A 219,354-nucleotide genomic window follows, 5' to 3' on the forward strand; every position below is an offset into this window, starting at 1 on the left:
TTACTTTAGCACTTAATCTGTTTACTTTTCTGTTTTCCCCAGCTTGAAATATAAAAACTGCTTCATTAGTTTCACTCTAATTTACAGTCACTTTTGCTTACAGTGACATACATACAATAGCTCTCGGGCACCTCTTAGCAAATAACCCACCCACCTATCACTCAGAAACCTCAACACTCCCTTCGCGGGTGCTCTTAACCGTCAGAATTTACCTCACTCGCAAAGGCTCCAAGACTTGTGTCTGAGGCTCACACAAGGAAATCTTTATTAGGGGAAAGGAACACAGTCATAAACTTGAGAAAACACAGCAACAGAATACATTTGAAAATAAAAAGTAAAATTAACTCCCCTCCCTCAGTAACTTTGATAGTAGTCCCTCCAACTCCCTTCCCTCCTGCCAGAGAGAATACCCCACAGGTAATACTCCCTTGACAACACCACTTCACTCATCCAACAAATTGGGATCAGTGAAGAGCAGTAGAGCCAAGAGTCTTTTTAAAGGTCTGTCTCTACCCAAGAAACTTCTTGTCTGGCACGAACACCTAACCCAGTTTAGTGATTCAGCTTTATTAAGGTGCTGGGTGGGTGATGCCTCAGGAAAGTTCTGTTGCTGTCCTGTGTGTCATCTCCCACTATGAACTCCTCTGCAATGGCTCTTGCAGCAAAGTCCTCAGTCTGCATTGTCTCTAGCAGCAAGATCCTCATGGGATGGGAGCAAAGAGTACTTATCACCTTGGCATAGAGGCCCTGCTGCTTGGAAATGATCTTTTTGCCCCCCAAAAATACAAGTCCAAATGTAGTTATGGTGATTCATTCTCCTTTGGAGCTTCTGGCCATAGGGCTTGCACAAGAAAATACCAGGCAGAAATAGAAACTTAAAGGAAATCTGACAACTTGTCAAGTTAGTTTGCAGTCTAGGAGTTCTTCTGGACGTCTCACTGATGCTTAGTTCTCACACAGCAGCATTCATTGGAAATGGATTTACTATCTCTGACTAGCTAAGTTGACTGACTGACTCTTTTCATGGTATAATAAAAAAGCCAATTTAGACTCAATTGAGAATCTTGTTATATGCTCCAGAGCTGAAATCACTGATATCTAGATCTAACTGTTAGATCTACTTTGGGATAGTGTCTATATTATAAGAAACGGCCCAGTGTGCACCAGCAGTGAGGCTCTCCCACTAACAGCTGAAACCACTGAGAGCTGTGTTAAGTAGGGGAGCGGGGAGGCTGAAGACATCTTGGTGAGTGGGCAGCTGGTGGAGAGGTGTGGGAAGCGGCTAGGTGGTTGGTGGAGAGGCATAGCAAGCAGCCAGCAGAGAAGCTGGTGGAGAGGGCCAGAGCAGAGCCCCACAGAGGCATGGCAATCAGCTGTTGGGGGCAGCATGTAAGGTGCCTCCTTATCCCCCCCTCCCCTGCCTTCCACACAGGGTGGGAGGTGAACTCTGCGGATGAACCTCTGAACTCGGGGGCTGCACTGGCCAAGGACAGCAACTGTGAGTGGGGTACAAAGAAGGGACAGGCACATTAAAGGTACTTTGGGGTTGCTGGATTTAAGACTCTGAGGCGAAAAGGACCCTGCCCAACTTACTTGGGGGTCGGTCTTTTGCTCATGGTTTGTGTTTATGAGCCCTAGTTGCAGTGTTTTCCCAAATGAATGCTGAGTTAATTCCTGCCTTTTATTAAAAGTTTTTGCTACACTCAGATTCTGTGCTTGTGAAAGGGGAAATATTGCCTCTTGGAGGTATCCAAGGGGTGGTGTATAATTGTCCCAGGTCACTGGGTTGGGGCTTGAGCTGGTTTTGTGTAGTATTGTTGAAAAGGAACCCCTAGATACTGAACCCAGCTCTTGTTGCTACTGGCTTCACCTGGCTGAAGGGTCACATCTGCATTTTAGCAAACAGCACAGAACTTCTTTCACTACGAGACTCCATGTCTCCATCCTCACAGCTGGAAGGAACTTTATCTAAGGGTAACCCTCAGGAAAATGCGTTTCTAAGGGTGAGTGGACTATAAAAGTGAGGGGCAAAAACAGCCCACTGTTGTTCTTCTCTTCCAGATTTTTTTCTCTCTCTCTTTTACCTAAGAAGACAAAGGAACCATCCTTTTGACTTTGGGAGGGATCCCAACATGAAAATTTGGTTAGCAGTGTTGCTGGGAACATATGGTAAGGATTTTACCTTGAACCAAGTCTAGTTTGTTATGTTTTAGCTACTAGAAAGTGTTTTATCTTTATTTCTCTTGTAACCATATCTCACCTTACTGCCTATACTTGTACTTACTTAAAAGTTAAACAAACTTGTTTTATTCTTTAATCTAAACTAATCCAGTGTTGTGTTTAAACTGAATTGTTTGATAACTCCAGTTAAAGGAGCAAAAAGGGCCAAATGACCTCTAATACCTGAATTGTCCAGGAGAGGGTTGGACAGTTCAAAACACACCTTTTGGGGAAAAATCTGGGACTGGGAGAGTGTTGGGATCACCCTGCAAGTAGTAACCAAGGCTGATGGAAGCCAGAGTGTGATTGGAATGTTGCTGGTATGCTGCAGCTATACATAGACACTCAGGATGTGACCTGGATGCTGTTTGGCCCAGGTTGAGAGCTTCAGCAGCAAAGCATTGTGAGGCACCCAAGGTTGCAGGGCAGGTGGTGACCCAACCACTCACTAATCATCTAGATTACACCACACAAAGTGATGCCCTCCTTATGTCTAGTCCACATTCATCCCTTTGTATGTTCAAACATCACATATCGTCATGGCCTCTCTATTTCCAATTACAGCTAAAAGTTTGACTCTCATAGTACATAGCCAGAGGTTACCCAGCTTCACTAAAAGTTTTTATTGGGCTTGGCTTGTTTCAGTCTTGGATAGTATTGCTGAGTTGGGCCCAACAGGTGCCTTGTTTAGGTAATCCATGAGCAAGGTGGGATTTCTTCTCCTACATTGCAGGGGTAGAAGAAAACTTCTTTTCTGCTCTGGTGGATCTTCCTCATCTTTGGTTTCCTATGCTCCATCATTTGGGCTTCACCTGGATTGTTTCTTCCTTTATTCCAGCCCAGAAAGTCATAACCAGCTCTTATGCAAGAACACTTTCTTTACGTGATGCGATATAGCTGAAACCAATAAAACCATTTCTCCCAGGTGCTTTGGTACAGGGCACGGAACCTCCTAGACATGTCTGTCCATTTTACTGCTCTTTCCTTTAGATTTTATGGGGCAACACACCCAGATCAAGTCCCTGGACCAAAATGGGTTACATGACCCTGTATTGATGCTTCTTCTGGAGAAGGAATTCGTCTCTTGTGTGCTTACAGGCAAAGTATGCATTTTATTCAATGGGGTTCCATCAAATTATCCTCTAATAGCCATCTGTCTGGCAACCGCTTTCTAATGCCCATAGTTCTCTCCAAATACCTGAACAGCAGGCATGTATCTTTTTCCATTGTCTGATATACCATCACCAAGATAGGTAAGTGCACCTCCTGGACTCATGATTCTCTTGCATTAACAGATACAGCTGCATCTCCATTGTGTCCTGTTAAGTTATAATGCTTCACTATCACTGTAATAATCCATAGGAGATGCCATTTACAAGGAAATACAGTAGTTCAATTAATTGGATGTCATCGTCCCCTGGGGAATCATGTTTACAACTGAGTTGAATGTTAATGTTCAGCATTCCATATTCTAAAAATGTCAAAAGAGCCATCGAATAATCTTAGTAGCTACTCCTCTGGTGCCATGTCGGAGATAAATATTAATTTGTGGGATATAAATACAAGCAGTTGCCCTACAAAAACCACTTCAAATAATGTAAAATCCATCTCAGCATCCCATGTTCAATAAATCCATGCACAGATCATGATATAATGATAATGTGAAATACCCAGTCAAATATCCAGTTAAAATTCATCAAATTTTGTACTTACAGGCACCTAAGGACCAATTGGTTAAGACAGTTTTGATAATGGCTGCCTGTGACAGAAACATTCATCTTTAGATGCCTATAAGTATAAATTAAATAAGCATTTACTGATATTAATTTGCCTGCATATGGGTTTGACTGTTCATTAGCATCTGAGGTGACTGTTGCTCATAAATGCAGGGTGCACAAGGTGGTCTACTAGATGAGAAGGTTTTCTATCTAGCCTGACTACAGATGTAATTGATCATACATGAGCAAGATTGACAACTAAATATCCACTCCTGCTCCAATTGAAGTCTATGGGAGTTAGCCACTGATATCAGTTGGAGCAGGATTTGCCCCTGTGTCACAAAGAAAAAAACAATTCAGGACTCGTTTAGTCATTAATGCTCTGCTTTCCCCATATTACAGACCAACAGTATAAAAGATAATTTTAACATGGGGAAAGAACATTTCATTTTATCAGAACAAAAACAATAAGGACTCTAATTTCTTTTCATCATGCAAACATAGCCACCATTGATATTCATAAGAGTTAAGAAGCCTAGGGATAGGAAAATGGACCCCTGATTGTGGTAAAGTGTTTAAAGAAAATTCTCTGGAGCTTTATAATAACCACAGAAAATATGTATTCTTTTCCAATGGGAGAGGAGTTTGTTCTGCATCCACAAAGAGTCCTATAATATTATTCTTGATATACTATATATGATAAAGCTAGAGTTTGTAGGACAGAATCACTTCACAACCACATTTGTAATCCCCCTCCTTCCAGCTCGTAAAGTGTCAATGTTATTTACACATTCATTCATTCATTCATGCCAACCACAGATCTCCATAGTCTTCTATCCTGGGCCATTCGCTCTAGCTGGTTCCAGGTATAGCCCATTTTTGCTATCAACCTGAAGGTCGGCCTTGGGGTTCCACTGCAGTGCCTGTCTGGTGATGTTGGTTGGCTGCTTGCGTAGTGTATGTCCTATCCAGCCCCACCTTCTCCTTCTAATTTCTTCCTCTGCTGGGAGTTGACGGGTCCTCTCCAAGAGGTGGATGTTACTGATGGTGTCTGGCCAGCGGATCTGGAGAATCCTTCTGAGGCAGCTATTAATGAAGGTCTGGATCTTCCTGGTGGTTGTTTTGGTTGTCCTCCAGGTTTCAGCTCCATACAGTAAGACTGATTTCACGTTGGAGTTGAACAGTCGAATCTTTATTGCCAAAGACAGCTCTCTGGAGCTCCAGATGTTCTTGAGCTGTAAGAAGGCTGCTCTTGCCTTACCAATCCTTACTTTGATGTTGATGGTCGATGATGGTAGGTGAAGGACTGCACTTCTTCCAGGGGGCTTCCATTCAGTGTGACTGGGTCGTTGCTGATGGAATTGATCCTAAGGATCTTGGTCTTGTCCTTGTGGATGTTGAGGCCAACCTGTGATGACGTGGCTGCTGGTCTTCTCTTGCATCTGCTGTTAAAGGAGTGCAAGGTCGTCGGCAAAGTCCAGGTCATCAAGCTGGGTCCACAATGACCATTGGATTCCATTCGTGGATGTCTTCATAATCCAATCGATGAGAAGAAAGAGAAGTGGTGACAACAAGCATCCTTGTCTGACTCCGGTTCGCACCTGGAAGCTGTTTGTGAGCTGCCCTCCATGGATCACTCTACAGTGTATGCCGTCGTATGAATTCTTGATCAGGTTGACCACCTTTGCTGGGATGCCATAGTGCCGAAGGAGCTTCCAGAGGGTCTCTCGATCCACGCTATCGAATGCTTTCTCATAGTCAACAAAGTTGATGTACAACGAGGAGTTCCACTCCATAGACTGCTCGACTATGATATGATCTGTTCTGCCGGAAACCTGCCTGTTCATCTCGTAGCTGTGGATCGACGGCATCCTTCATTCTCTCTAAGAGGACTCTGTTGAAGACCTTCCCTGGCACCGACAGGAGTGTGATTCCTCTATAGTTGGCACAGTTGCTGAGGTCTCCTTTCTTGGGGATTTTGATGAGATATCCCTCTTTCCAGTCGGCCGGAATCACTTCTTCTTCCCATATTTTCTCAAGCATTTCCACTGAAGCATCCAGGTCTGCTTTCAGGGCCTCTGCTGGGATATCGTCAGGTCCAGCCGCCTTCCTGTTCTTCATCATGGTGATGGCTTTTCTGATCTCGTCTCTGGTTGGTTTATCGCAATTGATTGGGAGGTCCTCATTGGCTGGGTCGATGTCTGGTGGATTTGGTGGTGCTGGTCTGTTCAGGAGTTCCTCAAAGTGCTCCGCCCATCTGTTCATCTGTAGTTCTATTCCTGTTATAGACTTTCCCTGCTTGTCTTTAACGGGACGTTCTGGCTTGCTGAACTTTCCAGACAGTCGCAGCTGTTTCATGTTACCGCTGTATGCTGCCTGCTCTGCTTCTGCTGCCAGTCCATCCACATAATCTCTCTTATCCTTCCTAATATTCCTCTTCACTGCTCTGTGGGCTTCAGCATACTCTTTTTGAGCTTTGGCCTTTGCTGCTCTAGTCCTGCTGTTGTTGACTGCTGCCTTCTTCTTCTTTCTGTCTTCTATCTTTGTCAAGGACTCTGCTGTGATCCACTCTTTCTGCTGGTATTTCTTAATTCCAAGCACTTCCTGGCATGCTGACCTAAGTGTGTCTCTCACTTTCTGCCATCTGTTGAGTACACTGTCTTCCTCTTCTTCAGACTGATCCTGTAGTACTGAAAACTTATTCTTCAGCGTCAATCCAAAATCTTCCTTGGTCTTATGGTCCTTCAGAAGGTTGACGTTGTACCTTCTGTCTAGTTCTTCTTCAGCTTCAGCTTCAATCTGGCCACCACTAAGTGATGGTCGGACGCCACGTCTGCTCCTCTTCTAACTCTAACGTCCTGCAAGGATCTTCTGAACTTCTTGCTAATGCAGACATGGTCGATCTGGTTTTCTGTCATGCCTGCTGGCGAGGTACTCTTGTGGATCCGCTTGTGAGGAAAGATGCTGCCTCCTATGACCAGGTTGTTAAGTGCACACAGATCCACAAATCTCTCTCCATTCTCACTCATCTCTCCCAGAGCGTGGGTCCCCATGACTTGTTCGTATCCTGTGTTATCAGGTCCAATTTTGGCATTAAAGTCTCCCATAAGGATGGTAATGTCTTTGTCTGGGAGAGTCTCTAATATTTTCTGGAGTCTGTTGTAAAAGTAGTCTTTGTCCTCCTCTTCACTGTCATTGGTTGAGCACTGAACAACATTCATCTTAATCCTCTTCATTTTAGTTCTGAAGGATGCTGTGATGATCCTGGGACCATGTGCCTCCCAACCAATCAGTGCTCTCTGTGCCTGCTTGGATAACATGAAGCCTACTCCCTGTGTGTGGTGTGCGCTCTCCTCATGTCCTGAATACAGCAACAGCTCTCCTGTCAACAGTCGTCTCTGTCCAGCTTGCGTCCATCTTGTCTCGCTAATGCCTAGTAGGGTCAGGTTGTTGCTCCTCATCTCTGCTGCAACCTGCGCCGTCTTTCCTGACTCGTACATGGTCCTCACGTTCCATGTGCCGATGGTAATCCTCCTGGCTGCAAGAAGGGTGATTGGCTTAGTGGCTTCCTCGCGGCTTTCACCACCCAGCGTCATGCATCTTCGAGTTGAAGACCCTTCTTTTTCCAGGCTAAAAGTCTCTGTTAACTCTATTGTTGGCGTTTCTGTAGCAAGCTGATTTTTACAGGGTGGAGTTGCTAGCCCCACGCCCAACCCTCCTCCTTTACCCTGACTTGGGACAGGCAGATGGCCCCAAAGGACCTCTCTGGTGGAGTTAATGTTATTTACACACAGCCTTTTTATTTACAGCCTTTTTATGTATTTTATGTTTAATTTAATGTGCAATTTCAGGATCACGTCATTTGAGGCACTCACCTCTAACAAATCTTACTAGAATTTGCATTTTACTAAATGCTTTTGCATGTTTCAGAATGTCAGCATGATAGTGAGTGTTGGGGTATGCTCATTCTCTAACAGCACTAAGTTGGTGTATATTATTTTTGATTACCCACCGAGAAGTATTTTTATTTGAAAAACCAACACTGAGTATTTTGACCTTTGAGAACCAGGAACATTTGTCCCTCCTAATTTATTTTATCTTCCCACTAGTACATAAAACTATATTGATGTTATCTTGTGGCATCACAATTTTTATTGTGTCACAGTGAGAGAGAAACCTTGGGTAAAATCCTGGCCTCATTGAAGTCAATGGCAAAACTCCCATTGACTTCAGTGGAGCCAGGATTTCACTCTAAATATGTAGGGACAAATCTGGCAAACTCCTGTTGAGACAGATCCTTTGCGGAGCTGAGCATGCCCAACTGGAATTTAGGATGTTCAGCTGGTACTTGGTATATTGCAGAATGTTGTACAAGTGAAGTTTTTCCTGAGTAAAAATCCTGGATCTCAGGATTTGATATATGGTCAGTAGTTAAAAAAAAAACAACAAAACAACAACTCAAAGACCTTTATAGCCTATAAGATTTCTATATAAGTATGTTCAAATTCAGGTACTCTATTGTACATATCTTATTTAAGATGCTGAAGTTAAGCCAATGCATAAATTTAAGTTCAAGTGGTCCCATTATAAACAAATCAATTGTATACATCAATATGCAAAACTGTGAAAGGCTGTCTTTAAAATAATGGGGCTGATCTACAAGAGAATATTTATTTTAAAATAAAAACATGAACAGCAGCTTTCTTCTGTAGTAATTTTCTGTATCTCCCTTGCTATTGTTGCAGGTATTTGTGTCTCATTAAGAAAATTCTACCCCACAACCAGAGCTGGGAAAATAAAGAGAAAAAATTATTCTTGAGCATTTACTTCTAAATAGACACTTTGATTGTCTGTGCACATTTAATTGCCAAAAGCAAATTAAAAGTGCCGTAAAGTTTTGGTTTTGCAAACATTTGCAGAAAGTAAATTTCAAGACTACTGCTGAAACAAAATGTCTTTTGGGCAGAAGCAGAATTAATTTGTAAAGGTTTAGTCCATATGACGTAGGTAACCAATCATACTATTTGACTGTTGAATTGTGCATACTGAATATTTTAAAAAATATTTGCAGTGAACAGTTGGCAGACAAGTCCATAGACTAAAATTTGTTTGGAAAAAGAATACAGTGAGTAAATTGGAATAGCAAATAAATTAATAAAAATCTTAGTATGTTTGCAGACAGTTCACAAACAGGAAGAAGGCTATAATGACTGAACAGTTCACCCAACTCTGCTGTCAAACAAGCATCTTCTCCTGTTATAATGAGAGCATAAAGCAGAGGCTTTGATATCACTGTATTGTCATGGTAATTGTGATGCCATGAATTCAGCATGATGACTTCACCGTTGGTTCAAGTAGGAGGAAATTATGGATTGTGGGAGAAAGGCTTAATTTAAATGTCAGTATAGATAATTGGCCAAAGGTCAAGAAAAATTATGCATAACGCATGACATGTAAATGTATTGCATTATTTAAGTGTGATCTATCTGAAAATTTTCCCACATAAAAATCCCTCTTCAGTATCCCTATGCAACATATTTCATGATTAGTGTGCTTAGCACTATCAAGAGAATTAAAACCTTACAGAAATGGAGATTGAATGGCATGAAGTACTGCACCTCCCCTCCCCACACAGACCATAATGTGCAGTGATGGTATTGTTTTTGACAATCTTAGCAGAAAGGCTAGGACTAATTGGATATACAAACTCCTCTCTCACACCAGAAACAAGGTACATTTGAAGGGTGGTATGGGGAAAATTGTACTTTCCCTGTTCATGGTGCCAGTACACCATGTACTGATTCCTGATTCCTGTTCTGCGGAAAAACAGAAGAGTTCACTACTCAGAATTATTAATGTTCATAAATACCATGGGTGAAATCCTGGCTCCACTGAAGTCAGTGGCAAAACTCCCCTCTATGGAGTCAGGATTTCACTATAAGTGCCCAATCTAACCCTCATTAAAATAATTGATTTTTTTATAAAGTATTGTTTATGAATCACTTAGTCACTTTATAAAATTACATAAAATATTTTTAAATCAGTCACCTTTGTATGATATTTTTCACTTAGGCTCTGATTCAGCAAGAACCTTAAGCAGGTGTCCCATTGTAAGCACACAAGTAGTCCCATTGGGGCATGTACTTAAGTGTCTTGTTGAACAGGAGTCATAGATCCTCAAAGATATTTAGGTGCCTGACTTCCATTGATCCCTCTTAAGATCTGGCCTTAGTTCGCTTTAAGGGCTTCATCTCTGGAACCAGAGAGTTTCTGGTCTAACTTCTTGCAAAGAAAGCTCTGTCTTTTTTGAGATAAACAAGCCACCCTCAAATCAATTTGAATTTTAAAAATTATGTTTACTTGAATGGGACTTTTGCAGATGAAATGACAGTAGGATGGAGCCGATCTGAAAGCTGTTACAGTACTTGTAATTAGAGCCTTCTTTGGGAATAAGTAAAAAATAGCATGAAAAATTGTTAACTCTTTTTTCCTGCTTGTCATCAAAAAAAGTCAACAAAAATGTTTTGACTCCTTCTGCTCATAATGTATTTGGTGCCAGTATATCAAAATGCATTAATTATTAATATTGGTTTTGTTCTACTACCCAAGAACCCTAATCCAGGATCAGAGAGCCCCATTATACTAACTGCTCTACAAAGAAACAAACAACACAAGGACAGTCAGTGCCCCAAAGAGCTCACAATCTAAGGTTTAGTCAAAACATGACATGTACATAAAGACAAAAAAAGAGAAGAAAGATGGGAGAACATGATTATATGAAAGGCAGGAGTGCATGGGGTATATAAACCCCATACTGGGGCAGATGGGGTTCAAGACAGTGCTAGGTCCAGGAAGCCCCACAGAACATACTCGAATTGCAGAAGCTCAGAAGGAAGGCGGTTGGGGAGGACAGACCTACTCTGAAGGCTTGTGACAGGGGTGCTGAAGAAGCCTCCAGGAGGGAGTAAGACTGCTGGTTTGGTTATCTTTTCTCTTTCTCCTCACCTTATCTGGGACTGGGAGCAGAGAGAGAGAAAAGCAGCAGTAGGAAATGATGCAGGGAGAGTAACTCAGAAGCAGAGGTGAAAGTAAGCCGGTACGGTCAGGTAGGGCATACTGGCAAGAGCCAGTATGTCTTGCCAGACTAGACCGCCTTCTCTGGCGGTGATTTAAAGGACCCAGGGCTCCAGCCACTGTGGGGAGCCCCGAGCCCTTTAAATCACTGCCAGAGCTCTGGCAGCCAGGCTTGGGTGGGGATTTAAAGGTCCCGGAGCTCCGGCCCCTGAGGGGAGCCCCGGGCCCTTTAAAGGGCTGCCCAAGCTGCTTTAAAGGGCCCAGGGCTCACCGCTGTGGCAGGAGCTCTGAGCCTTTTAAATCCCCACCCGAGCCGGGCTCCCCGTAGTGGCTGGAGCCCCGGGCCCTTTAAATCCCCACCAGAGCCCTGCAGCCACTACACCAGCCCTAGTCCGAGCCCTGCCACCCCAGGGTAGTGGCGGCAGGGCTCCTGCAGTGATTTAAAAGGCCCAGAGCTCTGCAGCGGCCGGAGCCCCAGGCCTTTTAATTCACCCCTGAGCCTCTGGAGCCGCCTCTGGAGCCACCTCTGTAGCTGGTAGCTCCGGGGTGATATAAAGATCCCTGCCACAGCCAGAGCCCAGGGCCTTTACATCTTGAAAGGCCTTGCCTCTTCTGGCTGAGGCCATGCCCCCGCTCAGGACTCTGGTGTACTGGTAAGTCCTTTAAATTACTTTCACCCCTGACTGCACCTCTGATTAAAGGAGAATCAGGACTGTATGACCAATCCATCAGGAGGGGATACTAGGTGTGCTAACCACTAAGATACCTCACCCCCAAGGTCTCTATTACAAGTAGAAGAATGATGTGGGTGTATTAGTTGATCACTGGATGACTATGAGCCACCAATGTGATGTGTCTGTAAAAAAGGCTAATGCAGTCCTAGGATGCATCAGGCAAGGTATTTCCACTAGAGAAATGGAACTGTTAGTACCTTTATACAAGGAACTGGTGAGACCTTATCTGTAATATTATGTGCAGTTCTGGTCTCCGATGTTTAAGAAAGATGAATTCAAACCGGAACAGGTGCAGAGAAGGGCTACTAGGATGATCCAAGGAATGGAAAATCTACCTTATGGGACGAGACTCAAAGAGCTTGGCTTTTTTAGCCTAACCAAAAGTAGGCTGAGGGGAGAGATGATTGCTCTTTATAAACTCATCAGAGGGGTACCAGGGAGGGAGAGGAGTTATTAAAGTTAAGTGCCAATGTGGAGGAGTAAAGTTCTAACCATCAGAGGAGTAAAGTTCTGGAACAGCCTTCCAAGGGGAGCAGTGGGACTTCATGACTAAGCTTGATAAGTGTTCAGAGGGGATGGTATGATGAGACCACCTACCAGAGCCATCCCTAGGGGGCCCTGCACTTTGGGGGACCCAATGGTGGCCATCCCAAATTGTCATACCCTAGGGATGGCTGTGTGTGTGTTGTGCGGGGGGTGCTAGGCTGGCCCAGTGCGGGTGGGTTAGGATGTGGGGGATGGGGGGCAGGCTGGCCCAGAGGGTTAGCAGGGGCCCTGGCACCAGCAGTGGGGGTCAGGCTCTCACTCACCGGCGGGAAGTGGCAGCAGCAACCCCAGGCTGCTCCACTTCGCCCCGGCCACTCCCAGCGTTCCTTGAAGTCTGTAAGTCTATGAGTCTACAAGTAGTCTCTATAGTCACAAATGGCAGCTAGATCAATAACGTCAAACGTTACTGGCAGAGTTAGTAGTTATCTAATATCTCTAGGCTTGCCTTCAATTAAAGGAGGAGGGACAAAAATAGAAGTTCACGGATTCTTTATTTTTGGAGAGGAGACAGGGAGAGACTGTTGCATCACACACAGTCTTGAACTGCATCTATACCTGCTGCTGTAAGCTACTGTGACTCACATAATTTATTCATACCTGAATACAGTATGCATCTGCTATTTACTGATGTTTTGGTGCATTTTACTCATTAAAGCTTGTTCTCATAATGAGGAAAACTTCCAATTTCTGCAGAGTATACAAATGTTGGTTATATATTACTTATGAAGGTCTCTTCCTCATTCCCCGCACATAACATCAAAGGTTGAATAATGTGTTTCCTGCCTTTCATGTTAAGCAATATAAACATCAAAAGATGTTAGTGTTTTATGTCTTTGACAAAACTTAATTATTGTGTCAAATGTCACAATCTTCTTATGCAGGGTGTTTATATTTTTATTCCTATAAGCAAAGCAGTTGGCCAAACTTTTTATTATTATTTGTATAATAAGACCCAAACATTTTCAAGTTAGGCAAAATATTTATTCTCAGCCTGAGATTGTGGGTCAAGTTTCATTCTGGGAGAAACTTGTTTAGCTAGGTTATGAAAACTCCAGTTATTAATGTATATTATGTCACTGCTACTTTGCTATAATAACTTTAGTGGACTAGATTCAGCCTAGAGTAATCTGTATTCTACCAGCACAATCCCACATTCTAGCCTCCTGTAATTGGAAAGGATCCCATGGATATGGCTGCAAAGGGGCAAAGTGGCTTGCCCCTGCAGGCCATCAGAGCCCAAAATATGAGTAGTAGGTGAGGGAGCGAGGAGGCCAGGGCTGCCTTGATCCAACACATCCTCTTCACCCTCTGTTGCCAATCATCCTGTGGGACCCCTTAGAAAGTAAACAGCTTCCCTCTCGCAGAAATCCAAAAGAAAGAAGATGACAGTTCAAGTGCTTGGTTTCCTTGGGTGAATTCTCTGAGGTTCAGAGGGCCAGGCTCATATAGGGATTCATAACTTGTACCTCTTTGCAGCTGCATTGGTAAATCCAGTCCAGCTTCAAGATTATCACAGTAGTAAAGGGTGGAATTTTACCTACATAGCTAATAACATTTTCTTTTAATCCATGCCTGTATGAATGTAGACGTGGTTTCTGGCAACTGTAAATAAAAGGAAATCTTTTGGTGGAGCAATAAAAGGGATACGCTCAAATAAGAGGCCTTTGAGTCAGCAATAGAATTGTCTACTTTGTACAAATTATAATCAGAGCTAGTTAAATATGTGATAAGCTTTATTGTAAAAAGGGAAGAAAACAGTGTAGGCTGTTGAGGAAAAGAAGATATTCTTGCCCCTCTCCTTTGTGTGACAGTAGCACTTCAGAAGCTGAAGTCTGGGTAATATCCAAACATAGGCCCTGATCCTGCAAATACATATGTGCATATTTTTATTTACATGAGGAGTTCCACTAAAGTCAGTGGGACTACACTAAGTCATGGATGTCTGCAGGATTGGTATCATAAAATGAAAGAGCGCCCCTATCCCAAAGAGTTTATAATTAGGACTGGAAGAAAATGGTTTTCCCAACCCACAAGGACTTTTGAATTTTTTTTCCTGTCCTGATTCAGGACAAAAAGTTGAAATCTCAAAAAATCTAGTGAATTGACAAACCAAAACCAAAACCCAAATGGCTCAATTGAAATGTTTTGATAATTTTGAAACAATGCATTTTGATTTTGGCCTTTTTTCTTTTATTGGTATTAATAAAGTTATAGTTTTAAACTAATTAATTTTGAACCAAAAATGAAACTATTCATTGACAATTTCCAAGTTTTTTGAGTAGGCAAACTTACTGAAACTGATCCTTTCCTATTAACAGTTTGTTTTGACAAATTGGTATTTTTCAGCAAAAAACATTTGAGAATTTCCAAACAATATCTATTTATAATTCTGCAATTGAATCCACATGGTTGAACCCATGCACCTGTGGGTAGTATTATTTAAACAATCTCTGATAAACCCTGGCAGACTTTGTACTACACAGATTTTAGTATAAGCCTTTGGGACTCTCTTTTATTCTTCCCTTTTGTTTGCAAACAGAAAATCAATTAACAATAAAAATCTTTAACAATAAGTTAAGATTGTGTAGTGTGGAGCTCAAAAGCTTGTCTTTCACCAACATAAATTGGTCAATAAAAGATATTAACTCACCCACCTTGTCTCTCTCAATTAAATAAAGGTACAGAAATTCTTGGAATTTAATCATAGACTTCAATGAAAGCCAACATTGAATGCTTCAAGGAAATCCCACCTCTGTGGAAAATAAGCTTTCAGATCATCTTCATGCATAATACATAAGCAAAAAAGGTTGATCTTTTTCTATTGTAGGTCACTATTAATGTTGATGATAGTGTCTCTGTAACAGGCTTTACTGCTGAGTAACCCTAAATTGAGAAGCTGAAACTCTTTATAAAGATCAGAGTAAATTAGTACCCTCATACTGGCAGGTGGCTTCATTTAGCACCAATCAGGACAGGAGTGGGAACTTTTATCAAGAGCAGAGAGTATTAGGATATGGGAAGTCTAGATACTTGGAAAAATTAGGCCTAGTCAATCTCAAGAAGAAAGGTTAGATTGAGGTTTATGTTTTGTTGCAGTTATCTGAGTATCTGATAACAAAACTCAGGAATGGTTAAGTTTGGACTATATGCAATATATGCATACTGTGGAGGAGGATGGAATCTGCTTACAAGCTCTCTAAAATAACATTTGGAACTGTACTGTAGAACACGGAGTGCATTTTGCACTTCTGTTTTTTTTAAGTTTGTGTCTCCTTTGATCTAATACTTTCTAAATGTCACAGTCTTACATACTCTTTTCCATTGAATAAAAAGGTTATCATGTCTTGGAGTGTGAAATAGCGCTTTTAATCTACTGGACATTTCCTTGAACTGTATTAATTTAATTTTGAACATTGTTGGAATGGATATGATATAGCCTCACATCTGCTGTATCACAAATGTCAACAATTTCTTAACCTTCAAAATCACACTATTTCATAACCAGACCTGTCAAGTCTCATTGATTTTGGAGAGAGACTCCCTCATTTGAGTTATTTTGAAGACAGTTATTGGAGTATTTCACTCTTATAAGAAATGACTTTGCTGTGTATCTCTCAACGAGACCTTTACAATCCCACTTTAAAAAAAATGTAACTCTTTCCTCACTTACCGTTAAACCTGGACAAATAATTTATTCATTGGCAATTTTAAATTGTGTTCTTTGCAAAGTGTCTGAACAAATTATGAGTTTCCTGAATTAATTCATTATTTTAATAATTTGCCTAATTACGCCTGGTCTATAGTTCATTAATGAGCAATTCATCAGGAAGATTCAAAATCCAAGTTGTCTTGACTTTTTTTTTTTTTTGTATGGCAAAAGTAGAACAATGAAAGGAACAACATGACTACAGTTGGATCTTAAGGTCTCTTATCCAGTCTAGAGCAGAGGGGATACCCATGGGAATGGCTGCAACACCTCCAGGATGAGCATAAATTGGGCAATCATCTGGGGTGTGTCCAACAGTTTGCCACATGCACAGTCACAGTTCAGCGATTCCCTCAGTTTCCATCTATGGAGTAAGTGTGAGTTTACTGTTGGGTGTGGATATGGATTAGTCCATATGCACCATGGGGAGGAGAAGTCTGGTACTTGCACATTTAAGTCACCAGTTAGATTTTTGTATGATATGTCAGCAGCCGCCCAGGCTTCAGATCATGTTCTGTGAACATCCTTATCTTCCACAAGGAGGGCTGTGGGATGACACCAGAAAGGTTTTCTTGATTTTAGTTGGTGGTGAGGGGGGTGTTCTAGGTCATGGTTTGGAGTGGTAGCGTGAGGGAGGAGATGATAACCTGCTTGTGGTCTCCTCTGCTACATGCATAAGCACAACAAATGTCATCAAAGTGGCAACCAAATGTCTGGAAAAGGCCTTCTGGGTCAGCAAAGCAATGGCAAAAATGGTGGTCTTGACTGAACACAGATCACATGTATCTCTCTTCCCTGACTGGAATCTTAGAATAAGATTTCTGGTGTGATTACTCACAGATAGAAAAAAAAAAGTTCACTTTCCATTAATATTCTCCAACATCTGCTTAAAATGTATTAGTTTCATTAATATTCCAGTAAGTAAATCTGCTCACAAGAATATTCACAGAAAGGGAGGGATAGCTCAGTGGTTTGAGCATTGGCCTGCTAAACCCAGGGTTGTGAGTTCAATCCTTGAGGAGGCCACTTGGGGGATCTGGGGCAAAAATTGGTCCTGCTAGGGAAGGCAGGGGGCTGGACTTGATGACCTTTCAAGGTCCCTTCCAGTTCTAGGAGATTGGTATATCTCCAATTATTACCTAAAGTAAATACTAATTGTATGTGAACACAGAGAGTGCAAATTAATTTATCATTGTGAACAAATATTCAGAGGAAAATGTTTGTAGTGTTCATCCAGCTGTATTCAAATTGCCACAGATTGGGAACTCTGTATAATTCACTTTATTACTTTCTTTCTGGATGGGAAATTTGCAAGACTACCTCTCTGTGTCTCACCTATTCCCTTGTATTGCAGGTTTGTCAGTTTGGACAGGGGCGGGGGGAGGGAAGCAGACACTGGATCAGAAGACAAAGTGTGAAGGGAGGACACCAGAACACAAGTGAGGAGTAGATACCACTGCAAAGCACTATGCACCCCTTCAGTGAACACCATTATAATCTTGATATTTACCACACTTGATATTTACCACTCCTCCTATACCATGACTTCTCAAACTGGGGTCATAATCTCCTGGGGGTTGAAAACGGGTGTCCAGGGTGCACAAGAACCAACCAAAATGTGGAACACCTATATTTTATGTGTAACAGCATAATTTACACATTATAATGGTCTATAATAATAAAACCTGATTTAAAGTTTGTTTTCTCACTGTGTGGATTAAATAAACCATTTTAAAAAAAGAGAGAACTGGAAATAAAAATTCTATCACATGCAACCAGAAAGCTCCCTGACATGGATCATCAGCAGAGTTTGAAAGCTGAATTTTCAGATCCCTAGCTTTGACCACTACCACTATAGGAATGACTATTATTGGTTATGTGGTCTAGTTACTAGTGGCTGGAGGTTGACAAACATTTTGCCAGAAGTCACACAACTATTCAGTAGAAAGTTGTAGGATATTGGAGTTCTGCTTCCTACCCCTGACTCTGGGAGGGGAGTGTGATGTAATGATGAGAGGATTTTGAAAGCACATATATTGGGCTCATTCATTCTGAAAGCCAGTATGGCTGGGAGGCTAAGACGTGTGTTATATAAGAGATTTGAACTCTAGTCCTAACTCTGCCTGAAAAGACAACTGCTCTGTTTATAAAATGGAGGAGGCCTTCTCATATCCATTCTATGACTACAAGGACTTGGTAAGTAATAAGAACTGTGAAATGCATGGAAATGTAAAGAGTAGCTAGAATAGATGAGATCTGAACTCATGATTTCCTTCTAGCTCAATGGATTTTCCTTTATGCTATAGGGCAGGGGTAGGCAACCTATGGCATGTGTGTTGAAGGTGGCACGCGAGCTGATTTTCAGTGGCACTCACACTGCCTGGATCCTGGCCACTGGTTGGGGGGGGGGGGAGGGCTCTGCATTTTATTTTAAATTTAAATGAAGCGCCTTAACCATTTTAAAAACCTTATTTACTTTACATACAACAATAGTTTAGTTATATTTATAGACTTATAGAAAAAGACCTTCTAAAAATGTTAAAATGTATTGTCAGGCAAAACCTTAAATTAGAGTGAATAAATGAAGACTCAGCACATCACTTCTGAAAGGTTGCTGACCCCTGCTATAGGGTATTTGGCTAATAAGTCTCTTTCTCTCCAGCAGTAGAATACTGCCTGCCTCCCTAGTGCAGCAAAATAGGCAGCATGATCCAGCGGAATATGCTGCAAAATCCAATACATGTGAGAGGTCTGGAAAAAGAGTTTGGGGAAAATGGTTGAGAACCACTGATCTATCCCATGATATCTGGGGCAGATGCTTAGGATGGGTGACATTACAGTAAATGTAGCTGCCACGGGCAATCAATCTTAAGATTGTAATGGTACCCACTGTAGTGTGTTCTGTACAGATGGAAAGAGAAAGGAAAGGTACCAGAGAACACAAAACAATGAAGGACAAAGAGGGGGCAGAGAAGGAAGAGTTTTGTAAGAGAAAAAGTCAGGCACCTTGAAGAGAGGTGAGACAAACACTAGACAGGAGGAGAGCGAGGACAAGAAACAGAAAAAGGAAACAAAAATGTGCTCCCTATTTGGAATCTCCCTGAAGTTATTCCCGGTGTCTGCACTGTATTGCCAAGCCCTAGTTAAAAAGGGGGAGCGGACAGACAAGGTGATGGCAGCGCGGGGGAAGGGGAGACTCCAAGCCAACGTGCACTGCAGGCGCTTAGCAGTTACAACTGCTACATGAGCCACCCGGGAACAAAGACGATCCTGAATCGCCGCCGCCCCTGGGGGTCTTGCCGTGTTCCCGGCTGGAGCAGCGAGTACTCAACAGGCACCACCCTGCCCGCTCCTGCCCGGGGCAGGGCTGGGGAAGCGCGTCCCGGCTCCCCCCGGCAGGCGGAAGGTGGCCCGCGTTTGGCACCTGGAGGAAGGAGCCGCCCAGAGCCAGGCAGCGGCAGGAGTATCGGCAGCGGGCGCTGGCTGCTTCCCCGGGCTTCCTTCCCGCCTCGGGCTGCGCGCCTCAGACCCACCCTGCCTCCGCCAGGGGCTGCCAGCCCGGCTCCGCGCTCCTTCCTTTGTGTGCGCGAGGGGGGCTGAGGAGGAGGGGGCGTGGGGCTGCGCCCGGCTGTCAGCGCTGCCCGGCAGGAGGCGGAGGCGCGGGGCGGGAAGACCGAGCTCGCGGGGGCGGCTCTGGGCACGGCCACAAGGGACCCCCCCGCGCCCCAGGCAGAGAGGAGGCAACTGGAAGCGCCGCGGGGCCTTTTCCTTGCCCTGCTGCCGAGCGGCGTCCGCCAGCTGCACGCAGCAGCAGAGCCCTGCGACGCCTGAGCGGCGCGCAGCCAAGCCACCGGCCGCAGCTCGCTCGCTCGCTGGCTGAACAGGAAGCGCAGCCCCGGCGGCGGCTGCTGCTGCTGCTTCGCACGGTGCGGCTCCCGCACTTGGCAATGGGCTGGGGGCAGCGGCGGCAGCCGGACAGCAGCAGGAGCAGAAGCCGGAGTCGCAGCGGGGCTAGGAGCTAAGGAGGGAGGATGGCAGCGTCCAGTAACTCCAGTTTGTCCGGCTCCTCGGTTTCCTCCGGTAAGTTTCTCCTACCAGCCCCGTGTTTCGTTTGCTCGGCAGGAACCTCCCGGCCCTGGGTGCTGCTGCTTTGCAGCGCTTCGATGCAGCTGTTGCCTTAGTTTTTCCTTTGCCAGGGCGACCGTGGGTCTAGTCCCGTCCCCCGCCCCATCGCCTGCCCGCCAGCCGAAGAGGGGAGCGGGGGGGAGGCTGCTGCTGCCGCCGCGGGCAGTGTTTTCCTGTCACTTCGCAGGCAGCGAAGGGAAAGGGGGAAAGGAGCGGGATGGACACACACGTTGGTCCTGCGAAGCAGAGCGACGGCGCCTCCCGCGGGAAGCGCGGCCGCGTGAAAAGTCAGCGACTGACCCCCCAAATCCTCCGGCAGGGATGGGACGCTGCGCCCGAGAGTAAAGGAGCAGCGAAGGGGCCTCCCGCTCTTCCTCGCCTCGGTTTGTTTTAAGCCCCAGCGGTTGTTCCGAGTCAGGAACATACCTGCGCGTTGGCACTCGCCGTGCAACAGGGACTGGTCAGGTCAGCTCCCTGCTCAGGCAACGGGGTCAATGGGGCCACACTGGCAGCCCCTCTTTCGGGGCTTTTTCACGTCCCCGTGAGCCGGGAGTGACGGGAATGGGGTAGGACTTCCCCGATCTCCTCGTGGGTTAAGGGTAAAGCCTTTGGCTCATTGTGAAGGGCGGATTTGTCATTATTTCTTTATAGTGTGGTAGTGCCCGATAGGTTCTCGGCCCTTCAGAAATGCAGAGGAAGACAAAAGTCCTTGCCCCAAAGAGTTTGCAATATACTAATTACCAACTGAGACTTTTAAGAACCTGGGTGCTTCTTTCCTGGAGTTCATGGGTTCTCAACCTTGGAGGTTGGGAAAAGGTTTCAGAAGATCATGACCCCACACCTTCCTTTTTCAATGGCTAGATGCGGGGAGGGGGTGTCTTTGAAAGGCGAAAAGATTGTGATCCACTGCTGTAGTTGATCATTTGGTCTAGTGAAGTAGCAGAAAAACTGAGAATGGTACAAAAGTAGTACCATTGCTTCTGTCAATATGACAGTTTTCTAATCACAACAGCGTATCAGGAAAAGAATTCCTTCATACTTTCTTCTCAGCTCATTGAATCTTTATAATGACAAATCTTTAAATTGTGGTTGACAAGAAATTGGAAATAAACCATGTGGTAATTAAGAGAGAGAAACATTTAGGGGTAAATGTACTCACTGTACTTGTGGTTTGGTGCTTATGCTCTTTACTCTAAAATATTTAAAAAACCAGAGCCAAAATTCAAGCACTTATTCTAACTGTGAGAGAGATTTTCCAAAGACAGAAAATGTATTTAGCATGTAAAGCTCTTCAAGGCAGGGACTGTCTTCTGCTCTGTGTTTGTGCAGAGTCTAGCACAATGGGGCCCAGTTTTTGTTAGCCCTTAGGCACTACCTTAATAAATATGATTAATAATAACAGTGATCAATTATTGGGAGTGGACCACAGCCACCCTGAGTGAATTGGCCGTCAACACTGGTTCTACACTTGTAAGGTAACTCCCTTCTCTTCATGTGCCAATATATATTTATGCCTGTAACTGCAATTTTCACTCCATGCATCTGAAGAAGTGGGTTTTTTACCCACGAAAGCGTATGCCCAGATAAATCTTTAGGTCTTTAAGGTGCCACTGGACTCCTCGTTGTTTTTTAAAAACATTAAAATAATTAAGCTGTTTTCACCCTAGTGATAACTATAAATACTTCGCAATAAATATACTTAACTATGATAATAAACATAATTATATATTCTTCTGATATGTAAAGATGGACTAGTGTGTAGTGTGTATCTATATGATATACGTCAGTACTTTCATAAAATAATTTACTACCTTTCACTTTCACACCTTAAAACTTTAGGTCGTTATTTTTTGTGGTTATAGTTTTAACAAAATGATTTTTTTCTGTCTTTTTTTTTTTTTGAAAGCCAAGGTTCCTACATACAGTAAAGTGCTCAATATTAGCAGCCCCATCATATCTGACTGTGTGGAGCCACATTTTGGCTGTCTGTGGTTTCAGTTCTCAGAACTCAGCAAGTCTTCGAGCACTTTTTTAATGTCATCTAACCACATATGCTTGGTTTTAACTTTACTCCGATAGAATTATATTTGTCTTCAACTTACCAAGATGAAGTCTTGCAAATGATATATAATTATTATTCTACTCAGCGGAAGTGGGCAGGTTATATATGTTCTAGTAATGGAAGAGGAAGTGTAGTCTAGTGGTGATAGCAGAATGCTAGGGGACAGGACTCCTAGCTCTACCAGTGACTTGCTGTTTAACCTTAAGTGAGTCATATAACATCTCTGGCTCGGTTACTTAGCTCTAAAATAAATATATACACTAACCTACTTCACAGGAAAGTTCAAAGTTTAAATAAATTAGTTTTTTTTATTGAAGTGGTTTGATATTTACCCCAGCACTAGGATAAAATATATGTGCAATTCTAGGTGAATCAGTGTTTGTCTACGTTAGGGATTTTCCTGTTGGTTGCTACACTGGTGCAACCCTTCTGAGTAGATGTACTGTGTCAGATAGATACCAGATTCTGGCCAACCTCCGAACAATTGTTCGGTTGGGAAGAGGGCTTATGTAGCTTCCTTTCCCCAGAACCTCTGAATGATGGATGCTCTGAAATTTCCATTAAGAATTTGTCCAGCCTGTGCTGTGTGAGCACACAAGAAAGGGCTGGCCAAAATCTGGTCCATGAGGAATAGAAATATTGCATGTTTACAGAGTGGTAATAGTGGAAATGACTGCTAGAAGGATAGATGGGAAGATAAGTTTGCCTTTTTAACATAAATTTTGATGGGACAATTTCCCGCACTTCTTAGAACATTGCTAGTTCTGTTCCGCAGTGGGTGCCAAACTCTGGGTACAAACCTTATTATAGGTAAAGAGCTGTCAAATTGAGCATGGATCAGTTGTAGAGATAACGTAGTTTACGTTCAGCTCTGAGGGAAAAAGTACTTTATACGCACCAGCTCCCAAAGCCTAAGGACACATGACTGCACTTGACCATCTGCAGTGTAACATTTTCTCTTTCCTATACCTCCATTGATTGTTAGAGAGGAGACGTGTAAAATAATGGCTCAAGTACGTTTTGTGTGAAGAAGCTGCAAAAGGATTTTACTATTTAGACATTTTGTGAGCCCTGTTTTGCTTTCTGACCTATTCTGTTAGCTTCTATCAACTTCATTGGGAATTGTCAGTTGAAAACATAATTTGGTCTTCTTTAAACAGTCCTTTTAAACATGCTTTACAAACATTAATGAATTAGTACTCATAACACTACTGTTGTTTTACCGATGGGGAAACTGAGGTAGAGTGGCATAACCAGGGCTGCAGAGGGATGTAGTTTTAGAGCCATAGTTAGAACTCAGACGTTCTTTGTTTCTTATTCTTTGCTTTAACAATTAGAGAACACCTCTCTTTCTCTTACAGAGAATTAACATTCCCTAATATTGGTCTTCTGTAGTGCTACTGTCATGTTACTAATTACAGTCTCAATATTGTTGGATACTTGCTTGGGGCCTGATCTAACTACTACTGAAGTTAATGGGAGTCTTTTCATTGACTTCAGTGGGAACTGGATCAAGCCTTTAATGCAGAAGAGTGGGTGGAAATGGAGACTATGTGTGCTGTATTTCCTCAAATTCTATGTCACTAGGATCTGAGAATTATATACGCTGCTCTTTAGGTCAATTTTTTGAAAGTACCTAAGTCCCATTGAAAGTTAATGTGACTTATGCACTTTTGAAAATGTGGATTATTAGTCACAAAAGACAACATTTTCAAAAGTCTTTGAGGTAAATGGGATGGAGCTATGTGAAAAAGAGGAGGCAGTGGTATTAAGCAGTTCCAGTCAATATTCTTTTCTGGAGACTTGGTGGATCTGCACAGCATATGGAGTGTCAAAATTACAGTTACTTCCATTGTGAATGCCTTCCTAGCTTCCCAGCAAATCTCCGGTTCAAAGCACCCTGGTGAACTGCTGCTTTACGCCATACCTGCACCAGCACCTGTTCTCCTCAGGAGTGCTGATTCAGCTATCAGCAGCACCTTTTCTTCCCCTCATCACAGCATCCCCTGCTTAGGCTGGCTCCTACTTTTACATTTCAGCCTCCTTTCTCTCCTGCCCACTCTCTGTTCCCCCTCATGGTCTCTGCATCTCAACTTACTAACCCCTACTCTAACTCCTGGTCTTCCCCTCCCAACTCAACACCCCCCCTCCCATGGTCTTTTCCCCCCTCCTGGTCTTCCTTTTCCACAAACCATCCACACCTCCCACTTCATCTCTCAGTACTGTCCTTCCTGCTCTCCCTCAGTTCTACAGGTGGCTGAAGCTTTGTTTATAACTGATGAAGTGCCAGCTCCATTTTCACTTTCTATGGGACATAATTTCCATGGTGTGTGAGCATCAGGTGAAGATAACTCCATGTTTCCTTTTCCCTTTGGGCTGCCACTCCTCTGTATTTGATCACACATGGATCCTGTCCCAGAAGAATATTTTGCACTATGTTTGTCACTTGTCAGCAAGAAGCTCAGACATGTTAATTTTAATAACTTTTAGTAAAATACAGTTGAGATGTTTAAAAATGTTTCGCATTCTGTGTATATTCAGAATGCTGTGCTGAACAAAACTGGTTATACTTTCCTTTTTTGAAAAGAATGAGTAAACTTAGCTTGTTTCTTTTCTTATTTACAAATTTTAAAATACTAGTCTTAATTTTTTTTATCCATCCTGAAGTTTGGAATAAATATCTTAAAGTATCATTGGCCAGTGGTCCTTCATTAATTAACAATGAAATGTATGATTTATAAAGACAATTCTTGTAATAAATCTAAAAGAGTCAAATGCTATTTTTATAAATGAACTGATATATTTTGTATAAAGACAGTCTGATTGCAAACTAGGTGGTTTTACATATAGTGTGCTTTGTGAAAAGGTCGGGGGGGGGGGAGGGGAAGACCTAGCAAATAAAGAAGAATATCAGGCAATTCCAGTAACTTAACAAGGTCAAAATAAAATATAAAGAATAATGACTCCCTGGGGGGCCATGAAGGTGCTAAGATGTGAAATAGGCATATATTGTAAAAATGAAAGTCAACATAAGCTGATTTTAATTAAGATGCTAGCAAGTGAAAAGAAATGAAGTTGGTATTGAACACAGATTCAGCAAGATTTTAATAGGGAAAAAGATTAGTGAGTGAATGTAGGTTTATTCTTAGTGATGTAATAGAGATAGTGTTATGAAAATGGAACATGAAAATTAGATATTCTGCTGATAAAGTGCTACTTTTGATAGTAAAATGGGTAGTAAAATTAATTTCTCCCTTTTCTCTATGCAGTGCTTTTGCTAACTGTAGGTTTTAATCTTGACTTTAAGCTTACAAGTCATTTGTGTTTGAGGAGACTGACAAACATATAATTCAAGAAAAAATACAATAAAAATTCAAAAGAAAAAAGGCCCAAGTGTCTATCATGATCTAATGACAAATCTAAAATTTACTTACTAACTGTATTGATTGCTGGCTACTGAGGGTTAATATTAATTAGGTAACTGTTACAAGCACCGCTGCATTAGAATTTAGTTTGTATTTATTTGCTGCATAGAAAAAGTCCATTTTTCTTCATGATCGACTTGTCTCAAAGACATATGCTTAGAATCAGACGTCCAATGTTTCACTCTGTTTTTATGATGTTCATTTTGGATCCCTGTTAAATTGACGAGGTTCTTACCTTCTGTTTGTCTGGTTCTAGGGAGGTTTAGATGTGCCAGAACTCCAAGGGATTATAAGGGACTCTTGAGAGTGAGACCTTCTGCACTACCACATACGTCACTCATACATGTTTAGCCCATGCTGTTTTTCAAAATAATTTTTTTTCAGTAAACTGGTTTATGCCAGTCTTAAACTGGAACGTTTTAGCTAAAAAAAAAAAAGATTTAGTTGGAAAACATGTTAACAATTGTTTACAAACAAACAAACAAAAATGTTCCTTATTCTGAAGGGCAATGATGACAATATTTTTCTTTCTGCTCTTTATGTGCTGGCAGAAAATGCTCTCATGCTGGGGGGGCCAGTCTGTTGTTCCTCAGTGTCTCTTGCTTTTGTAGAAGAGAAGAACTAGAAGAATTATATCTTCAGGAGAACTATATATTAAGAAATGCCACATAAATATTGCATGAAAAAGCTTTTGTTGCGGAAAAATGTAACAGGATTTGTACTAGAAGCTATAAATCTGTAATTTCATATACATCACTCTCTGTACAGGTGTATTCACAATTCATCTGAGAATTATATACAGCAGCTAGCGTAAATGCATACTTTTAGCTTCTATGAATAATAATCCATTCTTGCACTCTTTTTCTGACCTTTGATTATGAGAATATAAATTTGAGTTTTGCATGTAGAGATGGTTGTTACTAACTATGAATCATACATAGTTCAGCAACAATAGTTTCATCACCTTGTTTTACTCGGCAATAATCCAGTTCCTGAGGTGGGAGAATTAGCAGTTTATTCCTGGTACAAGGGAATTAGTGTTGCAATACAGTGCTACAGTAACATTGGTAAAAAGAACAGGAGTACTTGTGGCACCTTAGAGACTAACAAATTTATTTGAGCATAAGCTTTCGTGGGCTACAGCCCACTTCATCGGATGCATGTAGTGGAAAATACAGGAGGAAGATTATACACACACACACTAGGAAGATTACACACACACACACACACACACACACACACACACACACACACACACACACACACACACACACACACACACACCATGAAACAATGGGTGTTACCATACACACTATAAGGAGAGTGATCAGTTAAGGTGAGCCATTATCAGCAGGAGAGAAAAAGAACTATTTGTAGTGGTAATGAAAATGGCCCGTTTCCAGCAATTGACAAGGAGATGTAAGGAACTGGGTGGAATAAGCATGGGGAAATACTTTGTGTAATGGCCCATCCACTCCCGGGATTTATTCAAGCCTAGTTTGATGGTGTATTTTCCACTACATGCATCCGATGAAGTGGGCTGTAGCCCACAAAAGCTTATGCTCAAATAAATTTTTAGTCTCTTAAGGTGCCACAAGTACTCCTGTTCTTTTTGCAGATACAGACTTAACACGGCTGCTACTCTGAAAAAAGTAACATTGGTGTGCTTGAAGGTTTGCAGGTAATATATTAGTATGTGACAGTATGTACTCCTGCTTACGGTAAGTTAAATACAATAGAAAAGATTCTATAATTTAGGAGAATTTGAAGGTGTAGGGTGCTGTCTCACTGTATTGACTTTATTAAAAGGTAATATTAGATTATCCTCAGAGCAGTCCATTTTTTCATTTGAGCTGATGTTATCATACATTCTGATTTGCCTTGGTCAAGATGGCTTACTTGTATAACTGATAATATAACAAATGTTAGCTGAGCACCTGTCTCATGATAGGGTGTAATCAGTAAATCAAATGCCAACCCCTGGTACTCTGTGTCAAGTCAGATTTCTTCATGTCAATCTCGAAGTTGTTACAAAGTATTTTCATGTTGTTATTGCACCTTGCCATCTCCTCAGCTCCCATTTAAGCGCTGATGTTCTTAACTCCTAGAAATTGTAATAAAATACAACTCTGTGTTTTGCTACCAAAAGAAGGAAATAGAATGGTGAAAATGTTAGAGAACACCATTTGCTGACCCTCATTTGCCACCTTATGTGGCTTTTGAGGAAAGGCATGCTCAGCTGAGCTGCTGGAAGTCAACTTCCTTTTTGGTTTTAAAAAAAATGACTTGTTGATTATGCTAGTCACTCACCAGTGGACTAATTTGAAAATCCAAAAACACTTAGGTCCTTCTCCTGCAAACGCTTATGCATATGTTTAACTTCACTCATATAAGTAGTCCCATTGAAGTCAATTTAATACCACACCTTACTGAGCATTGTGAAAGGGAAGTAAGGCTGAAAGATGGAAGACTGGTGAGAATAGGTGGGTGTAATTAAAAGTGATTGGTTGCTCTTAATTGAGTATTTCTGTGCCTTTCAGTTTGTGTGTGTTTTTAAATTGAAGCATTTTGCCTGAGAATAAAGTATATGACAGTTTTGTGTAACTAAAAACAACCAGTAAGCCAATAAACAACTAGCTAAATATCTCTTTGTGGGGAGATTTTGATAATAGTTGTTTGTCATTTAAGCTTTAAAAATTCTGATGTCAGTTATAGTATGGAGAAGAGTGAGTGTAGGTATAAAAGGAAAGCCTGTGTTTCTCTTGACATATGTGCTCTACGGTAAATCTATCAAAGATGGAATTTTTTGTGTAACTGTTTATAATTTTTTTTCTTGTATATGTTCTGATCATAGCAGTGTACTTGTGTATCAATCACTTGTTATTTCAGCTTTAAACATATCTTTATCTGCATATTTAATGTAGGTTGCAGTGTAAGAATGAATTAGAAAATTACAATATTTTGACATATTAAAAGATTATTTAGTTACTCCTTCGGGCTCTTTTCAAGGCACATAAGGGAACAGAACAACACTTATCTTGCAGACGTGCTGGGAGGGATCAAGTGAAGGGCAGAGACCGCTGTACAGTATGTTTCCTGGTGGTGTGTGGCTCTTATGCAGAGACACAATGTATTAAGGGAGGCATGAGTGGAGCGCAGGAGCTGGTCCAAGAGGTAACTATAGCAGGACCGCTTGGAAATAGTGACCATAATACAATAGCATTCAACATCCCTGTGGTGGGAAGAACATCTCAACTGCCCAACACTGTGGCCTTTAATTTCAAAAGGGGGAACTATACAAAAATGAGGGGGTTAGTTAGACAAAAGTTAAAAGGTACAGTGACTAAAGTGAAATCCCTGCAAGTTGCATGGGCCCTTTTTAAAGACACCATAATAGAGGCCCAACTTCAATGTATACCCCAAATTAAGAAAAACAGTAAAAGAACTAAAAAAGAGCCACCGTGGCTTAACAACCATGTAAAAGAAGCAGTGAGAGATAACAAGACTTCCTTTAAAAAGTGGAAGTCAAATCCCAGTGAGGCAAATAGAAAGGAGCACAAACACTGCCAACTTAAGTGCAAGAGTGTAATAAGAAAAGCCAAAGAGGAGTTTGAAGAACGGCTAGCCAAAAACTCCAAAGGTAATAACAAAATGTTTTTTAAGTACATCAGAAGCAGGAAGCCTGCTAAACAACCAGTGGGGCCCTTGACGATGAAAATACAAAAGGAGCGCTTAAAGATGATAAAGTCATTGCGGAGAAACTAAATGGATTCTTTGCTTCAGTCTTCACGGCTGAGGATGTTAGGAGATTCCCAAACCTGAGCTGGCTTTTGTAGGTGACAAATCTGAGGAACTGTCACAGATTGAAGTGTCACTAGAGGAGGTTTTGGAATTAATTGATAAACTCAACATTAACAAGTCACCAGGACCAGATGGCATTCACCCAAGAGTTCTGAAAGAACTCAAATGTGAAGTTGCGGAACTATTAACCAAGGTTTGTAACCTGTCCTTTAAATCGGCTTCGTACCCAATGACTGGAAGTTAGCTAATGTAACGCCAATATTTAAAAAGGGCTCTAGGGGTGATCCTGGCAATTACAGACCGGTAAGTCTAACGTCGGTACCGGGCAAATTAGTTGAAACAATAGTAAAGAATAAAATTGTCAGACACATAGAAAAACATAAACTCTTGAGCAATAGTCAACATGGTTTCTGTAAAGGAAATCGTGTCTTACTAATCTATTAGAGTTCTTTGAAGAGGTCAACAAACATGTGGACAAGGGGATCCGTAGACATAGTGTACTTAGATTTCCAGAAAGCCTTTGACAAGGTCCTCACCAAAGGCTCTTACGTAAATTAAGCTGTCATGGGATAAAAGGGAAGGTCCTTTCATGGATTGAGAACTGGTTAAAGGACAGGGAACAAAGGGTAGGAATTAATGGTAAATTCTCAGAATGGAGAGGGGTAACTAGTGGTGTTCCCCAAGGGTCAGTCCTAGGACTAATCCTATTCAATTTATTCATAAATGATCTGGAGAAAGGGTAAACAGTGAGGTGGCAAAGTTTGCAGATGACACTAAACTACTCAAGATAGTTAAGACCAAAGCAGATTGTGAAGAACTTCAAAAGATCTCACAAAACTAAGTGATTGGGCAACAAAATGGCAAATGAAATTTAATGTGGATAAATGTAAAGTAATGCACATTGGAAAAAATAACCCCAACTATACATACAACATGATGGGGGCTAATTTAGCTACAACGAGTCAGGAAAAAGATCTTGGAGTTATCGTGGATAGTTCTCTGAAGATGTTCACGCAGTGTGCAGAGGCGGTCAAAAAAGCAAACAGGATGTTAGGAATAATTAAAAAGGGGATAGAGAATAAGACTGAGAATATATTATTGCCCTTATATAAATCCATGGTACGCCCACATCTCGAATACTGTGTACAGATGTGGTCTCCTCACCTCCAAAAGATATTCTAGCACTAGAAAAGGTTCAGAAAAGAGCAACTAAAATGATTAGGGGTTTAGAGAGGGTCCCATATGAGGAAAGATTAAAGAGGCTAGGACTCTTCAGTTTGGAAAAGAGGAGACTAAGGGGGGACATGATAGAGGTATATAAAATCATGAGTGATGTTGAGAAAGTGGAAAAGGAAAAGTTATTTACTTATTCCCATAATACAAGAACTAGGGGTCACCAAATGAAATTAATAGGCAGCAGGTTTAAAACAAATAAAAGGAAGTTCTTCTTCACGCAGCGCACAGTCAACTTGTGGAACTCCTTACCTGAGGAGGTTGTGAAGGCTAGGACTATAACAATGTTTAAAAGGGGACTGGATAAATTCATGGTGGCTAAGTCCATAAATGGCTATTAGCCAGGATGGGTAAGAATGGTGTCCCTAGCCTCTGTTCGTCAGAGGATGGAGATGGATGGCAGGAGAGAGATCACTTGATCATTGCCTGTTAGGTTTACTCCCTCAGGGGCACCTGGCATTGGCCACTGTCGGTAGACAGATACTGGGCTAGATGGACCTTTGGTCTGACCCGGTACGGCCTTTCTTATGTTCTTATGTTCATGGTCTGCTGGAAAGTGATGGGAGTCAGTCACTTTAATGTGGAAAGTTTCCCTTTAAAAGACATGGAATTTGTTGAAATATTTTTCTGCTCCTCTGAGTAGTACTGAATCAACTTGAAAGCCAAATGGACCACTTCAGAGATGTCATATGAGCACAACTGACAGGGGGAAGACAGTGGCAGCACAGTGACAAACCATCCATTTTCAGCATTTTCCAAGGTGTACAGGCGACAGGAGAAAACAATTTGTTTACCTGTATACTGTTGAAGTCTCAGGCCTGTTGTGGGGATATGAGGCTATGTCTCCTGTCACTACTGCACGTCCAGCAGGCCAGTCTCACTAAAGGGAGCATGCAATGAATCCTTAAGAGTGCTGATTGTCTTTCAGATGAAACCTTCACAATTGTGCCTCTGTATGTAGGAAGGGGAGGATATATCCTTGTTACTATTTTTAAATACACTTAATCATATGTAACATATTTTTTGCATACTTTATTATGCTCTATTGGTAGTTTAAAAGGCCACAGATATACTGCAATATTTTCACTTGATATTAATATAGGATCAGATTCTGTTTTCCATACTGGCACAGAGGTACATGACAATGGCAGATTATTTATGCCTGTATTCTGGCTGGCTGTGCCTCTCCCTCTCCCCGCCCAGCCCCTCAGCACCACCCCCATACATATTATTCCAGTTAGCAGGGCTGTGCACAAGATGGGTCAAGCAGGGGCACAGAGCTCCCCCAGTCCTGGGGCTGTGGCTGGGGCACAGGACATGCCCCTCCAAAAGTAGTCAAATTTAAATTCATACGCACATCCCTGCCAGTCAGAAACAAATATAATCTGCGTGTTGTGTAAAGTACGTAGTTGTTGCTGGGTCAGGTAGTATGCACATACAACAAATGGGCAAGCCCTGCCACAATATAGTCAACAGACCCTGAAATATGGAAAAGGTTCTTGGGATTCAACTGTGGGATTTAGAAGTTCTGTCTTGCAGATCATACAATATACTTTGTAGTATAGACAGTACTATAGATTAGCCTTGTGGTTAAAGTGGGGGGCTGGGAGTGCTCAGCTCCCTATTACTAAGTCTGCAACTCACTTGGTGTGCCCTTGAAAAAGTTACTTAACCTCTCTCTGCCCCATTTCAACCCGAAGTGTAGAAAAAAAATCATAATAGGCCCCTCCAAATAATGATATATGCTTACAAATCGTTAAATAAATAAATAAATGAACAGATGATGTGTTATTTTCACTCACATTTAAGTGCACTCAAGTGACTTTTTCAAGCTTTTCCCCCAATAATGAAGGCTAAAAACGTACTGTATTTTTAAAATGAAAGCAGAAATTTTCATGTAATCACAGGATTTCATGTAATCACAGCTGGGACTTTAAGAAAAATACTAAATATTACAAGACCTGTAATAAAAATCACAGGAGTTGCCAATACCTCATTTACTCTTCTGGAAAATTATATTTACATATTTCACAGAGGTGTTGTGAAGCTTATTAATTGTTTTTTTTGTGAAAAATCTTATATGAGTGCACACTGTTAGGGCCTGACCTACAAAGTGTTGTTACTTCTGCTCCCAATGAGGCTGAGGTGGTAACTCAGTTGTCTGTAGGATTGGGAACATATTTATCTATTTTTATACAATCACCATCATAATAGTATCTACTGTTGTTGAGGGCCAAATTATTATAGGTTTTATGGTGAACTAAAAAGGGAATACTGATACATAATACATTCAGTATTTTTTGTATTCACATTATGTAGATAAAAAATAAACCAGTTCCTCTAATAATGCATTTTCAAGAATTATGCACAACATTTAAATTATACATAATTTGTATAAATGTTTGCTCACTGAAAAAGCAGGGTTTTTTTTCCTTCCCATTTCCAGGCAGGCAGACTGATATGATGGACAGCTTTTAGTGACATGCTGTTTTTATTCTACAGTTGTTTTATTTTGAAATTCGAACCTCTGGTTAGGTTGGTTTTTTTTAATTGATCAAAACAGTTACTGGGAAAATTAAAGTATACTGCACCCTATAATGTCTTTACATAAATTTGAGCCTACTGAAAATTAAGTATTTTGATTCCAAGCTTCCTTTAGCTATGAAAGTATGAATTTGACATGTCAGTGGATAGTGTAATTTTTCATTCAAGCTCAGTGGATAACAGTAAATGATTGGACATGATTTAAACAAGGATGGCTGCCTTGGATAAAACTTTAAAGCTTTGGATCAAGAATGCTTGGGGCTAGAAGAAAAATTAAAGACATGGAAATGGTGATAGATGGGCATGCTTCCCTCCCCCTCCTTTTCTTTTTGCCTGAATACTACGAATAGTTCTAAAGATGGAATACCTTTGAGAAATCAAACAGATGAACTGGAAAACAATCTAGATTAGTAAATGTCAGGTTAGTTGGAATCCAAGAAATTATGTAGAAAAAGGAAATGAGATTTTATTTAATGCAATAGGAAGGTGAGGAGAATACATAATTTTCAATTCCCTTACAAAGTGGTGTGATGAGTCGGACAACAATATTTAACAGAGGTAGATTTATAGACATTTTAAAATTATAGACTCTGGTCACCAGTTTAGTGGCAGCTGAGTATATGTGAGTGTGAGAGGGGGGAGGGAGAGAGAGAGAGAGAGTGAAAGTGAAGTCTTAAGCCTAAATATACACATTCATTAATATAGTACTGAATGTTGTGTTAGTGTAGTCACACAACCTTGTGCTCTTATCCCATCGGATCTTGCTGGGTGAGTACATAGGTGTTCTTTGGAGGTCTCACACTCAACAGCTGCAGGAAATGGTGTTGATAGTTTAATATGTGCTCTTCTTCCCTCTGATTGAACCAACGTCAGAGCATAGTGTTAGGGGATGCTGATTTGCTGGAGGAAGATGCGTTCTTTTGAATGAGATTTTAAAGAGTCTTAAGAATCCTATAGCACTCTTCAAGAGTAGAGGGTTATAATTCGGTGTCCTTCCAACTCGAGCAATTACACTCTGCTTGTTTAAATTCCACTTAAGAAGGCAGAAGGAATAGGTATTCTTCACAAACTGTTGTGTAGTGTCGATGTGCACTGCTAACACTGTTGATGTTGCATTGTTTTAACTCAGAAGTGCCTGTATTTAAATGCTGGATTAAACGATCCAGTATCGCCAACTCCAAGTGTGGTGGTGGGGTGTGTGTGTGTGTGTGTTCGTTTGTTTTTTTAATTGCGGATTCTCCTCATAAGATTAGTTTTTAAATGAATGCTTTCACGCAACCAAATTTGGTTTTTCAGACATTTGTTTCCTCCATTCACTTCTTTATCGTCCCTCTCCCAGCGAAAGACTATTCAATACCTCGCTAGACTCTGATGGCACAGATTCTGATTTCAGTTATACTAATGTAAGCCTGGAGTAACTTCACTGAGGTAACTACTCATAATCTGATGCTGATGTTCCTTGATCAGTTTTTTTCTGATAGACATCTCAGAACATATTAGTTGTTTGGTATCTATTCAAGGTAGTTTGATGCTGTTAATTTCTGACACTGTTAAAGTACCATGTGGCGTGACAGCTGCTGAGGTAACAACTTGTGGTTCTTTTACTCTTTGAAAAGCAAAATATTGTAGACATGCAAAACCTTTGCAAATGAGCAAGGACATATGAGTCTGAAATTTGCATATTTTCTTGTTTTAACAAAAGTATATTCATGGGGGAATATTATCTCATTTGCAGATACTGAGTCAACAAAAAATATTTGAAACTTTTTTGCATATCTGTAATATTGTTGTTAGTGTCTGAATAATATTTTCTTTTGAACTCCCCTATCTTGCTATATGGAATAGAACTTTGAGGAATATGCTTCCAATCAGAGGAGCGCTCTGATAAACTCTGTAGTTACTTCAGTTTACTATATCGCATAATTGTCTTAGGACCTGCATAGTCTATGTAAATACAGGCATTGGCCCTCGTTTGATCTTGCTTACACTTGAATAAAACCAAGGTAAATCCTTGGAAGTCCACAAATGAAGTAATTAAAATCTACTTAGTCATGTCTAAATACTGGTAACAGCATAGCAGAATTTTCAGACGCCTTCTTGATCCATCGCTAACTTTGCACACTCAGCAGTTGACCTCTCAGTGATCTGCTGCACACCATCTATCCATCTTCTTGCTGGTCATCCCCTTACTATGACGTCCCACCATTGTTCTTTTTCTGATAACATTCATCAGGTGTACAGATGAAAATAACCTCATGTGATCAACATGCATAAGTTTGTACCTGTTGATTTCCGAGAGCAAAGTCTACTTTGTGCCAATATTTCTAATATAAGTGTAATTTTAGCACCCTCATGGCAAAGATGGAGTCTGCTCTGCAGGCAGCTCTGGCCAAGAGAAGGCACACACAGGAATGCAGCAGGAAAAATCCCTTCCACCCCAGGGGCACCTGTTCCAACCCCCCCAGAGTGAACACACCCACCCACAGGAAAAGTACAATGGATATAAGAAAGGGAAATATTTATTTACAGAGGGATGAGAGGAGAAAAACAACAAGGGGAAATATAGGGGGAGCAGTAGAACAGGGCTGCATCCAAGACAAGGCCCCACAGGCCCAGTGGTGGCACAGTCTGGAAGGGCAGACACCGAGCAATGTGTCTGCACACAGAGTTCAGGAGTCCTGAGCAAAGTTCCAGTCCAGTGGTGAGTCTTGGGTGCTCCTGGTCATCTTCAGCGCCAGTGAACTTTCTCCCAACAAACCCCTCCGGGGCCGTCTTCTGTCGCTCTTTGCAAAGCCACACAGAGCGACCCCCTCCCCACTTAACTATCTAGCAACCTCCCTCCTCGTTCCCAATGCAGAGTCACAAGCCCCAGTACTCACAGCCCCATGCAGCTCTGGGCAGCCGTGATACTCAGTCCAGCTCCAGCCTGTCCTTCTCGGCTGATTCCGCCCTGACACAGTGCTGTTCCTGGCTCCTGTCCTGGGGTGTCCCTGATCGGCCGCCCTGGCCTTCCCAGGCTTCAGGCAGGTTCTCTGCTTCCTTTGCAAGGCCCTGCTTGCTGCCACCTCTCTCTCTCTGAGCTTCAGATCCACCCCCCCTCCCCCGGAGTTTCCCTCCTTTTTTCCTCACTCTCCCCCTCCCCCCTAGGAAAAAGATTTAAAGGGGCCATGCTCTCTAAACCCCAAAGGGATTACATAAGGATTAGTCTTCTTTTCCATCCAGAGGATACAAAAGAGTCTTCACCAACTTCACATCCTAAATATATTAATTTCCCAAAATTCACATTCATAAGTCGCTATGGAAAAAATTAAGCTTTTCACCAGTTGAAGCTATGTACCTTTCAAGATGGCACAGTTTTCCCACACTTTTGTATGGGAGGCTATGGCTGAGCGAGCCATCCCCAGTTGCCTTCTGATTTCTTTGGAGCAGCCTTCTTGGTTGTGTTTGGTCCAAAAACTACAGAAGGGAAAAACTAGTGTATGTGATATCAGGCTCAAGATCACTTTACACAAATATTGGATGAGAGGGAGTTATTTTAAAGCCAAACATACACATTTGACCAGTCTATCCTGACCCCCCAAAAATCAAATATATAGTCTTTTAAATCTATACTCCAGGAGCCAAGTTCTCTTTTGGGAACTTCATTTGAGTTAACAGACATATTCCGATACTCCTGTTTCTCCCCAAGGGGTGGGGGTGGGAGTGGGGGAAGCCAAGTGAGACTTAGGCCTGATATAATTTTCTTTCAAATCAATGCATCTTTCTACTGGGACTTCAGTGGGAGTTGGATAAGGCTCTTAGTTGCATTCTTGTGAGCATAAGTTTTATGTATGCTATCATTAACTAGGTCACTGTGTACTAACCTAATGGGCTTTTATATTCGTTCAGTGTGACACGCGATGAGGTTAAGGAGAAAATTTCTACACTAATCTTTAAATAAATGCACAACCAATTACCCATTTTACTTTTGAGTGTCAAACCCTTGTACACTTTTGTTTCAAAATGTATTTGAACAGAAATATTTAGATGATGTGTTATAATCTACTGGTTACATATGATGAGATTCTTTATTTTATTTCTTGTTTTGCCATTGACGTTATACGTGGCTGTGGCCAAATCACAGTTGCTCCCCTTTTAGTGCTCTGGTTCTCGAACTGTAAATCTGAGTAGAAGACCTTTGTTAGATAATTGTGTTTTTCAACTGAGATTCCATAGCAGCAGTACACTGTGACAGTCTGATTCTTATTTACATTCAGGTACCTTTACATCACTCTAGCAGTGTAGAGGTGCCTTAAAGTCGTTATAATTTATTATTTCACACTGCCAGAATGGTGGAAAGGGGCATCCATGTAAATGAGAATCAGGCAGCCAAATGTTTAATTTAAATGAGAATTAGTAGTCTATTGTATACAATATATACACTCTCTCTCTGTTTGAATTTTCCTTTGGACACTTTTGATTTTTCTTTCATTAAAATATTCAGGGAAACATCAATTCTTTGTATGCAGTGAGCTGTATGGAGCAGATTGGGCTTGGTGCACTATTGGGAAGTGGGGGAAGGAGTGTGCTCCCATGCCTTGCATCTAAGCCAAAGACCAGGCTCAGTCTTGGTCCTTGCACTCCCTGCCTGCGTCAGTGCTTGACATCCAAAAGTGGTATTGAGAGGCAGACTGGAGTGCAGTTCTAACTAGCAAAGTTGGCCCAGCACAGTGCACCTGTAAAATGAGATTGCAGACGTTACATTTTACCTGCTTTCCAAAGCAATTATGCAGACAGTGCCTCTTTGTGTGCTACTGCTGGAACCTCATTTTCCACCCATGAACTGTGGCTAAAAGCCATAGGCTATGTTATGTGTGACAATGGGTTCACTTAAATATCAGGTTTTGAAGGTTTTGTTGGTTCTACCCATATTCCCCATTTTATATGTACACAATTTCCATCTGTAGAAACATTTAGTGTGTGTCCACTATTGATGAGGATAGAGTGAGAGAGTTTAGCAGAAAGAATAATTTGTACATACAGGAATTGGGAAATCAGACCAGAGTTTTTCAGATTCTAAACTAGCAATATTATGATAGACTCTGGAGGAAATCTTCAATAAACTCATATCACGTCTAGTTAGCACCTTTAAAAAGTGTAGACATGTGTAATAGTGTGTTCATAGGGCCAGGCAGTCTAGTGGTTGGCATGCCTGACTTTCAGTCCCTTGCTTCCCTGGCTGAGATGCCTCAGTCCTTAAGGAGGTGTGGGAGGGAAACTCTTCATCTCCACTGGGTCCCAGCCCAGGGCCCTATGTGACACAATGCCAGTAGGGTCTTCATAGCAGAGTCTATGTCCACTGCCCTATGCTACTTCCTATCTCTGTCTCTTAAGTTTGGGGCATGGCCCCCATAGTCCAAACAGTCTGTAGTGGCTTGCTTGAGTACCATCTCCTTGTGGACATTTTGCAGCATTCTGTCACAGCGTCAGGTCCCTCTGGGCAAGTTGGATGTAAGATTGGAGGGGCTTAACCCTGCAATGTTTCTAAAGTTAAATCACATGGTTCACTCACTACTGGGTGCTCCTCAGCAATCTCCCTCGGTCAGGGATGCAGTGCTTTTCCCCCACTGGCTGTCCGGTGCCTTGTGATGCTCCTCTTATGTACGGAGGGAGCTAAGTCCTGCCTCTTCATCAGTCAGCCCAGAACCGAGCCAGGTTTTCTCCTTTTCTTCCCCTTCCAGGCCTGGCATTGGCTGCAAGTCAATTCTAGTCAAAAGCTAGTTTATAGTTTATAGCGGGGTGGAACTAGCTGGGCCCATAGGCTCTCTTTAACCCTTTTTCATGTTGGTGTAAATTTTCTCTGCTTCATCACAATATTATTATGTATTGATTCATTTTTATCATATACTTATGGTAAATATGAAGTCCATAAATATCAATTGTAGTTAATTCTATAACCAAGCAAACTTTGCCCTCCATCCTTTGCCTCTGTAGTAATCTCCTGTAAAGAATTGATAATGGATAGACCATACAGTAGATTCTGGAAATAGAAAACAAAGTTGAAGCAGGTTTTCCATTGTGAGATCTTATTTGATCAGAGGAAGAAATTGAAAAAGGTTATCCTTCAATTGCTACTCAGCAAGGCAACACTACATTTATTTCTTCTTTAAATCTAGCTAAGATTGCTTTTGTGTCCAAGCAATTCTGAAGCTTGCTCTCGAGTTTGGTTTACTTTTAGGTCTTTGGAACTCTAAGATGATTCTATTAGTATGATATTCTACTTAGCCGGTATTGTTAGAAATATTATTCAGAGTTGAGGGTCGGTGTCGAGTTTTTCTTGGAAGCATGAGAGACCCTCTCTTAACATACAGATTATTGCCATATTGATTGCTATGGCTTCAGCAATCAGATCAGTGTCTATTAATAAAGGCCTTTAATCAGCATGGCACCTACATAGTCTAAACAAGTTTGGTAAGGTATTAGAGGATTGTCATTTAAGTGCTCTAAATGTACCCATATATACAAGCTTTTAGACATTTAAACAATTTGAGGATTTTAGATCAGGATGCATGTATTGTTTGTGTGTAGTTTATTACCTGACATTTTATAAAACAGTCACAGTGGTGCTCAAAGAGAAGAAAATAGTAAGCCATTAAAAAAAATATGGTAATTCAGTAGAGAGAAAAATTTCTCAGATACCAACTCATCAAAAGATTAAACTTAAAACACATTCTTTGTGAAAATCAAAATGATACCATTTAAACAGGAAGTGATTGCATAATTAATATGTACCCAGAGTCCTCTGCCATCAGATCCACCATGCTTAAATCTTCATGATTTACCATAGTGGGCAAGAAACACACACTTTTTGAAACCTCTTAAAACCAGAAACATTTACCTAAAATTAAAACTTCAGTTGTCTTTATGTTTCCACAATTGGTTTCCGTTCTAACTTGCATTCCCTTATAACTTTCTGAAACTTACATCTTTTCAGCTGTTCACAGAATTGGTTTTTGCCAGAAGATGAATTTTGGTTTCAATGCCTCTAGAATGCCAACCAATTCAAGGAAAAAGAAGGAAAATACATTGTTAAATGATCATCTTAAGAATTTTACTGTTGTGTAGATTAAACAAACCTGAATTTTTCAAGCAATTCTGTAGTTGTCTTCTTGGTTTTGATCCATTTTGGAAACAGAGGACCAAAAATTACAGTGTTCTGTGAGCTATAATTTTGTTCGCAAAGTGGAAAAAAGCAAGATAATCAGAATGAGGCATTTGTAAAAAAATTGGTGCTCATCTAATATGAGAACAACATACACATACTTTTAAAACCTGTCAATAGTTCAACAAATTTTAAGTTTCTGGGTTCAAGATGATCTGGAATGGCTTGATGGAATGAACTGGGGCACATGCTAGGCTTTCTTTCTAAATCTGATACATTCTCCACTTCGTTTCACTGAGCCATTTTTCATGCTCTTGATCCCCAAAAAAAGAACTGCTTACAACAGTAGCAGGATGGACATAAAATGACCAGTTGGATTTTATAGGGAGAAGGGACTTAAGAGACTGCATAGATATTAACTATTTAGGTCTTTTGGAAATAGAGAGAATTCAAAAATAAACTTAAAAAACAAAAAAAGTGAATAATGAAATGTCTTCCAGAAAACATTTTGGTAGACCAGTAAAAATATTTTCAGGGTTAGTAAACTTTCTTGGGAATTGGTTCTGGAAAACAGAAAGGTTTTGATCTTATCACCAGGCCATCCTACCTGGTCTGTGCTTGCATTTGCTGTTGTTTCAGTTTTCCCCCTTGGGTGCCTCAATAATCCCACAAAAGATGGTCTCTGTCCAGTAAACCAAAGGTCAAAATGAAAACAAAACGCCCTTTGGCGACTGTTTCCTCTGACCAGGTCTCTCAGAATTCTGAATAAAGTCTGACACCACAACACAATGTTCATGGACTCAGGTTTGCCATCGTCTTGGGGTTCCTCTTCAGTACTAGTCTCTTGATTCTCCTTTATCTCTGTAGCAAGTCCCAGGGCTTTTCTTCCTGGAGACTATCCCTGCTTGCTTGTATGCAGACACTTCCAGAGCTTTCTACCTGGAGTCTTTCATACTCCAGAAGAGGATCCAAGACCTTGTTTCTCTGGGCCTTCCACAAAGCCTTACCTACCTTATGACTCTTCCTGTTACCCTGAATACCTTCCCTCAGCATCTCTCTTATGATTCAGATGCTAGATTCAAACCCATGTTTCTAGAGCTGTAAAAGCTAGTTTATATACTAGAAAGAGCACACTGTCTAGTTCTGATTTAAGTTTTATATTTTTTTTAAAAAAAATTGCAATTGGAGGCTGAGACATAGGTGAAATAACATCAATGCTAACAACATTTGTGGCTAATCCAAGAAAACTGGCAAATGAGGTGCTTTCAGTCGACTCTTCAGTTCTTGCATTCCATGTTTGCATCTTTCAGGGGCTATAATTTTAGCAATTTTAAACAATTTTTGTTTAGTAAGATGATTAACTACCTAAGTCTTCTATTCATTTGTAAGATAGCAGCTCTTAAACAAAATAACTTCTATGGACAAGTCTGACATTACTACACGTTGATTGATGTTAATGCCTTCCATGCACAGCGAACATTTAATTGATAAGGCAATTAAAGCACTTCACTGACTAGACTACAGCATAAAAGGAATTTTGAGATTAACAGGAACCATAGTTTTTCAGTATACAGTAAGATCATGCAACAGGTTAATAGGGGAAGCAAGAAAGACTTGTATCTTATCTGAACTACAGAGGCGGTTGTAAGTAGGCAGAATTTTGGGTAATTTGCAAGGATATTGCAGGGGGTAGGGATAGCTCAGTAGTTTGAGCATTGGCCTGCTAAACCCAGGGTTGAGAGTTCAATCTTTGAGGGGGCCACTTAGGGATCTGGGGCAAAAATCAGTACTTGGTCCTGCTAGTGACAGCAGGGGGCTGGACTCAATGACCTTCCAAGGTCCCTTCTAGTTCTAGGAGATAGACTATCTCCATCATCATCAGTTAACACTTCTTGTGTAAAAAGAGTCATGAAATCTTTAGTGGTTCAAAGTGTTCTGTGCCTCTGTTTTATGTTTTGCTCAAAAGATTGATACATCCAGCAACACAGTGCCCTCAAATATCATGTTGTGACACTGGTTCAGTAATAAGTCAGAAGGCAAATACCACCTACTGAATCACCACCAATCTATGGACACTGGCTTGTCTTTCATAATTTCCCATCCAAATGCTCACCAGGACCAACTATTATTATTTTTTTATACTTGGCAAGGTCAATGTTCATGATGTTATGGCTGCATGAATAAGGTAGTATTAACTAGAATATTGGAGGTAAAAGTATCTAGCAAAGTACTCCATCTATATAAGTTTTTAGTGGCTCATGCTTCAAAACAGAAAATATGTATTTATAAAAATTGCAGTATAGCATATATTTCCAGGATACCAGATTGTGACCTCAACATTTGAATTAAAAGCATGGATACTCAAGCATACTCCAATTTTGGCAAAACATCCACTTACAGTAGGGTGTAGGGTATTCCAGGGAGATTTTTTTTTATTACTCTGAAAATCATTTGAGATATATTGGTGGAACATTTTTTTATTTTTATTCTTTAATTTTTGTAAAGTGCTGTAGGGCTTTTCACTAAAGTCTTGAATCTGATCATTAGACCTGTGGAAAGCTGCAAGCCTGGCCTGATGTTATCTCCCCATAATAATGCCACCAGGGTATTATTTTGTTACATTGTTTAGTACAGGAAACTGCTTTGCTTTTCATCTATAATTCTAGCCTTGCTAAATGTTTTGTTTTGAAGTCATGTTAGTTTTGACAGTTTCCTCTGCATTTTGAAATATCTATTAAAAGGGATAAGGTTATAATCAAATATTTCTTGGTAGCCTGTATTTTTCAGTTAGTTCTCTCGTGTGAACTTTTGTTTTAGTTACACGCACTGTATGTTCAAGTGTGGTTATGGTCAGAAAAGTAACAACATAAAAATAGCACCTTCTTTCTCAGCAGATCATTCTGTGTTTCTTCAAGTCACGTCTACAGTTTTTACTGATTATTTGAAGTTTTATACTAACACTAGCACTAAGGAGCCAATTCAGGTATGTAAAAGTGAATTTAGATCTGTTCTGTTTGCACTGAAAATGAAATAGTCAGCCATTGTGAAATGCGGAACCTTTGTTACTGGAGATGGTGGAAGAGTCAGAAAGAACACAAAGAGCTTGACTTTCAGATTCCAGTTTGAGTTATCTCCTGATTTGCTTACTGAACATATTTGATTTGGAAGTAATTAAGAATAAATATAGATGCTTTCATGCCATTTTAATAATAATAGTAATATTTTTATAGCTCATTGTGGGTGAAAGCAACAAAGAATCCTGTGGCACCTATAGACTTTGTTGCTTTTACAGATCCAGACTAACATGGCTACCCCTCTGATGATTGTGGGTGAAATTATAGCTTCACTGAAGTCAGTGGCAAAACTCCCATTGACTACCATTGAGCCAGGATTTCACCTAAAATATTCAAAGCATTCTTTTACTTAATTAATTTCACAAGTCCCCTGTAAGCTAGATGGGTAAGTACTATTACCCTCAGTTTACAAACTGAGATAGAAAGATGAGGTGACTTGCTCAGTGCCACACATGAATCAGCTGCTGGCACTAGGATTATAACTCAGGACCTAATGACTCAGTCTTGTGCTCGTTCCTGCATACTACACTGTCTTTGACAGAGTAACTTTTCACAGTGTAAATGCATGTTTTCTGGCTTGTTTATTTTTCTTGACCTTTTCATTTTATCATGGACTTCCCTAACATTTATTTTTTCTAGTTAATTTACAGCAGTTCTATTTCTGACTAACAGATATACTCTCATCCTTTTATGGCTATAATCAAGAACACTTTTAAATCATTCTCCTTATTGAGTTGGCTGCCTTCTCGCTGCAAGATGTGAGCATCTTTATCCTTTCACTTTTGTATAGTTACATTTAACAAATGTAGATTCATTGCTCTGGTATCAACTTTTCCTTAAAACTTTATAAACTTTTGTTGTTGTTGAGTAATTCATTTCTGAAAATAACATTACTTAAATTAAATCTGTTTTCACATAGTTAATAGATATATTCTGCTATCAATGTGTAAATATTTGTTGAAGCACTTTCCTTCATATAGAAATAAGAATTTACCCAGTTTCTGTATATACTTATTTTTATAGTGCTGTAAATTGCAGACAATTCAGTTGTATAATGTGAAATTCATAGACATGGTTTGGGCCTACATTGTATCCTGTACAAGAGCCTCAGTTATTCTTATAACAAAGATATCATAACAATGGTGGAAGTGGCAGCTCCATCCAGTATCTTCACCGTGTCAATGGAAACTAATAATTTATCTTCAAAAAATTCCTAATTATTTCTCCAACCTATGTCTTGCCCTACTAGATCTCAATTTTAATGTCCTACATTCTCCTCTATCAAATGATGGGGTTGGGGTTTTTTGTTTTTTGTTTTTTTTTTTAGCATACTGTCATATTATTGTGGTTTAATAGGTATTAATTGCTTTTTTGAGGAAGGCGGTTTAGCATATCCAAAGCTCTGAGGTACCTCTTTTTCCCCCTGCCCCATGTTCAAGTCCTTGTTCTTCAGCAATCTTTCCCTCAAAGGATAAATGACCAGGGTCTCCCTTTAGAGCAGGGGCGGCTCTAGGAATTTCGCCGCCCCAAGCAGGGCGGCACCCCGCGGGGGGCGCTCTGGCGGTCGCCGGTCCTGCGGCTCCTGTGGACCTCCTGCAGACGTGCCTGCCTGCGGGAGGTCCACCCGAGCCGTGGGACCAGCGGACCCTCCGTGGGCATGCCTGTGGGAGGTCCACCGGAGCTGTCTGCCGCCCTCCCGGCGGCACGCCGCCCCAAGTGCGCGCTTGGCGCGCTGGGGTCTAGAGCTGGCCCTGCTTTAGAGCCAATCAGTCTTTCTTGTTAATTGGCAGGAGGGTTGCTATTCAGTAAAATAAGGTACTCCCTTCTCCAAGGAAGAAACATAATGATTTGCAACAGTTTCGGATGCCTTTGGGATGAGAGACCTGAATAAAGTTTTGAACATAGGTTTCTGTGTGTAGTACAAAATACTACTACCAAGCCATCCCTGCATGAGTGTTTCTAGCATTGTATTTCTCACACAGATAGCATGGTTGTGCTATAGTATGGAGTTTTAATTCATTATATGCAAATAGGGCTGTTCTATCCTTTTTGCTGTGCAAAAGGAGAGAGAAAAGAAAGGCATATCTTGCAGAAAGATATTTGTTTAGAGAGAGAGAGAAAAATAAGAGGGTATTTAATATATGGGACTAAGCCCCGTTCATCCCTCAATATCAGGCACCACGGTTAGGCCATTTGATCTTCAGGATGTAACTTTTATTAAATTAATGTTAATCAAATTGGGTGAAATTGTGCAGTAACAATTTCAGTTTGGGAGAGGCTATAAGCCTTATCTTTTATGGTTTGGCAAGTTTTATGTAAAAGCTGATTTTTAAAATATATTTTACAAACAGCCAAAACAAAAGTAAAATGTACCTCTAACTTGAACAACTTGACATGCATCACAAGTTGTATGTTTTTCTCTTGTTGCTTTTTTCAGAAGTTAGTCTAATTTTTAAACTATTATAATCTTAATTTGCTTGATTTAGCAGTTTGAACTACAGAATTGAACTGTGTATTGTAATGTGACCAAAGAGTAGAGTTTACTATATGGGTAGATTTGGAATACTCTGTTTTAGATTATATGGGGAAAATGCTCTATATGGGACTTTTCTGTAAAGAAGTCAACCTTCTGATAAAATTATTCAGGTGTATTAAGACTTTGTTTAACTTGGGTTCCAAGTGACCAATCTTATCTATAGCTGAAAGGCAACACTGAAAATTTGAGTCACAGGCCTTCTGTTTGGCCAGTGTCACAATGTTACATTAACAAACAAGTTTTAATCTCATGGTTGTCTGCTACAGGGAGAAATTAGTTTTTGAGTTTTAACCTTAAAAGCAGAACTCCTGTTGAAAAGTTATTTTCTTGGCCATATTTAGAAATATGTCATGAAGAAAAGAAGATGTTTAATTAATATAATACTTATGAAATATGTAAAACACCTCCATGCTGATTATGACAGTGTAGATGTCTCTAATTATTATGGGTAGAATTCAGCAGTGAAATACACTGGATAGCCAGATTGCCAAAAACAGATGTAAGTAACATTACATTTCACTGATGAGGCAGGTTGTGAATATGCAAAACTAGTGTTAGCTTATCTATTCTTCCTAGTAATAATACATTAATGCAAAGAGGTTAGGAGACATGATGTAGCAGGAAAAGAATAATAATTAGTACTTGGCATGTTTCGGCTGAGGATCAAAGTGTTTTGTGAATATTAAGTGTTTAGATGGCCACATTAGAAATGCTTAAAAACAGTGGTATTACAGACAAACAGACTGAGGCACAGTAATGTTTAGTGATCTATGTGAGGCAGTTCAAGTGTACAGCAGAGCCAGGAATGAAACCCACATCTCCTGACTCCCAGTCTTATCCCTTAACTACAAGATCAAGAAGGTGTTGCTGATTTAAAAAAAGAGTGTGTGCCTGCTAAAAATAATAGCTAAGCTCATGCAAAGGTGCTGTAAGGCCACCCAAACATGATCAAGGTGCAGGTAAAAACAGCCCTCCTCCACCTTCCCTCTTTCCTAAAATCTTTAAATGCACCATGTCCTATAAACCATCCTCCGCAAACTCCCTCTCTCACACAGTTATATGCACGTGCGCACACACACACATACATACATACATACATACATACATACATACATACATATCAGGGAGCCCACAAAGAGGCTGTTGTGTTCTAGGAAACAGAAACACCTTCTTCCAGGAAGCAGCCCTGATATATGTACACTACTCATGGAGTAGATAAGCAGTAGGGCATAATTTGGGAAGCATTCTGTACAGGTGGCTTCAGCAGCATCATGAAGCTCAGTTTCTGACAAAGGAAGCATCAGTGGGCATGTACATGTAGGACAGATGCATCTGCAGGTGGAGATGATGAATTGTCATCTTGCCTTGGTTGCCAGACCAATGCCATAGCTTGTCATAGCTCTGACATTTGCTATGTCAGGCAGTGCTTTCTCTGAGGACATTGCCTCATGAGTTTTTCTCTGTGTGTGGTGTGTGTGTGCATGTGTGTGTACATGATGGCAACTCTACCTTGCATCAGAGCTTCAAATATTAAAATTGTTGGGTTTTTATTCCTGCAAGTGGGAGTTGAAATATTAAAAATACATTATTGTATACCAGATCTCTCCCAGTAAAGGCTGCCATAGGTTTTTATTTTGTTATGAAAATAATTAAAAAAATTATTAAATACCAGGTTATTGCATCTGGCAGTCTTTAGAAACTGGAGTATGAATATGCATTTTAACGTATGTGTCTATTTGAGCTGTGCAATATTTTTACATGAATTTAGCTGCAACTGGAGACACCAGTTAGTTCAATAAACAGACATCGCTACATAATGCCTTAAGAGGGAATAAAGAAAACAAAGGCAGCTGTGTGTACTTATAACAACACCTTCATTGATATCCGTATTATTTTGAATGTCCTTTATCTACATTACTAAAATTAGATTAGGTCTCCATTACTAAAATTAGACGGATGATTCATTGGATTTGAAGTGCTTTTTCTGATCCTTAAATGAATGAAAGGGGACCTCTTTTGATAAATCTGTAATAGAATTAAGTGTTCTATATAGCATCTCCTGAAATCTTACGGATAGAATATTAACTTTGTTATATCTACCAGATTAAAGAACATATCAAAAGATGTAGATCGGACAGGATTTTCTGAACTGGAGTTAGTTGGGGAAATAAGAAACATTACTCAGATAACCTTTGTTTTCATGTCACACATTGAATCCTGTATTGGCCTCTGTCCTGCAGTTCTTATACATGCAAAACTTCCACTGATTTCAGAAGTTTTGTCTATTTAGGCCTTGACCCTGCAACATGCTGAGTACTTAGGACAGGTTTCGGCAACCTTTCAGAAGTGGTGTGCTGAGTCTTCATTTATTCACTCTAATTTAAGGCTTTGTATGCCGGTAATACATTTTAACATTTTTAGAAGGTTTCTTTATATAAGTCCATGATATATAACTGAACTATTGTTGTTTGTAAAGTAAATAAGGATTTTAAAATGTTTAAGAAGCTTCATTTAAAATTAAATTAAAATGCAGAGCCCCCTGGACCGGTGGCCAGGACCTAGGCAGTGTGAGTGCCACTGAAAATCAGCTCGCGTGCCACCTTTGGCATACGTGTCATAGGTTGCCTGTCCCTGACTTAGGACATTGATTTAGGTGGGGCTACTCTAATGCTCAAAGTTAAACTGTGCTTCAGTCCTTTGCTTGGTTGGAGCCAGAGTGCAATTTCAGTATTGGCCTCTTAAGGTATTTCTACACTGCCGCTTTGGTCGACAGACTTGTGATAGCGAGGGTTGAGCTAGCATGCTAAAAATAGTCTAAGCCACAAAGACCACACTGCTAGTTTTAATATGCTAGCTTGAGTCTATTTTCCCCGACGAAGTGGGTATTCACCCACGAAAGCTCATGCTCCAAAATGTCTGTTAGTCTATAAGGTGCCACTGGACTCTTTGCTGCTTTTACTGGGCTGGGAGAATTGCTCCCAACTGCAGTGTAGACATACCCTGAGGAACTGCATCTGGGTCCATTTTCAGGAATTTTACACACTCACAGGATGCATTCATTACAACAGACAATATATGCGTGATACAGTATGTGCACACATTTAAAACACTTTTCACATTACTGTTCCTCTGCAAATGCCATTTCATAGTTGAGTCATGCCCTAATTCTTCTCTGTTTGGCTATCTGGAACATAGATGCAGAGCAAATCCCCAGGAAAGATTTTACAGAAAAAAGGTCTTACCCCGGCATCTGTATGGGAGCAAAGTCTCCTGTCTTAGTTTACTGTCTCTTCTACCATGCCAAAATAAAAACAAACATATTTTCTTGATTCTCGTTCCATTTGCTACCACCATTGTAATGGTCACCATTTGGGTTAGAGGGTAGAGTGCATGGCCTCGTCTCGTATTTTGCTGTAAGTTTTACTCTGTTAATTGGTCTGTTGGTCATGTAGGGATAGGACCAGCACTCAGTCTTCCTCCCTAGGACCAAGTGGGGTTATATTTAGCATGAGAAAGAAATTGTGTGTTCCATGGGCTTTCATGTAACTGGGTCATCAAGCTTGAGCTGTGTTGCTAACAGCTCTCAAATTATTATTTTAGCATTATGCAATGTGTGCTATGTAGCACAAGCCAGTAACTTTCACATGTGTTGCATTGCATTTTACACGCTGTAAATTGTGAAATATATATTTCAAAATAAAATGTTATTTACAGTTCTCATGACTGAACCTTCTTTTATTGGTGGCTGTCACCAAGTGAGCTGGCCTTTAACAGGGGTTGGGCTCAGCTTGAGGAGTAACTTGAGCTAACCGTTTGTAAGGAAGACCCAGCCCTTCAGTTACCTTCTCCTGTCATATGATTCTGGTATTTATTGCTGCCACCTGGGGAGGTGAGGTAAACTCAGTGCAGGTGGGCTAACACTGTGGGGATGAGTGCAATGAGTATGCAAGCCTCCATGCTGTGAAGCACCCATCCAAGGGAGAGGCTTTGACTTGGAGAGGAGGAGGAAAGGGGCAGGTGGATCAGAGTTAACATGCGTGCCTAGCCAACCCATCCTGTGGAGGAGTCAGAGAAATAGTGGGGTTTACTATATGGGGTTTACTATATCCTAAGGCTGTAGTAGTGGCTGTGGAGTAGCTCTGCTAGTGCTCTGTGACCTGATGTGAGGAGAACTTCATTCCCTGTCGCTGGATGTAACAGTTAGACTAGTTAGGCTATGTGCTGAGAAGAGGATTTGCTCCTTAAGAATTATTTTTTTTCTTATTAGCATTTAAATATAGCATTTTAACTAATTAAGCCCCATAACCATATCATCATACCCATTTTATAGATGTGCTTACTGAGGCACATACCCTGTAGTGAAGGAACAAAAGTGAATCTATGATAGAACCAAGAAAAGAATCAAGGAGTGCAGATACTTTCCCCTTACTAATCTAGTGCAGGTCACTAGAGACATCAGTGCTTCCTCAGAAGAAGGCATAGAAAAGACAGGTTTTGAATTTTAAATGTTTTAAATATGATTTTCAGTTTATATGTATGGTAGGAAGCATTGCTTTCTTTCAAACTTGAATTTGTGGGCTGGGTAATATGAGTGCAGCTTTCTGTTTTAAAAGAAAAATCACTGCACTTTATAAAATGTATGTTTCACAATATGTATTGTTGAAAAATTAATTCCATTTAACTTCATTGAAAGAAATTTGAGCATCTGATGGTGTAATAAATGTCTGTAGTGTAGTTCTCTTCCAAATACAGTGAAATTCAATCTTCTTTCTCTTGTTATCTGGAAAAGTTTGACAGCTGAACTAGGTATTTCTAAGTAATCCTTTTTCACATATTAACTTTTTCTGTTACAATAGATTGGGCTACAATAGAAAATTTTCTAAGTTTCTATTTTATTATTATGAGTTATAACTAATATGATGACAAAATTACTAAATATTTCTAATGTAATAAACACTAATATTACAGGATTGTACATATTTTAAAAGTGGGGAAGATTTATACCTCACTTTCAACATACTACTGTTAAACTTGCAATACATTTCTGTTTGTCAGTGACAATGTTCAAAATGAATAATGTCCACTAGCGAGATAGAATATACCTTTCTAATTTGTAGAAGAATAGGGTAACTCTTCCCTGGAAAAGTATTTTGAGAATATGTGTTACCTGGTACAACTCATGCATCCCAGAAGCATGAAGTTTCTCTTTGGAAGTACAGTAAATATGTGAGACTGGAATAAAAGCCATTTCAAGCACATATGGATTAGCTGTATCTAGAGCAGGGAAGAATTCCACTAGATGCACCTTCAGTTTGAATATTGGTCAATGTAGTACATAGTTAAACACTTAATTATGTAAATTTTAGGGGAAAGGAGAGGTATGTTTGCCATACTTAATTATATTACATGGAAATCTGCATGCCTGGCTTGTGCACACATGCTGAACATAGGGAACCTGTATGACAGCTTTTCATTATGAAACGTGCAGACTGTTGATCATGCTACAATACTTAAAGCAATTATACCAGGGATGAATATGACTTTAGCTTCAGTAAGTTGCAGCCGGGATGACTTTGGTCCAATGCGCCAAATTCAGCTCTTGAATACACTCGCACTACACCACTAACTTGATCTTTGCATAAACACTACAAAAACTTCCTGCATAAACATAAGGATCAATAAAGATTCCACTGATGATGTCTTGACATAAGCATTGGAAAATATTTCTGCAAATGGACTTTTTACTCTTAAAAGATAGCTTTTAAAAATAGATATGTTATTTATATTTTCCGATGCTTGGTGAAATGATAAAATGGATGCTGGATTGCTTTCCTTTAGTATCATCTAGCACAGGAGCAGATTGTAATTAATCCTTATGTTGGATGTCTATGCAGGGGTGGTGTTTAGATGGATGTTAGATGTCTATGAAGATGTCTAGGCAGGGATGGTGTCCCTAGCCTCTGTTTGCCAGAAGTTGGGAATGTGTGACGGGATGGATCACTTGGTGATTGCCTGTTTTGTTCATTCCCTCTGGGGGCACCTGGCATTGGCTGCTGTCGGAAAACAGGATACTGGGCTAGATGGACCTTTGGTCTGACCCAGTATGGCCATTCTTATGTTCTTATTATAAAGTGGTGGTTCTTGGTGTAAAAAGCTGTTAAAGACTCACAGATCTAGTTTATTTCAGTAAACTTCTGTAAGTTCTGGTTCTTTGGTTCTAACTTAATTACAAAGGGTCCATGCAACCTAAGCATTGGGAAATTGTCACGGAGCATGGGTCTCAGGGGAAAAAAAACCCAATTAACCCTTTGCCAATTCAGTAACTGAACAGCTGTTGCAGTTAGACAGTATAGTGATATACTTGTTGCTACATTTGTTTATCTTCCATCACTACTTCTGCTATTTGTTTAGATTTGTGTTTTTAGTTAGTCATAAAATAGTTATTTTTCCAAGCAGGATTGTTCCTTAGGGTAGAGTCTGTGATCATCCCACCATAAACATTTTGCCTGTTACAGGGACATGAACAGACACACACGTAAGGCAGTGTTTGACATATAGAAATCCATTTCAGCACAAAAAACTATTAAAGTCACTGAATCCCAGAGGCCAAAAACATTAAAGAATGATAAAATGTTGCATAATACTTTTAAAACCAAACCCAGGGTTTCATTTATAACTAGCCTATTTGAGGCAAGGCGTTTTTCATGCTAGAACCTGTGGATAGGATTAACAGAAGAGGTAATAGCACTTGAGCAATGTACATGCTAATTTCAAAATGCTTGAAGCTTATTCCTTTTTCTTCCTTGCTAAGTCTTCTCAGCTGATTAGTGATAAATCACTTTTGAGCTGGTGCACAAGGGAGAGTGGTACAAAAGTAAATGAAAGAACTGCAGGCTGATTTACTGGCTTAGTCTGCCAACACATCTGATGTACGCCCATTAGCCACCTTGAGTCTGGAGTTCAGAGTGGTACTTGTCAATGACTTTCCAAAAGGATATGAGGTTCATTTTTCATGATGATGATAGTGGTGACAGCACAAGCAATGGAGACCAGAAGGGAAATAGAGCATCCTCTTCATGCCTCTTTCAAAGAAGAAAATATGATTTACAGATACTAGATGCAGTGATATTTAGTAGTTAATTAATAACTCCACATTGCATTGCCCCTAATTAAGATTGGAGCCATATTTTGAAAGCAGAGATCTGGGGAGCAATCACCCTGACTGCCTTCACCCAAACTCTGTGCTACATACCCCTCTCTCTGTGAGGAGCTCTTGTGTTGTGCTGAAGAATTCTTGTCCTATTTTACTGAAAAGGTCAAATCTGAATTATCTTCCTGGGCCTGAGGAAACAGGTCAGAACAGAAAACAAGAACTGTTCTGTCTCCCTTGTTGGTGTTTGGCACAAACTGAGGCTCTGGAAACATTGAGGCCACTATATGTGAAGCCGACCTTTGGCTAGTGAAGAAGACTGGTGTCCAAGGTCATTAGTGCTTTTTGCAGAGAGGGCAGCCACAATGTACCATGCAACAGCCGGCTGTTCTCAGTTGGAGCTGGGCAAGATTTTTTGAGCCAAAACTTTTTTTGTTCTTGCAAAAACCAAGGTGTTCCAATCCTCATTTAAGCAAGTAACAAATCCTGCCAGAGCTGATGCAGTGTAGTGTTGATGGCATCAAGTAGCAATGATATCTTTTTATAATGTTCAACATTGTTAGAACACCCATTTCTAGGCAAATCGTTAATTTAATCTGCTTGTGAAAGAAAGTTTCCATGGCTGGGGGAGATCTTGGGAAGGTGGAGACTTGCCCACACTCATTCTCATATGGGTAATAAGACATTTTTTATGCCACTAGTCTTTGTGCTTTAAATTTTGCAGTATATTAGTACTGGATGGCATTGTGTATGCTCCTTGCTGATTGTATTTTCCCCTATCCAAGGATGAAGTTGATTGTGAAAGTAGAATTTTCATTGTTAATATACCATTTAGGAAGAATCCCTGCAGGTGTAAGTTTTATAATACTTTTACCAGACACTGTTGCTTTGCTGAACTAAAATATAAATATAATTTAGTTTGTGTCAGAGTTAGACTCTTCCTAGATAGGTAAGATTGTTTCAGCTAAAGATATACGAAGTCAGTTGTTAATTACATAGACAAAATTGGATCAGAGCAAATACAACATTTTTTCTTATTTTATGTTTAGTATAGTACTTCTTGGAATATAGTGGCCAAATTTATTTCTAAGTTTCTTCAGCAAAGAACTTATGAAAATTTGTACCTTTTCAGAGCAAAAAGTTAATATATACTTTTATTAATGGAAAAACATTTCTGTAAAAGCATGAAATAGATAGGCAAATCATCAAAGCGTAATTAATATCAAACTAAGAAAAATCTCCAAGGGGATAGAATGTGAAGAATTCCCAATACAGAGAATGGAAATCAAGAGAAGCCTGATCTATGTGATTTCAGTTTTTAGTTATTTATACAAGTTATAGGAAATAGGCTATGCTAATAAGGAAGTCAGCCTTTGAAGTACAAAGCGTATGCAAATGTAGGAACCAAAATATGGAGTTTGGAATATAACTAAATGAACAGAAGAAATATTGAGAGTGCAGAAATATTTGTGTGAATCCAGATGGCCCACTTTAGCTGTACAGTAAATCCTATTTAGAAGAATTACTGATTAAAAAAATAAAGTTTTAAGGTATGATTTTTCTGTGTCCCAAATCACTTTTATTCCTCTGGATTATAATTGCAGTTGTTAAAACAATATAGCAAGTTATTTCAGATCAGGGATGGATCTAAAGGATGGCATTGTTGCCAAATGCTGAGCTCCCTACTGCTTATGTAAATTAAAGGGGTGCAGCACTTTGGCTTGCAAACCTTAGATCTAAGCATACACAGCTGGCTGTGGAGCTACTGTGAATTCGTTAGCTCTGCTCCTTCCCAGCTCCTCTTCTCTTCCCATCATGAGACCGCTCCTCCTCAACATCAGTGCTGAGCCCCTTAGAGGATGAGTGAAAGAGGAGGAAGAGTGGAGGGAATAAAGAAACCAGGAGAATGGAAGAGAGAAATAGTTAGAAATATTTGCGGAAGGGGAAGAGACAGGAGGAGGAGGAGAGAGGGGAACTGAGACACTTATAGAAAGGGAGATATAGAGAAGTGGACGGAGGAAAAGAGCTGAAGATGAAAGTGACTCAGTGAGAGAGAGGAGAGACAAAAGGACTAAGTAAATGAAAAAGCAAGAAATGAGGTATAACTTTAAGGCTAAAAACTTTTTATACTTGTCCCCAAAGTTCACAGTGGACCTTACTAGTTTATTTACTTACTAAACCTTCCCTTTAAATCTGCCTGTGCTTCAGCTCAGGGTTTTTTTAAAAAGATTTCCTGCCCCCCCCCGAGGCTTAGGCCCACTCCCACACTACTTGCTCTTGTGAATAGTCCCACTGACATAAATGAATAAAGGTAGTGAGTAAATGTGAGGAAAAGTTGCAGGATTGAGCTCTTAGGCTCTGATCCTGCAAACTGTTTTGCACGTGAGTAGTGCCACTCACATGAGCAGTCCCATTGATGGGACTGTTCACAGGAGCGAGTGCTGTAGGATTGGGCCCTAACACTAGTAAGCATGAAAAGTCTATAAAAAATCAACTGATGATGCTCCATAGGACTACTTATATGAGTTAAGTTATTCACATGCGCAGATGTTTGCAGCATTAGGCCCTAAGTCAGCAGTTGGCAAACTTTTTGGCCTGAGGGCCACGTTGGGGTTCCAAAACTGTGCAGAGGGCCGGGTAGGGAAGGCTGTGCCTCCCCAAACAGCTTGGCCTCTGCCCCCTCCCACTTCCCGCCCCCGACTGCTGCCCTCAGAACCACCCACCCATCCAACCCCCCTGCTCCTTGTCCCTGACTGCCCCGACCCCTATCCACACCCCCACCCCCTGACAGGCCCCCTGGGACTCCCATGCCTATCCAACCCCCCCTGTTCCCCTTCCCCCACCAGAACCTCTGCCCCATCCAAACCTCTCCCCTGGAGCCCCCTGCCCCTTATCCAACCCCCCTGCTCTCTGCCCCCTTACCATGCCGCTCAGAGCAGCATGTCAGGCAGCCATGCCGCCTGGCTGGAGCCAGTCACACCGCCACGCTGCCTGGCAGGAGCTTGCTGCCCAGAGCACTGGCAGCATGGCAAGCTGAGGCTGTGGGAGAGGAGGGACAGCAGGGGAGGGGCCAGGGGCTAGCTTCCCTGGCCGAAAGCCCAAGGGGCGGGCAGGACGGTCCCGTGGGCCGGATGTGGCCAATGGCCATAGTTTGCCCACCTCTACCCTAAGTAATGGTTCCAACTTGCCACCAGATTCTGCCATTGGATGCAAACACATGGCTTCAGTCTTCTTTAGTGGATGACACATGCAAGTACCTGAAGGCAGAATTTGGCGGTAGGCTTTTAAGGTAAAACCTAAGTGAGGTGATTAGGCTAGCGAAGCCATCGATTTTTATCTTTGGGGTAGTGTAGCTTAGGGGAAGAGTGGTCTTTGCATCTGGATGGCTGTGCATTGGTTTACACTGTAAAGTTTTTTTGTAAGATAGTATAGGCTAGAAAAAAATATTAAATGAAACCATATCCTTCTGAAAAAGGATATGTGAATAAAATACCTTGATTTTGTTTAACCCTTACACTTTTTTTAACCCTTACATAAAAGTGTGTTCCTTTTTATTTCATTTTCTCAGTAAAATAAAATTTTTAAAAACAAAATTGAAACAGATTGAGCAGTAAACGTCTCACTTGCAGGTGTCTTACTAGAATTTAGAGATATATAAACCTCAAAGGGAAAAGAATCTTCAAAACGATGTCATGTTTAATTAGCTGATTACAAGCATTTGACCTTCAGAAGAGTAGAAAGCTCCACATTCATAATCCTGGAAAAACTTCATAAGATGTAACAAGAATGTAGATTTAAGAATAAAAAGCTGAATCTCAGGTACTAGCTGAACTAAATATTTAATAACACTGAGGGCAGTTTCATGAGATGTTACTATCAAAATGATTAAATAGTTCTGATTTTCATTACTAAATGTCTGCTCTGAATTCTAAGTGGTTAAACACTTTGAAACACGTGCTGCGTTTGTTCTTTACTTCCCAGTTACTTTAATGCTTCTGTGCTAAGGAAATTGTATAAAAGTTCACTCCCACATGCTTGCAGCCCCCTTGCAGTACACTCAGTTTATTTGCATCCTGTTTTGTTAAACAGATAATGATTAAACACATTTTCAAAGGAGTACAGCACTTTCACAGAGACTCTTACTGCTGCACAGTGGTCTTTGAAGATCCAGCATTTTAGCTCTGTTGAAAGAGATTTTAAAATGTTTCCATACTTCCTGTTATTGACAAGAATTTGGGTTTAGTTGTTTCTTTTACTACTAATGATTATTTTGTATCATTATATGGCCCAAAGGCCCCAGTTAGGATCCAGAATCTCTTGTGATAGGCACTGTACAAACACACAGGGAGGCACATTTCCTGCCTGAGTGAACCTGCTTTGTGCGTAGTCTCTGTCCTCAGAGATACATAAGTGCACAGACAGCTTTCAGAGGCCAAAAGTGAACGCCTTGGATCCATGAACATGAACAGGCTGTGTTTAAAGAAGATTACGCTCCTTATGAAATGAACTTGTCTGTCTGTAGTCTCATCTTCACAGACAGAGTGTGGAGTGCACAGTATGTTTTTAAATGGACACATTTCTATTGAGAAAAATTGACTGGAATATTCTCCCTCATATAATCGGTGTGTCAGTACTCTTCAGACCAAATTCTTTCCAGATGCTAAAGTGCTTTTAAGAATCTCTTATGAAGTCAATAGGAGTTTTGGGTGCACAAGGAATACGGGATTGGGCCCTTTCTGTGTTTGTTTTTTGTTGCCAATATGAAGCATGTAAAAATAAAGTTGAACAGGGCTTTAACTAACAGAGAACACTTGTGGACTGAAAAGCCATAGCAATTTCGTGATATTTACAGCCATAATATCTGTATGAGGCCGGAGAAGAGTTGTTGTGGTTTTGCTGGTTTGAGCTTGCTACACAGTTCAACGACCTAGGGTGCTTCCTTAGTCTTACCTTTATTGTCTGAAAGTCTACAACCTTTAGTAAAAATAGTTTGGTTTAATTTTATAAAGCATCATGATGCCATATAAATTAATTAATAACACAAATATAATTACTTCTGGGGGTATTTGTCTTTCAGAGTGTGTTTTTTAAAAAACATTTAAAAAAATATCCTGGGGAAAAATGAACTAGTGTTGACACACATTAATAAATTAGATTTTTGTGGGGAATACTTTTATGTCACACGACCTCAGTTCTTAAGATGCTCCCTGAAGCTAATAGGAAGCCAGTGTAGATCCTGGAGAACTAGTGTAATATGTTCTTTGTGGTGGTTACTGCCTATAAGGTAGGTAGTAACATTCTGTACCTTTCAAATGATCTGCAGGGTAATACCATGTAGATGCAATAGTCCAGTCCAGAAGTGATAAAGGCCGTAAGAAGCCTGAATCCAAATGAAATTGTTATAATTTTCTTGTCAGATACTGGTGAAATATGCGCTTGTAACACTTGGGGTTCCAGAGCAGATGTGGGTGCAAGAGCACTCTGGAAATGTTTGCTTGGTGGACAACTCCCTTTACCAGTGGGGCATCTGCTTCTCTACAATACCTTCAAGATTTGTACACCAATCCACTTGCACTAGCACTATTGTGTTCAAATGGTGCTTTGGTCAGCTAACTTTCAGTAAACATGCAATCTCAAATAGGCACTGGGAGTGCACAGGTACAGCACCATTTGAGTCTGGTGAAAATAAAACATTTGGTGACATATTCTAGGTCCTGCTCTATCTAGCACCAGGCGAATGGAGAGCTGGCTTAAAGAGCCAGCTAGGGATTAACCTTGGATGGGTGACTCCAAGGTGAATCCTCAGGTGGTGTAAAACTGGCATAGCCGGCTCTATGCCACCTTTTCCTGCTACTTCCCCCATGTAGTGGACAGGAGGATGCATAACTGGACCATGCTGGTTCCAGGGGTCCTGGCCTAGTGGAATGACCCTTGCAAGGGGGGGTTTCCACTGGTGCAGGATAGAACAAACCTGAGAGTGCTCTAGTTTAATCAAGAAAAAGATTCACACATTTTTTTTCTTTGTGGGGGCAGTTAGTATAGGCTTTAAATAGTAATTCAGAATTATTAAAGAGGTGAATGTTTATTATGTTTATTATATCTTATCTCCTCCTCATTCTGCAAGAAAGATAACTCACGATATGCCACTATGCCTAAACCTATCAAGAATCAGGAGGTAAGAGACTGTTAGTCACCCAATCCTGTAGAGGATAAAGTTCGGCCTACCACCTGCAGTTCGCATATTTCCAAAGTCAGTAACTCAAACTCAAAGAAGAGATTGGCAGTCTCACTTGATATAGAGGTGAATGACTGACAGACTTTCTAACCATGTAGTTCTTGGTACGTGTAGTCGTATTAGCACAACTATAGGGCATCTTTCTGACAGGATGGGCAAAACTATGATGAATCAAATTCCTGGTGAATTGTTTTCTTTTACTGGATGCTAGAGTAAAAAGTTCACTTCTCCTCCTGAGTTGAAAGCTTAAAAATATAGGTAAGCTGAACTATGATTATTTAGACAAAACTGGGTCAAGCAAACTCTGGTTTTAGTCTCCTCATATGGTGTGGCTGAGGTAGTCATCTTGGAGTTATTATATTAATCCCTAATTGTTATGCAGTGAAAGGAATGCTGTTTATAATAGACTGACTTCAAATTTCCTACATGTTTCCTGTACAATCAGCATTTACGTTTAAGTCTATAATTTGTTCTTTAATGTCTGTATTAAGGAAGCATGACATGACTGTACTGACTCTCTGAGATTAGAAGTGCAGAGTGAGTATAAATGTATTGTGAAAGAAACCACCCAGTACACTTTGCAGACTAGTAATTAATTTTTTTCTATTATGCTGCCTATCCTTTAATTTACTTTGCACATGAAGGAGTTTTTTTTATTAAGGAAGCTTGAATCTAAAGGTAATGAAGCAGTTTCCACTACACCATGATTGTTTTGAGAGATGCTATGAAGGTTGATACCCCCAAATTTTACCTAGTTGTCATTTATTTTTATGGACTTGATCCAGTTTAGACCTGCTGGCTTGAAAGCTTCCTCTGCCCAACCATCACCACGTTCTGCCCTTTCTCCTCAGGCTGCATGGCTGCTTGAGACTGCTCTTTATTTATAGGTTGGAGTATGATAATGCTGATTTCTGTATTACACAGCCATTCAAGACTTTTTTCCACATATATGAGAATGAGGTTTGGGGACACAGCGCAAAATGGTCAGTGGGTGGTGGAAGGAAAGTACCGACTGTGATCAGAGGCCTATGTCTGTGAAGAAGGGTAACATCACCTACAGTTATTAGAAGGAGCCACCCAAACCAACAACTTGATAGTGGGAGAGCATTCCTACTAATTTAAAGTATCTAAAATGTAGATAGTTTAAAACAAATATCAAATCCAAATATTATTCTCACTCAAGCAGAGTGAAATTGACTAGCAGTCCAATCTTAAATGCTGGTGCTGAGTGTCAGAGATCTGAATTTTAGTGACTCTTAAGGGGGTATGTTGCATGTGTACACAGAGTACACCAAACGAGGAAACAAAACTTTAGGGATTGGAATGTGAGAGGAAGAACTCCAGTCTGGGGAAGAAGGGTGACGTGTGAATGGCAACCCTTGCTCAGCTCAGATAAGTGTTGGTTGGTGAAAGGTGCAGATATTGCATCCATAAACTGATGGTATTATACCTCTAGATAGGGAGGCTCAAATATATTGTGAGTGACGTTACTGGTGCATCCAGTGGGGAAATAAACACTTAATGGAACAGTTTGCAAAAGTAAGTGATTTGGGATACCTCAATTTTTGGGTGACCAACGTGAGACATCATAAAAGGGTCTGATTTTTCAGAGTGAGAATGCTCAAGTGTTTTTGAACACTTTAAGGCGGGGGTCCCTAAAATGTGGGGCACCCCCTGAGGGGGGTGCAGAGGAGCATTTGGGGGAGGGTTGTAGTGGGTCCTGAGCCAGCCTCCATGGTGTGCAGGGAAGGAGCACCACCCAGCCCTGCTCTGCTCCAGCCCCGCCCCCAGCCATGGCCCCAGCTCCCAGTCCTGGTCCTGGCCCCAGCTACTGGCCCAGATCCCGGCCCTGCCCTCAGCCCTTGGCGGTGGCTCTGTTCCTTTCCCTGTCCCCTCACCCTCCCCCGGATTCGGCCCCAGCCTCCTCCGCCTTACCCCTATCCACCACCACCCCTGATCCACAGCTCTGCTCCTGGCCCTGTTGGGTGGGAGGGGGCGAGAAGTGTGGACAAGCGTAAGGGGAGGGTGCACAACCCTGAAAAGTTTGGGGACAACTGCTTTAAAGTATCTTTATTTGGCACCCAAAAATTGAGGCATTCAGAATCACTGGCTGCTCTTGAAAATGTGACCATGGCACTGTTTCTATTTAGTATTTTAAAAATGCTTTGAGATCCCCTGTGAAATACAAGGTGTTATCATTATGCTGATGTTTATACCAACAAAGAACTTAGAAGAAAAATGCCTCATTGGTGTAAAAGTGCAACATTTGTATTTAATTAAATAAGAAAAGGTTAATTTATTTACAACCTAATGTTGTTTTGGAAGGAGTTGCACACTTTGTTCTTTTCTATTTGGTTCCAGGTTTTAATTAATGTAGAAAAACCTGCAATATTTTTTACTCAAATTTCTGTGGTGGTTCTTGCTTATTCTCTCACATGATGCTTGGAGGATCACACTTTAAGGAATGGGACAGAGCAGCTATACAGATCTGGTTGGAGAGGGCACCTTTTAAGCTTGTGCATGCTTGTCATGTGCTTCCTTGTCAGAAGAAGAAGATTGTGGCAACTCATAACAATGAGTCACCTGAATGACAGGTTAAATGCAGGTTTAGGCATGAATATTCCAAGGGTGGGGCAATTCACAGATGCTTCTAACAGGTGGTCAAGTCTAAAGACAATATCAAATTCTTTGGGTAGATAAAAGATGGTGCATTGAGCACTATCACCAGTGAGGACAAATATAGTGCTTCCTTGGCTGGGTAATCCCCATGATCAAGGAAAATCCAGTTGTTTGGTAGACAGTTTATGTGTGGGGTTTACATTTAGAGAAGAGATGGTCAAACAGTTAAGTCTTACCCTAGGACTTGAGAGACCTGGGTTCAGCTCCCTGCTCTGCCACAGATTTCTGGTGTGACCTCAGGCAAGTCACTTAACCACTTTGTGCCTCAGTTCTCCATCTGTAAATTGGGGCTAATAATACTTCCTACTTTATAGGAGTGTTGTGAGGATAAATATAATAAAGATTATCAAGGTGCTCAGATACTATGGTGATGGGGCCAGATAAGTTCAAGTTGCAGTTGGTAAAGGGAAGGTGGCCACCTGAAGATGCTCTAGAAAAGATCCTGGCAATTACAGGCAGGTGAGCCTAACTTCACTATTGGGCAAATTGGTAGAAACTATAGTAAATAACAAAATTATCAGCTGCATAGTTAGACATGATTTTTTGGGGGAAGAGTCAACACTACTTTTGTAAAGAGCAGTCATGTCTCATCAGTTTGTTTAGAATTCTTTGAGGGCATTAACAAGGGGAATCTGATGGCTATCATCTTCTTGGATTTTCAAAAAGCCTTTGACAAGGTCCCCCACCAAAGGCTCTTAAAGAAACTAAGTAGCCATAGGATAAGAGGGAAGTTCCTCTCATTGACCAGTAACTGGTTAAAAGACAGGAAGACAAGGCTAAGAATAAATGGTCAGTTTTCACAATGGAGACAGGTTAACAGTTGGGTCCACCAAGGACTTGTATTGGGACATGTGCTGTTCAACATATTCACAAATAATCTGGAAAAGTGGGTAAACAGTGAAATGGGAATGTTTGTAGATGATACAAAATTATTCAAGATAACTAAGGCCAAAGCAGACTGTGAGGAGTTACAGCAGGATTGCACAAAACTGGATGACTGGGCAACAAAATGGCAGATAAAATTCATTGTTGATGAGTGCAAAGTAATGTATGCTGGAAAAAATTTATCCCAACTATACATATACAATGATGGGTTCTAAATTAGGGGTTACCACCCATGAAAGATCTGAGTTACCATAGAAACTTGTCTGAAAACTTCAATGTGCAGCAGTGGTCAAAAAGGATAACAGTATGATAGGAACTATTAGGAAAGGGATAGAAAATAAGACAAAATATCATAATGCTTTTATATAAATCCATGGTGCACCTGCCAGTTCAGGTCACCCATCTCAAAAAGGATATAGTGGAACTGGAAAAGATTTGGAGAAGTGCTCATTTTGAAAAGGATCATTTTCAGCATATAGGGCTCTTGTGGGATCATGAGGTTCTCCTACAAGCTAATGGGCACTCTCAACTTCCTTTGATTTCAGTGGAAACTGAGGGTACTTAGCTCCTCCCAGCACTTAACTTTCTATGTATAAGTACAAAGATGTTTCTATTTCCTATTACAGTACTCAGAGTTTCCACCGGGGTCCTAATGACAAAATACACAGTATGTTGAGCTTTTTTTTCCCCTATCAGACATCTGCTGTCTTTGCCTTGTTTGACCCTTTTAAAAAAGCAGTTCTTTTTAAAAGCCAAGAAGAGGCAACCCAGCTAAGCAAAAAATCCCTTCTGACATCTGCACTGCTGCTAACAAGGAGAATTTAGCCTTCCCCATGATGGAATCATTGTTTTCATTGATTTGCTCTCAAAACTCCCATCACCTTCAATGGAAGCTTTTTGCATATAGGGATTGCAAGTTCAGGTTCAAGAGTTAGCCTACAATAAAAACATAAGCTCACTTGTTATCCATTTGTTCCTGAAATCCTTTTACTTTGGAAGAAAACAAAACAGAAACAAATGGTAACATTTTCAAAAGCACTGAGTTGTCCTAACTTTGTGCCCATTAAAAAATAAGGCCAATGTTGAGTGCTTTTGAAAATCTCACCCAAAAACACTGCAATGCTCAGAAAGCAAAAGAATTTCTTGGGAAAAAGTCACTAAACTCATAGCCTAGGATCGAAAAAGAATTTAGTCCTTTAAAATGCCATTGTTCAATCAATGTTGTTGTTTTTATAAAAAGCAACAATCATTTTGTGAATTTCACTTGTGTATTTTGCCCTTCCTCTGTTGGCTCTGCAGCAGTGTTTAACTAAAAGCTTTTCTAGCGCTGTGCTGATACTAAACAATTATGTCAGTGAACAAACAAAAGTGTTCTGTCAAGATAAGATGCTTACAGTACAAACAGAAGACATTGTTAAATAGAAATAGGTTTAGGTCCAATTTTTAGACATGGGCACAAATATGTGAGCTGAACTTGCTACTTGAGAATGTTAAATAGGACTTTTTGAACCCAAGCGATGCTATTAGATCTGGACTTTCTAGTCGTAGAGTTTCGTCATGATCACCTAGCCTGACCATGTGTAACACAGACCATTAAATTTCACCCAGTTACCCCTGCATTGAGCCCAATAACTTGGTTGTCTAAAGTATAACTTAAGTTTTAGCAAAACACATCTTCCATAAAGGCATCCAATCTTGATTTGAAGACAGCAAGAGATGGAGAATTCACCACCTCTTTTGGTAGTTTTGTTCCAGTGAATCATCACCTGCACTGTTAAACTGTGCCAAATCTCTAATTTGAATATGGCTGGCTTCAGCTTCCAGACATGGGCATAAAACAGGAGCCATTCTCTACAAAATTGAAGACCCCTTTTAGTGTCGGTATTTTTCTCTCCATGAAGGTAGTTAGACCCTGTAATTAAGTCACCTCTCAAACTTTTTTGATAAGCTTAAAAAAAAAAGGTGGGGGAGATGGGAAAAGCACTCTTTGAGTTTCTTTCAGTAAGGCATTCTCTCCAGCTTTCAAATAATTTTTGTGGCTCTTTTACTGCACCCTCTTTACTTTTTCATAGGGCTGTCGATTAATCGCAGTTAACTCACGCGATTAACTCAAAAAAATTAATCGTGATTAATCACAGTTTTAATCACGCTGTTAAACAATAGAATGCCAATTTAAATTTATTAAATATTTTGGATGTTTTTCTACATTTTCATATATATTGTATTTTGTGTTGTAAGTGAAATCAAAGTGTGTATTATTTTTATTACAAATATTTGCACTGTAAAAATGATAAACAAAAGAGAGTATTTTTCAGTTTACCCTCATACAAGGTAGTGCACTCTCTTTGTCATGAAAGTACAGCTTACAGATGTAGATTTTTGTTTCTTCCATAACTGCACTCAAAACAACGTAAAACTTCAGAGCCTACAAATCCACTCAGTCCTACTTCTTGTTCAGTCAATCGCTAAGCCAAACAAGTTTGTTTACATTTACAGGAGATAATGCTTTCCTCTTCTTATTTACAGTGTCACCAGAAAGTGAGATGAGGCATTTTGCATACCACTTTTGTAGCCAGCGTTGCAAGGTATTTACATGCCAGATATGCTAAACATTCGTATGCCCCTTCCATACTTTGGCCACTATTCCAGAACACATGCTTCCATGCTGATGATGCTCGTTTTAAAAAAAAAAGCGTTAATTAAATTTGTGACTGAACTCATTGGGGAGAATTGCTCTATTTTACCCTCATTCTGCCACATATCTCCTGTTATAGCAGTCTCAGATGATGTCTCAGGACATGTTGTTCATTTTAAGAACACTTTCACTGCAGATTTCACAACCCGCAAAGAAGGTACCAGTGTGAGATTTCTAAAGATAGCTACAGAACTCGACCCAAGGTTTAAGAATCTGAAGTGCCTTCCAAAATCTGAGAGGGATGAGGTGTGGAGCCAGAAGCCTTAAAAAAGCAACACTCCGATGCGGAAACTACAGAACCTGAATCACCAAAAAACAAAATCAACCTTCCACTGATGGCATCTGACTCCGATAATTAAATTGAACATGTGTCGGTCCGCAGTGCTTTAGATTGTTATCGAGCAGAACCCATCATCAGCATGAAAGCACTTCCCAATGAATGGTGATTGAAGCATGAAGTGACACATGAATCTTTACTTTAGTGCATTTGGCACGTAAATATCTTGCAACACCGACTACAAAAGTACTATGAGAACGCCTGTTCTCACTTTCAGGTGACATTGTAAACAAGCGGGCAGCATTAACTCCTGCAAATGTAAACAAACTTGTTTGTCTGAGTAATTAGCTGAACAAGAAGTAGGACTGTGTGGACTTGCAGGCTCTACAATTTTACATTGTTTTATTTTTAATTGTTTTTTTTTGTACATAGGTCTACATTTGTAAGGTCAACTTTCATAATAAAGAGATTGCACTACAGTACTTGTATTAGGCAAACTGAAATATAATTTCTTTTGTTTTTTTACAGTACAAATACTTGTAATAAAAATAAATATAAAGTGAGCTCTTTACACTTTGTATTCTGTGTTATAATTGAAATCAATATATTTGAAAATGTAGAAAACATCCAAAATATTTAAATAAATGGTATTCTATTATTGTTTAATTGCGCAGTTACTTTTTTTAATCACGTGATTAATCACGATTAATATTTTTAATTGCTTGAGCAGCCCTAATTTTTCAACATCCTTTTTAAAATGCAGACACCAGAATTTGAGGCCATATTCTAGTATTGGTCTCACCAATGCCATATATGGAGGTAAAATCAGCTCCTTGCTCATATTTGTGACTCCCTTGTTTATTGATCCAAGGGTCACATTAGCTCTTTTTGCCACAGTATCAAACTGAGAGCTCATGCCGATTTCCTTGTCCAGTATGACCCCTAAATCCTTTTTAGAGTTACTGCTTTCAAGGGTCTAGTCTCTCAATTTTTAAGTATAGTTTATATTCCTTGTTCCTAAATGTATAACTTTGAATTGGCTGTATGAAAATGCAGTTTGTTTGAATGGGCCCAAGTGATACACATTGCTTTGTATGACTGCCCTGTCCTACTCATTATTTACCATTTCACTAATCTTCATGTTATTGGCAGAGTTTATCAGGAGTGATTTTATATTTGCATCCAAATCATTGTAGAAAATGTGGACTAGTATTGGGCATAGCACTGATTCCTGCCTAGAAACACCCTCTCTGAATGATGATTCCCCATTGATAACTACTTTGAGATCTGTCAGACAGTTCTTAGTCCTATTAAGGTCTCTATATTTGAATATCTTTTCCCTTTCAGTTTCATCTACATTCAAACCACAGTGAAAAAATAATTCATAGAGGAAAAAAATGTCAGTGCTTCTTGAGTGAGTATTACAGACAGCAGAAAGGCTGGCTCTCCATTCCATTGTGACTCTCTTTTGCTGCTTTGGCTATATAAACACCCTTATCCCCATTCCTACTCAAGAGGATTCTCTGGTTGGCATACTGCCAGTAGAATAGCTCTACACTGAGTGCCCTCACAGATCATAGCAAAAGACATATGCTAAGGTATGACTAGGGACAGAGAGAGGTGCAGCTGGAATGCAATTATTCTTTGCTGTGGAATGACCCTTAATTGGCCATTTCAGCAGAGTGTTAAGTTAGAACAGTCCTGAGGCTGCTGTAATGTTCATTACAGATGACCTGGCCCCCAGCTAGCCTAAGAATAGAGTGATGCACAAGTCTTAAAGGCAACTTTGCACTTCTATGCCCTATGCCAAGCACAACTCAGCTGGATAACTGGATCCAGATAAGTAAATAAACTACTGCTACTTTTCTGTACTTCATGCTTAATTTTCACCTGTTGTGAACTGATGTGGTAACTACAGAGTTTGTGTTGGAAAATGGTCTAGTTTTTCTGTAAAAACAACAAGGAGTCCTTTTGGCACCTTAGAGACTAACACATTTATTTGGGCATAAGCTTTTGTGGGCTAAAACCCACTTCATCGGATGCATGGAGTGAAAAATACAGAAAGCAGTATAAATGTTACAGCACATGAAAAGATGGGAGTTGCCTTACCAAGTGGGGGCAGGGGAGTCAGTGCTATTTAGGCCAATTCAATTAAGATGGACGTGTAATCTGTAATCTCTGTATCATGCCCAATCTTACAAAGCAGCTTCTTGTGATCATGGTTCATGTGTGGCTCACAACAGATATTCATCCTTATACCTACTCCAGTATCAATACACTGAAATAACTTACCCATGCTTTCTTCCAACAGCAGGGAAAAAAGCTCTCAGGAAAGCTTTGCTAAATAGGGATAACAGCCCATTGTATGTTGATACATTGTTGATGATTTAGGCCCAATAATGTGTAGTGCTGAGTCCTCAATTCCCATGGAAGTCAATAAGAGTTCAGGCCCCTTCTACATCTTTCAGGATTTGACATTTAAACTGTAGACTGAAACAGCATAGGTTAGTGGATAAGGCATTAGATAGAGAGCCAGGCGACCTGGGTTCTAGTCCCAGCTTTGTTGCTGACTTGCCATGTGACCGTGGGCAACCACTTCACTTCTTTGTGCATCTGTTTCCCTTTCCATACTTTGCCTGTCTTATTTACCATGTAAACTCCTTTAAAAAAGAAAAATGTTACATTAGCTACCATCCAGTCATATGGTACAGAGGCTGGTTACGTACGATAGTTAGTAGTTCTATAATTTCATATTTGAGTTCCTTCAGAACTCTTGGGTGAATACCATCTGGTTTTGGTGACTTATTACTGTTTAGTTTATACGTTTGTTCTAAAACCTCTTCTGTTGACTCAGCCATTTGTCTACCAAAAAGACTAGCTCTGATGTGGGGATCTCCCATACAACCTCTGCAGTCAAGACCAATGCAAAGAATTCATTTAGCGTCCCTGCAATGGCCGTGTCTTCCTGGACTGCTCCTTTAACAACTTTGTTGTCTAGTGGCCCCGCTGTCTGTTTGGCAGGTTTCCTGCTTCTAATATACTTTAAAAATTACTGTTAGTTTTGCATCTTTCCTAAGTTACTTCTCAAATTCTTTCTTGGCCTGTCTTCTTATACTTTTACATTTTACTTGCCAGAATTTGTGAGCCTTCCTATTTTCCTCATTAGGATTTAAGTTCCAAAATTTAAACAATCATTTTTTTGCCTCGAATGACTTCCACTATGCTGTTGTTTAGCCCTGGGGGCATTCTTTTGGTCCTCCTCCTGTCTTCTTTTTTAATTTGGGGTATACATTTAGTCTGATCCTCTATTATGGTGTATTTAAGTAGTCTCCATGCTGCTTGCATACGTTTTATTCTTGTGACTGCTCATTTTAATTTCCTTCTACCTAGCATCTTCATGCTTGTGTAGTTTTCCTTTTTAAAGTTAAATGTAGGGGGAAATTTCCAAAAACCCCCACCACAGTAACATTTAATTACATTATGGTCACTAACTAGAGCTAGACCTCGGTAATATCTCTTGGACGAGATTCTGTGCTCACTTGGGACTAAATCAAGAATTACCTTTCCCCTTGTGGGTTCCGGGACTTGTAAACAGTCGTTTATGGTATCTAGAAATTTTCTCTCTGCATCAAGCCTTGAGATGACATCTACCCAGTCAGTTTGAGGATAGTTCACATCCCCCATTATTATTGTGTTTTTTGTCTTTTTAGTTTCTCTGATCTCCCTGAGCATTTCAGCATCACCATCTCGGTCAGGTGATCAGTAGTATGTTCCTTCTGCTATATTCTTCATGGATGGAATTTCTGTCCATAGAGATTTTATGGCAATTTGATTAATTTAAGATTTTCACCTTATTTGACTCTGCTTTTTTTTTTTAAACATGTAGTGCCGCTCTCCGACCAGTACAACCTGCCCTGTCACTCCTATGTATTTTCTACCTGGTGTTACCATGTCCCATTGATTATCTTCATTCCACCAAGTTTCCACAATACTTGTTATATCAATATCCTCATTTAATGCCTCGTTTAGTTTCCTTTAAGGAGCCAGCACTTTTGGGGGACTGGGAACTAACTGAACCACATACTGAGCTCTGTCCTTCTGTTTGTTCTCCTTCCCCACTGTAGTGGAACAAGCCAAAGGCTGATAGATACTCCTATAAAAAGACCCTCTTGGGAGCCACAAAAGGGAAGCTCTGTTAGGGATTCAGTAAGAGAAAGGGGCTCAGTTTAGATGGCTCATTGTGGTATCTGCAAGCCCACACAAGAGCCAAGACTCCTCTAGAAACACCTCTGTGAGGGTGAGTCAATCTTTCTCATCTCTTGGGAAACAAGTCAGACAACCTTCACCAACCAGTGACTCTTCAGGGGTAATATCAATAGCCCCTGAAGAAGAAAAAGAAAAACTCATAACACAAAAAAGAAATGCTTTTCCCTGCCGCCTCTGTGGGATATTGCTTTATTATGCTGGCTTCTGGTTGCCAGCCCTTCCCCAAACAGCAATTAACTTGGTGGTTTGTCCTATAGGGAGGCGAGTAGCCTTCCATCCAGAAGAAGCTTTTTTCTGTCTTGTGCAGCTTGTTTCTCATCCTTCCTCCTTCTCATTCAGAAGAGGGGATTTTTAAAGGTCACTAGCAGCCTCTAATTGGACTTAGGTGTCTCTAGTTATATTGAGGTAACCTCTTTTCAGTTCATAGGGAAAAAGGCCATCACCATTCCAGGGCTGTGATATACACCTACTTTCCGCCACTCTCTTATAGCTGACAGGTCTAACTTTGTAACAAGAGTCCGTATTAAAGAAAATATCCTGTTAATGGGCATAATCAAAATGTAGCCATACATCATAGATTCAGTTACTCTTGGTAGCATTTGGGGTAAATAAACTTGTTTTAAAGGATCTAAATAGGGAGTAAATACAAAAGTGAGAATTCCATTCTACTGGATAAATTTAACGTTGTTTAGAAATTACATTGACATGACAAAAAGAACAGGAGTACTTGTGGCACCTTAGAGACTAACAAATTTATTTGAGCATAAGCTTTCATGGGCCATAGCCCACTTCATGGGATGCATGTAGTGGAAAATACAGTAGGAAGATACTACACTATATATATATATTCAGAGAACATGAAACAATGGGTGTTACCATACACACTGTAAGGGGAATGATCAGTGAAAGTGAGCTATTATCAGCAGGAGAGAAAAAGAACTGTTTGTAGTGGTAATGAAAGTGGCCCATTTCCTGCAATTGACAAGGAGATGTAAGGAACTGGGGGCGGGGGGAGAATAAGCATGGGGAAATAGTTTTACTTTGTGTAATGGCCCATCCACTCCCAGTCTTTATTCAAGCCTAGTTTGATGGTGTCCAATTTGCAAATTAATTCCAATTCAGCAGTCTCTCGTTGGAGTCTGTTTTTGAAGGTTTTTTGTTGTAATATTGCGACTTTTAGGTCTGTAATCGAGCAGCCAGAGAGATAGAAGTGTTCTCTGACTGGTTTTTGAATGTTATAATTCTTGACGTCTGATTTGTGTCCATTTATTCTTTTGCATAGAGACTGTCCAGTCTGGCCAATGTGCATGGCAGAGGGGCATTGCTGGCACATGACGGCATATATCACATTGGTAGATGTGCAGGTGAATGAGCCCCTGATGGCGTGGCTTATGTGATTAGGTCCTATGATGGTATCTCCTGAATAGATATGTGGGCAGAGTTGGCAACGGGCTTTGTTGCAAGGATAGGTTCCTGGGTTAGTGTTTTTGTTGTGTGGTGTGTGGTTGCTGGTGAATATTTGCTCAGAAGATGAACATGAGGCTGCTAGGCAGCTGTCCAACACCACATTCTACAAACCATTACCCTCTGATCCCACTGAGGGTTACCAAAAGAAACAACACTATCTGCTCAGGAAACTCCCTGAAAAAGCACAAGAACAAATCTGCACAGACACACCCCTAGAACTCCGAGCAGGGGTATTCTATTTGCTACCCAAGATCCATAAACCTGGAAATCCTGGACGCCCTGTCATCTCAGGCATTGGCACTCTGACAGCAGGATTGTCTTGCTATGTAGACTCCCTCTGCAGGCCCTACGCTACCAGCACTCCTAGCTATCTTTGAGACACCACTGACTTCCTGAGGAAACTACAATCCATTAGTGATCTTCCTGAAAACACCATCCTAGCCACTATGGATGTAGAAGCCCTCTACACCAACATTCCACACAAAGATAGATTACAAGCCATCAGGAACAGTATCCCCCATAATGTCATGGCAAACCTGGTGGCAGAACTTTGACTTTGTCCTCACCCATAACTATTTCACATTTGGGGACAATGTGCACCTTCAAATCAGCAGCACTGCTATGGGTACCCGCATGACCCCATAGTTTGCCAACATTTTTATGGCTGACTTAGAACAATGCTTCCTCAGCTCTCATCCCCTAACGCCCCTACTCTACTTGTGCTACATTGATGACATCTTCATCATCTGGACCCATGGAAAAGAATCCCTTGAGGAATTCCATCATGATTGCAACAATTTCCACCCCACCATCAACCTCAGCCTGGACCAGTCCACACAAGAGATCCACTTCCTGGACACTACAGTACTAATAAATGATGGCCACATAAACACCACCCTATACCGGAAACCTACTGACCTACTTACCTACATGCCTCCACCTACATCCAGACCACACCACTCGATCCATTATCTACAGCCAAGCTCTGCGTTACAGTCGCATTTGCTCCAACCCCTCAGACAGAGACAAACACCTACAAGATCTCTATCAAGCGTTCTTACAACTACAATACCCACTTGCTGAAGTGAAGAAACAGATTGACAGAGCCAGAAGAGTACCCAGAAGTCACCTACTATAGGACAGGCCCAACAAAGAAAGTAACAGAATGCCACTAGCCGTCACCTTCAGTCCCCAACTAAAACCTCTCCAGCGCATCATCAAGGATCTACAACCTATCCTGAAGGACGATCCATCACTCTCACAGATCTTGGGAGACAGGCCAATCCTTGCTTATAGACAACCCCCAAACCTGAAGCAAATACTCACCAGCAACCACACACAACAAAAACACTAACCCAGGAACCTGTCCTTGCAACAAAGCCCGTTGCCAACTCTGTCCACATATCTATTCAGGGGATACCATCATAGGACCTAATCACATAAGCCACGCCATCAGGGGCTCATTCACCTGCACATCTACCAATGTGATATATGCCATCATGTGCCAGCAATGCCCCTCTGCCATGTACATTGGCCAAACCGGACAGTCTCTACGTAAAAGAATAAATGGACACAAATCAGTCGTCAAGAATTATAACATTAAAAAACCAGTCAGAGAACACTTCAATCTCTCTGGCTGCTCGATTACAGACCTAAAAGTTGCAATATTACAACAAAAAACCTTCAAAAACAGACTCCAACGAGAGACTGCTGAATTGGAATTAATTTGCAAATTGGACACCATCAAACTAGGCTTGAATAAAGACTGGGAGTGGATGGGCCATTGCACAAAGTAAAACTATTTCCCCATGCTTATTTCCCCCCACCCCCAGTTCCTTACATCTCCTTGTCAATTGCTGGAAATGGGTCACTTTCATTACCACTACAAACAGTTCTTTTTCTCTCCTGCTGATAATAGCTCACTTTCACTGATCACTCCCCTTACAGTGTGTATGGTAACGCCCATTGTTTCATGTTCTCTCTGTGTGTATATAGATAGATATAGATATACCTTCCTACTGTATTTTCCACTACACGCCTCCGATGAAGTGGGCTGTAGCCCTCGAAAGCTTATGCTCAAATAAATTTGTTAGTCTCTAAGGTGCCACAAGTACGCCTGTTCTTTTTGCAGATACAGACTAACACGGCTGCTACTCTGAAAATTGACATGACAGACTAGCAGCTTCAACTTTCTTGCAATTTCATGTTGGGGATGTGGGTTTTTTTATATAGATATAGATAGATACGATAGCATTCATTGCTTGGAGAAAATGCACCCAGTACTGACCAAGATACTACTGCTACCTTGAGTGTTACCAATTAAGAATACACTGCTGAATATCTTCATTGTTCAGAACTGGTAGTGGTGATCTGCAGAAAGATTTCAAATAACTAAGGAACTGAATTTTAAAGCAACATTAAGAAGTTTCAGGAAATGGAAGGTGACTGCACATACAGAAAATGCAAGTGCATACCAAGGTGAATGCTGGTGCACACCCATAAGTCTGCTTTCACTTTTTGAAAATTTGGCCCTAAGGATCTGACTCAAACTGGCAAAAAACAATAACCAGAGTAAACACTATGATTTCTATCTTTAATGTCTCAGTTCTGCTACTGCACCCAATATGTTAGGAAAAGGCATTCACTGTTCACATTACTAAAGTGTTTAACTTGAATACAGTAAGTTACATTAACACTGGAGTTTCATACTCAATTTGCTAGCCTTTGTAGAGTTAAAGGCCTCCTTTAACTCTACAAAGGCTAATCTTCACTTAACATTCCCGTAATATCTGTATACTTTTGAATGAGCTGAGTCATTATCTATCAAATGTTGCTCACAAGGGAAGCTTCTTCAACTCAGGATATAGAAACTAAAACATGGTTTCCTGTCTGTGTGTCAAAAGAAGTCACTTTAATTATTTACATTTCTGTTACCATTTCCTACCTTTGTTTTAAATATGTTTGAAACTATTTTCAAACTAGAACCATACTTAATTCAAAGATACACTTTGAACAGAGTTATACAACAGCCAACTTTCAATTTTTAAATATGACCCAGATAAGTTCTTCACTGAACATGTTGCTAGATATTTAAGGCAAAATTCTGCTATCAGAGACTATGGAACTGTTCTGCATATTTTCCATTCTGCCTCCTTGCAGATCTACTTTTGATGTTGGTGGCTAAACTTTGCTTGCGTAGGAACTGCAGAATATGCAGCAGAGATTGTACATTGTGGATTGGAAACAATTTTGCCTTTGATTAGAAACAGGAAAAAAAAAAAGCGCCTCACCCTCCGCCCCCTCCTTACTACATGTTAGACTCCATTCTCGGGAGATGTTACTGAACTTTCCAAATGACTATTTATGAACAGATTATTTTTCCAAAGTATTCTTATTATTTATTTAAAAAAATCAATCTTCTTTCTTCAGCATATTGAAGACCAAATCTTGCACTGAAATCAATTGTATTCAAATGCATATATCTAGTGATAGAATTTAGCCAAAACCTGTTACCACTGAAATCAATGGCTAAAGACTTAAATGAAGACCACTTTGGTCCTACAAGATTCTACTTGCCATCAACATTCCTTAAATTAATTTGTGAATCTACAATACTTGTGCCATATTATTTCATATCAGTATTTCAAACATGTCTAAGAACACAAATCCAGCTCTGAGCTATGTAGTTACAGGGAAGGGTGCATGTGAGAGATTGAGTGAGAGATGTCTATTACTCCTGTGCAGATATTGGAGCAGGATCTCTTCATAGCAGTGTAAATGATCACTAGTGTGTCCTCTTTATATATTTATGCACAACAGTATTGCTGTCAAACCAGCCATTATTTCAAATAACTGAAGATTTCAATGATCTGTCCAGTAGCCATTTCATTTTTTCATTTCACAAAGGCCCACATCTTCCCTTCAGTGTACAACTAGAATATCAGACTCTGTGCTGGAGAAGCAAGCAGATGGAATCTCCCTCCAAACCTTTCTGACCTACACCTATCACTTCTGCAGCTCAGATGTTCCAGTAACCTCTGTGTCCTTAAGGAACGGCCCACAAAGGGATAAGTACAGGAAAAGCCATGTAGCAGTGGATCCCTGGGAACACTTTGATCCATCCTTTGTGTGTTAGCACACAAGGAGCCACCACTGTACTGAGCTCTGTGCTGGCATATGGGAGAGGCAAGCACACACCTTGGTGACACCTTGCCTCCAAATCCTACCCATCACAGCACAGCAGAAGCAGTTCCGCTGCAAGGGGCCCTCCCTTCTTCCCCTCTCCCATCCCTGTGGGGGAAAAGATAGGATTTGCCCCCATGACAGCTAACATATATTAGGCATTTAGTTAAATGTCAGATAATAAGGAGTAAGTAATTGATTACAGGCCTAAATTATACTACATTCTGCCCTCACAACTTGCACAACCCCAAAGCTAATGGAGATGTATAAGATGAGGGTGGGGTAAATTAGTACAGAATTTGCCTGAGTCACTAAATTAAACCACCAAAGGAATAAGTGTTGTATTTTAGATACTGCCATAAAGATTCTCTGTTATCCAGTAATTGCAAAAGCTGGGTGGGTTTTTATCAATATGTACCTACGTATTGATGTAGGCAGGTGTAAATGACTTCCCCCTGCAAATACATGTCAGCTTCACCTTGTTTCTCTGGCATATTCAAGAAGCCACTGTCACTGCTGCCTGTACTCCTCTGGAGCGTCTACCATGGAAGGGGCGATTTAAAATCCTGTGGGGTCTTTATAGGAGTCATGTCATTGGTGCTGCTCAGGGAATGTACTAAGCACTGCATCCTTTGGTGGCTTCCAGTGGGCTTTCTTCCTTGGAGGCTGTCTGCCAGTGTTATACTTCAGAAGCCAACATAGACTTCAGGCTAAATTTAATTAATTATCTGCTACAGTGCAGTAGCTTTTAGAAGCATTTACACTTCCTGGCATTTTGTCCTCAGCATCTATATTTAGTGAATTCTTGACCCACAGTAGAAGATTCTTGTTAAACAGCCTTAATCCTAACTTATCTATTTTAAGTTTTTATATAGAATCTATCACCATGGTATCTAAGTGTGCTTGAAATGAAAGAGCACAAAAGTCCAGTGCAAAAGGTGTTCTTCTCTCTTTCTCTCTTCATGGGAGAGGTGTGTTGAAGATACAGTCTTCTCAAGATTTACATCCTTTCAGTCAACCACTTCTGAAGGTGTATCTCAAACAGGTTACAAGAAAGCATTACTCTCCATATCCCTGATAGCTGTATGATATATTGTCTAATCTATTTCACTGTGCACACAGGGAGTACTATATATTATTATAGAATGGTAATGTAAAGTTGGGCCTATTACTCTGAGCCTGATTCACCACTGTACCACTCCATTTTTACCCCAGTCTAGCTCTTGATTTCAATGGAGTTACACTTGCATGAAACTGGAGTACCATGGTTGTAAATCAGCAGCAGGGTGCAATGTGTACCTTTCATTTGAAAGGCTGCTAATGGCATCGGATCACATTTTGATGTTTAAAAGTAAGGACTCTCGCTACTCAGTAGTACTGAATGCCACTAAGTAAAAATAATGCCACTTCTTGATTATTCCAGGCAGATGTTGGGATGGAGTTCATTTTGTTTTATGCCTGGGGAGATTTCTTGAGGGATATTTATAGTGTCTTGTGGGTGTGTTTTATCCTGTAGATTCTAGTGGAGGTTGTGATTTAGCTGTTCTGTTTTAGGGAGAGAAGAACCTTTTAACTGTCTCTGATGTATTTGATACAAATGCATTTGGTTTCAGGTTCCTTTTATTCATAACTAGATATTACTGATGTTTCCATATTATTTAATATTTATTGTACCACTTTCAAGTCAAACTTTTGGCATCTCCGGTTTTCTCTATAATGCATTTAGTGACCCTGATATGTCATCTGCAAAAATGACAGCACAACAAATATGCACTGTTTCATTCAGTGTCTCTGCTTGAACAAGAAACACAACTTATTCCTGGATTAATTCTATTACCAGAATGCCCAGAAAGAACTGTTGACCTTGATCTTTTAAAATTGTTCAGTTTACGCAGTATGTCATCTGTGTGTAAAGTCTATTGCACAATTGTATTTCAGAATTATGTCTCTTAAGAAGATATCTCAAAAGTCACCAGGCACTTCTCAAAAGATTTTTCAGTGACAAGTTGTTTACAAGATAAAATACCAAAGCCATAAATGAATAATGAACAGGGATAGAATTGGATTCATAATAATTTTGTGTGTAAAAAAAAAAAAAAAAAAAAAGTGTGTGTGTGAGAAGATGACTTTTTTTGTATTTAAAAAGAAAAAAACCATCAGATGAAAAACTAAAGTGACATATAGACATGTAGTGCAGCAAGTTGAGAATTCTGTTCTTGAATCGAAGATAATCTTCTCTTCTACTGCAATCTCTCCTATCCCTGTGATTATTTTCTCTTTCTTAGATGCTTTGTCCTTGCCATGAAAGATTCACCACTTCCCTTAACTTTATGAAGAATCCTCAGGTGTTCTACAAGGGTTAAATCCTTTCTCCTTCTCTTTGCATCACTCCCCATTACATTCAGCCCTGCTCATCTGAAACTCGGAGGTTGTGACAGGGGACACTCACCTCCTGAGTGCCTCCTGGCAGTTGGGTGTGGTATTGCAACCTTTCCCCCCACTCCTGTACTCCCCCTATAGGTTGCTGACCTCACTAGGCAGGTCTTCAGTGGCTCAGCCGGCCAGCCAAGTCACAGCTTTTCTAGGAAGGCCTGGAGGACCCACCTTCATTTCTCCTTTCCTGGGGCAGGGTGTGGTAGGACCATGGGGCCTCCAGTAGGGGGCCATGAAGGGCCCACCCTAGCACAGTGTGTCCCAACCTTTTTGATGCCAGGGACTGGCTTGCTGCCTTCCTAAACTGTGTTAGGGAAATCTCAGGGACTGATGCTGGTCCACGGACTGGTCATTGAGAAACACTACTTAGCGCACCCTGTCACAGAGCCCCACAAAGCTGTTTGTTAATTTCTTGGGGGATGGAGGTTGTTGAGTGGAGGTTTAAACACTTTATGATTAAGTGACATTTTTCCAGGTAAATTTCTTCAGTGCAGACAAGATCTAGAATTTGAAGTTTAAATATTATTGCGGTGAATAGGTTTAAGGATAGCAGACTTCATACTTTATTGAGGTGAAAAAGAGAAAATGCTTTTCATGCATCATCAGGACATTAGGAAAGGTACTGCACTTACACAAAGGTATTGGACTTCAGTAGTGCGGTACAATGAACACCGAGGGCCTTATCCAGGCCCCACTGGCATCAATGGATTCATTGATTTCAGTGGAGCTGGACCATGGCTTGAGAACATAATTGGAAGACAGTTATGTTGCACAGGTATAGCTGAGGGCTTAATTTGACCTGCAGCATCTTACTACTAGATGATGCCTGAGAAGGGAAGATACTCGGTTTGAATTTGCAGGGCTGGCAGTTAATCTCTCTATGGGGAGATGGAGAAAACTTGCTATGGAATCTGTGAGATGCAATATACAGTGAACTCCACAATACCACTTTCAGGTCACTTGTCAGACTAGAACTTTAAATTTAACAGGATAGACCAGTTCTGTGAGAAGTTGCTGACAACTTTTCCAGTGTGATGTTACATATTCTGTTCGACTCCAATTTAGTCCTTTGATGGCGTTAGAATCTGCTATCTAAGCCAGTACATTAATGTTCATTTGTCTAATCAGTACTTTACAGTAGGATCCAATAAATCTTAATTTAATTTAAAATCAGAAGGTGATGTTTTGAACATGAAATTGCCATAGAATATTGACATTTAAAGGAGTAGTGCACTTCAGCCAAAAAATAAGTACTATCAAGTAGTTAGTCATTTTATTTCATTGAACAGAAGTGGTGGGCTTGTTTGAAGGCATTTTAATTACCCGTAATTGGTTTGTTTGACTAGTGAAAAGGCTACTTAAAGCAATACTAGCGTTCAGTGTAAGGTAAATGTAGTAGGGTGAAAAGGTACAGCTCAGGGGTCTGAGTTTAAAGCTATGAAGGTGAGCAGCCTAATGGCAATAAGTATATGTGCTGAAAGGTTTGCAAGATCGGGCCCTAAGACAAACCATTTCAGCATGGTGGCCAAGCACATTATTTCAAAAATATCAAGGGGCCATAATAAACAGTTAGTGGCTGATTGCCTACCCTGACTTGCTGACAGGCAGCGTTAGGGAAGCAGAAACCGTATGAAAGTCTCTTACTAGGTTTTAACCCAGCATTCAGAAGTCCCCAGTGAGTATAGATTTTGCACAGCCACCTCCTTACACCTTCCTCTGTGCAGCCCTGGCAAAAGCACAGCACCTACACAAAGGTATGGGACTTCAGTGATGTTTGTACAATGAGCACTGTGGGCCTGATCCAATCCCCACTGGCATCAGTGGAACGACTCATTGATTTCAGCGGAGCTGGATCAGGGCACATAGGGAACTCTGCATGTGGGTCTTGAGGCAGAGTTGCCAGCTGGAGTAAATTAGAATAGCCCTGAGACTGTTCCAGCCTGAACCAGTGTTTGGGCAGAGAAGCAGGGTGCTTTAACTGGTTGGTGGTTCTCAGGCGCTCTTCTTCCACCCTGACTTTCCAGGGTTGCCCTGTGTGGAGAGGGGAGCCATCTTTGCTAGGTGCTCCTCCAAGTTCAGGTATAGCCAGGTGAGCTACTGTTCTGCTCTCCTTGGGACATCCACAGCCTGGCAGGGGTGCAGCAAATGGAGCAGCCAGAGCTACCGTTTCTTCCTTTTCCCATGCAGCAGAAGACCAGCTGAGGAGCAGCTGAACAGCTGCAGCCGGGAAGGGGAAGCAGCTGTTGGGAATGCTCCTCCTGTGGCTGCTGAGGAAGTAGTGGAAGCCAGGGATGGATGGGAGAGGTGTTATCACCTACCTCCTCCCCACAGCGGTGGCCTGATTCAAAGACTTCAGTTTTAAAAAAAATATCAAGGGAAGGCTCATTTTCAGTTCTCGTAATCAAATAACAATTTTCTTCTTCATGCAGTCACTGTCAATAGAGTTATGGTGGCCACTGTGGCCCTAAAATGTTATTTTTAATGGAATTTTATATATTTAACTCTATGTTTAAAATATTATTGAATGAGCCTTGCATTGAACATTGGATTTTCTCCCCCCTCCGTACTGAGTGGCTTGTTTTGAAAATGGTTATTATTGATAGCAGTAGTAATATTTATTATTGATATTACTTTAGGGCCTAGAGGCCTCAATGGTAATCAGGGTCCTATTGTAGTATGTGTTGTACATATTCATAGTAAGAGACAATTCCTCTCCCCAAAAGTGTATAATCTAAATAGATGAGGGAGGGAGGGAGAAAGAAAGCATTACCTCCATTTTACAGAAGGGGAACAGAAGAACTTAATCCTGTAGTGACTTACCCAAAGAGATACAGTGTGTGTCTGGCAGAACCTGGACTTGAACCCAGATCTCTTAAATCCCAATATAGTCCCTTAACTGCAAAACCATCCTTCAAGTCTTAGTCTCAAGGTATTCCTTGTTGATAAGGTACTAGGCTTTCTTTTTTTGTGCAATTAAGGGTGTGAAAAATTAGTTTAAAGCTTTCAATAGTTATGCAATGATTTTATTGTTGTACAAATTATTTTGCAAGCCAACTTTAAAGAGAGGAGAATGTACTGATTCTTTCAGCCAGTCAGTTGTTAAAAATCAACTTGAACTTAATTTTTTTTTCCAAACAGCAGCATTTACTGTCGTATAGTTTATATCTAAACAATATTTTCAAGAATAAAAACTGAGGAGCATCTTGTTTGTATGCACATGTACATATATGTGTGTGTATGTATGTGTGTATGTACACACACACACACACGCTCATATAGGATATTTCTCCATTTTTATTTTTAAAAAACAAAATGTAGTGTGTAATTGTTTTTCATAGAATAATTAACAAGTTTTCTAATTACTGTACTCCCCATTGATATATATTCTACTTGTTAGAAAGACTATAGATATTGCTGCTTGATATGCATCTTTACTTAACTTAGGATGTATTGCTCCAGCATTGGTATTTAGAGCTATAACAGAGAAACTTAATTCTGTAGTTTGTGTCTGTGACTAAAGGATAAACAACTTTTATTCTGTTTTCAGCTCCAATATTAGATGTAGTTCAGCGCAGCCTGAAGATAATTTTAAATGTCTGCTCAATTCTGCCTGTGGAGCAGTTTGCTTCACAAACTAATTGCTAATACTGTGGTCCACATTTATTCAAGTTGTGCTTTAGTCAGGATTGCTGAATTTATTTCTATTTTATGTGAACAAGAAGTCTTCTCATTTCTGAGAAGGGAAGATTCTCATCACAGTATTGATGTAAAAACAAGTTTAAAACAGGAAGTGAATTAAAAAGTCCTTGGTACTGCTTCTTGTTCTGGGGTGCAGGCAATTTTAGATTAAGATTTCCCAAGAGAATGAATAGATTCTCATTTGCTCAGATACTGCAGTCCTCAGCAGAATCTGTGCTGATCAGCTGAATAGGCTGAGAAGTACTATTGTACTGTGGACAATTTTAATCATTACTAATACAGCAATTATTAATTTAATCTCTGACAAGAAGAGAATGCCTGCTGTGTGGCGCAACTGTCATTGCTATGCAAGGCCATGGGGTGTGACTGCAGAAACCAAATGCTTTCATTCTGGAAGACAGAGCTCTAGATTGTGGCAGGGGAGTATCAGATAGTGGCATGTTGCAGCTTACAACAGGCTCTGGTTTCTGTTATGAAATACTCGAATACAAATATTATTATTGTTAAATACAAGGTCTTGTAAAGAACAACACACCTGATCAACAACCCTGAGATCCCTGAGAGGAGTGTGTGAACCTGCTCATATTGATGCCAATGGAGTATGACAATTTACACAAGCTGAGTATCTGCCTCACCCACCTCCCCAAGTTGAAATAATGAACCAAACTTCTAATGTGATTGAGGTCTAGTTCAGGAGCAAGTTAATCTTTTTGCATACCCAAGAAATGGCAGTTTAATGCTAGTTACATTTTACCACTTACTCCCATTTACATCCATTTTCTGACTAATTTACATCCAGTATGTAACTTACAACATGATTAAATCATCAGTGAGAATTTGAGGCAGACTTTGCACAGAGGTAAGTAAAATGAGAGATCAAATTAATTGAGACAAATTCAGAGCTGCTTGAGCGTGGAGCTGCAGGATTTGTACTGGTGGTAGGAGGAAAGAGTGGCATGCTGGCTGGGCAGGTATGTACAAGAGCAGAAGCTGGTGTGAGAACATTTATACCAAGAGTAATGATGCAGGGATGCAGCAAAGGGTGTGGCTTCTTGGAAATGTTGAATGGTTGGGACACAGCCAGGTAGGTCACATTCAGAGCTAGTACAGAAAGACAGCTAATATGCAAAAGGTGCTGAAACTTAGGTTTGGCTATTTTTACAGGAGTCTAATAAGATGCAAAGATCTCATTCATAGCAGACATCTAACACCATTGGTACTGAATCAATCATCTATTGTTACAAAACCAGTGGGGCATTTTTTAAAAGGCAAGTGAGCAAGTGCTGTTGGGTTAGCATAGTACTCTTATTAAAATTAAAAATGGTGTTCTCTACGTAAAACATAACATCCTTGCCAAATGTTTCTGTTGCATTAAAGGTGCCTGTCATACATTTCCTGACATGCTGCCGTTTGCAGCACTGACCATAGAACACCTCCTCATGCTGATATTTTGCTGGTAATTTTGGAGTACACACTACCTCTGTGTCATTTAGACAGCAGATTGCGTTTTAAGTCTGGTTTTGTATACTGCTGTGTCATCGTACATTGCCTCTGGTGAAAACTTGTGTTTCTCCTGAATTCCAGTATCTACTTACAATACTTAGGTGAAAAGAATGAGGAGTACTTGTGGGACCTTAGAGACTAACAAATTTATTTGGGCATAAGCTTTTGTGGGCTAAAACCCACTTCATCGGATGCCTACAGTGGAAAATACAGTAGGAAGATATATATACACACACAGAGAACACGAAAAAATGGGTGTTGCCATACCAACTATAACGAGACTAATCAATTAAGATGGGCTATTATCAGCAGGAGAAAAAAACTTTTGCAGTGATAATCAGAATGGCCCATTTCCAACAGTTGACAGGAAGGTGTGAGTAACACTAAGGGGAAAAAATTAGCATAGGTAAATAGTTTTATTTTGTGTAATGACCCATCCACTCCCAGTCTCTATTCAAGCCTAATTTAATGGTGTCCAGTTTGCAAATTAATTCCAATTCAGCAGTTTCTCGTTGGAGTCTGTTTTGAATTTTTTTTGTTGGAGTATTGCGACTTTTAGGTCTGTAATTGAGTGACCAAGGAGGTTGAAGTGTTCTCCGACTGGTTTTTGAATGTTATAATTCTTGACGTCTGATTTGTGTCCATTTATTCTTTTACGTAGAGACTGTCCAGTTTGGCCAATGTACATGGCAGAGGCGCATTGCTGGCACATGATGGCATATATCACATTGGTAGATGTGCAGGTGAACAAGCCTCCGATGGTGTGGCTGATGCGATTAGGCCCTATGATGGTGTCCCTTGAATAGATATGTGGACAGAGTTGGCAACGGGCTTTGTTGCAAGGATAGGTTCCTGGGTTAGTGTTTTTGGTGTGTGGTTGCTGGTGAGTATTTGCTAGTATTTGCCAGGCCCCGCTTACAGACAGCCCCCCAACCTGAAGCAAATACTCACCAGCAAGCCCACGAGTCTTTTGAGTACATGTTTAGAATGTACAGGTTTCTTTTGAGAAACAACGTTTCAGTCACATAAGTGTTTTATTCAGCAACTCACAAGAGGAAAAACCTTTTATCATGAGAAATCATAACTTCTGTTTTCTTTATAAAAATAAACAATCGCTCTCTAACTCATTATAAAGAAGCAAAATCCAGTTGTATAGTTGAGGACCTTGTTTTGAGTCTACTTTATTTAAATGTAGTAATCTACCACAGAGAATCTCTATGAATTCTAAAATAGCTAAATGCGTCATATACTTGGCCTAGATGCACCTTTTATACTTGCAAAACAGGGAACTAGGATGTTAAACTGACTTCACACTGCAATCATATTCTTGCTTTACATATTCATAATGGCTAAATTCTGCCCTCACTTGCACTCATGCATGCTACTTGAAGGCAATAGCATTACCTTTTAACTACAAATACATAGGCACAACTGAGGATAGAGTTCAATCCTCTGAGTCAAATTTTGGATATACTTTGATTCGAAAGTAGAGTGTTATATCATGCAGGTACAGAAACATTGTTCAGGCATCTCCCTTTGTTATAAGAAAACAATCTAAATGAACAAATAAAGTCATTTCTAGCTTTGAATTCTATAGGTGATGAGCACCTTCAATTATCATTGAGTCAGTGGGATTTGAAGGTTCTCAAGACCTTGCAGGATTTGTCCCTAATGACTTTGAAATATCTGTATCAGCAATGACACAATGTGAGAGTTGATCTGAAGCATTTTCTCAAGATGACATGAGTTAATTTTCAATGTGAAATTTTAGGCATGTGACTCCCATTAAACTGGTTAACATTTTGGGTAGCGCTTTGACAATGAGCTCTCTATAGCAAGTGACTAAAACAAGAATGAATGGTGTTACAGTTCCCCCTCTATATTCCAGCAAGGGCACCCAAACTAGGTCCCAGCTTCTCAGCTGTCATCTCTCTCGGGCAGAGAAGGTCTCTCCCTTCTGACCAGCTGATGAACAGTTCCCTGCCTACACTATGTTATTTCCCAAAATCCTTCTCTCCTCAGAGATGTGAGACAGGGTAATTGCCAACAGTTATAAGTTACTGTTTCTCTTTCTAAGCAAACACTTCTTTTCCTAAAGTGAAAACATTACAGAGAAAACATATTAAGAACAATAAAATAACCTAAATTTATGCTAATAAGCTTAGCAGAGATCATCCCCTAAGTCCAGCAAGGGTTCTAGTTGGTCATAGTCCTTCAAATCCCACAGAAGGGTCTTGTGATCATCAGTGTGTAACAGCTTTAGCTCAGCACTAGCTCCCAAGTCTTATGGGGCTCAATAGACCAAAGTCCTTCAACCCTTCCCTAGCATTGGGTCCCCCCTTTGACCAGAGGTCCTGTCCGTTTGCTGGGTCAGAAAGCAGGCCCTGGGTCAGTTTTAACTCAGGCTATTTAATCAAAATTTGTTTCTTTGATGATCCCTGGAGAATTCAGTTTGAATCTGTATATTCAAGCTTCTTTCCAGGTGGTGGTAGCTCTCTGGAGGTGTTACAATCTGAGTGTGTTTGCTTAATAACCCCCCCCCCCACACACACACACACTTTTCTTAGAGCCTGGAGGGCTCCCTTCCCCATGGAAATACATACAGTCTCTCAATAGTACATAAGTACTTGCATTTTTAATACAATGAATTTCTAAAATACTTACACTTTATTCAATAAGAATTAACTTCAGTAAGGTTTGTCAAGGATATTGTCATCTGTCACAGATAGTTGTAAAAAATATGAGAATACTGGTTCCTTTCAGCTACACTTTCAGAAAACATTAGATAAGTGTATTCCAAAATTTATTCTGCTCAGTTCAGGAGAAGGCATATTGCTACATTATAATACTGTAAGATCTCTTTAGCAGTAATAAAAGTGCTGTTCAGTAGTAAAAGGTTTCTAAAAGAACTATAGACTTGAGTAAGGAAACTGTGGGATAAATTGTTTTTCCAAAAGGAAATGGTGTGTGATTCTGTTCTAACAATTTTCCAATATATTAGTAGTTTGATTGCTATGATTGTATGGAAGAATGTGTAGTCATATTAACATTTTTATGACATATGTTTATATTGACTAGGATCTTACTATTGGGTTTAGGTTTAACAACCGGCTATAGAAATTTTAGTGGTACTATAGGAAGACTTGTAAAATTTTCATTTCCATCTAAGAAAGTATGAAGTGTGGCTCAGCTTCAGTGATAGCTACTAATGATCAATCAAATACAAACGTTAACTCCACATCAACTAATAATTAATTTAATTGGCTCTCAACTTGATTGATGCACTCATACAAAATTGTTCATAAAGAGTGATTCCATACCATTTTAATAAAATAAAAAGGTAAAGTGTGCAGAAGGATACTGCTAATTTAAGATTCATGAGAATTCATCACATTTTAATAAAATAAGTTACGAGAGTACCTGCTACACCTTTTCCCTTCCTAACTCTTACAGGCTAGTTTACAGAAGTAAGTTCAATAAAAAAAATTACAAGATATTCCCACGCAAAAGAAAGTCAAGGGAGGACCTTCTTCTATCAACCTTTTTTTAAAAAAAGTTAGTCATTAACTGTGGAGAGTGTGGGGTGTTGTACCTTTCATCTCTGAAGACCTTGGTTTGAATCCTTATTAAGCCCCCAGTTCAGCAAGGTACTGCAGCATGTGAGTAATCTCTTTGAGATCAGTTGTTTTTACCAAGTACAGTATATTCTGTGATCATTGCAAATTATTGAGTGAACAAACATTTAAGAAAATTCACTAATTCATAATGGGTCTCCCAGTCAGTGTGAATTAGTAAATTTCCACTATATTCTGATTACCCTAAGTCTGCAGTGCAGGCTTTAAAAAATATTTGTATGTGTGCATCTAGAGAATGGTAAATGCAGGAGTGGGTAGGAGAGAGTAAAAGGTTCATAATCTTTGAAAAGCTATTGGCTAGTTTACACAATCAATTACAGGAATAGGAGGACCCCCTCATTTACCCTTGAATAGTAAGAAGAAAGAATGTGCCCTTGGTGAGAGAGCTGATAAAATGACACATGGCAGACATAACAGAGCCACCAAAAGCAGTGATTTGGATTTTGCTAAAGGTTAATAACTTTTCAGGGAATGTATTGGCTCCTTTGATGAGTCAGATAAATGGGCACTGTGTCAATTTATGAGTGCATTTCTGGAACAGAGAATATGCTGACACTATTTCAACAGAAACATTTCTAATTGCAATATTTCACCCTGACCATTGTGAATATTTGTTGGCACTATTGCAGTTATTTCAGTCAAATGTTTTTCTAACAGTACATGGGATATTTTGTTGGCTTCTATGGGCATTTGCTCTTTTTTGAGTTGCAATATGTAAATGACTGAAAATACAGTGCCACATCCTCAGAGATGATAAAATGACTTCAGTGGGGCTACGCTGATTTGCACCATCTGATTATCTGCTCCTGATTTTTATCCAGGAACTAACTGGTTATTAGTTAGAAAGAAAACTGGATGTGCATAAGATGTGCTTTCTGCTAATGTGATGTCATTTGTTTATTTCTACTAAAATGATGAAAGTCTTTAATTCTTGTGAGGCCTCAGATATGTTTTTCTAATTTATTTTGGCCCTCAGGTTTCTAGCATTAGACTATGAGGTGAAATATGCTACATTTTAATCATTCTGGCTTTAGTTGGAAAATAAATAATGGTAGCAATCATCAGGCTTAATGTTGGATGACCATATTAAGTGTAATTACAGCCATTAACTAAAACATGTTTGCCCAATCAAGCAGTAAGGTAGCAATTCATATAGCATTTTTTTGCATCTCCATATCTAATTTCTCATGGCCACCAGGTTTTTATAATTTGCCTTAGAATGATGTTAATTCTGTATACTGTATAGTATGAGTAGAACTTTCAAAAGCTCCTAGGTCACTTAGGAGCTTAAATTCTGTGAAGATCAATGAGACATAGGCTCCTAAGTTCCTTAGACACTTCTGAAAATGTTACCTTCTGTTCTTTCTGTCTGTCCATCCACTGAGGCTTTTATACACCGTTAGATGCTCAGTGTTGTCTTTGACACTTAAACACTGAAAGTTCAGCAGTTCTCCACAAACTTCATAGTTTATGCAGAAAAGCAAGTAAGATTTTTAAAAAGTAAATAAAATATTGCTCTTTTGAAAACATTTTTGCAGTCAGATGGATATGATCATTTGAACACACACTGAGTAAACTGACAATTCAGTAAACAGATCATCTTGCAAATCTTCTGTCACAGTAGGGCCTTGTTGCCTTTCCTTCTGATAGCTTTGTACCATTGTTACTTATTTTACTATTTAGACATTGACAGCATTTTGCCATTTGGTGCTTCGTAATTTTTATTGTTACTGCATTTAATTCATTCACAAAATCCGTATTTTTAATCTGTATTTTGTAAAATACATCTGATCACTTTAGAATAAATTCCCTATAGCAGCGTTTTATGTTAGTGAAAATACTTTTACTTTTTAAATCTGAAGCAGAAGGATGACAAAGTGAATGAGAAGGGAAAATCTAGAAAGACTGTACTTAGTAGAATGAGCCAATACATGTGATATATACAGCAGTATAATGCCAAGTTTATGGTAGGCTTAAAAGCAAAATATACAAAATACTTGTCATTTTATATTCTTATTAAAAGCTTATTGTTTCAGCATAATTACTGTGCAGAACGGAACTCCATCCCCTTTGCTAGCATTTTTGACACTTTAAATTATACGTTATTGCTGATTTTTTTAAAAAAAGGAAACAGCACAGTAGGAAACATCTAAAGTCAGACAGAACATGCTAATTTTTAAACTGTGCTGTAAATAAACAGATTTGGCGCTTCTTGTTTGGTACATTATGCTGGAGGTGAAACTCTCTAATAGCCCAAAATGTAAGTTAAAGCATGTTCTCATCATTTAATTTTTTTTTTAAATAGCTGTTTTCTGATGAAAAGCAAAGTTTTGCAATAAAGCTGACAACTGCTGGCTTCTGCATGGGCATCCCTATGTTCTTCATGAAACATTAAACAGTGTTCATGACACACTGAAATCTTTCAACAGCTGCATTGCTAATTATTAACTATGGGGGGAGTTCATTTTGCTCTTCACAGCACCGTCTGATTTAAGAATTCAGTGAGACTCTCATATGATTGTGTGGTTTATTCATTATTTAAAGAAAAGAACTGCTTTTCTTAAAATGCAAGCAAACAGGATTATAACAGCTGCTTTAATATAAATAAAATAATCCCCCAAATGACAAAGTAAAATCTGAAAATATTGCATGTTTAAAATAGTTTCCAACATTACTGTAACTGGTGCAGTGATATGGTGAACTGAGGTAGTTTTGTGTGTGTATACAATTTGTGAGAGACTCCAAAACAAACAAAAGGATAATAAGCACTCACCACCTTCTGTACTCTCATTAGGGATTTAGATAAGAAGTGAAAAATGAACATTTGTTGTTGGCAAGTAGAGAGTACACAGTGAAAAACAAATAATGCAACGATGGCTTTCATGCTGGAAAAATCATGCAACTGTCTCCTCTTCACTTTCCAGCCCCTCTCCAATCATTTGTATATTATAATTGCAATTATTTAAAAAATCTGTCAATAAATACTACTGTTTAATCTCACTGTTCTGAAAGACCGCCTTTTACTTGTCAGTTACATGACAATGTAGATATATATTTAATGTGAAAAATATTGTAAACAAGAAACCCTGAGTTTAATCTTCATCCTCATTTTGAATAACAAGTTTTTTAAAAAGAAAACCCCAAGATTAAATAATACACTATCGTAATGCAGGTGTAGTATATAGTGGAACTGTATAAAATCTATCATTCATTCACAGGAAATTTTATATTCAAAAGCTGGTTTTTTGAGATTGAACAAAAAAATTGCAGCCCTGGTTCAGAAGACAACAGTAAAAAACAAAAAAAATAGTAACCAAGTGACTGAAGTAGTGGATCATGTGGGTTGTTATAACTGCATACTAGCCTCAGCCCACTGACCCAATGACTCGTAATGGCCTCTTTCTTACCATTGCCCACACGTCAACCGTGGTTCTCACATTATTTGTCAGATGAAGAGGAGGACTGAAGTTGGAGCACTGATGGCAGAGAATTCAGGCTTAGGCAAACAGACAGAAGTACAATATGGACCTCAGGTCTTGGTTTTTCACAGGTTGTCCCTCATTTATCAAACATTTTTTTAAGATGTTGGCCCTTTGTCTTTATTTTTCTTTAATTTTTTTTTAAATCCTTGTTACATGGATCTTGTATCTTGCATCTTAAAGCTGTCTAAAACCTTTCATATGCTCTTTCACTGTAAGCTTCATATTTATTCAACCGCTATTCTTCTCCTTCAGCCTTACATGAAAATATTTCTTAAGCATTTTTTATTCTATTTCTTCTTTGTGAAGACTAAAGCAAATTAACTGTAGAACTAATCTGCTATTCCTCATTCCCATTTTCCAGTATCATTTTTACTTGACCAATTTTCTCCACTCTTTTTTCTGCTTAATATGACTGCACTGCTGTATTTTGGGAATCCTTTGATTTTGTTGAAATATTTTCTGAAGTTAGCATTCAGCATTTCTTTTGTTCTCTCTATTATCCATTTAATTAGCTTCTAGATAGTATTTTAGATATACCATGATAAATATTTGTCTTCCAAATTGGTCGTATTTCAAAGCCTTTGATAAACAATATTGTTGTTAGTATTCTTTATGTGAGTGTCTGTTGCCATTTCTAGTCTTTCCAGCTCTTTTTATTAAATTTATGTTCCTCTTCTGTATTACATTCCCAATATAGTAAAGAATTCAAATAAAATCCTCTGGGCATTTTTTAGTCTTTCAAAGTCAGCCTTTCTAAACTCCAAAATGTTTGTGTTAGAGTTGACCCTATGACATTTTGTGATTGTTTCACATTTGATGTTTTATGCTCACTGGTTTTTAAGTGATGTCTAGTGTCAGCATTATTTGTAACACAGTACTTGGCTCATTTTCTGAAATTAGGTCCCAAATAATTGTTGAAAGTGTGGGTCATTCAATAAAACAGCAATAGGAAACAAGCATGTACTATGTCTAGGAATATGTCAGCACATTTATTTTTGCATATTATTATTATCCAATCAGCACCTAATTACTATGATCAAAACTAATATTTCTAGGCCCTCACCTTCCTTCAACTTGGGCACTATTTAAAAAAAGACATGAAACCTGGACTCAGTGGCCCCTCTTCAAACCACCTGCATCTATACAAAATAGACAAAAACAAAGTATATTAAGTTGTCGTAAAGTAACTGAGGGGATCACCCAAAATCTGTTGGACAATCTCAGTACTCCAGTGATCCAAACCAGGTTTCACCTGATGGTGAAAAGTGAAGAACAACCAGATGATTTCACTTCACATATGAAATAAGAGGGGGAAAAATCTGCAATATGTAAGGTCTTAATCAACAATCAAATTTTGAAATGTATCTCTTGGCTTGCTTACTGTTTGTGGAGAATGGATATGAACAGTTTTCCATTCTGCTAAATAGAGGCAGAAATGATGTAGCTAATGGTATGAGTAACATCCAAGGGACCAGGAAACCAAAAAGGAGTGAATTACAGTAATCTTGTCTGCAAGTGATGGGAATTGTATGACTACAGGTTGGGTACATGGACGGAGGGGGAGGCGGACTTTCCAAATAATTCAGAAAGAGAAATAGATACCCTGAGCTCTTGTTGAGAGCAGCCTTGCATGATACCTGAATTCTGCACCTGTCCCATTAGTAGTGGATTCACCCCCTATTAATGGGACAACAAATTATACCTGTGAGTTCCATTACATGTTTCCCTGAGCCATAAACAGGAACATTGTCGCTCTGGATTGAATTTAAACCAGCTGTCAATCGCTTCCACACAGACCTGTGCCATCAAATACCATCCATGATGGTTTGACAGTAAATAACACTGATAGTATTTACACTGTGTGAATGGTAGGTATTATGTGAGTCATGTATACGATATACACCTGGAGAAGTAGGATGGAACCCTGCAGTGTCATGCATTGAGTCTCTTAGTAATGGCATGTAGGTGTCCCTCACCACTTGTTGAGAGCTCCCACTCAGGAACATTTTCATCCACTGAGGAGTGAATCCATCCCCCTCCCGTCAGGGCCAACAGCCTGACAGATCTGACATAATCAGCAAGTGAGAAGATTGTCCTTTACATTGACTAATGTTATCTCCATACCACAAGTCTGTCTGCAACTAGACTGTACAGTGTCAAGCAGTTTATAAACATTTATAGCCTCACTGATGTATAAGAACATAACCTGATTCACTTTGCTTTTTCTAACTGCTACAACTAACATTCATCTGTAAGCAGGGTGCTGGAACAATTGATATAGTGGAGTGTGTGTGTGCTGAAAGACATTCTGTAAACCCTGTATATAATGGAAACAACTTCAAGACCTGGGGTGCCGCCACACCCCCCATCACCCCTAGTTCTAGTACCTGTGTCTTTCCATCTGTCCAAACTGTGTATACTTTCTCACCCAACAATTCATAGGCTTTCTTTTTCCCAGATCAATATCCTAGATAAACCAATAATTGCTACCTTAATGGTTAAAGAGGTTAATGGAAAATATTTCTAAATTAGTGTAGCAGATTTTGTAGTGTTCTGGGAAATGCAGAAAATTTTTAGGAAGCAAGCCATGGAGGTGGGTGTAAACTCAGTAATAAAATGCGTGGGGCCAGATCTTCAGCTATTTTGTATGTCAGACTGTTTCTCCACTGACCCTGAGTATGCAAAAACCAGAGAAGAGAATAAAGTTTTTGACAAAGTATTGTATGTGGCTCATGTTATTAAGTTGCATTGTGTTAAACAATATGTGAAGAACCAGTTATACAGAAGACCTGGAAAAAGAATGCATTTAGAATTGTAATCTCATAGGGAAAAATGAGTGTTTGTTTTTACTATCTTAATGTCTTCACATAATATAAAAATAATTACCAATTATAATGAAGTAGAAAGCTAGTTACCCTCAGATTGCTCTAATATATGCACCTCTTTTGGTTTGAGAGCCCTTTACATTTGGCAGTGTTGTCTACAACAGATGAAGTGGATTTATTTGAAATTCAAGTCTAGTGAACTTCATGAGCAATATATCTGCAAATTGTTGCAAGTTATTATCCCAGGTAATAACTGTGATAATTGCTATGGTTTCTCTTTTTAAAAACAAAGTAGTTAAGAGTGGCATACTGTAGTTAATTATTAACATTTCCAGTAAACAAATTTTTTCATGGAGGTATATAAAATGTGTGTATTTATAAATAGACATGGAGCGTGAGCTAATTAAAATGTGATTTAATTACATTAGCATAACTCGAGTGGGAGTTTAGTAAATACCAAATATTTTAATTAGCTTGCATCTTTTTATTTGGAAGATTAATGATATGCCCCTACATGACTGTTTACAGTGTTTAGCAATATGACAGTTTAGTGCCAAACTAGTATACGTGACCCCTTTAGAAGTAGCTGTTTATTTAACTGTTAGTATTCAAGCTGGGTAGGTTGTTGACAGTGGGGTATTCTGGGATCTCTGGATATTAAAGCTGAACATGAGCTAAAATACACAAGTCTGCTAGCCCAGGGTTTAGCTGGCTTGTCCAGTCAGTATCGCACTCTGTCCCCGGCTGCTGGTGGCTGAGATATTTATACAAGCCTACTACAGCCTTTAGTTCAGGTAGTAAAGGCTCATGATTTTAGATCTTGAAGTCTCAGGGCTGGTCTACACTGGGGGGGCGGAATCGATCTAAGATACGCAACTTCAGCTACGTGAATAGCGTAGCGGAAGTCGAAATATCTTAGATCGATTTACCTCTTGTCCTCACGGCGCAGGATCGACGTCCGCGGCTCCCCCAGTCGACTCCGCTACCGCCGTTTGGGCTGGTGGAGTTCCGGAGTCGAAGGGAGCGCTTTTGGGGATCGATATATCGCGTCTAGATGAGACGCGATATATTGATCCCCGAGAAATCGATCGCTATCCACCAATACGGCGGGTAGTCTAGACGTACCCTAAGGTTCAATTCCCACTGCCAACAACTTTCCTGGGGGCATCATGTAATGCTGTTGGTAACACAGAGCATCAGCTTTTTGTCTCCTGTGTTTGTCTGTTCTTTGCATCAATGGATAATAATTTTATTCTTTTACATTCAGTTGCAGTTTTTCCACTGTACATTTTTTTTTATTGCTAATGCAGTTCCTGGAAAATTTGTAAATTACACATTGGATTAAATGTAGGAAAATTAATTGAATCATCCATGTTGGAATCATCAGATCTGAACACATCCGAGTCCAGTCTTAGTCACACATGTTTATTGGCATGTTACTTACTTTTTAAAGCCTTGATAAATAAGTTAAAAACATGATCTCAAATCAAATTATAATTTGTTTTATTATGCCAAGCCCAGTAAATACTGTTTGAACTCCCTCCCTAGCTGACCAATCAAGTTAATTACTTTAAATATATTTGTGAGCAAAGGAGCTATATGAAAATTGGTAAGAAATTAATTGTCATATTAAATAATTTGTAAAAATGGTATTGAGTTCATAAGTAGTGAAAGTGATATTCTTCTCTAAATCTAGAACTGTACTATAAATAAACATGCAGTTCTCTTGAGCAGGAAATGTGAATACTGCTGACAAGCTGTGGTCTCTACAAAAGACATGTTGACAGTTTGACTGAGTGGCCAATTGATTGATTTCTTCTTCTTTTTTTTAATTCTAGATGCTGAAGAATACCAGCCTCCAATATGGAAATCCTACTGTGAGTATATCAGAAATCAGTATAAATATCAAAATCATCTTAAAAAGAAGTTTCAATTGGAGGGGTTTTCCCTCTCTTTAAAACAATTACCTAAGTGTGTTCAGCTCTTGTGAAAGTAGCTGCATTGACAAACTGAAGTTTTCTGTTTATTCAGGTAACCAATACAATATGGGTTGCAGCAATGCAAACTCCTGCATTCTCCCTCCCTGATGTGAAGTTCTATAGGGGCCGTTTCTGTGGGTGACAGAGTAGTTTGATCTCTCTATCCATTCGGATTTGGTTTCCTTGCTGAGGCTGCCAAAAAGGATTCTTGTTATGGCAATGAGTTCTTCACTGTGCACTCTTGCTGAACCTGAATTAGACTGAGTGAACCAAATTTTTTATACAGGCCACAAAGCTACCTTCAGGTGATAATCATTTTTGATCCCTAGCAATTTAATCTGGTTTTAAAGTGGTGGTTTACAAGTAAAAAGCCCAATATACTATTTTCAATCTTCTGGACTATCCAGTTCTCCTACTAAAATATCACTTATATGAAATGTAATGCAGAAATATGTTGTATACTGCTTTTATTTCAGTTGCACTGTACTATGTGTAGCACTGAGCTGATACAAAGCAGTTGGCTTTTACAATCTTGGTTAAAATTTGATTTAAAATAAAAGATTAATTTTAAAAACTTCACTGAAAATTTTAATGAAACTGCGGTGGTGGTGGTGGTGGTGTTTGTTGTTGATTACCACATCATTATCAAAATGAAAATGCACAAAAGCACAAAGCCCTGAAGTTGGCACTGATTCACCAATATATTTAAGCATGCTTATAACTTTAAGCACACAAGTAGCCCCACTGACTTGAGTTGCATACAATCTTAAGTACCTTGCTGACTTCAAAGATGTCTCCTTAGAATCTAAACACTATACATGAATGATCTTAGAAAAGTGAGAGTTGTAGCCCTGTTGGTCCCAGGATATTAGAGAGACAAAGAGAGTGAAGGTACTGTCTTTTATTGGGCCAACTTCTGTTTGTGAGAGAGACGCACTTTTGAGCCTACACGAAGAGCTCTGTGTGGCTCAAAAGCTTGTCTCTCTCATCAACATAAGTTAGCTCAATAAAAGATATTGCCTCACCTACTTGTCTGTCATGGAAAAGTAATACAGCCCCAAAATGCATTGTTTTTTCACAGAGTTGGTAGAATTATAAGATTTTGCTGGGAATACTTCTCCCTAGACTTGTGTTTTGCCACTGCCTTGTTTTTTATGAGGAAAAACTAATTCATTTTAACTTAATAGAAACTGACAATGTGATAAATTAAGCCTCAGCAAGATTATATTGACTTCAGTGGAACTAACTTATGCACACTTTAAGTTGTACACACACTTAGTAGCTTGCTGAATCGAAGCCTACTTTTGCTACTTCCTCTCCTAATCAAGCTGTACTGAATTTTATTGTTTTCAGAGACAAAATGCTTCCTTTAAAAAAAATTGCAAAATTAACAATTTTGGGAGAGGTAGCCTGACTATACTTGTAAAGGAGTGCTTTAAATCAATGTTTTTTAGAGTGAAATCCTTGCCCCTGTAGAAGCCAATGGAAAACTCCCATTGACTTCAGTGATCTCAGGCATTTTGGTGTGTGTGATACAGCCTTTTTATGGAAGAGTTCGGGACAGAGCATGAGCTTTTCACATCATCCTATAGCTGTATCACTTGTCTTCTGTTGACCAGATTATCACAGTGCAGTGAAGTATTTTTTCTTAGTTTTGTTTTCATGAAACAGCCCATGGAAACTTTTAAGCAAACATATCTAATTTACAGAGCATGATAAATAAGTTATTATTAAGATATATTCAAGATCCGATTTTGTGGTTGACAACAAAGTCATCTCAGCATCTAAATTTCATGTCTAAATGACTCTCTGGAAAAATTAACACAGCCCCAACTTGCATTGTATTTAAATACATTTGATAGTAGTATAAAATTACAAAGATTACTGTTGAGAATATTTCTCTGTAGACATATGTTTTTCATTGCAGTCTTGGTTTCTTTGAGGAAAAACTACTACTTTATTCCTTCCAAGAAACTGACAATATGATAAGTTAAACATCAGGAAGATTACGCCCAGTGGCGGTATTAACCTATGAAATGATCTATCATAAATTAGTGTATGTATTCTCTTGAAGTGTCCGTTTTCATTGATATTGATCATTATTCATGTATTCTAGTTAATTTTTCCCTTTTTTCAGTTTGTCAGAATACTACTAGAATATCCTGTATACAATTTTTAGTTTAAAATGTCTTTAATTACTGAGACAAAGTAGGTGAGGTAATATTGGACCAAATTCTGTTGGCGGAAGTAATGTTCAGAGCTTTGTGAAGCTCAAAACCTTGTACCTTCCACCAACAGAAGTTGGTCCAGTAAAAGATATTACCTCTCCCACCTTGTCTTTCTCATATCCTAGGACCAACATAGCTGCAACACTACTGCATGTAACATTTAATTTCTGTATAAGTTTAGAGACACTATGTTGTCTTTTGATATTTATTGACATACTAATCAAGCTCCCAATCCTGTAATCTGTACCACACTGGTCCTATATCCAGACAGAGCCCCATTCAAGTTTACAGTGCTCACGTGCATGCAGAGGTCCACCAATATGGAACAGCTTGCGGGACCCAGGCCTTACTTAATGACATAGTCTAAAAGATTGTTTTAACAATATTTGGAATCACAGCTGTGTAGGTCTGCTGCAGAGAGGATGCCTATTTCTAATGTCTGAAAGGTCTTCAGTCAGTGATTGTTCTGTCAGAAGATGCACCAGACTCTGTTTCTTCATTTTATTAGGCGATGGAGAGGACAAGTGACCGTTACTTTAATATTACTAGTGGGAGCCCTGGTACAAATTAGAAAGTAGCTAACAGCCAGTGAACACTGAGCTACATCATGGATTAGATTTCTATCTCAGTAATCAGTCAATACGTAAACATGTTTCCAACCACTAAATTGTTTATGTTCTGTTGCACATTAGGAAGATTATATTAAAAGATGTCTTTTCCCCTTCTGCCATTACTAAAGAAAGGAAGATAAGAACTGTAGTGTAAGCTAAACTAGTCTCCACGCTCTGTTTCATATGTGAAGCAGACAGTTATTTTTATATTTGAAGTAGAATAGGAACAGTTTTTGTTTTGGCTCTCTAGCAGCACTGTATATGTGCGCTTGTGTCTTGGAGAGGAAGCGGACCCCAGTTTGTTCTATTCTTAACTTGTTCAAGATTGATATGTTCTTAGGGTATGACTACACTGCAGTTAGACACCCGTGGCAGGCCCACGCCAGTTGACTTGAGCTTGTGGGGCTTGGGCTAAGGGGCTGTTTAACTATGATGTAGACTCTCAAGCTCTGGGATCCTCCCACCTTGCAGTGTCCTAGAGCCCAGTCTCCAGACCGAGTGCAAACATCTGCACTGCAGTTAAATGGCCCCTTGGCCTGAGCCCCGTGAGCATGAGTCAGCTGGCACGGGCCAGCCACAGGTTTTTAATTGCAGCATAGACACACACTTTCATTCAGGCTTGCTCGGTGACTAATTTCAGCGTTTGGAAAGATTGTCCTTGTCACGTTGGTGTTTACCACACAAGATGCAGAGGGCATATCCTAGTACCAGCAGACGTCACCCCAGTGGTCTACTCCGTCTGAAATGCTTACTTCCTACCCCTGAACAGCTGGAAAAGGTAGAGTAATGAGGCAGAATATCTGAGTCAAGGCTCAGTCAAAAACTAAGGCTCCCTTTCTGCCGTGTTCTTAGACATGTGTCTGAGGCCATATCTACACTACCACTTATGCCGGCAAAACTTATGTCGCTCAGGGGTGTGAAAAAACACCCCTGAGCAACTTTAGTTTCGCTGGCATAAGTTGTAGTGTGCACAGTGCTATGTCAGTGGGAGAGCTTCTCATCACATAGCTATCACCACTCATTGAGGTGTTTTTATTATGTTGATTGGAGAGCTCTCTCCCATCAGCAGAGAGTGGCTACATGAGCGATCTTACAGCTGCATCAGTACAGCTGTGCCACCTTAAGCTCGCTAGTATAGATAAGGCCTAAGTCTAAGTAAGTGAGTAGTCCCACTAAAGTCAATCAAACTACTGATATGCTTATAGGTAGGTGTGTGCTCAAGCACTGCTTAAATTGAGGCCTAACGGCATAAATCAAGGATCTTTATAAAACTTCTCCAGAAGGGAGGCAGTGGTTTCTATAGGTCCTTAAGTAAAAACAAAGATGCACATATTCTCTACCCATCAGAGTGTAACTGATCATTAATCTTGTATAGTTTAAGAGGGGAGTCTTGAGTTCTCAACACATTACAGAATTTAAAAGACAGCTTTTTCCCTAACAGAAGGAGAGTGAATATAAGGTTTTCAAATGCCACCTGGGATGGGATCTACAAATATCACACAAAACACAGGCAGGCAGTGGTTGAGAATCCACCTTTCCTGTAGACAGGAAAACCAGCCATGCCACTGCGCAGCTGTGAGAAATTTCAGTTATGGGAGAAACATCTCAGCTACTGTGGGCAAGTCCAAGTATAAAGAGGGAGTAACAAGAAGAGAGAGGACTGAAGAGTTTGAGACTCCAAGGGAGTAACAGCTCTCTGCCACAGGAGCTAATATAACATGACAGACACCGGTCGTCGACGATTCTGGGACCTTTGGAACTAAATGCATGAGCCTCTACTGTATGAGCCAAAAGCCACATGGCCCTTAGCTAAGGCAGTAGAGCAGACTCATTAATCTCTCTCTAAGTGGTCTCAGTGCCACTAGATGGGACAGAGCACCACACCCAGGAGGTGTGAGAGTTACAATAGCACCAGGCTGGCTCTGAGCTTCTTAAAGCCTCCTGGAGTACAAGGAAAGAAAGTACATGGGGATGAAAGCCCTGAGGGCCAAGGGCTTTCTTTGGAGTTCATTTATGTTATATTTATATACTCTGCCTTTTTGTTGATTTTAATTTAAGCCACCGCTGCCTGGGTCAAGAACTGACCCAGTCCATTTGAATTAGGATTTCGCCCAAGGCGGTGGTATCCTTGACCACTGACACCATCATTTTGTTGCTTGACCACAACAGGTTTCACAATTAGAGAATAGGCTCTCTTGAAAAGGAACTCCAGAGTTTCCCTTATTCATTCCAAAAGACAATTCAAGCCCTGACCTCTAGCTGTAACAAAATAAGAGATGTGCATGCCCTCTAGTGCCTGTACACCAGAGCAAATGATTATTTAAAGTTTTGTTAACCCTTAGAAGATGCTCAGATTGGCTGTAGTGCACACCAGTGCCAGACACACCACTTACATTACAAAGTTATTGTTCAAATGCCTGCTGTAAAGCCATTTTTTAAACTTTGATATTGCATTTTAGACCCATTATTTTTGTGACATCACTGTGCACTTCATCTGTATTTGATGCTGGAATAAAGAGCCACTGCCAGGCTGTGGCAGTCTCTAAGTAACAATGAATCCACTTTTTCCAAAGGTTAATTTTTCCAAGGCAAAAATAATAACAAATCTCTTTGTTGAAAGCATCTCCTTTTTTTTGATCAAGGAGAATTTGTCTCTAAGCTGTCTGTCAGCTCTAAAGATAGAGGTAGACTGGGTCAGATGCAATCACATATTTAATACTATCACCAGCAATTATTTTGCTGGCATTTCAAGGCACTGTTTCCTATATATTTCAAGATTTTCAAAAAACAAATGTCTGGATGTTTCTCACGTTCTGAGCACTGAGCAGCTCCTGCTAAAGGGAATGTCAATCAGAGTGCTGAGTGCTCAGCACTTTTGGAGATGTATTGAAGTTAATGGGAGCTGCCAGGTGCTTATCCCTTCTGAAAATTAGGTCACTTAATCAGCCATCTAAATATGATCATAGGAGTGTAGCTGTAGGCACCCATTTAGTAAAATCTTGGCCATAGTATTTTACTTGTATTTTTATCACATCCGTAGACTTAATAAATATTTGATATGTGAACAAGATAGAACACCTACAGAAAAGGACACAGCTTTTGATATCATTGATCACTCTCACTCTCCTCCTTATCATCTTCTCATTGTTTCTGAGATGCTGTCCTTGGCCACTGACACTGTCAGCCTCTTTCTCCAGCAGCTCCTCTGGGTTGTCTTGCTGTCAAATTAAAGTTAACGCAGCCAAAACTGAACTCCTTGCCTTTCCAATTCACAACATTTCCTTGTTAGAGTTGAATTCGCCTGCTCGCCACCATCCAGCAAGTCATTCAGGCCTATGACCCGGGGTCATTTGCTACTACTGCCTCTTTGTGATGCGGTCCTCTTCTCACCGCTGGAATGGGTCCTTCTCCTGGGGTTTAGCACTGTATGGCCAATGCCCCTTCCTGCCATTGCATGCCAACTCTCTCTCCATCGGCAGCCTCACTTTCACTGCAGGAGCTGCTGTTGCCTCTTCATGACTTGGCCTTCTGGCCAGTCACTCAGTGTTCCTCCCCCCAACCTCTGCACAGGTGAGCTTCCCCCTGGTTAGGGCTTTTCTCTCACCCTTAAATCTCCTGCCTTGCAGCCTACTTGGCTGATTGGGCCCACCCGGCCAGCTCAGCCCTCTCAGAGCTAGTGTGGGAAGTACACCCCACCACACTCTTCCTCACCCAGAGAAAAGATCCATTCCTTGCTATTCTGAGCTTTAGATCAATACCAATAGCTGCTACTGGATAGAGTCCAATACAGCTCCTGATGGGATAACAACTCAGATTCTTTTCCAAAGTCAGAACAGTAGTTCTATCTCCAAAGTGGCCAGACATGAAGAGAGTAGCTAAATTGGGTAAAAAGGCAAAAAGGACTTACAAATACTTCTATACTAGACATCACTCAGAGAACAGACTGATCTAGAACCTGGTGACTGTGTTTGTATCAAACTGGATGGAGAACTCCACCTGTCACAAGGAAAAGGAATTCATTGCCCGGCTCGTATCTGATTGAAACTGATGGTGGAGAGTTCAGTGGAAACCATCAATATATTCAGTTTGTTTCTCAGAAAGAACAATCAATAGAGCAAACTCACAGATGGCAGATGCAGAACAAGAAGACGACTGAATGATTCTGAACTGACCACACCCAGTTGCAACTAATGGACAGCTGGATGACCAAGTTGTTACACAATTGAGTCTTGTATAGAAAACCAGTAAGATTCTGAGACACTTAATAGACTGATACGTACTCAACATTAAAGATAGCATGACAGTATGACTTTTTTAAAAGAGAGAAAGGTAAAACTGAAAGGGGGAGACATGATGGAATGCTAAAACTGTATTACAGTGTTCACCCACTAGGTTGCACCATGTGCAACATAATTTACCAGAGCTGGTAACAGCCATACTTGGCAGTGCATTAAAGTATCTTAAAAGAGAACAGCTCTCTTATACTCCTTTCCATGATGGAAGCTCTGTAGCCAGTCCATCTCTGGTACAGAAGCCTAACCTGATAGTAGTAGCCTTGTAACCTACTACTTCCTCCATGTACAAGGAGCACATGACAACATCAGAACAGTATCCAAATTATTAATTATTATTATTTGTGTGTTACAGTTGACTTACTGCTTCTTCCTCCATGACATTTCTAAGATCAGCGCTCTTTTCTCTCCCCACTCAGATAAATCTTTTCCAGACCCTTATCTTCCATCTCATTACTGCATAGATGAATTAACTAAGGCTCTCTGAAAGCCACATCTCCCCCTTCCACTCTGCACAAAACATAATCTTTCTTGCTTTTCATTCTGATTGAACCATTCCACTAATTATTCTCACTCCACCACATCAACCTCAAGTTTCTTATTTGGCTTTCAAGGCTTCTCATCACTCTGTGCCGCTCTACTGTAATTATCCTCCTTGAACTGTTGCTTCATCCCCCTCTCTTTCCCCTCTGCTCTGCCAGTGATGTCAGCCTGAAAGCTGCATTTGTCTACTTCATCCCAGCCACTTCCACGCTGTCTTCCGAACTGTTTCCTATACATGGAACACCCTTACTGAGCTGTTCCGCAAAGCCATTACTTTGTCATCATTTAAATATTTCCAGAAGACCCACTTCCACAATAGGGGAAAAAAAACAAGCTTTTGTAGGTCATGTTATAAATTGTTTCATTTATTTACTTTGTTAGTATGGCTGATTATTTTTTTGACAGATTTTTTTTTTGGAGCTGACAAATGGAATTTTATCCAAGACTAAATTTGTGTTTGACAAAATTTTGATCATTGGGAAAAAAAATTGAAATGAAAAGTTCTGGAACACCTCCCCCCCCCCCCATTTTGAAATAGTAGAAAAATGTCCATGTTCTTATAATATTTTACTTTCCTAATTCCTCCCCATCCCCGCCTCCCTCTTTCTTTTCCACCAGAGAAAAATAACTATTAGTTCCCTCTTGCCTACATCTACATGTCTCAATCGTCTTTGTCTTTTTAGACTGTGTATTCTTCTGTTCTTTTTAGGACCATGTCCTCTGTGTTTGGAAAGTGCTTAGCCCACAGTGGGTGCCAGCACAATCAAAGTAAATAATAATAGGTATTAAATAAAGACATATATTCAAACTTGACTTATTCCAACAATGTCAACATCCTATTTTTAGATACTTAAAGGTTTTATATTTGAATATTCATTGTATTTAGTGCTCAACAGTGTTATCTCATATCAAGTTAAATGCCATGCTATTTTTAAACATGCTTCTTAAACTCTCATAAGGCCTTGATTCAAGAAGGAATTTACACATGTGCCTAACTTCAAGCACTTGAATAGTTCCAATTAAAGTTAATGAGACTGTTTACATAGATCTGAATAGTTAGGAACAAGTAGCTTGCTGAATCAGCAGTATCTCCAACTCCAAACATTCAAAATCATGAGATTTTTTTTGGAAGATACAGTTTGGGTTCTTTGTAGTTTTGTTTAGTATTAAGTCTTTAGGGTATGCTGGTGGCCACAGTTTTTCATGTTCTACTGTGTAACCATGATGGTTGCAAAATAGCATTTTTTCTTTTTAAATGAAAGCTGAAATCCTCACTTATTCACATCACTCAAGGAGCTGGGAAAAATGCCATTTATCATGAGACTTGTGAAAAAATTATGGGAGCTGGTGACACTGAATCAGGAAGGTCCATATACATTTTTACTAAAACATAATATTGTGTATATATTTATGGCCAGATTATACCCCTGTGCATAAAAACTTGTATAAGAGACAGGAAATCCCGAAGGGTTCTCCATTTTTATTTTCCATGTGATTGCCCAACCAGGGAGGGGATAGGGTTTTTTATCCCCTGCTTCAAAACTTGCAGAGGGCATAACACCCAAAACTTGCATGTTCCCAAAGACTAGCAAAGAAGTCAGAGGAGTTACAAGTGGTGGAGGTGTCTGTGTGAAAGTCCAGTACCTCCACACTTCCCAAGTTTCTTCACAGCGCTCTTCATCCCTTCTTTTAAAGGGTGATCTATGGCACAAAGGGGCTCTGAAGAAGAGGTAATCCATATTAGCTTTTCAGTAGATACGCCACAGTTTTCCAAGGCTGAGGGAGTTCCCCATCACTTGTCTTCTTCCCACAACGTGCCATCTTGCTGATCCACAGCCCATTGGGATCTTGGACTAGTGATCACAATACCATAGAGATGGGATGCCCATCTCCCCTCTACATGTGTATAGAGGTCTACATACAGAGGGCTTCTCTTCAAGGGAGCAAGCCAAGCTTTGGGATTTTTACTAAAGCCGAGAAAAGAGGCACTCTATTTGCATTGTAATTGCTTGCCGTCATCATGTGTCAACCCACATTCACTACTTGTGGAATAGAAAGAGGAAGGAAGGAGCCTCCTTGAATACATGAAGGGAGAGTAGTAGGGGTCAGCTATAAGGAACTATGGGAGAGGTGAGACCCAGAGTTCACTCAGTTGCTGTCCCTTGCCTTAGAACCCTCAGAATTAATTTGACTTTGGGAACCCTTAGGATGAGCAAAGTTGATCTGAAATATATTTGAGGATCTTAGGTAGCACATTAAAAGGAAAAGGAAAGTGGGGAAAAGTTAGCATGTGGAAGCACTAGGGGTCTCATTCATTCATTCATAAATAGCTATCACTCATGTCTTCAGTATGCATTGATAAGATTCTAGTGAACTTTCTTGGTAGTTCGTTGCAGTTCTTTCCTAGCCAAGTCAAAAACACTGGAATTTTATTTAAAAATTCTACTATTGAGCTCTTCAGTAATACTATACGCAGCAGAGGAGTTTTATCTTGAAACATTCAGAAGGATTTGTTATATCTAGTCTTGCAAGCAAAGTATGGAAATACACAGTGCCAGCAACAATACAAAACTAAATTGGGATTATATGAATAAAAAAATAAATAAATGTTACCAGTGTACAATTCCATGACTAATTTCCATATAAATGATTTGACTTGCATGCATTCTAAAAATGTCTCTGTACCCCACGCTTTTTTATATTTATTTGCATTTTCTCTGAAGCATCTGGCTAAAAATATCTGAATGAAAGTTTGTGTATATTGCAGTCCTCTAATTATTATTGCTTTTTTATATTTGACAGTGTATCAGTTACAACAGGAGGCACCACGTCCCAAGAGAATCATTTGTCCTCAGGAGGTCAGTTCTTCTTTTACTGTATCTTGTTAAATCTGATGAATTGTCAGTAGTGTATTTATATTGGGGATCTTTAGTATATGCTGAGAGCAACTGTCTGTTTCCATTTTCTAAAATACTGTGAAACATATATTTTATATAATTGTTTTCAGATTATAAGGTGAGTCTTTAAAAATGGATTAATATTTGTTAAATCAGCTCCAAGATGGGCATACACAAGATTTAACCATTACCCTTTCCTTGTGGAGATGCTAATCAGGGCATTGTATGACTGTGCTCTGCGCAATACCTAAATGATGTGTTTCCCTTTTTTCATAGTGTTGTAGGAGAAGGTCCATATATCTACATATTTAAAGATATGCAACATGTCTTCACTCAATTCATGCAATTTCTTCATAAAAAGCACTTTTTCATGAAAGAAGGCTTGCCTGTCCAACGTTAGTGAGAGTGTTCAAGATAAAATATTGAATTAATAGTATTAGAACTTTTGTTCTGGCATGTCATGGAAATTTTAAAGTTTGTAGAATGTAAGAAATCTATGGAGCTGAAAGACTGCTGAATCAACATTTTCATGCTTGTCTGCTTTTTTCTAATGGCATTCATCTCTCCTAGTTTATCTAGTTATCTTTTGAATATGGTAATACTCCTTCCTTTCGTACTGTGTCTTGGTAATTATAAAAATAGGATATTGTAAGTATATATTGATTTCTCCAATAAATCAATAAAATTTGGGTTGGTTTTGGCTTCTAACATGTCAAGGACAAAGTGGCTGCAAGCTCCTACAATACATATAGTTACAATAATAAATATGATTATTACTAATAATACTGAGTTCTTCTCTATATAAATTGTATACAGTAATCAAATGCAATTAAAAATATACAAGCTGTGATGTTAAAACCTCCTGAATATATAAGAAGAAATACATAGAAATTTATTAGTGTGATATTCCCAAAAGTCTTAATTATCTGCTTTGCCCTCCTCCCCAATGCTATTGTTTGTTTAAATAGCCGATATCAATGTAGTATCTGAGTGCCTCTCAAACATTAAAACATTTATCCTCACAACACTTCTGTGGTGCAAGGAAGTGTTGTACTGAGGCACAGACAGATCAAATGACTTTCCCAAGGTCACATAAAAAATCTGCACCAGACCCAGGAATTGAATGCAAATCTCCTGATTCTCAGCCCAATCATAAGACCAAGCTTTACACTTTCTCTCATAGATGCCAGCTAGCAGTTATCTGAGTAGGGCAAAATTTTGGCACAAGAAGGAAAGCCTTCATGCTCTGTCATCTGAGCGTACAAGATCATAAAAGAGACAAGCAAAATGCTAGTGTGGTTAAAGTCTCTCTCACTCTGTCCCTGTCAAAAATGCTGCTCAAGAAAGACACCAACATGGTGACCCTTTGAGACTCCAGTGCTTTAACAAAACTTTTCTCTTATTTTCCCACACAAAACTGATGATAGCTAGTGCTCAAGGGCTGTAGCAGTTTTCAGAAGGAGAGCCCATTAAGATTTTTATTAAGTGAAAATCCAGATAATCAGTTATTTCATAGTCATTCAGTATCATATCTTCAAAAAAGCCATGGGTAATAGGCAAGGAAGAGTATCACTCACTCCCCACTTCTGCCTTATCTACACTCACTACTCAGTTGTAGGTTGAAGAAATACAACTTAATCAAGAAGCATAGCAGTTAAAAGGATATTGCTAGTGGAGTAAATGTGTAGGCAAACAGGCCAATCAAGAACTCTGCAATAGCATACTGTCTCAAACATGGTGCCTTGCTTTGGTGGCTGATAACCTTTTGACAGGTGAGGCGCACATCACAAAGTCTCATAAATTCTAGTATACATCTTCGTCCTTAAGTCCTGGCCGGGGGTCTCTGCTCTGCCCCACCAGGACTGCAGCCTCCCTCCTGCACCTGGCACCTGCAGGGATCCAGTGTCACCTGCCCCAGGGCCATGCAGGGAGTTCTCTGCAACTACACTGTCATGGTCCCAGCTCTCTCACTCACCAGCCAGGTGTTTGGGAGCTCTCCACAGGCAGGAACTGTTCAGCAGAGGGGGTCCTCCGAGGCCAAGGACTCATCATTCTCCTTATAGTCCTGTCTGGTGGTCTCTGGCTCTCCTCTCTCCTGCCAGGACTGCAGCCTCTCCCCTACCCATTGCACCTGCAGTACGTAAACAGTCTGTGTAAAAGTTAAGACAGGACTGTAAAGTAATTTATGGCTCTGTATCTTTGAGCTTTCCTAATTACACTCTTTTCCCACTGCCACCTGCATAAAAATCTTGTCAGCAAAAACAGGTCATCACTCCAGTGAGATACATGCTGAACTGTTGAGCATTGGGATATCTAATGATTTCTAATTAATAACCACAGGCAGTGTGAGTACTGTGAATATCCTGTCTTTCCAATAACATCAGATTAATGCCAGTATCCTTGTTTTTTCTAGATTTCTTCCACAATAGGGGGGGGAGGGATAGCTCAGTGGTTTGAGCATTGGCCTGCTAAACCCAGGGTTGTGAGTTCAATCCTTGAGGGGGCCACTTAGGGATCTTGGGGCAAAAATTGGTCCTGCTAGTGAAGGCAGGGGGCTGGACTCAATGACCTTTCAAGGCCCCTTCCAGTTCTAGGAGATTGGTATATCTCCAATTATTACCTATTACCCAATATTTTAATGATGGGCATCCTTTACAAATAAAAAGTTTACTTAAAAAAGCAATATTCAGCTGGAATGAGTTTCTAGAACAGTGTGCTGGTGTTTGCAAGTATAAAGATATACAATAAAGAAGTGTATTCTTTTATGATAGAAAGTCAATGTATGTAGTGGCTCTCTGGGATTATTCTGCTGAAACAGTGGTTGAAAATGACACATTTGCAGCAGAGTTAAAACAAGATGTGCCACTTTTTGTTTTTATACCAGAATAATATTTTTAATAGCATTCAGTTTGAAAATGCCATTTCAACATGTTGTTTTTAATTTAAGTGAGTCTTTTTTCAAAAATATTTTAGTGTTAATAAAGTAAGGAATTACAGGATGAATGCTGACAGTGTTTGACTTGGGGGCATTTTCAGTAACTATGGGTAAACCGTGAGTTTGTTACAGTTTTCTTTCTTTTCTCTCTCTCTCTCTCTTTTTGGGAAGAGGGAGATGGGAGAGGGGGTGTCTTGCAATGAGTCTTGAAATATATTATATTCTGTAGTAGGCTACATGTTTAAAGCCACTCCGTTTAGTTAGCTTTTACTGTTCTGCTCAGAGCAAGACTTATTGACACAGTGCTGATAACAGTGTGCGGGTTAGTGGGCTTAGCTACATTAGGGCTTTCAATATTGTTAACAGTGGTTCAGCTGAACCAGTGTTAGCAACAGTGAGAAATTTGTCTGAAATTTCCCTAGTGTAGACAAGGCCTTAGAGCTCTAACCTATATTATTATGTAGAGAAATGTCAGCTAATTGCTATGTTCATTGTTCTGAATTCCAGCTGGGTTGTGTCTAAAGCAAGCAAAAAATATGGTTCCTAGAAAAAGCAGTTTCCTCTCTAATTTTGTATGATAATGAAAGGGAGAGGGTCTTTTTCTCTCTTGCAGAAATGCCTTTTTCTCAGCTGAAATGTGAGACCTAGGATTCTAACGGAACAAAATAATATAATAATCATCATCATCATCAATACTAGAGCTGTCAAATGATTAAAAAAATTATCACAATTAATTGTGAGATTAAAAAAGTAGCTGTGATTAATCACAGTTTTAATCACGCTGTTAAACAATATTAGAATACCATTTATTTCAATATTTTGGGTGTTAATTGCTTACTTCTGTGCTGCTGTCGAGGTGTCCGCCTCCCCTGTACACCCGGTCGCCAATGAGTTGGAGGAACCTGTCTGCTGCTGGTTCAGGAATGAGTGCTGCTGCCAGCAGCTGCTGCTGGCTGAAAATGCATTCAGGCTCCTGAGTGCTTTGCTTAAAGAGACAGCACTCCCCCCCCCACCCCACCCCACCCCACACACACACACAAAAACCAAAATCTGAAATGGCACCTTGGATTGAGCCATGAGGAGCCAGAGGAGGAGCCAGGCTGTTGGCTCCGGTAAGATGCGACCCTTGTGCAACAGCACAGAGCCTGCCTTGAGCTGCAGGCCAAGTGCCGGGCACCACAAGCCGCAGCAGCACAGAAATAAGCAATTAACACCCAAAATATTGAGATATCCAGCTGTTGACCACCTCAATACTGCATTCACCACGTCTCTGATTCTGGCACATGCCTCAATGTGGCTCTCGGGGTGATACTCTCACAGCAACTTGGACCCCAGCCAGTTCTGTACACATGTTCCTACTACGCTTGGAAATTCACCCCCATAGTAATGAACTATGAAATACTGGGAAAGGAGCTGCTTGCAGTCAAAATTGCTTTTTGAAGAATGGTGTCACCACTTTGAGGAAGCTTGGCACCCGGTACAGGTTTTTACTGACTAGAAGAACCTCATGTACCGCTGCAAGACCTGAACTTTGAACCAGAGGCAATTAAAGTGGGCTTTGTTCTTGTCTCAATTTGAGTTTACTATCACCTACCACCTGGGAAACCAAAGTGGGAAAGCTGATACTCCATCATGAAAGGGGGAATACTACCAGGAAAACAAGGTACCTACCTTCAAGCCCCTCTATCTCTTCAAGCCTACTAATTTTGTCAATGCCACAATTAATTAAGAACTGGTCTCCTACATCCAGTCCACCTCAAAAGAAGACCCATTCACCCAAGGAACCAAGTCAACGCCAGTAGGGGCTAATATGCCTCACTCCCTGGGGGACAGGATAACATCCTTCCCATATATGTTCCCCTGGGATGCCCCCAACTGAAGGTGCTAGAACTGTGCCACAACACTCCATTGATGGGTCACTTTGGCTACCTTAACACCTCCTGCATGGTTGCCCTTTATTTTTTCTGGTGGCCCCACATTTGGGTCAAAGTCCAAGTTTACATAGATTCCTGTGAGTGCTGTGCATGTACCCAGATGCCCCGGACTAGACCCCATGGCACATTAGTCCCTCTGGAGACTCTAGCTTTGCCTTGGTCCACCATCACCCCAGACTTCATTGTGGTCACCCCAGGACCAGTGGTCACACCGAAACACATAAAACTTATCATTTTGTTACCTAGGCAGGATTGCCTAGACCAGGGATCGGCAACCTTTGACCCGTGACCCGCCAGGGTAAGCACCCTAGCGGGCTGAGCCAGTTTGTTTACCTGCCGGGTCCACATGTTCAGCCGATTGCGGCTCCGACTGGCCACAGTTTGCCGCTCCAGGCCAATGGGGGCTGCAGGAAGCGGCGTGGGCCGTGTGCCAAAGGTTGCCAATCCCTGGCTTAGACTGTAAACTGTTACTTTGATCATAAGATCTTTTGGGCAGGGACCATCTTTTAATTAAATGTGTGTACAGTGACTGTGTAAAATGGGACACTAGGTGTTACTAAAATACTACTAGTACTAATTTAAATAGTCTGACAGTGTCATGAGAGAATTCTTTTAGCAAAACCAAGAGTGAATATTTTGATCCCTCATTGACTGACTGACAAGTAGGTAACAGTTCAATTATAATAAAAAGAGGTAAGTAGACTCAATCACTTGCTAGAATTGTAATATTGTAGTTATGTTTTTTTCAAGGTTAAGCTACTTAGGAATCACTTGTAAAATGAACTCTCCATTTCTTTATTTATTATGTTTAGAAGGACACTCAGTCTCTCTAGGTCTTGTGAACATAAGGTTTCTAAATAGGTGTTTTAAATGATTTGTTTGAGGTGAGAACTTTACATTAGCCAACTGCTGAGATACCACACAAGACTTTTCTGTTTTGTTTTAAAGGGGCTTACGATCTTGTCTAACCTGTTGCATTGATGAGTCTCTGAGATGCAGTTTGTGCTGAGCTCATAGTGGTAATCCAGCCATAACATGAACTAATCTAAAGATTAACTCCTCCTTTTTCTGAACCTTCACATCTTACTAGGCTTCTCTCTTGAGGTCGAATTGAACTGAGAGTTGTTTTTATGGATGGTAGACAGGAAATGATTATAAAATCATTAGGCATAATTCTAAGTGCAAAAGATATCTGGCTAAACTTTTAGAGAAATTGTCTTCATTGCCAGAAATGAGCACACTTACATTGCTGAGTCTAAAGTCTTGATTCTCCACTCTGTCCATGGATTGGAGGGACATGTAAACCAGTTCCCTTATTTAGGGCTGCCTAACACTGGTGTAAGTTAGGGATGCAGAGAAGCAGCCCTAAATTCCCCAGATGCAAGGTCCATGAAGGATCCTATGCCACTGGGATACAATATTAGGCATAATGGAGCTCCACTCTGCTGTGGCTCCCCCTTCCCTGTCCTACCCATGACCCACTCCCATGATCACTGACACCGGGGAGATAGTGCCCCAGAGAATCAAGTCCAAAGCAGTTGTTAATCTTGCCACACATGAAGGATTGTCTGTCATCTGGAATATATGTATTATTGTACCTTTTTGGTATACACATAAGGCCAAAACCTGTAGTCCTTAGTTAAAGCTTCCATTGACCCCAGATGAGGGTTTTGATAAATAAAGATTGGAAGATTTGATCAGTAATGCAATTAAAGTAGCACTATTTAATCTCTATGATTTGAGAATAAATGGCTCTTACCTCCCAGACCCCTTTTTACTTTAAACATTTAGCTCATTTTTAATGGCTAAATTAAAGTGTATTTCTCATAGAATAAAGTAAAGGAGAGAGAACAGTTATTGAAATTAGGGGTGTTATTTCTGTGAGAGTACTTAAATGGAAAGAACTCTTCAGGGTGTCTTCTCATTGCAGTGCAGTGTGACTTGGATGCAGATGATAACTTGAAATGACAATCTGCCATCTTATGGCATATTCATCTCCCAAATGCATGATTCCCAATAGTTTTGTGAAGAATTATCCTGCACAATGGCATAGGACTTTATTGCAATATGCTGTACATTGAATATCACTCTGGGCCAAAGTATCCTGGTCTAAAAAGGAATCACAATTTCAAGGATATTAAAATGTAGTAAAGCTTTAAAATTATTTAAAAGAACTATGCATAATTAGACAAGTTAACGAATAGATTTAATGAGAGAGGTTAATTTAGTTCTAAGTATTGAATATAAACTTCTGGTACTGTGTTTCGGAGAATATGCTGTAACATAGGGGGGGAAATCATGGACCTAGAATAAATGTTCCAATAAGTGTTTTGGTAGGGGGATGGGAGAATGTACTTTAACAGTCTAAAGAACAGGAATACTTGTGGCACCTTAGAGACTAACTAATGTATTTGAGCATAAGCTTTCATGGGCTACAGCCTACTTCATCAGATGCATAGACTGGACCATACAGCAAGAAGATATTTATACATACAGAGAACATGAAAAGGTGGAAGTAGCCATACCAACTCTGAGTCCAATCAATTGAGATGAGCTGTCATCAGCAGGATTAAAAAACAGAAACTTTTGAAGTGATAATCGAGATGACCCATAGAAGGTGTGAGGATACTTAACATGGGGAAATAGATTAAATTAGTGTAATGGCCCAACCATTCCCAGTCTCTGTTCAAACCTAAGTTAATTGTATCTAATTTGCATATCAATTCAAGTTCATCAGTCTCTCTTTGGAGTCTGTTTTTTGAAGTTTTTTTGTTGTAAAATTGCCAGCTTCAAGTCTGTCACTGAGTGGTTAGAGAGGTTGAAGTGTTCTCCCACTGGTTTTTTAATGTTATGATTCCTGATGTCAGATTTGTGTCCATTTATTCTTTTGTGTAAGGCATCAGGGTTGGAATGCCCAGACTCCCTGAAACCTGAGCTTCAGAAGGACAGTTCAGACATGCAGTGGTTGTGTTGGTTTAATTTGAGTTTAAGCATAGGAAGTGTCCGACTCTAAAATTAAATTTGTTTGTTCAGCTTGTGTATGGATCCTGGAATAGTTATGTTTACAGGCTACTACAGTTCTGATTTCCTGATTGAGTTAACAAATTGCTTATCTACCCTGGTGTTGGAGTCACTGAGGCTTATTGCCCTGAGTGATTTTAGCATCCATGCAGATGATGACTCTTCAAGGATCTCATGGCTAAAACAATAATCTTGGAACTGTTCAGAATGGTTTCTGGCTCCATAGACAATAGTGGTCACTCTGAATTGTGGGAGGGGGATTGGTTTGGGATTGGTGATTGCACACTTCTTAGATCCGACCATTATTGGAGGTTAGGGCTCACACTTACTCTTATAGTAGAGAGGTGACCTTTTTTATTGGTCCAGGCTGGGTGGTTATGATAATCACCATCTTTGTCTATTGGCATGGTGGTCCTGAGTGCTCCCTCTCTCTGTACTCGCCTCACTGGTCAACACTTTATAATGCTGATCAGGCACAGATGATGCATGAATGGTGGAAACTGTGTTGGTCAGTTGTGAAATTTTCCCCCTAGCAGTACCTGTAGGGGAACAGCCTTAGCAACCCCTGGAGTGGCACTTCCATGGCGTGGTATAAGGGGCGCTGCGTGCTCCCCCCACCCTCAGTTCCTTCTTGCTACCAGTGAAGATGCTTCGGAACAGCTCTGCTCCAGCTTTGCTACAGCTCTTCTCCAGAACTCTTGTTCGTTCAGTGTAGTAGTACTTGTAGTTAGTAGTTTTAGTTTAGTTTAGTTAGTGCACCCGTGCCCCGGGTTTTAAGTTGTGCGACACTTGTAGGTGACCGATGCCAATGAGTGATCCGCGCGCGGACTGTTTACGCTGTTTGGGTGAAACCCATCTCAGCGATCGCTGCAAGATTTGCAAGTCGTTCAAGCCTTGGACCGAGAGAGAGAGAGAGAGATTAGGCTCCAGGCCATCCTAATGGAGTCACCGTTGACCCAGACTCCAGTGCGCCGCTCCAAGTCAGCACCGGGTACCGCGGTGTCAGTGTGCGGCAACCACCCGGCGCCATCTATCAGTCGGCACTGCTTCCCATCCATGGGCCACGCCAAGAAGGCTAAGAAGAGGCCTCCTCTGCCGCGGCACCGGAGCAAGGCTGGGGGAGAGGCTAGACCAGGGGTCTCAAACATGCGGCCCATGGGCCGCATGCGGCCCGCGGAGCTCTTCCCTGCGGCCCGCGGAGCTCCCCAGGGCCGCCCAGAGGGGGGGGGCAATTTGCCCCGGGCCCCGGGCTCCGCAGGGGCCCCCAAGAGAAAAGCGGAGGCTCCCGCCTCCGCCCCTCTCCTGGAGCCTCGGCGCATAGAGCGCCGAGTCTCCGTCCGAGCGCCTGAGCCCCGCCCCGATCCGAGCCGCGTGGGGAGGGGGCGGGGCTGGGAACTCAGCCCGGAGCTCGCAGCCCCGCCCTCTCCCTACGCCGCTCTGAGCGGGGCGGGGCTCAGGCCCCGGCCCCGTTGGAGCTCACAGCCCCGCCCCCTCACCACGCGGCTCTGAGCGGGACGAAGCTCAGGCCTCGCCGGAGACGCGCTCGGGTAAGGGGGTGGGGAAGCGGGAGCCGCCGGGGCCTGGGTGGGAAGCGGGACCCGCCGGGGCCGGGGCCGGGCCGTGGGGGGGGGGGGGAAGGGAAGCGAGACCTGCCGGGGACGGGACGGGGGGTGGGGGAGGGAAGCGAGACCTGCCGGGGCCGGGCCGGGCCGGGGGGCGGGGAAGGGAAGCGAGACCCGCTAGACCTAAGTTTAAGCCACAGCAGGCTCCCACCCAGGCCACCCACTCTAAATACAAGTCCTCTTATAAAAAGTTGTGGGACTATAAGAAATGGTCACAGAGGCAGTCTCGGTCTGCCCCCCCCCCAGCTTGGGTCCTCCAAGAGCAAACAGGCAGGGAAACGGCAGTTTTGATGGGATGCCTGGGGAAGACCTACCAGTTCACATCAGGGATCCACCCACAATAAAGCTTCACTTCTCCAACCGGTTGTGTGCTTTCCTCCCGGAGTGGTTGCGGCTGACCTCAGATGATGGGTCTTTGGCACCATCTCCTTGGGCTACACCCTCCAGTTTACCTCTACCCTGCCCAACCACCCTCCACCCCCGTCCCTCCGGGGGGACCCTTCTCACGAGGCCCTGCTCGAGCAGGAGGTAGGGCTGCTCCTTGGCCTAGGAGCGGTGGAAGTGGTGCCAGCAGAGTTCAAATGCAAGGGTTACTACTCCCACTATTTCCTTACCCGAAGGCCAAAGCGGGGCTCGGGTCCATCCTGGACCTGCGAGGCCTGAATCAGTACATGGTGAAGTTCAAGTTCCACGTGGTCTTCCTGGCCTCCATCATTCCCTCCCTGGATCCCGGGGACTGGTATGCTGCCCTCGATCTGCAGGACGCGTACTTCCACATCCATATATTCGAGGGGCACGGGCGCTTCCTCCATTTCACGGTTGGACAGGAAACTACCAATTTACGGTCCTCCCATTTGGCCTGTCCACTGCCTTCAGGGTGTATGTCTGTGGTGGCGGCCTACCTCAGGCGCCCCGGGGTCCAGATCTTCCCCTGTCTGGATGACTGTCTGGTCAAGGGCAGCTCCCGGTTGCAGGTGCAGGATCACATGGCGCCACTCTGGGCCTGTTGGTAAATGACACCAACTCCACATTAGTCCTGGTACAATGCATAGAGTTTATCGGGGCAGTCCTGGATGCCACGTCTGCCAGAGCCTCCCTCCCACCGAACAGGTTCGAGACCCTGAAAGGGCTCATCAACACTGTCACAAAGTTTCCAGTGACAACAGCCAGAGCGTGTCTCCAGCTCTTGGGTCGCATGTTGGCATGCACATATGTGATTCGCCATGCCAGACTCAGGATGAGGCCCCTCCAGCTCTGGTTGGCCTCGGTGTTCTCCCAGGCCAGAGACAGGATGGACAAGGTCCTCACTATGCCTGAACCAGTGATCGCCTCCCTACTATGGTGGTCCTCCCCAGGGAACATGCTCCGTGGGGTCCCGGTCAGAGGCAGGCCCCCATCGATGGAATGTCCGCTGCATTGGACCTGGGGTGGGGAGCCCATGTGGGAGGCCTTCGGACCCAAGGTCTATGGTCTGCGCAGGACCTGGCCCTCCACATAAACATCAAGGAGCTCAGGGCAGTGTGGCTGGCGTGCATGGCCTTCCTCTTGCACCTGGAGGGCTGGGTGGTCAGGGTTCTCATGGATAACACGGCCTCGATGTTTTACATCAACAGGCAAGGGGAGGCCCAATCCTTTGCCTGGAAGTCCTCAAGCTGTGGGACTTCTGCATAGCCCACAACATTTGCCTACAGGCCTTCCACCTACCAGGCGCCCAGAACTCATAGGCGGATTGCTTGAGCAGGGATTTCTCCTCTTGGCACAAGTGGGCCTTCACCCAGAGGTGATGCACAGACTTTTCCAAGAGTGGGGAACGCCCCAAGTGGAGCTGTTTGCGACTTGACAGAACTGTCGCTGTCCCCGGTTCTGCTCCAAGGGGGGCCTGGGATGGGGCGCTATCTCTGATGCCTTCCTCCTATCCTGGTCAAGCCAGTTTCTCTATGCCATCCCCCGGTTCCTGCTGATCAGCAAGGTCTTGGAAAAGATAAAGATGGACAGGGCCCGGGTCCTCCTGATTGCCCCAGCATGGCCCAGGCAGCATTGGTATGGGACCCTCACATCGCCCCACCGTGGCCCTTACCGTCCCGCCTGGACCTGCTCTCTCAGGACCAGGGCCGTCTCCTCCACCCCAACCTAGCGGCACACCACCTCACAGCGTGGCTGCTCAATGGTTAGGCCGAGAGGAAAGGATGTGCTCGGAAGGGGTTCAGCACGTCCTCTTGGAAAGGAGGCGGCCCTCCATGAGCAGAGCCTACTTGGCAGAGTGGTCTCGGTTTTCCCAATGGGCAGCTGAGTGGGGCGTCTCCCCCGTGGCGGCACCGATCCAGCTAATTTTGGACTACCTCCTTCACCTTAGAGCCCAGGGCCTGGCGCCCTTGTCCGTCAAGGTGCACTTGGTGGCCATATTGGCCTTCCGCCCACCAGTGCAGGGGCACACGGTATTCTCCCATGCTATGACTGGCCGATTCCTTAAGGGATTGGATTGTCTCTTCCCATATGTTAAGCCCCCAGTCCTGCAGTGGGACCTGAACTTGGTGCTGGCCTGGCTGACTGGTCCCCCGTTTGAGCCACTAGCTACATGCTCCTGGTCACATCTCTCATGGAAAGTGGCCTTCCTGGTGGTGATCACGTTGGCTAGGCAGGTCTGGGAACTCAGGGCCCTGACCTCTGAGCCCCCGTACACGGTGTTCCATAAGGATAAGGTCCAGCTCCACCCACATCCTTTGTTCCTCTCGAAGGTGGTCTCCGCCTACCACGTGGGTTTCACATGAGCAGGTTTGAATGGTAAATATTTAACAAAAGAAACTCTGCATCCTGCACATTTCTGTATTTTGCCGGTTACTTAAATTTAAAAAGGATAATGTCTCCCCCCGACTCCCTTCTTTCCTTTTCATTTAACCCCTGTCTGCAATCTCATCAGAAATGAGCTAGGGAGGTTAAAACCAAAATTCTAATCGGCAATCCTGCTAAAAATTCTCTGACCATCTGCACTGTTTAAACAAGATGTATATATATGTGTCTAAAAATCGAAAACCTTTGCTCAGATGTGCCTAAGATTTTGTTCTGGGTTCAATCTACAAGATTGTTCTCTTTCTTTTATTCCTGCTTCTCAAATATCCAAATTACTGTGCTCTGTTGTAGCAATTTACTGTTCTGAGGTAGGGGATTCAAGGGCTTGATACTGCTGTTGGACTATTGAAAGGAAGTAATTTCTAACACTAATTTCTTTATATCATGTCTTCGATGCCTAGCCTCCGTGACCTCAGGGTACCAGGTCAGATGACTCAGTATAGCAGTGTATGGATTATTGCACCAGCAGAAAATTACTTTTTCTGTAATTTCATATATTTGTTATTTGGAAGTATGGTGCCAGCTTCCAGTGCACAATAGAGCTCATTTGGGGGAAAAATAGAGCTTATTTTATTTTTATTTTAAGTTTACAAGCCTACATTCTGGTTCCAGTTGTATTTTTCATGCCATATAAGAGGACAGTGTCAAAGGCTACAGCCAAAGATCATAGCTGGAGAGAATTTATAGTGCCAGTCATGTTTAAAAAAAAAATCCAGCTGTATAAAATATCCTCTGAGGATTTTCCTAACACACTGTACATAAATTCAGCTAATAAGTGGGCAGTAAAATTGACATTTTATAAATTAATATTCAAAAAGCAAATAGTTTTCTATAAATGTTGAGCAAACATTAAACAAAAACCTTGTGTATGAAACCTTGGAAAGAAGTGCCCCCTGCTGGTGTAGTGTTTGTTTCTCTTGTAAACTACTGAAAAATGAGTGTGTACTTCAGGGTTCTCTGGTGCTTCTTATGCTGCCTCATATTTCTGCTGTCTCCACAAAGTCTAAGATAAACTATTTTGTAAATCTGTTCTTTTTGTATGTATATAAACCAAGTCCATGAACTTTGAGGATTGAGGATTTTTAACTTCATGTAACTTTTTTGTGGAACTCAATACCTAGCATAAACCACACTGTGGAACATTCAGAGAGTAATACTAAACTAGTTTGTTTACAATTGGTAAAGAAAGTCAGAACTGAAATCGGATCCTTCTCATTATACAGAACCACCATACAGTTGTCTGTGGCTAGCATGCTGAAAATGAGACTATGTAATAATTCAGATGAAACAGGCAATTAAATAATACAAATGATTAAAACAAAGGCTTTAGATAAATTAAGGCACCCCAGCTCAGAGTTCATTGCAGGATTGCAGCCTGAGTGGTAAACCAACATGTCAAAGAATATCTGAAGTTTGAGTATAAGCGTGTTACTCTACTAGGGCTTAGTCCAAAGCCATTTGAAATAATTGGAAGTCTTTCCATTGACTTCAGCAGTGTACTTCAAATCAGGCTCATGGGGCTTTGCTGAGACAAAATTTCAGACCAGAATTAAATCCATAAACCCTGGTGGGTTTTTTTTGTTTTGCTGGGGTTTTATAAAATCTTCTGAGAACATTAAATTCTTCAGCTTTAGACATTTGCCATTTATAGGCAACAATGTCTGAGAAACAGCACAGGATAAAAATAGTCTTATTATGTGTATAAATAATAGATGAGAGAAAAAGTAGTAAATTATTCTTCATCTGTTTGATCACATCTAATACAATTGACTCATGTTGCCCCATTTGTTTCACCATTCACTATATTTATAGTCATCACAAATCCATGAAAATAAAACTGCTTATTTTTATTTTTATTTTTATTTTTATTTTATTTTTCACCATATGTTCTCTGTGTACTATAACTTCAGATTAACATAACTTCACATGCCATGGTGCTCTTGTTTATCTTTTTTTGATAGCGTAAGCATATGCTCTCAGTTTGATGCTGCAGTCTTCATTGATGATCAGTGTTTCATTTGCTTGACTTTTATTCTAATGTTACTGGTGTAATTTTGCGTATATTGTTAATATTTTTCTTTCTTTTCACATTTAGGTGGAGAACAGACCAAAATATTATGGAAGAGAGTATGTATTATACTATTCTATTTTTAATTATTTGATAAATAATCACTTGAGGTATCATGCATTCCTTTTGAAATTATTGATACAGAAATAACAATACCATAGTGGAGGTGTTATGACAAAATATTTCATTTCACTTTCCATAAGCCTTGCATGAAAATGTTTTGAATGTCTAATATTCCAGTTGCACACGGATTCATTATTGTTGCCCAACAGTGCATGGCCTGTACCACCACTTCAGCATGTATGTCAGCTACAGATGGGCAAAACCATGGACGGTGACTAAAAACAAATCTGGGGTTATTTGAGGAAGAATGGTTCAGATTGTTTCAGCTCTCCACTCCTTGATCTTTTTTTGGCTGTAACTTTTAACCCCCTTTTAGTTTTTACTGTTTTTTTTCAATCTCGTTCCTCTTGTTCTTCCTTCTTTTTGATGTGTGTTTACTGTACTTTCTTCTCACTGATACCCGGTATTACAGTGTCAGTGAGAGTATGAGACTGCTTCAGGTCTAAAGGCTGCCTTACCCCATGGGCATACAAGGCCTGAAATGGTGTGTTTCCAGTGCAAGGAAGGGAAAAGGGCAGGCAACTCCGAGGCCTCAAAAGAGGGACTCCATTCTCCCTCTATGCAGTGGGAGTGTTATCTCCAAATAGCTTGCATGTACATTGACCCAGAGCCCTGTATAGATAGTGTTCAAGGACCACAGCCATTGTTACAGCTCGTTCGAAACCCTTTACTTGAGCTGTGTGCGTAGAATGAGAATTTGCCCTTAATACGGTACTTTTCTGAGGCCTGCTGTTTAGTTTGCAATGAGGCTTAATTATATAATTTCATTTTTAAGGGTTTTTTCACACCCAGGGCATAACAGCTGTCAAACTATCAAAGAGCTCCTAATTATTATAGTTGCATTTTTAAAATATAACCTGTGACAATAGGGAATTCAGTCATAGCCACTCGAGTACAGTAGAGTTTGAAAGACAGCACCTAGCTAATTGAACCACCATGCTTTCTAGCTCTAGAGCTTTTAAAACTATTATCACTGTCTTTTGTCCAATAAGCCGGTTGTTATTGATAGTGTGTGTATTACAGCTAACAGCCAAGAGAAAACTAAGAGCCTAAACTCATTCTTGTTAACTGGACTTGTTTGACATTAATGACAGTGAATTTATTAATAAAGATGCATTTAAACTGTAATTTTAGAGATGTTCATTCTAATTGGCTGTAGTAGAAAATGCCTGTGGTTCATCAGCATAGTAGGACAGTCCAAATCAATCATCATTTTAAAAAGGAAGTATGCCTAGTAATGCTTTGGAAAGGTCACCTAAAACCTACTGCTTCCAACATGTATTCAGTATGAAAAAATGACAAGTGCAATTGCTGTTCAGTTCTCTTTACATCTAAAATGTTTTTCTTCTTCTTTTTCCCTACCAAACCAGAGGCAGCATTTTAAACCTACCATTTCTGACGTATTATGTCAGAAAAAAAGACAACGCTTAGGGCTAAAAGCTTTTAACATATTTACTGTATTTTTAGACAGGAGCATTTAAAATAGAAGCTTTTAAAAGCTCCAAGGAAAGGTTTAGTGAATCAGCTAGCAAAATATGTGCACAACGTAGTATTTAAACTACTCTAAAGACTGTATTTTGTCCTTGTTTAAAGGTCATAGCTGAAGAACTGATCAGTCTAAAGTCAGCTGTTTGTCTTAGGGCCTGTTCCTTTTGTCATGAGGGAATGAATCACAGAAAGAGTCACTTTTTACAGAAACCGTCCAGGGAACTTTATTGAAATGAGGAAAACAATATTATCCCTAAGGGTACTCTTCGTCTATTTCTCTATGTCACTATCACACATCTGACTAAAACCTTCACCAGCATCTTCCTGCCTTTCTGCCACACAAAGAAGCAGTGCAGATATCCTCACTCCTTTTAAAAAACATATATATAAACAATAAAGGCAGATTTGTAATAAGGACACTATCTAGAATATGTGCATTGATTTATCTCTTTTTATTTGAAAGTGCCTTCATTTCTGCACTTGTTTCATTCCTCTCATATAAAATAACCATTGTGGGAAACTCCAGGCCTGATCATGCTCCCTCTTAGAGCTGGCTTTAAAAAAAATGCTCAGAGTCTAACTGATCACTATGTTTGGGGTTGGAAAGGATTTTTCCCCCAGGTCAGATTGGCAGAGACCCTGAGCTTTTTTCTGCCTTTCTCTGCAGAATAGGGCATGGATCACTTGCTGGTTTGAAAATGGTGGATTCTCTGTAACTTGAAGTCTTTAAATCAAGATTTGAGGATTTGGCCTTAATGTTTTTTTTTCTTGTTCTTCTATATCTAATTGTTCCTGCTCCTTGAGCAGCCAAGTATTGTGATGGTAGGAATGTCAAGATTCACACGCCATTTTTACCTGCTCTAAAGTCTTTGCTTAAATTCAGACGGTCATGCCCACAGACGGTCATGGGGTTAGGCTTTCCTGGGCCAAATTGAAAGACATTGTTCTATAATCATCCAGTGGAGTTACTCAGATAGTGACCAACATTTTCTCTTTGCTCTGTCATTTCTCAGTTCAGTCCCATCACCTGTCTGTCAGCCTGGGAATTGGGGACCTGAAATTGTTCCCAGGTTGTTCCACTGATGCAGTATTTAGTGTTGCTATCCTATTATGATCTACTACTAGTCACATATGTCTCACTTAAATCAACCATCATTTCTTGTAGTTTTATTTCTACTTATGATTATTCTGTAAATTGCTGAAATTTCTCCCCTCAGGTTTCATGGAATTATTTCTCGAGAGCAAGCAGATGAAATACTTGCAGGTGTAGAAGGAGCATATATTCTTAGAGAGAGCCAGCGGCAACCTGGATGCTACACTCTAGCTCTCAGGTAAACTCAGTTTTAATAAAACATGTCTAGATTAACTAGACATTTGGAAGGGATGGCGGAGATAATACCAGTTCCTTTGATTGAGAGACTGTCTGTCTGCCTTTAATTGCTAGGGTTTGCAACTAAGCGTGATTTTAAACCTCCAGCTGCTGTTTGACAATCACATTACTTCAGTAACCTAGTAAGCTTTTTACCATCTGCATCTGGCTAGGAGTTTGCAACCTTTCTCTGTGGATGCGTACCTTGCCATTATTGTGCAGGCTGTTGTTTCCTCAAGCTTAGACCATTGCAGTTGTCTGTACATGGGACTACTCCTTAAAACCATTTTGAGACTGCCGCTGGTGCAGGATGCAGTAGCTCACTTACTGAGTAGGGCATCATGCTGGGAACACATGACACTAGTGCTCCTCCCAGATCTGCACTGGTTGCTCATTGGTCTCTGGGTGAAGTGTGAGGTCTCTGTTATGATTTACAAAGCCCTAAATGAGTTGGAACAGGCCAACCTGAGGAGTTGCCTCTCTCCCCATGCCACAACTGTGGTCAGAAGGGGCACATGACTGGATCTCGCTCAGTATAAATGAGAGGGGGCGGCTGGCAGGATGCCCTTTGTGACGTCTGCAGTACTCTAGAACTAGCTCCCTCCCCATCCCTTGGTCTGATTTTGGTGACCTTCCAGGCATACTGCAAAAGTTATGTGATGGGGTTTTTTAGAAGGTAAAGGTGTGCTTCCCCCAATGATGGCGTGGAAAGGAGTCTCTGTAGGTGGCTCGCTGAATTCCTGTGGAATGATGACTTTTATGCTGCTGGTTTTGATCGTGTGAGTAACAATGGTAGGGTGCCTCAAACCTTGGATCGGGGTCCTTTTATATATTTAATCTAAATAAAATTATTAGAAACCTAAAGCTTACTTTAGAATTTTTCTTTTTAAAGAGACATAAAGCTACTTAAGTGTAAAATTGTGTACATCATAAAACTGTCATAGTTTCGTTGGAAATATCCTTCAGATCCTATCACCTTTAATAAAATAAAAAAAATAAAGTTTAAAAAACATTACTATTTTTGTGGGACCCGCAAAAAGAGTCTCCAATTTTATACTCACTTTGGTAAGTCTGTAACAAAAATTTCCCAGCGCCATGAACATTGTACTGAGATCATCCTGATCAGTTATATTGGTGCACAAACAAGGCCGTCAGCAGTCCAGTATTTAAAATCATTTTGAGACTGACGCTGGTGCTTGCTTTGTGAACAGTGTAGGAAATGAATAGCAGTGTTTGTCAAATGGAAAAGAACAAAATAGGAGATTTTCAAGGTTCTTAACAAAGTATTACAAAATAAAGAGTAAGAAAAGTATAGTATTTGATTGTCCTTATTAAATATAGATATGTATAGTGGTTGTAACAGAATACTTCAGTTGCTAACATCAAGAGCTAGATTTTCAGTCTAGTTTCTAAATTTACCTATGTAAATACTTGTCGATTCAAAAACGTAAGTTTGTTTGCAAATTGGGAATTTATATGAAAAAAAATTATAGCACAAATGTAGAGACCATTCTGGAGCTTTTAGCCTGTAACCCCTTTAACAAAGAAAACATGTACATTTGGTCTGAAATGCTGACCCCACTGAAGTCACTGACAAAAGCCTTCCATTTACTTCAGTGAGACCTGGATTTCACCCTTGATGTGCTATAAAAGAAACATTTTAAGATACTTTGTTTTTAAAATATTTTTTTAAACCGTATACTATACATGCCATAAATAGCACTCCCCAGAATAGGCTTTTGTCAATCAGTATAAGCATACCTCTGATGTGTTGTGCCAGCCCCTCAAGATGAGCACACACTGACTAACTGTACACATTTCTGGGTGTCGTTGCTTGTTAAACACTAGGTAGCTTAATCCTTCAATCAGATCCACATGAGCACAATGAGGTTCTGTGGGAGACTCATCCACACAGATCCATTTGCAATATTAGGACCTAAAAATGTATGTATAACCAGCAAGATTGTCTCCTGGTTGTTCTGATATTTTGTATTCTCTCTCTCTCTCTCTTTCTTTTTTTTTTTTTTAATGCAGGTTTGGTAATCAGACCTTAAACTACAGGCTTTTCTATGATGGGAAGCACTTTGTGGGGGAGAAAAGGTTTGAATCTATCCATGATTTGGTAACAGATGGCTTGATAACACTGTATATAGAAACCAAGGCTTCTGAGTATATTGCCAAAATGACCAAAAACCCCATCTATGAGCACATTGGATATGCTACTCTGCTTAGAGAAAAAGTATCCCGAAGGCTGAGCAGAACCAAAACTGAATCAAGAAAAGCTAGTGTAACAAGTGAAGAAAATACACCGGTTGAAAAGGTAACTATTCAGTATTAAATGGCAACCAATCTAATGCTTTCTTTATAGTCTATAATCTACAAAAAGCCAAGTGTTTAATAATAATAATAATAATTGATGATGATGATGATTAATAATGATTAATTTTGTTGTCATTAACGTGTTCCTGAGCCACTGAAATGTTTATATCCTGTTAACTGACTGATAACCAATCATGTGTACTTGAAATTACTATTTAACTGGGGCTTTTGAAAAGATAATAAAAACTTCCCATCCACTACCAACACAAATGATTTTATGCATGTAGTGGATGGGACTTGACTACCATAGAAACAGCTTTTCCTTATGCGCCATCACAATGGCTGGGACAAGCTGAGGTGTTCGCTTGTCCATGTGCATTCTAAAGTCATGGCATTCTCAGTGGCAGGTCCCAGACTGTGAAAATTGTGCCCATTGGCCATTCACCAGAGCTCAAGTTTGTTAGCTTCCAGTGCATGGTGCAAAGCTCCTTTTTTCTGCCAGTCCTTTGGTGAATGGGTCTGGAGTGGGGTATTGTCTTTGCCTTCTTTCTTTCTCTTTCTTGTTCTGAGTTAAAATGGAGTTTTCTTGCCATCTCTTACCTGACCATATGCTATAGCAGTGTGTGAACTAGAACTTACTGACTTAATACTTTGAGAACTCCATCCACTTAGTAACCAGGTAAAAAAAATAACATTAAGAATTATGCCATATATGATAAACACTGTTGTAAACAGTGACATGTGAGTTTTCCCATTTCTAGGTGGACTGTGCACTAAGTATCCCAAACAAAACTTTCTTCCTGGTGCAGATGTTTTGGATGAATTAACTAATTCTCATTTGTGGGAGGACTTCTGCATCGTGATTTAGATGATTTTAATGTTCAGTTGATATTTGGGAAGCAGTGACTGTATTTGCTAGAAAATAACATGTACCACATGTGTGAATATAGCAGAGGTAATTATTTTCCTGATGCCTCCGTCTGTCCTACTGAAAGACATTTCCAGGCAAGTTACTTTATGTGATGGGTTACATATCCATACTGACTGAACACTTACTGGTTTGGATTTCTGACACTCAGTAAAACAGGACAGATATAGGCAAATTGAAGCAGTTTAGGAATTGTTCTCCGTAGCAGCTCTTATTCTTGAATAAGATGAAGTGGCATCCAAACACAGTCATCTGCAGTAGCAAATGAGTTGGATTAATAATGCCGACTTTTTAGTAAAGTCACACAGCCTGGAGAAGATCTTTGGACAATGGGGTTGTGAAAAACCTTGATTCAGATTCTATTTCAGCACAAATCCAGTGACAGTGATACAGTAGAACCTCAGCGTTATGAACACCTTGGGAATGGAGGATGTTTGTGACTCTGAAATGTTTGCAACTCTGAACAAAATGTTGTGATTGTTCTTTCAAAAGTTTACAACTGAATATTGACTTAATGCAGCTTTGAAACTACTATGCAGAAAAAAATGCTGCTTTTAACCATCTTAATTTAAATGAAACAAGCACAGAAACAATTTCTTGACCTTGTCAAATCTTTTTTTAAACTTTCCTTCTTTTTTTAGTAGTTTAACACAGTACTGTACAGTATTTCCTTTTTTTTTTTTTGTCTCTGCTGCCTGATTGCATACTTCCCGTTCCAAATGAGGTGTATGGTTGACCGGTCGGTTCGTAACTCTGGTGTTTGTATCTCTGAGCTTCTACTGTAATATTTGGAATAAATTAGATGGTGTTTTAAAAAACAAAATATGGGAACAGAAGTTGGTCCAAATAAAAGCTATTACTTCACCCACCTTGTCTCTTTAAGATATGGGAAGGAATTATAGAGAGACAGATGTCCTGCTCATTCTGCTGATTCCTGTGATTGGATGATGGCTGTTTTTGAATGCTAAATCAGGCACAAGAGTCTATATTTTGACTTTGTTTGGGGTACAATGAGTAAGATGAAGCAGAGTTTAGTACAGTATGACTTTTCTCTGTATGGGTGGATCAGTAACACCCTTACAGACGGGTTGCCAGATCATGCCCTGGAAACTAGCAGTTTCTTTAATGTTGAGAATATATTTGACAAACAGTGTGGTGACTTTAAAACATTAGTATGTGCCATTAGTGTAATAAAAGTAATCACTACAGTCCTAAATCCTAGACACATTCCTTAACTTATGGAAATATGGTATCTCTAATTAGAAACAAAACCGAAGCCATTCAAAATTTTTTTTATCTTAGTTGCAATTCTTGTCATATTTTTATTATTGAAAATCTGTGATTTTTCATACGCTGCAATGCCCTTCAGCAGTTCAAAGGGTTTTATTTTAATCTACTTATCTTTATAACTGATCATATTCTCTTTCATACTGGGACTTTGGCTGAAATTTTCAAGTTTGGGTGCTTAAGGTTAGGTACCTAAATAAAAATGGCATTTTAGAGGTGCAGAGTGATGAGTGCTTGCTTAGCAACTCTGAAAATTGAACTACTCTGATTTAGGGGCCTAAATATTAATTTGCACCTAAATCTGAACATTTCTGTCTTTGGGTCTGAGCCAACTCCCAGTGGAATCCGTGGAAAGACTCCTGTTGACTTCAATATGGGTTGGCTCAGGCCCTTTGTGTACTAAGACTCAGCTAAGTAAAAGGGGCGGGGGGAGGAGAGGGAGCAGGACGAGGAGCTGCCATCAGAATCCTTTTCCAGCTCTCAGGAGCAGGAGCCATCAATGCCAAAGAGTGGGGGGATGCGGGCTTCATGAGCAGTGGAGTTTAGGAGATGCTGTTGGAGCAAAAGGGTGCCTGCTGTCTGTGTGACCCCAGGCATGCCCATAACAGGATAGAAGATTCCTCTACAGTCCCCCAATGCTTTTAAATCTGAGACCCCCAACATGGAGGACTTGAGCTCTCCAGCAGAGGCATTCATCCTTTGGTGGAAACCAGGTAGTATTTCCACCATGATCATCACATGCAGGTTTCCACCAGGGAAGGCTACTTTTCACCCCTATTCTATTCTGTCTATGTGTTGAGAAACAGTGCCCATCACAGTGGCATCTGCTCATCACTACATTATTTGGACAAGTTGATGAGTTTTCTTTGGCATTTTGGAGTGAACAGGTGAGGTGAAAGTTTTGAATAATTGAACTGTCTTATTTGATTGGCCTGCCTGGAATATTTTGAACATTTCTGAAATGCTAGGAAAGAAAACAGTGGAGAGAGGCTTTCATTATTTCCCCCAAAGAGCTTGAAAAGTTGACACAGTACAGGTTATGCCCCAGTATTCATATTATAGATTAGGTTTTTTTGAAGTGAAATTTCACTTCCTATTGATACCATTTCCAAAGCTGTGAAACTGGTGCTCAAGGCATTCATTTATTTAGTAGATTTGGTGTTATTTAGGAGATCTATCCATTCTTGCTTGTCCTGTATTGACAACAGAAATTATTAAACATCTCAGTCATTCCAGAAGCCCTTTTCCCCTTTGGGTAGGTCAATGGAAGGTTGTCACAGAGGCACTATCTAGAAAGAGGATTCACAAATTTGACTAGAATGACTTGGAATCGCCTGAGGTACCTGTCTACTCCCATGATGTGGATTCTTGGAGGTTGTAATTAGTGGAGTACTTCCCATTGCAGTACAAGAGAGGTGGTTCATGGCCAAATTAAGCTGTTTTTGTTTGTTTGTATATTTTTACGAATCATGTTTGGAGTAATCCCGAGAGACTGTTTACCTTTGAGATACCTGATAATGGGGAAGGATAGCTCAGTGGTTTGAGCATTGGCCTGCTAAACCCAGGGTTGTGAGTTCAATCCTTGAGGGGGCCATTTGGGGATTGCTCCTGCTTTGAGCAGGGGGTTGGACTAGATGATCTCTTCAGGTCCCTTCCAACCCTAATAATCTATGACTAAGTATCATGCAAACCTCTTTCTGTCCAACTGAGTAGTTGGAAGATTTGTAGTCATCCACTCGCCACATTTTATTATAGTGGGTTAAAACACATTTAATCCAAACGGAGGTTAAATACTCTTTAAGAATGAGGAAGATAGGGGATATAAATTCTGCAAGATACTGGTTTAGCAAAATAGGTAATAGTGACAGTCATTTTAACCTGTTTGGACTTGCATAGGGATTGTGAAGCTGGTATTGCATGAAAAAATAGCAAACCCTTATTGGAACATTATATAATTGAGCATACTTAGGGTTCCTCTCCAACCCATACTGGGGATTGTGATTGCATATTCTGCATTTGTTCTGTTCATCGAACACTCTTCACATTGGGCAAGTACAGAATATGCAATAGCAAGATGCAGATAAACAGCTCACAGTATGAATGCTGAAAAAAAGTTTGCTTGCTATAAGCAATTAATCTTCTTTTAAAAGAAAAAATTACAATAGTCATTAATTAGTAAAATATATGGTTCTGAAATTGTTGATTGCCATGATCACAAGAAAGTTTTTATTACTGTAAGTGTTCTGTATATTTACTGCCAAGGAGAACATTTTTTTCCTCTAATACTGTACTGGTAGTATGAAATTGAGGAAAAATATCTTCAAAAGGTTTTGCATTTCAAAATGATGGCAATAAGTTTAGGTGTCTCTTTCCATTATAACTATCTATTTGATAGAGGAGTATTTGTAAGTAACTGCATTATTAGAATGTGTCTGCAAAGTTATAATAGCCAGTCTTCCTCTTGTTGCACTTGATGGCAATACACCTGTTGACTTCAATGAAAGTAGGATCAGGCTCAGTGTGTATAAGTCGATTCAAACATATGCATTGTTTGTATATGGAATGTTTGTTTGTTCGAGTCCAATCACGAAATGCCTACACAGACTGCTCTATGATTATAGGCAATTGGTGAGATGTGCTTCTAACAATAAGGAGCCCACATAATCTGTGAGGAAAAACTTGGCATTTAGAACAAAGATCATGAAGGGCTGTGCTCAGAGATTTCATTAAACGTCAGGATAGTAGCAATCCCTGATTAGTGCTCTGTTTCATAGAAGCTGAAATACTGCTGCTTGCCATAGTAACCTTTTTACCCGTTTTGCTGGAAGCAAGTACCAAGCATTTATGTGCAAATGACAGAGCCCAAAATTAATATTGCAATAGGATTGAAGAGCTGAAATGACAATTATATTATGGAATTTGGAATGTCTTAGATTACCTCAGGAAAAAAAATCCCACAAAAGTAATAGTGAGACAGATAAGAAAGTTGTTTCTATTCAGGAACAGGTGACAAAAAAGGAAGAATAATTTTGCTGGAAAAAGTAATGGGTGCTATTGTAGTCATTAGTCATGCTGCTCTCACATGCCTTCCCACAGAAAATAATATGGTAGTCTGAGAACAATATACCTCAGTCTCAAAGTATATTTGATTTTAGATGTAATCTGATTAAGGAACTAGATCTCATTGAGATCAGTGTTTCATTACGATAAATCAGAATTAGCTGGAGACAACCAAACTTTGGAAACCTCTGGTTTGATTCAGTTTACAGAACATCCACACATGCATTATTATTCAAAGCTCAGCTGACCCTTTTGAAAGCTTCTCCACCCAATCCTTCCACTCCTCTTCCCCTCCCTGCTTCCGTGGACTTTTCCCAGGTCCCACTCCCGACCAACCCTAAACAGGCCCTTCTGGCCTTCTCTTCCTTCTTTATCCTTTATTTTCTGCAGCCCCCACTAGCATGAGAGTCTATCACAGGATTCTAGCTGGTCTCTAGTGTCTCTGCTGGGACAGATGTCCAGATAGTATTTCATGTACATTGAGAATTTCCTTTCAGAAATGTCCCAGAGTGTGCTGTATGTTTCTAACAGGGGGACCCTCTCCGTCCTCCCACCCAGCCTGTGTAAGATTTGAACTGTTCTGCCACTTGAACTGTTGGGGCCACAACAGACTGAGAGGGAGTGATCTTTACAAGATTGTACAGGAGGGAGGAGATGCCCACCTGAATCTGTCAAACCTTACAAAAGGTTCAGATGCAATTTGGGGAAGGAGCTGAGTTTCAGAGTGGCTTGCTAGCTTTGTCTTAGGTACTGTGACAGTTCATGAAGAAATGAAAATCTGGTAACAGTGTGAATAAATCCAGTTTCTCTAATTTTTAAAATTTTTGTTGATCTAGTAAAATGTATAGAACAATTTACATGTTATGAGCAAAACAAAAACAGTTAAATAAGACATCTACAGTATATTAATCTAACATTACCGAGAAGTTGATAGATCTCTCCTATGCAGAAGAAATAAGTGGCATAAATTGATATTGACTCAAACTAATGTCATGGTATTGTGCAAGAGAGAAATGATCACTTTAAAATATGTTCTGCATAAAGGTAGCTACTAGTTTAGCTTTGAATTATAAAGTTCCTAAGCTACCCCTATATATGTAGCAAAACTCAGGTATAAGACTAAAATCTGTCAAAATTCCAGTTTTTTGAGGTCAGTCCCCAAACTCACCTTTGTCCAGTTTCTCCTGCATCCCAGTTCTTAAGTCTCACTCACATTATTCTCCATTGCCATTCATCTTCCTCCAATGGAAAGTGGGTGTAAAATTCTACCAAATTAAAATGGTTTTGTTTCACACTCACTTTGCACATGTGTAAATCACTTCACAAAGTGTGGGACGAGGTGGAATCAGACCTGAGAAGGTCCTCACTCCCTACTCATACAAGAGCTGCTCCTGTGGGTGAGATTGCATTCACACTAGCTTCTACAAATATTTCTGTCTCATCAATACTACAACCATTTCAGCACGCAATACTTATGTGAACATTAACTTGTCTGAGGTTCTGATCCTGCAAAAGTCAAAGGGTCTCTATGTGAGCAGAAGGGTCTGTGGATGCCGATCCCTTTGCAGGCTCTGGGCCAGAATAGCATTAGTTATTTGAGCCCAGCATATTGTTATAGTTCCTTAATTCCCCTCACCTCTTGACTCCGAGCTACCTAGTAAGAAGGGTAAGTTAAAATGATGATAGAAACTGTGAAGACAGGCCATCAGCACCTCTTTTATTAGGTGTACATTGTCAGCTACATATGCAACTCCATGAAGTCCACTAAGGACTTTGCTGATGCTATTGATTTTTACATGGAGGATATTCAATTACTACAGTGAAGGGTGACAATATAAAACCCTTAGACAGATATAAGTCTCAGCTGCATATTGTCCATTGTAGTGCTGTTCCTCTGAGACCTAGTGAATAGGAAAGAGATTATTATTATTTTATTATATACAGTGACAAAAATGTATTTGGCATTTTTTACAGCTGCCAGGAGCTTACAATCAAGCTTAAATATCAAAAAACAAATGGTGACTTTTTGGTGGGGGGCGGAGGTGGGATTAAGTTGTCTTTCCTTCTGCCTATCATCATTGCTACTGCTCTGCCTATAACAACAGTATTATAAAGAAATACACACACTGGTACCTGGTACTGCAAGATGCCACACATGTATATCTAAGGCTGCAGAAAAATAGATCTATTATATTATTTGAGAAATAATACAGTATATGATCATGCAGCCCTAATTATAGCATTTCCCGATTTGAGCACTTGAACATGCAACCTTAAGCTTTTCTTTACATAATTTATTATGTTTAATTTTCATTTAATATAGCTAGATTCTTCTTTCACATTATGTTACAGGGTGTTAGAGGGGGTATGCATGCAGTAGTTTTAATAGTATATTAATTTTAGCAAGTCACTTTATATTTTCATTGTAGTCAAGATAATGCCTTATTGAAAACTTACTGATTCCACAGTTGGGTAGTGAATTGTTTTTTGCCTTTAATATAAACATCTTGTTTTGCATTTTACCTGTTTTGTTTTCTTGTAAAATATGAGATATTTTCTGTTGCCTTAATTTAAGTTAGGCAAAATATTTATTTTCATTGTCCCTGTCTGGCAGTATGCGTGCAGAAGAAGGGAAGCATCTCTGAAGTCCTCTTCAGCACTCTTTAATCAGGCAAAACTTCTAAGGAGAGCTAAAAAGGGCCCTGTGTAACTCTCATTAACAGTGATGGAAGTTAAGAGCATCAACAAGAAAAGAGATTCCATTGTAGATTATTTATTTGCATTACTTCCCTGAGCTGATAACCTGCATAGTAATGAAATCAGCTGCTGTTTTCATTTTGCTGGCTCTTGGATGTCAGTGCAGGGTTTGTCTCTGGTGCTGTGATTATTCCTTCAGTCATTGTGCAAGTTCTAGGAAAGTTAATATGTTACTTTGTGTGTAACTCCCCTTCACAAAGGTGACATAACAAAATGATAATGAGCCCAATCCAATGCCCATTGAAATTAATGTAAAGATTCCCACTGATTTCATTGGGCCTTCGATCAGGCTCAATGGGAGGTGGGGGGAGGCTGTGCTTGTAGTACAGGTATCTATATTGTTTTTATAGAAGTCTTTCTTAATCCAATCTTTTAAAAAAAAAACTTAATCAGATAACACAAATGAGGTGTACCTTCCAAACCTAAACAAATCAGCTGTTGATAGATATTTCCTGACATCAAAATATCGAAATAATTCTGTAAGTAAACTGATACATCTACAGTGTTGGGTTTTTTTAAAGCTTCTAAGCACAACTCCATTGGCCATTGTTTACCTCTTCAAATACCAGCACCTTATCTGCTCTGTGCTCTGTTGAACACATATATTGATCTTTTCCTTTTGGCCTTTTTCTGTTTCAAACACATGAGTGATTAGAAAGATTTCTCAAAAAATGAACTGTACATTATATGCAAATACGACTACATTGGTGATTTTTTTAAATAAAATGCATACCTGAGGTTTTAGTCTTGAATTGTAAATGGTTCAATGCTATTAAAAATTGTATAAGCTAATTCCTATGACAACAAGGGTGACATGCACTGGGCAGCAGCCTCCAGCTTAAGCATTGCATTTGCTCAGTAACTGGAAAGTAAAATGCAGCTTTGTAGCTAAAAATCCATATTTGACTATCGTGCATGAATATCTGGGACATTGTATACGACTATTCACTAAACTTTTACAAGTGTTCCTGAACTACTACTGCCTATTCAGTTTTAGGGCCAGATCCTCGGCTGGTGTAAATTGGCATAAATCCATTAAAGTCATTAGAACTACCCCAGTGTCCAACAGCTGAGGTTCCAGCAGTAGTGTCAAAATGAGCATGTTTGAAAATGGTTAATATTTAGATATTTCAGATTTTATTTTGAAAGCAAATATTGCCACTGACTTCTTTTTTTGTTGTAACTTATCTGGCTATCCTGTAAGTATCTCAGTATAATGTTCTCCCTGATCCAACTCCTGTGCAGTTACTAAAGATCATACAGTTTAAGAATATTCTTAAATGTCGGCTTTCCATGGCGTCTTGCCATATTGACATTCATTTTACCACTTGCTAGGTGTCATGAGTTTTGGTCCTAAAAGATGCATGTCTGGTTCATCATATTGTGAACTGAGACTTTTTTTTAAACTCATGGTGCTTTAAACAACAATTGATAACGTTTGGGGAAAGAGAAAATGGTAGAGCAAAAAGTAAAAGTCCAAGAAAAGCAAAATGTAGTACAGATACTGATTTTCAGAAAGGAAAGGAGTAAACCTGTTGCTTACACTTCTGTAAGGCTTAGTCTTCTTCCTTAAGAAAAAGTTATGCCATATTAAAAGAAAAAATAACTAGGTATCTGATCCAATAGGCTCCTGTTTTTTAAAACTGTTGGCCCTACCGAGTAACAGAGCTGTGAACAGAAAGCAGCAAGTATTTCTAAAGAATAAATATTGAAAGTCAGACTTGATTTGTTTTGGTTTTTTTTGATAGAATATCAAAACTAGTAAATGAAAAGAATGAAGCAGATACAATCGTGCATCATGTTGTTCTGTGTGTATGTATGTGTGTAATCTGGAAATTTATAAACTACTCATAACTCTAAGAGTATCTCCTCCTGATCATTATAATTATGCAGAAGCAATGGCTTACTTGCTAGATTTTATGCACTACAGTATGGCCCAGGTCACAGCATACATTCCCAGAACACACACATGTACTACGCAACATATCTACTACTTGTATTGGACTAGTCAAGATCTGTCTGTCCTTCTGTATCCATAGGAACAGATTGTAGTGTTTGAGCCTCTTGCCACTATGGGGTGAGGAGGGAGAATGCTGCAGCAGCAGCCTCAGGAAGATTCTGGCTAGATAGAGCTCTAAGGAGGACACTCAAGGTCACTGTTTGAAAGGCCCCTTCCCTATCTATCTGTCCTTTCATCCACCTGGGTTCTTATACCAGTGCCTATCGCCATCGTACCTAGTCATCCTCGTTCAGAAAGCTGGGGCTGCCACAGCCAGAAGCAGTGCTTCTACTTCTGAAAATGATTGTACCCAACCCTTATGCAGGGATGAAGAAGTGGAGAAAAGCTCATTGAGTCTTCTATCTCCTTCCTTCCCCCTGTGCATCCATGTACAGATGGACACAATTCAGGGCCGCCCAGAGGGCGGGGCAAGAGGGGCAATTTGCCCCAGGCCCCGGGCCCCACAGGGGCCCCCACGAGAGTTTTTTGGGGGCCCTGGAGCGGGGTCCTTCACTCGCTCCGGGGGGCCTGGAAAACTCTTGCGGGGCCGGGCCCAGGAGCTTCTTCGCTCCCGGTCTTCGCCGGCGGGGGGTCCTTCCGCTCTGGGGCAGAAGGACCCCCCACTGGCAAATTACCGCCGAAGTGGGACCCGCCGCCAAAGTTCAGCCCGGTCTTCGGCGGTAATTCGGCGGCGGGGGGCCCTTCCATTCAGGGACCCGCCGCCGAAGTGCCCCGAAGACCCGCGGTGGGGGCCCCCTGCCGCCGAATTACCGCCGAAGACCGGACTGCACTTCAGCGGCGGGTCCCGCTTTGGCGGTAATTCAGCGGCGGGTGCGGGCCCCGCCACGGGTCTTCGGGGCACTTCGGCGGTGGGTCCCGGAACGGAAGGGTCCCCCGCCGCCGAAGACCCCAGGCCCTGACACAATTTAGCTCATGGTATTAGTGACCCATGCATAATGCCCAACCTTTTATTAGTTAATCCAGATTCTTTGAGACTCTTGCTTCTCAAAGTGGAAATGTTGGGAGCCCTACTGCCATAATTGGTCTGTCATATGTTTAAAGAGACTTCTTTAAATTACTAGCCCAAACTTTTGGCCTAGGAAGAGAATGCTAGATTGAGGATTTTGGATTGACTCTACGGAAGAGGTGTAGTGCAAGTCAGTCAGCCTTTAGGAAAGAGCCAAACAGTTGCAGAGGACATCCAGAGAAGAAGAAAGTGAGCAAGGAGGCCAGTTTTGATAACAATACAAAAATCTTTCTAGATAAATGTATTAATTCCCACATGATGCACAAGTCTGAATCTCCTATGTAATAGCTTTGTAAGAGTCAACTGAGATGACTTATGAATGAGACAAGGTGGGTGAGGTAATCTCTTTTTTTGGGCTAACTTCTCTTGGCAAACGAGACAAGCTTTCGGGCTCCACAAAGCTCTTCTTCAGATCTGTGGAGCCTGGAAACCTGTCTCTTTTACCAACAGAAATTGGTTCAATAAAAGATATTACCTCACCTGCCCTGTCTGTCTCAGAATCCTGGGACCAACACAGCTTCAACACTGCAGACATGATTAATGAATGTAATTGCACCAATTAAACACAAGGTGGCAGCTTTACTTAAGAGTTTTCATGGACTTTACTACTGCTTAATTCATTTATCAGTTGATACTAGTAGGTGCTTGCCCATTAGCACCACAGATAGTACAGATGCAAAAATATGATTAATTGGAGTTGTGGCTACATTACATTTTTACCAACAATCATCCCTCCACATAGCTTATTTCACTCATCACTGACCCTGCCTAAAATATAATGCTTCGACAAACAAGAATCGAAACAAACATATAGTGCCTCACTTTAACCTTAAGGTCACTGTTCAACCTCAAAGTTGGTTCTAAATTAATATTTAGCTATTTAAAGATACTATGAACAGAGACGTGTATGGTAATCATCTGATGCAAGAATCCAGCCCCCAGATAGTTACTTAAACAGTGAGGGCAGTCACACACAGAGGCATTGTTGTAGTTAATTTATTTCACTTGTTTGGAGGGTTGCATGTGTGAAGACATAACCTTTCCAAAACAGCTAAATGAAGGAGTCTTACTTGCCCTCCTTAATTCACTTCACTGTGGAAGGAAGGTACAACTATTTGGTTTCTGATTGGATGTTTAAGATGGTGTGATCTAGTAGATACAGCACAGTACTGTGAGTTGGGAGTCGTGTATTTTATTCCAGGCCTATTACTGATTCACGGTAACTCAGGAAAGCACTCAGCCTTCCTGTGCTACAGTTCCCTGTCTATTTAAAAATGAGAATAAATACAATTAGCTTATCTTTGGAAAGTCTCTGCATAAAAACTGATAATGGGAAATACTTTTTCATAGAGTGTGCAAGCAGCCTGTGAAACCATTGCCGCAATTATCACTGGGGCTTGGAGCTGAGCCAAATTCAAAAAGGAATGGATGTTTATATCCATTTATAGTAGAAGGAGTTTAAAATAACCTCTTTTTTTGGCAGGGATATATAGGCACATACTTCAGGGCACAAGCCAGCTTCCCATTATTGGGGATTAGGAAGAAACTCTTCTTGTAGGCAAATTACGCCAGATCTGCCTTCTGTAGGGGTTCTTGCCCTTCTTCTGAAACAGTTGGTACTGGCCACTGTTGGAGAGAGGCTGCTGGGCTGGGTGCATCACTGTCTGTTCTAGTATGACAGTTCCTATGTTTCTACAGTCCAGAATAGTGTGGTTGCTTTATTAATATTCATCTTTTAAAACCAGGTTTGACAAAAGCTTTTGATGTATGCAGTGAAGGCACGTACGAACAAAACAGGCTACTCTAAAAGGGAGTAGGATATTTAGGGCAGTGTGTATATGGGACAGCGTGTTTATTGTGCTGTCCCAGGAGCAGAATGGGAGGTAGACCCTGCTGTTGGAGAGGATTAGAAGGGGACATACCCTGCAATAGCCCTGTGTCTGACACAGCATACATTCCCTGGTGCTTTGGAAAGGACTGGTCAAGGCTCTGCCCATTCCCCACTCCTTTCTGCACACTCCTTGCCTGGGGTGGGGCATACCTACCAGCTGACATAGGGGACTAAGAGGGTGTGAGGACTGAACATTTTCCACTTTGCTTAAGGACATCACAAACCTTAGAACTGATGTTCCCTCTGCGTGAGAAACCAGAATGGTTCGTATCACAAGTAGGAATTTATGCCTGTTTTCAAACATAGGCTTTTATTTCATATTCGGTAGGTTTTCTATGTGTATTATTTTACCAACTGATCAATAAAGCTGTAAGAAATAAAAGACCTTAGCAGACAAAGGCTAGAATACTGACAGTGAAATAACATCTGCTCCATTTCACACACTCTTCACAGATCCCTAGTTGCTCCTGGAGCACAATGCTTGCTTGCCTTCATAAGACTGGTGTGTTTATTTATAACAGCAGGAGTGCCCCAGAACTCTCTCCATATACCTATATTTAATCTTGTTTTTAAGCTTTTTTGTTAGGTACTAGAGAAAACATCTTCCTTCAATTCCATAGTAGTTCAATTAATCCAGTTTTCCAAATCCATCTGGTCTGTAATGCACTGACAAACTATCTGTCCAGCCAAATGGCTTTAGCTCTAGAGTTTAGAGCAGAACCAGTATGGCTGGAAATAAAATCTGCTGGCAGCAAAACATCAGGATCAGAGCAAAGAGAATGTGCTTTAAATGACTGTGGTCTAGCCATCTGGTTACTTTTAGACTTTGAAGTAGTAGTAAATAAGAAAGTGGACTGTTCCTTTGCTTACTTGTAGAATCTAGAATGGATCAAATTAACAAAGTAATAATTTGGTATAATCTAGTGCACATGAGAAGTTGTATGCAATGCACTATTTGTATTGCTTTGATATAATGCTGCTCAGAAGATTGTTAGTGTGTTTTCCACTTTACAGTAAAGTGGCACAAGTTCTATTTGCTTAGTAATGTAAGTGGTACTTAGACCTTGTATTGTCTCTCTGCACTTAGTGAATTTCACACCAAAAGCACTAGAAATGAGTAACTCACGCATAGTCATCTTTCTTCCTCCTCACCCACCAACTTAATGACCGAAGCTTTGTACTGCAAGATTTTTGTATTTTTTTTCCTACCAATTGGGGTGTGTATAACATGCTCACTTTTTTTGCAATATGTACTAGGCACATGACATGACCCATTATATTGACGGATTTGATGCCCTAACTTTTTTACCATCTATCAGGTAGAACTAACTTGACACTTTTGAACTACATATCTGTCAACCAGTTAGACTGAGTCCTGAATTCAGAGGTTTATTGATCTAAGTAGAACATTACATTCCTTTGAACTACAGTTCAGTATTATACTTGAGAATGGAGTGTTATAATGTCCAGGGTTGGAGATAGTACTGTGTAGTGAATATTTATATGTACTCTACTTCAGAAGACTCCTTTGCAGTGCAAACAAATGTTACTCTGCAGCAGTTTATAATTTTGTTTTGAGATAGAGAATTTCAAAGAAAATGACCACATTTTAAATGTTTTCATATCTTATTGCCCATCTGCATTACACCTAAAATGTGAGTCCTTATTTTTGAATAAAGATAAACATATGAACATTCTGTAAATGAGGAATATGGGATTTAAAAACTTCTTTTAACCAAAACCTGCCATTTTCCATTGCATGTAATATTTGGGTTATAATTATGAATGTCTGCAAAATAAAAACAATATCAATTTTTCTTAATGGGGCGGCTACGGTTTTGAATAGTAGTATTGTTACAAGTGCACACAAGAATCCAGTAAGGTCCTGATATATTAATTATTCTAATAATCACAGAAAAAAGTAAGGTAGTTGCTACCAATTTCACATCAATATACACACACATAAAAAGCTAATTAACTGAATATCTAAAGTTATTCTTGAAGAACCAGCTGGAAATGTGTCTAGAAAACTAGCATCACTGTTCTTATCCGCATACTATTGAAAACTCAGTTATTGAACATTAAATCCTGTGTCCTTGTCATAAGCAACAGACAAAGGAAGTCAATACTAAATATATTGAAAAGAGCAAATATAGTGCCCATCTATAAAAAGGGAAATAAGGACAACCCGGGGAATTACAGACCAGTCAGCTTAACTTCTATACCCTGAAAGATAATGGAGCAAATAATTAAGCAATCAATTTGCAAACACCTAGAAGATAATGAGGTGATAAATAGCAGTCAGCATGGATTTGTCAAGAACAAATCGTGTCAAACCACCCTGATAGCTTTCTTTAACAGGGTAACCAGCCTTGTGGATAGGGGGGAAGAAGTAGATGTGGTATATCTTGACTTTAGTAAGGATTTTGATACTGTCTTGCATGATCTTCTCATAAACAAACTAGGGAAATACAACCTAGATGGAGCTATTATAAGGTGGGTGCATAAATGATTAGAAAATCATTCCCAGAGAATAATCATCAGTGGTTCACAGTCATGCTGGAAGGGCATAACAAGTGGGGTCCTGCAGGGATCGGTTCTGGGTCCGGTTATGTTCAATATCTTCATCAATGATTTAGATAATGGCACAGAGTGTACACTTATAAAGTTTGTGGACGATACCAAAGTGGGAGGGGTTGCATGTGCTTTGGAGGATAGAATTAAAATTAAAAATGATCCGGACAAACTGGAGAAATGGTCTGAAGTAAATAGAATGAAATTCAATAAGGACAAATGCAAAGTACTCCACTTAGGAAGGAACAATCAGTTGCACACATACAAAATGGGAAATAACTGCCTAGGAAGGAGTACTGAGGAAATGGAACTGGGGGTCATAGTGGGTCACAAGCTAAATGTGAGTCAATAGTGTAACGCTGTTGCAAAAAAAGTAAACATCATTCTGGGATGTATTAGCAGGAGTATTGTAAGGAAGACATGAGAGGTAATTCTTCTGCTTTACTCTGGGCTGATTAGGCCTCAACTGGAGTATTGTATCCAGTTCTGTATCCAGGAATGATGTGGACAAATTGGAGAAAGTCCAGAGAGGAGCAACGAAAATGATTAAAGGTCTAGAAAATATGACCTATGAGGGAAAATTGAAAAAATTGTGTTTGTTTAGTCTGGAAAAGAAGACTGAGAGGACACTCAACAATTTTCAAATACATAAAAGGTTGTTACAAGGAGGAGGGAGAAAAATTGTTATTCTTAACCTCTGAGCATAGGACAAGAAGCAATGGGCTTAAATTGCAGCAAGGGTGGTTTAGGTTGGACACTAGGAAAAACTTCCTAACTGTCAAAGTGGTTAAACACTGGAATAAATTGCCAATAAATCATTGGGGATTTTTAAAAGCAGGTTGGACAAACACCTGTCAGGGATGGTCTAGATAATACTTAGTCCTGCCTTGAGTGCAGGGGACTGGACTATTGAGGTCCCTTCCAGTTCTGTGATTCTATGATCCATTGCAATAATGAGGATATATTTTTCATGAGACTCTTCCCATATCCTACTTGGACTGTAGTTTTGTTAATAGTAGTCTTTTTTAGCTGCAAAACAGAAGTCAACAACTATGAACAGTTTTATAATAGCCCATGTGGGACCATGGAAAATTTTGGATTAGCTATGGGTAAATATCTTGTTGTTGTTATGTATTTTAAGATGCTATCCGTGGCCTTTTGGGATATAATTACAATGTTCACTTGATATATAATTTAGTTTCTGGAATAACAAGACAAAAGGTTATTTAGAATCAGAACTGACAACCAGGAAGCTGAAGTGCTGACATCAGTGTACCTCCTGACAGGTCTATAGCTCAAAGTACATTTAAAAAAAAAAAGTCAAGAAGCCTGACAGAGAGGATTTTCAGCCCAAATGTAGGTGCAGGTTCACAGCAGAATACCCATCACCCAACAGTCTGTTTTATTTTCAGTTTCATGATTGTTTTGTTTGCTTCCTTCAGATCTAATATGAGTGTTTGTCGTGAATAGTGACAAAGGATGGGCCCTTAATGTTGAAAAACCTATTTAACTTGCTCACTCTCATTTTTCATTTTATTGCTAGAGTATAGGACTCTATTAAATATTCAGTAATAGTGTCACACTGATTTTTCTCTCTTCATTGTCCCTCCCTCCAAGTCAGTGATCCTGTTACCTAGCAAACTGAAAACCTGAGAGTTACTGCTATAGTTCTGTACTTACTGTGACTGAGCCAAAAATGCCAGGGATTTTACTTTATTTTTTGGCATGGTATTCTTCACTTCCTGTCTTTTATGGATATATAGATTTCTGTACTTTGTTAAGTAGCTGCTGCGTTTCAGTAGTGAGTAAGGTTATTCCTGTGGGCCTGGTTTTTATTGGGGCCTTGTCCCAACTTTTGTTGCACATGCACAAGTTTGCACAGATAGTTTTACATATGAAAATTCTCTTGCCTGTGCATACAGACACTAGGGCTGGAAAAGGGCAGATGTGCGAAGGTGTACATACAAAGGGGAGCTCAGGATTATCTTTTTAGAGTCGTAAATCTCTTCAGTACTTGGGGATTCTTAGTGATGAATGTGCTATGTAAATATGTGATTGCAATGATTTAAGTTATTTAGAATGCTGATATAGCTAACTTGAGGTGCAATTGATTTTCTTATATTGTGATGCTTATTTAGTTACATTTAAACAAAACACTTGAAGAGGTTTTTTTATCTGTGTCTGAGAAGCATGAGCCCTGTTCTACTGATAACTTCAGTGGGAGTTATATGTGCAGCTTGGCATGACTAGGTTTTAAATTGGCACTAAAAAACAAGGCCAGTTAGGTTTTCAGAGAAATTATTTTGTCTCTGAATCCAGCTGACCCAAGGGCCTGTGATAGATGAGATGGCATCCAAAATTGAAATGTAGAATCTCTAGCAATATTTCTTCTTGTTGTGCCCCTTTACCAATTTCAGTGGCAAATACAGAAAAGACAATTACTATGAGAAAGCTGGAGACAGCCATTGATAGTATATATAATGAACCTAGTAGTGAACTGTAAAACTATACACACACTATTTACGCTGGGCAATTCGCAGAATCAAAGATTCTGTTTATCACTACATCAAAGACCTTGATGCTTTAAGGCTTGACCGTGACTTTACATAGCATTTAGAGCAGTCTTGACACTCGAATCTACTGAATCTCATTAGATTAAACAACCTTTCTACAAACATCTTTAAATGTAATATTAGAGCAAATCCAAAATACATAACTCTAGAACTGTTCCTAGATTTATTTTTCCAAAGCATTGTCCAAATAATAATGAATCTTAACTAAGACCTTTGTGAGGTAAGCACATTACCTTCATTTAAGAATGGCAAAATTGAGACACAGCATAAGTGACTTGGCCAAAGTCACATAGTGAGTCAGTAGCAGAGCCTCCATTAACACACAGGAGATTTGGGCTGCTAGTATTATTCTAATTCACTAGACCACACTATCTCATATTTAAATGTTTTAGATCAAAGTTTCGCAGAATCAAAGGGTGCGGTTAGAAGAGGCATTCAGTGTGATAGCTTGCATTGTATGGCATTCTCACTTGCAATTTACCTAACCTCATCTTGGGTATATCTCCAGTGATGGTGCTGCAACCTTTATTTTCTTTTTAACCCAAACTTCTCCTTCCTTTGCTTTGGGCCATTTCCTTCAAGGTTATCTTCCTGTTTATATTGCTTTCCTCTTCTCACAGAGCCAAGCTTGAGAGCTTTTGGTGATGTAATAAAGGAACTCAGGGAACTAGTTTGGCAAAGGTGGCTTTCCCACCCAATAGCTGATGAGTCTTTTAAAATTATGATCTCTAGGAAAAATGTTAAGGGTGCTGGATCTACAGACCATTGTGGTTTGTATAGGAAAAGAGTATGTTGGGGTGTGTGTGTGTGTCTGTGTGTGTGTAAAATGATACAAAATATGTATTTTTTTCATTTTGTTCTATTTTCAGTCTTTACTGAACTATTCCTCTAACTTCCTAAAAACCAGCAGCAACCCAGTTGTGACTTCAGAAGAGGTTCCTGTTGCTCAGCTCACCAGTCATAGCAATGAGAAACTTAGCTTTACCTTTCAGCAGCTATTGCTGCTGACACCTCCACCTACCCCTCTCCTTCCCATGGTAGGTTGAGCCCAAAGAGATGAGGTGTAGTGATTTTAATCAGCGCATCTCCATTCGCGAGCTGAAGGATAGTAAGTATCTGGGCAAGACTCGAGGGACACGATGAAGCCCCATATGTCTAACTTCTGTCATTGTTCACTTTGACTTTTCCCTGCAGGGTGTGGAGGGGGAGGGGAGGAAATAGGAGTACCAACCACTCTTCCTCAGAACAAGAGCTGCTGGGTTACTGATTCCCATGTTGGAAAAGAAGCCACTCCCTGTGTTAGCCTGCCACCATCCCTCTTCAGCAGAGTAGGACCTCTGGGCAGGTGGAGAAGGAGCCTCTACTACCTCTGCCTTGTAGCAGGTGAAGAGCGACCTGCCTCCTCAGCCTTTGGGGAAGAATTGGCAGCCAGGTGTTCCCTCCTTTTTCTCACTCCTGGGTAGGCAGCAATACATAGCCTAGTACGCAGGTAGGGAGATTATCCATAGCTCCATTTGGTATCACTCCTTTCCGTTTCTGGGGAGTGAGGATTGTGGTGGCAGCAGTTCCTGCAGAATACATCACTGCTGCTTTCAGGTTATTCCCACCAACTAGATATATTCCTTCAGCATCATGATCCAATTCCCATTCTGCAACCTAAAGCCCTCCTAGGGTCTGAGTTGCTGAGGGAAAGAAAGGGTAATCTTTGGATAAAGTGGCATTTTTCAGGTTTACCCGAGTTCCATGGAAATAGAGAAGCACCATCAATTAGAAGCTGAAGTTCCTATTACTTCTACTAGGGAACAGAGCAGCAAGATCCTCTTCTGATATATTATAGCAGCTACTAAAAAGCAAAGAGGATAGAGGAGTAAACACTGAGAATTTATAACAAACCCCAAGATATGCCCTTATACATCAAGTGACATTTCCTAATATTTAAATGTTCGTATAAAGTAAACAAAATCTTAAAAATTAAAATTACACAATGCCTTTTGCACACAGTTTTTTTTAAATGCAGTCAGAGTACAGGAAAATATTCTTATTATATGAACTCTGATTTAGGTAGTTAATGAAGACAGCATCTGCCTTGTTAATCTGTCATTAGTCTTGAGTGACTTTACAATGAACTTTCAATAAGGTTTGAAGGGGGGTGAAAGTTTTCCAGTTTAACCGCACAGTTTTCAATCTTAATAGATAAGTATTGGCAATTAAAATAGCAATAATAATTACAGGCTCAATCCAGAAAATATTTATTACTAAGCTCATTGTTTATCAAGAGTAGTCCCATTAAATTAAATGGGAATGGTAGTAAACGCTGTGCTCACTCGTGTTTGAAGGATCAAGAAGAAACTACATTGAGTCATCCTGATAACATTACAAATGATGTAAGATGAAAGAAATTCTGCTTTAAAGAAATATTGGGCCTGATTCTCCATTAAGTTACACCAGTTTTAGGCCATTGTAATGTAATCTACCAGCACAAAGCTAATATAACAGAGTGGAAAATTGAGTGCAAAACACTTCTAAGGGCATTTTTATTATCTACAGTAAAGAAATCTTTTTAAGAATTTAATATTCAAATTATGCATTCGTGGTCACTCCAGAAAAAATATTGGTGTAGGTGTCATCATGTTTTTACTTCTCCAGCACTTTTTATATAGTAATAGATTAACTGTAGGAACTCTTCACTGTGGGTGATGCCCAGTAAGTTACTTTGGTAGTTTTATTATACTTTGAAGATGTTTTGCAGTCTCTGTCTCCTCTTCCTGTTAGGAGATGGGAGGTGGAGATATTGCTCTGATAGCATCTGTATCAGGGTAGATCCAAGTAACACCAGAGGAAGAGACAGGCAGAAACACATCCCAGAGACTCTCCCTGCCGAAAGGAGCCTAGTTTTGGGGTCAGAGGGGCCCTGCCTTCCCACAGGTATTGGGCTACTGCAGGTGAAAAGGCAAAAGAGAAGCAGTGGAACTTGGGGCACAGCTGAGAGTCACAACTGAAAAGAGCACAGGGATTACAAAGGTGCTGGAACTAGGGGTGTTGCCACACTCCCTGGCTTGACATGGTTTCCATCATATATAGGATTTACAGTTTGGTTCAATGCCACTCAGCACCCCCATTATACAAATTGTTCCAGCACCCCTGAGGGAATAGTACTTTCCCCAGTATGTCTCTTGGCCTCCTTCCTGAACATTGGGGCTCACAGACGTCATGCCTGCTTTCCTGCTCCTAAAGCTGGTGGCTGCAGGTGCTCTTTTGTCTCCCCTGGAAGAAAAGGAAATGGAAAGGAGAGGAGGAGAGCTGGTGAGGTGGCAGCCATAGCGTTTGAATGAAGGAGGTTGATCTATGAAAAAAGGCGATTCCTGCTCCCATGGAGGCTGCTTGAGTGCCATCCCGGAAGGTGTTAGGAGCCTTCATCAACATCAATGGGAACAAAAGGTGCTTAGCATCTCTAGGAAAAGGCTCCCACACAGCATCTTGCAGAATAAGGCCCTTGAGTACCATGCAGACCCACGCTGACTTTCACTTCTGCCTCACACCCCCAATACCCATAGTTTCTCCTCAGTCTCTTCCGTTGCAGCAGTGGTACACTCCCAAGGGGCGTTTTTGGTCCCACACTGGGATTCTGCCTGTCAGTCTCCCCGGTATGGCTCTAAAGAGTCCAGATATAGATGCTCTTGGAGCAACATCCTCAGCCCCAGGCTCCTACAAGAAACGGGAGGTAGAGGCTGAGAAATGTCTAATTCAATCGCAAATTAGAACAATTAATTTTTAAAAGCATCCCCTATTGGGGAGGCTCACTGTAGCAATCCCTCAGAGTTTAAGAAGGGCATTTTTTATTAAAATAACACTTTAGAAGCAACTGTGGTTTTCTTTGATCTGTTGTACAGAAATATTTTCCTTCCCTGTGTTTCTCCTTCAGTCAATACCTTTTGGTACCTACGCAGAAAAACCCTCCCGTAAAACACTCCATACCACCTTTGTTTCCTCATTATTTCCCATCTTCCCTTCCCAGGACAAGAAAAAGTCTTTCTCTTGGCTTGTACCCACTTTATGCATCTTCAAAAATTCCACTACAGATACTCTGGTGTCTACCAAAGGAACGTCAGCACCGCAAAAGAAAACAGTCACGTTCCACCACAGCACAGAAGATGCAGCAAGAACCAGCAGCAAAGTGGCTAATGGAAGTCCTTTAGCAAAAATTTGCAATGCTTTGAAAATGTAGGGGTTAAACTGCAGGCTCAGCTGGAAGAACAAATATTTTAAATAGAATTGTTCTTGGCCAATATAGTACTCTTGGTACTGCTTGTTTAGGAAAGAAAGGAATTAAAATTCTCATTTTTTAAATAATTAGGTTCTAAATTTCAGAAGCAAAGCAACCCATAGACACACACAGAGCTTTGCATCATTGTAAGTGCAAAAGTAGTTGTAAAATGGATATTAAAGAATCCCTGGGTTTTTTTGCCAATATGAACATACCCAATGTCATAGTATGTGTTTTACCTGGATGTTTTAGCATCCATGCAAACTACTTTATTGCAGTGGTTCCCCAGTTCTGCCACCAATGCCACACAGACCACTTAACTGGTGTTACACAGAGAGGTGGCTAGTCATATGGCATCACCTCATCTTATAACAATATATTGTGTTGAAGATGGCTAAAAATATGGTAAGCACTGTCCTAACTTCACTGCTCCATGTGAGCAATTGCTGCGGTTGATAGCAATTACTGTTAGTTGATGCTTATTGGGTGGGGATGTGGTATGCACCATTGCAAATAAGAGGGGAGTTGATTCATAAAACAATCTCACTATTCAGACGAGATCCATGCTACGAAAAAGCCTGGGGAATCTCTGCTCTGAGGGTCTCGTTTAAGCCTACAAGGAGCAGGCTGCTTGCAGCATGAGGAAGTCTGCTCCGGAAGCAGGTGGCTGTCCGAAGGGGCACCCAAAACCAGCTGCTGTCATTTGAGTAGGCTGAGGGAAAGGAGTTCCCTCACCCACTGCTAATGCTCCTTGTGTACCTGGGAATGAAGGTGGCTCCCAGTCTGCCCACACTGACTCCTTTTTGGGTAGGCTAGGAAGGAGGGGGCACCCCCTTTCCTTGTCTGGGTAGTTGGGAGTGAGGCACTGCACTTGCCACTGCTAGGTTGGTTAGGGACATCCGTACCTCCTGGTGTATAGGACCCAGTGGAGGAGCTTATCTCCTGGAGCAGAGGTCCCAGCAAGGTGGCCCCACTATTACTACTACTCCTAGAAGACTATTCCAGATTGATTACATTATAGGTGGTGTGGTGTAGGTAGGCTGCCTGATATGATCCATTAAAAGACCCTGTTTTCAGCTGCTTATAACTTTGCCCAACTTCAGCCATTTGGGCTGAAGTTTTCCATCTCAGTTGTCTGCCCTAGGATGAATTTTGGGGGGAAATTTTCAGCAAAAACAGCTCCTCTGTTTGTCAGTGACATTAAAGAAAAATACATTATTTTGCCTTTGTTAAAAAATTCTTATAATGAGGGCTGGTTGGGAATCTTTTCACAAATTTCTCATTTTGAAAAGTTTCAAATATAAGTTTCAGAAGTGTTGAAATGGGCTGTTTTGACATTTTCTGAACAAAATTTTCTGTGTTTTTTCATTCAAAATGACAGTTTGTTTTGAAATTTAAATTTAGCTAAATGGTTAAAAAAATTAAAATGTCAAAATAAAAATGAAATGTTTTGAAATAATCAAAATGATATGATTAGTTTCAGCCAAATTGAATTTTTTTTCAGTTTGTGAAAAATTTTGCGATTTTGATATGTCATCCCAATTTAGGAGAGGAAAATATTTTGATATCTTGAAAATGTTCCCAGGATGGGAAACCTGTTTCCCACCCAGCTATACTTACAGCCATTTCATTGAGAAGCTCTTGCACCTCCATGCTTTGGAGCATGGTTTGAAAATTGGCCGTGGGATGGATTTTGTGTCTCAGATGTGACTTTTGCCAGCCCTGTGAAAAAATCAACCCAAATTTGACCAAGTTGTAAGCTTTTGAAAAATTCCAGTTTGCACATCCTCAGTAGAGACTGGTTAGTTTGCTAACTAAATTCTCCAAAAATGCCATCTGCACTGAAGATGTTCAGCCCAGCCTCCTGAAATTTTTTTGGCCTGTAATTGCTTTTTCAGGTTGCTGCAGCACCAGAACTGTGGGGGTAGGGAGAGTCTCTCGCTATTGTTCTTATTGGTCCCTCTAATGACACCCAGGCGGCAAGGAGGAGGAGGAAACACCCTGATTGAAATGAAGAAGAGTGGAACTAGGCCAAGAGGACAGGAAGAGGGTAGACTGGCACACAGATCTTGAGGGAACTGGGATGAGGATGGAGCGCTGGGGAAGGGACTAGGAGCTGGGGCATAAAGAGGGTATTGGAACTGGGATGTGGAACTGAGCAGCAAGAGATACTGGGACAAAGAGCTGAGCGGTGTTGCAAGGGCATTGGGATACGAGCAGTCTAGAGGCACCATGGGCAGAAAGGGTCGAGTGTGGGGAGGAGGCAGTGAAAACGGTGCAATCTTAATTCATTCCCTGTGTGCATACACATTTTGATACTCTTTAATTACGTGATTGTATATTTTTTTTCCACCGGACCCTTACCTCATTCAGTGCACAGGATGGATGGTGCTCAGGTAGTGAATCAGGGTTGTGTGGTTAATGAGCCTCCTGTGTCATTTGTTGTGAAGCTGGAAGGTGCACAGTGAATGAGGCAGGGGATTGCAGGAAGAAAAGGATGGTCTCGAAGTTCAGGGGGATGAATGCTGCATAGAGAATTGGAATCTATTCCTGTCTCTGTCACAATATTACTGTTTGCTGCTGGCCAGGGTACTTAAATCAAACTTTTCACACGTGCCTACTAATTGTGTGTTCCTCCTTTTCTGAATGCCCACATTGAGATCCTGGGGTCTGATTTCCATTAGTGCTGAGCCCTCACAACTACAGCTGAAGTCAATGGGAGCTGTTCTCTGAATATATGAAGTGCTATAAAATGCTAAACTCTCTCAAAAATTATGCCTCAGGTTTTCAAATAGGGAGTGCAATGTTAGTGGACACTTTTGACATTAATCTCTCTCTGCTTTAGTTCCCAACCTGTAAAATGGGGATATTATCACCCAGCCCCTTATCTGACAGGGTTGTGAAAATAAATGAAAATTAATGTTTGTGAAGTACTCCGATACAGCAATGATAAGCACCATAGAAAGGCCCATGAGGAAACTAGTAATTCTGTGTTCAGAACAGGGTTTGGATGGTGTGAATACATACATTGAATAATGAGGCTAATGAGCAGCTATTCAATATTTCATTTTCAGTGAGGACTGTCCATCCTGTACACTGAATGAGGCAGAAGTGCTGGGGAAAAAATAGTCTTTCATTACATGATCACAAACTATCTTAATGCGTAAGTGGTCAGAATTATGGTTGAATTAAGGTAGATTTTTTGGATGTACAGCCAATCGGTAAAATCCTGCCCCCATCAAGTCAATTACAAAACTCTCAGTGACTTCAGTGGGACCCAGGATGTCACTCTAGGTCTGGAAAGTAAATAGGAAATTATATTTTTAACTTTGCTTTGCAAAAATTTACTGGCTTGGCAGTGAGTAATCAGTTGTTCATTGAGTACAGGACAGCATGACTTTGGAAAACAGCCCCTGGTCTATTTCATTAACCATTGGAAAGAAACAAAAGAAATAGGGAGTGTTTGTGTTTTTAGATCAAAAGGTGACTGAATATACCATTCCTTACCACTAGGACAGAGGCCTGCCAGCTTCATGGCTGACACAGGCATAACTTTGAGCAATATTATTGTAATAAAAAGGGAGGGAAATGAATATTACGCAGACCTCTTTCTCAGAAAATGCTTCACAGGCTTCCTCCATTAGACAAAATATATCCCTTCTGTGGTCAGTTACATTCCATCAGCCAGAGGCAGGAGTCTTGCTGATATGCTGAGAATTCTTATTAACATTTCCTCCTTACTATTAATAGTTATTATGGGCAAAAGTCCCTGTGTGTACTAGACACTTTACAAACAAATAAGGGGACAAGGTACTTGCCCTGGGCAGAAGGAACTTGCAGTCAGTAGGGGTTTTCCTGAAGTAAAATGAATATCACTGGGCCATTTTATTTATTTATTATTATTTTTAAGGATTTATCCAGCATGCATAGCCTTAGTAGTTACTGCAGATGTTGTTTTCCAAAAGTTAGAAATTTCATAGGCAACCCACAATGGAATGCAAATATGACCATGGGGTATGTTAAGAACTAGATTTTGAGTAAACCAAAAAGGAAACCCCAACAACCAAGAAAACAACCTCAGAAGTTAAACCAAACAGATATACCTTTATAATTCCCTGTGGGTTGCCAAATTCCAGCTCTAGAAAACCACGAAAGGGACTAAATTCCAAACATAGGGAGCCAGTAATGAGAAGTTCCCACTGCCAATCCAGAGGCGTTCCACCCTGAAAACTGACAGAGTATTGTAGCTTATTTTAATTGTCATGTTAGGACAAAGAGTGAGGTATAACTGCACTTTAAAATTAAAAGGGAGCTAGAACAGAGAGTTCTTCAGCACAGATGGTCAATGCTTAAAGCAGCCCACCCCCACTGAAGAGGCTGGCAACTACATTTTGTATCATATGGAACTTCAAGTTAGCCTTCAAGGTTTAGCCCTAAGCAAAGCACATTAATTTAGATCAGCTTACAGGTGACCAAGGCATGCTTTAGAGAGGAAATTTCACAGCCTCATGGCCAGATTAACTGAAATAAGATGTTCCAGGCCAAAGTTTTTACCTGACGGTCCAGGTGCAGTATTGGTGGAGGAAAAAAAACCATTTTGGCAAAAGCCACATATGCACCCTCGATAGACAGTGCAGCACCACTGCTGCCCTGTTCCACCATATGCTTCCAGTGACTCTCAGCACAAACAGTAGAATGCAACTGCATGCTTCTGCTAATTCTCAATACAAGCACTAGCATCTAGAGCTAACACTGTTTTAATATTACATTTTCTAATATATTTTTCCAACACCCTCTGGTATTTCAAAAGTACAGTGGAACACTGAGGGTGGCACTCTGAGTTAGTGCCATGGCTTTTTTTATCTTCAGAGAATTGGTTCAACAATGAATTAAATACAAATGAAAAATGTGTTCAGTGCTTTCAAACTGCCATGCATAGCCTCACATATCCAGTCCAGATATAAAAAAATTGATTCTATTAAGTGAATATAAAATCATTATAACAACCAGATTTTGTTAATCTGAAACTTGTTATCTGAATGTTTCTGATGTTCCATGAGACATTCAGATGATCATAGTTTACCTGTACACAGTTTGGCAATGTTACATCAATCTAGCAACCTCTGCTTTAGAGAGGCCCAGGACTCTTGGTAGCCTGGGAGTTGGAAATAAGGATGAATGTTCTTCGGCAGATCCATGCAGGTGCATGCTATGCATGGCTTTACCTGTCACAATTGATCCTTCACTTTCATTAGCCCTTTACTAAATTCAACAAATGTATCCAACTAATTAAAAATACATATATTATTGTGCTGTGCAAGCCTATGAATTAAAGTACTGAAATGCTATATTATATGGGCATAATAGTGAATAAATAGTAAATACTCTTATTATACTTGGTTTTTCAAATAGATTGGTGGTGCAGCATCACACGGACTAAGCCTCCTTGGATGTTGCAGAATGAATGAAACAGCTGTTCAATATTTATTTTTATCTTCACTGTTGAGGGAGTGGACCCCCTGTTCGTTCATTACACAGTCTTGGGCTCATTTATTGCACGCTGTCTGTCCTGTCCTAAGAGCCCAGATATGAGCTCAGTCAAAATTAGGTGTTGATCCACAACACCTGTGTCTTAATCATTACACCTCTTCCACCCTGTACACTAATTGACAGAGGGATTCTGTAGAAAATAAACTCTGTGGTACATTTAAAGTCTGTTTCATTATGCACACAAGGGGACAGAGTTCGGGTTGCACAAGTAGCCTTAACTGAGGCATTTCCTGATTTCTGAATGCTTCACTTTACAACCTTACAATAGTTTTTTAAAATTTAATTTCCTAAATTAAAACAAATAAGGAAACCGACATTCTGTGATATGGAAGTACAACATTTTTAGACAGCAGTGCCACTCAATATTGTCTAAACCTTTTTTTGATCAAAGTTCCAAAAAGCTTTACCCAACTAAATGTTACCCTGAAAGGTAAATGTTTGTCAAAGTTATAAGCAACTGAAAAGGCTGTTTTCAGATGAAAATGTTAGGCAACTTTAACTATGGCTGTCAGTATAGCCTCCAGCAATATTTTCTCTCATTTATAAATTCATATTTCATGAACCTACATTTGTGGTGTGGACTTGAGCTTTTACAGCAGCAAGGTTGTTTCCCAAGTAGGCTGGGGTTTGTCAGGTGCGGGTTTCTGATTATAAAATATCTAAAGTTCCAGTTAATATTCAAGGGAAATTCTAGGGTTTACCAAACCAGCTTGTAAAAGGGTTGAGGCTTTTTTTTTTTAAACTAGAGCCAATTGATTTTCTGAAGAAATAGGGGGATTTGGTTACTGTGGGTGAAACATTGACTGTGGGCAAAATCTGACTGAAAGGCATATTCCTCAGTGAATTGGAAGCAGGGTTCTCCCGTCCCCCTGTTTTGTTACTTCACATGTTAATCACTTCATCACTAAACTCATGTTAGTCAGTTCTTAAAGAAATTTTAAGACAAAGTATTTCATCTAGTATGCTTTTCAGAATACTATGAAATACTTTTTGGTATTCTAATGCTGGGTCCTTACCGCCAATGTTTGTGATTTTTCATTAAAATCTTGAAAATAAAATGTCTTGTTCTCAAAGGGTTTTTTTGTTCCATTTTATTAATTTTGACTCCTACCCACTGTGATATTAAAGAGAAAAACTTATTTGTTATAAAAATAGACGCTGAAAATAGGGGCTGCTTGCCAGCCTGTCCATTCTTTGGGGCAGGGATGGTCTTTTTTGTTCTGTGTCTGTATAACACCTAGCAAAGTAGGAACATGGTCTATGACTGGGGCCTCCTGCAGTCTATCACAGTATAAATATACCGGTTGAACATCTCTAGTCTGGCACGCTCTGGTCCAACAACATCCGTGGTCCGGCATGATTTTAGTTAGCTGAATGTCCGCTTATCATGAATGGGGCCAATTTTCTTGCACTCCGGCAAAGTTTGTTTACAGCCACCAGTCCTGGCTCTGTGTCCTGTGCTGTTATTTAGCTCTAATGTACCCCTAACTATGTCTTCTAAGAAACCAGCAAGCAGTGGAAGTGTTGGTAATGCTGCTAAGTGTAAGCATGTGTCAATATCCATACAGCAAAACGTGGAATTGTTGCAGAAATTGGAAAAGGGCACATCAGCAGGTTGTTCTCTTTGTTCACCTCAGCAAAATAAAAATAAAAAGAGACCCGCTTGCTACAATACTATTCTGACCTCCCATGGTTTGGCAAATTCTCTGGTTCGGCATCGGTCAGGTCCCGAGGGTGCCAGACTAGAGAGGTTCAATCTGTATAATATAACAATAAGGGTCTGACTGCACAGTGAGTGGGAGTTTTACCTGAGTAAGGTATGCCTGCCCAGTGCAACCTGTGCACACGGTTCAACAATCCACATTATGATTTATTTAAATGACTACTGTGGTTTCTAAAGTGAAAAATACAGCTGGCTAGCAAATTCACAATCTTTGGAACACTAATTGATGTTGATGGGGTTTATTGTTCACAGTAAATCAGTGGTTTACTATGGATTTAATAGAACAAAGCAAAAATCGTCTCACTGGGTAATTCTACAGTTTCAAAAAGCAAAAGTGTGCCCAAAACTTGAAGTGCTCCTATAATCATAAATGAGTATAAATTGCTAAACAGCTAATGACATATACACTGAAGTACTCCTAACAATTAGGAGTGATCTGCTCACTCACTTCACTTTGTGTCACTATATAGTTAAGAACATCATTTCACTGTTGGAGGGTTGTGTTTTATTTATTTATGTATGTTAGAAAGGCTTCTTTAGGCAACAAGTCAGTATGATTAGTGATTCAAGACGTATTACAGATTTGAAGAATAAAAAGATAACTCTCCCAGAGGCATTAGCTAACTAAGTATTTTATCCTTTCATGCGTTATGCAGTTATAATAGGAGTGCCATCTCAACTTGATATGAACAAGGAGTGATTGGAATGTTGATAACAATACTATGTTAAACTTTGTAAAACTATAGAGAAAATACTTGTCTGATAGTGTTCAATCGGCTGGTCCACTCCAAAGAAAAGACAGGCAATTACACAGAACGAGGAAGCAGATGATGAACACAAAGTAAAAGCACTGTCATGATGGGGACTTACATTAAGAACCATCCCAATGATTCTGAACTGTATTAACATGTTATCAGAATATTCACTGACTTCTTCATGTCCCAAGAGCAGGCTTTCTCTGCCCCCCCCAAAAAAAAAAAAAAAAAAAAAAAAAAAAGATCCTAATAGTTGTAAATTTTCTTTGACATTGCGTTTTTGGGGAAAGAATATTCACAAACAGATTTATTGAGATACCCAAGAAAAATTCCTAATTGTCAATTTGTATTTTTCTGATTCAGAGATGCATTGGAAAGGTTTACTAAAATCTCACCATTTCTTTTAACTTGGAGTATAAACTTTGCATGACATTATTTCATGATAAGTTAGTGAGCTTATCTCTTTATTTGTCCCTGTTTGATCTCTAAGACTCTTTAGAGCTGATTTGGTATTAAGCACTCAGCATGGGCTTTAAGAAGCAGTGCAAACTCCATTAGAATGCCTTACCAAAATCTGGTTAGGTGACACTACTCACTGGTACAGGAAACTGGATGTCACATATCTCCTTGGCCCGTATGAATCTGGGCAAAGATCTGTGGGTGTCACTGACGTCCCCATTGGTAGTGTTGGTAGATGGTCTACTTCTGGTGATAGATGAAGACCAGATATCATATTGTGTTGACCTGCCTATATGAATGCTAATGGGAGTAGGCAGAGGTGCTTTTTGGTGGCTTCATTTTCAAGTGTCTAAGAGATGCCAGTGGGAAAATTTCCAATAATTACATCTTTGCCCCTAAGTGCTCCCTCAGAGAGGCCTCCACAGGGCTCATCTTGCCCCTCCTCTTCTTCCATGAGTGCATGGGATTATTGGGTTAATGAGAAAATATGGGCTATGGTGCTTTCTCTGTCTTGATTACATCCAGTTCCTTTTTGTTTCATCTGATCCAGCCAGTGATGTAGATCAGGGGTTCTCAATTTTTTTCTTTCTGAGGCCCCTGCCCAACATGCTCTAAAAACTCCATGGCCCACCTGTGCCAGAACAACTGTTTTTCAGCCAACGTTAGGGGGTAACAAGCAGGGCAATTGCCTGGGGCCCCCATGAAGCTACATTGCTCAGGCTTCGGCTTCAGTGCCAGGTGGGGCTCAGGGCCCCGAGCTGCAGTCCTGCATGGCAGAACTTTGGCTTTCTGCCCTGGACCCTCGCAAGTCTAATGCTGGCCCTGCTTGGCGGCCCCCCGAGACCTGCTCGCGGCCTGCCAGGGGGCCCTGGACTGTTTGTTGAGAACCACTGCTGTAGAATACCTTCCTCTGTGCTTGTTATATCGGTAGACTTGGTGAAGCAGCCGGAAGGCTCCTTGAGGAATATATGTGTCCCTGTTGAGGAGTATATTCGTGTGCCTGACATTTGTTACTAGAATCTGCAGCCAGAGAGTGGTGTTTGACATTCAAATACAGCCGTGTCTAGCAGAGCTTTTTTTCACCTACTTCTAACCTGGACAGTACAATGGGTTCTTTTGGAAGTGGGTCTTGCTAACATGATCCAGGTCTTTGCCACTGCCACATTACATTATTGCAATGTGTCCTGTGTTGGGTTACACCTTAAATCAAGCTGGAAACTGACACCACAGCAGAATGCAGCAGCTCATTCAGTAGGTCATGTGCTCTAAGACCATATGACATAGGTGCACTGAGAGCTGCATTGGCTGGCTGCCTGTTAGTTTCCAGGTAGAATTCTTAAGATTTGAGTTTTGACCTCTGAAACCCTCTGGGTAGGCCCACAGTGCACCTGAGAGCTGTGATTCCCAGCCCAAGGTAGATAGGCTGGCCCTAGCACTGCTTGAAAAAGCAGTGTGGATGTTGTGGCACTGGCAAAGGCTTTGGCTAGCTGCCCGAGTCCCAGTGTACCCAACCCTCTGGATCCAAAGTCAGGTGGCTTGCCCAAACTGTGCCAGTGCTGCAGTGTCCACACTGCTATTTTTAGCATGCTAGCTTGAGCTGAACTAGTGTGAGTCTGTCTATCCGTGCAGTGTAGACATACCCTTAGTGACTATCTTGCCCACTAAAGAGACCGCCTCTATCCTTGTGTCACACTGCCAAATGTGCAGTCAGCTGAGGTGCTCAAGCTGGATTTTCCTTAGTAGAAAAAGAGAAGGTGCTCTCAAGTGGGGGGCCCTCAACTTTGGAATGTACTGTCGCCTTTTGGTCCAAAACAACCCATATTTGACCCGTAGGGTGTCCTCTCTTTACCCAGGCTTTTGGGTCAGGGAGGGGCATGATATGAGCTGGTAATTGTGGAAAATGCGTATAGTTTGTGTGTGACTTTAGCTGGCTGTTTTCTGGTTTCCATGGAAGCTGCTGGCTTTCTTTTGTCATTGGTCTTTCAGTTAAGTCAGGGAACTTAAGAGCCCAAATAGGTTTTTTTCCAAAAATATTTATTATAGGTTGAAATAAAACAATGGTGAGAAAAGATGGCAGTCCCCTTACTGAAATTCCACTGTATTGCAACCATAATAGGCTAATTTGTTAAGCTTCTTAAAGCAAAGCAGATGGCTTTAACTGTAAAAAATGCACTTGAACCATGAGGGAATTAACTTATTTGAATTGTGTCTACAATATAAATTATTTGCAGACTAGTTTTTAAAAATATGGCACCCAGGAGTTGTAATTCCTAGTGCAGTGGTCTTAAAAAAATGTTTTTGTTTTCCTCCTAATTTATAAATTTTCTTGATGTGAAGGGGGGTAATAGGTATAGAATGAAAACATACTATCCAGTGAAAATGTGCATACATCTAGAGTCCTTTAAATGCACTGAAGTCTGATTTTAATTCCTTTCTTGCACACTGGAATGCTTTTGTGTCAGCCCCATGCTGAGTAAATCCTTCATTAATACCTTCTATAATAAGTATGTCTCCCATGTCCACCAGGGCTGATGTGCTACATGTTACAAACAGCTGAGAGTCTAGGACACTGAAGCTGGGAAATGTATCTTGAATAGGCTCCAGCAAAGACATGACTGTGGTGTGCCTTTCTCTGGTAATGTTTAGATTAAGTCTGTCTTTCAGTTGACGTCTTTGGAGAGCAAAAATGAAACCAAGAAAGGGCTATGATTCATATCAGACCACTCAAGACCTGTTTCTTTTCTTATTGCTCATTTTCAGCCATGAAAATAAGCCTTTTATTTTGTTTCCAAACATACTTTTTGCTGTTCGTTAACTAGCAGTGCTAATAAATTCTAGGCAAGACTGAGGTTTTCTTTGTAGTTTAACAGAACATCATGGAACACCTGATAAAACAAAAAGTGTGTGTTTGTGTGAAGTATGTAATTGAAAGCACAATCTCTCTTGAAATTCTTCGGCAGAATTCCTCCTCTAAAACTGAGTTTACCAGAGAAAAGTACTGTAGTATGTATTGCTTAATGTGCAACTAAGTAAAACTGACACCACCTTACTGAATAGATCCTGATCCTGTGTGCATACAGAGTCGTATCTACTGGCCCATATCTATGAGATGCCAAGCACACTCAATTCCTATGAGTTTCATTGAGAGTTGAGGGCTCTCTCTGGTAGGATTAGACCTTTAAAGAGACAAAACAAAATCCCTAAGGTTTGCTTTGTTTTGTTCTCTATCTCCTGTTAGCACTGTATAGACAGTACAGTTAAGAGGGTCCTTGATGCATTCTGTTACTTCTTGTGTTAAGCACTACCACAATGTAAATGTTTAATAATAATAAACATGTAATTCCACAATGCTCTGTTTAGAGTCAAATCACAAACAGAAAGAAAGACAGCAAATTTTACAGTTGCTTGTGTCTTTAATCTGCTTGCCTTCCTGATTCATTAATAGTGAATAACTTTTTCCAGTGGGCTATAATTAAGGTGCCGTTACATCTAATGAATCATTCTGCATATTTTTATTCTCTGAAGAGAGGCTGCCTGTTCTTCATTATATATGTACTAAGTAATAGCAGTACATATGTGATTTACAAGCTTGGGTGAACTTATGTTTCACTAAGTTCAGCAGAATACAGTAAAATCATCTTTAAGCTTTGTAAATAATGGCTCACTATGATGCTCAGTACCCTGAATAGAAAGAGGCAGGAATGGTGGATCATCTCCCTAATCTGAGATACTGGATTAGGATCTGATTCTGAGTGGTACTGTGTGCTTTTAACTCCCAAGTGGCTCCAGAGGAAGCTGAAGATGCTCAGCATTTGCAGGAGACAACCAGTGGCTCCAAGGGCCTACCTTTTTATTTGCTGTGATGTGCACTCCTCTCCAAATCCCAACATTTCTTCACATTTACTGTCTGGCAACTGTTTTGTCAATGGTGATGCAGGACGGTTACAACCATCCCCCCATGATAGAAAGGTCTTCTAGAAATTTTCCAGATGGAAAAACTGAGGTGCAGACAGGGGCAGCTCTGTGTTTTTTGCCGTCCCAAGCACAGCAGTCAGGCAGCGTTCGGCAGCGTTTCCGTGGGAGGTCCATCCCGGTCACGCAGATTCAGTGGCGGTTCTGCGGAAGGTCCACTGGACTTCGGCGTACTTGCCGCTGAATTACGGCTGAAACCAACCTACCACAGAAATGCCACCGAAGGCTGCCTGACTGTTGTCCTCACAGTGACTGGCAGGCCGTCCCCCGCAGCTTGCCGCCCCAGGCACGCACTTGCTGCGCTGGTGCCTGGAGCCGCCCCTGGGTGCAGAGAAGTTAATTAACTTTCCTCAGTTCACACAGCCAGATACAGAACCCAGGAGTCCTGGCTTCCAGCCCCTTGCTCTGACCACTAGATAACATATCCATTCATTACAGCATCATATTTTAAAAAGTCCTCTTACATGTGCTACTAATGTTTTCTTGCAAGTTGTCCTATTAGAAATATCCAATTGTTAGGTCACATTTAAAATCACAGCCTTTGATTTCATGATTTCTTGGTTTGTTTTTCTTCAGAGCATATTACATATGCAACATCTGCACACACATCTTTTGCTGAAGAAATATGCAGAATGTAATGTACTATGTATAAATATGTAGGTCAGTTTTCTCCCAAAGAACTAATTAGTGAGATTCTAAGAAGTATGTTGAATTTTATAAATATTGTCTATATAAAGCTGCTAAAATACTTTAATTGGACAAGATCTGGTGCTGTGCTATCTGCATTGCCTCCCCACTGAATACAGAGTCCAGCTCTAGGGCCCTGACCTGATATTCAAAGCTCTCTAAGGGACTGAACTTCAGAACCTGAAAGATAGTCGTTCCCTTTGCAACGATGACATCCTGCAATAGCTGCATTCCGTTGACACAGGGAAACTATTGACCAATAGTGGGAGGCTCATGAGTGCTGAAGACATATTAGGAGTTGGACCTAAAATATGTAACTCACTCTCACAAGTGAGAAGAATGACCGCAGAACTAACTGCTTTCAGAAGTGAGGCACCAATTGTGCAAAGACCTAGGCACTTGCTTAACTTCACGTGCTGAGAGTGGCTAGTCCCATTGACTTTGGTGACGCTATGCATAGTGTATAAAGTTAAACTTGTATGTAAGTCTTTGCAAGATTGCTGCTTAAGTGCAAAACTAAGTTTAGTTTTTAATTTCCCTTAGTTTGCGCGCACACACACACACACAAATAAAAATCAACAGATGAGCCATAAACAAATCAAACTATTTATCCTCTAGGGTGGGAAAGATGAAAACTAATAAGAACCTCAAAATGCTTTTAAATATTTGGAAGGTACTCGGATAGATTCTATGATCACAGGACTATATAAGTACCTAACCAGATTTGATAGAACAGCTGTAAAACTATATTGGAATGGTGGCAATTATGTATTTCAAAAAAGGCTTCATTACATTTGCTGTGCAATTTAGAAATGTTTGTGTTGAGGAAATGGAATTTACTGCATTTTTATTGTATGTTGCTGCTAGCGCCATAGAGGTAGTGGAATAAATTTGAGGCAGAGTAGTGATGTCATTCTCTCTCTCTTTTTTTTTTTTAATCCCTTTTTTGTATTGAGAGCAGCCATCTGTCCTTCTTAGAACAATCACTGAAGCATCTGTGCATGTAGTGCCATCAATAACAAAAGCTTCTACTTCATACCAGAGGGCAGCAGACTAGAGGTCGCGGGGAGGTATAAGAACTATCAGGGTCAACTGACACCTGGTGTCAGGCTGTATGGAAAAATAAAACTAGGATTATACAGCCTTTATGTGCGCATTGACTAGTAGATCAGTAAGGTCACCCTTTTGTCTGTGCTTTGTCTTTAGCAGCTATGGGAATGCATGAGTGTGTTATGTATATTTCCCCATTACCACCTTCAGGGTAAAAAAAAAAAAGGGCAGGAGAGGGAGCCGCAAGCAATGAACAAAGCAAATATTGCACATCATTTCTTATGAAGGGACAGAAAAGGGGCACTGGCAGTCAGTACTTTATAATAGTTCAAAATAGACATTGTCAAACATTCTGCGTATTCTATAGCAAGCTGTGCTATACAGTGCAATGAATCATGATTTTGATGTTGCATCTGCAGCATAGTGTAGTGCCCTTGGCTGACTATGGGAACAGAGAACCTGATCCAGGGCCAGCTTCTGATCAGACATTCTAGAGGTGCAGAAGCCTCAGAGGGCTACATAAATAGGCTGCATCTCAGGCTCGCCTGTCCTGGGGAGTTGGGCTTTGTGCATAATGGGGTGGAGGGAGAGGAAGCGAATGCACATATTACATAGGATGGAGTCGCCCATTCCCTAAGTAGCTCTTCAGATCAGGTAAGTGAGGCCTTCTTCCCCGTAAGCAGCCCTAATCTTATGACTAACTTTTATCCTCCTTGTTCTGGGTCCATATAGAGAATAGGCGGTAATATAAATCTGGGCTTTAGTAACCTCCTTATATACCGCCAGGAGGAGGGGAGGAATCTATGGGACTCGGTTCATTTTTATTAAAAATAAAAAATATATACCTTGTGGAGTAGTGGAGTGCAGCATCTACCCTCTTTTCCCTAAAGCCTGATTGCTAAATGGGGGACAGCTTTTACCTAATATGGTCCCTCTTGTCATGTCTCCCAGGCTGAATTCCAGTTTTAAGCCATCTGCGAGAGATACAGCATGAAGCCTTGCATCTCCTTGGTTAACAGTCATCTAGGGAGGAGTCTGCTCCTTACCACAGACACAGGGAAAACATTCAGTGAAGCCTGGTTGGGTTGAGTCTGATTCCACAGATAGAAAGCTACAAACACCATATGCAGCCACCGCAGTGGGATCCATCTTTGGACACAGAATAGTGTCTATAGATGCAGAACGCAGGCAGGCCACATGACAACCACAGCTGCAGAAGCTGATAGGCACAGGAATAGGCCCAGAATAATAGCGCAACCCTTGGCTTTACATCTGCCTGTCTTCTCTACAACAGACTTAAAATTACACATAGGCAAAACAGTTTCCCATGGCCCTCCCCTTGTTTCCAGGCCACAGAAAGATGCTGAAACAGCAGGTTGTGATCATATCATAAAACACACAATTCTGCAGCAAAACTAACCTCCTCTCCCTTTCTCTAGAGACATGACTGTAGTAATCTGAAGCTATTTGTTTTGTCAAGTGTAACGGTTAAGGTTTGTTAAATTGCTTTTGATGACAATACTCCTTTCAGCTGTGTTCTCTGTGTCTCTGATGCATCATGTTCTGCTCTCCACTAATTGTCCACTTCATCTCCTAATTTGTATGTGTAGTTGATGTCACCATGTACTTGGCTGCATAGTTTGTAATTTTATTACAAGAAAAAGTCACAAGACTTTGTGGAAAAAATGTGAGCAGCAAAACAGAATAGAAATGGATAACATGATGGAAAATATATAAACAGATTTCTAGTTCACATCCTTGGTATTATATGGTGACCCCACAATCTATGTAGGCTGGGTGTAAGTGTTTACAAGAATAAGGCTGACTTTTTTTTGTCTCTAATGCACAGCCTGAAAATAGCAAAAACTGACAACAAAATCACATAGCACTGAATGCTGCAAGGCGCTAATCATTCTCAGCTCCCAGCGAGGACCATAAGGGATAAGACCTGTAAGAATCATCTCCTGATAAACTATGTTTTATAGATTGCCAAATCATATAGTCTCAGCAAGTTATTTGTGCTATTTCACTTTATATCAATCTTTTTTTCAATTTGTGACCTTCAAGTTCACTCACCTTGCTCTAGGGGAAAACTCATGGCAATATTTGCTGTTAGTTCCAGAGAATGCCCCAACAGGCTTTCCATTCAGGCAGCTCTGCCAAAGTTACTTATGCAGTCCTTTCAGAGGTCAGCAGACTCTGATGAGTGGTTAGTGGCTCAGAACTTCATGGCTATTTTTGTCTGGCTATGTGATTTCTGGGAAACTTCTCTGAAAACTATCCTCCTCCTCATTTTGTCATAAACCCACAAAGACTGGATTTTTGGTTCTCAGCATGAACAGCAGCACTGACTTTGGCACATACTGTTCAAAACAAGCCTACAGAATTAGGCTGCAATATTGATTTAGTCTCATCCCGAAGGAAGATTATTCCCTCCATCACAGTACAATATTAGAACTGCTATGACAAGAAAGTGAAATAAACAAAAGTTTTTCTTCAGCTACGGAAATTTACATTTTAAATTTCACTGTCTATGCCACAGCCAACAGATGATTACAAGCCATGTGTTACTGTCCGATAACGCCTACCTCTAGGGCAGGGGTGGCCAACCTGAGCCTGAGAAGGAGCCAGAATTTACCAATGTACATTGCCAAAGAGCCACAGTAATATGTCAGCAGCGTCCAATCAGCTCCCTGCCGCCCACCAGCAGCCCCGCCGATCAGCACCTCCCCCTCCCTCCCTCCCTGCACCTCCCAATCAGCTGTTTCGTTGCATGCAGGAGGCTCAGAGGGGGAGCGGGGGCATAGCAGGCTCAGGGGAGGGAGTGGAAAGGGGTGGAGTGAAGTGGGGGCAGAGCCAGGGGTTGAGCAGTGAGCACCCCCTGGCACATTGGAAAGTTGGCATCTGTAACTCCAGCCCTGGAGTCGGTGCCTATACAAGGGGCTGCATATTAACTTCTGAAGAGCTGCATGTGGCTCCAGAGCCACATGTTGGCCACCCCTGCTCTAGGGCATTGTGACCCTTGAGACAGAGAAATGAGAATTATCCCATAAGCAATAATGCATGACTTGGTGTGTTTATGGTGCCATATGCACTCTTGGACATGTGGTGAGATATGAGGTTAAACATCCAGTCCCTATGTCCATTGAGCAGACATGTTAGCTATATACACTGGAGTTTATTATTGAACTCCCTTGTTTTAATGTTCTGGCTGGCTGAGTTCAGCTCTATTCAAATATCTCATAATGTCATAGATCTGAAATGATGTAATTCAGAGCCTGATCTGTGATTTAGCTCAGTGGGAATTGAGGACTATCAGCACCTTACAGGATCTGTCCCTCAGTTAGATGGGTTCTTCAAATCAAAGACATTATCTCATTATTACTCATGACAACTTCAACTTTGAATTATCCTAAAGGATCCTAACACTAAAACATAAATTTATCAATAACCAAATATATTCTACCAAAAAGGAGCTGTGATTACTAATAGACTATCAGTGTTTGAAGGGACCTCAGCTAGTCCAACCCCCTGCTCAAAACAGGACCAATCCCCAGACAGATTTTTGCCCCAGATCCCTAAATGGTCCCCTCAAGGATTGAGCTTACAACCCTGGTTTTAGCAGGCCAGTGCTCAAACCACTGAGCTATCCCTCCCCCCATATTTAGTCCAAGCTTATAAAATACAGAAGCGCTTACTTACTTTACTGTAAAAGATGTATAGAGAGATACTAAATGTCTTTTATTTAAAGAAAATACTGTCACAGCTTTGGCACCTCTAGAGAACGTTGCCAATAGGATAACAGGATCATCTAGGACTTTTGGCAAAATTTGGGTTAACTACTGTATCTGGATTCTGGTTAAACTACAGAAATAATTATCACTGGTACTTTTATTATTTATAGCTGCAATAATTGTACACTGCTTTACAGATGCACTAATTTAAAATGTGCCTGTCCCAAAGAGGTTATAGTCTGACTCAGTCAGATGCAGTACACGGGATAACAGTTCAATCATAATAATATGTGCTATGAGCCCCTATAGAGAGCAGGAGGGAGTACAGATACAAATTTAGTGAGAAAGTCCCAATTTCAAATGACCTGGGATCCCAAAGGTAAAGTCTTCTATTAAAATTGCTTCAAAGCCCCCCTCCAGGACTTGGGAGGAAACATGGGAGGTTTATTTTTGGATATATTGAATTAGAGGTGTCAGAGACAGTCAGATGTGAGACTGAGATGTTTGGGAGGTGAAGGAGACAGATTGAGCACAGAAAGATAGATTTGGGTGTTCTGAACATCAAAGTGGTAGCTGAAACCCTGGAAGCAGATTGGGTTGCCAAGGGAACCGTATAGAAAGGCCAGGAGAGGGGACTGAGGACCAGGGGCGTCTCTAGGTATTTTGCCGCCCCAAGCACGGCAGGCAGGCTGCCTTCGGCGGCTTGCCTGCAGGAGGTGCCCGGTCCCACGGATTCGGCGGCAGCCTGCAGGAGGTCCGCCGAAGCCGTGGGACCAGCGGACCCTCTGCAGGCATGCCGCTGAAGGCAACCTGCCTGCCGCCCTCGCAACAACCAGCAGAGCGCCCCCCATGGCTTGCCGCCCCAGGCACGCGCTTGGCGTGCTGGTGCCTGGAGCCACCCCTGCTGAGGACAGAACCCTGAGGGATACTGACACAGGGGACGGGATCTAGGCCCACCAAAGGAGATGCTGAAGGAGCAGCCCATGAGGTAGGAGAAAAGCAGAAACTCACAGAAGCCCAGGGAGGAGGAGTGATTCACACTGTTAAGGTAGCAGGTAATAAACACTAAGTACGAAGAACAGGCCATCAGCTTGGCCAGGTCATTAGTAACCTTGACAAGGTTGGAGCTGGATTGGAGAGGATAAAAGAGAGAGTGGGAGGAAAGGAAGTTGAGACAACAGGAATAAATAGGCTAGACCTGCTGTTACCATGTTAATCTTGTGACTCTTCAGGGCTACTAAAGGAGAGCATAGTAATACTTTATATACTCTCCTCCTTCAGATCCGTCTTCAAAACTTGGATTAGCTAGTTGGAGGGGCATGTGGGGCTTGATAATATTTAATTTCTTTGAAAAACATTAATATATATTAATGATTGTGTTTTACTCCTGTCTTGTACCTTTTCCTCTTAGATTTTGACAGGGACCATGTCTTCATGTATATGTGGGTAGTACCTAGTAAATTGTGGGCACAACCATAATATAAATAATGAGATTTATAATGAGATTTTTGCTTGTGTCACCAATCTAGATTAGAAAATACTGTACTGAAATCTTCTTTGGATTAATTAATATTTAACACATGGCACATCACGCCTTCAAAGTGCTGAATACAGACTTTAATGTAATGTTTGTAAGAACTAAACAATGGTTTATTTAAAAAAAAACCTTAGAAATGAAAATACTATAATAGACTCTTACTGGAGTATAAAAGTTGTTATAAAATATTTATCTTAAAACAGTAAGCAACACATTTATATAGCAGCATAAAGAGTTCTAGCATTCCAGTGCCCATTATTTTTCACTGGCGATGTGTATGTGATCACACACACTTAAGAATGTACCCACCAGTAGTTGTTCCAAAATTAGTGTATTACATTAATACTCCATAAGAAGCTTACAGCACATATTATTTTTAGTAATGGTCATTCTAGTCTCCTCCTGAATCCACAACATTTCATCTTTACCTATCATAGTTTTCTTCACTACATTGTTTTGAGAAAAACAATCTGAGTATATTAAGAGAAATCTGATTAGGCTGTATTAAAATAATCTTAATTCAAATTTTCTAATAAAGAGTATGTCTTTCATTTGGGAGTTGCAGGAGGTAAAGTGTGGTCTGTTTTGCAATAGCTAAAGTGTGGTCTGTATCTATAGCTGTATCAGTACAAATATAGGGGTGGGATTGAGTACTGTCAGAGGGGAAGTGAATATAAATGGAAATTGATCACTGTCACACTAACTTGTACATTCAGGAGGTGTGGAAAGATTTTGATTAAATTCTTGGAGTATGTTTACTGCAGCTGAAGCAGCTGCATTCCTCTTGCATGCAAAATTTCCATTGACATCAAATAAGTAGTAGGATGGCGATGGAGATTAATGGTAGTGTCTCTGGTTTGCTGAGATTATGCTAATGAAAGCAGGGGGAGGCACTCTGTGAATCTCTGCTTTGCCCTGATACATGTTAGAGTAGCCAGGGGGCTGCTGTAACTGGCACTGGCTTGCAACAATCCCCAAGGGACCCTTCACAAGCCCATCATAACTAGAATGCACCATCATGCCCTCTAGTATGCCCTGGAGTGCAGGGTGGCATAGAAGCCCACCTTGCTGGCTCTACTGCTGTTGAGGACTCCGCTCGGCCCTGGGAATCCTCAGCTGGGGGATACAGCCAGTCTTCTCTTTCCTTGTGCCATCAGAGAAAAGTAGTGCAGAGGGATTGACTTAGGTGGATTGGGGGAAAAGGCACAGCCCTAGTCTGCTGCTTTGTGCACTCAGTATATATTATTGATAGTTCCTCTGATTCATGACATGGGGAGGGAACCTTTTTGAAAAAAATCCAAATGCAGCAGGTAACCTCCTTTATAGTGGTCCCCAACCAAAAAAATAAAAATAAAAATGCAAGTCTTGAATTAGAGCTATGTGGGTAAGATATGTGTGTGGGGGTGTTAAAAAGAAAGAGAGAGGGGAAGAAGCAGACAGCACATAAACAGAAAAGGGTGCTACACACACAGCCTGGATATGCATAGTGTGGTGCTGTCTGAAAGAGGCTTGGGGTTGTAAGCAGACGAACTGTCTCCTGTAGTTTTGATCTTCCCGTGTTCAGGGGAACAGGACTTTGTACATTCCTTGTAAACAAACAAGATTGCATCCCTGGTACCTGACTCCACCGTAAATTTCTGCTCCTAACTGGAACAGCCTGCAAGATCCCAAATTTTTGGCTGGTCGCTCAGGCCCAAAAAAGTATCTTAATACGTTGAAGAACCTAAAGTCCCATTCCTACAGTTCTTACACAAGGCTAGAATTTGCAAATGTGCAGCTCATGGAGCTCCTGTTGACCTGAAAGATAGTTATGTGTATGGATCCGCTACAACATTACATCCTTTAAAGGGGGAGCTTACAGCCTGGAGGAGCTCAGAGCATCTTGCATTCAGGCAAAATTTTTACTGATTTCAGGAGGAGTTTTGCTTTAAAAAACAACAATAATAATAATAAGGACCATAAGTGGGAGCATCAGCTGATCATTGTTCTCAGTGCCACAATATTTGACTACATAGTTATTTCCTCAATATTGTTTTGTGCTCCTCTCACAGCACTGGATTAGCTGGTGTGCAGATAAATTATTTCCCTTCTGATGGAAACTTCCATCAAAAATATTGGAAAAGTATGTTCTGCTTTGATTTTAAAAAGCAGCAGACAAAGTTCCCTATCCTGTGCTCTACTTTCCTAACTTGGAGCTCAGTCCTGCAAAGCTTCACTCACACGAGTAATCCCTACTCACACAAGTAGTCCTGGTGACCCTCAGTGAGAGTAACAGTTTCTTATATTATTAAGAAGATTGCAGGACCAGGCCCTGAAGCACCCCACCATGTACATCATGTAATGCTCAATGCAGGGGTGGCTCCAGGCACCAGTGCAGCAAGCGCATGCCTGAGGCAGCAAGCCAGGGGGGAGGGGGCAGCATGCCGGTCGTCGTGTGGGCAGCATTCAGGGAGCTTTCAGCGGCGTTTCTGCGGGAGGTACGCCGTTCCCGTGGTTTCGGCGGCAATTCGGCAGTGGGTACGCCGAATGCGCAGGACCGTTAGATCACCCGCAGAACCGCCGCCGAATCCACGTGACCGGCGGACCTCCCACAGAAACGCCGCTGAAGGCTGCCAGACTGCCATGCTTGGGTGGCAAAAAACATAGAGCCACCCCTGGCTCAATGTCTACCATTGTTTCTCATGGAGAGCTTGTAACAACACAGAAGCCTCTTTTTAACTTTCTCCTTCCATTCTCTTTTGCAGTAGGATCAACGTACTGATTTAATATTTTGTAAACACAGCCTTTAGCTCAGTAGCCCTCACGACCATTTCCCTGGGCTCCTTTGTGACTTGTGGCTTATTAACAATTCACTTGGAATGCTGTAGCATCCATGCTTCTTTTGAGATGGCTGCTCTGAGTGTCACAGGCAGAACTCTTTCAGGAGGAAATTAGAAAAAAAAGTCAATGCAGTTTGTAAGATTAACACAGTGTGTGTCATCTCCACATTGTCTTTTTGACTCAGGCAGAATGTACCATTCTGTGTACTGTGGAGCATATCACACCAGTGAGGAAACAGGCAACACTTTGTTCATTAAGGGCTCAGTTGTGGATTTGCCACAATACCTGGGCATGGAGCAAGAAGTGGTTGTGCTGCCCCAGGAGCGGCCCAGAAAAACAGATTGTGACTCAGAGAGGCATGATCTGCTTTCTGGTTCATCTCTTCCTCCAAGGCCTGCACCAGCCTTATAGCTGAACCAAAGTATGCCCCTCAGCAGATTAGGGGGTGGAGCCAGGGCTCTCCCACTTACCCACCCCTGCTTGTCCATCCCATCCACTTGCATGGGGGCTGTAGAGGGAGATGCAGCAGACCCATGGGGGCTGTTCTCCCTCCCATGCATCTACCCACAGTATGGCTATCTGGTGCAGGGGGACAGCAAGGCATTTTTTGCTCCTTTATTCCCTCGCACAGGCATGCAGGATGAGCCACAGCCTGGCCTTTACTTTTAGCAACTCTTGAGAGCTGCCCGCACAGCTAAAATTGAATTTATGCAACAACAACAACAACAACAAACTGAAGATTTTTCTATAAATATTTATTCTTTCTTAACCCCCAAGTCCTTTTGTTAGCAAACAAAGTTAGTCATGTTTTGTGGAGGATTCAATTCAAATCATTCAATAATCTCATTCTAAAAAGACATGCTGAAAATGCTGCCACATCTAAACAATGCTTTCCCTTCCCTTACTATCTAATTCTGGTTTAGTGATATTTACTGTACTGTAAATGCCCAACTTACTGTACAGTGCACATGGCTTACTGAGCGACTAAGCAGCTAAAATCCTACATTCCATGGAGATCCCCTGATCCTCTCTACATCTTACATTTGGTTTTCGATTGTTATCAATGTAAATATTTTGTTAAAACTAGCAACATATTTTCAGCCATCAGGAGCCTCCATGTTAGCCAGAGGTATGTTAGCCTTAGCAAGAAATATTCTTTAAGTTAGTTGACACAATGTCCTGTACAATAGATCTTTTAAAAAGAAAGGGATGGGGGGAATGAATAAAATGAATTGCTTTTGAACTCTTGGACTGCATTGGGGCATGGGGAAGGAACGGAGCATCAAGGTTCATTACTTTGAGAACAGTTCAACTTGTTTGATTTTGCTGCTATTTGTCCTTTAAGTAGGGGGGAGGGGGAAATTTGTGTCCCATAGTATTGTGCCCTGAATCAGATCAGTTTTCAGCATCCTTTGTTAGATATTGAATCTAGTGTGGCTTCATATGATCAAGCCTGTTAAGAGAATGCATTTACTGTGCATCTGCCTGTTATACATCCTGTGTTTGTAGTGAATCCTATTAAACAAATACCTGACAAAGGCATCAGCATGGTGATAAAGCAACCTAGTGGATGAATACGATTTCAAATACAATAAACAACAAATACTGATCTGCCCTAGACATACACATGAACTGGGTTATCTTGGTTCTCCTTCTTTAAGTCAATTAGTTTAAACAATCCTTTGAGAAATGCCCGTATTTCCATTAGGTACTATGTCTGTCCTTAAGATGACATGTAATATTTTAAAAGTAATGTTTTCTTATATGTAGATATTTTAAGATATACATTATATCATCATAATCCTGTAGTTTGAGTGTCACATCCACAATGTTATGTAAAAATATAGCTTATATAATGGGATTTTTATCAGTCCAGAGGCATCAATGCAAATGCTAAAGTATTATGAGGAAGCTGACCTCTCTGACCTTGATTCAGTCACGCTAGATATCAGAGAGGAACTATTTCATGTTTACGTTGAGGGTTCATAGCTACGTAAGTGTTTTAAAAAAAAAATGTCCAAAGTTAGTTACTGGATTACGATTTTCTCTGTCAATGTAACAGATAAATTTAAACTTATTTGAAGCTGAAGTGCTGAAATATAACATGCTGATGTTTAGGACAAAAGCCTTAAAGTGATGTGTTGATGCCCTAAGCTTTCTTTCCTAAGGGCCTTATCCTGCTCCCATTGAAATCTATCCCTCTGAGGAGATCACTGTTATCCTCATTGAATGGGAGCAAGAACAGATCTTAAATGAGTGTTAACATGATTCCCTGAGGTAGATGCTGAAGATATTTGGGACAGGTATAACATTCCTCTGGATCTATGCCCCTAATGTCTGCTGGGGCTAGATACATGCATCAAATTGTACGTCCTGTCCTAAAACACTAAATGTCTGATTAAGAGCCAATCCACTAGAGAAGATTTTTTTGGGCTCAAAGCTCTGATTTCTGATCTGGCAGTGAACAGGATGTATTAATTGAAGGATGCACAGAATAGCACCAGACAACACCTCAGGGCTGAGCAATGTCAATGCAGCATGTTTAGAACTCCCTGCTGATCAGTTAACAGTGCCACTCAGTTGTGCTTTCAGTTGGAAAAGAGGGTGAGAGTGGCAACTGCTTATTTAGCAAGAGGAGCCTCAGTGGAAACAGTAACTAACTACCAAGGCTTCTAAATCTGATAGGGGAGAGAAAGAGAGAGAGAGTTTATGCTGCCAATTACGTGGAAAAGAAAGGGAAGAGGAGTACATTCAGGACAGAAACAACTACGTCATGTCACATTTGAAAAGCTGATTTTGCAGGTTACAGAACTTGTTAAATGCCCTAAGTAGGGCACTATATGAAATTACACAGCCTGATCTTACTGATGGTTGGCCATCTGTCCCTGCGGGCTTTCATACCAGGAGAGCATAATTTTTACTGAGAGCATGTAAACTATGTGGTGGTATTGTTTTAAGTCAGTAAATTAGATGAACCCCCTAGGATGTCTAAGGGATTGGGATGTGGGTAGAGCCAAAGGAAGAAACGACTTCACAAATTAACAAAAGTTAAGTCTGTTTAGATCATTTAATTTGCTTTTGTCTTTGGGTTCAAGTATGGAAAAGAATGGGCATATAGGCAGAAACAAAGGGTGGCAGGGCTATTACTGGTCAGTTTCAGAAGCAACTCTCCCGGTTATATTGTCCACCCCTGTAGTACCTTCCCTCTGAGCATGTCAAGCACATTACAGACACTAGAGAATGAAGCCTCACAATATCCCTGTGAGGTGGGTAACTATTATCCTCATTGTACTGATAGAGAAACAGAAATGAAAAGATTGTGACCTGCCCAAGGTCATTCAGAAGGCTGTGGCAGAGATGGGATTAGATTCCCTGTACTGGGCTTTAACCACGTTATCCTTTCTCCCAAACATATATACTACAGAAACTAGAGTGGGGGAACAGCTGGACTGGTGCCACTTAGGCCCCAGACCTGCCATCCGATCTGTGCAGGATGCATCCCTTGCATCTCTGCAGAGCTCCGTTGTCTTCCATGGGCCTCTGCACGGGCTAAGGGTCTCCCCGTGTGATCAGATTGAATGGCTGGGGGCTTAGTTTCCAAATTTTACTGAATGTGATCTAATTGCTCACTGCTAAGTGGACCCCAACAAAATGCATGTCACAGAAATGCTATTAATCTTTGGAGTGCTACTGGGTTTTTCACTTGCGCAGGATATGAAAAAGAAGAGATTTTTAGCCCTGCAAGATTAAACAATCATCAGGGTTTAAAGGGTTTAATCCATTGGTGTTCAGACCAGAATGGCTCATAAGTCTCCAGGTCTGAGTGTAATTGGATGCAGCATCAGAGCCTTTTCTTTTTTTTTCAAACATGCTACCAACTAGAAGTGATCTTTCCTCTGAAATTTGTTGTGGCATGAGGCCGTAAAGCTGTCTCCCTGCCTGTATTTCTTCAGTGTCTCGCTGGATACCATTGCTGCGGGGGAGGGGGAGTTTTGTTCAGTACATGAATTCTGACTATTGTTTCAGGCACACGTCTGCCTTAAGAAATAGCACAAAACAGGCCGTTACTTATTCAGATGCAGAAGCTCCTTCCATCACACAAGACAGCCCATTCAAGTCACATGCCAGAGGTCTCTGCAGAATGGGCTGCAGCTGCTTCAAATCTGCTGTCTAACATTAGAAGCAGTTGGACAAACCTGAGTACAGTAAGCCTCCCAGCCTCAGAGGAAGACAGGGAAAAGATCTGGGATCCAAGCACTATGTTCTCTGAGGATCTGTGGCTTGAAAATGAGAAAAATTGTGCTGTTGTTCACAAGTCTAAGCGGGGAAGGAAACGTCAAGAGCTGCTGGCAGTGGCATTGGGGGTGAAGGCAGGAGTAAAGGGGGCACTATTATGGCAACCTCTGAAACTCTTTGCCTATTCACAGATCACCTCTTTGGTCAGAAGAGCAGCTTTAACTCAAAACGACAACCATTTCAACTATGAAAAAGCACACAATTTTAAGGTAAGAACAGCTTTGGAATGCTTCTGGTTTAAAGATTTGGTTTTTTCCCTGTGTAAAGTTTTGCACTGAGATTATATATTTCCATGTAACTCTTTATGCCACATCCAAGAGGAGTATTTCAGAAAGTAGTTTTCTTCCTGTGTTAAGATCCATTGGTTGTATAGTTCTTAACACATGCTGACAGGGCTATTTAATGTGAGTAACAATCTCTCTCTCAGAGCACAAGCAAAGTCAAGAACCTACTTGATCCTGCCAAATTACAGATTGATATTTGAGCTCCTTAGACCCAAATGTATTTTATTTGTTTCATGGAAATGATACTTCAGATTGGTCATCTTAATCTTAAAATGTGTCAGTTTTGATAATAAAAATCTCACTTCTGAAAATCTAGATTTTTATAGTGGGGTGTAAGTGCCATTTTAACAATACACATTTGTGCTATTTCTGTTTGCACAAAGTTATGAAAGCCCCAGTACCTACTAACAATAAAACAAAGTGCTGTGGTGGTATTGTCTGATATCTTTTGTTCATGCACCGTATGCCAAGGAAATGCTCTTGGAGCTATTGGATATAGGCTTGTGCTTGCTTGTCAGACTAAAATGCATAGCTATACAAACTCAGGGATGCTTAAACAGATTGTCTTGTTGCTGGCTTATAGATCCAAAATCAGATTCTTTTTTCAATCACAGCGTCTGGAATGCTGTGTGCGCTGGGGAAGTGACTCAGTCTTTGAAACTAAGCTCCCAGTCATCTTGCTCTAACATCTTTTGCCAGAAGGACTGAGTTAGTTCCAGAGTGTGCCAATCCCCAGTTATCATGGTCAGAGCTGTCAAAAAGTGGTTTGCTGGTAATTGGGAGTGGATACAAAGTGTCTGAGGGGAATGAAAAGGAGATAAACAAGAGAAGAGACATGCATTATACTCCCTTAATTCCTCTATTTTCTTAATGCTCCCTGGGGATGATAATCTAGATCATTGTCAGAATAATTTGACTCATTATCAGAAATAGTATTTTATCATGCTGACTTCTGGCCTTTTAATAAAAGGGAAATTAATGTTAATTAAAATTATTTAGCAAGTATGCTTTTCTCTTTGTTCATCTATTATGCGTCTCCCTTAAGAAATTCAATGTCTGTGCTGTGGTTGGAATTCATCAATAATTCAGTATTCCTGAGTAAAACTTTATATTCAACATTTTATACTCCTTGCCATTCCCCCTCCTTAACCCAGCACCCACATAAAAGTCAATATTTATCTCACTGCTAAATACTGAAAGAAATAGGAGAAATATTCTATCCTTTTTTCTTGATTAAAGAATCTTTTATGCTTTCTGGTTTTAGCCTCATTATCATTTAAATATGAAAACTGTTTTAGGTTAACTAGAAATATTTTCTCATGACTGGGACTTTTTTCCACTTTGACCTATACATTCTTTCCTTTCCTCTTCAAAATTCCCCTTGTTTTGGCTTTGATTTATAACTGGAAATGTGCCCAGCAACACTGGTTTTGCACAATCTAGCTGTTATACATCCTTTATTACTTTCTGTTTGAAAAGAGTCAAGTTTAGCTGGTAAATCACATTATTTTAAAATATTTAAATGCGTTGCTTGAAAACAAATTTTAGATAATTATTTTAACCTATAAACAAAATATTAGGGCTGTCAAGCAATTAAAAAAATATTGTGATTAATTGTGCTGTTAAACAATAATAGAATAACATTTATTTAAATATTTTTGATGTTTTCTACATTTTCAAATATATTGATTTCAATTACAACACAGAATACAAAGTGTACAGTGCTCACTTTTATATCTATTTTTATTACAAATATTCACACTGTAAAAAACAAAAGAAATCATATTTTTCAATTCACCTAATACAAGTATTATACTGCAATCTCTTCATTATGAAAGTTGAACTTACAAATGTAGAATTATGTACAAAAAAACTGCATTAAAAAGTAAAACAATGTATAACTTTAGAGCCTACAAGTCCTCTGAGTCTTACTTCAGACAAACAAGTTTGGTTACAATTTGCAGGAGATGGTGCTGCCCAGTTCTGGTTTACAATGTCACCTGAAAGTGAGAACAGGCGTTAGCATGGCACTGTTGAAGCTGGCGTCACAAAACATTTACGTGCCACACGTGTTAAAGATTAAGATGTCCCTTCATGCTTCAACCACCATTCCAGAGGACATAGGCACCAACTTTCTCTGGCGCGGGCAAGTGCTCCCGGTCCTGCCCTGACTCCACCCTGCCCCACCCCCATTCCCTGCCCCTGCCCCATTGAACCCCTTCCCCAAATCCCCACCCCAGCCCCGCCTCTTCCCCGATCACACCGCCTTCCCCCTCCTCCCCGCTCCCTCCCAGCCACGTGAACAGCTGTTTCGCAGTACAAGCGTTAGGAGCTAGGGGGAAGAAGCGGGCACGCAGCATGCTCAGGGGAGGAGGCGGAGGTGAGCTGGGCCAGGGCGCAGGTGGGGAGCTGCTGGTGGGTGCTGAGCACCCACCAATTTTTCCCCACGGAGTCAGCACCTATGCCAGAGGACATGAGTCCATGCTGATGATGTGTTCTGCTTGATAATGATCCAAAGCAGAACAGACCAACGCATACTCCTTTTCATCAGATGCCACCAGCAGAACGTTGATTTTGGTTTTTGGTGGTTTGGGTTCTGTAATTTCCATATCTGAGTGTTGCTCTTTTAAGACTTTTGAAAGCATGCTCCACACCTTGTCCCTCTCAGATTTTGGATGGCTCTTCAGATTCTTAAACCTTGGGTTGGGTGCTGTAGCTATCTTTAGAAATCTCACATTGGTACCTTCTTTGTGTTTTGTCAAATCTGTTATGAAAGGGTTCTTAAAACAAACGTGCTGGGTCATCATCCAAGACTGCTATAACATGAAATATATGGCAGAATGCAGGTAAAACCGAACAGGAGACATACAATCCTCCCCCAAGGAGTTCGGTCACAAATTTAATTAATGCATTATTTTTTTTAATGAGCATCATCAGCATGGAAGCATATCCTCTGGAATGGTGGCTGGCACATGAAGGGGTATACGAATGTTTAATATATCTGGGACGTAAATACCTTGCAAGACCGGCTACAAAAGTACCCTATAAATGCCTGTTCTCACTTTCAGGTGAGATTGTAAATAAGAAGCCGGCACCAGTATCTCCCATAAATGTAAACAAACTTGTTTATCTTAGCGATCAGCTGAACAAGAAGTAGGACTGAGTGGACTTGTAGGCTCTAAAGTTTTACATTTTTTTCCAGGGCTGCCCAGAGGGGGGGCAAGTGGGGTAATTTGCCCTGAGCCTCGCAGGGGCCCCCATGAGAGTTTTTCAGGGCCCCTGGAGCGGGGTCCTTCACTCGCTCCGGGTCTTCAGCGGCAATTCAGCAGCAGGGGTTCCTTCCGCTCTGGGACCCGCCACCAAAGTGCCCCGAAGACCTGTGGCGGGGTGTCCTTCCGCCCCAGGACCCACCGCCGAAGTTCCAGGTCTTCGGCGGCAGTTCGTGGCAGGAGCCCCCCGCCACCGAAGACCCCAGGCCCCCTGAATCCTCTGGGTGGCCCTGTTGTTTTCTGAGTGCAGTTATGTAACAAAAATAATCTACATTTGTAAGTTACGCTTTCACAAAAAAGAGATTGCACTACAGTACTTGTATGAGGTGACTTGAAAAATACAATTTATTTTATCATTTTTACGGTGCAAATATTTGTAATAAAAATAATAATATAAAGTGAGCACTGTACACTTTGTATTCTGTGTTGTAACAGAAATCAATATATTTGAAAATGTAGAAAACATACAAAAATATTTAATAAATTTCAATTGGTATTCTATTATATAATAGTGCAATTAATCATGATTAATTTTTAAATCACAATTAATTTTTTGAGTTAATTGCGTGAATTAACTGCAATTAATCAACAGCCCTACAAAATATGGATTTTAGGAAAGAAACATTTTTAAAATAAAATGTAACCTAGAAAGCTAGGTCACTCTGAAGTGTTACGTTTACTTAACAACACAAATATTACTCACCACTCAAAAATCTACAGTCTTCTATAGGATGATACTAAGATGCACATAGTGGCTAAAAAAATCGTGAACAATGTGCTAATAGTGGAATATTTAAATTAAACAGTCAGCCACTTTAAGTTTTAAATCTATTGACACATTCATAAAAAAGTTTAGTAATACAAAAAAGAGAAAATTGTTGGAGGGTTTTTGAAGCTTAAGTTGTCATAGACATGTACACAATACTAATATGGGACTGTGGAACCTAAGTAAAATATTATGGGCTATTTCATAGGGATGCAAAGAGGTGTTTTGCCCTTTTTTATTTTACTGAACACTTAAAATGTATTGTACTATATATTTTGCTGTATATGGACAGGGATTTCATGACAGAGTCCCTCAGAATGTTTGGCATGTGTTATTGTCAATAAATGCACACTAAAAAATCTTTACCTTGGCACATTTAAACCTCTTGGAATGATGAGTCTTTAAAAAAAAAGACTACATATTTGGTATAGCGGATTAGAAATATTGTGTAACAAAGTAAAACTGGCAGAAAGGGAACAAGCAAAAAAAGGAGATGGGTACAAAATTCAGAGCCAGATCTAGACCACCTTGTGCTCTTTTAAAAAGGCACACCTGAGACACTGATATGGATCCATCTTTTCTGATTTTGACTCTTCATCTCCCAAAGTTCAAGGTGTTCAAGCCAAATAATTAACTATAAGGATCTAGGATGTGTTTTGCATGCTTAATACCGATGTTGAATTTTAAATCGCTATATGAGGGAGTTGGTATAAAAGTTACAGCCTGTTGTGCACTTTGTATTTGAATAATATTGTGAGGAAGGTCATGCCAGATGCTAGTGGATATATTGTACGTATAGTGGTGGAGGGAGTGGAAAAGAGCAAAACCAGACTTTCTGTCTTTGCCCCATCAAAGTAACTGCACGAGCAAGGGGACCACTCCTTCTTAGTGGCTTCGGAGAGGCACAATTGACCCTGCACAGGCTGGGGAAAATTTAGAACCAAGACCCTGCCCTCCTACTCATAAGCCAGCAAAACTGGCCTGCTGTGGGGAGCGCGCTGCACTATACAGAAGGATGGTTTAGCATGCACATCCTTCCTTTGCATCCTGCAGCTCCTCAAGGGATCGCAGGCACAATCTCTTCCAGAACTTGCCTTGGAGCAGTGCACCTTTGTAATGCCAGTGTGGAGCAGTGTAAAAAGCAGACAATCTAACCCTGTGTTAGGGCAAACTGTTGAAGTCCTTCCCATGACCATTCTTTTTGGTCCTAAACTATGACAGCAAACGTCCTCTATTTTTTGGAAATGGCTGAACAGTTTACATTGTATCAGACTAGTGTTCAGAAACTGAAATTAAAAATGGAGTAGATTCATTAGCTGGCACATCTGGGAGTGGAGAGGACTTGTATATCAATAAAGAAAGTAAGTCCTTGAGGCCAGGTCTTGATGGACAAAAAGGTGCTTTCTTCAATTGTATTAGCTCATTTGAGTTAGCTTAACGTAACTAGAAAGTTCCCTCAACTCTCATTAAGGTCCTGATCCTGCAAACACTCATACAAGTGGTTAACTTCACTACCTTGAGTAGTCCCATTAACTTCAACAGCACTACTCATGGTAGTAAAGTGAAGCAGGTACGTAAATATTTGCAGAATTGAAGTCTAAGGGCAAGGCTACACTGGAGTTGGAGGTGTAACTTCCAATTTGGGTAGACATACGGATGCTAGTTTTGATCAAGCTAGCATGTTAAAAATTGAAGTGTCTCTGCAGCAGCATAAATGGCAGGAGTGCAATCCTACCCTGAAACCTGGGTACTTATTTGAGCAATTAGCCCATCTTGCTGCCCATATCACCATGGCTATGCTGCTATATTTAGCACGCTAGCTCGTTCAAAGCTAGTGCACCTATGTCTACGCAAGCTCGAAATTATACCTCCAGCTCCACTATAGACATAATCTAAAGACACAGGCTAGCACCTTTTAAAATGTTTCCGCTCCTTGTGATATAGACTCAGGAGGGAGTTAACTCAATTGAGCTAACATAACTGAAGAAAACATACTTTTTATCCATTGAGACCAGGGGCGGCTCTAGACATTTCGCCGCCCCAAGCAGGGCGGCACGCCGCGGGGGGCGCTCTGCCGGTCGCAGGTCCCACGGCTCCGGTGGACCTCCCTCAGGCGTGCCTGCGGAGGGTCCGCTGGTCCCGCGGCTCCATTGGACCCTCCACAGGCACGCCTGCGGGAGGTCCACCAGAGCCGCCTGCCGCCCTCCCGGCGACCGGCAGAGCGCCCCCCGCGGCATGCTGCCCCAAGCACGCGCTTGGCGTACTGGGGTCTGGAGACGCCCCTGATTGAGACGTCGCCTGAGCTAGTCAAGTCACAGCAAATGGGGAATGGCATATATTCTAGAGTTACCTTTTACAAAACAGATCTCACTTTTTATAACAGAAATTAACAAAGGACCAGATTCTGCCCTCACTTATTATTACACTACACAGTCCTCTGCATTTCCCATTACCACAGATTTCAAGTGGTATTGTGCCCGTTTCTACATTGATAGTAATGTTTGTTGAACTCTGTGCCAGCACAGAGTCCCAGGACCATCAATGGGGACCAAAGGAGATGCCTCGAGACAACAGCATGCAGTTTATTGTTGTATCAGGGCCCAATGCAGGACAGAATTTGGCCCATTATTATTGTAGAACTTTAGAAGTGACCTCAGTTCTTCATTGCAACGTATAAAATTTAGTGAGCAGTAAGGGTTTTAATTATGGCATGTAGACTCAATGTTTTTTTAATGTCTTTTTTTTTAATTACACCTTTGTGAGAAGTGACATTTTCATTGTCCCAAAACAAAACTGTTAATGGATTCAATTCTGTTCCCACTGAAACCAATGGGAGTTCTGCCATTGATTTCAAAGGGATTCAGTTCAGGCCCCAGAGCTGAGGTAAAGTGTTCCTGCTTTCAACTGAAAGTCTGAAAATCTCTTCTTCTCGTTTGATACGAAAGGAAAAAAGCCTCAAAACCAGGTTAGATAACCAAAAAATTATCTGAAAGCAGCTCTGCATATTTCATATGAAGAGCACACATGTCTGCCCAAGGCAGTTCTTCATTTGCTGCTGTAGTATTGTTTTATTAATGGATTCACTCAGTGGCCTTGGTGAAATCACTTAACTTTTCTGCCTTATTTTCCTCATTTGTGAAATAGAGAGAATACCTACCTCACAGTGATATTGCAACTATTAATGGCTGTGTAAAGCATTGTACACATGCAGATTCTCAGAGAAAGATGGAAGGGACATTAAAGAGACAGTATGGAAGCAATGGTAGTAGAGAGGTGAAAGTAAAGGAAACAGAGAAGAGCATCACTAATGAAGACAAAATGTAATATGTGTGTGTGTGAGAGGGAGAGATTAATATGAAGAAGAAACTCCTTTTCAGTGAAAGAACTGGAGAGAAAGAAAAACACAAAGAAAGGAGATATAAATATGGAAAATGAAAGGAGATGGCATGGAGATGAATAGAGTGAGTCAGACAGTGGGAGAAGGGAAAAGAAGAAACTAAAGAAGGGAATAAGCAGGAAAACACATTTTTAGACTAACATTTTGTTGAACTATCTCACAGACAACTCATATCTCTGGACCGTACGTTTGGAGCAAAGGGATGGGATTTTGAGCACTTATGCAATATTAATACTATTGAGTCCCCTGCATTCTACAGCTAAATAGTGGTGGGAAAAGACAAGAAAAAAGTTTACCAGAATGTACATCAGACCCTTTCCTTATTGGGGTGAGTAGGGGATATTGACCCCAAAACCTCAGCTAACATCGAGAATTGACCCTTACTGTTTCTTTTTAAAGGTTGGGAGTCTGCAAGGACACCAGCACAAGCAGCTCAACACTAACTCAACAGTCCAAAAATCTGAAAGGGGGCGGGGGGACTCAGAAAGTTATCTTGATAACTTCAAGAAGCCTATGCCCAATTCAGTAGATAGTGGTGTGATCATAGGGACACGGGTACAAGACCAAAAATATCATCCTATCTCAAAATACTATGACTGCCTCGGAACCCTTGCACAGTATAAAATAGCTCCGGGATCAGTTCTGCAGTCGTTTCTCAGGCAAAACTCTCATTTACTGTGACCTTTACTTTCAGCATCAGCCTTAAGAGTCGGTCCGAGCTGAAGTGTTATTTTTTAAAAATACAGACCCTTCTTTTTTATTGACATTGAAAGTAATGGTCAGCCAAACTGCAGACACAGTTCAGATATGTATCTTCAATTACATTAATGCTTATCCAAACTTCCTGAAATTTCATCTAGAAATCTCAAAAGACCACGCTTTTTACTTGTGAGATAGCAGTGTTTCTCTGTTTCTGCTGGACCAGAAATGCTGCAAGACCAGCCTTTCTCATGTAATTTCAGCCAAAACGTGGAGATATGAAAGTAACATTAAATAAATAAATTTAACTGAAATTTTGGGGCATCAAAATCAATGGTAGATGAGGGTGCTCAGCAACTCTCGCTGAAAATAATAATGACCACTTCCCATTTGTGCAAGAAAAGACCAGGATATAATCAGCTACCAATTTCTAAATACTCTACAGCAGGGGTAGGCAACCTATGGCACGCATGCCGAAGGCGGCACACAGGCTGATTTTCAGTGTCACTCACACTGCCCGGGTCCTGGCCACCGGTCTGGGGGCTCTGGATTTTAATTTAATTTTAAAGGAAGCTTCTTAAACATTTTAAAAACCTTATTTACTTTACATACAACAATAGTTTAGTTATATACTATAGACTTATAGAAAGAGACCTTCTAAAACCGTTAAAATTATTACTGGCACACAAAATCTTAAATTAGAGTGAATAAATGAAGACTCGGCACACCACTTCTGAAAGGTTGCCGACCCCTGCTCTACAGTGTGATCAGTTAAATGATACTTTTATGTGAAGTGAACAAGCAGGCCTTAAATAGCCTAGAAACTGTGGTGCAGTTTTAATAATGCTGAACAACCTTTTACAATCATCTTTCATAGAAGATTAGCTTTTGTAACACTTTGTGAAGCAAGAGATACGAGACTCTAAAGATTAGCGATATCCCTCAGACAATTTCACGCTCATAGTTAAATGTAAGTGCAGACCCACACATTATAGTTACATATCTAAGATTGGTAGCACTGCAGTTATAGATAATTGTGTCTGCAATTTTGTACCCACAACATTATGTTGGAGGCCACATTTTAAAATTTAAGCCTAAAACTCCAAGGACAAGATTCTCAGCTGATGTAAATCAGTGTCAGTGAAGCTATGCTATTTGCACCAGCTGGGGATCTAGCTTTAAATGCATGTTAGCTGATCTCTGTAAGACAACCTTTGAATTGAGCAAGAAGCGATAGAAACACACACATATCAGCAAGGCTTACTACAAATAAGTGTTTCCCATTAGTATATGTTTTAGTGAGAGCTAATACATTTCAGAAGTGTAATTTGAGTTGGTCAAATGTTCCAGTTTAAGCATTTTAGTACCAAAAGAGATGGAAAAATTAGCATTGCTTTAAGCTAAATAGCGATTGCTTTACAGCTGCAATTAGTTACATAATTATTGACTACATGGATAATTAGGAGTAATTTGTTGTCAAGCTATGCTAAGTGAAAATGTAGTTTTTAATCATCAAGCTAGAAAGATAGTAAGATATTTAAAAATACTTCATTTTGCCAAGGAAGCAATGTTGTTATCAATTAATACAAACTCGTTTCAGAAAAAAGTAAAGTGAATCAGGAAAATGGGGGAAGCATTAGTTTGGTTTATTAATTAATACATGTTTTCCAAGACAAATGGATGGAAATATTTGAATATGTTTGTAGCTGTTCATAGAATATCAGGGTTGGAAGGGACCTCAGGGGTTATCTATCCAACCCCCTGCTCAAGCAGGACCAATTCACAACTAAATCAAGTTCTGTTACCACTGAACTTGAGAGCAAATGGTGCAATACCATTGAAGCCTTTAGTTACACAAGGTATTGATTTTAGGGTGACCAGAGAGCGAATGTGAAAAATTGGGATGGGGGTGGGGGGTAATAGGAGCCTATATAAGAAAAAGACCCAAAAATCAGGACTGTCCCTATAAAATTGGGTCACCCTGATTGATTTGGCCAAGACAGTTAGTAAAATCTATAACGTATGTTGTATTTTTGTGCAATTTTGTTTGGTATTATTTTCAGACAGAGAGCTCTGATTTCATAACAACATGACAAATCTTTGAATTGCATGAGCTGTGATTTCTTGATGCAATACACTAATGCAAAATGCAATAATGCTGTAGACATAGCAAGGCCATGATATTAGTAAGCTGTCTGCTTGATTGAAAATTGTGTATCGTTTATTTGGAAAAGGGCAATAACTGCACTTTCCCCAACTAAATATACTTTATTAAAAATTAAAATAAGAAACTTTTTCCCCAGCCAGTAGTGACCTTTCAACAAAGTACCCAGGGGATTTAAAAAAAAAAAAAAAGGGAAAGGATTAGTCAACAGAGAGGAAGCATTGGCAGCCTCAGTGTGCACAGTTTATATTTTGTTAAATAAAGTCTCTGGGCAGATCTAGCCCATGCTGTGTACATTTACACAGGACTATACTTGACTATTTACCATGCTGCTCAATGAAAATTAAGTGCACGCTCTCCCAGACCAATTGCAAAGGGCTCGAAAGGTGCCAGTGTTAATTTTGCACTAGATAGCCATGTTTTAAATGATCCCCCATTATAGATTTTTTAAAATGCTGTTGGTGAAGCAAGTGTTTTGTGCAAAAGGCAGCTGAGGAAACTGTTCTGTCTGCTCTTTTAATGCCATTTTCCCCTTATTGTACTGATGTGGGGATTGTAGTAAAATGAGACTATTAGTTATTCAGGTGGTTTGGTAGGGGGAGTAGTTTGCCTATGTCTGTAATTGATTCAGACGTTCAAAAACAGATGATTGCCCAACTTTTGCCTAGAATCTCTACACAAATTGTTAATTACTCCTTTTGATTCCCTTGGCTTTAACTTTATTATTTTTTTTAATGGTGCAAATGCCCACATGATGGAGCCATGCCATAATCCTATTGTACTAATACCTATGCGATATTCAAAATATTAGAACTTTGAAGCTGCATGGGGGGGGTGTCAAATTTTGCCCTCAGTACCCTAGTCAAGTCCCCCTGAAATCAATAACCATTGTGAAAGCATATTGGAAAGCAGAATTTGGCCACAGCATGACAGCAGAGAGAATTCAGTGGAAGAAAATATCTCCCTCTCTTTCCAATGGTCTTTTGCAGAGTGGGTGAATCTCTGAAGCTTTCTGATTTTATTTTAGCTAGTCCAGTAAAAAGAATCACTACAACTCCTTGGATTATTTGTTTTATTTTTGTCCATTTTGATAGTGGACTAAACCCAGTTACCACTTCTGCATCTGCACTGAACTCAATGTAGGTATAGAATCATAGTGACACAAAAGAAACACATCAACTGGCAAAAAAAAATGTTTTAAAAGTAATTTGTTTCTATGCCATACAGTATCCAGTTCTGTGTTATGATAGGCCTATTGTGAGATAAGAGAACATAAAGATCAAAGCACATTTATTTTCCCAGGATTTATTTCATACAGACTTTGGAAAGAAGTGTGTACTGTATGGTGAAGACTTACTCCTACTGAGTCCTTTGTTGTTTATCTCTTTTACTTGTTCCAGCTGTCAGACCATCTGCCTCCTGATGACCCCATTTTTTTGATTGTATTACAGGTCTACACATTCCGAGGTCCACACTGGTGTGAATACTGTGCCAATTTCATGTGGGGGCTCATCGCTCAGGGAGTCAGGTGTTCAGGTAGCTTTACACATTTAATTTATCTTGGTTCTTCCTTCTGAAAAATAAAAGGGTAAGCTCCGGGAGGGAGGAATGGGGGACAGTTTCATAAAATGTAACAAGAAATTGCTATCTAATTAGTCCAAAGGCTGAATTTGCTGTAGTTTAGCCCTTTTCAAGAAGTGCTGAGCTCTAGGTACACATTTTAAGAATAACAATAAGGAATGGGAGTTGCACAGAAATCAGGATCCAGTCCCAGTGTTAGCAAGGGAGAATAAGGAGGGAGATCTTTCCACTTTTCATATCTGAAGAAAAGAGAAACTAGCAGCACCAGGGGTTTTTTTTTGTTTGTTTGTTTGTTTTTTACTTATCCTGATTGTTTCTGAACTCCTGTAGGGCCTTACAAGAATATGTAAACATATTGGGAAGAAGATGGTGCTATATTTTCCTTTGGAAAACTTGATTTTTTTTTCCTAAACAAAGGACATAGAAATATTGTCCTGTTTATTTTTCCTGCTTAGTTGGCTTCGAAGTGGAGGCATTTCTCCATGGACATCTTTATAACACTACGTTGGCAACGTGTATGCCCCAGTATTTTGGTTTACGTTTTTCATCAGCATCTTGTAAATCATCTTCCTTATGGTAGTGTCAGGTTTTGTTTTATATGTTTGTACATATTAAGAAACAAGATCTGAAGATGGCACAAAGCCAGCCTCAGCTAGACTTCATAATTCCTCTTTTTGCCACTCACTCTTGAAAAATGTCCTCCTCTGGGAAAAGATGATCACCTTTGACCAATAAAAATACCATATGTTGCTACAAACCTCAAAATATCCTACCCTGTGGAAAAGAAAAAAATGTTACCCTCATTTACAAAATAATTAATTTCCTGGTTTTTCTTTTTCTTTAACCTTTTTTTTCATTTGTTTGCTACATTTCTGCAATAAACCAAGAACCATTACGCCATGATTTTGTTTGATGCAGGAATGGAAATTTTTTTTGATGCATCACATGCAAATTTTGGTAACTACATTCTGCTAACCGAAATTCTCCTTCCACTTTCAGTTGAAGATAGTGCTCCCTCTCACTTCCTGTCCTAACCTTATGGGTGTTAGTTACAGTGCACTAATTAACAGCAGCCACTTGCAACCCCACATCAGACTGAATCTGAGGGATGGGTAAAGTGACACCACATAAAATTTGTATAGCAATTTGAGGGTCCTTTAAGATAATAGTTGATTTATAAATTTAAGGTATCAATACATGCATGGCCCACTTATTGTACTTAACTACTTCATCTCCTTACCTACAGATGGGTCAGAGGCAAGACAAAGAGTATAAAAATGAAATAAAAAAAGGAAAATTAATAACCATTTACTGATCAGGCTATTTAATCCTCAGTGTAAATGGGTAAAAATTGACCATGTGAATCTAATGAATATTGTTGGATTTGTTCCCCTAATTTAAAATATGTAACCTATGAAAAGGCTTATTTATTTAGTATGAAGCTTAACACTTTCCCGCATTAAATTACCAACATTTAACTCTAAGTAGACAAACAAGTTTTTTCTTAACCTCACATGAAATGTTTTGCAAGAACCTTGAAAACAATAAAGGGAGTATCCTAAATGCAGCTGGCCAGATTTACTTAGATTTCACTGAACAATAATCCATTATGCAGTAGTTTCTGTCTGAAGAGACCAAATAAACTAAACTGATTCCATTAAACTTATAGAAGGTTTGATTTATTTTTTTTAGTGACAATTTGATTTTGTTTGATTGACATTTTATGGAACGTAATATTGAGATGTGTTTCAAGTAGTTCAGAGAGTTGTTTAAAATTTTAGTAGTTCAGCCAGTAATCAATATGCAAAAGGTATATTTGCCTTACCAGTGATAATTTCAGGAATGTTCAGGAGCCCTGAATGATTATAGCATAAGGACTTGATTAATAACAAGCACACTTTTGCTTTGCTCCTCTACATACACTATCAGTGAGAAGCAGAACTGGAAATGCTTTACAGTAGAAAGCAAACTTCTGTGAAAAATACATTGGAGTGCAGTCCTTGTTCCTGACCCTGTTTTTTTCCTAACACGCTTTGGGTCTGATGCAAGATAGTCATCTTCTGATCTCTTCTCACTAACTTTTTTCAGGCATCCTCCAACCTCTTCCCTTTTCAGAATCTCAGCATTGCAGTGACCCTCTCTTCTAGGTATTGTATGTCACCAAGTCTTACCAATGTTATTGAGTGAGTCAGCCACAGGAGTCACTAGAGAGCCATGTGAAGAGTTTTTGTGTTTGTTTTGGGTTTGTCTGAGGGCTGAGGGTTTTCCTGTTTGTTTGTATAGGCTCATGAAACCATTACTTAGCAAAACCTATCAATGGATGCGTTAATTCTGGCAAAACTTTATTCACAGACTGTGGGTTGAACGTACACAAACAGTGTTCCAAATATGTGCCCAATGACTGTCAACCAGACCTAAAGAGGATCAAGAGAGTCTACTGCTGTGACCTCACTACGCTAGTGAAGGCCCACAACGCACAGAGACCCATGGTTGTGGATATATGCATTCGAGAAATAGAAGCGAGAGGTTTGCATGATTTTCTTTGTTTGACTAGAGTGGAATGTCACTAGGTCTATAATATTACATTAATTGTGATCAAGGAGTAGCAGATACACACACAAATTAAATAAACTTTGAATTACATGTTAAGTTTGGAGAAAAAATAGGCTCAAGTAAATGGAAGAGTGGACAGGAGTAGTTTTTTTTGTAAAAATTCTACTGTTTTCCATTGGCTAGTAAAGTCCAGCTCTGTCATTTCTGAATGCAAATTATTTAAATTGCTTATTTAAAAATATATTAGATATCTCTTCTAGAATGCAAACTATTCATGTCATACTTTTTAAAAGGGCAAACTTTAAACTCATTTATGTGTCTTTTCACTTGGTTCATTTACTTTTGACAGATGTATGGACAATATTTTCATTTCAAAGCAATCAGAGTTTAATTCCGTGCAAGTTATGAATAGTTTTAATTTTAAACTATTTCAGAACATCATGTGCGAGAGAATACAAAAGAAAGGAAATGGCTCATACAAAACATGAAAGAGGAGTGCAACATTTTGTGCCTTGTGGCAAGTCTCTCTTCTAGTGAAATTCACATTACATTCTGTTTCTGACTGATGAATGACATAGCCAAGCAACATGTCACAGCCAAAAAGCCAGCTTGTGATTTGTCTTTTACTGCACTGACATGCATTCCACATTTACAAATTACAATAACACCAAGTGTAAAATGATTACAAGCTAATGATCATGTATGTGTTATTGGTGGCTTGCATGTGAGTTGTGCCACCTGATAAGCCACGTTTCCCCTGTTAGTCATGTTCTGCATGAGATCCCATAATGCTGAATTTTTGACATGATAGTAATCTGCATGGCAACACACTGCTGCCAGACATGGGTATTTCAAAGCAGTGTAGGGGATTTAGCCACACATCTTCCATTAAAATTAATAGAAGATCTGCAGCTAAATCCTCTGTACTGCTCTGCAAATCTCAGCCAGGATTACTGCAAGAACAAGTGGAGAGAGAGGATGGGTTTGAGAGAGAACAGTTTTACTGAAACATAAGTATCTATAATGATAGCAAAGGACACATTAGAAAGCTATATTGCATTTGATATAGAAATATTCTCTCTTTTACAAATGTCAATTAACACTAAATTGGTTGTCCTCTTTCATAATCAGTATCTTAACAGCTGTAAGAACTTTAAAAATCCCTCCTGCTGGGATATTGGTTTTGGTCATGATATAGGCTCAGTAGCTAAGAAAGGCTAGTGTCTGTTTGTTGGGTGATCATATGGGCATGGTCACAATAAGGAACCGGTGAGTTAAAACAAATAACAGCCATGGAAGCCACTTCGACTAGTTGTATCTGCTGTCTTGGACCACCCTTCTTTCCTGTAGGGATGGAAACAGTGCAAGAAGATTTGTGGAGGATAGCAGCAAACAGATCTCCAGTCAGGCAAAGAACAGTGGGAGGGATGTGGTGTGTGAAAGAACAGTGCATGCTGCACATACCAGTTAAGATTGACAGCAAAATCAGAGAGCAAAAAGGGTCACAGGAAGGTAAAGTTAATTGCTGGCATCGCTATAGGTCATTAAGAACACAGACATAGGGAAGGCAGAATTTAAAGCTATAGTAATTACAGACCGAAAAAAAGGAGACCAAATAAGAAGTGATGACACCATGAGCTGCCAGTATAGGCAAATTGCAGTATTTTGTAGCTGATATTGTGTATTCCCTACCAAACTAATAAAATCAGAAAATGTAACCAACTTCTAGTCTTTAAAAATTACCTTAATTCTTCTTTAAAATAGTCAGAAGTTTAACATTAAAATTATTGCTCTTGTCACATTTCATATATGGGATTATTAACATAACATAAAATAACTGTGACTAGATTTGACGAGATTGAATATTTGCTGATATATATCTGTTGATAGCAGAAATAAAGCTAAATCAGATGTTTACCTTGCAGGTTTAAAGTCAGAGGGCCTTTACAGAGTCTCGGGGTTCACTGAACACATTGAAGATGTCAAAATGGCCTTTGATCGAGGTACGGTGTGTTTTAATATTAGATGGGTTTTCAGCTGACCTTTTGGTTTAAAGAGACACTGTTCTTATTGATATCTGGGTGCTCAAATACCATGGTGAGGAAACTGGTCTATAAGCAGAAGCCCAAAATGCTATCTATCTTTTTTCTGATGTTGTTATTTTTTACCAATTTCTGTAGCACTTTTCACATGAATAAAATCATATTTCATTGTTGGAATAAAGTAGATAAACACACAACAAGTAAATGAGGCTAGGGAGGTGAAAGGTGCAGATGATAATGGGCTAGGGCCTTTCACCTCTAGGTTTCCACTTCAGACAGGGACATTCCTGAATGTCTGGAAAGCATCTAGTACATTGTGGATGCTACAATAATAAATAGTAATAAACAGTAATGATCTTTGTCCAGGAAGGTAGACTGCAGTTGTCATTGTGCTGAATGTTATACTCAGTGCTAAAATAGTCAAAGAGCAGTCGTCTTAATAGGCAAGTGGATTTACATCATATATGGGAATTCACAACAAAGGTCCAAAAAAACTGCAAAATCTTTAGCTAATTTTATATAAAGAATGTTTACTTAAAAACCCACAGGATTCTGCAAACCACATAGGCCCTACCACTTAGCTAACAGCACTGTCTGTATGTATGTGTCATAGGGAGACAAGGTGGGTGAAGTAATATCTTTTTTTGGACCAACTTCTGTCGGTGAGAGAGACAAGCTTTTGAGCTTACACAGAGCTCTTCTTCAGGTCTTCAGCTCTGTGTAAGCTCGAAAGCTTGTCTCTCTCACCAGTAGAAATTGGTCTAATGAAAGATATTACCTCACCCACCTTGTGCCTCTAATATCCTGGGACCTACAACAATGCTGCATACAACGTTTGCATGCTTCCCTGTGTATTTGTTTGTGTACTGAATTGCACATGTATCCCATACCTGTGCTGAGTGTTCACATATGCTGAATGGGGAACAGGTACACGCTGTGCACAGGGCATATACCTGTGTTCACGCTGCCTCTTTTTTGTCCGCCACGGTAGTGCTATCGTTTCAGGGGCAGTAACCCAGAGTCCTGTACATCACAGGAGACACTCTGGGAACCGCCTTGCTACGTGTTGCTGGTACTGTACTCCGCGTTCACACATTTGGCAATGGCAGCTCCCTCTCGCTTCTACCAAACTGTGTTGGAGACATGGAGCACAAGTATAACGATGTGGTTCTGCTCTTCCTCACTGGACAAATGTTCCTGCGGTGCAGTACTGGATACTGGACAGAATGAACCCACATAAATTTGAGTCAGCAAAGACAGTTTACTGAGTCAGGGGGGATGAAATCCAGTAGGATCCCAAGAAACAGGTGTGTTGAGTGCTGGGAGTGCAATAGTATGCCCATGGGAGGGCCACCGCTTCTGGTCCTGGAGAACCATCATGGCGTGGTGGGATCCTGTTGTTTTGGAAAGCTGGGCTGATTATTAGTGGCTGCAGCACTTCAGAGTGAGGAAGCAGACCTTCATGGAATTGTACAAGAAGCTTGCACTAACTCTCCAATGCCAAATCATTTGATTTTGGAAACCCATACCCCAGTGCAAAAGTGGGTGGGTATCACCCTTTGGAAGCTGGTAACACCTGACAGCTACAGGTCAGTTGCAGACTAATTCAGGGTTGGGAAGTCAGCTGTTGAGGCAGTGGTTGTACAGGTTTGCCAGGGTATCAACACTGTGATCTACCCAGGAGTGGTTGCCAGAGCCAAAATCCCTGAAATGGTAGGGGGTCTTTCAGAAGGTGAGGTTGCCAAACTGTGCAGGGGCATCAGTGGAACACATATCCCAGTACTTTGCCCACCCAAAGGGGCCAGTGACTACATGAACCACAAAGGTCACTATTCACTGGTTCTCCAAAGCTTAGTGGACTACAAGGGTCAGTTCATGAACGCGAATGCTGGGTACATAGGAAAAATCCATGACACCAATGTGCTTAGATGGTCAGGGCTGTACCACAGAGGGGAAGAAAGGACTTTATTCCCCTGAAACTATGTGATTCTATATGGTATTTCTGTGCTGACTTTTATTCTGGGGACCCCACAAACTCACTCCTACCTGTGGCTCATGGAACGTCAACGTGACATCACCAACCCCAGAAAAAGGAAGTAGCTGCAGGATAGTGGTGGTGGTGGCATGCACCTTTGGGTGCCTGAAAGCCCTTTGGTGATGCTTGCAGACCTGTCCGGCTATCTTTGTGGCCGGCACATTTTGGATTATTGTGGCATGCTGTGCCTTGCACAATGTATGTGAGGCTAAGGGGGAATACTTCCGCAGCAAGTGGGCACAGGACAGATCTGTTGTTCAAAGCCTCTACAGGCAGCCAGATCCTTCCCCTGTGTGCATAGCTCCTGGTTCCCGACGAGCCAGGGAAATTAGCGATGCTGTGTGCTCATACGTCATGGAACACTGGGGAGCCAGAAGACTCTGCCAAGGGATGTTAATGTGACCCTCTGGTGCAGCTGGAAAAGCTCAACAGACCATTGCCATATACTTACATTGTGAGATACCTCAATGGGTTTCAGTCCCCTGCAGTTGATGTTACTGTACTAACTGAAAGCAGACAACTGAGGAACAGCCCTCAAGGTTAATACCGTAGCCCGTGGTTTTGTGAGGCGAGCTTTAATGCAATTTAAAGGCATCATTGAGCAATGTGTTTGTTATATGTTAACTGCTGTGTTTGGGGTTGCTGTATGGGATGCACTTAAGCATTGTTAATGTTATTTTTTAAAAGTTCTGCAATATTTAGGGAGGGAATTCACACATTCCTTGCACAAAAAATATTTCCCTATCAGCTGTTATGCATGAGTACTCTCATGATTTCTAGTGGTAACTATTTGGTGTGGTGAGGGGTCTTAAATGCACTGCTCAATGTCCTATATTTTCACTGTTAATTTATTTTTGTTTCTTTTGTCTGTATTATCAATTAAGTTGTTAACAAAGCCATAAAGACATCTCAGGTGACTCCTCTTCTGTTTTTTATTCTGGCGCTTTTGGACAGCGACAGTTGTTTCACAGTTTACTTCACTGTAATGAACTCTGGGTGTTTTGTTTCTTTGTTCAACATTAGGAAATTCATGGCTGGTAGGGGCCAGGGGCGTAGGAGGGACAGAATTCATTGCATTGCTTTGGCCCCACACTTGTAGAAATCACAGTCAAGTGCTGTGAATCCTGCAGACTCCTCCCTAACGTGTGGAAAACTTGTTGATCATACTCAGAAAGCCAGGTGCACACACAAGTGATGTGAACAGTAACTTTTATGGACAAACATACATCAGACATAGAGCTAAAACAGTTTGTAACAAGATCAAATACACAACAACAACAGGTCAGATTCCTTCAAAGGTGGTCAAACATTAATGTCTTTGAATATGTCTCCTTGCCCTTCCCCTCTCCCTGACAAGGGAGGAATGGCTTCAAAATATTGGAGGGTGGGGGTGGAGGGGGACAAATGGGGATGTCTTCAGTGTGGGATTTGGGGACTGTACACAAGCTGGTCTACCGGAACTGGATCAGGCTCATCGTTCCCCTCCTGAATGCTCTGGGGGGTTCCCCTCCTAAGGGGTTTCAGGTGCCTGCAAAGGATGTTATGCCAGGCATCGAGCATGTTCCTTCCTGTCAGGGTTGGTGGTGGGATTCACTGCCTCAGCAGCAGCCTGGCAGGCCACTGGAGGAGGACTAGGAGAAGGAGGGGCTGCTGTTTGTTCATGCAGAGGAGCAGGTGCTGCAGAAGCAGGCCGCCAGCGATTGGACTATGGGTTTTCTGAGTGCATGATCCTGTTCCCTCTGCACATACTCCCATTGCCTGTGCAACTCTCCATTTTCAGGAAAGCCTTAACTATGCCTAAGAGCCCAATCCTTCCTTGCTCTAAGAAACTTGAACTGCTCCTGACTTCCATCTATGCCAATGAACAGGTCTTTCTCTGCGATCTCTGTGGTGCCACTCCTGCCTTTCCACTGGAATGGCTTCTTTGTTGGCATCGGAATGTCCTGCCAAGTCAAAGACAAGGGTAACATTATATTGCATTTTTCCTTGGAAAGTAACTATATCCCCCCATATATCATGCAATTGTGCTATGAAAGCCACAACACTGATACATTTTAGAATCCTGGGAATGCAGCTGTTACAACCTCCTTCCTTCAGACTACTTTTGCAGCCCATTAGGAAGGAGCTGAGATTTAAAAAAATGGTAAGATGCCTGCAGTACTGCTGTTAAAGTGTTATAATGTTTACAGTGCATGGATGGACCACTTGAGGTGGTTTTTGGTTCCTTCAAGGGTAATGTTACCAAGGCCTGGTCTACACTAAGGGTGGGGGTTGAACTAGGGTACGCAAGTTCAGCTACGCGAATAGCGTAGCTGAACTCGAAGTACCCTAGTTCGACTGACTTACCCATCCATGGCTCCGTTGAACTCCGCGGCTCCAAGGTCGACTCCGCCACCGCCGTTCGTGGTGGTGGAGTTCCGGAGTCGACCGGAGCGTGCAGGGAGTTCGAACTATCGCGTCTTGATTAGACGCGATAGTTCGAACTCCAAGAAGTCGAACTCACCGCGTCGACCCGGACAGTGAGTATAGACCTACCTCAAGTCACCTTTTTGTTCTTTAAAGGCTGGCCGTCACTTGGAGAACATAGCAATTTTTAAAAGAATGGAGTGGAAAAAAGTAGTGGCTTTCCAGTCCTGTGGAGGACACCTGGCCACCTATGCCAGAGAGGTTTCTGATAATGGTGACCCATCTAAATATTACTGAGTGGTGGGGTTTAGTGGGCTACAAAGTTGGACCAAGCACATTTGCCCTGCTATTAAACATGAAGAACCATCTTGAATTTCTGCTACACCAAAAATTTGCTGAATTATGCTTACAGGACTGGGTGTCAGTTCAAGAGAAAATGGACTGTATTCTATGGTAGCAGATGGAGTTGCCATGGAAGAGGAACAGAGAACCACAGAAAACATCCACCCACCCCTTAATCCCCCCTGCGTCGCAAGAAAGTCCAGCCCCTGTGTCTAGTGAACAGCATTGAAAGGGACAGAGAAACAGACAGTGACTCCAGAAGTGTATTTTCTTCCCTACATTTTTGGATTAACACCACAAGTCAGTCACCTCTCTGCTGCTAAGGAGTCTGGCATTTGTGCAACCACTGGAGTGGATGCTTCCCCCACCCTTGCTTCTCCTGGTTTCTGCAGAGCAGCTCAGCATGGGGAGAGGCTAGACACCAGGGACTGGGAATGGTACAAAGCATTTGAAGTGGTCACAGGGAGAATGGACTGCTCTGATGTTCCTCAGACAACCGAACTGTTCCCTTTGTCTTCCCAGACGTACACAAGGCCTGCACACAAGGAACTAAGCACCCCCATCCCCCTTCCATTTGGCTCCGATTCATAAGAGGAAGGAAAGATGGGATATGGGGTGGGAGAGGAATGATGTTGGGTCATTGTACAACCATACATGTCATGAAACTGTTCTTTCCCCATTTGGGGCCTTTTAGCATTAAGCCTCCCTCTTCTCTTCCCCTGTTTTGAGCAGCACAGGGACTATTGCTGCCAGTGATGGCCAAGAAATGCTCAGATACAAGGGCACAGGGACTGCTTGTTAATAACCTGTTATGGCTTCTGCTAAATGCTTTATAGTGGTTCATGGGATTTCGATAAAATCATTGGTTTAAAACTGTGCGCTGATCCGGGACCATGTTGGGGGTGGGGGGGTTGGGCTGAGGCATGTGTCACCAGAGCAAGAGGGGATATTATCAGAAAGGGTGGGGGTCCGTTGTAAAACGTACCAATGTCAGATTCTGGGGTCCTCAGGCTTCTTGGTAGAGGGGCTTCTTCAACCAGGACTGCCCGGTAGAGGTGCAGAATCACATGCTCCTCTTCCTCTGTCTCTCTTGGGGCTTCCTCTGGGAATTCCTCTGAGATCTCCGCTACCTCCTCACCCTGCCCATCATCAGTCCCATCTGATGATGAGGCCAGCAGGATTGAGGAGGGGCTCACGAGTCCATTCAGGCTCTGTACTTGCAATCCTGGAGAGCTCCCAGTCCAGCTCATCGTAGCATGGGTATGTGCTAGGTCCACTCCTGGAGCAATTGCTGGAGTCCTTCACCCTCCAGTACAAGAGCCTGGTGTGCTTCATGTGCACCCAGCACTGGGATGGAATCCAGTGAATGCCAGCCATCTCCAGCCTCTGTGAAATCTCCTGGTACAGGTGAGTGTTCCTGCCAGCTGGTGAAGGCGTGAAAGACAGTCTGCTCCGAGCACGCGATGAGCACCCAGGTGTGCTCCAGAGACCAGGCAGTTGCTGTCAAACCACGAACACCTGTACTGATCAATCGATTTTAGCAGAAAACTGTTCTGTGGGAGTCAGGATAGGTTGCTACTACTGCTGGCAAGTGGCTTTCAGGGACCTTTATACTTTCCATTAAGGGTCATGCAGCAAAATGATCAGTGCACTGTGGGAATGACCCTGGAGTACTATTGCTACTCATGCCCTGGTATACGTCCCTTGCCCCTGTCTACGCTACACTGTAGAACAAGTGCAGGGTCATGCCACAGCGGAGGTGCTTACATACCCACACCCCTCATGCGTGCTAGCTGTCATGCACTAGACTGTCCATCAGGAATGTGCCTCAGGGTTTCAGATGTGGACAATAGGGGGGTTATGGCACAAAAACACACATGTATCTGTGTTCAGTCTCAAGTGTAGATGCCCCTACATACACACACAAAATGCAGCTTTCCTTGTATACCTAGCACCTTACCATATTTGTGAGAGGATATTTCCTCTCTTTCCTTGTGTATGATATATCATCCTAATCCTCTCCCATCTATGGTATTTCCCTCCTGCTTTGTTTCTTCAAATATTATTTTTGCATTTTATACTGTTTTTCTTTTAAAAAACAAACATTTAAAATGGTGTAGATCACATTATCTTAGAAATACTTTGTATCTGAAGTTTTCCTTGTTTGGCAGAAAATTCCTGTAACGGCTACACTAGCTAAGGAAAACTAACCACAAAAGGAGGGATTCTGAAGTGATCATGCTCAAAGTATAACTTACAGACATTAAGAGGATGGCTTATTGTTTCTGTGTTGGATGCTGGCATCTTTTCTGCTGCCACTGTTCCCACACATACAAATCTTGTTGCTCTGTGTGAGCTGTGTCTCCACATCATGACTGTAGCAGCCTGTATGGAACTTGTAGGGAGAAGCACAAGTTGCAGGAGGGAAGAGTTTGGAGGAGGCACCAGGAAGTCAGTCTGTGTGCACATGGCTAGAATGTTAGCTGCAGTTGCAGCATCTCTGTAAATATTTCTCTTAAAAAACACTGTTAGTTTACACACATGGAATCAGTTCATTTAATTACCCTGAACACAGTACTAACAATGATCTAAGAGGAAACGATTTTACTAAAACTTTTAAGACACACATCATCTTCGTCAGGCTATAGGAAATGAAATGCGATAGAATGTTATAGAAAATCTTGATTAACACTATGTGTCAAACTCTGCCATAGAATAGCAGAGTTCCTGTTGACTTAAACTGGACTTGCAAGGGTACAATGAAGGCAGAATTTTACCCCCAGTGCCATAGGATTCTTAAAGGGACAGTGTCTTGTTCCTACAGAAGCATTACAACATAAATCAGAAAGGAAACTGAAACTTAGAAGTTAAAGTCACTGGCAGAGAATGTTATCTCTGGATATATTATCTCAGGTTGGTAAATGCTGATGAAGCTGGGATATTAAACAGGAGATATGCCTAGTTCTTACATACAGTAAGTTCCTTTATACAGCCAAACGGTGTAAATGGGCCTTAGTGTAAATGAGAATTAGGCTTATTGAGGTTGTGACAATGTTCTGTTTCAGCAATTTTTAACTAGAATAAGAGGAATAATAAGGATTTATTTAATCTAATGAATGCGGATGCTGTAGAGCAACAGTCGTTCTCTGTACTGCTGTGGACCTGCTGCATTCTGATGGCATAGAAAATACTCATTGTGCAATTTGTCCACAGAGATGCCATTGTAGTAAATGCATTTTTGGCCTTTTATTTGTTGTTGTTTCTTTGATTGGCTGGCACAACACATATTTGTTATAGTATTATGCTGTTAAATGTTACTTGGACCATTCAAAAGCATCCTGACTTTTATTGACATTCATGTAAACTGTGTGCAAGTGTCTTTGTTTTACTGGATTTGGAGTTTGACAGTTTTTTTTCAAAGGATCAAATCCTAAAGTCTTTAACTTAGGCAAATCTCACGACACTTGATTTAGCACAATAAGACCATTGGGCAAGGACCTTTGAAGGAAAATGCAGTTTTAGTGTAAGTGTAATTCAACACTGAATGTGCATAGTTTAGATTTGTGGAAGGTAATACCAGTTCTGATCTCTTTCCCTATAAATTATTATTTATAGCCCGTCTAAAATGTGCTGTGCCCTTTATACAACAAAGAAAAGACATGGTCCTTGACTTGAAGAGTCCAAATTTAGACATAACAGGAGGTTTGGGAAGAAGGGAAAGAAGAGTTGTTGGATGGGAAAAAAGCACAGAAAAACTTAAGTTGTGCTATATTATTGTGTGCTAAATGAATTACATTTTTACAGATTAGTACACAAAAACTTTTGGTATTGACATCATAACAGCTGCTATAGGGCAATTTATCTGATTGCACAGCTGTGGACAATTTTGGTAATACAGAAAGAAAAAGGTATTGTAAAATGAATTAGGTTCCTTTAAGTTAATAGCACTAATGCTCTGCTGTTTTACATTTTGTCCTTAACTCCACTTGCTATGAGTTAACCCTTCTTCCTTAATGGCTTTGAACGTTGCTAAAAAATTTAAATACAAATCCAGCCATCCTGGGAAAATAGAAAATAAGTGTAGCTTGCCAGAGTTGCTTTAATGGTGGGAGGGAACGGACCATCAATAGGTATCCATTGGAGAAGATTTTAAATTTGTGACTTTTCATACAACAGAAATCTATTTTTATTCCCTTATACTTTCAAAAATTTTCTTGAGTTGCATTTTTTATAGACTTATGTTTATTTTTGAAGTGCCACAGTCTTTTGAAACAACTCATTTTGTGATTCATGGGCTAACATGCTTTTGTTACAGTGATCTTCAAGCAAAGATAGAAATAAAATGTATGTTTGTGTGGCATTTGATGCAGCTAGAGTGCCAGTTTAAGGATGCTTGCTATACTACACTGTAAAAACATTGACTAAATAGCACTTCCAGTTAGTATACTAGTGACCTTGCTGTTAAATAAAGACAAGTAATGGATGCAACTTTCAGATTTGCCATATCTGTTTGATGCAGCTGCTGACTTCTTGAAAGCATCTGTTTTCAGTGTAGCATTTTTAGCATTCAGCGTACAGCAATTAAATAGAGCTGTCCAAACAATGTTTTATAATACTAATGCTACTGTGCCAAGTATGTGTGGATAAACAAGACATTGGGGCAGAGTAACCATTCTGTTAGGGGTATGGATGCTGTGTTAAATTAAATACTGATGTATGTGTTCAGACTACTCAGCTATATCAAAAAAGGCTGTTTATTTTAAACACTAAGCATATAATCTCCTCTTGATGAGTACATGTAGCTCCTGTTAGTGCTAATGAGAGTTATGTGCATGCATTAGACAGAAGAACAGATTCCTTCAAGATTAATGCCATAGGTTTGTACAGAACGTCTAGAATCAACACAAGCTGTTTTCTCTTGCAGTGAAAAAAATAAACAGAAGCATGTTTACAGTACATTCCCTCTTAAGAAAGATTGTCGCCAGCACCTTAGGAGCAGTACACACACACACATTATCTATTTTAGGTACTTATATGGCCCCCATTACCCTAGTATCCCAGCTCCTCACTATGTTTCATGTATTTATCCTCACAACACCCCTATGAGGCAGGGAAGTACTACTGTCATGGGGTACTGAAACATGGAGAAAATAAGTGTCTTGCCCAAGGTCATACAGTGAGTCTGGGTGGAGCAGGGAATTAAACCTGGACCTCCCAAGTCCCAGGCTGCCACCCTAACCACTGGACTATCCTTCCTCTCTCTTGTGGATGGGCATACTGGGTATGGCATATTCACCTTTCACTGGGGCTGGTTGAAAAAGGCAAAGAGGAGAGCAAGCGTGTCACTTTCAGGTGCAGGGCAGAGAGAGAATGCCATGAGTCCTGAGCAGTTCTCAAAGTGAAGAAAAATGTGGACATTGTGGTACTGAAACGAAGGGTGGAGAGAGGAAGCTATACACACACACCCCCAGAGGTGTCCATATAATCTGACACGGGTGTGGCCAGTTTCTGAGAAAAGGAAGGGGTGTTTCTGAAGCACAAAAACTAGTCCTTTTCTCCAACTCTTCAGTGGGGTGGAAGGAAAAGAGGTCTTTACAGACATAACAAATGCTGACTTTTGGAAAAGGGCAAGTCAGTGCCTAATGGAAAAATGTCTGCAAATAGTCATTTGAACTTGAAAACTAACTTTGATTCAGCTATGTTTGCAATTCGTTCATTTTCCTTTTCAGCAGGCATTCCAGTGGTCAAGCTTTGCTAGCATCAACTGATTGAAAGGGAGTTCTGAATCATTCTGCAGCAATATATGAAATTCAAAATGCATGTAATTTTGGTTACATAAGTTACGTCATCATTTAACAAACAATACCACATGACTTACGTAGCTAAATGCCATGGCGGGACTATTTAAATTGAGATATTTACCAGAAACTGTTCACCTGCTGTTTGGATAGGAAAACAAATTTAGAAGACAACAAAAAATTTCAAAGCAACAAGCAGAGTCTGTGATCTGCTTATCATTGTGCCCCAGCAAATAGATCATGTGATTATGATTCAAAAGAGCAGGGTTCTTTTCCAAATTGTTATTTGTCTGCTTGGTAACCTTGAGCAAGTCACTTCACCGCTGTGTGCCTCGGTTTCCCCAATTGTAAAATACAGTTATCTCCTTTGTAAATGGCTTTGAGATCTGTGTGTAAAAAGTGCTATATAAAAGCTAGCTATTAGAATGTTATTGTCAACATTTAACAAACAGGCAGAATTCAGCAGTTGCATTATTCATCCTGAATTTTTGCACTCAGCATTAGAAATCCTACATGTGATGGTATGCTGTAGATTTTGGTGTTGTATTTACCAGTTTATATTGAAGCTATGAACAATTAAGTCTTGCAAAAAGTGGAGGAAATACTAATCATTGATATACTGGAGAATCGGTGATTATATGTTTGTTTCAAATGCTGTCTACAGATTATTTCTTGTAAGGATGGAAGGAATAAACCTTAATCAGTATTAAGGAGACAAAGCCTTGCTGAAGTAAAATTGTGCTATTTTAACAATTTTCTTGCTTCTCTTCTAGATGGCGACAAGGCTGATATCTCTGCAAGCTTATATCCAGACATAAACATTATTGCTGGAGCACTGAAGCTATATTTCAGAGACTTGCCGATTCCTGTAATCACCTATGAGACCTACTCCAAGTTTATAGAGGCAGCAAGTAAGAATTGCATAACAATTCATATAATGTTAAATTACATTTTCTCCTAAAAAATGTTTTTTATTAAAAAAAAAATTCAAGCCTTTCCAACAAAGTGGAAGCAAGTACATTGCTTTGTTCATTGCTCTTTCATCATTTTCCTCTTTTAAATGGAATGTTTATATCAGTGTTGATATAGAGCTGTTCCCCTGCAGCTATGTATGGCTGTGTAAATCAGGGTAGCTTCTCTGGAGTCAAGGGAGCTACAGCTTACAGCAGCTGAGGATCTGAGCCAATCTGTTTACTGTAATGGGAGCTGTTTATGCAGTTGTCTTAAAAAATACAGTTCTGCTTTAAAGGGATTAAACCTTTAGGGATTAAACCTGCTTTAAGGCATTGGGAGATCCCTAGGGACAGGAAAGGAAGCATCTTTTCTCTATTCTACGAGCTACAAAGTAGTAATGGAACTGTTCCTCAGCTGCTATTCTATTCACAGGGCAGAGTAGCTGCTATAATGCCTGTTCCTTTACACACCCAAGACTAGAATAGTCAATGACTCCACCAGGTCCTGCTTTTCATACCCCAGGCCCCAATTGCCATTGTGAGGGAGCATGCAGTGAGCCCCTATGAAGCTGGGCTTTATGGGAAGCAGTGGATGCACATCCCCTGTATTAGTTCTCATGTTCTCTGCTCCCCTTGTGCAGCAGAACAGCACTGGCTCCAAAGCAAATCTGGCAGAGGAAGAAGCAGGATTTGCCCCCAAGTTTCTTTGTTAATGGTACTGTGTTATACATGATGACATTCCATTATAAAAACTTGCTGAAATAGAACTGCACTGGAACTAGGTTAGTGCACAACTCTGAAAAGATTCCAGAACAAATCCATTTAAGATTTCAAGTTAGAAATCATGCATTTTTTAAATAACTGAGTCCCATTTATTTTAAAACTGTACTTTAGAGCAAAGAACATAAGAACGGCCATACTGGGTCAGACCAAAGGTCCATCTAGCCCAGTATCCTGTCTTCTGACAGTGGCCAATGCCAGGTGCTTCAGAGGAAGGCACAGAACAGGAAATTATCCAGTGATCCATCCCTTGTCGCCCATTCCCAGCTTCTGGCAAACAGACACTAGGGCCACCATCCCCGCCCATCCTGGCTAATAGCCATCGATGGACCTATCTTCCATAAATTTATCTAGTTCTTTTTTGAACCCTAATATAGTCTTGGCCTTCACCACATCTTCTGGCAAAGAGTTCCACAGGTTGACTGTGGGTTGCATGAAGAAATACTTCCTTTTGTTTGTTTTAAACCTGCTGCCTATTAATTTCATTTGGTGACCCCTAGTTTTTGTGGTATGAGAAGGAATAAATAGCACTTCCCTATTTACTTTCTCCAAACCGGTTATGATTTTAAAGACCTCTATGATATCCCCCCTTAGTCATCTCTTTTCCAAGCTGAAAAATCCCTGTTTTATTAATCTCTCCTCATATGGCAGCTGTTCCATACCCATAATCATTTTTGTTGCCCTTTTCTGAATCTTTTCCAATTCCAATATTTCTTTTTTGAGAAGGTGCAACCACATTTGAATACTGCATTCAAGATGTGGGCATACCATGGATTTATATAGAGGCAATATGATGAATAGATAAGACAGAAAGTCTTTCCTAATGATTCACAACATTGTTAGCTTTTTTGACTGCCACTGCACACTGAGTGGATATTTTCTGAGAATTATCCATAATGACGCCAAGATCTTTCTTGAGTGGTAACAGCTAATTTAGACCCCATCATTTTGTATGTAACATTGGGGTTATGTTTTCCAATGTGCATTACTTTGCATTTATCAACATTTGTTGCCCAGACACCCAGTTTAGTGAGATCCCTTTGTAACTCTTCGCAGTCTGCTTTGGACTTAACTATCTTGAGTAGTTTTGTATCATCTGCAAATTTTGCCACCTAATGTTTACCCCTTTTTCCAGATCATTTATGAATAAGTTGAACAGTACTGGTCCCAGTACAGACCCCTTGGGGACACCGCTATTTACCTCTTTCCATTCTGAAAACTGACCATTTATTCCTACCCTTTGTTTCCTATCTTTTAACCAGTTACTGATCCATGAAAGGACCTTCCCTCTTATCCCATGACAGCTTACTTTGCTTAAAAGCCTTTGTTCAGGGACCTTGTCAAAGCCTTTCTGAAAATCTAAGTACACTATACCCATTGGATCATCCTTATCCATATGCTTGTTGATCCTCTCAAAGAATTCTAATAGATGGGTGAGGCATGATATTCCTTTACAAAAACCATGTTGAATCTCCCCCAACAAATCATGTTCATCTATCTGTCTGATACTTCAGTTATTTACTATAGTTTCAACCAGTTTGCCCAGTACTGAAGTTAGGCTTACTGGCCTGTAATTGCTGGGGTCACCTCTGGAGCCTTTTTAAAAAATTGGTGCCACATTAACTGTCCTCCAGTTGTCTGGTACAAAAGCTGATTTAAATGATAGGTTACATACCACTGTTAATAGATCTGCAATTTCACATTTGAGTTCCTTCAAAACTCTTGGATGCACAGGTGCTGGAGCACCCACAAGGAAAAAAATGGTGGGTGCTCAACACTCACTGGCAGCCCCCATATCAGCACTCCCCCTCCCCACAGTGCCTCCAGCTCACCGGCAGCCCCACCAATCAGCCCCTCCCACCTGCCATGGATCAGCTGCTCCACAGCATGCAGGAGGCACTGCGGGGGGGAGGAGAGAGAAGCGAGGGTGCAGCCCGCTCAGGGGAGGGGGCAGAACAGGGCAGGAAGAGGCAGGCTTGGGGTGCAACCTTGGGGGAAAGGGTAGAGTGGGGCCTGGGACAGGGCTGGGGTGGGGGGCAGCACCCTCTGGTACATTAGAAAGTTGGCACCTATGCTTGAGTGAATACCATCCAGTCCTGGTGTCTTATTACTGTTTAGTTTATCAATTTGTTCCAAAACCTCCTCTAATGACACCTCAATCTAGGACAGTGCCTCAAATGTGTCACCTAAAAAGATTGGATCAGATTTGGGAATCTCCATCACATCCTCAGCCATGAAGACCAATACAAAGAATTCGTTTAGTTTCTCCGCAATGGCCATATCGTCCTTGAGTGCTCCTTTAGCATCTCAATCATCCAGTGGCCCCATTGCTTGTTTAGCAGGCTTCCTGCTTCTGATGTACTTTTTTTGCTATTACTTTTTGAGTCCTTGGCTATTCCTTAAATTCTTTTTTGACCTTTCTAATTATATTTTTACACTTCGCTTGCCAGAGTTTATGCTCATTTCTATTTTCCTCAGTAGGATTTAACTTCCACTTTTTAAAGGATGCCTTCTTGAAGCATGGATAAGCAATAAGCATAATGTTCTTAACTATTCCCTTTTCCCTTCCTCCTTGCCACACAGTCTCAATATCATCACAGGCCTCTCACTTACGCTCCTCTCTCTTTCTTCCCTCATCACATGAAATTCTTCAAGCTTGTCATTAATCTTATAAATAACATGCTCAGATCAACTTACCAGCATCAATTTACTAATCTTTTAAAAAGCATGACAAAGATTTTTAGCCTTCTGAGGTTCAATCTGTTTGTGCTCCTAAGTTTTGATGAAAAATTATGTAGCAAATATAACTTTGACTTGAAACATATAATGCCATATTCTTCTTATATATTTCCTGACTAGATAGTTGGACATTGCCAAATAATATTTTAAGTTACCATCACAATTCCAACATCACCATTATCTAGAATACAATACATGATTTTGTGATGTTGTTTGATTTTAGTTTCATTAGCAAATTTTTAGTACAGTCCACTGCCTCAAAGGATATATTTCATGTAAATTCCCATTGCAAGGAACTCATGCAACCTGTGCAGGGCTTGGATGTGAATTAGTATAGCTTACCCCCCGTTGGTCATTGCATACCAGAGGCCACCCATGCTGCCTATATAAGAACTGTGCGAGTGCCAATCAGCATCTGCTCAGTGCAATGGCTGCCTGTCTCCTCACCTGCTAGGTGTAGTGCTGTGTTCTTGGAATAAAGCCTGATACTGCTTCAGCTGAACCTGAATCTGTTGTGTTATCTTGTTCCAAGACACCCATCTTTCTTTGACAGATAGTCCAGATATCACATAAAATCAAAGGCTAGATGGAGGGTAGATGCAAGTCAGAATATTAAAAATACTATAAGAGAAGGCTCAGGTGGTGTAGGCAGACATGCAGGCATAAAAGTAATTACACAAAGTCTCAGTTGTTGATTGCTTGACAGGTTAAAACCATTTTTTAGCTATCTTGGCATCCTTGCAAAAACACTCCATATATAAATGTAATATTTATCCCCAGCTGCACATTCAAGAACTGGACTATACCATCTGTCCTTATAAATGATTCTGTAACATTATTGTAGCTTCTTGCATTATTGCCTATTTGTGTGTGTAAAACTACTGACATTAATTCTGTTTTGTGTTTTACAGAAATCTCCAATCCTGATGAACGATTAGAAGCTGTCCATGAAGTGCTGATGCTACTTCCTGCTGCACACTATGAGACACTTAGATATCTAATGATTCATCTCAAAAAGTAAGTCAGTTTGCATACAGAATAACCCTTGAACAGCTTACATCTTTCTACTTTGACACAGAGATATAATAGAAAGCAATTCTAAGCCTCCAGCCCAAAGGTTAAAACTACACTGCTACAAATAAGGTGAGAATAAACAAGCAAGAAGAGTAACTTTGCACTTACAAAGCATAGTGCCTTCCATCAGCAAATCTCAATATATGTTAGAAATGTTAATTTAGTTTTGTAATGACCACACACAAAAGAACAAAATACAATAATTTTCCTACGTGAGACATAATAAATAATTAGGTACACTTTGTAATACAACTGTAGTTACAGATGTAGTTAACAACTGTTCTTTGTGTATGTGTCAGGGTGGACCTCATTGTAGGGGATCCATGCAAGACTGGAACTTCTCTAAATAGCTGTGTCCATCAGGGCCACACAGGGTCTTCTTGGGCTTCCATAAAAGTGCACTAAGGGTAAACCTCCCTCATTTTCCTCTTTCCACCAATGGGAGTCAGATGGAACCTGGCAAGTATCCAACCCACTAATTCTTATTTTTGACTAAGCCTTCTGAAAATCCTCTTTAGAACATTTCTGGTGACCTTGATTTTTGACTGCTGTGATCACTTCGACCCATCTGGACTTGGTACTGACTGACTGCTAAACCCCTGTACAAATCCCCCTGTAGAGGGATCCTTAGCATGGTGGACTCAAAACCTGTGGTCTTCACATACTGTCCATCCTATGATGGCCAAAGTCTCTTAAAAAATGGCCACAGAAAGTTCCTCAGCTGTCTAGGAAAGTCTCATATTCTCAGCAGATACTCAGTGTGCATGTCATTCTCTGCTAGGACATGTGAGACATGAGGCTGAAGCTCCATCTTCTGGAACAATCCATGAAGGTCTCCTCCGACCCTGAGGAGACAAGCTCTAAAATCCTGGTAGTAGACAAACCAGCATCATCCAGTGCCCCATTTAGCAGACAAGCTACCTTGAAGACTAGCACAGAGAAAACAGCACTGACACCCCAGCACCGAAGCTGACCTCAATATCAACAGTATCAAAATGGGCACAAAGACCTCCAGTGTTGAAGTCCAGCATGTACAGGGACTTCTTGAAACACAGAGGCAAAGACTCCAGATGGAGCTTAGCATCCTCCCATACCACATAGCACGAAGCCTCTGGAGATAAATCCAATCCATCAAGTCCAGCACAGTTCAAGGGTTGGGGAGAATGAGCCAAAAACCCCACTGGCACCAATCGGGGCTCCAGTGATGCAACCCTCAGCATCAAAGCAGAACACAGAGAATGAGCTCAAGGGAGAACTGGAACAGCCATCAGTGCTGAAGCACCTGTAGGTACCAACACAGACCCTGGTAGTGGGAGTCCCACACTTGGATGCTGTCTCTGGGGGAGATCTACCCCTCCTCACTATCACCAGGGCATATGTTCACCCCATCTTCAAGTAGTAAGCCTTCTCTTCTGAGATCAGCGGTCAACACCACAGAATAGTCTTCTGGCTTTCTTTGCAGGACCCTGCCACTATCAGTCACCATGGCCCTACTGGTGTTACTGGGGTCCACCATCTCGTGCATCAAAAAGCCACTCTCCACTACACTCAAGGAAGAGGTCATTCTCCCCATCAGCATCTCTGGCCAGACCACCTACACTGGAGTACCAGGAGGAACCAGATTCAGGGACAGAGCAACAACAGTGCCCTGTATCACCACCAAAGGCCCTCATCTTCATCTCCTGACAAAGCAGTATCCTCAGCACTGGTACCAGAACCTCATGACTATAAACACTCCAAAATCTCCATGTGAAGACTGTTGGAACTCTGGCAATGGAGATGGCAGTGATAATCAGAGAAATTCCACAAGCTATTTGATATCGTGTCAGCTTCTGGTCCAGCCAGGATTGTCTTTCCCATAAACAGAGGACTGCTTGACCCTCTTATGGGCTTATGGCAGATGCTGTCTATGATAGCATCCACTGCGAAGCATATCAAGAAGAGGAACCAAATATCTCCAGTGGGATTTGAGTACTTCTATACTCACCCAGCCTGGGCTCTTTAGTTGTGTCGGAAGTACAAGAGAAATCTAAGAGTACCCCCAAGGATCCCAAATGGCTCACCCTATTTGGGAGAAAGTCGTACTCCTTTGCTTCTTTACAGCTGTGTGTAGCTAACTGCCAGGGATTTCTGACCCGGTATGACTTCCTAACATTGGGCAGGATGTCACACTTCCTTGAAAACGTCCCACACAAGAGCAGGAAAGAGCTAAGGGACATAATTAAGGAAGGTCAATTAGCAGCTATGGTGGATGCTTCCAACACCTCAGGAAGATTGTTGGCCATTGCATTGACAATGCAGAGAGAATCATGGTTCCAAGCATTGGGTATACCAAGAGAGGTACAGGACCCATAAATATATAGCAAGTGCACAGACAGTGCTCTGCACTTGCTAAAAGACTCAAAAGCCACAGAGATTGTCTCTTACAGGTTCATCCAAATTCTCATCCAAAGCAGGAATTCAACACCAGGAAGACTTACTCCTCCAAACAGAAAAGACATTCTGGTACAATACAGACCAAGTAGAGGCACCAATACTGAAAATCCTCAATTATATGCAGCTCCTAAAACAGGCTGGACTAGCATTTGGTTCTCTCAAGGTCCATCTAGCAGCAATGTTGGCATGTCACATGCCAGTACAGTTGCACTTGATCTTCTCTCATCCAGTGGTATCAACATTTCTTAAGGGCATCCTTCATATTTACCCTGCCATTAGAAACCAAACTCTTGTGGGATTTCAACATTATTCTGCTATAATTCATGGAGTTTCCCTGCATCACTTACCATCAAAATAGTCTTTTTGGTGACCTCCACTTCTGCCTGGAAAGTGAGTGAGTTCCAAGTCTTTGTGGCTGGACTGCCTTACAGATCTGTCTATGGGGACAGGGTGATGTTGAGACTACAACTCAAGTTCCTCTCTAAGATGGTCTTGATCTTTCTCCTGAACAAGTCTGTTACCTTGGCTGTGTTCTTTTCAAAGCTGCACTTGATGCAGGGAGAGAAGAAACTGCATGCCTTGAATGTAACCAGGGCTTTGCTATGTTACCTTAGTAGAACCAAACCTTTTGGGCTGCCTCTCTGCCTGTTTGTGGCCATTTCCAGCCCATCTAAGGCCAAGTCATCTCGTCACAGAGGATCTCCTAGTGGATCACACAGTTCATTTCCACCTGCTATCAGCTGGCTCCTTCTGAACATCGAGGTGCACTCTACCAGGGCACAGGCTGTTAAGCATTATACCCTTGACATGGCAGTCAGGGCAGACACCAGGTTCAGGGGGGCAGTGCTACAATCACTGTGTGACTGATATGGCTGGAACTCCTCACTTCAGCCGTTCTTAGAAGACACTCCTTGCCAGTCACCTACAGTGGGATCCACACTGACACATACTTGAAGAAAGAACGGTTACTTACCCTCCAGTAACTGTGTTTTTTCTAGTTGTTGTGTGTGTCGATCCCATGACACATCTCCAGCACCACTTTTGAAGTCCTAGGGTAACCAGTTTTGAATTGCGAGGGAACTGAGGTGAGGATTGCAGCCGCCGCACCCTTTATGCCCTTGACAAATGAGTATGAGGAGGCACAGGGCTCATGTATGACCCTGACAGACACAGCTATTCAAAGAAACTCCAGTCTCACATACCTAGGCACATGTGCACCAATGATGGGATCCACACTGACTACATCATCTCAAAGGACCATAGTTACTGGAGGGTACATAACCATTGTTTACAGTGTAATTATCTTGTGCTTATTCTTTTTGATAAAATAATTACTACTAATTCCTTCTAACTGGAAGTTTAACCACATGACTGAATCACTTCAATGTCATTCCTAATATATATTTTAAGAATCCACATATGGCAACTACATTGTATTTATACTGGAGTTATCAGTTTTGTGGTGAAGTTTCCATTTATATGAATAAGTAGCATTTAAAAGTTTTCCATAAGCAAAACCACGGTGAAATTGCACTGTAATTGCTGTGTAACTACAGTGAGATTAGTCACTAATGTGTAACCAAGATTGTATGTTGCAACGATGTCATTATCTAACAATGCTTGAAGCAAAGCAGTCCCATAACATAACGCTACTATATATTAGATTTTTCTAGTAAAGAAATTGCTACTTACTTATTTTATTTTTTCCTACTTTAGGGTTACCTTGAATGAAAAGGAGAATTTTATGAATTCTGAAAACCTGGGAATAGTGTTTGGACCTACTTTAATGAGACCTCCAGAGGACAGTACTCTTACTACCCTGAATGACATGCGGTACCAGAAGCTAATTGTGCAAATTTTAATAGAAAATGAAGATGTTTTGTTCTAAACAATGAAGTAGTAACTTCATAGCCACCTGCTTTGAAATTATTAGTTTAAAGGAAAGCCAACATTTCTTTATAGTTTAAAAAAAAAAAAAAAGGAAGAGAAAGTTCCTGGGCTGCACTTCACTTTCTGCAATATTGCAGATGAATGCCAAAATGTTTAATAAAGCCTATGTCTTATAGACATATGCATCTTTAAAAAAAAAAAAGGCAGAAAAAATCCTTTTGCCTTGCTTCATATGTATATTTGTTTTGAGAATCTGCAAACACTTTTACTAACTTAAGGAACACAAAACATATTTTAATATGGCTAGAGAAGCAAAAAGGTACTTAATCAGTGTTACTTGTATACAGCTATACATTTCCCCACTCTGTAAGACATAATTATATGTGTCAATTGTGAAACAGAACCAATATTACCAAGATATTTTACTTTAATTAGCTGCTAGAATGGCATTTTATTTTAGCAAACAATAATTCAATGTGATGCATTTTTTCCATGTATCCTCTCCTGCATTTTTGTTATGATATACTGAAAACATTTACCACTAGTGCAGTATTATCCTGACATACCTCTTTTATTGCAAATGTTTTAAAACAAAGACACATCTTTTTTTAAAATGTGTATTCTAACTTTCTTTAGGTTTTTGTTTATATTTTAGGCATTCTAAGATTGTATAGTCCATTGTTATATTTTCTAACAAGTATAGTCTTATCATTTCATTTTTTCCCATCCAAAATGTGGTGTTGAAAGTTTTCAGAAGTCTGGTGGTAGTATCAGTTTCACATGCCAGATGTTTCTTGGAGTACAGTAATGTGTAAGTTAAGTGATGCTGGGACACTGGATATTTTCTGGCCTTGTTGAAAAGTTAGCACTTTTGTTTTGCTTATGGTTTTTTTGTAAAAAAAAAAGCAATTTGTCATGTTTCTGTATTTATAAATGTACAGTAAATCTGCTGAAAATGTGAGTATTTCTCTTGAATGTGTTTTCTAATGGTTTGTTTTTAAAAACAAGAATGTGTAAGAAGTATGGGAGTTGATAAATTTAAATTTATTACCGAATTTATTTTCCTCCTCTCACAAATATTAACCTACATGGTTCGTAATCTAACTGAAACATATTTCTAATGTTAAAATGGTTTCTCAGCATGAGATTTTTCTAAAAACATAGACAGGCACCATACTTTACTACCAAACTTAATTTTCAGTATGAAAAGCTATACTCTCTTTGTGATTGTATGGATCAGATGCTTGATAACTCAGTGATACAGTTTTCTGAATTATTTCAGGGAGCATAGCTTTCTATTCAAATTGAAAAATGAGTGTAACTATGATAATTAAGGGGGAGGGAATACTGTAAATTTGTTGTTCTTTATAGACATTTTCAAGGCCTAGGTAGATTAACCCAGATTGCACAGCAGATGTTAAATAGTTCTGATTTGCTGATACTACTATAGATTGGCCTAAATTGTACAGGTTTATTTGTTGTAGGTTCTGTACTAAATATTGTCATAAAAATGATCTGGAAATGGCTTTATTTTGTGAAGTAAAATATGCTTTGTAATTTATGATAGTGTAAATGGAAGGAAAATCCCATTAAATGTGTTAAGAGTTCTGGCGTCTGTTTTGACCATATAGTAACCTGGGAAACAAACCAAACTCAGTTTCTGTCAGTCCTCTCATCATTGCTGAAAAGTTCATTATTGGTAAAACTCAAAACTAGTTTTACTGTCAATAGTTCTGAACTGGTAGTGGGATGCTCATACTTCTGCAGCTTCCTTTCTGAGCTCTGCCACCAAATTTCTATTCTTAGAAGGTCAAGTAAGCAGAGAACCAATATATCCCAATCAACTATACACACAATGCCTATTCCATGACACTAAAGCAATTTTTTACTCTACTCGCTTGCATGCAAGAGTTTGAACATGACAATTTTCCTTCATTTCTTTTGAGTTGGGATTTTGTTGTTTAAGAGAGCGTTCTGTTTTACTGATTCTTTTGAGTTGGAGGAAAGGTGAGCGAAGGTCTGCAATCCTACCTTTGACTGCTTCACCTCTCCCTACATAGTGTGACATGGTGCCTTTGATATACCTCATGCACTGAGTGTCCAAATATTATAGAAGGGTAGTGCCTTTAGAAATATCCATTTAAAAGCAGCTTTGAGTGGAGAAGGCCTCTAATTTATACTATGGATGTTACTTTAAAAGAGAGGGAGGTGGAACCAGAGGGAGAGGGGAGTGTAATTATTCTTCTACACACTCCTAATGCTAATCTGGAATTGATGGTTGGTCTCTGCCTCAGCTGGCTGACAGGTAGCATCACCTATGGAATGTGAAACTCCAGCCCCCCTCCTGCCATCTCCCTGGTTCGAGTTCTAACTGAAGCAAATGAAAAGCAAGCAGAGCCTGCTCCTGTGAAACAGAATGTCTGCCAAAGAACAGAGTCAGGCAAACAGACTTCCAGAAAGCAAGAGTATGTGCTAATATATAGAGTGAGCTGGATCTGACTGGATTATACCAAGTCTCTTGGTCTCCTCTCACAGAATATAGCAGAGCCTGATGCTTTGATGGCTCCCTCAGCAGGCACTGCTGAAGAGTGGTGAGAGCAGTTTGCAAGCTGTCCCAGAAGATTCCCCTGTGGCATGCATCACTTCACTGTTGGACCATCTCCCCTCAGGGGACACTAGAAGCAGGTGAAGCCTCTGCTCTAATAAGAGTCTGTTTCATCAGCAGGTGTTCTGGAGGTGAGAACAGTAGTGTAGCTGAGGGTAAACATGGGTAAAGGGAGAGGAGCTGCTTCTCACTGCAGGAGTAGGGACTTAAATTTAGGTTAGTTTATCCACTTTTTTTTTTTTTACACCACCACCACTGGGTGTGACCTTGCTCATGTCCATGTCCCTGAAGAAAGCTGTTATTCAACCTCCTTCTCCTTTAGTTCAAAGTGCTCTATCAGCTCACTGCACATTCACCAGTACTGCAGGCACTACCACCCTCAGGTTTCTGCCATTCAGATGCCCTTGTGGCTTCTACTTGTATATGATTGCTGCTACTCCACCTGCAGCCGACACCACTCACCAGCCTCAAGTGTCTTCCCTGTGTGTTAGCAGATGGGGCAGCAGTCATGTGACTCCCTGCAATAATACTAATGCATCTTGGACCTACTTACATCAGCAGAGAAACATTTCATTTTTCTTCCTTCTGTTTCTTGGTGGTGGTTTGGAGGTTAGTACCTGCTATGGGTCCAGTAGAACAATGTTGAATCCTACTCTTTAACCCACCTCTTGTGAGGCTCACTGCCAGCTAGTTCCAAGAGAGAGGGAAACTGTGGAAGTGGTTGTATGAAGAACTAAAAATGAAGCTACTTAGCAGTAAATAGTATTCACATAAGATACAGGGCCCAGTTCTCTGCTAGTGTAAACAACTGAGATAGTTTTAAAATGAAACTTGATACATTTATTAACGGAATTATATGATATGGTGGCCTGCATTAGCAGGGGACTAGGCTCAGTGACCCAGAAGGTCCCTTCCCTATGTTTCTAACTCCATTCAAGCTGCAAAACAGGTGTAACAGAGTGCAGAGCAGGGCTCATTAGCTTGGCTCCACATTCAGTTTCTCCCTGTTTTCAGTGGCTACCCTACCCCATCAGCAGAGGAAGATTACAGACCAGAGTGGAATCTGAATGAAAGATAAATGACCCTGTGACACCCTGGTTACAAAGAGAAATATGACCACAAATCTTTCTTTAAAATCCCTTGTCCTGCTAGGATCAGTGACACGCCACATTTGCTATAATCAGAGGGGTAGCCGTGTTAGTCTGGATCTGTAAAAGCAACAAAGAATCCTGTGGCACCTTATAGACTAGCATCTATTTACTTGCATCCGAAGAAGTGGGTATTCACCCACGAAAGCTCATGCTGCAAAACGTCTGTTAGTCTATAAGGTGCCACAGGATTCTTTGTTGCATTTGCTATAATGGGTCACACAACAATTGTATGTGCAAGGCTGGTGAGGAAGTAACTGCAACTCATCAGACAATGGGCAAATCAGAAGATGGTAGGTAGTATGTCCAATCTGCTATAACATGTATAGCCCCCCCCACACACCAGAATATCTGCTTCCTCTGGGCCAAATTCTCAATGTTGCCCACAGCTCATGTAACTAGGAGTGTGCACAGGGGAGAAGGAATACTCCCAGCCCACAGAGCCTCACCACAGCTACTACTGCATCCTAGGGACTACAATAGCTCCCAACAGCTGTTGCATCCTCAACTCCATATGGAGGGAACGGCCATAGCTCTTGATCCATCAGCCATACTTAAGTGCCATGCTGAAACACACAGGAGCTGTTTTATAGTTTTGTTCCGTAGAACATGTGGGTTGCAGACCGCTGGCTAAGGCAGTCCCCCAAGCTCACAGACAACAGAAGACTGGTTTTTGCTCCTACATGCCCACAAAAAAAGAGGCAGGAATTACCCTTTTTTGTATCCAGTAACTTATCTAGTTTTGTATCTAGTTTCATTACTGTAGCATCTAGCTAACATACACTAAAAGAATTAAGGCATCAGTTACTTTCCTATTTCTCTTATATGAACTCCACAACAGTATGCGGAAGCATGCTGACTAACTGCAAAGAGAAAATGCTCTCTGACCATGCAATCAGCAAATGCATGAGTCAGCATTTTGAAAGAGGCGGGTAACAGCAGCATGTAAAGTTTTCACTTCCAGAGAAGCTGTTTCTATGTAAACACTAACCTTCGGAACAATCTTGTATCAGTCAGTATTTTGTGACTCTGATATGCACTGATGACTTTCAAATAGAGAACAAGTTTTAGTGTTCCTTTGGCCAGGCATGCAATCACACACATGCACACAGAGTTCACTTCCTTCCCCGCCCCCTATTAGAGAAAGGTGTGTGCCTCAAAAATTTCATAGAAAATTTCAGACAGGCTGTGTCTTTCTCAAGAATGGACAGATCTCTTTCACTAGATAATTTTAGAAACAAACCTAAATCAAAACCCCTGATATGAATAACTGAATTTTGGGGAAGTTTGAATCTTTATCTGAATTTAGCAATTCAGGCCCATAATGATCATAAAATAATAAAAGTAGCATATTATAATTTCTCTGAGAAAGGTATGGAAACCATTATTACTGGTCGATTATGTTAGATAACCTGACCATTGTATTATATTATCTGAATGCCTAGGGATTGAGAGTAGGATATTCTCTTTGGAAGGCCCTTGACCCTGAAATTGGTCTGATAGAACTCAAAGCCATGATCCTACAAACACTAAAACAGGTTAGTTGATTGCTAGGATTGAGTGCAACGTGCATCTTTTCTCTCAGGTTATTTAAGGGGAGAGTCTGTTTGTAGAGAGCATTTTAGAAAGGATTACATATACCCACTTGGAGTCTGCCCATTGCGCCTCTCTCCCCCTTAATGCCCACATAGCTTATCCTAATGGGCACTGAGGGGAGCAAATGAGCCTTAATCAAGCATAAAACCATATGGGGAGACTATGCAGAAGAGAATTGGGCTACAGGGTAGTATTCCATGCCACCATGCAGCAATCTCAAACTCATCCATATTCCATGGGATAATGAGGGATGTGGACAGCCTGAGTGGGGAAGAATCAAAGGACACATGCTACATGGCATATTCCTCCAACCAACAAGTCACCATTTTGAATCCTAAAAATGCTGCTTGAGTTCACACTACTCTACTTTCCCACCCTACCTAGACCCTGAGCCTTCCAACAATTAGGCATGTACCTTAAATCTACATTTACTCACAGTAATAAAGTTAAGCATGTGTGTAAGCACTGGAAGGATCAGGGCCTAATGAGTCCCATTGGAGATGTCACATGGGCAGGATTGTTAGAGGTGGGGAGAACCAAAGGAAGACAAGGAAGATAGCAGCTTTGTGAACAGGGCTGCTAACGGAGTTTCAAGAGGGAGTCTGGAAGGAGAGTGGGAAAGGGGTGAGGTACACTTGCCATTCTTTAAAACCTTTAAAACTATACTATAATCAAAACTCCTTGATTTAAACAAAAACCCTACCATTAACCTAGGTATCTGTAGGAGAGAATGCAGGCAGAAGCCTAGCAGCAGAGTGGGGGGTATCCAGTTTATTGCACTGAATGCAGCATGTATGATTACCTGCCCTGTGAGCGGGTGGCATATGTGTATAGTCGGTGCTAGGGGCTCCTGGCCCTCAGAGACCGTGTTCGGGCTTTGGAGGCCAGGGTGGCAGAACTGGAGGAGCTAAGGGAGGCAGAGAGGTATGTTGATGAGGCTTTCCGGGACACTGTAGATTTGTCCCACCTCCAGTCAGACAGCCCCTGCGCTGTTGAGGATGAAAGGCCCAGGAAAGTAGAGCAGTCAACGAGAGCAGAGGGAAACCTTCCCATAGTTGGGAACCTCCTTCCAGATGGTGTTGGGATATCCTCTCACACCAAGGTTACCTCTCCGGGGTGCAGGGGGGGGACTCCAGTCATTAGGAAAAGGCAGGTGTTAGTAATGGGAGATTCGATCATTCGAAACATAGTTAGCTGGGTTTGTGATGACCAGGAGAACCGTATGGTGACTTGCCTGCCTGCTGTGAAGGTTGCAGATTTCTCAAGGCATCTAGATAGACTTACTTGTAGTGCTGGGGAGGAGCTGGTGGTCATGGTGCATGTAGGTTCCACTGACATAGGAAAAGGTAGGAGGTACATCCTGGAGGCCAAATTTAGGCTACTAGCAAAGAGACTGAAATCCAGGACCTCTATGGTGGCATTCTCAGAAATGCTTTCAGTTCCACGCACACAGCCAGGTAGGCAGGCAGAGCTTCAGAGTCTCAATGCGTGGATGAGACGATGGTGTAGGGAGGAGGGATCTGGGGAAACTTTTGGGATAGGGGGAGCCTATACAGGAAGGATGGGCTCCACCTAAACCAAAGTGGATCCAGACTGCTCGCACGTAACATTAAAAAGGTTGCAGAGCAGTTTTTAAACAAAGAGATGGGGGAAAGCCGATTGCTGTAGAGGAGCATGTGGATCGGCCAGAGACTTCTCTTAGGGGAGAGTCTATTAATAGAGATTCTCTAGGTTTTAGTCAGGAGGAGAGGATGGAAGAGGATATATTATGGGCCAGATCAGATGAGAAACATTCACATAAAAAACAATCTGACATCAGAAAAGGGCAGGCAAATAAACAATGACAAGTTGTTTAAAGTGCTTGTACACAAATGCTAGAAGTCTAAATAATAAGATGGATGAACTAGAGTGCCTCGTGTTAAAGGAGGATATTGATATAACAGGCATCACAGAAACCTGGTGGAGTGAGGACAATAATGGGACACAATCATTCCGGGGTACAAAATATATCAGAAGGACAGAACAGGTCGTGCGGGGGGGAGGGGGAGAAAGAGAGGGAGTGGCACTATATGTGAAAGAAAATGTAGAATTAAATGAAGTTAAAACCTTAAATGAATCCACATGTTCCATAGAATCTCTATGGATAGTAATTCAATGCTCTAATAAGAATATAACAGTAGGGATCTATTATCCATCACCTGACCAGGACAGTGATAGTGACAATGA

General features: G+C 40.7%; 1 protein-coding gene and 1 long non-coding RNA gene across 3 annotated transcripts; one reads left to right on the top strand and one right to left on the bottom strand.

Moving 5' to 3' along the window:
- The first annotated feature begins 19,262 nt into the window (after window positions 1-19,262).
- CHN2 (chimerin 2) lies at window positions 19,263-213,386 on the top strand. 2 transcript variants are annotated; one of them, XM_039524781.1, is made up of 13 exons: window positions 19,263-20,078; window positions 95,191-95,229; window positions 105,808-105,863; window positions 120,357-120,388; window positions 123,158-123,271; window positions 125,344-125,629; window positions 174,703-174,780; window positions 186,602-186,686; window positions 189,084-189,257; window positions 191,210-191,287; window positions 202,681-202,818; window positions 207,291-207,396; window positions 211,606-213,386. In XM_039524781.1, the coding sequence occupies exons 1-13, from the start codon at window positions 20,030-20,032 to the stop codon at window positions 211,775-211,777; spliced, it is 1,407 nt and encodes a 468-aa protein (XP_039380715.1). In that variant the 5' UTR covers window positions 19,263-20,029; the 3' UTR covers window positions 211,778-213,386. The 2 variants fall into 2 exon arrangements, with proteins under 2 accessions (XP_039380715.1, XP_039380716.1); XM_039524782.1 differs by lacking the exons at window positions 19,263-20,078; window positions 95,191-95,229; window positions 105,808-105,863; window positions 120,357-120,388; window positions 123,158-123,271 and adding an exon at window positions 123,977-124,088.
- On the bottom strand, window positions 132,600-144,369 carry LOC120397980. Its single transcript, XR_005594115.1, has 2 exons — window positions 144,206-144,369; window positions 132,600-132,804 (listed from the first exon to the last, which is right to left on the bottom strand). It is a non-coding gene; the product is annotated as an uncharacterized LOC120397980 (long non-coding RNA).
- Window positions 213,387-219,354: the final 5,968 nt, after the last annotated feature.

The sequence above is a fragment of the Mauremys reevesii genome, linkage group 2 (assembly GCF_016161935.1).
Source record: "Mauremys reevesii isolate NIE-2019 linkage group 2, ASM1616193v1, whole genome shotgun sequence".
NCBI classification, from domain to species: Eukaryota; Metazoa; Chordata; order Testudines; family Geoemydidae; genus Mauremys; species Mauremys reevesii.

What these genes read in the sequence shown, in the direction of transcription:
- CHN2 (XM_039524781.1), top strand. Translation starts at nt 20,030, where the DNA reads ATGGCAGCGTCCAGTAACTCCAGTTTGTCCGGCTCCTCGGTTTCCTCC. An exon ending in TCCAATATGGAAATCCTACT is followed by an intron (nt 95,230 to 105,807) that starts GTGAGTATATCA and finishes TATATTTGACAG; the next exon opens with TGTATCAGTTACAACAGGAG. An exon ending in CTAATGATTCATCTCAAAAA is followed by an intron (nt 207,397 to 211,605) that starts GTAAGTCAGTTT and finishes TTCCTACTTTAG; the next exon opens with GGTTACCTTGAATGAAAAGG.